The following is a 216,464-nucleotide window of genomic DNA, read 5'->3' on the forward strand; positions in this document are numbered from 1 at the left end:
TTAGTAATAAAAAGTAAAAAGTAATTTTTGTTGATTAAATGTTCACATAAAAGTAAAATACATAACGCAAAATTTTGCAGCAACGACACACACATTTCTCAGCAAGATGGTGTGAATATTTGGAATACAGTTATTAGAATAATAAAATAACATAATGGATGACTCGTTAATCTGACACTGGCTGATACACGCTCGAACACGCTTGCGCACGACACACACACACACACACACACACACACCAATATAGATAAGGGGACTGGCCCTTTTTTCCCACTGTAAGCGCTGTGCAAGATTCACTTAAGAGTTTGACACAGATCGGTAAATTAACCAATTTCTATACACCTGATCAAGCCGGTCTTTACATCATAGGCTACTGGTTTCATTCTGATAGATACTTTTGGGGTACACCACTTGAGATCCCATCATTTTATCAGTCTGACTCCAAACCTATCCTGAATTTGCATTGATGGGATTGCACATTACTTCTTTACTTTTCCCATAGCAAGCTTCTAACTATACAATCACAATAAATAACTGGTTCAACCTGTATCAAAGACGTTAGAGCAGACACAAATTGAAAATGACAGGGTCCAAGTGTAAGAAATGACCACCAGATGTCAGTAAAAGCACACAGACGGCTGAGGAACCACTCCAACTTATGGATGTCAGTGTGGTACTGTTACTGCAGTGGTCCCACTATTGAATGTCACAGTTTTCTACAATTGGTAACGTGTGTCACTATATCAATAAGTAAGTAAATTATAAAGCTCATGTAGTCAAAACTTCACTCAGTCAGCACAACAGATGTCAACGTGGACTACACTGTGGACCACTTTTCATTGCTTTGAGACAAAATGCATTCAATGACCACATTTTTTTAAATCAATCATCAACCACCACCAAACCTCTGTGTACTTATAGTCCAGTTTTCACATGATTACATACTATTGTAAAAAAATAAAATAAAACTATTTATTTGCATTCCAAACCAAACTATAATACAAATCACTGTAAATTAGACTGCACTTTTCAACATTCTGCTAGATAGATAGATAGATAGATAGATAGATAGATAGATAGATAGATAGATAGATAGATAGATAGATAGATAGATAGATAGATAGATTCACAGCGCTGCTCTGGCACCGGAAGTAACATCTACATAGTTTTTGAAAAGCATCAACTCCTAATTGGGACACTGAGCACCTATTTTCATTCATTGATGACCTCTATATGAAACAGTTGCGCGAGGTGAGGAAAGGGGACATTTTATGGGACGATGTGGCGTTTCAGCATCTCTTCCAGTCACAGAGTGGTTGGCAGCTCATCCCAAGATGGTGTCACTTTACCTTCCACCTTACTCTCCCTTCCTCAACCCCACAGAGGAATTGTTTATCTTGTGGATGGGGAAAGTTTCTGACTACCAGCCACATAATCAGATGTCCCTCTTAAATGCAATGAATATATATACTTTATTTTTATCAGCAAATCAGATTGAGATCAAGATCTCATTTACAAGTGAGACCTGAGTACAAAGTGAAAAATCTAACAAAAATACAATCAAATGAAAATATTTAAATATCAAGACAAGTATACATGCAGGCATAATTGGAAAAAAATTATAAATTGATTTCATACAAATAACTTAAGAATGAAAAAATTTAAAACAAATAACAAATGCTGGCTGTTTGGACATATCTGCAGAAGATTGCCAGGCAGCTCACATTTTTCAGACTGTAACAAGCAAATGGGTATTTTTATTTGATTGTTGAGCAAAATATCAATGTTTAAATTGAAATATCAATGATCAGAATTAAAGTAGTTCATCATCTTGTACCAGGTCAATAAATTGTTCAGATTCTTACAAAGCAAAGGATGACCACAACTATGCTACATGGTATGAAAGTATGTGGACATTCCAGCCACGTGAACATGTGATTCTAAAACCATGGGTATAAGGGCTGAACGATGAATCCTTTTCAAATCAAAATGGAGATTTGAAAGAATGTGATTAGCTAATCGTGAATACACGCAATTCATGGAATTTGCAATGTTTAGTTAAATGTTTGGTGTAACCTTTGGTGTAACATTTTTTATTCCTCTTTTTATTATTATATTTACTGTTTAATCATGAGATAAATGCTGGAATAATGGTACACTTCACAGCTTGTTTCCAGAAATGTCCTATTATCAGTGGATGTGTGATGTAGTTTGTATAACTTTATTTAACACGACGGTAGAAGGTGTAACATGTAGATGCTGCTGTTGAACTGAGTCAGATCACACATTTCAGTTTATAGGAAAGTCCTGATGTCTTTTATTGGAATTGTTTTATTATTATTATTATTATTATTATTATTATTATTATTATTATTATAACTTTAGCTTTTGTGATAATGTTCTGTGTTTGACTGTTCAGTGTTCCATGCTTATTAAAAGAAAAACACGTATTGATGGCAGTTCATATCCATGTTCTCATCCTTGTATAAGAATATAGAGCAGTTTAGATGGTGTCTCCTACAGAGGTGGGAAGAGTACAAAAATATTCTACTCAAGTAAAAGTATGATTACTTTAATGAACTTCTACTTAAGTACAAATCAAATTACTGGCATAAAAATCTACTCAAGTAAAACTAAAAAGTAGCTCATTTTAAATTTACTCAGAGTAAAAGTTACTTTTTCGCATTGGGATATACTTTTTTATATTTATACTTTTTTAATAACTTATTTATATGCAGTATTTTGCGATTTGATAAGGGCACAAAGCCAAACAAGCAAGAAAAACAACAACAAAAAACTCAAAAAAAGCATCAAAAACCTAAAAAACAAAACAAGCAAAAAACATTTTGATTTGAGTTTGTTGACAGATATTTTGCCAAAACAACTTTAGCGCTTTTTTATTTCCTTTACTCAGTAACGGATGTGATTTAAAGTGTTGCAAAGTAAAATACTTCAAACGAAACATACTCAAGTAAAAGTAAAATGACAGATTTTAAAAACTACTCTAAAAAGTAAAAGTACACAAAAAAAAGTACTGAATTACAGTAACGTGAGTTATTGTAATTCATTACTTTCCACCTCTGGTCTCCATGTCATGTTTTATCTGTTACACAGTGAATATTGAACGTTGGCTAAACATTTAAAGAGCTCATATTATGCTCATTTTCAGGTTCATAATTGTATTTAGAGGTTGTACAAGAATAGGTTTATGTGGTTTAAATAAAAAAAAACACCATGTTTTTGTTGTACTGCAGCTCCTCTTTTCACCCTGTGTGTTGAGCTCTCTGTTTTAGCTACAGAGTGAGACATCTCACTTCTATTCAATCTTTGTTGGGAGTTGCACATGCTCAGTACCTAGGTAAGGACTACTAGCCAGTCAGAAGCAGAGTATGAGGGCGTGCCCTGCCAGTACCTAGGTAAGGACTACTAGCCAGTCAGAAGCAGAGTATGAGGGCGTGCCCTGACAGTACCTAGGTAAGGACTACTAGCCAGTCAGAAGCAGAGTATGAGGGCGTGCCCTGACAGTACCTAGGTAAGGACTACTAGCCAGTCAGAAGCAGAGTATGAGGGCGTGCCCTGACAGTATCTAGGTAAGGACTACTAGCCAGTCAGAAGCAGAGTATGAGGGCGTGCCCTGACAGTACCTAGGTAAGGACTACTAGCCAGTCAGAAGCAGAGTATGAGGGCGTGTCATGCTAGCAGCTAGGTGAGCATTATAACGTGTGTTCCAAAGTGACCCACGTTTGTCTCTGAAGTAAAGGCTGGACTACAATAGAGCTGTTTGGAACAGTTTGTGAACAGTGTTTTCTGTTGGAGATGGTAAGTTCCTTTGGGGTGGGCTTTTTCACTTTGTAAACCTATAACGTGCACAAAAAAGATATATAACACAATAAAGGAAAGAGAAAAAGCCCAAAAGCATAACGTGAGCACTTTAAGTAAAAAATCGCAAATCGTAATCACAATATGTGGCCGAAAAATCTAAATTGGATTTTTTTCCCCAAATCATTCAGCGCTAATGGGTATCAATCTGCTGCTTATAACATTAGATGTTGGATGCTGGCTGCAGGGACTATCTCCCATCCAGACACCAGAGCATTAGTGAGGTCCAACACTGATGCTGAGTGATGCTTTGGTGCCACACCAAACTGGAAAAAAACATTTCACCTGGAAATATACTGTACTTTTGGCCATATGTGTACATGCAAACTGCACTTAATATTAAAATGGTGTAGTCATTATGCCAAAAAAGAAAAAGAAAACAACATTAGTGGCCAGAAAAACATGACACAAATAGAGCAGAGCCTGCAGGTATTTGTGCAGCAGGATGTCGTCTCATATCCTGGAAAATTCTCCCACAGACTGAACTAAAAGATGTCATTACATGACAAGGTGTTGGTTTCAGCTTAATGACCATAATTGCGGAATATGTGCTAGTTGTGCTCATTGGTGTAATTTGGACATTTCAGATGAGATAGCACAGAATTGTGCTTTACATCCAGTATAATACTTTACCTTTTCATGTAATGATTTAATGATTTTAAGTGTAATGAGAGCTGTGGAAACCATTGGCATGTACGTCAGCAAATTCCACTCCACTTGCCAGCAAAGAAAATGTGTCTTCTGAGTCTTGGTTGGTGAGTCATTAGTGACATGTGCTAATGAGCCACGATAACTGCAAGGCTGCTGCTTGAGCGGAGGATTTGAGCTGAAGTGAATGTTATTTTTTCATTGTAGAACTGCAAACTGCAAAGTCAGTCACTCTGTAGGGTTGATCCTCTGTGCTGTAAAGAACAAGTACTTGGTGCAAGGCATAGAGACCAGGTGTAATATAACTAAGTAGGCCACATTTAATCAAGTACTGCACATGAGTACAGTTCTTATACTTTACTTTAGTATTTCCATTTTATGCTACTTTATACTCTACTCTTACTTTTTACTGCACTGCCCTTATTTAACAGCTGTGGTTTCTAGCTACTTTGATGATTCAGATCTTACACTCAAGACAACCTATAGAATATAACGCATTGTTATAGATTAAACTACTCCACTACAATTTACAAAGTATTGCAAATTAGCTCCCCTCTACACTGAATCCGAATCAGAAAAGGATGTACTGCCAAGTAAGTAACACTTGCCTTGGTGGATGGTGCATACAAAAACATATTAAAAGGTAATAAAAAATAATTGTAAAGGAAACAATAATGGGAAAAAATTAGGGATGCACCGAAATGAAAATTCTTGGCCGAAACCGAAAACCGAAAAAGAGGAAACCAAGACCGAAAACCGAAACACCGAAAGAAATTATGCCAATTATTAGTACCATTGTATTTATGGCTATGACTGTGTACTAACTTTACTAAAATCAAGACATTGCAATTGTATAAATTAATATTAAAGTTTAATTAAAAAAATATCTAGCAGAAATATGGCTACAATCTGATAGTCACATACAGTATATAGTAGCCTAAGAACAGAATAGCTTACCTATTGTTATTATTATTATTTGAGGCACTTTCTTGCAGGATTTCTCTGAACATATCAGACAACGAGGGTGCATGCCCCTCATCTGGTGCAGAGAGACGAGTCTTTGTTTCTGCGCTCTGATCTCCTGCGCTGGGCGCTGCTCCGTCTCCGTCTCCACGCGGGTTCTCCGCATCCATGGCGGCCTGGATCATTTCTCGTGCGCCCTGCTTTATTTCCGCATCCGAGTAATGGTCTTTATAACGCGGATCAAGTACAGTCGCGATGAAGTGCAGAGGATCCGAATAGATCTCACTGAAACGTGTGCTGACAGACTCTAAGAGCGTACTTTTCATTGTTTTCACTCCGTGGTCCGTCTCAACCTCTTTGCTCAGGAGACGCTTTGCAGGTGGAACGGATCGGGTACTGACACACGTGCAGGTCGCGGTTTCTGTTTGCGTCATCATAAAAGTATTTCGGCCGAAAACCAAAAATGCCCTTTCGGGCCATTTTCGGCAGGAAATTTTCGGTGGCCGAATATTCGGTGCATCCCTAGAAAAAATTTATGTTAATGTGAAAGAAACGATAACATAAATAAACAAATATGTACACCATAACAGCACGTACACTTTGTTGAAAAGACTTAAAGCTGCGTTAATTGATTTTCCGGCCACTTGGGGGCAGCATGACAAGCTGTTGTTATGGCGAACATGTTAGCAAACGGTTGCCTACTAACACATCAGTTCCATAACATCCATCATTCCATCCAGAACCATTGTGTTTGTGTCCACCAGAAGGATGCACTCTGTTTTAGCTCTGTTTTTGGTCTCCACCAACGGCAGAGAAAAATATCTGTCTGTTTAGCTGCTAAATGTTCCACTACGTTCTCCAGCTTGTCTCTAACTGTGTGTCTGCTGTTTGCTGCCGAGCAGGTAGTGTTCAGTGGGTTTATCAGAGCTTTTTCTCTGAAAGCAGCTGCTGTTGCTGCAGATGGAAACAAGTTTGATGAGAAAGAAGAAAAAGAGACAATTACTATGTTTACATGCACATAATATTCCTGTTTTGTCCGAAAAGATGATATTCCGACTGAGCTGTTTACATGGCTTCAAGAAGCTGGTTGAAAGAATGAAAGAGGGACGCTGTGTTCACATGCTCCAACAAGTCCACCACCGCTGGTAAACTTTGAAAAAAATCCTATTATGCACAGCTTCATGTAAATGGGAGTATTAGTGGAATATTCACTTTCATTAGCCATGGAAACAGCTTAGTCGAAATATCGTCTTTTTCAAAATAAGTGCAAAACCCGGAATATGTGCATGTAAAGTAGTCAATGAATAATAGGAGGCTAAAAAGCTCTGTAGAGCTGAGAAGAACCGCTGAGTTAATGATCATTCTCTGTGGGTTTCTCTCTAGCAATACTTTTCACATTACACACAGGCATTTGAGGCATTGTCATTTTAGAAGAATAACTACTGCATCTTTGCTTAAAGTATATTTTAACACTGTTGTATTGCTTCTTTTAGAAGCAAGTAAATGATCTGAATACATCCTCCAAACTGAAAGAGATAATTATGTAAGTGTCCAACTAAACCACAGGCTGTCTATATGACATGTTAATTAATCTAACTCCAGCAACAATCACTGTAATGGACGTGATTTCATCCTGGGTGTATTGGTTTAGATTTCACTCAGATTCTCCTTACAGTAGCCTACATCCTCATTCACACGGTCCAAATACAGACATGTAGTATTGAGATAACAATGAAGAATACTGAATCTTACATAGCAAAAGAGAGAGATAATAGTATGTAGCGAACATTTGGATCCAAATTCAATTCCTCTTCGGCAAAGATGATACATAATCCTAGATTGCATGTTCTGAAATGATGAGGTCAGTGTTAATCTATATTTTGGTTATTGCCAACAAATCTTATGAAAAGACTAACACAAACATTGTTTGTCTTTCAGTACTTTCTGACTTCCCTAACCTTTCGGCTCAAATATATATTTTCTTTTTGTTTTAAGCCTCAGTAACTTTCTACAACAGCTTGTCACTGTAATTTTTAGCAAACATTACTCAGTAACGGTGCATTTGTCGTTGACCACTTTTCAGCGACACATTAAACCACATCTGATGTTCCAGTGAGGATTTTTGGCAGCAGGACGGTGTGTGTGTGTATGTGTGTGTGAGATTGAATCAAAATAAACAGTGTGTGTGTTAATGGTAATGAAGTACACCAGTGTGGAGTGATGTGTTTTTAACAGTTTTTGGAAAATAATGGATCTCTATGGCACAGAGGAAAAAGATATGTGTATATATGTGATACACACACAATATTTAACATAATAAAATATTATAAATAATAGCAAATAATAAAACAGCTAGAACAGTCTGGTACGTTCAGAAAATGACATCACTTTACTGTAATACAGCCTTTAAAACCAGGAAAAGACACCACTTAAGCCATAAAACGATATTACGACATCCAAAATCTAAGACGTTAACGATAAAGATATGAGTATCATGATAGCAATATAAGCCCTAATCTATCCACAGTCATATTTGCTTGACTGGAAGAAGAAAAACTGCTTAGATAAATATCAGATAGTGTCCCGTGGCCAGGAAAAGAAGCTGTGGAGCATTTGACGTTTTTCACCTCTGAATTAAATGTGAAGCTGGTCCGAGAATTGATTTCTTTAACAGTATCTCATGATTTGACATTTCCTCTGTATTCATATTTTACACTTTTCAATTCAATTCAATTCAATTTTATTTATAGTATCAAATCATAACAGAGTTATCTCGAGACACTTTACAGATAGAGTAGGTCTAGACCACACTCTATAAATTCCAAAACCCCAACAATTACAGTAATTCCCTCAAGAGCAAGCATTAGCAGTGGCTGTTGCGACAGTGGCAAGGAAAAACTCCCTTTTAGGAAGAAACCTCGGCAGATCCAGACTCCTGGTAGGCGGTGTCTGACGGGGCCGGTTGGGGGTGTGATGAACAGTAGCAAATAATAGTCACATTAAAGATAATGGAACAGTGACATGTTAAGGTCATCGTGGAAGTTCATGTCATAGCATGGCACATCGTGTCATACTGAGTAGTGCAGTCTCCTATACCGGATCCTGACTACTCTGTGCATATGAAAATATATAATAATATATATATATAATATATAATATAAAAATATTCTGAGATACGTCTCGCATGGGTAGCAGCAAGTATTTTAGAAATATTTTGTAAAAGCAAAAGTGCTTAGAACATAGAGAGTGGCAACAGATTATCACTCCCATCTCGTAAAATACAGATGCTTGGTCAGGTGCCTTTGTCATTGTTATTGACGCTAAAAGTCTCCTTTAGTGTCATATAACGCGCTTTATCTAAACGCGCTTGGTCGGGAATATTGGCGTCCCTTTTGACGCAGTTATGTTACGGAAAAGGTTGTGGGTGGACTTACATTTCCGCGACACGCGGGAAGAACGGGACGGTTGGATTTAGGAAAAGAAGAACGGGACGTTGGATTTAGGAAAAGAAGAACGGGACGTTGGATTTAGGAAAAGAAGAACAGGACTGTTGGATTTAGGAAAAGAAGAACGGGACGGTTGGGTTTAGGAAAAGAAGAACGGGACGGTTGGGTTTAGGAAAAGAAGAACGGGACGGTTGGGTTTAGGAAAAGAAGAACAGGACGGTTGGGTTTAGGAAAAGAAGAACAGGATGGTTGGGTTTAGGAAAAGAAGAACAGGATGGTTGGGTTTAGGAAATGAAAAGCAGGATGGTTGGGTTTGGGAAAGGGTTAGGGTTAGGGAACCCCGGTCTCCTGGGTGAAAGGCCTGTGTTGTTTGGCCCATCCACCACCCTAGCTAACCTCCCTACGCGGAATTTCGGCCTTTCATACTACTCGCTACCGTAGTCGCTCTTAGTGCTACGTCATCTTCAAACCCCATGTAGCTGCTGCTCTCCCCAGTGCGTTCTACAAACACGCTGAAGGGCGCTTTTTTCGTCGCTTCAGACGCTGACAGCCACTGCCCAAACGTCCATATTTTACGAGTTCGGAGTGAGAACGTGTTGAGAGTGGGCAGGAGGACAGCATAGACCGGGTTTACTATGCATGTGTGGACTGAGAACTTTGTATGGAGGACAAAAGCTATTATAGAATCAATTTATACACCAACACTATCACATATAATTGCTGTGTGGGACAAAATGTAACAGTGGTTACGTGAAATACCTTGAATTAAGCTTTTTCCACCAGGGAGGCAATTTTCTCGTCCTGTGCTTGAAGTACTTGAAATGTTGTTAAATTAATCCTCGTTCAAAGCACTAACGAACACCAGACTTAGCAATTCTCAAAAAATAATGGCTGCCATCCATCTGTGTGTGCGTGTGTGTGTGTGTGTGTGTGTGTGTGTGTGTGTGTGTGTGTAAGTAAGTAAGTAAGTAAGTAAGTAAAGTTTATTTGTATAGCACCTTTCGCAGATAAAAATCACAAAGTGCTTCACAATAAAATGTAATACAATACAACAAATTAAAATACAAGAACATTTAAATACAAATAAAAAACAACACAAACAACCATAAAAAACCCTTGACTAACTAAAAGCCTGCTTGAACAGCAGAGTCTTCAATTGCTTTTTAAAAGATTCGACAGATGAAAATGTAGACTAGGGAGGCAAGACATTCCACAACCTAGGAGCCACTGCTTGGAATGATCGGTCCCCTCTAGTTTTAAACTGAGCGCGGGGAGCCACTAACAGCCTCTGACCTAATGACCTCAGACTACGGGTGGGAGTATGAAGTTGTATCAAGTCAGAGATGTAGGAAGGAACTTTACCGTGCAGGGCTCTATAAGTAAGGGCCAGGATTTAAAATTGAATTCTATACTGATTAGTAACTAGTAACGAGTGTAGTATGCTTAAAAAAATACAGCGGTTCCAGCCCGGAGTTCTGTACAGCCAAGTAAAACGTCCTGTTCCCATCTACCGATGAGCATGTTTGAATCATCGCCTACCCACCCATTCTAATACTTACAGAGTTTGTTCAGTTGTACAGTAAACAGATAGGCTGCTCTTCTGTTGTACTTCTGACAAAGTAGCTGCTCAAGGAGTGTTGGCTGTAGCCTAGTATTAAATACAACTTGATGTTACTACGTTACTGAAATTTTAAGGATTGTCCTAAGTGTTATAGGACCCCAAAATGAAATACAGCATCTAAGGTGCTTTAACATGAGCATTACTTTTTGACCCCTGGCTGCTAGATTTGCATCATGAATAATAGCATCTTTGAAACACACACACACACACACAGGAAAGTTCTGTACTTTGTTTGTTGTTTCAGGCTTACAGAACCATAATTCCCATTAACTGCATTTAACTCGCGCTGTGTTGAAGTGGCTCATTGTGAGCTCCGGCGGCAGTGTCGCTTTAAGAAGGAGGTGCGCAGAGCTCCGATGACGCAGGAATAATCCTGAAAAGATGCTTCAAAACTCCAGGCCAGAGCCAGCGTGTGTGTTGGCTGCTGGCTGAGCTGGAAGAACCCTCCGAGCCTGGCAGGATCAGCTGTTGGGGAAGAATATTTTGAGCAGGTTCAGGAGCATTCGGAAGGAACTCTCAATGCAGAAGAAAACACACACACAGTCAGGCAGATCCGCTTCTTTAAAAAAAACAATACAGTTATTTGCCATTAAGCCATTTACGCACGGCGGAGGGCTTTCTGTTTGCAGCCGTATGTGCGCTGCCAAGTGGAGCCAACTTGAGGAAAGAAACATTTGAAGAACATCTGTCCAACACTTTGTCATTTATCTGAAGCGGGACTTGGAAAGTGGCATCATGCCATATCTCAGCACACTGTGTGTGTACTACTTTTTGATGCTCCTGAACCCAGTTATGACAAATACCATCACCGAAGACATAGAGGTTTTGGTGTTTTTGCCACAAAATAATTCCTACCCTTTTTCACACACCAGAGTGTCACCGGCGATCCTTTACGCGCAGCAGAGGCTGAAGACAGACGGAGGACAGTACTCCGGGTTCCGCTTCAACATCCACTTTGAGAACTCCAACTGTTTCAATGATGCTCTGTTTGTGTTAGTGGACAGGTCGTGCGGGCGCAAGCCGGATCTGATTCTGGGTCCGGTGTGCGAGTACGAGGCGGCGGCGGTGGTGAGGCTGGCATCCCACTGGGACATCCCGGTGATCTCGGCAGGTGCCCTGGCCGCCGGCTTCAGCAACAAGAACGCCGAGTACTCCCACCTGACCCGCATCGCTCCGTCCTACGTGAAGATGGCAGAGACGTTCACCGCGGTGTTCGAGCACTTCAGCTGGAGGAGCGCGCTGCTGGTCTACGAAGACGACAAGGAGGAGCGGAACTGCTACTTCACTCTGGAGGGGGTCTATCATCTGATGGCCGACTTTAACATCAAGACCTATGCTGTTTCCCAAGAGGATCGCCTGGACACCGACGACATCCTCCAAAACATCCATGACACCGAAGGTAGGCGGAATGTCGGAAGAAGTGTTCAGATCTTTTAGGCTACTTCACTAAAAGTACTAATACCACACTGTTACAAGTAAAAGCACTGACATGTTACTTCAGTAAAAGTGTGTAAGTATCATCGGGAGAGTGTAGTTAAAGTATTAAACCATTGTAGAAAGTGTAAAGGATCCAACCAGTTGTGTTAGAATCAAACATCAGATTTTATAAACTACTTATGTTCTGTGTGCAGGAATCTTAATGTACAGTAACTAGTAACTAAAGCTGTAACAGATGAATGTAGTGGAGTAACTAAAGTAACTAGTAACTAAAGCTGTAACAGATGAATGTAGTGGAGTAAAAAGTACAATATTTCTCTCTGAAATGTAGCGGAGTAGAAGTAGAAAGTGGCATGAAAAGAAAAGACTCAAGTAAAGTACAAGTGCCTCAACATTTGGACTGAAGTACAGTACTGGAGTAAATGTACTTTAGTTACATTCCTCCACTGTGTCTAAGTGAATTAGATGGTTCCATTAGAGAAAACGAATTTGAACCATGTAAAAAAAAATCTTAGCCTTAGAAACATTATTACAGACTATAGAAGTAATCTGATTACTTTGAGGTCTGGTCTTATTTGAGATAAAGTGGGTTAATATGACTTATTTTTTTTTACAATTGTCCCCAACCAGTTATAACTGCAAAACTGTGACTTCTTGCATTCAATCTAATATTATAGTTTTGAAAATATATCAATTGTATTATTAATTAGTGCGATGCTTCCTATATCAGAAGATGACCAGTGTATTTTAAGTAGTGTTTGAGTTATGAAGGAAAATGTTTTTTTTTTTTTTTTTTTTTTTTACAATTGCCCCCGGTCACCCCTACTTGAATAACAGCTAGTCATTTACAGTGGTGGAATGTAACTAAGTACATTTACTACAGTATTGTACTTCAGTCCAAATGTTGAGGTACTTGTACTTTACTTGAGTCTTTTCTTTTCATGCCACTTTCTACTTCTACTCTGCTACATTTCAGAGAGAAATATTGTACTTTTTACTCCACTACATTCATCTGTTACAGCTTTAGTTACTAGTTACTTTATTTACTCCACTACATTCATCTGTTACAGCTTTAGTTACTAGTTACTTTAGTTACTCCACTACATTCATCTGTTACAGCTTTAGTTACTAGTTATTTTACACATTAAGATTTCTGCACACAGAACACATGTAGTTTATAAAATCTGATGTTTGATTCTAAAGTAAACTAGCCAACAATATAACGGCTACAAGTCCAGCTGAGATGATGAGACCATTAAACACACAACTGGTTGGATCCTTTACTCTTTCTACAATGGTTTAATACAACAACTACATTTTCCTGATGATACCTAACGACTTTTACTTAAATAACATTTGCAATGCAGGACTTTTACTGTAACAGATTATTTTTACAGTGTGGTATAAGTACTTTAACCTAAGTAAAAGATTGGAATACTTCTTCCACCACTGGTCATTTAATAGGTCACCTACCTATACAATCAAGTTACATGTCATGAGTTATTCACATTGTAATTTGGTATCACAAGTCAGTGTCTGTCATTTAAAATGAGACGAATCAAAGGTGAAAATGGATTTTCCTTTCACGTGCAGCATGACAACACTGTCGGCTTCACTTCACAACTGGTCTGCCCACTAAACTGATTGTTTAAGTAAATTATTGTTTGACAATCATTGAATTCATGCTGAAAATAATTATGATTATTACTATAAGTAGGCTATTGCAGCCAAGGGCATAGGTTTTGTTTCCACATTGTGTGTGTGTGTGTGTGTGTGTGTGTGTGTGTGTGTGTGTGTGTGATGGGGGCACATTGCAACTGGGGGGGTCTGGGGATCCTCCCCCAGAAGATTTTGAGCGTCAAACTCTTCATTTCCTGCATTCTGGGGAATTTTTGAAAATGTTCTGGTACAGGATTTAAAATCCTCTGTTCCAGACTCAAACAACACAAAAACTAAAACGATAAAAACTAATTTGAAGCACATTGTTTTCATGAATCACATTCATTTCATGATTAAAAATGACTTACATTTCATAAATAAGTTACATAAATTACAAACAAGCATTACATCTCTTGATAGACAAATGTATCCAACAAAGGATACAGTCTTGTTGTCAAGCGATATCTTCCAAAGGTCCAGTTAAAATCTAGCGATCAAAATATTTTGCAAAATGAATAAAATGCAGGTTAATGTAAACATAATTGTAAATATATGAAGATGCCACTTTGATAGTGATTGGACATTAGCTTTAGATTTAATTAATAATTGAAATAAATGTTTGATAGGTTAATAACAATCATTAGCAGCAGCCCGACTGCCCACCTACTTAGCCCCTGTTCCCCTGCAGAGCCAAGTAAAGCCACTTCATCCATCCCAGGAGCGAACGCTGAGGTGATGGACATCTGTGTTTTATTTGTCCTCACCCCACCCACACTCACTTTTTAGATTTTACATAATGTTCTGTGTGCTGTTGGCACAGAACATTATCCATATCATGCTAACCGACTGAAGAGATGAGCCGCAGGGGTTGGTTCTCTGAAAATGTTCTGAGGTCTTTGGAATTGGCAGAAAGTGAGTGACCAGAATGGGATTCACTATCTCCATATGTGGCCTAAAGCTGTGAGTGATTAGAGCTCTTACAGTCCAGTAAGACCTTAAACACTGTCATTGTTTTATTTTGCACCATTTCAGGACAGAAGGCAGTCTATCGAGTTCTGCTAGTGAGATTTTTATGAGTAACTAAGCATAGTAGAAAATAAGCCATTTTGGTAGAAAATAAGCCAGTTTAATATGTTTTTATTTTATTAAAGGTGTGTTGTATCTTATAGGGCTTCCCCCTCCCAGCTGATTAGTCGACTAAGATTTGTAACGCTTTTTCAATGCTGATAGTTTGCCGGTAGTTAGACCCAGGCAAACAAAATGCTTTTATTTTCCATGAACAGAAAACAAATTTTGAATATTTTACTGACTACCTAACAACATGAATTCGTAGCAGTAGTAGGACTGTTATCTTTTTTCAGCGTGATGCTTACAGTATACAAAACTAGGCTATTACTGTACTAGTGCAGTCTAATGTAAATGTGCACAATGACTACACTAGTCCTGTTGATTTGGTATCACTTTTCTCCCTTAAAGTCGAACCAAATGAGAATGTGGGTATGTGCCAAGGCTGTTCAGGCCTGATAAGCAGCTCGTTGGCTATAATCCTCTGATTTCATTTCCTGATTACATTGCCTCATATGACAGAAGTGGCTGTTGTATAAATTAGCATATATTAAACATGCTAAATGCTGCAGAGCCACAAAGTGCACCTGGTGGCATGAAATTAGTATTCCCGGCATGTCAGGTGCTTAAACCAAGAGGTTTGAAGGGTTTCAGCAAATATTGTACAGCTTTCAGCAAAAACTGAGCAGTGTTAGAGGGGAGAGGCAGGCCGGCTTTAGCCTGCTTCAGCACATGATATATATTTGGGATTCACCTGTGTAAATGCCAAATCTTAATATAACATGGTCTGAAGGTTTCATATCAATGATGCTGTTGCATTTATCAGCTTTGCCAACAGCAATCAGGCACACAGCCATCAGTGCTCTGGCACTTTAGATTCCTGTAGATATGACTAGTCTGCACACTGGAGTCAGTCATGCTGTCACATTCACATTTCCTGAACACAATCTACAATGTCCTTGGTTTGCCACTGGCAGTATCCTTCAACAGCACAGTCTTATTATACACAGCCATTCTGCATAACCATACTGTCTGAACTGTCAAAGCCATTGAAAACATCCAGAAGCTGCACATATTTGGTTTTAAATCTATTTTTCATTTATTTATTTCCCCTAGCTGAATGCCCCTACAGTGTATTGGCGTCCTGAGCCTTTCCTTATCTCACACCGCAGCAGCTCCAAGCCCATCTGATTATAGATTGTGTGTCTTAGCTACAGTATACTAAGGGGTCAGGTCAGATCCATTGATTTTCAAGATAATTGAGGGTTGAGCGTGATTTATGCTTCTGCGGAGGCTCCATGCAGAGCTTTCTCCGTAGCCTACGTGAGTAGCCTGAAGTTTATACTTGTGCGTTGATCTCTTTGAGAGAATAGCAGGGTCGGCGTGCGTGCGTGCGTCGTGTGTGTGTGTGTGTGTGTGTGTGTGGTAGAGCAAGTGAGAGAGTGACGGTGATTAGCTTCGGAGCGAGTAGCGACTCCAGAGTCCTACTGAGAGAAACAAAGTGTCTCCCCTGTTCTTTCTGACCACGGTGGGAAATCTGTAGCAGGAAAAGTTAACCCTCTCCTTGATCTCATGTTGTTTATGGAGAAGGAGAACCAGGAAATGAGTTGGGGGGAAATGCAATGCTACCAAGCCACGGCCGAGCTGACCAATCACAGTTGTCTGCGTCGCCGGGAAGTGTAGTAAAAAATGTTGACAGGTGCACGTCAGGCTACGGCATAGGGTCCATATCTCCACGTACCTACGTATGTACCCACGGCGTTGATTTAACGCGGGAGCATAAATTGGCCTGATTAAGGGTACTGCTGAGGCTCTACGCAGAGCTTTCTCCGTAGCCTACGTAAGTGGCCTTAAGTTTATACTTGGTGTTCTCTTGGTTGGCATGTGTGTGTGCGTAGGGAGTGTGTGGTACAGCGAGAGAGTGATGGGGATTAGCTTCACTTGGGGTTTTGAGGAGCTGCAGCATTTATTCAGAGACCAACTGAAACCTCCACTGTACATTTACCTCCACTTAACAAGTAAACTGCTGATTTATTCTCTGCTCTGATAGCCGACAGCTGTCTACTCTGAGCGCTGACACCGTCTCTTTCAGGGCTGTTCCTTAAAGGGGCTACACTTCTCTTATAACACGACGATAGCCTGCCAGAACTTTTTTGTATTCGGTCCGAAAGTCCGAACCATTTAAAAATAAAAAATGCTTTCACACTTGAAACAAACTGTATCATGGACCGAGAACACCTCTTTTGGTTGGGGGGAAGGTTTTACACCTGTCATTTTGGTTTGGATCAAACTGAAAAGTCCAAAGGTTCGTACCAAACAAGGTAGGTGTAAAGGAGTAGGATCTGTCGGTTGCGGTTTGTAAAGACAACATTCAAAGGTGGCCTCTCCTCCCGGCTCTACGAGGGTTATGGTGCTCGCCAGCGAAAGCCAACCCAAGATTCACACTTGATTTGGTATGAGCTTTGTCCACTTGGCATTTCGATGCAATACACAGTATTTGGGTTTTTTGTGTCTGCCATTTTTATAGCTTCCTCTTTGATGTGTGCTTACGATCTGGCACCTGGTCGCCAAGTTTTTATAGACGTTGACGCCCAGAAACGTCCCAAACACAGCAAAATAAGAAAATCCAGGCAGGGGGCAGGGTCTCTGCAGATACAGACACTGCCACACACATGGGTCATAAGTGATGATTGAGAGGGATTACTTAATTTGTGCCTTGTTTTCAGGAAAGTCCTACTCAATGTGTCTTTTTAAAATAAGTGTTGTATTATATGCTTACATATTGTAAGATCTGTAACAGACATGTCCCTTGTTTTTAGCTAAACATCACCCCAAATAAGATAACATTGCTAATCAAGACAAGGCTGTGTCCTTTAGGATAAAGAAATGTCTACTTCACACACTTGAAGTTGCTCTAGGCTTTGGAAAAAAATTGGAGTGAAGCTTAGAAATCCAGAAAACACTCAAAACTGAGCAGGAATGCGCACAAGCTTTTTTTTAGCAACTTCATGCCAGCTTGAAGAAAATTCTCTATCTCTCACACACACACACACACACACACACACACGCAGGAGTATGTTCCCCATCAGCAGGCAGGAACACCACATTTAATTATGTGTAATAGTGAGAACTTTGGGTAATACAAAAAGGTGGCAGAAGCAGCAGTTAATAATATATATATGTATTTATTATTGTACTCTTCAGCCAAAGAAGTAAAAGGGGATGCAGCTCAAGTCAGTTCAGCCAACACGTGTGGATGTTTAACAGATGGATATGACAGTGGCATCAATCTTCTAAGGAGGATTAGGGCCACATGTGAAAATATTTATTTGAGTTCTGAGACAGAAGTCTGAGATTAAAGTCAGAATTCTGACATTGTTTTTGTGGCCCTAATCCTCTTCTGTAATCTTCTCATTCAGCTCTCTGCCAGAAAGCCAATACACATATTTTCCTAAATTTGAGCTTTTGCTACAACTACAACAACTACAATCAAAATCAGAAAAAGGTTTATTGCCACAATAAATTACACGTATGTGGAATTTGCTTTGGTGAATGGTGCATACAGAAACAAACCAACAAACATATTAAACATAGGATATTCCAACTCCTGACATGGACGTAATGCAGCGAGATCAGAGGAGACTCACTACTTAGTTGGTCCTGTTTTTTTTTTTTTGAAGATTATGTTTTTGGCATTTTAGGCCTTTAACTGACAGGACAGCTGAAGAAATGAAAGGGTAGAGAGAGGCAGGTCGGAGTCAAACCCTCTATATATGGGCGCCCGCTCTATTAGTTGGTCTTGTTGCACAACAGAAAGGCATCGTCTTCTCTTGACTGGTAATGTTAGCTTCCTTTTACTCTCTGACCGAGCACACGGATGCTGGCGTGCAGAGAGCACATTAACCAATCCTTTATAGCATTAACGTTAAGTATCTGCACCTGATATAATCTCCAGTCACCAGTCAGGCCTGTCATGTATCGAGGTAATGACGTCCACTGCTGGCTTAAAGTGACACTCCTGCTTACCTGAGTGTTTGACACATTGCTAATAAAAAAGACAGAGGACAGACAAAAGATTCAATAACAGATAGTTCAGCCTTAAAGTTTAACAAATACAGATGTTTTATCATCCTGGAATTACATCCATAACTATTAGAACTATCGGAGCCCTAGTCATTGTGTGGTTGTAATTACTGAGTGTATACTTCAAATCATTACTCCTCTGCACAGCCAACATAAAGTGTTCTGTTTGAGCTAACTAGGCAAATTATTAGGTCAAAATATTACCCAAACGGTCCATCACATTTCAACTTTCGTCAACTTTGACCTACTTAATTTGGTACTTACTATAGTTGTGTGCACACAGTTTTCTCTTTTATAGCAAATATTTCAGGTGTGCTCCCTTTCACTCTTTTTTTTTTTTTTTTTTTACCTCCAAATAAAATGATTTAGATAATCCTGGTAAACTGCTGGTTTGTGTCTAAGTTGTCTGATTGTGTTTCTTGACCCGTAAGACTTTTTTCTGTGTTTTTGTGTTCCAAGATGACCTCAGTAATTAACTTGGACAGTTTAAGGTTATCATAGAAATTATGGCGAAAACTACAAAAATAAGACCCAAGTTATAATATAGCAGAATTATTATTTAAAGGCTGAAGTGCTCTCCTTTCTTCACAGCCATAAACATCTTCAGCATGTCTGTTCCTCTTTATGTATCCTCAACAGAAAACACAGTTTACCCAAGGCGGCTGTTGGTGCATCATCCCTAGTCTCTGTCCAACAGGTCTGGCCAAAGCAGTGCCTGAGGCTGTGCATTTATAATTGTATCAAAGGTAGACCTGTGGCTGACATGAACAGCATGATGTGATAGAGCAGAACCAGTTTACAGTAAATTGGACAGTGGTGCAACTGGAAACAATTATTTCTTATTGAAAAAAGGCTGGTTTTACAGACAGTTTTTCCTATTAAATGTTTTTTTGGGGGAGTTTTTCGTGATCCGAATCGAGAATCTAAAGATAGAGGGTGTCCTATGCTGTAGAGATTATAAAGCCCCTCGAAATAAATTTGTCATTTATAAATAAAATTGATTTGACTTGACAGTCATGTAAATGGTGACATTATGTCTGCCTGAGGAGAATCCAAACCTAACTGAATCTCTGAAGTAATTACTGTGACTGCATTCATTGATGCAACAGAATCACAAATGCAACTTTAACTAGACCACATACTGTAAGCACAACTGGGGATCATCACCGAGTTTTTAATATGTTAAAGCTTTAGTGTGTAACTTTTTGAAATTAATGAACGTCCGTTACATTCAAGCCGTTGCCAAATGAGTTGCTACAAAGCTAATTAAGACTATCAGCTCCATACAACTCTCTCTGGATTTCTCAGTATGACTATGTTCAGGAGATTGTGGCGTCTGACGACTTTCGCTCACAGAAACTCAAGTGAAGATAATGACCTCTTCTGAAGAGTCCATCATGTTTTTTAGTCCTCCATGTCTAGTAGCTACGGTGTGGAGGATGGGTTGGGGGCGCCGACAGGGCTGTTGTCATTACTTAGAATTCCTCATGTGGGAGACAAAAACTATACTAACTACCTAAATTAATCATGAATTGCAGTATTGATAAGTGTTTATAAAACATATTAACACACTTACTGACCCTCAGGGCATGTCTAAATCATACAGACGTGCTCAAATTTGTTGGTACCCCTCCACAAAATTTATTAAATTTAATTAAATTAAATTAAGAATGCACAATTTTCTCTGAAATAACTTGAAACTGACAAAAGTAATTGGCATCCACCATTGTTTATTACATATTTAATAGAAATCAGACTTTGCTTTTGATTTTTTATTCAACATAATATTGTAAATAAGAAAACAAATGAAGATGGCATGGACAAAAATGATGGGACCACTAACCTAATATTTTGTTGCACAAAAGAGGCAATCACTGCAATCAAATGTTTTCTGTAGCTCTCAATGAGACTTCTGCACCTGTTAACAGGTAGTTTGGCCCACTCTTCATGAGCAAACTGCTCCAGCTGTCTCAGGTTTGATGGGTGCCTTCTCCAGACTGCAAGTTTCAGCTCTTTCCATAGATGTTCGATAGGATTCAGATCAGGACTCCTAGAAGGCCACTTCAGAATAGTCCAATGTTTTGTTCTTATCCATTCTTGGGTGCTTTTAGCTGTGAGTTTTGGGTCATTATCCTGTTGGAGGACCCATGACCTGCGACTGAGACCGAGCTTTCTGACACTGGGCAGTACGTTTCGCTCCAGAATGCCTTGATAGTCTTGAGATTTCATTGTGCCCTGCACAGATTCAAGGCACCCTGTGCCAGGCGCAGCAAAGCAGCCCCAAATTCTAACCGAGCCTCCTCCATGTTTCACTGTAGGTATGGTGTTCTTTTCTTTGAAAGCTTAATTTTTTCGTCTGTGAACATAGAGCTGATGTGACTTGCCAAAAAGCTCCAGTTTTGACTCATTTGTCCAAAGGACATTCTCCCAGAAGGATTGTGGCTTGTCAATATGCATTTTAGCAAATTCCAGTCTGGCTTTTTTATGTTTTTCATTCAAAAGTGGAGTCCTCCTGGGTCTTTTTCCATGGAGCCCACTTTCGCTCAAAAAGCGACGGATGGTGCGATCAGAAACTGACGTACCTTCACCTTGGAGTTCAGCTTGCATCTCTTTGGCAGTTATCCTTGGTTCTTTTTCTACCATTCGCACTATCCTTCTGTTCAATCTGGGGTCGATTTTCCTCTTGCGGCCGCGCCCAGGGAGGTTGGCTACAGTTCCATGGACCTTAAACTTCTTAATAATATTTGCATCTGTTGTCACAGGAACATCAAGCTGCTTGGAAATGGTCTTGTAGCCTTTACCTTTACCATGCTTGTCTATTATTTTCTTTCAGATCTCCTCAGACAACTTTCTCTGGTCCATGTTCAGTGTGGTGCACACAATGATACCAAACAACACAGTGACTACTTTTCTCAATTTACATAGGCTGAATGACAAGTTTGAAATATCACTATAATCCAGTTATTTATTATCTTTTCTAAGGGGTACCAACAAATGTGTCCAGGCCATTTTAGAATATCTTTGTAGAATAAGCAATAATTCATCTCTTTTCACAGCTTCTTTGCTTTATTCTATGACATAACAAAGGCATGCAAGTATACATGATAAAATAGCTTTCAATTTCATCACTTTTCAGGAGGAATGAAGCATTATTTCAATGAGCTGTAAGGGTACCAATAAATTTGAGCACGTCTGTGTGTGTAAACACATGTCTAAATGTACATCTAAATAGCAGTGTTGTAGTACTCAAGATAGTACCTTTTGAAGGTCTCGGTCTCGTCTCGGAATCGATCGCATTTTTACTCGGTCTTGTCTCTTCTGGGATAAAGAGGACTCTGGATTTTATTTCAAGACTGGGCAAGACCACGACTGCCTTTCGATTATTATTTTTAAGGCATTTCTCATGATACACCTATGGCAATAGAATAGGTAAATGAAGAAGAATCTTATCTTGTTTTCTGTGGGTGTTTTTTATGGAACTGTGGATCTTATTAGATCAATTTGAGGAGTACCTATGGTTAGCATTTTCCACATTTTATCGTGTCATGCGGGACTCGCACTGGTCTGGTCTTGGTCTTGACTCGGTCTCAACCCCTCAAAGTCTCAGTCTTGTCTCGGTCTCGTACACTCTAGTGTCTTGGTGATGACTTGGTCTCAGTTTATGTGGTCTTGACTACAACACTGCTAAATAGTTTGATAATCATTTACTTACACTTTCTTAATGATCTTGGAAACCATTGACAACTCCTAAATATTTATAATTTATGTTAAACCTAACTTAGAAATGGTGACTACCATCATTCATAAAGTATAAAAATCAATCAAATCAAAGTATAAAAATCTATCAATAAACACATTATAGATGAGGGTATTAATCAAGACTAAAACATGTCTAACTGTTTATCAGTACCATACTAGTGTGTAATAATGTAGAAACAATGCTTTATAAATGATTCATTTAGTATTTACTGATACTTAACTAATGCTTCATACTGTGCTGGATTACTCTAAGAAATTTGAAGTATTACTCATTGCCTATTCCTTCTAATTTTATAATGACACAAACCAAAATATTCAGCTGATACTGCACACAATTCTTACTTGCATCGCTTCTGTTCATGTCATTTTTACCAGAAACTCATGCTTTGCCTGTAAAAAATCCCCCCACCAGTTTGCTACAGATGTCTGTACCATAGCCTGCACAATATTACAACATACAACAAACACATAGGAGGGAAAATGAAGCACCTCTCTTGTGATTGGTCCGTTTCTGATGCTAATCCTCCTGAGACATGCACTCCCATCCTGAGTCTGTATGAAGTCTTTGTGTTTGGCGAGAGCTCCCCATGGACTCCAGCATAGTTGTAACGCAATGACTCGCTTTTACTGTACGACCACAAATGTCTGCAGGTTCAGCCTGAAAGGGCAGAGGACAATACTGTTACTAACAACAACAGTGAGATAATCATCAATCGGCTTATCCAGCATCCATTACAATTCTAATAAACAGCGTTTATGTATGTCAAGTTTTTCCCCAATCCAACTGAAACAGATTAATCTTACAATGAGCTTTTATATTCCACCTTATACTCTTTTATTTATCCTGTTCACTTTCTGACAGACGGATCTAACAACATAAATCCTTGTTTTTTTTGGAGTAATGGCATTACAAATTTGCAAACCAGCCCCCTATTTGCATATGCTCTAGCTTTAGAAGTTTACAGCCAACACAGGGCATTTGAAATACACTGTGGGTACTCAGTAAGTGCACCATGTGCTGCCCCATTCCTGAGTTAATTTGTAACTAGCATCAGTGCCCTAGCAAAAAGGAAAATCCAGAAGTTTTGAAATATTGCTGGCTGCAAGCGCTGCCCCGTGGAATGGCTTGCAGAGCATACACAGGGCCAGTAGTGTGTGTAGAGCCCAGTGTAATTAAAGGGTGCTATAGTGCTGGCAGGACTGAGGTGAAGTTTGTCCCACTGACTCAAGGGATATTTCAGGAGGTGTGTTTAAGTGACAGAGTTGTGAGGAATGTTCCAGCAAGACTCTGAATCTTCGTTATTAACAGGGACGCTGGGGTTACTGTGTTTTCAATCGCAACCTTTGTTTGTGTAGCTTCTTGTTTGTTGGTTTATTTATTTTTAATCACTGGGACACCAAAGGAAAAGTTCATATCAACCCAGTGCAAAAAAATATTTTGACATTTGATATTTTTTTGGCAGCACATGGCTACATAAAGGGAGAATTCTAACTATGGAGTGTATTAGTGCTATAACTCCTTCTCCTTCATTGATTCAGATGGCATCACATTTAAATGGAACTGTATGAATTATACATATTGATACAGTGACCCTGAGAGCTCACAGCACTGCAAATTAAGAAAACACATGAAAATAGACAAAACTCTGCAAATTAATGGTACGTGTACATATACGCATTTTTCACAGAAGGGATCGCCCCGCTTCCCAGCATTGCAGGCCAGTGGGCAGTTTCTCTTCAATAGTCTAGATCCACAACGATACACTTAGGGATTGTTCAGGTGCCGCCTCATATTCCGCCGGATGTTCATCCCCTTCCTATTTCTTTGTGTTGGCGTTCTAACCTCCGGTGGATTTGTGAGGACTATGGTTAACTGCTCCTCAGATCTCTGCAGGGTAAATCCAGACAGCTAGCTAGACTATCTGTCCAATCAGAGTTTTCTGTTGCATGACTAAAACTACTTTTGAACGTACACACGTTCCACCGAAACAAGTTCCTTCCTGAGACTATTAGCATAGGCGCAGAGGCACCGTTGCTCCGTCCAGCACTTAACATCGCCCAAGACAATTGTGATTGGTTTAAAGAAATGCCAATAAATCAGAGCATGTTTCTCTCACATCCAGGAATGCTGTGTGGACTCGCCAGACCTTCCTTTGCAGCGCTGTGGAGGAAGGTCTGGCAATGCAAGACTACTCTTCAATGACCGCTGATGAGCAAAGAAAACAGGCTCCACCCTCCGACAGCCAGATACACCTGATTGGACAAACGTGTCACGTGGGGCTGTCTGCTCCATAATGGCGGCTCGTTTGGAATACGATCTCTTATTTTACGAAATAGATCACCGAAATGTGTTTCTGAAAACATTTTATGCGAGAAATACGCTATGCATTTGCTGAATCTGTTTTCATTTCAGTTACTACAGTTACTTTTAGAACACGTAATTTGGGGACTAGCAGGTAAACTCCCAGTAGGATTTGCTGTCATGACTAATAAATGAAACCTATCGCATTCCTCAATTTGTTTATTAGTTAAAAATTAAATAGGATAACTGCTGCCTGTTATTTCTTTACAAAAAAGGTCAGTATACATTTTTAAATAGTATTCATGCTGTCAAACTGCAACTGATTTTTGACTACTTTTAAACCATTAATAATGAATACAATATATTTTCGTCCTTGAACAGTACTTGGTGACAGTTTTTTTTATTTTTATTTTATTTAACCAGGTAAACCGATTGAGAACAAATTCTTATTTGGAACAGCGACCTGGCCAAGACAAGACATAAAACGTGCGAGACAACATTTAGTTACACATTAAATACGCAAAAATATAAACATACAAAACACAATAAAGAGTCTACGAAAAAATATGGATCAAATATAAATACTAAGCGTAGTACAGACTCTGTATACAGGTTGTGCAAATGGAATAGTGCAGAAAACATTAAACAGATTTTAAACAAATACGACAGCAGTGCAGGTAAGATTGTGCTGTTATGCAATGGATCTTAAGAGACAATAAAATGAATGTGTGCAATACTGCAAGAGTGATGTCAGAGAGTTAACACAGACAGTGGTCGGACAAGAGCCCAGACAACAGTACTTTAAAATAAAGTAACTATAGCCAGATTACATAACGTTAGCCTGTTTCACAATTAATTTCAATTCAATTTTATTTATAGTATCAAATCATAACAAGAGTTATCTTGAGACACTTTACAGATAGAGTAGGTCTAGACCACACTCTATAATTTACAAAGCCCCAACAATTGTGTGCATTTCGTTAGATTATTTGAATTGGCAGGTTAATAATAGGCTAAAGGCTAACTCTAGGCTAATATCTGAATCATGTTATCACAATGTGGAAAACCTAACTAGGTCTTAGCTCTTGTGCATGTTTTTTTCTTAAATTGCAACACGTTGAGCTCTCAGGGCCACAGTAAATTGACCCTTTTACGTAGTATCAAACAAGTCACTATGACCATTTAATTAATTAAAGTGGTGAACCTACGAAGGGGAAAAGACTGGGGCATGTCATGGAGGGTGATAGCATAGCTGCAAATCTTGTTTATTTGAGTTTATATGCATATCATAACTTTGCAGGAGGTGCCATTGTTCTGTGACTATGATACTGTCATACAGTTTGCTTTTGGTTTTTTGGTTCTTGTAATACGGCAGATGTTGGGAGAGAGATTTCTTTTATGTACTGGGATCAGGGGGTGGGGATGGGGATGTGGATTGGGGGCTTGTTAAAAATGCACTAATGAAAATTCAATAAAAACATTGTTAAAAAAACAAGTCACTATGGATACTGGCCAATTTTGACAAGTCAGTTTTGGTTAATATTTTACATTGCAGGCTGTATTTTGGCGCACAGCACAAAGCGCAGTTCTGACTTGGCAAACTGGCATTTTTCTGAGGTGCGCTGACACTGTGAGTCTGTTCAAAATCACATACGAACAATCAGTATGTACTGCATACTAAATTAATGATTAAGTATACCATTACCAGCACTGTTCACATTGAAGTAAACTCAGCAATACGCCTTCTCTGCATCACGACTGTATCATCACGGCGTTACCGGACCGAGCTGTGCTTTGTTTATCACAAATTTAAATCAACATCACCTCTTTCATTCAATGTAACGTTATTTAAAGGTAAATTTAAACTTAAATATGTTCGTGTTAAATATGTTTTCTATAGCACATTATAAAATGTGTTTTTTATGATCCAACCCTATATTTAAATGGACCACATGGAAGAAAAAATGGTTGTCATAGCACATCTTGCAAACTTTGATTTATTTTCATTTAAGTAGAGGCAAATTAAGAAGTAAATGGAAACAAATAAAGAACAACTACAAGGTGTATCATAAAATCACAAAACAAATCTGAAAACAGTGGCTTAAGTGATGGGGAATTACATATTTATTATGCTCCTCTGTAATTTAACTTAGGATGTGCTCTGTAATAGACATTGACATTCGGCAGAACAAAGCCAAAAGGGAAAGCCAAAAGCCTCCCCAGTGGGAAAAGGAGAGTTAAAGGGCAAAGTTACTGCAGGAGGTGAATTTGAGTCAAAAAGTATAAATATCTGGCAAAAAAAATCTAATCAAACACACTGACATGAAACACATTAATTTTAATTAAATTGTATTCATAGTGTCAAATCATGAGAAACGTTTTCTCAGGACACTTTACAGATAGAGTGTAAACCACACTCTATAGTTTGCTGTCTGAATGCTTTACGCTAAGAATTTCTATTTTCATTTACTGATTTGAATATGTATCCTAAGCACACAAAATAATTATATCACCAATTTATATAACAAACTAAGAACGAAATTCCAAAATATATCAAAGTTAATTATTTTGTTATAAATTTGTGATAAATGCCCGGTGAGAACATCAAACATAAAAATTCATAATGTGCGTTTTAGGTTCCTTCAAGTAATCATATACAATATAATTAATGCAATTGTGGTCCCAATGTAATCAGTAAGGAGTTGTATTCTGTGGTATTCATGCACAAAGCTGACTCTGGCTATTTGCTGTAACTGCATCTTTCTCTGTGTATTTTTCCTGCAGTGGTGATCATGTGCATGGGAGCAGACAAAATACGAGAGATCATGCTGGCTGCACACAGACGACGGTTGACCAATGGCAATTATATTTTCTTCAATGTTGAACTCTTCAATGCCTCTTCCTATGGTAAAGTTACCGTCACATTACTTTTAAATGTGTAAACGTCTTTGGTTTGTGAAATGTTTTGGTGTCTGTTGTGCTATTGTGTTTATTACTTTCAAAAATGTTTTCACCTGAAGGCCTCTGTCCTGTAGCGACTGCACTGTAGCTACTAAGCTCAGCAGCCATGCCTCACTGTAGATGCACTTAGTTTAACTCTCGGGATCAGTATTTAAAAAAATTATTTTGATCAAACAATACTTTTTGACAATAACGTTTGGATAGTGTTTTTTTTTTTAATCTTATGATTTCAATTCTAGGCAATGGCTCGTGGAAGAGAGGGGATAAATATGACAACGATGCGAGGCAGGCCTTTGCTTCTCTGAACATTGTGACACTGCTCAGGACAGTCAAGCCCGACTTTGAAAACTTCTCAGTGGAAATGAAAAAGGCCGTCGAAAAAGCTGGCTTTCTTGACTGCAAGGACTGCGGAAGTGTACGTATGTCTGTTTATTTCATGGAAGTATTAGTGACTAATTTATGGTGCATTTGCAAATGCTGATAAATTAGAACATAAGATCAGACTTTATTTATCCCGAGGGAAGTTGTTGTACAGCAGTTGCTGTACAAAGTAGAAAAGTGTGCAAAAAAAGAATATCAATTAAGTTGCAAGTATAATAATAAACATATATCCAAAATCTACAAAATCCAAAATATACAACTTAAGCATTGTAGTTCACTTTAAATCTTACATGGACTCCTGCCAAATCTACTTTTAGCTGTCTTTATCCAGCCCTCGCCTTATCATCACTTGCTCTGTGGCTGCAAAAAATAACACTGTGCATTATAAAAGTAGTTTTTATACATGTCCACCCAATTGCAAATTTGATTTTCTGAAAATACTACATGGTTATGGCAGTTATACCACAGGGGGACAGCAAGAACTGTGATTGGTCAGAGTGGGCTACTGTGGCTACGTTGGTGGAGATTGTTGATAGTTCCATAGTTTTGCAGTTATTTGGTCTGCAATTTGGTCATATACTGTATATATTTACACTTTCGTCCAGGCTCTTTGAGCACGCCCAGAAACGTCCCGCACACAGGAAAATATAAAGAAACGCGAGAATCCAGGCAGAGGGCAGGGTCTCAGCAGATACAGACACCCACACACTATTGGGTCATAAATGAAGATTGCTTTTGTATTAGTCTATACATAGTTTTATATGAAAAGCATGCATATTATACCTTTTTAAATCGTCAATTCTACGAAGTATGTGTTTTAGGCAAAAGTGGAATTTAGGCCTGGGGTAGGCAGTTTTCCTTTGGCATCACTGGGCTTAAATAATCCATAATAACCTTTCACCATATTGTAATTCAAGTTGTCTGAGAGAAAACTAGATGTCTGCACTTCCTTTTGGCTCTGTTATTAGGCTTTAGAAAATCTACTTTGACCAATCACAGAACACTTCAGAGAGAGGACGTTCCTATTGCATTGGCAACAACTGCCAAGACTGCAAAGCAACTCAAAAAAAGAAAGAGGCACTTATCAAAAGAGAGTCTAAAAGATAGACAATAAATGCAATAAAACACTTATCGGCATCGTCCATATCATCAAAGCGTTCAAATGTTTTGCCTTCTGCTAATCATTCAATTCATCAATTCAAGTTCATGTTTATGTGGCAATCTAAAGCCTGGAATCACAGTATGTCATCTTAATGGGTTTTACAGCCCACAAGTTTGCAAAGAAAACAGGACACCAATTTTCATAGAATTGCGGCTATGTAACAGGATCGGGATCACAATGACCAGATGAAGAACGTGCATATGCCCATCGTCTGGTGGGACGGGCTTAGAACAGAGCCGCTTTTTTTTTTTTTCTACTTTCAGAAAACCTTCGACCCCAGCTATAAGTATACAGTTTGACTGTCATCAGTGTAATTGCAATGTGAAATGTTCCATTTCAGGTCAATATGTTTGTTGAGGGATTCCATGATGCCATGTTGCTGTATGCCATCGCCTTGCATGAAGCCATGAAAAATGGATACAGTAAAAACAATGGATCAGAGATCACCTCACGCATGTGGAACAGAACTTTTGAAGGTAAAACGCACTGCTCACACTGAATCAGTGATGACTGCCAGTATGATTATGTTACTAATGTGGTTTGGTAAAAATCTAATGTGAAAATCTAAGTAGAATTAATTTATTAATTTAATTAATTAATTAATTTAATTGGACCCTCGCACCTCCTTGCACGTCGGGGTTACTGGCAGACGCCGCTCCTTGCGACCGTGCATTTGCGCAGCATTCAGACACTGCAAATTGTCACCAATGAAAAGGGAACTCTCTGCTGGGTTTAATGATACCTCACACAAGACTCTACGTCATACAGTTCATTAGCGGTGACGTGGCTAAAGCATTGGGGGTGGGCTAAACCATGACAAATGAAAACGGAACTATCTGCTCAGTTTAGTGATACCTCACACAATATTGTACAAGAAGCGGGTCATTAGTCATTAAAGGGGGCATGGCTTAAGAATATGGGGAGGGGCAAACCATCACCAATTAAAAAGGAACTCCTTGCTGAGTTCAATGATACATCACACAAGAGTCTACCTTAAACGGTTTACAAGTTATGAAAGGGAGCGTGTCCTGAGTACATTGGCGTTGTTAGAGTATAGGGGCTGGCTCAATATCACAAACCACACATTCTAAGTTTCATGTAAATCGGATGAGGTTTGTCATTTAAGGCTGATTTCCTGTTGCCAGCAGGGGGTACTATGACCAAAAGTCAATATTGGCCTGTAGATGTCCTCAGGCCTGGACTATTGTGTCTTCTATCATGACAAATTTCATCCAGATTGGAAAATGTTCAATCGAGTTACAACAGTTTCCTTGTTCATTGCTAAACGCTCAAAATGGCCACCACGCCACGCCCACACCGTTCAACAAAAAGTCTTGATTTTAATAATTTTTCATCATTGAGTTCTTCAGATAGCAAATACCAAATTTGAAGTTGATCGGATGAAATCTCTAGGAGGAGTTTCTTAGAGTATAGCACCTTGACTTTTAGGTCTACTTCCTGTTGCCACTAGGGGGTGCTACGACTTTGAGCCAATATCTGTCTATATATGTCCTAAGGGATGGACTCTTATGAATCCTGAAAGGTTTCGAGACAATTGGACGATCTACACTCAAGTTACACACACTTCCTGTTTCGATGGCGAAGCGCACAAAATGACCTCCCCGCCACGGCCAGGCCCCATGACCAAAAGTTTTTCTTTTAATAACTTTTCATCTTAAGAGCTTAAGATCGCACAGACCAAATTTGAAGTCAATCAGATGAAATCTCTAGGAGGAGTTCGTTAATATACGACATGTAGAGATGGCCAAAATCACACAAATTTCGAACTTTCAATTCAAAATGGCGGACTTCCTGTTGCATTAAGGGTATGGCTCCAATGAGCTTTTTTGTACGTCTTGACATGCTACATATGTGAACCACGTTTCGTTAGTCTACGTTGAACGTACTGCAGAGGCTCAATTTTTTACATTTTGTAGGGGGCGCTAGCAAGACATTTTTGTGCGCCTATTTCCAAAACCCTTAAAATACGTAAACTTTCACCAGGCTTGATGCGACCGCCAATTTTGGTGAGGTTTTTGAGTATGTTAAGCCCCTCAAAAAAGGCGATTCATTTCCAGAAAAGAATAATTTCTTTAATTCCAATAGGGCCTTCGCCACTGTCGGTGCTCAGGCCCTAATTATTTAAAATATCCTTAAAATGATATACAGCATTGCAAAGCTTATAAGAGTAGATTTACTCCAAAAAAATGTGGTATGTTTGCTTTTGGTTTTCCTTTTTAAAAAAAATCATGATGTCACAGGCTTAAACATGGATGACTTTTTCTAAATCTTAAGGTGATAAGAAAGTCCTGATATTTGGGTACAGATCTGAACTGGAAGAAGCTAGATTTTATAACTGTGTTTACTTGTCTATCAAATTACAAAGTGATTTCAAGGTTTGCATAGAGTTTGATGTGGTTGAGTAACTGGTTAAGGGACTGGGTGCTGGTGGGAGTTAAACAATATGATCTCTGTTTTGCTTTGATTGGCTGTTAGCCATCCATCCTTTGATATCATTCAGACATCTTGCAAGAGTAGTGGGTCAAGAATGGTCATTGGGTTGGATGGGAAGGTACAGCTGTGTGTCATCCACGTAGCAGTGGAATGAGATTCATGAGGGAAAATAGGAGGAGACTAAGGACTGAGCCTTGAGGGACTCCACGTGAGAGAAATGCAGTGATAGAGAATAATTTGTTAATAGTTACGGTCCTATCTGTGATATAAGCATGGACGTCAGAGCCATTATATAAGTGTGGGACAAGTCACACCCACTTTTTAAAGTTATGAATTTAGACCTCTGTGCACTGGCAGCATTCATCTGAATGTACGGCAGTACAAAGATCTGGTTGAAAATTAACAAACTTTCCCTTAAGATACCAGCTAAAGCAAGGGCTAGCTTGGTTGACAAGGTGCTACAGAACGCTGAACAAGAAATTTTTATTCGACCAAAATGTTCAATCAACTGTCAAAGCACACGGTGAGAGGGTCCAAGTTTAAGACGGAAACATGGACAACATCCCAAAAGAAGTTCACGGCTATTGTCATGTACACAATGCCATGGCTAGCATTGCTAAGCCCCTATCATTATTGACAGGTTGGCTTGTAGCCAATCCCCTAAAGCATCCCCTGCTTTATTAACAATGTTTAAATAAATGGGGCCAACATTTACAAACTTAAGACTTGAAACTAGCAATTGAGACAATAAACTCATTATGAAAATGTTTTTTGAGATGATAAATCCAGTGAGAAGTAGTGTTATTTTCTCATAGACTTTTTTACAAGCCAACTTTTCTTGAAGTCTGCCTCTTCTGGAAATTGGATATAATGCAGGTTTAAGGTACTTTCGCAATGGCTTAACTTATCAGACCGGTTTGCCCTGTTAACATTTTTTTTGGCATGATGCTGTTACTTCAAACTCAATATTTCCTGCATTCCAAATTAAAAGTCCTGTAGCATTTCAGTGAACAGAATCCATTCATTTCAACAGGGCGTTTATTGGCAAATTTTTGCAGGAGCGTGTCGTGTCAGTGACATACCGTACTTCAAATGTAACTATTGCCATCTTGTGGCACTTGTGCGTTAATATGGCTTTGGCTGGGGCATAAACACACATCCACAGTGACTACAATCGGACAATAACACTGAGTAATCCAGAACAACAAAGTGTTAAAAAATAAGCATGATTATATTGGTGATTTTGTTCAATTAAAGGCATGGAAATGTGCATTATGTGTGACAAATGGCACCAGAAGTATTACATTTTTTTTTTTCCCAGCCTGTATTTCGGTCTGGCTTTAATTTGTTTGTGGCACCCATGTCCTCTGCCATTACTTGAGACCCAGCTTTTATTTGACTACGGGCTTTTTATTTTTAAAAAAACTACAGTATGTGTGTTTGAATGAAATGTTTGATTATATTTCCTGGAATGGCATTGCAGTAAGCTAGAGTAGTGGCAAAAATATTTGTTCCTATATTTTCTTCAGAGCGTGGCTAAATTATGTTGTCATTATTTTCATGGGGGTGGACAGGAATTGCTGGCCAGGTATCTATGGATGTCAATGGTGACAGAAATGGAGATTTCTCTTTGATGGCCATGACGAATGTTGAGGCAGGAACCTATGAGGTAAGAAGTAGCAAAATTCCAACATTGTTACATCTTTGCTAACAGGCAAAATATGGTAAATGTGCTAGTGGAAATTCAACTGGATGAAAATATCTTATACTAACTTACAGGTGGTGGCCAACTACTTAGGGAAAAATGAAACTTTTCAGCTGCTGCCTGCCTTCAACGCTGACCATTTCACCCTGAGAGGAAGACATAAAACACACACAGAGATACCCGACAAATCATGTAATTGGACACAACTGTTTACTGACACCTGTGAAATTTAACTTGGAATTTGTATGTTATGTACAGTATGTTTGACAGAGTACATGTTGTTTTTAATCAATAACTGCTCTTCCAAACAGGTGGACTAGGAGTATCAGCGTTGACTGGAGTCATAGTGGGAGCTGTTCTAGGAACTGCAATGCTTATAGCATTCTACTTTTTCAGGTAAAAAGGTGATAGTTATCTGCTCATTTATAATAATATTATTGGGTTCAAGTACTACAGTGTCTCTCAGGTACTGGCTCAGCGGTCAATTTACCATGTTGATCTGCCTTCCCACTCAAATGCCTTGCGACTATTTTGATACGGTGGCCCTGAAGTGCAAAACACAGCAGCAAAGCACAAAACACAAAACGGCAAATCATAAAAACACAACAGTATTTACTGTGACTTAAAATGGAATAGGTAGGTACGTATTGAACAATGATTCCTTGTCACTGATTGGGTGCACTGTCTGGCAGTCTGCGAGAAATGGAACTACTTCCTCTTTGGTTTCTTTGAACTGGATGCCTTGCGGCACATGGATTTGAAGATGCCGCTTTTATTTTATACTTAAATCATGTTTCAGTGTGTGTAACTCATTCACATTTGCACAAGTACTTTGCTCAGTTCAAACAATTCTGCATCTATTATGAGTACTATGGTTGCCTACACGACAATGTGACGAGCTCCTGGAGTACCGTGTGGAGCTGGATTTCCTTCAGCATATATACCGGAGGAGATATGTAGACACTATTTCCCTTTTCTTCCATCGATCATTATTGGGAACTTGAGGTCACCTGCCAACAAGAAAGATGATCTAACAGCTTTGGTAAACCATTGGCCATCGGTCCTACAGGGAGGGCAGTTTGCTCTGCTTTACTGGGAAAATGCTGCATGGGAATATACCGGACAATCTCCTGGAAGTAGTCGTCATCACGCCGGTATGAGCCGACTGGGGGAAACGGAGCGGTAAGAAGAGAGGAGAAGGTAGGCTGTTAGCTGTAAATTCACCACTTCTAAGCAGAAGGTAGAAGATAGCGTTATTGCAAAGCATCACAGGACAAGGCCTCTCTTCCTACTGGAGAGCCGCGTGAAAGCAAGAAGCGCTCTGCAGCTATTTCTGCGTCCTGAAATGTCTCCAGAAGTATATATATATATATATATATATATATATATACACACACAAAATAAATATATATATATATATATATTTTGTGTGTATGTATGTGTATATATATATATATATATACTACCGGTCAAAAGTTTTAGAACACCCCAGTTTTTTATGAATTTTTCATTTTTTTTTTATCAATTTATGAACCAAAATGTATTCTAAATTTTTGACTCATCAAAGTAGCCATCTTTGGCAGATGTAACAGCTGAACACACTCGTGGCATTCTTTCTACAATGGAAATCAAATATTCTTCAGAAAGTTCTTCCCAACTCTGTTGCAGAAGTTCCCATAAATGTGTGGCACTTGGAGGTCGCTTTGCTTTCACTTTTCTGTCCAGTTCATCCCAAACCAGCTCAATGGGGTTTAAGTCTGGTGACTGGGCAGGCCACTCCATGTTTTTAAGCTTACCATCTTGTTCTTTTTTGCTAAGGTAGTTTTGGCATAGCTTGGACTTATGTTCTGGGTCATTATCTTGCTGTAGGATGAACCCCTGACCAACTAGGCCCATACCAGAGGGTACTGCATGGCGCTGCAAAATGCTGTGGTAGCCGTTTTGGTTCAGTGTGCCTTTCACTCTGTACGAATCACCGACCCTGGATCCAGCAAAACAGCCCCAGACCATCACGCTTCCTCCTCCATGTTTGACAGTTGATGGCACACACTGAGGATCCATCATTTCAGCTACTCAACGGCGTACAAAAATCCTGCGTGATGAACCGAAGATTTCAAATTTTTATTTATCAGTCCATAACACCTTCTTCCAGTCTTCAGTAGTCCATTGAAGATATTTCTTGGCCCAGGCAAGCCTCCTTTTCTTATTCTGACGTCTTAGCAATGGCTTTCTTGCTGCAACTCGACCTATCACACCTGCTGCTCCAAGTCTTCTCTTTACAGTTGAAACTGAGACTTGCTTATTACGACCACTAGTAAGCTGTGCTTGAAGCTGTTGTCCTGTGAGCCGCCTATCACGCAAGCTGTTGACTCTCAGAAACTTGTCTTCTGATTCTGTTGTGGCTTTGGGTCTGCCAGACCTCTTCCTGTCAGAGTTTCCCCCAGTTTCTAAGTGCCTTTTGATGGAGAAGAATACTGTACTCACTGACACCTTGACTTTCTTCGCAATTTCTCTGTAGGAAAGACCAACATTCTTAAGTGTTACAATGGTCTGTCTCTCTTCCATTGTTAATAGCCTTTTTTTCCACCATTTTTATTGCAACCCACTACTTTCTGCAGTACAATACTATTCATATAATTCTCACGAGGGTACGGTACCACAGTGTGTTCCAACAATACTTTTATACAAATAACGGGGGTGGTAAGTAATCCAGACAAGTTGGGACACCTCTGGGAATTGGTAGCACCAACTTTCAAAGCTTGATCAACATACATATACATACATATATATATATATATATATATATATATATATATATATATATATATATATATATATATATATATGTATGTATATGTATGTATATATATATATATATTTATATATATGTATATATGTATATGGATATATATATATATATATATATATATATATATATATGTATATGTGTGTATATGTATATGTGTGTGTATATATATATATATGTATATGTGTGTGTATATATAATAATAATAATAATAAATTGAATTTATATAGCTTTCATGGACTCAAAGTCGCTTTACAGGGCAGGGTAGATTATAAAAACATAACAAAACAAAACGAGCAAACAAAACAAGTAGAACAAAACAAGATACAGATGAAAAAGGGAGGGGGGGGTGGACTATGGGTAGGCTGAGGTGAAGAGATGGGTCTTGAGGCGGGACTGGAAGATGGTGAGGGACTCAGAGGTGCGGATCTCTTGGGGAGGGAGTTCCAGAGCCTGGGAGCTGCTCTGGAGAAGGCTCTGTCCCCAAAACAGCGCAGGTTGGACTTTTGGATGGAGAGGAGACCGGCTGAGGTGGATCTGAGGGACCGTGAGGGTTGGTAAGGGAGAGGAGGTCAGTGAGGTATGAGGGGGCCAGATGGTGGAGGGCTTTATAGGTGAGGACCAGGATTTTGTAGGTGATCCGGTGGGAAATGGGAAGCCAGTGGAGTTGTTTTAGGACTGGAGTGATGTGGTGCCAGGATTTGGAGCAGGTAATGAGGCGGGCGGCTGAGTTCGGACCAGTTGGAGTCGGTTGATGTTGGTAGAGCTGATGCCGAGGAGAAGTGAGTTGCAGTAGTCCAGTCGGGAGGAGATGAAGGCGCAATGAGTCTTTCAGCAGCGGGGGGTGTGAGAGAGGGTCTGATTTTGGCGATGTTGCGGAGGTGAAAGAAGGAGGTTTTTAGACTTGGACGGATGTGAGGCCCAAGGGAGAGGGTGGAATCAAAGATAACGCGTAAGTTGCGGGCCTGGGGAGATGGGGGAGACAATGGTGCCGCCGATGGTGAGAGTGGGGTATTGGTTTTGCTGAGTGTGGATTTGGAGCCGATCAGAAGGAATTCTGTTTTGTCGCTGTTGAGTTTGAGGAAGTTGTGTTGCATCCAGGTTTTAATAGCTGACAGACAGGAGTTGATGTGGGAGAGGGGAGGATTGTTGGGGATTTGGTGCTGAGGTAGATCTGGGTGCCGTCAGCATAGCAGTGGAAGTCCAGGTTGAAGTGGCGGAGTATCTGACCAAGAGGGAGGATGTAGATGATGAAGAGGAGGGGGCCAGTCGGCCTTCCTGGGGAACACCTTGAGTGACTGTGGCTGTGGCAGAGGTGTGGTAATGTGGAGGGAGATGAAATGGGGATCTGTTGGAAAGGTAGGAGTGGGACGCAGCTGGAGTGCAGTACTCGGCCGATACCGGAGGTCTTTGAGTCTGGTGAGCAGGATGTTATGGCTCACAGTATCGAAGGCTGCACTCAGGTCGAGGAGGATGAGGATGTTGAGGGAACCGGTGTCAGCAAAGGTGAGGGAGGTCGTTGAGGACTTTGAGGAGAGCGGTTTCTGTGCTGTGTAGGGGCCAAAACCAGATTGGAGAGGTCCGAATAGGTTATTGGCAAGAAGATGGGTTTGTAGTTGGGAGGCTAATTATGGCGTTCCGGGGTTTTAGACAGAAAGGGGAGGTTGGATATTGGGCGGTAGTTGTTGAGAGAGGAGGGATCCAGACCAGGTTTTTAAGGATTGGGGTGACAGCGGCAGTTTTGAAAGCAGAGGGGACAGTTCCAAGGGACAGTGAGGAGTTGAAGAGGTTAGTGAGGTAGGGGCATAGGACCGGGAGGCAGGACTTCAGAAGTGGAGTAGGAGGGGGTCAAGGGAGCAGGTAGTGGGTTTGAGAGAGCTGATGAGTTTGGAGATTTCAGGAGGAGTGACTGGGTTAAACTGGGAGAGGAGGAAGTGTGGAGGAGGGGTCGGGAGGTCTGGAGGGATGGAGAGAGGAGGGTCCAAGGTAGGTGCTGGAGTAGATCCTGGAAGGTCAGATACAGGGGATAGGGATTTGTAAATGAGATTGATTTTGTCAGTGAAAAAGTGGAGGAATGAGTTGCAGAGATCCGGAGTAGAGGTAAGGAGGCTGTTGGTCCGGAGGCTTGATGAGGTTGTTCAATGTGGAGAAAGAGGGTTCTGGGGTTTTGGCAGGGGTCGGTGAGGATGGTGGAGAGGTAGGCAGATTTGGCAGCAATGAGGGGACCTTTGTAGGCGATGAGATGGGATTTATAGGCTTCATGATGGACTGTGAGGGATGATTTCTTTGTAGACGTTCAAGTTGGCGGCCAGTTTGTTTCATTTTCGGAGTGCAGGTGTGTACCAGGGTGAAGAGGTGTTAAAAGTGACGAGTTTTGTTTTGAGGGGGCCAGGGTGTTGAGGGAGGTAGACAAGGTGGAGTTGAGGTGGTCTGTGAGGTCATCGGGTGAGGTGAGGGTTTGAGTCCAGGTGGAGAGTGGTGGAGAGCAGGTCAGAGAGATGTGGTGGGGATTGATAGATTTGAGGTTGCGGAAGGTGATTTCTGAGGAGGCGCGGGGCGTGGGGTTGGAGAAGGGATGGTGAACCGTATCAGTTTGTGATCGAGAGAGGGAAAGAGGCCATGGATGGAGGTCGAGCACTGGTTGGTTGGTGGAGCAGACCAGGTCGAGGATGTGACCTTTTCATGGGTGGGGAATGTGACATGTTGGGTGAGAGAGAAGTTATCCAGTAAAATTTTTGAATTCTGATGAGAGCTTGCATGTGGGGGAGTCCATCTGGATGTTTAAGTCACCGAGTAGCAGCAGACGTGGAGAGAGAGATGAGGCTAGTGTGAGGAGTTCAGTAAAATCAGAGAGGAAGGAGGGATTTGGTTTAGGTGGCCGGTAAAATGAGGATGACTGTCATGGAGGAAAGTGTTTTGAAGGCGGAGATATTCAAACGATGATACTGAGGGGAGGGTGAGTTCTGTGATCCGGAAGTTCTGATTGAAAATGACGGCGAGGCCACCTCCACGGTGGGAGGGGCGGGGTTGCTGATGTAGTTGTAGCCAGGGGGATGCTTGGTTGAGGGAGAAGAAGTCGCTGGGTTGTTGCCAGTTTTCGGTGAGCAGAAGGAAGTCAAGAGTGTTGTCGAGGATTAGTTCATGGAGGACAGGGGGTTTTAGTGTTGAGCCGACCGGGTGTTGAGGAGGGCAAAGTGTGGCATGGTGAGAGGGTGGTGGGATGGGGGCAGGCTGGAGAGATCTGAGGTTGTCCCGTTAGCAGTGCGGTGGTCGTTGGGGTGTGGGGTTATTGCAGTTGAGGGGGAAGGTGGTCGATTAGCAAATGATTGGAGTGTATGATTGAGTGTATGTGAAGTGGGGAAAGCACTGTAGTCCGGTCCGGGTTTTCTGTGTAGCCTGATGATGCGTTCAGCCCTATGTGAACCAGTGGGTGAAGCATCCAGATGACGTGGGACAGGTGCAACAGAGCGTGCAGGTGACCAGATGGATGGAATGGATTGTCCGTGGTGGGAAGAAAACAAACTTGCGGGCGAGAGCTTCTGTGGATGTAACGGGGCCGACGTAGAAGTCCGAGCTGTTTGATGACTGGGATGCAGGATGGAATGGAGTAGTTGACGAACGGGACCAGTTGCAGAGTTGAATATTTGATCATGATGCCGAGCGGAGGGACGGAGAGCTCCGTGATAGTGGTTAGCCGTGGGCTAGGAGCACAGAGGTGGAGGTGGAGATGGATGAATGAGGTGATTGCCAAAATGATCCACAGCATGACCGGAAGAGAGGAATGTCTAGTCTTGGTCGCGGCTCGCATCTGGTGGAGGTTGCCCATGAGGAGGAGGTCAAGGCAATCGGGTTAGCCGCGAAGCAGGGATTTGCGCCACGCGTTTGGTGAACGGGGGCAGCTAGCTAGCGCTAACCGGACAGGCAAGAGTCCGGTCAAGGAGCCCCAGGCGGCCGGGAACCAGCAGAGAGACTGTCCAGAGGTACAGAGGCTGTCCAGAGGTAGGGGTTACAAGCGAACACAAACACAAGAGAATAGCAGACGAATAGCAGATGAATAGCAGACGGAGAAGCGGCATAACCAGCCTCCTCTAACACATGGGTGGTGGAGATGGATTATAAATATGTATATATGTGTGTGTGATATATATATATATATGTGTGTATAGTAGATGTATATATATATATATATGTGTGTGTGTGTGTGTGTATGATGTATATATAAGAGTTATTATATATATATATATATATGTGTGTGTATATATGTATATATATATATATGTGTGTATATATATATATGTATGTATATATGTGTGTATGTGTATATATATATATATATATATATATATATATATAGTATGTATATGTGTGTGTGTGTATATATATATATATATATATATGTATATATATAAAAAATATATATATATATAAGGTGGGACTGGCCTATGTAGAGTGGAAGATATTATTAACTATTTTTAATATTTTTTTTTTTATTTTTATTTTATTTTTTTATTTATTATTTATTATTTTTTATTTTATTTTTTTATATTTAGTAATGCATTAAGCTGTGTGTTATTTCGCTTTTTTTTTTTTATATTACTTTTTTTTTTTTTTTTTTTTATTTTTTACTTTTTTTTTTATTTTTTTTTATTTTATTTTATTTTTATTTTTTTTTTTTCTTTTTTTTTTTTATATTTTTTTTTTTTTTTTATTTTTTTTATTTTTTTTTTTTTTAATTTTTATAAAACAAACAGCAACAGTATTTTCATATAGGAGACAGTGTAGGATACATAAATAAATGTGATTTCTACTTTATCAATGGATAAGTAGAGAAGGCATGAAACCATTGTTGCATGAATACGATTTTATACAATGAAGGATAGTAGAGTGATGAAAGTAAACTTGGATTGATGTAGGGATGGTGTATAATGGAATTTTCTCTGTAGGCTTGTGGACAGGAATTGTGAAGGCATGGACATGGAACATGCAAAATAGGAATGAAACAACCACAGAAAGTTAATTTTTATATGATCAGTCAGTTATAAAGAAAAGGACCATAAATTTTTTTTTTTAAAGAATTGAAAGATTTATTTTTTTGTTTTCTTCCTTATGGATACAGCCCAAGAAGAATGGATGCAAGTAAGGCAGTATTGGTGCATGCAGCCCACTACCACCACTCCCTTACCAACACCCCTTATCAAAATACCAATATAAAATTTTTATAAAAGTTATATATTGTTCTTGCTTTCTTTTTTACCTATACCTTAAGTATGTACGTTTGTCCTCACGCCCCAACCCACCCCCCCCCTCGCTAAAATAAAAAAAAAAAAAATTTAATTAAAAGTTAAATTACATTAATTCCGGGTTAGTATTGCAGTTTGAGTGGGTGCAATAAATGGAAGTGTTTTTGCAATGGAAGTCAAAAACAGCCAAGCTTACTTATTTTTAATGCCTATATCTCGAGTTCACTAGTTAATTAAGCTAGTTAATCGATCACTAGTTAATTATTTTGTCACAAAATCAAGCATTTTCACTTTATAACCAGGGTGCAATTTGTGAAAAAAGCAGAACAAAACAGAACATGTAAGAATTAAATCAGCCGTCCAATACTACCATGGATATAGAGCCACTCGGCCAGCCATGCCAAAACACTTATTTATTAACTTCAATATCCAATGGAAAATAATCTCAGAATGAAATAGCACAACGTGGTGTCAACAAAAAACACAGCGCTCTCAAGCTGGAGAGCGGAGTTCACCTGTGCGGAGTGTTTTTGGTGAGAAAGACTTAATGAAAAGTGAAAGGAATGATGGTGAAAACTACAGAAAAAAACAGAAGATTTTTTTTCTTTCTCTAATGTGATTCATTCCTCTGCAGAAAAAACTACAGGATAACCATTGAGCGGCGCACACATAGTGAAGAGTGTGACACCGGGAAGCACCGTCAGTTACGAGAGGACTCCATCAGATCGCACTTCTCAGCAGCATAATCCTCAGCAGGAGCAGCAGTCCCTTCACAGAGAATCACACATCTGAATGTGACCAAAGACTTTGCAATGGTTGTCAGTGGAGCCATGCTGTTTAAAAATGAGACGTTTTGTGTTGTATCCTTTAATGTTAATTGACTTATTGTAACTCAGGACAGTTGTAACAGTCACAAAGCACCACTTACTTTGATTGTTCTCCATACAAAAGGTATATGATTGTATTGGTGGATAGAAAGCTTTGGCCCTAGTATTCTTTAAGGATTTTTAAAGAATGTTTTCACTTTTTATTTTCAGATTGTGGTTACCACGACTGTGAATGATTCAGACTGTGTATCTAACGCTACATTTGCATGCACTAGTGGGGGGAGTGAGGTCTACTTTCGCCTCTCAGGTCAAAGGACAGGACAAACAGAGGCCTCATGTTTAAGGTTGGTAAACAACAATGGCAGAGCAAAACTTTTAAGACATGCTACAGCTGGAGCTAACCGACTAAAAAGGGATATAGGTTCGATCTATATCTATAGGCTATAAGCTACTGATATTAAGCTACTGACGTTGTAAGGTTTTCAGTTGACCATAACCTTTCTGAAATCCAGCAGCCTCCATACAAATCAAATTTCTCATTCCTAACTGAGCTCATTGCTGAAATGAGAAATGAGAAACACTGGGTCACATATCATTGAGTACATCTCTTCTACATCTTTAGATTGGCTCATTTACAATATTTTCTTTTTAATACATTGCTACCTGCATAATAAGTTGTGGTTCTACATTCTGATAAGGCTTTGTTTACTTATCTAAGATTACTTTATTAATTGTTGATCAATCATTCACAATGCTTTATAAAGCAGTAGCCTAATAAGCCAGAGAACAACTTAGGTTGGGTTGTATTCATTTTGGCTTTAAAGCTGACCATTCTCCCAATGAAAATGAGAACTACAATTTATTGCAACTTGGGTTTTATTTTCATAACTCTGGCCTTTAGTGCTATCAGTTTTGATCATCTGACCTGTCTGATCCTTACTCAAGGTTGTTTCCCTGATGAATCTTTTTTAGCAAGAGAACTGTTTTCACCAATTACTTTGGTGAGTACAATGTTATCAAAACCGATCAAACTGATGGCCAGAGTAAATAGAAGTGTAGGGGGAAAAAAAGAGATTCATAGAGTAAGCTAAAAAACATAAAGCAAGTTTCCTGCTGAAGGAGGAAAAACGCAAAGGTTTCTAATAATGGCTTATTAAGGATGCATTCATTATTGAAAGATTTATCAACATTACCAAAGACATAAGTTGCAAATCATAAACCATTATTTCTCATCAGTATTCCTTATCAGAAAGTGGAACTGAAATCATAATTAATTGTGATAGTAATGATAGTTAATTATATTGCTGTGTTATAAAAGCAGTGTGAGATGCTTTCCATAAACAGTAGTGACTGCATGAAAAAAGTATTTCACTCTGCGTTAGTGACCTTTAGTTTTTTAGCAAAGTCTCTGTCATTTGGGTTGAATTATTATTAAAGACAAGATTTTTATAGACGCAAAATAAAGACAGTGAGCTTGGTAAATGCCTAACCAGCCTGCTGGTTCAGTTTGTGTGTTTGGGGAAATATTTGGAGAATAAAAAAATGTATTGTATTTAGGTTCAAAAACTTTTTATTTTGGAGTACCACATTCACTTGCTTTATTCAAAGCTCTGTATAATATTACTATAATAACTTTTGGTATCTGGTAAAGTGACTTAACAGTGACAATGTATTTAAATTATTTTATGTTATTTAACAAATATATTTTAAAATATGTCTCTCTTAATATTGAATTCATAGTGATTTTATTAAACTTCATCCTATTTGGTTTCTTCATATCATGATTTTCTCCCTCATATCTTACAATTTAACTGCACCTCATTTCTATCCCAACGAGGACATGGTATATGTTTCATATGCTATAATATTAGTGTAGAGACTGTTTGATTTGTACAATAGCCACTGATTTGGATTTTATTATAGTTTTATTCTTTCGATAGAATTTAAATTTAAATTATTAGAATTTGTTTTATTCTACGAAAATGTAAGACAAGTTACTCTATACTCTCTCTCTCTCTCTCTCTCTCTCTCTCTCTCTTTATTATATGAATATCTATATACACAAACACACATACATACATATATACATACAAATACATATTCTATTTCGGCTGTAGAGGTACAACAACTGTGTGCAAACGTTTTTACAACCACAGAAGCTAAGAGTGTTTGCAAGGTCACATTTAGTGCTTTATACAGGATATGGCCTTTTCAAGTGTTTCCATTCTAGCACCATTTCATTTCGCTATTGATCTTTCTAGAATGTAGTTGTCATGAATATATGTATATATCTTATCTAAGTTTGGCCTAATTGTGTTTGGTGAGTCAAGTCAGTTTTTAAGAATAACAACCCTTGCGTCACTGTTGATAGGACAGAGAAAGATCCTTACTATAAGGAAAAAAAAGAAGTGGACAGGTGAGATTAATATGTAATATAGACCTGAGAACCTCAACAGTAAATTCCAAGTTTTTGGATAGAGCTAAGTCCTAAATATTTGCATAAAATTACCTGTTTCAGAAAAGGCACATATATTACATTACTTATTTTCACCACAAATTCATAATGAACTGCTGGGCTACATTTACGTCGAGACCATATTTTTGAGGTCACTTCCAGTTCAAACCAAGACTCTAATTCCCATTCCCAGACCAGCATGATTGTATGTTTGTTAAGGTTATTTGAAATTAATGTTTTATAGATTCGCAAGACCAGTCCTTCAGTTCTACTAAAACGTAGTGTTACCTGTAAAATAGTCTAACACTCTATGTGTTCTAAGTTTTATATATAAAAGTTATTCTTTTTAAGACTTGAACGTTAAAGCACAGTACTTTAACAGTACCTGACCTCGGATTTCCGAGCTTGAAACTTAGGCAACCACACAGCACCCCCGAGCTAAAAATCCAACATGGCTGCCCCGTGCACCAACAGTTGTGAAAGCTGTAGTAACATACAGTTATAAGCATTTCTGTCTCATTTGTGTCTCACCAAATCAGTCGTACCCGCAGTCCTGTCCATCTTCTATCTGTGGACATGTTGCTACGCTGTTTTTTATGAAAACAAACAGCGTAATGTGTTGCTAACAATGGCTAACCCGGCTAGAGCTAATGAAAACAATAATAAATCAGACTTGTAAATGGAACGCGTTCAACTCGGGTGTGACATCATTCCCAGCTTCTAACACACTATAAAGCCAGAGAATTTAGGTTGAAGAAAAGTTTAACAAACCCAGTTAAAATTGGTGCAGCCTTGGACTAAGATGCATCGACAAATTCTGTGTTTTGGCTGCTACACGCAATGTATTGCCACATTTGAACTTCCTTCGATGTCTTTTGGGGTATGCAGTAATGTGTGAGTACGATGTAGTAATTGGGTGGAACAAATGAAATAACTGGATGTAAATGAATGACTAAAGGTAAAGAGCACAATCTATTAAAGTAAAGTTCAATCTTTTTATTTGAGAGCTTTACCAAAAATGTTTCCCAGAACCCACACTCCATACAGTAAGGTCTTGTTACGGACTGTTATTTTGCCAGATATTTAGAGATGGCGCCACCTTTGAGAACCACACCAATCTATTTTGTAATGATCACAACAACAATACAATCATTCCCCAACCAGAAAGCCTCGATGAATGGAGAGGTGAGGGCCCTATCCAGAGCAAAAAACGTTGCCTATTGTTCAGGTGAAAACGAAGCACAGGCAGGCGATCCAGACCATCACAGGCTTATGAGCTCAACATCTCCTTTGCTCGCTTTAATCTCCTAAACAAAGAGTCAGCTGCCAAGTCTACTCCACCTCCAGAGGACCTGCAACTGTATCCACAGCAGCTGGGACAAAAACCCTGCTGAGAGTGAATGGAAGCAAAGCTGCTGGGCCTGATAACAGCCCTGGCCACATACAAAGAACATGTGCTAGTCAATCTCATGTTGCCATGTTGTCATACTGGCATTTTTAACATATCACTGTCACAGGAAAGTGTCTGCAGTGTCTAATCTACTACCTTTCTGTGTCACTCACCACTATTCTGACAAAGAAACTGGTTCTCCAGCTCAGTCTCCTCATCAGTATACACAGAGCCAACAGATCCTCAGAGGCTGCCATCTCCACTGCCCTCCAGTCAGCACTCACACATGTTGAACATAACAACACCTACATCAGAATTTCTCAGCATTTAACACAATCAAGCCCATTAAACTGATTGGCAAACTCAGCACTCTGGGCTTGAGGACTACACACGGATTGGTGGTCACACCGCCTCAACAGTACTGCTGAACACCAGAGCACCCCCCCAGGACTGTGTGCTCAGCCTTGTCCTGTTAACTGTGTGTATTCTCTCTCTGTAACACTTTATAATAACCATCACTAATAAATGGGCACCTTATTAATGCTGATCAGTATGTTAATGACCCTGGCAGTTGTTCTTTCGTTACACCGATTCATGATGACTGACGGTAAAAAAGCAAAAAACTTCTCAGATGTTCAGGAATTGCTGCAAATTGAATTATAATTTCGGCCTGTTCTTGCACAGTGTAGGGAAACCTGATCTATAGACCACTTATATTAATAATACTGTCCAAATGGCAGGCATTACGGCACTTGGGGACAGCTTTGATATACCAGACCTATATGATAAGATTTAACAGAACTATATATTATATCCAAACAAGCCTTAGTGATAATGTTGAAGAATATATATAATATTTATATAAAACACTTAGCTGTCTGCCATTTCTCTCCGGAAACAGCCGCTTGCCCCCAGAGTTGCGACTGGCGAGGACCTGTATTTGGAGCGGGATGGCATGGTTCCGGCGCGTTGCCCTCTCTACTGGACCAAATTCAGTACATAGATCCAAGAGCGCAGCTTTAGGGAATTTAAATCGTCATATTAGCCAGTCATTGTCAGGGTCACTGAAGTCTCTTTCGCTCCTGTTTCTTCCATTGGGGGTTAGTCCTCCTGCAGGGCCAGCAGTGCCATCATGCAGCATTACGCATGAGTGTCACTGCAGAATTTATATGTTTTCAACAATTAGTGAGTGTTAACACCTTGCCAAAATCACAGCATCAACTAGTGGTATTCCCCCCCCCGAGATACAATTTGAAGACAAAAGAAAGTCCAATAGGCAAACACACGTTTCTTCATGCAGGTTTGGTCACGAACAGTATTAAAGTTCGCACCGATAACGAGGACATTAAGGGTAACGATTGCGTGAGAGCTTAACGGCTGTATTTCCACACTTTGACATTTAATTATACATGCACAGTATTAAAGACAGACATTTAGTTATTTACACTGTGTTCTGCAGTTATCTAATGCTAGGGTATTTGATGCTATCCTGTATTTCATGCAGTCGGGCCGTCTCCTCCTCCTGCGCTCCGTAGCGGACTCTGTGACGGTGAGACAGCGCCGATTAAATATTAAAAATTAATTGTATTAAAGATTTGAGTTGTAGGTGTTTATGGAACAATTATTACTCAGTACAAGCGGAAATAACACTGCTGGATTAAATCTTCATGGTAATGTGGATGATATGGAGTGAAAAAATGTGCGTGAGGCATTAATACTTGAAAATATTACGAGTAATCGTTATTCCCACATTTACTCTCTGCAGTCTGACTTCAGTTCACCACCTCACCATCTGCATCGCCAATTCCCATTGTCTCCAAAATGTGCGTACACATGGGTCAGAGTTTGCGCGGAGGACCGCACATTCTCCCGTCAAGTTTGTTTTTTATAAATCACAACCTTTGCGTGGGAAGTGCCGTACACACATTTTCAGCCCCATTTTGTGCGTACGCCACGTTTATAAATGAGACCCCTGGTCATTTCCTCAGTATCACTGGCACTGCCCTCTTCTGGTTCAAATCATACCTCTCCGACCACCACCAGTTTATTAATATCAATAAATCCAACTCTAACACAGCCCCAAGGTTCGGTGCTTGGGCCCCTTCCTCTTCATCCTCTAAATGCTTCCCCTTGGTCAATTGATACGCCACCATCGCCTATATTTACACTGTTATGCCAATGACACCCAACTTACATCTATCTATAATTGCAGGAACGTATTTCTGTCTGTGTGTGTGTGTGTGTGTGTGTGTGTGTGTGTGTGTGTGTGTGTGTGTGTGTGTGTGTGTGTGTGTGTGTGTGTGTGTGTGGGTGTGTGTGTGTGTTAGTCCGATGGATTTCAAACTTGACAGGTGTCTTGCTATGGGCACGAGTAAGTGCAGTGCCAAGTTTGGCGTTTGAAATGCAAAAGATTTTGTTACATATATCAGTAAAAGAAGCACACATTGGCTTTTGCCGCTCTAGCCGCTGGCCACTCCCCCTCTCACCCTGAGTGAGCAGGACCAGAGACAGAGAGCAGCGGAGCTTTGGCAGCTAAAATGTGACATACACCTCAGACCCACAAAAATGTACAAAGTAGCACTACTTTGGACTGTCTTTGACTTTGAATAAACAAACGACAATTCCCGAATTTAAGGACGTTTCAGAATCCCACACATGCAAAGCACAACCAGCTACAACAAGTGCAGACAGAGCATGATGTCACTTATAGGCAAGCTCTCTATCTTATAAAGCAAGACGTATCTGTATGTGTGTCCGTGTTTGGGGGGGAAGGTAACCTGCACATCAGCGCCTCTGACTCTTTTCCTGCTATTGTATTAAATTGCTGTGAGCTGGCAGAACATAATGTAGCCTATTCTCGGAGATTATTCCTTCAGAGCGCTGTGCAATGCGAGCAAATCTCAGAGCTGAACCGGGCAGATAGCCTACATCAGATTTCATCAGACTCACCCTGGGTCGGGTTAATTAAGTCGCCAAAATACCCCCCGCGAATCAAATCCCCTACTTCACCGTTAACCGTCACGCCACTAAACCTGTATGGAAATGAACACCTCTGCTGGAATGTTAAATTCGTTAACGATCCGACACGAGACATCTCTCCCTCCCTCTCTCTCTCTCTCTCTCTCTCTCTCTCTCTCTCTCTCTCTCTCCTCTCTCTCTCTCTCTCACTCTCTCTCTGTGCGCACACATGCGCGTGCACACACACACACACACACGCACGGTTCTGGTGGTTGATGAACGCAGATATGTGCTGTTTAGCTCTCATAACGGGCAGGGTGGGTAGCGCACTGCCATGAGTCCATGAGAATAATGTCTGATTAATCCACATTTTAATTGTGATATTTTGTGTTTACATTCTGATTCTGCAATGTTCTCTGTCAGGTAAATATAGAAGCACAATGTCTTCCTCCATAGGTGCCAATTTATGTTTTCTTTCGTTGGTGCTCACGGGCACATAAAAAAAAAAGTAGTGAAAAAATGTTTGCATTTCAGAACCTTGGGAAATGGACAGCGGCCGATACAAACACACTATTAACTCGATAATAAAGCCGTAAAGTTTCAACTCAGGACAGCGCCACTTCTCACAAATACAGATAGGATTGGAGATGAGAAGTTTAACTGACCACCAACTACCGCTGACCTGACGGAGCACCACGGCCGGCAGCTCACGGTGCTCTGTATCCAGCACACCGTCACCGATTCTGGGGTAACTAGACCACCAACTACCGCTGACCTGACGGAGCACCACGACCGGCAGCTCACGGTGCTCTGTATCTAGCGCGCAGTCACCTATTCTGGGGTAGAGCTGTAATCGGGCCCTTAAAGTTCGGACCGACAAGGCCCAAGCCCAACAGAATTCGGCCCGAGCCCGACAAGTACATTTTGATTGACAGCTTTTTAAAAGCCCGAACCCGTTTACAGCCCGACATTATTCAAATGTGCTGTTTTGCCAAGAATGAGTCATTTATACATTTTTAACATCATTTATTCATGACTAACGTAGGCTATAGGCACTTGGAAGTTGGAACAAAAATAAAATAAGTCCTTCAACATCGTAACATCTCAGCACTCTAAATAGGCGGCATACACACTTACTCACTTAGCCAATAAATAGGCCTATGGGCCTATAAAAAGAAGTCTTTCTTAACAAATTAAATTAAATTAACATAAATTATAAATTAAGATGGGTATTTATAAAGGCTCCTGCGGGATTTGCTTCGCCACTTCTCTCCATAATCCAGCCTCAATGCGACGGTGAACAGCAGCTGAAATTTAATTAAAGAATAATGCCAACATTAGCCTACATTATGCATTTAAGAGTCAATTAATATTTAATTATAATTTGAAAAACCTTTACTCACCAAGATTAGGCTACATGTTTTTGTGGAGAAAAAGTATTGAATCCACTGTAGATGGCTTCAGCGCGGTCCTGCGCTCACTGATGGTGCGTCCAGCAGCACTAAACACCCTTTCGCTGCTGCTGCTACTGGCCGGGATGCATAGTACTGATCTGGCTAGTTTTGCAAGTTTGGGGTAGGATTGTTTGTTGGTCTTCCACCAGCCAAGAACATCCATTTCATTTTCCATGACAGCCGTTTCAATGTAGCGAGTGACCTCGTCAGCTTCCCCGTCAGCTTGCCTTACATTTTCCCACTCCGCAAAATTCGCCCTTTTTGCCGGAGGAGTAGCTTTGACTCCGGAGAGCTCTGGGTCTCGAATCTCCACATCTGGTGCACCTGCAGCCATGGCTTGCATAAGAGTGCGGGCATGAGCTTGTACGGCATTCCTGTCTAAGTATGACAACATTCTCAGCTGGTTAAATTTTGGCCAGAGGAATGTTGCGATCTTGTGGAGGTCCTGTATTATCACTTTACGCGCGTTTACGCACGAGAGACATTCTCGCTTTAGGAAGCGTCAAGGCCAAACTTTGTCACCAGTAGTTTCAGTATCTCCCATCTGATATTTTCTCCCGTCTTTGTTTCTTCCAAAGGGAACATTAGAGTTGTCAGGGTTTTATTCACTAGTTCCATATCCTCACTTATGAAATGACATGTGATTGTCAAATAACTAGTTTTCCGATAATCCTCTGTCCACATGTCTGTGGTCATTGCGACTGTGCCATCCTTCAACACAGTCTTAAGTTTCTGTACTAAAGCTTCCCTCTTTTCTTCTGCCATGTCAGTGCACCTCTTCGCAATGGGTTTTGATGCTGTCACAAACGATGTGATTGTAAGTTGATCCTGGGCACTGGCAGGTGTTGAACAGCTTCTATCAACATGCCTTATCTGCGACGAATTCCCTGTCGTTTTGCTGTCATACTTTAACAGAATGTCGCATTGTTTGCATTTCACATAACCCACTGGCTCATTATTCTCATCACACACAGCACATGGTCAAAACTTTTCCAAACCTCAGATTTTGCTTTCTTTGCTGGTGCAACCAAGATGTAATTGCCCGAGGCCAGCCTCCGTTTCACCTCCTCAGCATCCATTTTCGCTCTAATCGAAACTTATCACCTGACCTGTCACCTGACTGCTCATTTACCGCGCCTGCAACCCCGGAGCGCAAGCCCGAGCCCGAGCCCGAGCCCGGCCCGAGCCCGTGTAAAATGATAGAAAATAAGACCGAACCCGACCCGACCCTTCAGGTCCGGGCAAAGATCTTCAGCTCTATTCTGGGGTATCAACCGCGATCGGTTTTGTGGGCAATTAAGAACTCTCTGCACTGGTGGTGGATGTCGTTGATGCACTGCATCATTAGGTTTGCTTTTTTAATAACAAATCTGTCCATTTAATTCTCACTCTGATTACCTAACGCACATGCACGCACTGTGGGGGGGATGGAGGCGTTTTCATCCAAGAGATGCTGTCTCTGATAGGATATGGAGCAGGGGGACTGACAGCGACATAACCAATCACATTATGACAGACACTCCAATATTTAATTTTAAATGAATGTAGCCTACTGGCAGTCTGGCAAACGTGGGTGCTCAGTGGGTGCTCGGTATTTTCCGTGGGTGCTCGAACTCCGGAGCACCCATGGTACAGTGGGGACAGGGGACATTAATCAACATTGAAATAATGTAAATGTTCCCGAGTTAGCTCAAAAGTGCTAATTTTCATCAGTAGTCCCCTCTGTCTTCCTCTGATGTAGACGTAGCCTACACTAAGTCAATAGATAGTAGGCTATACAGTGGAGTTGCATATTAAGTGGTTCAGGGCCTTCTGTAAGTCATTTTGGGGTACACTTTGGTTTTGATAAATTCTACAAGCAGCAACACCACAGGCCAAGCAATCAGCCCGTTTTCAACGGGTACTGCACTAGTCTCCAACAAATCCATTACTGCCGTCACTATTTCCCCCTCACAAACTGCCTCACTGATATGAAATCCTGGATGCAAGCTAACTTCCTCAAACTCGGCAGCGACAAATCTGAAATCCTCATTGTCAGCCTCAAGTCTCTCAACAAATCCTGCCATAATTTCTCGCTCTGCATGGATGCCTCAACTGTAAGTGCTTCCACATCAGTGTTGGGGAAGTTACTTTTAAAAAGTAGTGTTTGCTTGTTACTCGTTTCTTCTTAAAAAAGTAATCCGTTACTATACTTAGTTACCCTACGGAAAGTAACTTTTTACGTTACTCGTTACTTTTATGTTACTTTTAAAAGCAGGCATCTCTGGCAGAGACTGAAGTTAATTATACAAAAACTATCTTTGACCATAAAGCCAATCTATGGTTTATCAGTGAAGTGTCTGAACTACACTGCAGACTGGATTCTCTCCTCACAGAGTGACGGCTGATTTATTATGAACGAGTCCAGCGCGGGTTGACGATGGTCCGTGCATTGTCATAGACAGGCTCTTTTCTGGAAATCCTTGCGCGTCCGTGCGACCAACACAAGTCCACAGTGGTCCGCTGCGTGTAGCCTATGTATGACCCCATCATCTCCACCACATCCATCACAGCTATGCAGATGACACCCAACTAATTCTCTCCTTTCCGGAGTCTGAAACTCAAGTAGCAGCACGTATCTCGACCTGTCTGACTGCATTTCTTCTTGGATGTCCACACACCATCTGATAATCAACCTTGACAAGACTGAGCTCCTTTTCCTTCTAGGGAAGGGCTCTCCTACCCAAGACCTGACTATAACAATAGACAACTCTTTGGTAGTCCCCACCCAGACTGCTAGAAACCTGGGTGTGACACTTGACAACCAACTCTCCTTCACTGCCAACATTGCTGCAACTACCCGATCGTGTAGATACATGCTGCATAACATCAGAAGGATATGTCCCCTTCTAACGCAGAAGGCGGCTCAGGTTCTGGTTCAGGCTCTAGTCATCTCACATCTAGACTACTGCAACTCCCTCCTGATTGGCCTGCCTGCATGTGCCATCCAACCCCTGCAGCTCATTCAGAACGCAAGAGCTCGACTTGTCTTCAACCTCCCCAAGTTCTCTCACACTACACCGCTCCTCCGCTCTCTTCACTGGTTACCAGTTACTGCCCGCTTCCACTTCAAGACACTAGTACTTGACTGCAGGGCCACGAACGGATCAGCGGATCCGTCGAATGGATCAGCCTTAGCATACATCCAGGACATGGTCAAACCCTATACCCCAACCCGCCCACTCTGCTCTGCATCAGCCAACCTGCTTGCTGCCCCCTCACAGCGAGGAACAAATAATCACTCAACGAAATCCCGACAGTTTTCTGTCCTGGCTCCTAAATGGTGGAATGAGCTCCCTATTGACATCAGGATGGCCGAAAGCCTAAGCATCTTCCGCCGAAGGCTAAAAACACATCTCTTTGGATAAACATGAAGAAGGAAAAGAAGAGAGGAGAAAAAAAAACATGTCTCTTTGTAGTCTCTCTATGTACTTGCACTTACTACTTGTTGTCTGGAGTTTGCACCTTCAGGGTTGAAAGCACTTAATTGGAAGTTGCTTTGGATAAAAGCGTCAGCTAAATGACATGTAATGTGAGGTTGTCAACTTTGTGTCTGCTTGGCATGCTCTGTTTGTAGGACGGCCGATTTAACTGCCAGTCCTCAGCGATGTAGTGGCATGTGTCACGTAGCTCTCCGCTCGGAGCGCTGCCCAGCAAAAAGCCACAAAGCTTAAAACACTCTCAAAAGTTAGCGGTGGCTGCTTCTCACTTGCCATGATTGCTCTGCTACCAGTCTCTGTCACGTACTGTGTGGAGCTTGTGAGCGTGCAGCTGAGAAGGCAGTGTCGCTGTCAAATCTGTCCCTGGGAAAAGTAACGTTGCGCCAAATTGAAAAAGAAACTTGGTTTTGTTACCAAATTTTCAGTAGTAGTGCGTTACACTACTTTTTACCTGAAAAACTAGTTATGTTACTGTAACGCGTTACTTTGTAATGCGTTAAACACAACACTGTTCCACATACATCTGTAACCTTAATGTCATCATTGATCAAATCCTCTCCCTTGAACACCACACTAACTACATTACAAAAACTGCCTTTTTTCATCTTAAAAACAATCCCATCCCTCTCCTTCTAAGTCGCTAAAATGCTCATCCACACTTTCATCACCTCACAAGTCGACTTCTGCAACAGCATTCTGTAGGACACATCAACGAAAATCCACAAAAAAAATAAAAAAAATAAAGACTCAGCTGCCAATCTGCTCACTCATTCCCATACCAGAGATCACCTCACACCACTCCTTCAAAACCTCCACTTGCTTACTGAAGAATCCAGTTCAAAATGCACCTCATCACCAACAAAGCCCTCCACAACCTAGCCCCCTTCTACCTCACTGACCTCCTGCACCAACTTACTCCTAACTGCAACTTTTGTCTTTGATAGAACTACTGTTGTGTTAATATAAGGGAGGAACTAAATTATGCAAACTGACCCAGATGTAGGTAAAGTAGTTGAAGATGTATTGTGAGACCACAGAAAAAAGGGGGTGGAGTGGAGAGAAGGTGATGGCACAGGTGACATTGGATGGCAGACCAGATTGGATGAGGGTAAGAGGCGTGGGCAGGCTGAGGTTGCAAGGGGTAGCAGGCAGGCAAGCAAGCAGGCTGGAGTACAGGAAACAAGCATTATGTCAGGTTACTAGAACACGAGGAAAACTACACACAAATATTCCTAAATTAGAGGCCTGATATAGCTACCACGATAGTTGAGAAAATGATCTGGCACTGAGTGGGAGAAGAGCTGTTGCACTGCGTTTCCACCGACATGGACTATCGCTCAACGTTAGTCCACGCTATGTCTTTCCAACGTACGTTCATTGTGCAAAATGGATGAACTTCATCTACTGGTGGAGAAAAAAAAGAGACTTTTCTAGATCTGCCGTTTTGTGCTTCACGAAGGCTTTGTGGATCGATACCAGACTCCGCACTGCAGTTGGCAGGCTTCAAGCTGTTAACAGTGAATCTTGACACCGTGTTCTCTGGCAAATAGAAAGGTGGAGAAATCTGTTTGTACACAACAGTGGCTGATGTAATGATGGGACAGCAGTCCTACAGCACTGTTCACCTAAACTGCCAACAATCTTCATAAACTGTAAACCCTTATACTCCCACAGTGAGTTTGTTTAATTTATTGTGGTTGGTGTTTGCATTCCACCACAGGCCAATGTGCAGGAGGCACAGCGCTCACATGGCTGAGAGGACAGCTGTGTACCATCACGCACCAGGGTGAGTTACAACAATGACAAACCCTGGTTCACAGCCAAACTCAGACAGATCAGGTTGCTAAAGGAAAAGGGGTTTAGGAGTGGGGACAGGGACAGGGACATGTTTAAAGAGTCAAATTACAGGTTTAGGAAGGCAGTGATAGAGATGCTAAAAGACGTCTGCTAATGACTGGGCTTCTGTCTGGGCTTCTGTCTGGAGGGGCCTCAGACAGATCACAAACTACAAACTTAAAGCCCTCCACTCCATCAACAACCTGGGCCTGGCAAACAGTCTGATCGAGTTTTACCCACTTTGAAGGACAATGGGACAGTCCTGACACCATCCCCCATGATCCCATCTACCAGCTCCAGCACTCCAGCTCCATCTCCCCACCTCAGCAGGGCCCTTTTCATTAAAGCCCCCCACACAACAACGACCCTCTACATCCACTAAAGTGAAGTTAACAGGCTGTTTAAAAGACAGAACCCCCCGCAAAGCAGCCGGACCTTTTCCGTCTTTCACTCCACCCTGAGGCACTCTGCTGATCTGTTGTCCGGTGTTTATAGACATCTTTAACACCTCACTGGAGACATGCCCCGTACCAGCCTGTTTCAAGTGTAACAGGGTAGATCTGTATCAATCTAGTTTGTGTGCTGTGAACACTTGGGTTTAATATTGTGTGTGCAGTGATCAGTGAAGGTTATGGTTGTGGTCTCCATGTGTGGTGTGGTGTTAATTGCATGGTGATGGGCTTGTGGTGTACAGGTGTGCTTGGGTGTGACCTCCAATCTGCAGAATCTTACCAACCACTAGGATTCTGTCATTCTGCTGTCCTCCTCCTGTGTTCAGATGCAGACCATGTTTGCATGTGTAACTTTAAAGCGGTTTAAACTGTTCAGTTGTATAAATGAATGTGGGTGGATGTCTAAGATGGTGTCCAAATTCTGGTGAAATGTTCGTAAAAGATCAATCATTCTGCTTCCTGGAGCTACTGCTGGTGGCTACACTTTGAGACAGCTGGGTCCATTTCTGAGGAGCAGTGTGGTCCAGAGCAGCAACTGAATCACAGAGTCCCAAGATCAGAGAAGCGTGGACCCAACCACTCCTGAACCGGTGATCAGCTATAGTGCAGCAGTCCTTGTTGTGACCTTTGGCAGGGAAAGAAGCCTAGCAGAACACCCCGCCACAAATAGCCCTATATTTCCCTTTATCTAGTTGACTCTTGGCCCTTTTAATTAATTTAACTCTCCCCCAGCTTAAGCCTTGTTTTTAGCTCGGTTTTATCAGTAGGAATTATACACTAAAGATATAGAGTTTTTATACAACATCAACTGTGGCCTTTTGTCCTTCTCTTCATGCTCGTTCGTCAATACCGAACGTTGTGTCCCTTTACACAAGTCCTCCACCATAATCCCAGTCCCCCAAAAAAGAAGGATTACAGGACTAAAGACCTCTGTGGTTATGAAGTCTTTTGAGCGCCTTGTTCTGTCACGCCTCAAAACCCTCACCGTCCCCCTGCAGTTGCCTACAGAGTCTATAGGTCTGTAGATGACATTCATTTAATCCTACAGTACCTGACTCCTCAGGAGCCTGCGCCAGGATCCTGTTTGTGGATTGCAGCTCTGCCTTCAACAACATCATCTGCTGCAGGACAAGCTCTTTCAGCTGCACCTGCAGGTGGATCTCAGACTTCCTGTCTGACAGGAAGCAGCACGTGAAGCTGGGGAAAAATGTCACCGGTTCCCCTCGTCCTTTCCCCTCTGCTCTTCTTCCTGTACACCAACAGCTGCACCTCCAGTCACCAGTCCATCAAACTCCTGAAGTTCGCGGACGACACCACCCTTATTGGACTCATCTTGAGCGAGGATGAGTCCGCCTACAGGTGGGAAAATGACCATCTGGTGACCTGGTGCATTCAGAACACCTAAGCTACCAGAGCTAAACGCTCTGAAGATGGTTGTGGATTTCCAGAAAGATGCAGCCCCACCAGCCCCCATTACCCTGGGTGACTTCCCAGTCAACACTGTGGAGTCTTTCCGCTTCCTGGGCTCTATCATCTCCCAGGACCTTAAGTGGAAGCTGGTTATCAGCTTACTAATCAAAAAGGCACAACAGAGGATGTACTTCCTGCGGCAGCTGAAGAAGTTCAACCTGCCTTAGACAATGATGGTGCACTTTTACACAGCCATCATTGAGTCCATCCTCACCTCCTCCATCACTATCTAATATCTAATATCTAAAGGACAAGGGCAGACTGCCGCGTATCATCCGCTCTGCTAAGAAGGTTCTTCCCGACTGCAGTGGGCCTCTTCAATAAGGCCCGGGACCCCCACTGACATTCTTTGACGGACTTTTAACCCCCCCACCCTCAGTCACTACATGTTACATTAATGCACATCCTGGACTATTAATGCACATCCTGGACTATAATCCCTGACCATTTCACATATTATACATACTGTTAACTTTTGTACATCCCCTGATCAATATTTTAGAACATGCTGCATTAAACCGTACAGCCTTCCTTTTGCCATTTTTCTAAAAAATGTTATATTGTCCATATTTGTTATTTTGTCATAGTCTTTTTACATACTTTGTATTGTAATATATCTATTCTGCATTTATGTTCTTGACTGTATCAGAACTTTGCCTTATTGTTTATTCCCTTTTTCAATATGTTTATTGTATGTTCCAAACACACCAAGGTAAATTCCTTGCAAGTGAAAACGTACGTTGGTAATAAATATGATTCTAAACACAGGGTAGAGACAGGGGCGTAGCCGTGACTACTATAGAAAATCAAATCTTCCTTACCTTATTGCTCTAGGCTTCTCCTATACTCCTGCCTCTGTTTGGTATGCAATAATTCACCTTCAACCTTCATCCCAATGCTAACTATTTCTGCACTGATCCAGCTAGTTGCCTCCCTAATTTCTGTGTTAGCAGTTATGTAGTTTTGTAATAAGCGTCAAAGTTATTTTGCATGTATGCATTTAAACCTTATAACATGCCTTCAGTGTTTTGGAGACATTTTTTATTTGCAGGGAAACAGCAAAAACAACATATTACACAACAGCTGGCCTCAGGACCTGACAGGAACAGAAGCAAGGCGTCTTATCAGTATCCGTGGTAATGGATGTTTCCTGAGAGCGGTGAGTGTATCCCACAATTTACTTGTTTATTTATACCCACCCCCTAACAATCCATAGCTGTGACGGGAGTTTCTTGTGGAGAGATACTCCATAGTTAAGTGTTGGTGAGAGAGAGCAGTTTGAGAAAGGGTCCTTAATATCCAACTGTAGCAATCTTCACAAAAGCAGGAAGCAAAATCTGCTTAACATCTGCAAGTCTCCTTACAATGTTATTACAACTATTGGTTTGCGAACAAAACCAATTACGACCTCTTGGAGGGGTCAACTAGAGTGGAGTCATGCACACAGGCCACCAAAAAGTGATTTACTCACACAAATTGGCATTTATCAGTATGTTATCAGAGTATTGTCATTTGTCTGTTATCTTAGCACAAGAAGCTATTTCGGTGAATAGTGAAACATGTTAACATAGAGGTGGGATAATGCCATTGCTTCGTGAATCGCAAGTAGATCTCCAGTCTTGACATTCAAATCATAAACGACAAACTGAGTTTAAGCCCTAAATAAGACTTCTTTACCAAATTTGACTTAAAAATGGAAACAACCACAGAGTTAGTATACCATATTTAAAGAGGTAGTATATACAATTAAACGTACAATATGTAACTTTCTGCCACTAGGGGTCTCTCAACCAAAACAATGGACGGTAAAACTGGACTTTTGATGACGTTGGGAAGTTGCGTGGAATTATGGGAGTTTTAAGTGTTAAACACCTTCGCTGCCAGTTAGAATGCATGAGTTCACGGACGAGTTTACCCGTTCAAGTTTTTTCACGTTACGTTTATTCATTCTAATGAAATAGCTGCAGTTTCCCCAACATAATTACGTTTTTCTTGATTAGATTTTTATTTGTAGCTGACCAGTTAGCTCGTGAGCCAGCAAGCTAACAGTAGCCAGCAGCTAAAACACAAAATATTTCACATATCAGTGTCACCTTTTGATCGTTTCAACACCGGGCGAACGGGGTTTGTTGTAACGCTTAGCTAGCTACTAAACGAGGCTGAGAGACGGGTGTGGGTGGGGATTGTCGGGGGAATCTCCGCGACAGCGAGCCAGGACGTTCGATGCCGGTTGTGCAGCAGTAGAACATCTCCCAGCTGCCCGGAATTATCTCCCCTTCACTTTTCAGTAATCTTAACTTTTCGTTTTGGTGCTTAACTCACCTTTTGTCAGGTTAATTTAGCTAACCGTAAAGACAGCTTAACGCGAAGAGGGGAGAAATTCGGCGGAGGAGATTTTCAGCACATACACCGGTAGCGCCGCGCGAGATGTAGCTAACTCTATGGATGGCCGGCGTTGTGACTCGGTGCCTGCTCTGATATGGTCCGTTTCTCGACGTTTAATTAAACTGCCGTAAGCGCGTAAGCACCAGGCACTGGAGATAAGTTCTGGCCGGGGGTTGCTGTAATAAAAGTAGCTGGCTGATAGCTGACTGGGGGCTAACGATAGCTAGCTAGCTATATGTCCCGGGGCTGTTGTCAGCTGTCATCCCCGACTGAGTCTCTCTGCGCCGGGGGAGTGAGGCAGACAGACCGGGGTGTTCTAGCTGGCTAAATTAGCATTAGATTAATCGTCTATCTATACAGTTAACGTGAAGTTATTCGTGGGTTAGCCCAGTCCTGTTAACTGTGGTCGAAACAGTCATACTAAAGCGTGTTGAATGATGTTGTAACCTCATAATGTTACCCACAAAGCATTAGCATCAATGTTAGCTACTTGTCGATATTGAACTTTCAAAATAAATAAGGTATCTGTTGTATTACTGTGATAAAAAGTGGGATGTAATTAATCACAAAATGATGCTTTATGGCCAAAAAAAAAGCAGTATTACGGTTACAAGTATTTGTTTTCTGTGACATTGCATGATTTACAATTACTCCTGAACGTATCATCTTGGTGCCAGTGTTCTGACGGAAGTTAGAGTAACTGGAGGGTGAAAGGTTATATGACGCCACTGACGGGCGACTAAAGGAAACGTGCCGTGTCTGAAAATAAAATAACAGATTTCTCTGGGTTTGACATTTGGTGGAAACATTTGGGATAGTGTAAGAACACAACTCATAAAAATATATAACATAGGTATGGTCATTTTTAGACATTTTAAAGCAGAAATGTTACATATTGTACCTTTAAATAGTCCAGTTCAAGTCTTTTTTTTTATTTGTCCGTGTTTTGGTTCATTTTGTAAAAAGAAAAAAAGCTGAATTTAATTAAATCTGAAGTGAAGACTGACGCCAAAGCGTGGTTTACATTTTGTATTAGCTTGTCATTTCCAAGTGCATTTCAAGTGTTAATTAAAAAGACTGATGTCATCGCATTCTGATTTAAATCCAGTTTATTTGAGTGAGGTACACACCCTAAGTCTTCAAGTCATATCATGTAAGGACCTTTGAGTGTTTTATCCAAGACAGGCCAATTAGTGCTCCTGTTGCTATTTTAGGTAATTCTGGTTATTTCTTAAAGGGGAAATATATTATTGTACATACGCAGGAGAGGCAGATATATCCTGACGTTTAATTACTTGTATGGGTCATGTTCCAAAAAGACTGGATACTACAATACCCATTATGCTACCAATTGGGTAGGTGATATGGCCAAAATCGTCTATCCCAATGTAATTTCATATCTTGATAACGATATATCACGATATAGCAAATTTTCTGTATTCAATAAATAGTCTATATGAAATAACCACATGGTAAAGCCTATGCTTGTATGATCCTGTGAGAATTAAAAACTTTAGAAATAAAAAGTATAACGTAACGTGCAAGGATTAGAACGAAAAGCGGTGTCCAAATGGCGTTAATATTGCTGTAATGCAGTTGGGCCACTGTTTTTCGATAATGCGATAGAAACAATATAGAAAAATATATACCATATAGCCATTTTAATATTTTGGTTGACAATATATATATTGTCCTTTCGCCCAGCCCTACTACCGATAACATCTTTTAATAGATAAACATTCATGTCTTTTAAACTCCACACCTTTTAGTTTATAGACTATTAATGGGAAACAGCAAATGTGTTTTGTAAGAAACAAAATGCTGCCCAGATACAGTACGTCTTTTACATCCCAGGACGAGTTTATTTTGTTAGCATTTAACCAAAAGGTCCTTTCCTAACCTTAACCAAAGTACTTCTGTTGCCTAAACTTAACCACACGTAGGTCTCAGGATGTGAACCCCTGTCTCCGCTGTCAAAGTCCTGCACTTTGGTGCACAGTGGTGGAAGACGTATTCACATTCTTTACTGTAGTAAAAGTACCTAAAGAACTATCTCAAAATACTCTGGTACTCCTGTGTTCAAAGCTCTCCTTAACTTAAAGTACAAAAGTATTATCAGCAAAATGTACTTTAGGTAAAAGAAGTAAAAGTAATCATTCTGCAGAAAAATGACAGCTGTAACTGATATATTAATGTGACATCGTAATAATTATAGTAATTATAGCTGTCTGAAAAATGTAAATTGACTGCAATTATATCCCCTTCTAGTCCTAACAACTACTCAAAGTGCTTTTACAGTACAGGCACCATTCACACAAGGAGCCACCTGCTCATCAGATAAACATTCACACGGATGGCATCGGTAGCAAGTCAGGGTTCAGTGTCTTGCAAGGACACTTCGAGATGGGACTGCATGGCCAGGGATTGAACTACCAACCTTGGGTTCATAGACAACCGCTCTACCACTTGAGACACAACCACCGATGTAGTGGGGTTAAAGTGGGCCCCCCTGAATTGTAGTGGTAGTGGAGTAGAAGTAAAAAGTGGCAGAGATTGGAAATACCCAAGTAAAAGTACATGAAAGATATACTTAAGTAAATGTAGTTTGTTACCTTCTACCAATGGCTTTTAATGCCAACCATCCACCCTAACCACCTTCAGATGGTACATATGTGTGTGGTACATACAGTTATGTAGGACTTGTTACGTTAGAAAAACGTTGCTAGAGAACATTATCAAGGCAGACATTACCCCTCATCTTGAGTACTGTGTTTTGAGTCACATGTCTTCCAATTGCTCTACTGCTTAAGTGTCCATCTCATTCATGATATTAGTCTATTTGAGCTGTTTGATTTTTAGAGCTGCTACCTGCTCAAACAGCAGAAATTCACATTGTTTTTTTATAGTATTGCCTTACTGTAGGAAGAATAAACTGTAAGCAGAGACAAGAGGGCTGATCTCAAACGTATCACACTTTATAATGATTAACATCAACATCCTAGAAAGTATACAAGGACCTGGTTGAAGAGCCACCGTGCTGCCTCTTCTGAAAATCCCTGCAGAAAGCAAGCCTGTCTGGATTATACTTGTGGTGGTTCTGCAGTGTCTCCTCCTCATGTCTTGTGTTATCCTAATGTTTTCCCCTTCCCTGTGTATCTTGTCTGTCTCACTGTGTTGTCTGTGTGGTGTCTGTCAGTATGAGGGCCCATGTGGGACATTATTCACAATTACTGTATCTCACACACATACAAGTGAAATGCTCTCACACACTGCTGAAAAATTATACTCTCACATACTATACTGAAACCTCCCACACACACAACTGAAACACTCTCATTGACACTACTGAAACACTCTCACACACAATAGTGAAACGCTCTCATAAACACTACTGAAATGCTCTCATATACACAACTTTAATGTGATTTCACTTTCAATATATATGAGAGAGTTTCAGTATAGTATGTGAGAGTATAATTTTTCAGTAGTGTGTATGAAAGCGTTTCAGTAAAGTTTGTGAGAGCATTCCACTTCTATGTGTGTGAGATACAGTAATTGTGAATAATGTCCCAGATGGCCCCTCAAATATCTGGGCGTGGAGTCACACTCTGACTTCAGCTGCCTATCTCCACCTGCACACCTGATCCACATTCCTCTAATCAAGAAGCTGCAATATATTTACCCCAGTTCTTCACCTTATTCACCGCCAGATTGACAGCTAACCACATGTGGTATTTGCTCTACAGCCAACTGATATCTCCAAGTGAGATTCTTTGTTCTCTTTCAAGTTAAACTCTGGATTAATTGGGGTTTTCCCCCTTTGACTAGGACCACTTCACCCCTGAAAACTCTGCATATCGCCTTGTTTATCTGCCCTGTGTGGAACTCACATTCACCTGTCTGCCAGTTCCTGAGGCCTATACTACGAATCAAGATCAACATGCCCTGGATTTCTTTCAGTTACCGGCTTCACTAACCAGGGGCGATTCTAGGATCAGACCTTCAACGTGACACGGATACAGTGCCTTGCAAAAGTGTTAACCCCCCCACTGCTAAATCAGTCATTTCATTAGCTGATAATCTCTGAGCTAGCTACAGTCAGCTAACGTTTTTTTGACACTGACATTAACACTATAATGGAACTAAACCAGACACTTTATAAATCACAGTAATGACCAACCGACCAATTTGACACAATGTTCTAACATTCAGCAATTTTAGTTGCTTACGTTTCAATTTGGGTTTATAATCTGCGTCATGAAATTACCAACTTCTTCTCTGGGGACTACCAACGTTAAATTTCACAACTGCACTCCTGCTCTCCCTCTGACAGATCAGATAGAGACTCAGCCAAACCTGGCACAACCTCCTCTGATTGGCCAACACTACATTTCTGTTAACCCTTTCCTTGACTGGATTACAGGTGCATAGCATTGGCGACAGCCACACAGGATATTAAACCTGTTTCAAGCCCTTTGAACCTGTAATTGTTTGTCCTCTGTCACTAACAGACAAGTTCGCAAACTCTCACTTGAAGCACCAAAATTGATATAAAAAAAAAAAGTATTATTATAATTTTTAGGGGGGCTGAGATGAAATTTAGGTGGGCTTGAGCCCCCCTAACAACCGCGGTCCAGCATAAGATGTGCCACGACGGTGGTTAAAGGTCCCATGGCATGAAAATTTCACTTTAGGAGGTTTTTTAACATTAATATGCGTTCCCCCAGCCTGCCTATGGTCCCCCAGTGGCTAGAAATGGTGATAGGTATAAACCGAGCCCTGGGTATCCTGCTCTGACTTTGAGAAAATGAAAGCTCAGATGGGCCGATCTGGAATCTTCTCCTTATGAGGTCATAAGGAGCAAGGTTACCTCCCCTTTCTCTGCTTTGCCCGCCCAAAGAATTTGGCCAACCCATGAGAGAGAGACATCATGGCTTTCAAACGAGCAAAGTGGCAGTTGGTCAAGGCCACACCCCCACCCTCCACCTTGCCCCCCTCTCTCCTCCTCAATAGCTACAGACACAGAAATGGCACATACTAAGGAAAGCTCATTGTGGGACTGGCTCTAGTGGCTGTAATTCTGCACCAAGGCTGAATTTCGGGAAAGAGGGGACCACTAAGGCCTATATAAAAGAGACTTCAGATACAGTATTAGGGGACCACTAAGGTCTATATAAAAGAGACTTCAGATACAGTATTAGGGGACCACTAAGATCTATATAAAAGAGACTTCAGATACAGTATTAGGGGACCACTAAGGTCTATATAAAAGAGACTTCAGATACAGTATTACGGGACCACTAAGGTCTATATAAAAGAGACTTCAGATACAGTATTAGGGGACCACCAAGGCCTATAAAAAAGAGACTTCAGATACAGTATTAGGGGACCACTAAGGTCTATATAAAAGAGACTTCAGATACAGTATTAGGGGACCACTAAGGCCTATATAAAAGCATCCAAAGAGCACCATGTCATGGGACCTTTAACAACTAGTTCAATCAACCCAGGGTTTCCCAATCTAGAGATGTGCGCGATCACATAAAAGAGGCGGTGTTTGCACAGCGTGACCAATTGCAAACATCTACCAGAGCCATATATTTTACATAAGAAGAGCAAACTATAATTCTACATAAATATGAAGAACACAGACACGGTTTTACAGGCAAAACGCAATCCAGTCGCTGCTTCCAAAAACAGGAGGAAAGCTGGCAAAAAAAAAGCCGACGCTGTTATGCGTAAATCACAACGCTTATCAATATCACTTCCCCATCAGTCAGGACCAAGATCTGACCATAATTACACTTGTGCATTCCATAAACTGTCGTTGCTTTAGCCTATTATTTCAGATGCAACCCCGGCAGTGGTAAGCGACCATCTCTCTCTCTCTCTCTCTCTCTCTCTCTCTCTCTCTCTCTCTCTCTCTCTCTCTCTCTCTTTCTCCGCAAACCGAGCTCCGCCTGATCTTCTAAGAACGTTGACGCCGTTAACACCGGTTGATCTCTAATCTCCAACATAAGGTAGGTGTTCAGCATAAGGCTGGTTACACACTGGCTGCGTGGCTGAATGTTTGCGTCCAAACGAATCCACTTGTAAATGACTCAATACGCTACTTCATATGCCAGGTCTATAGGCGGTGCTGTTTCTGCTACAGAAATTCACCAAAAACCGGAGAAGAGAATAGTCACTTCCACTTCCCATAATAACATGACTAGCTAGATTATAACTTTCTCTTAATACATCCGTGGACTGTAATAGCTTTCACCACTGCTCATTTTATAAAGGCTGCCGCAAGAAAACGTGTCTTTGTTTACGTTGTATAATGTGCTGTTGGATTGCTTTTTATTTTGCATGATTGCAGCGCGCTAGCAGCGAGCTAACGTTAGCTAGCTCTAACATCAGCAGTCAAACAAACATCAATGATCCATGAATGATGTCTTTTTAATAATCTATACGTTTTTCTTGCAGTAGCCTTTCTACAATAAGCCGTGGTAAAAGTTACTATAATCCGTTCAAGAAGTTGATAAGCAAACAGATTAGCTAGCTAGTTGATAAATTGGATACTTTCACTTTATAAACAGATAGCCATAGCAGCTAACGTTAATGTTACTTCGCTGCTGGAGCGGTCAGCTACTTTAGTGATGTTTAACGTTGGCTACATAACGTTAGCAATATATCTTGTGTAGAATCCAGAGGGAAGGGTCAGGGAGCAGAGACACAGTATTTAGATGAAGTGAGCTGGTTTGACCATGGAGATGGGATGTGCTCGCTTAGCTTCACCGCAGTTGTGTGCGTCAGCGGCCGTGGGAGAGGGTGTAAAAGAGGGGTGTGGCGATGACATCATCAATACGGATTCGTATTCACCATCCATACGAAGCCAAACGAAAGCCGTTTTCGGATTTTTTCACCCTGAGACCAGGTTTCAAAAAAGTGCGTTTTCAGGCAGTGCGTTTGCAGGATTCGTCTGGACGGTCGGCCCAAACAATGCAAAATGTGCGTTTGCACAAAAAAACGTTTCCATGTGGTCTGGCCCCTCAGGCGCGGCTTGATCCGTGCCAAAAACGCGTGCATGCTAGAAATAGGACCAACGCCTATTTTTCCCGCTACGCTGTTGGAAGCTTTTCCAGGCAAAATATAATAGGAAAAGATGTTTATATGTCATTTAGACACAAATACATATTAATAAATGACATGTTGATGTTTGAAAGTCTCTAGGTTTTGCAGATATGCAAAAAAATCAATTTTCTAATATTGCACCGTCAATACAGAACAAAATATTCTGTAGACTATTTTGCCGTCAATACTGCCGACGTTGTCTTTGCTGTAATCAGATCAGTATATATTTATGTTTAACATGGTATTTCATTTTATCAATGGGAAACATCCATGTGCACAAAGCTAGCAGCAGCAGCAGCGCCGCGTCAGACACCTTTCTGGTGTGTAAAGACATAGAAAACGCCACGCAGCTGACACGCAACAGAAACGCCACGCTCACACCACGCAGCCAGTGTGTAACCGGCATAAGTTACCACGGCGATTGAACCCGGTAACAAGTGATCCACCGTCCTGATACAGAAAACCCTGGGTTGAACCTGAAGTTACCTTGTTAACGCCAAATCTTGCTTCCACCACTCCGCCCTGCTGCCAATGCTCCTTAACCCTATCCCCCTCCCTGGGCAATCAATAAACTGTGTTTGACTGCCTTTGAACTGATTATGGGCCCTGCACTTCCTGACAACACTGTTGACAGGTTTAAAAAAAATTTAAAATGTATGTTTGTTCATTGTAACTAAATAAAACATTTTAACTCATTGTTTCAAATATACTGTTAAATTCTTTGAATGATGAAGATATTTGAATGTTTGTTAAAAAGAAACTAATCTCTGACTGAAACACCATGTTAGCCTCATTTTGACTATATATTACATCAGGCCTGTGCAGGACCAGTAATATTTGCAAACGGCCTCTTGACAAATAATGTTAATTATATAATGGTGGCACATTCTGGCCTACACTATCCGTTGCAAATCAGCTGTTCCAGGAGACTGTTTACAAAATAAACTACTGGCCCATAGACTACTTGCAAGATGACAGAATAGTTGTCCAACTTCCATGTGTAGATGGACTAAGGAATAAGGAAAAGTTCACTCAAAATGCGCATGTATTTGTCTCACCCTATGTGGGCCAGTATTGATTGCAACATATGCACCTCTTCTCCGTGGCTAATGTTGATTTCAGAAAGATCCTTACTCCCTGAAGTCAAGCAGCAGAAGTTACGTGACAATGTGCAAATACTACTGGCCCATTTTTTTGTGAATTAAATATGCAAGAGCAGTCTTACATGTCACTGCCTTTAACACAGCGTTCATTATTTGCTGGACAGGCCACTTTAAAAAATAACAATAAATTCAGTATACCAACTTCTCCAGAACCACTAAATCACTGAGTATGCTATGTTTAATAAAGTAATAACCATGGCCCACTACTCTGTTGTTCACTTAGAGGACTTTGAGACTAACCTTCTGCTGCATAGTGTGACAAAGAACTTTGTAAATGTTCCAGGATGCTGCCTTTTTGAACAGTCCTAAAACTTAAAATGTTTTTTTTTTATGTCATGGAATAGAAACCGCTATATTCCTGCAGACTTCCTTTTCAGTTACTGTATCAGAAACATTCCTTTGAAAACACAGTATTTACTGATTAATTTGTGAAAGACAAATTATTTTAAAATGAAGTAAAGATGTATGATTGATTTAGTTAACTCAGACATATGAAAAAACACCATGGTATGCAGAAGGAAAGCAAAACAACCATAAGGCCTGTACGGCACTAATGAGACAGGAAGTATAAAGTAAAAAAGGAAGGAAGCCATTTCTTCCGAAGCTGAGAGGGGATGCATTCCATTGCAAATTGTCAACTTGACCATGTATGTGAGAATTCTATCTGATAAAAGGTTTTTGACGTCATCCATGTCAACAGATGAGGGCCAGATGGATAATATCCAAATCAACATCATAGACTTTCTGATAGGGTTATAGGGAAATGGCCAACATGAGCTTTCTTTGTTGAGGCTAACGCTGAGTGGCTCCTTCTGTGATGTTTACAACATTGATACCAATCAAAGCTCAGGCATCACTCCAAACATCCCGCCTGGATGGCACTGTTTCACAGCCTCACATGCAACTGCATAATGTCAACACAGAGTTTTATCTTTTGCTGCAAAATCTAAACACCATGGGCACTCAGCAAATTAATGACCAACACTGCTCACAGAGAAAATCACCAGATATGGTCATTCCATGATACCTGAGGCATACCTGAGGCTGTCTGCAGTCCTAACTGATTCAGTAATGTTACACTCATAAAGCCTGGGGAGCATAGGAAAAATGCTACTGGCTATTAAGCTCGTAAATAACTGTGCATACAGTCTACAGTCTAGATCTATTGTACGTCTGTCTATCCTGGGAGAGAGATCTCTCCCCAGTTTTTGTTGTTGAGGTTTCTTCCATTTATTTCCCTTTTCAAGGGGTCAAAAAAGACAGAGGGTTTCATATGCTGCACAGAATGTAAAGCCTATGAGGCAAATTTGTGATTTGTGATACTGGGCTATATCAATAAATAAAATTGACTTGACTTAAATGAGCAAATCATTTTTAGATGCAGCCCTACACCATAATAAACACCATGTTTAGCATAAGTCAAACATCACAAGAATAGTGAGCATGGGGGGTGCTGTCTGCAATAGGCCCTGGAAGAGCTGCAGTCCACAACAGGACTGACTCATTTATTTTCCAGCAAAAAAACAAGACCAAATGTAAAGCCAAAGCTGCACAGGAAAGTATTCAAAACCAAAAATGTTAATCCACTGGAGAGTCCATCCACCTATGCCCCAGATGGCAGGATATACCCATCTCTCACCTAAAGTATGCTGGAAGCAGAAATTAATGCATGCACTCAACTATAAGGGTATTACATACAAGCTACTCAATTTATAACATTTTGCAGTGTTTCGCCATAATAAAATGTATTGATCTATCTATTATCCTATAGGCCTACAGTGTCTGTGTTGGAGTGATAACAATAAGCAACTCGGGAGATGTCAGCAAAGAGTCTATGCAGTGGAGTATATGTGTAATTCATCGACTTTTTACACTTATCTATAGACTCTCTCCCTCACAGACAGAAACACACATCATACATCTGTAAGATTTTAAGTTTGAGAGTCTACACTCAATTTTTTTTACATGGTTTGGAAGTACTGTGTCTCAGCAGCAGGTGTATAAACAGTGGATAAAATTCCAAAAATACTTCTGACATCGGTTTACAGTTATCGACCATCACACTCATGGAGCTACTCAGTCTAAAGTGTAAAAATAGCCTACTCCTAACCAGTTTGAAGAGAGTTGTCACATGGAAATTGTTGAGAATTGCCTACAGCTGCCTCCACACAAACGGTTACCAAGGAAACTGTGTATTAGGCTTAGTAGCTTAGCAGTTTCCTCTTGACTTGTTACTTTGACAACAGGAATGTCAATTAGCTGCGCTTGCTAAGAAAAAGTTTGACCGGTCTTTGTTTGCCCACCTCACTTCTTGTAAGGGTGATTGGAGCTGCTATAACTAAAAGCAGTAACAGCTGCTATAAATCAACATGGTTTCTCATTAACACTGTTCAACTGCCCCCTTTAGACATGCATTCCAACCTGATGCTACAACATGTCTGCTTATGCTCAATGTGTTTCCTGCATGGATGTACATATATGTGTTATGCCGTTATCTGCAATCTGATAGTCAATGGTTTTCAAATTTCAAGACTGGATTTGTTTTATGATTGACAGAATGTACTGCTTTCTCTTGATCTGTCTTCCCAATTTTGTTTCCTAAGTGTAATCGAAATGAAGCCTTCAGCTACACCTTTCTTAGATGCTATATTAGATATATAGATATATCTAAAATCTGCAGAACCCAAAGCATAGGCAGATGTTTATCAAGTGTATACCTTTAAACCCACAGGGGGGGTGCTTCTCAGTAGATTTATACAACACAGATGAGAGCCCAGCTGTCTCAGTTCATTGTGATATACAGATACTCACCCACCCAAACCTAAAGGCTTTAAACCACTTTGGTATTTCACATGCCATTCTCCTTAATAAGATTACATTCCTTTGTCATTCACTTTTGGTTGCAGCACCACTGAGCCAAAGATTGCCGATGGATAAATCATACGAGCACGCTACAAGATGTCCAGCAGATTTTGAGACTTCTGATCTGAGACTCCTACTTCCTGTATTGAAAGTAACGTGTGGTGTGGATGATGCAGTAAAGAATGAGCATGTAGTGCATCTAACCTAAATGCAAGCTAGTGGTGTTTACTCTCTGTTACAGACCAGCAATAAACTTTTTTTTTTTTATCATAACCAACCTTTCCCTAACCATAACCAAGTGTTTTGGTTGGCTAACCCTAAACATACTGTAACCATATTATCATTATTCTTTTAACCATCCCATAGTTGTCATGCAGGTATGGACCTTTTTCACAGCAGACATTTAGACTTGTCATAGTAGGAAAAGCACAGCTGAAATTGATAACCTTAACGATGGCTCAGTTCCATCAAGTGTCCCAGTAAGATATTTCAGTGAGTCAGCATGTACAGTACCAGGACCTCTCCTAAGTGGAATGCAGCCATCAGTAATGGTTTTGAATACACCTGTGCTTTTCCTACTATGACATGTCAACATGTCTGCCGTGAAAAAGGTCTATTATAGATTTAGTTGAAAGGTTAGAAGAATTTAGCATTAACTGTAATCAAGCACTCCCAACATCAATGTTCTGTCTGATGCGTGTTGTTGAGTCTGTTCAGTGCAGGGGAAGTCATTGTTCACTGGAGAACCAGATGTTCTTTTAGAAACCTTGATATATTTTTGTTCATAAGAAAACTGTACACTGTGAGCTCGACAGTGAATCCACTCATTTACCAGAGAATTTGCTGCATTTTGGATAATATCTGTGTAGACAAACATAGAATAACAAGGACTATTACGTATTATTTGCTCACAGCCTGTATGTTCTGGAAGTGCATTATTTGATCCATAAGTTCAGGTTATTATTGTGGTTTTACTTTTTTACGTGTTTTGCCCCACACAATGAGGGGAAACCTCAAATCATTTTTACAGACTAATCTGACACAAGAAGTATCTCGTCATCAAATCTCCTCAAATTGAATTCAATTTTAGTTATAGTGTCAAATCATAACAGGAGTTATCTCAGGACACTTTACAGATTATGTCTAGACCACACTCTATAATTTACAAAGACCCAACAATTCCCAAAACAGCAAGCATTTGGTGCGACAGCGGCGAGGAAAGACTTCCTTAAGTTTAAACAGACGGAACTATCAGACGGCCCCTGACTCTTGGTGGGCAGCCGTCTGCTGCTGCCGGGTGGGAGAGAGACAGAGACAGAGATACAGATGGGCCCATTTACAGTGTTTCCTGGATTATTCAACTATTTATGTTTCGTGCATAAAAGATGATAATTAATTTATATAGTTATTATGCATACTTTTTCCTCCAAGAAAGCAGAACAAGACATATATCTATTCTCTCTGTTGTCTTTATGGTTTTGTGACAGCATTCAGTTGAAACGTTAGACAATTTGAAGTGTGACATAAATGTTACAGGTCACAAATGTTACATAAAGTGAGTCAGGTGCTTATACAGAGATGTGACAAACATTTAGAGTTAAAAACACATTTACATTACATTTCCAAGGCGCATGATCGGAGGTGGCTTAAGATAAGATAAGAAAAACTTTATTGGCTGTCACGAGTAGTCTCGCTTTGCAAGACCGTCCTCCAAAGCGCGCTGGAGGAGGGTCTGGCTAGTCCACACAGCATTCGGGGATGGGAGGAAAACGTGCTCTGGTTTATTGGCATTTCTTTAAACCAATCACAATCGTCTTGGGCAGTGATAAGCACCGGAGAAAAGCCACGGTGCCTCTGCAAAATAGTCTCAGGAAGGAACTTGTTTTGGTGGAACATGTGTACGTTCAAAAGTAGTTTTAGTCGTGCAACAGAAAACTCAGATTGGACAGATAGTCTAGCTAGCTGTCTGGATTTACCCTGCAGAGATCTGAGGAGCAGTTAACCATAGTCCTCACAAATCCACCGGAGGTTAGAACGCCAACACAAAGGAAGAGGAAGGGGACGGACATCGGGTCTAAAAGAGTGAAATCCGACGAATTTTCCAGCGGCAATGGAGCAATCCTGGAAGTGTCACAAGTGACAGAAATTTGTCTTTGACGGGGCAGGCTCACATTACATAAAATACATATAAGAACAAATATATATATATATATATATATAGAAACAGTTTAAAACCAGAATCATTCTGTGACTTTGTGGGAAAAATCGGGCAGATGCCTTACTAAAAACTATAAAAATGTAACGTTCTTTTCACTGTTAGTCTCGTTTGCTGTTACAGGTCATTTAAGATCATTGTATGAAAAATGACAGAGCTTCAGAAACATTAAGAAGTTACTTATAGTCACTTTAATGAAACCTATCAATGAAAGGGTACACTGGTAATAGCTGCATTACATGGGTTACATAAGTGAATCATAAGTGTAACAAGAAAACACAACCGTAAATAAATAAATAAATAACTGTCGGTAAATAAATACGTTTCTGGAAAAGACGGAGCCATTTCCTGTTTTTATAAGACATTGGAAACATACTGGACCAAGAAGGAAAGTCTGCTGCAGATAGAGGAGGTATCTAAGGAGGAAAACAATTCACGGGTAATTTAGAACTACATTAACAAGTGCAAACAAAGTAGATGAGTGGATATAGATTGGATATAAAATGATATCAACTTTACTCTTATCATTTGTACCCCTGAGTAATGCAAAAACAAGAGGCGTAACATCCTGTCAAATGTGTGTCCAGAGATAACAGCTCATAAGAAAGCTGCCGCTACAACTAGTGAGCTCAAACTATTATTATATATTATTTATTGTACTATACATGTTGTTTCACATAACGTGTTGACCAATGTTATATTGGACAGGCTTTCCAAAACGTTCTTCCTGTCTTCTTAAAGTTGCATGCTTGTCTACTTGTCTATGTAGGGCTGCTTCCATAAAACGGTTTCAGAAATCCGAAATCAGAATTTGGAAAAGGTTTAATTGCCACATTAAGTACACTTGTGTAGAATTTGTCTTGGTGAAAGGTGCATACACAAATAAACATATCAAATATGAATATGAAATAAACAATAAATACAGAAAAACAAATAATACATAACAAAATAACTGTTGCATAAGAAAAAGAGAAAAGAGGCTGCAATGGGTTGAGTGCAGAATAGTATGTGCAATGTAAAGTCTAGGATGAAGATAGTGCAAGTGTAGAGACTAGGGATGGGGGGGGAGGGAGGGGGGCGTTGAGAGTCAGTGTCAGTGGGGGCCCGAGGCCTTGTTGGTGAGGTTTCGTCAGAAGGAAGATTTTATGTATTTAGGCAAGTAGAATTTGGGGCAACAGCACATCCAGCTAGCTGGGAGGAGGCCTCGGGGAAGACCCAAGACTAGGTGGAGGGATCTCCACCCTGGCCTGGGAACACCTTGGGATCCCCCAGTCAGAGGTGGCTAATGTGGCTCAGGAAAGGGACGTAATGTACGTAGGCAGCTGATGACCATGTCCCAGGGCCTTATGGGTTGCTACGTATACATGCAGAGCTGTGTCAGCAGTGTCTACGCAGCGTGAGTTGGCTGTGTTGGTCATACGCAGTCTTCAGCAGGTAAAGCTTGTTTCCAGGCTGATGACAGACTTTCAAAGCATTGATGATGAACAGGTGGTAATGAGGGGAGAAAGAGAATCAGAACGGGAGCAGAGTAAAATGCTGAAAGATTTAACGAGTTGATCACAGCTGACACAGCTGCTATAGGAAGAAACAGGAAGGCTCTATGCATCTGTGTGCATGTTTGCAGCTCAGGGCCTGTGTTTATCAAACTGCTAGAGTAAGAAGTTGGTGAAACATAGAAGTAAAAAATCTTTCACTTTTACTTCCACTCACAAACTTTAGAATAATATCTATTAGGGACACTGTGAACGCTATCACTGGTATGCTGAGGTTAGATTTTCCTGTCCTCGGTTGGAAAGTGCAGGTAACTATGATGAAGAAATCATTGTCCACAGTTTTTTCCAATAACAATATTATGTAATACAGGAATGTTAAAACAGTAAGATCCACATCCACATACTGTAGAATGGGAAGAGTGGTGAACAGATATACCACTAGCTGGTTTATGCTGCCCTCTATTGGCTTAACATCGGTGCAGGATGAATATGGAAAAATGCTGATGCAATAATCACAATTTAGTGCAAAAAGGCATCCTTGAACAAATAATAATCCGGATATTAACGACAAATATTGAATGTTTACAATGCCCGTTCGAAAGAATACTGTTTCATTTATTTGTAAATGTATGTAATGTACTTTTTTTATTTGTGGAACTATTTGTGTATTTGCAGATGAGTTTTATATTTGCATAATATTTTTCTGAGTTTACAAATTACAATCTTTTGTAGCTGTGTAATGTGTTTTTATATGTACAGATTACACATTTACACACAGATAGTCAATCTGTTTACACAAATAATATTGAGACAAATCTCTCTCCGTAGACATGGAATAGTCCAAGTTATGGCAAAAACAAGGGATTTCATACAATAGCCCTCTTTCAAATCATTAGACTCAAAATGCTCTTAAGTTTAAGTAAGAGCAGTAAGAGAAAAGTAAGACTTCTGTGATTTCACTTTGTCATTCCCAAAGCACATATGTGTCAATCATTCATTAACTGCATACCCAAGTGACATGGAAGCATAAATAATAAACAGTACATTTTTTATACTCCCAGGGTAATGCACAATCTCCAAAACCAGAACGAAGAGCATCGTTGTTTTTGATGGCTTCCAGCACTTCTTCAACTGTTGACTTCTCCCGAGTCATTTGTGCCAAAAGAGCAGAGTGAACAGTGCAGGCATACATGCTTCAACAAGGAGATTAAATGTTTGAATGTTTGTCTGGCTTTGTTAGCTGTCACTCCTTGTCGGAAACACGGCCACACAGTAGAAAGTGCCTGGGAAATGTCAACATGTACTCCACTCCCCTGTCCTTACTTGACAGGTTACCAGTAAACAGTAATGTTGTTCAAACACCCTCCATCACCCTTTTCTTCTCCACAGGCAGCAAGACGATGTGAACTTTACCTAGAGTCTGGACACGCTAATGGTTCAGGGAAATGGTCTCACTGCATAAAGTTTGCTGGCAATTCCACAACAGCTTGTCCATAAAGGCCCTGACACACAAAGCAGACGGCCGGGAACTAGTGGCGACGAAGGCCTCGCGTCGGCGCACTAGAACACAAGGGCGTAGGTCCCAGGAGACTTTCCTGCCACATAGATCCTGCAGGATCATTTTTGCTGAAAGGATGACAGGTGACAAAAATCCTAAAGGATCATGGCACTTTCAAATGAGAGGAAGAGGAGAATGGTAAACGGATATCTACTTTAAACACACATTATATGGCAACTGTGTACTTTGTTGAAATGTTGAGGCCAGTTTAGAAGTAGAAACATATTGAACTCGCTGTAGAGCACTTGTTGCTGTAAGAAATAAATTGTGTATTGCACTTTATTTCTGTTCTGTTTCCTGTTATCTGAAAACTGTGTACAGCAAGGTTTTCTTTGTTGAAGTTTGAGGTAAGTTTATTTTAAGTGTATTGCACTTAATTTGTATATGGTTCTTGAAAAAAAATCTTCCCAGCCCTTGTCACATAACCAATTAATGTTTCAATAATGACTATCCACATTTTTGCCTTAAGATACCATAGAAAATGTGTACTGTATTTGGATACACAATTTGTTGAAAATAAAAACAAGTGAAATTAATAATGATGTGTTTTATTTAGCTAAATTACATTGTGTTGTTCTATTTTATCCAATAGTTCCTACATTTCTAAGCAGATTTGCTATGCTGTATTCTGATAAAATCCCATGGGCCCCCACTGACTGATTAATTACCCCACTCTGCCACCCTGCTTAAAAAATCCTGGAATCGCCCGTGTCTCCTGAAGAGGAATTGGTGGCAGCTGGCCAATTGGTGGCAGCTGGCCAATTGGTGGCGTACGTTTTGCATTTATCCAGATCTCGATTACATGTCACTCAGTACACCAGTTTACTCACAAGACTCTCTGGCAGACATTCTAAACACAATGAGAAACTTGTGTACCTGTGAATTACAACCAAATTAAAACATCATTTTATCTTCTAGTCTATTTAAGTAATTAAACATCATACATTTTATATTTTGCATGCTTATATCTATCACCTACATTTAAAGTTGGACCTGCTTAACAATTAACCTGCTTCTGTTTGTTCGGCTCATTCAAGCCAGGCTTTTTGCAATTTTGCAAGTCCAGCTTTCCTGAGCCACGTTTATGGACAGTGTACTAAAAAAAAGGGAAAAAAATAAACTAGTGTGTGTTCATGGTTATAAAGGAACATGTCATCCTACAGTGTGGCTCATTGATGTGGAGCTCTATAGCACAGAGAAGAAGATATCAGGCTTAGTACACACACAACACTTTTTAGTATATACATTCATTGTTTGTTTACATAAAAATAAATACTTCAGACTTATGCATAGGCCTGGCCTATGAGTGTTTATTATGGTGAGTATTAAGTGAGTGACCCCTGGTGGTCCATGAGTAGATTTGGTAAAATAATGTTTTTATTTAAAATTCTGTTTCTCAAACTGTCTGCCAGCAACTCCAAAGCCTAGTGAGGTGCATAGATGTGCTGTTTTCAATATTGTGTGAATGCAAACGAATTATTTAAATTGGCTGTTCTGCTGTGTCGTTTAACTTCAACAATAATGCCGTCCGTTTTGCAACAACTCCTCCAATTTATGTCACAAATGATCCTCAGCGTGACATTCAAAGGATATATATATGGATATATGAAGTTTACTGTTATTGTCAACTGACAAGATGGATCAATGGCTTCTGACAGACATTGCTTGCCTGATGCCTCAGCAGCACCATTCTTGGCAACAGAGACAATAAGTGAGTAAGCTATTTGTAGAAGTGTCATTTTATTTGGCTGGTCTATTGTTTTGGGGGATAATTTGGCAGTTCTGTGGTCCGTGAGTTGGTTTTTTTATCGGGTAAGTGGTCCTTGGTCTGATAAAGTTTGAGAAACACCATACTGTATATAGGCCTAGAACTTTTGGCCTTACACACCAAGGACACACAAGCCTCCTGTTCTTTATGACAAGTGTGGTAGGGCTGGGCGATATGGAGAAAATCAGATGATATGATATTTTTGACCAAATACATCGATGATATTATAGGGTTGACAATTGGTGCTTTCACAAAATATTTTTTACAATGAGATTTTAGACAAATAATCATCAATATGGTAAACAGTTTCAAGTGAAATTATAGAGAAAACTTTTTTTTCCAGCTATATACTGACTGTTTACATGCATGCACAACAATAATGCCATGTTAAAACAAATCTGCAATTCTTCAAATAATCCCCCAAAATGTTTCACAACAGATTTTCTGAGAAAACTGAATCAGAATGGGCTTATTATCAATTTAGACGCATTGTATATCACAATATCTTGATATATGATTTCATCGCAATATGATTCCATTGAAAGACGGTTAAATTATCATATTGAATTATTGCCCAGTCTTAGTTGCAGGTAATGCAAGTCTAATACAATGCTTTCAATAATATCATTTGACAATTTGTTTGATAGTATCATTTAATTTCAAAACCTAACCCATGGGTCACCATGGCTCTAACCCCCTGCAGGTACAACATGACAGACTGGATCGGCTTTCTGAAATGAAGAGCACTGATGTTGGGTATTACAAAGGTCAGATCAAACAGAGTCCTAAAATTCAAGATAGTGTGACAATGGACTTACACAGTGAACAACAATATTAAGCTAGTGCCTCATTTTTATTATTCAATAAAAAACATCACGGTATTGATACGCTCTACCCACCCCCTACTCATCCACCCATCCCTTTCCTTAACCAGCTCAAAAACAAGTTTCACACCGAAAACCAGAGTACGCAGACGACTCTAGGTCTATACAACTACAAACTAAACAAGTCCATTAGAAAACAAATCCAGGATTTTTACAAAACTGATCAGCCAACTAACTTAAAAGGAATAAGTTCAACAGATCACATCGAAAGGAATGCTTATATTCTCTTCATGGCATCATCAATTTCTGAAATCTGGTCCTTCAGTTGGTTCCACTGTTCGGGATTCAGGGAGATACCTACAAGCAATGTAAAACAGGTTCAAAGTGCATCCTACACCACAACAGCAAACCAGTAAAAACATCAAATGTAGTACATCTTTCCAGGTCCTGGGGTACTTCTTCAGATAAATATGGACCGCATGTAGATCACTGAAACTGATCATAAAAACATCTCTAGCATATGCAGGGCCTACAGATGCAATTACCTTTTTTCCCCGGCTTCATCTCCCCATCTTGGTTCATCCAGTACTCTCTGATGTCAATCAGGACTTTGCCTTTGAAGTCCCTGACGCTGACATACCTCATCTTTCCAATCTGTAAGAAGCAAACTACTTCACTTTTCTGCACAAAACATTTTTAGGAGAAGTACATTTTAAGGCCTTTACAATATCATCCAAAAAGTACTCAACAACAACTCCGTTATCACAAAAACTGAAGGAAAAAATAATTGAAGGGATTTACCTGAAATGTTATTTGCAATGGCAAAATACAATAACCTGACAAAAGATTGTGCTGTTCAAAGATATTTATGAAGCGCTTTTCACAAATAAAATCTCAAAGTGCTTTTAAATCACATTAAAAAAAAGACATACAAAAGAACATAATACACAATTAAATTTACATAATAAAAAAGTGCAGAAAAGTCAGCCAAACATCTAAAAAGGTAGGTCTTTATCTGATTTTTAAAAGTCCACAAAAACAGACCGTAAGGGAAGAGGCAGAGCATTTCAAAGTTTAGGTGCTACGGACTGAAAAGATTGATCACCACCGGTCTTAAGCAGACCAGAACAGATAGTATATTTAACATATTAGACCTAAGACAGTGAGCTGAGGAATATGGGTGAAGTAGTTCAGACAGATATGTATGTAGGAGCCTGACCGTGCAATGCGCTGTGCTTGAGAAACGTGAGGGAAAAAAAGTGAGAAACGTTTAAATTGAATCCTATATGCGACTCTGACCTAGTGAGTAGCCTTGCGGCAGCATTCTGGATTTACTGTAAACAATCAAGAGCAGATATACTAAACAAAATGAGAAACTTGTGTAACAGTGAATTACAACAAAATAAACACATAATTTGATCTTCAACGTTTTTAAGCCAAGGATGCTTAACTGAGAGAGAGATGGAGCAGGGACCCCCCTACTACATATATTGTATAAAATGAAGTTGCATATTAAACTGGGCCTACAATAACTTGTAGGGCGCCCTGAAGCCTTTATACATTTTTAGCGCATAGAATACTAAACTTTTAAAATAGCCTTATAATTGCTGGCGTGGTTTTCTAAATCATGTTTGTATTTTAAAACATACATGTGATACAGTGAATCTTTAGGATGAACTGGATCTGTGGATGGCTACCTTACCTATAGGTCAGTAAGCAGTGGGGATTTCTATTTTCAAATTATATGTTGGACCCATCCAAACATCTAACTACAGGATGCCTGTGATCAAGGGCGTAACTTTTGGTTGAGATCTCCACTTTTGAGCAAAATTAAAATGTAATTTCCTGTATTCTGGTGAATTTTTCTGCAACAATTTGTGCCTGTTCTGCATCAAGTTATGGTGCAAATGTCTTTATTTATGTAAAGGAAATATAATAGTTGTTGGGATGGGTTGCACTGGCCAGTTTTGATTATTGGGGGTTTATAACCCCCCCCCTGAAAATTACACCCATGCCTGTGATGCCCACCTGGAACATGTTGTCATCGCCATTGCCGCTGCCCTTGGATGAGCCGCCTGGCTTGGAACTCTCGCCGCTCTTTGGTTTCTTGGCTGGTTTCTCTGGTGGATTTGACTTCTTTCTCTTTGCCTAAAAAAATAAAAAATAAAATACTTCTAAATTCTTCCCCCTCATCCTGTCCTTTCCACAGATCTTAAATGTACATGATTTATAGTGCAGGGCTCAAATAGACAAAGTGGAATAGTAAAGAATAGTACAGCATTACTACAGTGTTAGTATTCGCAGATTGGGAGAAAATGACTTTAATAAGAAAATCAGTTCAAGGAAGCACTTGTGTCTAACTGTGCCAAGGCAAAGACTTTATTTATTGCATTATTTATTTAAACAAATTCCTAAATATACCCATCCCTGCTCATAGTTGACTTCTCTATTCAGTGTTAATGTCCACAGGCTTGTATCATTAACCTTTTTTAAAAGAAAAGCAAACCGTTTCTAAATCAATTTATCCTCGTTTGTATTCAACCTGCAAAGTGTCATGCCATCTAGCCTTGAAGTGTCCAAACTGTAGCTGCCCAACACTGTCTATCTCAAAGAGGATCTGCTTTCAGAGCTTCATTTTGATGGGGCCAATACATATTAAAAGTACATGGATAAAGTAAACAGAAATGAGTATTAAGCACAAACCTTGGTCTCTACTTCACTGTCAGAGTCACTTCCAGATGTGGAGGACAGCACTTCCTTTGATTTGGGCATTTTGCTGAGACAGGGATCAAATATCAGACCTCTATTTCAGTACAAAACATGACGGTGACATATGCATGACATGTTTATTATCCCAAAAGGGTAATGACATTATTTGGTCTGTGTAGCTTAAACAGAATATATGGCAAAAAGCTAATGTGCACAAGGACAATTTATCCATATGCACTATATATATTTTTTTGAACAGAGCAGGTAATAACATATGTGCCATGCTGTTTGACATTAACATTTGTGTCTGTACAGCATTTAGACACTGGCATATTACAGGAGCTGGTTCTGTAACAGACAAATATATTCTGTAGGAAAAACATTGGACTGTCAAAGAATGTAATACTTATTATATTAGTTGTATTTATTTCATTATTATATTTATAAATACATTATTCACTATGTGAGACGGAAAGCCTGCAGGTAAAGTAAATGACAGGTGTCTGAACAGTGACAATGAGAAGCCGCTAGCCTAAATAGTTCACTATAGGCCTGCACGATAAATCGTTATAAAATTGCTTTCTCGATTCACCCGTTTGCGATTTAATTTTTAAATGACTTCGATTTTTTTTCTCCTTAAATTAATGTATTGAAAGCATTTGACATTGATGTTTTAATTATGTAAAGACATGTTCAAGGAGTTCAGATAGAGCCTGTATCAGGGCCATATTTAGTTCAATGTGTTAGGTCATTATTTTTGGCTACTTAAATGGCCAGTATGTACTTTATTCATTGAAGCCTTTATGTGTACAGGCTTGTGGTGATGCACAATCTGCTATAGGTGCCAAAAAGAATCTATGTTTGGTACTGCCAATTTGTTTTGTTCTGTCATGGTTCCTGTGTGCAAAAAACATGACACATCGTGAGAAAAAAATCGATGCAGAGAATCGTGATATCAATTCTAAGCTAAAAAAAAATCGTGATTCATATTTTTCCCCGAATCGTGCAGGCCTAGCTAGTTCCCTACACTTCAAATTCACTATAACTAAAGTCAGGCAGAAATGTGCACTGTAAGATGACAATACCGAAACAGTTTAGTGTGCTTGCCCAAATGTAACTGACTTAATTGTCCGGACAGAACAAAAAACTGCACCTTAGCTTTCAAAAAAATATTTTTCACTGGTCATAAAGAAGTGAGAAACTGTGAGCCGAGCTGTTGAATCTAAGGGTTAACAATATATTTTCATCCAGATGGTTAGCTAGATAAATCGTTGAGAATTATAAAGTCTTGCTAAACGACCTAGCTAGCTATGTAGCTAGAGTTATGCCAGTAGTCCCGTTCTCTATGGGCTAACGAAGCTGCGCAGGTTACTTAGCTTTAGGATATTCACTGGCAATGTGTTGGGACGTTTCTCTACGTTTAACAAAAGACAGTTTAACTTGCATTGACATGTCATCTAACGTTACCTCACTGAAGGGCTTGAAGACTTTGTCATACACGGTGATGCACACACTGAGGCCGCGTTTGAACGATCGTTTGCACTGCCAAGACTGTGCTTGTATGGCTACAGGCATGGGCATTAGCTAGCAAGCTAACGTAAGATGCTATTTGGATTGTTTAGCCTCGGCGGCTAACGTTAGCAGAACATTAATTAGCCGCCAGTGCACTGTAACAGCAGTAAACATGCAGTAAAGCCCATACATGCTCTTCTATTAAACCAAACCTTTAGCATGTTGATGTCAAACTGTTAATGCTTACATGATGGGATGGAGTTTGGCGGATCTCTTGACGGGAAGCGGAAAGCTAACTGATTTTCCGGTGCGAGGAAGTAGTAGGCTAGTGGCTGCCTGCCTAAAATTCAAACGTCTCCTTCGCAAGTAACGTAACGTCCCGGTGTTGTCTCGATGGCTGTTCCCTCGTCGATATGTGTTTCCCCCTACCAAACCTACAAACATCTGAAACCTTTTCGTTTACCAAACACACAAATAAAAATTATTTAGATATAACTCATACCTGAAAATTGGAAAATGGAGTAACCACGTTATTTGAATGACAAATGGACACACACTTTCCTCAGATCAGTGTAATGACTGGAGGGAGGGTTTAATTATGTAACGTTAATACCATTTCATAAATAAATATGCACACATCCTGAAATAAACAAATGAAGCAATACATATATAAATTACTCAATATAGTTGAATAAATGAATAGGCCTTAACAGGACTTTTTTTCAGGGACTTTTATTTCATAAGTCCAAAGCAAGAATTCCCATCCCCCCTAAAGAATAATTATTGCATTTTAAAACAATAAGCCTAATAATATGTATCCATGTAATAAATTCCTTCACCAAAAGTTTAATGTTGACTATAATATTTGCACATTTTTTAAAGGTCCCATGACATGGTGCTCTTTGGATGCTTTTAAATAGGCCTTAGTGGTCCCCTAATACTTTATTTGAAGTCTCTTTTATATAGACCTTAGTGGTCCCCTAATACTGTATCTGAAGTCTCTTTTATATAGACCTTAGTGGTCCCCTAATACTGTATCTGAAGTCTCTTTTATATAGACCTTAGTGGTCCCCGTATCTGAAGTCTCTTTCCCGAAATTCAGCCTTGGTGCAGAATTACAGCCACTAGAGCCAGTCCCACAATGACCTTTACATAGGATGTGCCATTTCTGTGTCTGTAGCTATTGAGGAGGAGAGAGGGGGGGCAAGGTGGAGGGTGGGGGTGTGGCCTTGACCAACTGCCACTTTGCTTGTTTGAAAGCCATGATGTCTCGCTCTCATGGGTGGGCCAAATTCTCTGGGTGGGCAAAGCAGAGAAAGGGGAGGTAACCTTGCTCCTTATGACCTCATAAGGAGAAGATTCCAGATCGGCCCATCTGAGCTTTCATTTTCTCAAAGGCAGAGCAGGATACCCAGGGCTCGGTTTACACCTATCACCATTTCTAGCCACTGGGGGACCATAGGCAGGCTGGGGGAACATGGAGCATGGGACATTTAAGGCTATGTTGAATAATTGTAACATATTCTTTCCGGTTTTAAGGTAAAAGAATGCAATCTTTCCATCTACCACACATGGCATAGTGAACTATAATGTACTATTACTTATTACTATTACTTACTGAAACAAAAGAACTGTTACACAAACGCATGGCCAAACACAGAAGGGCCAACGCCTCAGGTCAAGACTCAGCAGTTTACTTACATCTGAAGATAAAGGACACACTTTTGAAGACCACCAGGTACACGTTTCAGACAGAGAGGATGGATGGTTTGAGAGGGGTGTCAAGGAAGCCCTGTACACCCATATAGAGAATAGAGAAACCGTCGCTTAACAGGGGACGAGGCCATCGACACCACTTATCCTTTACTTACAATGCTTTCATTTCATCTCTTCACAGAAAATTGTCAAACGCTCACATTTGGTCACATTTAAGAATGCCAACGATGGTCAATCAGACTTGGCTTTCAGTGTTTCCAATAACCATAATGACAGTTGTTACAACAGCCGGGAGCACTAATGAGTGGGTGGGTGTTGATGGCACAGTGGATATGTCACATGCCTTTGGTGTGGGAGCATCAACCAATGTGTCCCTGAGCAAGACACTTCACCCATAGTTGCTCCAGAGGCGTGCGGCCTCTGACATATGTAGCAATTGTAAGTCGCTTTGGATAGAAGCGTCAGCTAAATGACATGTAATGTAATGAGCAGATCGGTATCGATCATCTTGACAACCACAAAGATGTCAAATAGACAGGTTTCCGTACCATTCAGTAAGAAGTGAAGGGGTTCCTTAGATGAGAGACAAAACGTCTTCGGCGCACATTTCACCAAGTCCTGTTGCCCTTGATTTGCACCCTTGCCTATAGATAACTATGACCTGGATGACTAAGAACCTTCACAGACATAAATATTCTATATCAATACATATTTGATGTACTATATCATAATATTAATCAAAATCTCTACTAAAACACCCCTTGATGCAGTCAGGATGGCCGAGCAGTCAAAGGCGCTGTGTTAAGGTCGTAGTCTCCTCTGGAGGTGTGGGTTCAAATCCCACTTCTGACAGCTAGTGTTTTTCTCTGGAACTGTTGCCTGGAACATGATATTGGGAAAGAAAATGTATTGATTCTTTGTATATTAGAAGACATGCATATATGCAAAATACATAATTACTAGCACAGTAGCACCCTTTGAAAGCCTCTACATTGTCAACCCATATAGAGTTGCCATGTGTTTGTATACAGCACTCTTATCCTATCTATCTAGTCATTGTTTGTAGCAAGTCCTTCAAAACATATTCTTGAGTAGCCTTTTCCCACATCCTCTGCAAATGCTTATCTTACTAAATTACTTAGCCAGAACAGGTTGCTTTTTCATTGTATCTTTTTTGTCATGGGTATTGTTGTATGCCTTCTATATGATACACGGTGATATTATATAAGAAACTGTCTGCCAAACCCGCATAGCATTTCCACATTGGGTTCCATGGTGTAATGGTTAGCACTCTGGACTTTGAATCCAGCGATCTGAGCTCAAATCTCGGTGGAACCAGATTTTAAGGTTAAATAATGCAATCTTTCCATCTACTACATCCCGCTTAAAGCAGGATTACAGGGTGAAAGGTCCTTGGACATTAAGACAGCAAACAGTACAATGGTGGCTCATGTCGTTTCGGGTACCAGTGAGACTGAAAACAGTTGATGAGGTCTTTGGTGCTACAGTATAATGGTGCACTCGTTGACCAGGAATGTGATATTCAAAGGATTTTTAAAAATGTAAATATCAGAAAACTGTGAAAAATGTTGATCGTTTTCCAAAGCCCCAGATGACGTACTCAAATATCAAAATAGTTTCATTGTTGCAGCTCTACATTACTGCTAAAAAACATGATCAGTAAACTGAAAACGTGTTGTCTTTGGAGAGTTTTAATAAATAATCTCGACATCCAATGGTAAACTGTTTTCACATACAATGAAGACAGAGGTGAAAATTAGACAACAATCTCCCTATAGAATAATAAAATGTCCATCTTTATTTAAACAGGTTGTGGCCCTGCAGCATTCAATACACGGAGACTTCCCAAACAGGTCACAGAGCTGGGCCTGTCTATCTCGCAGGTCCTCTTGCAATATTCTCGTCGGTTTCAGCCGCTTCCTTGAGTGCCTGCATCACCAGAGCGTTCCTCTTCCTCGTCTCTTCCATTCTCTTTGGGTTCGATTCAGGCAGATTCTGATGGGCAGGAAAGCAAAAGGCAGGTAAGTGTCATTAAAAAGTTGACCTAATTTTTTTGTATAAATACAATGGTCTAGCAAGCAAATTGTAGAACCTTCTTTCCTGGCCCCCTTATACATAGCTGTAACCAAGTGACAGTTGCCATGGTAACCAACATCCTAATCAGTATTCAAATGCTTTAGACTTGTTGTTTTTTTAACTAAGAGTACTGCAAATAACAAGAATCATACAACAACAATGCAATCTTAAATTGATGAATAAAGTCGGTGTGTTTGCTCTGTGACATGTTATCTCGTCAACAATTAATGACACAATCCATCTTGCTCACTTTGACAGATCCATGTTATATTTAAGACGATGCCTCCTCTCGAAGGAAAATGTTTTCCCCTCGATTTAAGATCTATGCTCCACCTTTGCTACTCTTCATCACTTCTTGCCAGATTGTGCACCAGCTGTATTAAAAGTAGGGCACCAAGCTACTTCATTACCCACTTACTCACTTAGTGACATACTTCCACGTTTAAAGCAGTGCCTGTAATGGGCCAATACTTACCACTACGGAGTACTGGCACTTTTGATTTTTTCCCCCCATATGAATACCTTACTTCTTATTGTTATTAACAGTATTATTATTAGGTTGATATTTATCCTAAAATAGGCTGTATGTCATTACTTATTGGGAACAAACTAACAATTGTATGCAAAAGCAGACATTCAGCACCCCCATATAACCCAAATGGTATGATTATTTTGTTTCATAACCATATTTTTAGACACTACAACCATTCCAATCAGGCTCCTTAGGTCGAATCTTCGAATAGTCGACTATTTGCGGTTCATCCCTGGCTGCAAGATATAAGTATGAATATGCTGCTGCAAGATATAAGTATGAATATGCTGCTGCATTAGGGTACTGGCACCTTATTCGGTCCAATTCAGGCACTGGTTTATAGGGTTGATCCCCACTTTGCTGTGGTGAAGTGTAAGGGAGGCTTCGGGGCAAGAAGGCTCCATCATTATTAACTGCAATTCATATTATATAGGCTAATATTTATAATATATTAATATTTAACTACTGCCTTGTCAGCCCACCTAGTTTGCTTTATTTCCTTTCAGAAATACAAAGTCTCTAAGTCCCTTGACGTTACTAATGTCTCCTTATTCAGAATGACCTAAGATCCTTTTTCACTTTACGTAGGCTATGTATTTTACTAATTATTTCACTTTTCCCTCAGTCCTTTCTAACCCTTTACTACTGATTTTATATACTGGGACTACCCTAACATACAGTACTACTTAGCTTGGTTTAGTTTTTTTAATAACTTGTCTGTCCACTGACTGCTATTCAGCTAAATCACCTTGATGAGCTCTCTCCGTTGCTCTTCTCCCGGAGACATGATAGACCACATCCCAAAGCCGAGCCCCACCACCGCCACCATCCCGCTGGCGCTCAGGAAGGTGCGCATGCCGCTCATCCTGGAAGAGGCTAAAGGGAACACAGTATCTGCCTGATATCTGTGTCTGATTCACTGCCCAAAAAAATCACTTACAGAATCATAGTCTGCTTAGTTTGGTTTGGTAACATCGGACACAACAGCAGTAGTGCACGCTGGGATATATGTCTTCTTCTTCCATTTAAAGCGGCCGACAACCATACTGTCTATGCCATAGACAGTACAAACTAACGTTAAATGTGTATACCGCCACCTGCTGTACCGGAGTGTGTAGAATCACTGCACTAAAGTGTGACTACCTAAGCCACTGAGGAATATGGACACATTACAGTAAAAGGAACTAGCTACCAATGGTGGAGTACTCAGCTTCTTTAGTGAAGTAAAGCAGCAAGGCCGCAGTGTAAAATGCTCGGACCCAATAATCCCACTATTCTTGTCCTGCTTTTAAAATATCCAGAATTCATCAGCAAAATGTAAGTAACCCGCTATATAAAAGCGCTAGATAATGCCCTAAAAAAGTCCTGCAGGGATCCTGCATGCAGTCAATTCAGGCTTTGGAACCTTTAAACTTTACTTTATGTTTTTATATTGTAGGCTACATAGCTTGCTGTATTGAGCTCATATCTCTCATACAGAGGACCAGCTTCACTAATCGATTCAGTCATGTCTTACCTTTCCTGGACTCTTCTTTACAAAGTCAATCAACACTGTTCTGCTCATCTACCTCGTGCATATTTCAATCTTACAATTACAATATTGTTATTAATATATTACCATTGCACTGACCTGCCTTGCACTATAGTTATATTTAAATCTTAAATCTCAGACTACTGACATTGCACTATTCCTTTCCTCTCTTCAATTGTTATTGTATGTTTTTTGTAAATTCTATACTGCATACTTAACTGTATCTTTTTTAGATTTCTTACTGTCCTTTCTGTTTTTATTCTTTATATGTATATGTTGTACTTTGAGAGCAAAGATTACCAGAGTCAAACACCTCGTTTGTTTACGCAAACCTGGCCAATAAAGCTGATTCTGAATCTGATTCTGAAGATAACTGTGTGCTCTAACTAATATTCTAGCCAACATGTCAGATTTACCCTTATTATGATTTACTCACTTTGTCAATCTATCTTGTTAACTTACAACACTATTCTGTCATACTTCAGTACAGAGGTGTCAAGTAACGAAGTACAAATACTTCGTTACCTTACTTAAGTAGACATTTTGGGTATCTATACTTTACTGGAGTAATTATTTTACAGCATACTTTTTACTTCTACTCCTTACATTTTCACGCAATTATCTGTATTTTCTACTCCTTACATTTTAAAAATAGCCTCGTTACTCACATTTCAGTTCGGCTTGTTTTCATTCCGGCTCGTCATCGTTCAAAAACTAAAAAAACTAAAAAAAAATTCCAGATCGCTCCATCCGGAGAGAGTGAATGTGATTGTGGTTGGATGAGAAGTATAAACATATACCATTCCGACACCCTATTGGTTTGTATGCGATCAATCGCACCTGCACAGACCGCTAATACGGCACCGGTGCCTTAACGACCGTTATCTACCGGACCGAATAGCAACGCGATTTCGTTGCCTTATTTAGGTGCCACTTAAATGACTGCGCTTCTCTCTGATGCTCCGAAAACGGACGTTAGAGGGAACTGAAACATCGCCGCACGGGACGCTAGTTAACACTACAGTTGGCAGCAGGTAACGGTAGCCTAGCGTTAGCTAGCTAGCAGCTGGAGTGAACACGGTTAAAATGCTGAGAGCTAAACGGTGTAAAAGTGTGTCTGTATTTCACTGGAGAGGATTCTAACTCCAGACTGTAGCTGCCCTTGTCTGAAAAACACAGAAGAGATGTGTCACCTTTTTCAGCCCTTCTGAGTTTGCAGGTATGATTTTAATATAACCTTAGCTATTATAGTCATTATGGCCTTTAGAAAAAAGTTTTTTGTGGAAGTGGGGTTTTGTCCCCACGTTTTGGGGTTAAGCTTTTGTCCTTAATGGCATTACATCAGGGGTCTTCAATGTTTTTTAAGCCAAGGACCCCTTAACTTAAAGTGAGATGTAGCAGGGACCCCCTACTACATATTGTATGAAATTAATTTGCATATTAAACTGGGCCTACAATAACTGTTAGGGCAACCTGAAGCCTTCTTACATACTCTTTTTTCATAAGCTATTAAAATATTAATTGTTGGCATGATTTTATAAATCATATTTGAATGTTACATATGTGGCACAGTAAATCTAGGATTAACTGTATCTGTGGGCTGATATCTTAGTGACTACCTAACCTATAGGCCAGTAAGCCTATCATCAGTGGGAATTTATATTTGCTAATAATATATTGGAATTATGTTAAGGCATTTTAATTTTCTTTTCTTTTTAAAGACCCAAAAATGTACAATAATTTGGAGGCCCCCCTGCAATGACTCTGAGGACCTCCTGTTGAAGATCTCTGCCTTACATTACTTTTACTTTTATACTTTAAGTAGTTTTGAAACCAGTACTTTTACTTAAGTAAAAAGCTTGAGTTGATACTTCAACTTCTACAAAAGTATTTTCAAACCCTAGTATCTGTACTTCTACTTGAGTAATGAATGTGAATACTTTTGACACCTCTGCTTCAGTAACAATATACTAATAGAATATTGCATCAGTAATTGCTGCTAGTTTTTAAGACAGAACAAACATGACAGTGAATCGGCGCCACCCACTGGGCATTACCGTGCTGTGGAGCCTATGTGTGGAGTTACTTTTCCTAACGCAGCAGACCAGAGAACCAACCAATGAACAAGGAGCATTTCGGAGGTTTTCCGCTTTCCCCGAAGTTCTTGACAGATCCGACTTCAGATTGAAAGAATTCAAGATGGCTGCTACAGGTAAGCGTTTAACTTGTGTCCAAACTGTACAAAATACTTTGACGGAAGGAGTTTTTAGTTGTTTACCTGACAAATGTATACCAACAGATGTATCGTGCCGTTTTACGCACGTCAACTGAATAACGTTAAGTCACTGTTGTATATTTTGGGAAGACACCAGAAGTAATTTAGCCAATACCAAGCTGACGCGGTGGTAAAACCCCCCAACGTTAGCTGGCTAGGAGTAACGTTAGCGTAAAAGACACACAGAAAAGTAACGTTGAGCTAAATTAGCCTCTGAGTTAGCCAGATAATCGCCTCTCCTACTGCACTTAACACGTTAGCCAGCTAGCTCGCACAGTTTCAAGTCAAGCTTAGAGGAATTTACAAACGCTTTGATAACTTTGCATCGTTAGCATTTAACGTATATTGCAACCATGACACTTTTTACCCACTTCCTACTAACCCACCTTACAAGTAGTCGGCTAGGTGGCTTGAATCGTTGAACTAGTGCACCGAGAGAAACATTGGCCTCCCAAAACATCGCAGGCAAATCCCATGCTAAGCTACATGGCTAACTTTAGCTAGCATTTGCATGCGAGAAGTTAGCAAGTTTGCAATTTTGACTGTCAACGCTTCATTTCATTTTGAATCTAAAGCTCGGCCTGTCACATGCGTGGTAATGTCATTTAGGGGAAGCTACTATTTGTTCTGTAAACATCGTTGTTTGTGTGTGCCGCTAAGTTACACAGGCGTAGCGTGACGTAAAGACCGGGTAACGTTAACTTTCTCTCTTGTATCACCAGACATAATTCGAAAATTGTTTTATTTACATCTACCAAACAAACCCACTATTCCCAATAACGTTTTAAAGTCACTATCTTAAAGTGTCCGGTAGACTCGCGTTAGTGTCTCCTGTTCAGCTGTCAGCATTTTTAGTAGTGTTTTCCATCCCCTTACAGAGAGCAAGATACATTATCTCCTCACCCCCTCCCTCTACCCCATGCTCATTTCATGTAATTTTGCTTTAGTCACAAGAAAAAATAATCGGACAGTAATTGTCTGTGTGTTTTTAGGTGTATATTTTTGCATTTGCATATTATCTATATTAATACTGTGGTAATATTAATGGAGATAACCACTGAAATAGTTTGTCCTGATTCATGCCCTTTTTATATGGATAACATTAGATTTGTACAATATTGCTTGTTTGCATGTTTAGCTGTAGGTCTTTTTGTGATGTTTTTGCAATCATTGTACAGTTTTAAGGGGTTTTGAAACAAGCCTTTTACGTTATGTTGGAAGTTGATTACTTAGCCAAGGCATCTACACCCTCAGCCCATGGTATCGTTATATCTAGAACAATCCGACATCAATCAGATCCACTTTATTTACACAGGAGGTATATTGTGTCCAAACTGAAATATGTCCATGTTGTTGCAGGCTCCGAGTAAAGGGCTAACTCTTGTGGATCCCACTGTGCATGAAGCTCTCCTGAGGTTGTGGTGTCGAAGTGCTCTGTGCTCCAGCTCCTCTTGCCTCTCATCATGTCCTCCACCTCCTCCTACTCCTCCTCAGGGGACACTAGTCCAGAGGATGTACCCCGAGGTGGGGGCACTATCCGAGTCTACCTCCCCAACAAACAGAGGACAGTGGTGAGATGATTGGCTTTATTCCGATCATTATCAATGATGCAGCAGAAACCACATTTTAACATAAATATGAGTCTGCTGTAACTACATTATGAGTGATATCTGACTGTTACCGTCTTTGAAAAATAATGATGCCAGCACTGTTGGTTTGTAAGTGTAATAACTCACACAAAATGTGACATCTTTCAGCGCATGTTAATGAGTGCTAGTGGACAGTTGGTGTGAGGTTTTGCAGATGGTGCCTGCCACCAATGTTTGACTCATTCCTATCAGACATAGATGTCTTGTTCATATTCTAAAAAAATGCATGTGTCCACTTTTTATGCTTTAAGGAAAATAGAATTCCTTGTTTTGCAACATTTGCTGTAATATTGCAATATTTTACACACATATCTATCTATCTATCTATCTATCTATCTATCTATCTATCTCTATATCTATCTGTTTTATATTACTATGTTAGAAGTGCACATCTAATTGTCACATCTTGTGCTTTAACATCACCATGGAACCAGCAGCTGTGGTTGACTGACATCCCACAGTGTTGTCTAAGAGAGCTTTGTTGTGGTCAGAACAGGAATGTAGCAATATTGTTTGGGGAAAAAGTGATCTCAACACTGGATTGAAGTTCTAGTCTGCTGGAAGTTCTGTCACAACATGGATAGTCTTTATGTCAACATTAACTCAATGTGCAGCTGTCATTTCTGCTTATTAGTACTTCCACTATGCCTGCTTGTTACCTTTTGTATTCCTGTCCAATGAATGTCATTTCAAAGTCACATTTGTTCACCACAGTTTCCTGTTCTCAGGTGAATGTTCGCCAAGGGCAGACTGTGTACGAGAGTCTGGATAAAGCGCTCAAAGTGAGAGGCCTGAGCCAAGATTGCTGTGCTGTATTTCGCCTTCTAGAAGGGTAAGATTGCATTATTGTCCGCTGAATATCCTCCCACACCATATAGGGATAATGGGTTGCATTCCTCAACGCCAACATAAAAAATCAAGAGGCAACAGAAAACAATAGGCATAAGTCTGAGATCTACATGTACAGTGTAGATCTGAGTGTGGTTTGTTGATATATTTGTGAAATATTAAGACTGAGTGCAGAGAATGAGCACACTCATTTTTGTGTGTTTAGGTTTTTTTTACTTTGTTTTTAAAAAATTAAAACAATTTTATTATGTTTTTAACTGATAGTATTAATCCGTCAATATTCTTATTGTTGGTTAATTAATAACATCCCTTTATGATATACATTTTAAAGAACCAGTGAAATGAAAAATAAATTTTCCCGGTCTTAATCCTGTGTCCTTCTGTCAATTGTTCATTTATCTCGTTGTATGGCAAATATATATCTCCAAATCATTTCCCCCCCCCCAATCAAAATCCCTCTTTTCTCCTTCTTTAAAACAGTTTAAATTGTTTGATGCATCCTGCACTCAGGGGCATTTACAAAAGTTCATCCAATCAAATGTTCAGTTCTATAAGTACGAGAACTGCAAGTAGAAGAGGCGGTGCCTGGAGATGGGCGTTTTTATAAAAGTTTGGTTGGTGTGTAACTGCCTTAACACTTGTCAGTGGAGAGTGGCCAGACTCTCTGTATAAATGAAATGTACCAGAGTCTGGTAGGACCAGGCTAGTTCATACATGTCATAAACCAGAGAATTGTACAGTTATTTGGCTTCATGATCAGAGAAAGTTTTTTTTTATTTATTTTTTTTTTATCATCATGTTTACACTTGAGTCCATACTCCTCCACTTAAACTTAAAAGGGAAATTCTTGGATCTTATTGTCATAGTTTTGACCATCAGTCGTATCGATAATAACATTGAACCCACCAGGTAAATGTGGTAACCTTTATCCACCAATCAGATGGGACAACAAATGCCAGCAGTCAGATAATCGGACACTATCCCCAGGCTGATCATATTTATATGAAGAGCAGACATAGGCGAACAGTAGAAGTGTCACCCCAACTGTCCAACACAGTTTACAGATCGGATTCCTAATTCAACTTTGACCTACTTTTCTTAACGTAGTTGTGTGCACACTGTTTTCTTGTGCAATGAGTGATTATTCACAAATTTTCAGGTGCACTCAAATTCAATTTTACCTACAAGTAAAGTGGTTTAGATCATCTGAACAAACTGTTTGAATTTTTATAACTTGTCTTATATTCTGGCTGCTCGTATTTCTCAAATCACTACACCATGTGTTTAAACTACATTTCACAATAGAATAAATAATCAGATTGTTTCCTCACATCACAAGGAATCTGAAGTTGAACACCATTTTATTGTGAGACACACTAGTGGTGTAAATAGTGGGGCTGAATATTCTTTGTTGGGTAGGTATTCGATTTTCAATTTTGGGATTCAAATATATTTTTTTTGCTTCAATACTGTAATAAAGTTGAGACAGATTCAACTTTTGGAGAAATGCAACCCCACGTCACGCTGCGATGGCGATCATGTAACCGGCGATCAGACTTATCTGTTTTGAGACGTGTGAGAGTCCCGTACAGTAAACGGGAAACATCACTGCCTCTTTTGCTGCCACAAGAAAGTTTTAAAACACCAAACATAAGCACTGAGCTGCCCCCAGAGTAACAGCTGAACAAGCTGCTTTCAAGTGCAGTAGGAAATATGGAGATCTATAAAAACGACTTGATGGAAAACAATAATTGTAAAATATAAAGTCTACTTGTGCCAGATTAAAATTTAAATAATAGGACGTTACACAAATAAGCCATTTAAGTGACATTCACCGCTGCACGACCCCTGTGCCGATAACACCCCCACACCCACATGGTCACCAAAACTGATAACCTATACAAACTTTCTTTTTCATTAGTTATTCACTTTTTTATGTCTTTTCCTCTCCAGCCGTAAGAGACTGACGGATTGGGACACAGACATCACTCCGCTGGTTGGAGAGGAGCTTTTAGTCGAGGTCCTGGATGATATTCCCCTCACCATGCACAACTTTGTAAGTAGCTGGCAAACACTGTTACATGTTTATGGCTTTTCTGAAATACCATTTTAGTTACAGAATCCAACCAACTGGCTTGATTGGCATTCCACCTGATATTTGTGTTTGTCAAACATTGCTGGTGTTAAAGTGAATGTTGTGATCTCTTTATCTTTATCAGGTACGGAAAACCTTCTTCAAGCTGGCTTACTGTGATTTTTGCCACAAGTTTCTTTTTAATGGCTTCAGATGTCAGACATGCGGCTACAAATTTCACCAGCACTGCAGTAGCAAAGTCCCTACTGTGTGTGTGGACATGGATACAGTGAGCAAACGGTAAGTAGAAGAAGTGTTATCATGCAGTGATTTTGTTCATTTTATTAGTTGCTGTAATTGTATAAGGGCCCCATGTGCTTTTATGATGCCAACATAAGGGAGTTATTTTTCAATTTGCCACTGCCAGGCTATAGGTTTTTCTTGACATGTATCTGATGAAAATTAAACAAACTGCAACTGATTAAAAAGATGAAGAAAAAAACTTAACTCAAAGTCCACATATAAGCATTTTCAGGAGTTTTAAACCACATTGCACTTCCCCAGCGGAAAGTTTAGGACTAGACAAAGAATAAAGACAAGACAACTATGCCCTCTGCAAAGATTAAAAAAATAAATAAAATAAAATAAAACTTCCTCTGCATTGTTGGTGCTGTCGATCCTCAAATAATGAAAGTTTGGATGATAAACCAAGAAAAACGTGCGGCCATTATCCAATGACAAGGATCCACAGATGAACATGATGGCATAAAAAAAAAGTGTATTGAATGTATTTGGTCATATTTTTGGTGAAAGAAATAAACCCCAACCAATGAATTGCTAAATTGGTGTGCTCATCAGATTATTATTATTATTATTATTATTATTATTATTATTGTATTTTTTTTCTGTTTTGGTTATTGGTTTTTATTTCAAAGGCAGGAAGCCCAGGTAAAAAAAAAAGCATAGTTCACAAATAACCGATAAGATGAGATAAAACTATTTATTCTGAGGACAATAAGGTTAACCATATGGATCATAAAAATATAAGCAGGTTGCCGGTAGGGATTAATCTTGGTGGGTTGCATATAGATATGTTATAACCAAAGCCTCGCTAACTTTAAGTCCTTAAATGAGTGTTCCTTTAACTGACACCTTGTTTGATTATGTCTCTTTGGTATTGTCCTATCCCTTCTATGTTTTGTCCAGGTGTGATCCTAATCCCTGCACAGATGAGTACCCAAGGATACTTTTGCCAGAAAATTCCCCATCACAGAGCAACCTAGCCTTAACCCCAGAGCCTGCTGGGTAAGCTCCTATACTTCACAAATTATATTTAAAGGACAGTATAGTCTTAAAGGTCTTTCACACTTCCGCACGGTAACTCGCCGCCTCCAGTCATTTCAGTGAGGGGAAGGCGGCAGAGGGGAAGCGGTTTTGATCCAACAGTAGGGGTATGAAGCGGTTGCCGTGAATGCGCACAGATTCTGCTCTGCCACCCAGAGTTTACCTTGCAGAACTTCTGACTTTAACCGCTGGGCGGCAAGAGCCACTCTTAAAAACTTCATACATCACTGCATTTTTGGGAAACGCTCCTGCAGATAGGTGGTTGTCAAGGCGGCTGCCGCGCGGCGGTGTGAAACCATCTTTAGTCTGTGAAACTGATGTGTAAATATAAATTGGTGACTATTTCATTTGATCACTCAGGATGGACCTCCTGTCCCCGACCTCTGCCTTCCGTTTCCCCATGCCGGGTGGAGATGGCCAATCTCTACAGAGACATCGCTCCACCTCCACTCCCAATGTCCATATGGTCAGCACAGTGGGCCCTGCTGGCACCAGCATTATAGAGGTCGGTGTTGGCTGCTTGGTTCATGTTTTGATTGGTTGTTATTGTTATGAGGATCTGATTGTATCTACTGTATGTACCCGTTTAATGTATAACAAATGAATAGGCAAATGGTGTTAACATATAGTGCATCATCAACATCCATGACCAGCTTTTTACTGCTTATTAGCCTTTTTGATACACTTTTCAATACATGACCACAAGCCGTACACCTAGTTATAGGGCTTGAGAAGTAGGAAAACCACTGACCCCTTTTACTTAACTGTGTATTAAATTATCAATTGTGAATTTATAATGTTGGGTCTCTCCTTTTTTAATTGTCCTTGTTGTTTGTCCTTTTTAGGAAGCACTAAAGTTCAGCAACGCAATGGGTACGTGATTTAGTTTCTTTTCTTTTTTTTTTTTTTTTTTTTTTTTTATTTCCTTCTCGGTTTCAGAATTTTTATTCATTTGGGATTTTACTTGTGGAATTATTCTCCTTTTTTAAAGTACTCTCTTGTCCTGCCTTCTAATTCCTCAGGTCCTGAGCCCTCACCAAAGCCCTCCACCAGCCCGCCCACTACTCTGGGCTCTCCCGGGAGGAGACCACCCTCAGAGCACAAGGAGCGCAAGCCCTCCTCGTCTGACGACAAAAAGAAAGTGGTACGTAGTCTATGACCTCATTCACTGGTCACTGGTTATCTTCAGACCGGTGCATAAAGAGTTAGTAGTGACTTCAAAACCCTTGAAGGTCTGTTCAGAAATTGGTGAGGATGGCGCAGTGGATATGACACATCAACCAACGTGTCCCTGAGCAAGACACTTAACCCCTAGTAGCTCCAGAGGCATGCAGCCTCTGATAGATAGATAGATAGATAGATAGATAGATAGATAGATAGATAGATAGATAGCAATTGTAAGTCGCTTTGGATAAAAGCATCAGCTAAATCAATGTGTAAACAAATTGGTTGTGAAAAAATCTCAAGTGAAGGGATTTATTCAGGGTGTAAATTAGCAGTTGAAAACACTCAATCTATGTGATATTTCAGCACCGAGGGGGCTACAGAGACTCAAGTTACTACTGGGAGGTCCACTCTCGAGAAGTCACCATTCAGAAGAGAATAGGTGCTGGCTCCTTTGGAACAGTCTTCAAGGGCAAATGGCACGGAGACGTTGCAATCAAGATCCTTAAAGTCACTGAACCAACGCCTGAACAGTTGCAGGCCTTCAAAAATGAAATGCAGGTCTTACGGTAAGAAGTGGTTTCTGTGTTTTACAGAAGTCTTTCTTATTTGAAAAATGGCACTGACAACTTCAGCATTTTGTTTTCTAACAGGGAAAATGTATCCACACTATTCATCAATAGGCCTTCACTGATGAAACCTTTTATCAGTAAAAATCAGATTAAACAAGACGAGGTCGAAACCTAGTATATATGTGGACTGTGTATGGTCAACAGTGTTGTGCTAGTTACTGAAAAAAAGTAATTAGTTACAGTCAGAAATGGAAAGAGTATTAGAATATTGCAGTCAAGTAAAAGTACTTACTAGCAAAAATGTACTGAAAGGTGCTGTACTCAAGATACTCAACACAATTCAGTCTGGCACATTTAATCAGATGTAAACATTGAATTATGTAGATCGGCACCATTGTCACCGATACCCAATCCAGCTGTTTTGAGTCAGTATTGTCCCGATATCGGTATCAGATCGGTGCATCCCTATTGGTAATGTGCCTTTGGCTTTCATGTCAGTGGGCTACTGTTCTACGCCAAGATCATGCATTCGGTCTCTCCATCTGTCTGCAGCTAATCTCCATACTACTGGGCCAATAAACCTTAATATCTTTTGTGCACATTTATGACTGTATGCTCAAGGACTCTTGTGGTTGTGGTGGTTATTTAAAACCTTCGATGTCTGCGAGCTGCTGAAATGCCTTTTGTCAGTTAACTCCTCACTTTATGGTGGTGATACACTGGGCACGACGTCTCTGTCAACATGACAGGGCAATGTGCTTGCCAACAGCAATCAATGTGCCTACACTGAAGGCCTTTGTAAACGTCGCAGTCAATGACAGTATAAGTCAGAGCAGTCAAGTCAGTCTAGTTTTATTTTTTTTAATTGTGACTCATTACAACCACAAGAGATTGGCTGCAGACAGACGGATACCCACACGCAGACTTACGCCTGGTAGATGGCAGAGATATTAACAAAGAAACCTTTCAGTAACGTATATTTAGTAACTTGAAGATAGTGTGTTAGAATACTAGTTACTAGAGTAGCCTACTAGTTAGTGGATATGATGCGAATTCCTGGATATGAAATGTTCATCTGCTATTTTCTGAATTGGTCCTAGTTAGGGTTGGGTACCTTTCGCATCTGAACAAATACCACTACCGGTACCTGGATTTCGGTTCCGGTACCCAACGGTACTTGTTTCGGTACTTTTTATATATATAGATATATATCTATATCTATATCTCGCACCGCGACCGCTTTCGGCTCGCCATTAATATCATCATATCGTGGTGAAAGGTTTCTGCGTGAAGTTTTGAAAAACTGTAACCACAGTTGAAACCACTTTATCGGCATCGCCGTGACTGTGACTTCAACAAAACTGCAGAGCCGACGTTGCTCCGTCCGCAACTGCGCGCTTGTCGGACCTCTGCTCTCTGTCAACGTGCAGAGAGGACAGATAAGCTTGCACTTACTCTCAGGTACCGAAATTTGGCACCGTTTGATTTCACGTGAACCAATACTCGGTAGTACCGAGGTGATTCGGTCAGTACCGGGTTCGGTACCCACCCCTAGTCCCAGTAATATTTGTTCTTAAAATGTACTGAAGTAACGTATCGCATGACACGTGCACAAAACCACTGATCTCAGACAATGGCCACTGCAAGACCTTATGGCACAACCCATACTCTGACTGTCTGTAAAAACAATTGCACATCAATAAGAATTGCATTAACCATAGTTCACATGGCAGCATATACTTTAATTTTCAGGGATTCAGCTAGCAGTTTTTGGGCCTTCTTGTGGTTTGTATGCTCGCACTGTAAGCCCTGTTGTTTTGATGCAGGATAGTATCAGTTGGCGCAGATACTTCAGCAGCTATTCAATGGTCAACATGTGGCTGTAGTCTTTGTGAGAGACGTCTAAATAGGGATCACAAGCCATGCTACTGGCTGAACAACTTCTAAACAAAACTTGTTCAGTGGGCATATGGACTAATAGAGCATAATTCCCACCACCATTGTCTGCTTTGAGTTAGACTGCAACCTACGTTCACTGTAAGGCTGCAACTAGTCATGAATCATGTATTCTGAACTGCGGCTGTTAACTCCTGGTTCTACAGAGAATGTTACTTTGCATCTGTTTTCACACACTTCACTGGTGACCAAAAATGCTCTTGGGCAGTTCCAAAGTCAATGCCCAACATGGCGATTTATGCAGTCTCGGTGAAATTCCCAAAAATTTGGGAACAAAATGTGGCCACATTGTCTATCAAGCTAAAGTACAGTCTGTTTTTGCAAAATCGTCTGTCTTTCCACTTTGTCCTCGTAACGTTTTGCGGCATGTACTGGTAATTTTAAGGACTGTTCAAGTCTATTCAATTTGAAAGAACTCATCACTCACTCACTCAATCAGGGATAGACTTCGAGTTTATAGGTCTGGCCCCACTTTGCTGTGGCCCAACCAAAGAAATAGGCTTTTAACCAATTTAGTGGGACATTATAATAACTCTAAGGCTACCACTTTGACCAACACTGGTTCATTTTGTTTGTGCATTTATATTTTCTAAAGATTCTTTTTACTTTACCTTAATCTGTTCATGGATGAGACAATGGAATTAGATGAGACAATGGCATTTCTGACTCTTATTTCTGTTCTCTGCAGGAAGACCCGCCACGTCAACATCCTGCTGTTCATGGGCTATATGACTAAGCCCAACTTCGCAATCATCACACAGTGGTGTGAAGGCAGCAGCCTGTACCGCCATCTGCATGTCACAGAAACCAAGTTTGACACTATGCGTCGCATTGATGTGGCCAGACAAACAGCACAGGGCATGGAGTAAGACTTAACTGCTAGATTCCATTTCATTATTACCACTTACTCGCTGCAAATGTTGTTTAACTTGTTTCAGCTATGAAGTGAAAAGTGTGATTTGATAATATCAGACAAAGTGCACTCTTGCAATAATGGTAAGGGTAACGACTGTAGGAGAGTCTGAGAAAGCTAATGGCTTGACACATCATATTGTGCAGGAGTCAAGTCTTGTCTAAATTTGGTGCTCTTCCTCTCCCCTTACATAGATGAAATCAGTGATTTAGATTTGTTTTCTTTTCCTTTCAGTTATCTTCATGCGAAGAACATAATTCATCGAGATCTGAAATCAAACAGTATCCTTTAATAGTCCAATGGTATCTTTTAACAATGTAGCTATGTAGGTTTTTGTGCTTATATCACTGTAGACTCTACCAATAACCACAATGGCAAATTTGAACATGTTCTGTACCAGCAGAGGTTTAACCACAAATGCTTTGAAATGAAGCAATGATTTGAATGCAGCTCTAAGAGTGTTGGAGGCTGTTAGCGCCCGTGTGGGTAAACAGTATAAAACTTGCATTGCAGCAGGGCAGTGATCCTAAACATACAGAACAGGCAACAATGACCTTTTTTAAATGTGAAATCAACATGTACAATCTGTTGAGGTTTTGTTGATAAAATTGATGCGGACTGTCTTTTGGGCAGTAAAAATCACTTCCATTGTGTTCAATGGGTAGTTTACACATCTCCCTTTTTATAATTTCCTGCTTGTTTTTGTGGTAACAAATACCATGAACGTGTACACCAGATGTTGGTAACATTTCCTGAGCTCTGCTGCTAGATATTTTTCTCCATGAGGGCTGGACTGTTAAGATTGGTGACTTTGGCTTGGCCACAGTGAAGTCTCGGTGGAGCGGCTCTCAACAGGTAGAACAGCCCAGTGGATCCATTCTGTGGATGGTAAGCCTCTCTTTTACTGTATATGGTTACTTTGATTTCATAAAGAGACATCCAATAAATAGACTGTATTAATTACAAAACTATGGACATCAAGGAATACATTTTCTATATCCTTAGACAACCAATAATTTAGAGTACAAAACAGTGAACTCAACTTAAATGTTAACAGAAAGCTTATGCCAGACTAGCCAGACTCCCTAAATATTCTGCAGCTGTTTACATGTTTAAAGGAACACTCCAACTTTCGGGACTTTGTCTTATTCACCGTATCCCCCAGAGTTAGATAAGTCCATACATACCCTTCTCATCTCCGTGCGTGTCCTAACGCTGTCTGATGCACCCACCGCTAGCCTAGCTTAGCACAGATCCTGGAGGTAACCGGCTCCATCTAGCCTAGCCTAGCTTAGCTACTTCTGCTACTTGGGCGGAGTGATTTGCTAGCAGCACCTGAGAAGCCCTGTGGGGTGAGTAACCGAGAGTTTGCCTGGAGTTCGCTCAGATTTGGAGTAATAATCACTCTGCCCAAGTAGCAGCGCTTCACTTTCTGAGACTCTAGTTGCCAGTATGTATACGGTTAGAAGATGGCTGTGTCATGTGACCTTGTTTTTTGTACACGCTGTGTCTATACAAATCACAACATGTAAATAGGAAAATGTTGGCGTTATTTTGTCACTTATTGGGAGCAGTAGACTAGTTGGAGCCGGTTACCTCCAGGATCTGTGCTAAGCTAGGTTAGCGGTGGGGGTGTCAGACAGTTACGACACGCGCGGAGATGAGAAGGGTATGTATGGACTTATCTAACTCTGGGGATTACTGTGAATAAGACAAAGTCCCAATAAGTCGGCGTGTTGCTTTTAAGTTCTCTAATAAAAGACTATAGCTTCCTTCATCAGCCAGCCATACTTGGCCACCTAAATTGTGTAAAATATTTAACTTATTTTATTTGGATAGAGCAACTTCAGTATTAGTAAGGCTGCTCTTTGTCTTGTTCTACGAATATTCAATCAAACTTTTACATCTAATGTGGCCGGGTTCAGTGGGTAGAGCAGGCGCACATATACTGAGAGGTTTACGCCTCGACGCAGAGGTCCAGAGTTCGAATCCGACCTGTGACGATTTTCTGCATGTCTTCCCCCTCTCTCACCCCTTTCTCACCTAGCTGTCATATCGGATAAAGGCGGAAAAGCCAAAAAAATAATCTTAATTAAAATAAAATGTTCACTTTAACAGGGACTGAATATAACAATAGCCGGTTTATATCACAAGAACCTGTGTTTGTTTTGGGCTATTTACTTTCTTTTATGTCCCTACACAATGTACTACACATTATGTCATCCTGTGATGGCATAATAATAGACAAAAAAATCACAGTAATAAATAATAATATGATATAACTTAAAGCCTACGTACGTTTGGTGACCTAATTGGATTGTGATACACTTTACTGCATACATTTTCAGGGAAATGTGAAAACAAGTACTGTTAGCATAGATATATTTGTAATATTTAAGATATAACAGCCTAATTAACAGCTAACTTTATCTTTAAGTTATAATGAGATTTTGGCAGGTCATTACACAAATTACGTGCTTATTGTGTCTTTTTCCTATTTTTTTTACTGAGGCTCCTGAGGTGATCCGAATGCAGGACAGCAACCCATATACGTTCCAGTCTGACGTATACGGCTACGGAGTAGTGCTGTATGAGCTGATGTCAGGGACCCTGCCTTACTCCATTATCAACAACAGAGACCAGGTAACCGGATACTACTGCTCTTTGAGTTTACACAACACTGACCTAGTCTAAAGCGCAGTAACTGATCATCTTTCAGAAAATGTTGCCAAACATAATGAAGTGCCAGCACTTTTACCTTCTCTGGTGTTTACCAATGGAGAACACACTTTACTTTCCAATCATGCGGTACATCTGTCTATCAAATCCCAGCATCATCTAATCGCCAAATACACACACTACTGAGTTAGGGTGGCAGTAGTGTATTTGGGTTACGTGCTTAGTGGTAACTGACTGCACCAGATACTAAATCTCTATCGCCATGATTTACTGTAGACTTAGTGGAATAGAATAAACTGTATTGTCCCCGAGGGGAAATTTGTCTTAGGCACAGTGCTATAGTCTGTTGCTTCACTTAAAAACTTAAAAAGAACAACAAAAAACATAAGAGACATTTGACATTGACAACACAGCGGCTGAGAAAAAAAAAAAAAAATGAATTAAAGTGCAAACCTGCTTGTGTTTTTATTGCACATTGCTGTATTGCATTAGGATTTAGTGGAGTTCAGCAGCTTGGTGGAGGCTGAAACCCCAGTATTTTAGGGTTTGAAGTTTGAAAGCTCCGTTCCATCGTTTGCCTGTGTTGTAGGGGTCAACCGTGCTGGTTTTTCTGGGCCGATACTTATTATTATTATTATTATTATTATTATTATTATTATTAGTCAATGAAACCGATATCTGAAATCGATATGCGTCTACAGTAAAAATTTAAATCTTATAGTCCAAATAAAAAATTTGGAATGTTACAAATACAAAACTGTAAATGCTTGACAATTATTTAGTAAAACTGAAACTTTCAACCTAACACACAGTTAACAAATAAATATATAAAAACAAAAATGGCTTCCTTGAAGGTTTGAGTTTATTTTCCTAGTTATCTGGCAACAGGCCTAATGAACCAGCAAATTAATTTATGGACATTCTCTAAGGCGTTCAAATTAGCTGTGAGACTCGACTTTATTGATGGCTAATTTTGCATTTCACATGTGAAAACATCGTCGGATGCGGATGATGTTCCATCAGCAGGGTGGAAGCTTAAATAAGTCCCTGTTGCACTGGAACCAATGTTATTTAAAGATTAAACATTTAACTATCGCTCCATATTTGTAAACTCCTTTAATGCTAATGGTCCAGTAAACACAGAAAGCTAATGTTTTCACCACAAAAATGTAATTATTCGGACATATTAAGTGATATAACTGGGCAGGCTTGTCATTATAAAAACGGTTCACAGGATTGGGGTGTTTTTGCCACTTCAGTGTGGAAAAATATATTCTTTTTAACTTCTGAAATTCCTGCAGCCTTACCTTCGAAGCTTAGCGTGTCCAACTCAACCGGAGCCAGCAATAAAACACTCAGTCCATTAAACAAGCAATCAGAGAAACAGGCAATAAAATATCATGATAATACTATTAATAAAAGAACAAGAAAAAGGGTGGGGTCATTACAGTCTAAGCAAAAATGAAAAAAAGAATTAAAGAGAGTAAGCCTGTCTGAAAAAATGAGTTTTTAGGTGAGATTTGAAAGTGGTTATGGACGTGGAGTGTTGAATGTAGTGGGGCAGAGAGTTCCAGAGGTGGGGGGCTGTACTGTATAGTGTGTTCGCCATTTTGTAGTGGTGTTCGAATTCTCCGTGGCAAATTTCATTCACTGTATAGTCTACTATAAAATACCCACAATGCACAGCTAATTTGAGTGTATACGATGTTCCCTACATTTTACTCCCGTATACCACAATGCAATGTGGCCGTGTTTTCCCGGAGAAGAAGAAGCAGAAGTCACCGCGAAAACTGAAAAGGAAAAATGGAGCGGACTTTCGTTTCTAAAAAGTGTAAATGCAACATATATAAAAGCTTTTACTATTCTTCTGACTGCTGTGTCTGTTTCAGGGACGTATTAGAAGAATTTTAGTTTTGGTTTGTTTACATGATGCTGGGCACGCCTGCCTCTGTCACACAAACAACCGGCGTATCTACTGACGCAAGTCATGCAACAATGTGTTTTCAGTGAGTGTCCAAAATCTGGTTTAGTCGTTCCCTATATAGTTCACTATTAAAACTATATAGGGAATAGTGAGTGAGTGAATGAGGGAACGGTTTCAAACACAGCTAAATACTCAGCCGAAAGCTGCAGACTTTGGTTAATGGTCTTGTCTTGAACTTAAGTGTAGAGTAAGTGGACATTTTGATGACTTATCCTCTGGAAACCTTGAATATCTACACCAAATATGAACATTCATCCAAATGCTGTAGATAGACTTCGGATATTCGTAGGATAGGTATTCGATTTAAAATTTTTGGATTTGAATATTCTTTTTTTTTTTGTTGCATGCAGGCTGAAATTCACGGTTTTGTCAGGATTAAGCCGCTAGCTAAATGTCCACTAACCGCAGGCTAATTTATGCAGTGCTATGTCATCCATCTCAGCCAAGAACGGAGAAATGTTGAGTTACAAGCGAGCAGTGTGATGTGTGTAGAACCCTAACCCTTCTACTGTAGCCTAGTGTCATTTTCAGGCGATTTGATAGAGGTAAAGATAATACAGCCGGGCATAATGCCACTGCTCTGAGACGCTGGCTGAGCATGCATTCACGCACACTGTCAGTCGTCAGTCCGGCAAAAACGCAGTTCTTTCCATTTATTTTAAATGCCTGCGGCAAAAAGTTAAAAAATGAAACCCAAGCACTGAACTGCCCAGGAGTTTGTGTAACAACAGTAGACTGATTCCTGCAACAACACAGCCCAGTCTGTCTCTTTTCTTTCTCTTTCTCCATGAAATGAAGCTGCCTAAATGTGCGGTCAGAAATGTTGAGATCTATAAACGATCCAACAAAAAACAATAATTGTGAAATTGAAAGTCTAGTTGTGCTGCATTGGGGGGTTAAAGAACACAACAAGACGGCACACAAGCGGGCCATTTAAGTGACACTCCCGACCCCACTCAATCATGCGGCAAATTCCCACGCCCACCCGTGGGGGGGGGGGGTTAAACTTTGAATATTCGCTGTTGATAAGTACTGAAGCTTCAAGCACAAAAAATGGTCTGGTATAGTTGTAGATGTTATTCCCTCTGGACCCTACATGAACAGCACTCTCAGATTTCAGCCACAGCTCCTCTTTGTTTTTGTTTTTTTAGATAATCTTTATGGTTGGACGTGGTTACTTGTCTCCAGACCTCAGTAAGCTGTCTAGTACCTCGCCCAAGTCAATGAAAAGGCTTATCATTGACTGCCTGAAGTTCAAACGTGATGAGAGGCCCCTGTTTCCACAGGTGAGTAGTGTATAGGTTACCCATGTATGAAAAGGTATCTCATAGAATTAGCACAAACCCAACTCGGCTCAAAAACCTGGATTATTATTATTATTATTATTATTATTATTAGATCAGATGTCAGAAATGTTACACAGTGGCTTTAATCCTATGCATTTGTGGCCTGAGAAAACCTCTTGGCGTAGTCTGAGCAAGTGTTAAAACTGCTGCTACCTGGAGTTTCATCTGGCATATCTTAAAAAAGTTATGAAATGCAAGGATGAGTGCTCCATACAATCTTACTTCCAAAGAAAGTCCTTATTGTCCATCAAGTTGTTATTCCAAACAACACTGATAATTGCATTTACGTTTGGTTTTCCTTCTTCAGATCCTGGTAGCCATTGAGCAGGTTCAAGACCTGCTGCCAAAAATTGAGCGAAGTCGCTCCGAGCCGTCGCTCCATCGGGCCGTCCACGCAGAGGACCTGAACCCCCTTTTGTTCCACACCACCAGGCTGATGCCCCTCTAAGCTCCCAACAGCACGGGACAGAGAGGTCGTCACACTGTCCAAAATCAGACCACAAGCCCCAACTCACTCCCTACCCCCGCAGAGCCCGCGAGCTGCCCCACACAGTGCGAAACTCAGTAACTGCAGAAATAATGGCAACACACTGTTTAGACTGATAGTGAATCTTCTTTTCCTTTGTACACGTGACAAAGATCTGCCCAAGTGAAATAACTCTCTACTGTATCTTGTAGGATGTTAAAATGCCTACTTGAGAAAAGTCATCAAACGGTTTGCTTTACATACTCTGACCTACTAGGAGGCATTTAAATTGTTCTGAGGAAATGGTAAAAAACAGACATGTTTTGCACATACGCTGCAAAATTGTGTTGCCCATTTTCAGTAGTAAAAAAAAGTCTTACTCAGACCTTTAAGAAGCACTGTGATCATAGTCAAAATATTTAAATTGGTTCAACAGCCATAATGCTGGATCTGCTGGTTCAGGTCACCTGATCAGCTTACATATTTCAAATGCTCAGTTGTCATGCGTCCCTTTCAGTTAGCCTTTCAGTCAACATGCGATGGGAGATCTGACATGTGAAGGTAGTGATTTGAAAGCAAACGCAGTGCCTGTTTGGGAGTGCTTTGTAAAACATAGGACATTTTGTCTCAATGGGAACCTCCACTATCCGCTGCTTTTGCAAATATTTCAGTGCTAGAATTTTTGTTGTATTTAACCACAACAACAAATCAACATGAGGAGGAAGAGAAAACTCAACCTTTTGGAAGCCTAGAATAGATGGGCAACCTCAAACACTAAATGTAAAAAGTGTTTAGTAAAAAAAGGTTTAGTAAAAAATAAAAAAAGAATAGTTAATTTGGTGAATGTGGCTCTGCACATACTGTATAGCAGTGACAGGTGTGTTGCAAATCAAAATCACATTTTTTTAACACCTCAGAATAATTATGTAATAAGAATCTCATGTGGACGGACATACTCAAATCACCAAGTTCTTTTTAAACCCGAGTTTCCATTGATGTTGCAATGAACTCAAAAAGAGCACTTGACATGTGAAAGTTGAACAGTTAACTCAGCAGGGCCTTGTAGGCTGTAGTTCAAAATCAAATGTGTTTTTTTCCTGTTTTGTCTGAGGGGTAAAGATGTGCATTGTAATTCATATTCAATTCATAATAGGCCAAGTTCATCTGGTTTCACACTACTTTGAAGAAAATTAGTTAGTTAATTAATCAGCTAAAAGTTACTTGTAAGATGATTTACCTTACCCCACTGGGTTTTCTTTCAGCTTGTATATAAGTTCCATCTGAATACAGGATTAAATTGTTAGGACCAACATTTTTGCAGTGTACTGTACATAAAAGGGCATGTATGATTTAATTTGTCATTCTGATATTTAACATTTCTAAGATTCCGAAATACAAGGTTTAACAATTTTCCCAAGCATTTTATTTTTTCCAGTTCAGGAACATTACATTAACAACCGATTCTGTTGCAGATGGAAAATACTATATTAGGATGGATAAGGTTAAGGGCTCCCAATGGTCAGAAAGCATAGCATTGATCAATTCTATGGCAACTAATTTAATGGCAACGTTGAAATCATGTGTAAAATCAGCTCACTGTAATGGTCTGCCCCTAATACACGGTGACAAACGCATTTGCACTCGAGTTTTACCAGAATGTCCTCATGCTCTAGATTGTAGATGACGGGGCTTTTGCGTATGGTTTTCTTTTTTTAATGATAATTCTTAGCCTAATGAGCGATTGACAGACCGTAAGTTGCATTCTTAATGGTTAGTTGTATTGCTGCTACATATAATGTGTTTTTCTCTTTCTGCTTTTTTCTACACCTCAGAGACGAGACATACTGGGACTGAAATGCACCCCCATGGCACATCACTTTAACAAGTCTTCTGCGGTCTAGTCTTAAAAGTTTATTCTTAATGCTCTCAAACACTGCACCATGGATCAGCCGCAGGTTGATATTTCACACTTACAGGCCCCCACACATACACTTAAACTGGTACTGTAGCTGTTACACTGTGAGTAACTTGGTTCAATGAGTTATTCCAATGATGAATGAATGATTCAGTATTCAGTATGCTTCAAATGCATCCGGAGCGTAGCACCACCTAAGAAGATTGTGATTGGTCTAAGAAAATACAACCCGAGCGTTTTCTCCCCAATAACAGAATGTTAAAGGTCCCATGGCATGAAAATTTCACTTTGAGGTTTGTAACATTAATATGCGTTCCCCCAGCCTGCCTATGGTCCCCCAGTGGCTAGAAATGGTGATAGGTGTAAACTGAGCCCTGGGTATCCTGCTCTGCCTTTTGAGAAAATGAAAGCTCAGATGGGCCGATCTGGAATCTTCTCCTTATGACGTCATAAGGAGCAAGGTTACCTCCCCTTTCTCTGCTTTGCCCGCCTAGAGAATTTGGCCCACCCATGAGAGCGAGACATCATGGCTTTCAAACAAGCAAAGTGGCAGTTGGTCAAGTCCACACCTCCACCTTGCCCCCCCCCCTCTCTCCTCCTTAATAGCTACAGACACAGAAATGGCACATCCTAAGGAAAGCTCATTGTGGGACTGGCTCTAGTGGCTGGAATTCTGCACCAACGCTGAATTTCGGGAAAGACTTCAGATTCAGTATTAAGGGACCACTAAGGTCTATATACAAGCATCCAAAGAGCACCATGTCATGGGACCTTTAACAGATGCAGCCAGACCATACTCCAGCGCTGACACAGCTCTGTTGAGATGGGTCTGGCAACGTGAAACTAGACCGCCTGCGATTCAGGAGTTTCAAATGCTCTAGAGATGATTGAGCAAGCACTTGGGAGTGAGGCCTTTAAAATCTGAATAAGCAAATCATGGATGTGCAGACAAAGGAGTGGAAGTGCTGCTGGGTCTTTCTTGTATTCAACTACAGGTGCTCCTTGAATATTCTGGGTGCACTGTGTTTATATCATTGTGTGAAGGGCCAGTTCCAAAAAAAATAAAAACTCCTTCAAAAATAATCCAAGGCTTTGTGCAAAAATTAAAATTTGTTTTATTTTACATGGCAATGTATTTTAAAATAAAGGAAATGTGTATTTTTACAAATTTTGTAATTGAGATCAGTTTCCACTCAATGAGCAATGAGCCATTCACAGGATGATATAAACACAGCAAATCATGGATTTGGTTTTGCCAGTCATCCCATGTTCATGTAGTTGCAAGTTGAGTGGCATTAAAGAGTAATGCAAGCATACGCTAATCGTATCTGACCATAAGCCGTAAACGCATATTCCGAATGCGCTGCATACATGTCCAAAGAATGCTTCTAAAACCCGTATAATACCAGAATATCCCACGTCTTAATCGGAAAATGCTATATTTGGAAAAAGGCCTTATTCAGAATATCCAACTGCAATATGCTGTTTACATGACCTGTATCAAATTTGGAATATTTTCATATTCAGAATAATAGTGGAATATTGACGTGGATGTAAACGTACTCAATGAGTGAATGAATGAACAATTAAAATTCCCCATGTGGACATGTGTGTTTCTTGGCCAAGCTTGTCCATCTGTATACTACCGGCCTTTCCCTGCTCACGAGAAACAGGGACTTGTAGATCATGTTGCTCACAGTGTGATCTCTCAGCTAGGTCTATAACTAGTATTTTTTTGTTGTTGTTTTTTTTGTCTCATTGCTAATGTGGTAAATTGACTCATTGACACACCTTGGTTCATTGTTTAGGATTATCTTGTTCAGGATTGTGTTTAAGGCACCGTTCCAAGCTCAGGTGTATACTGCTTCAGAGTGCAATAATGAATGACCTTTTCACAGATGTAAACATTCTAAATGGACCCAAGTTGATTTCCTGTTGGTGTGTGTGTGTGTGTGTGTGTGTGTGTGTGTGTGTGTGTGTGTGTGTGTGTGTGTGTGTGTGTGTGTGTGTGTGTGTGTGTGTGTGTGTGTGTGTGTGTGTGTGTGTGTGTGTGTGTGTGTGTGTGTGTGTGTGTGTGTGTGTGTGTGTGTGTGAATGGCATCAACTGACAGGAAGTTAACAAGGGGCCAGGCTGTTGTCTAGCAATGGAATTCCATTGAAAAGGTCTATATTAACTTTAGATGACACACGTAAAACAAGCTGCCTTGCGTAACATTAGATATCGTTAAAATAAAGGCTCCAGCTGCATAAAGACCTTCCTAGGTAATGATGGTGGATCTTGTAATGGTGTGTGGTGCTTTTTGGCATGGTTGTTGTATTTTGAGGTCAGTGTCCCTGCTGCCCCATAGGCGTAGGTTGACACTAAGAAGGCCTCAGGAGCCAGCTGACAAATTATACCTGTTGATAGGGATGTAGTCCTCAGTGAAATGTACTGTATAAGGTATGAACAATTCAAAGTTGTACTTTTAAATGACCTATAACTGAACCTTTTTTTTTTTTTTCCCTTAAACTACAGTTGACAGTTCTGTGCATCCATACTATCTGCAGGGTAGTGCTTTTAGGTTGAGTACAGGTTAATATCTGGTAGCCAGTCAGTACGGTCATTCTTTTCCATCAAAACATCTTCTTTGCCTGGCTTGGTGGCTTGGTGGGTGAAAACTGCTACGGAGTGAAGGAAGAGCAACCTCCCGTCAGATGAACTCTTTCAGGATTTTTGGCTTGAGCCCACTAGCCCATACACATTTTATTCTTGATTTTGTTTATTATTTAATCTATTCAAAGTTTTCTTCATGAATGTTGGTCGCCTGCTCTGTTCCTTGTAGCAGTGGTTGTTACTTCTCTTTGGAATTGATCAATCGCTCTCTGGTGTAATTGGTAATCTTGAAAGTATTGGCTTTATGATACTACTGAGTCACATGGAGTCACGCTCAAGTGTAAATGGACTTGCAGCAGCTGTGAGGGTGGTGTTTCGGGTGGTGATTGGTGTTCTGTGAACTGGTCTTGCTTCTCTGTATATTGTATGTGCAATTCATTAATGAACTGACAGCAGATCAGACATTTAAACCTTGATATTTTAATGTTATGAAAATAAGGGCTGGGTACCCTTACTCTTCTTTCTCATTCCAGTTGTATCTGTCGATCGTGGTCGGGGGGGGGGGGGCTTTGTGAACCAGGGTTTGGAAAGGCTTTGTTTCGGTCTTTCTCTTATTTATTGATGTCTTTGCAGATGTTCTCGTCTGCGGCCGCGGCTCTTTGAAGTGGATTCAATGTTTACAGAGAGACATCACTCTTTGCAACATTCATGTCATCGCCGGCGCTCTCTCTAACAAGAATGTTATTTTGGCACGGTACGGTCTCCTCCAAATGACTTTTATTCTGATACGGTCTCCTGCAGGGGCATTTGTAGCGGTTCGTCTTAAACCTCTCTAGCACAAACTAGGTATCAAACTTTCTAGCAATATTTTGTTCATAGGGTTTCACTACGATAGCATTTGTTAATGGCAACACTTCAAAATACTGAAAAAGTAACTTGTTATATAGTTGACCGCATGTTACACTTGATTCTGTCCTGTGATATTTAAGTTTTGCTTTATTTGAATGGCCTTACGGCTGCTAAATGAAAGAAACCCACCTTTTCTTAATGAGTGGCTTTTTATAACCTTTCAGCAAAAGCAAAGACAGAATGTAATTTCCATAATGCAGTGTTGGACCAGGTTTCCTGTGAATCAATGTGCATCGCCTCTCAGAGGGACTTGCTATAGTGGAGGAATTATTATTACCCTGTTCAGAAAGGATATTTAATCATTTTGGCTCAGTTTTATGTTTATGTGGTGTCTCCCAAAGAGGACTGTGTCAAACTGGTATCTAAAGCGGGGGTGTGGGGGGGGGGGGGGGACACAATTGCCACAGTTACTGGAACTCTGTTAAAATGGACCTGAACAGCTTCATGACACACACACAAGATACTGTGCTGCTTCTGGAGACTTGCAGGGGCACCGGAGGGGGGGGGGGGGACAGATGTTTGTTTCAGACAAGAAAAGGATGAGAGAGCTGTATCAGAGTTTTAGTTTTCTTCTTTTCATATCTCTAGGTGAATTGCGATACTTGTGTTTATAGTTTCTGAGGTGTCAGGGGTGTTCAGTTTGCAATAAATGGTATATTCTTCTGTGTACAGTTACATTTTTTTTAATTACAAAAATTGTACTTGTCTCTATTTTTTGTGTGATGGTTTCAAAAAGAACAATTATTTTAAAGTGTAAAGGAAATCTTAGTATTTTTTTTAGTTTTTTGTCTTAAAATACTGATGCAGGATTTATTCTTTAAATAAATACATTCATCTGTGTTACCTGCTTGTTTTCAAGTTTTTGTACACTCTCTGCCTCATATCCAGTGTGTTTTAGTTAGAGAAGGACATTATTGCAATTGTGTAAAGCAAAAGTTGTAAAGCTGCAAAGATTAATCGGTTAGTTGTCAACTATTAAATTAATCGCAGACTATTTTGATAATCGACTAATCGGTTTGAGTTATTTCTTTAAAGAATAAATTCAAAATTCTCAGATTCCAGCTTCTTTTTTTAAACAATGTTTTTATTAATACAATTATAAATTGTCAAATACATATATATATATATATATATATATATATATATTTTTTTTTTTTTTTTAATAATCTGGTCAAATGGTTTTCATACACATCCAATTTATTTTTTTAGTATATACGTCAATGTCTCCATGAACATACATTGTGGCATATTTTCGGTCCAAGCACAGATTGTAGGTGCCTCCATGTTCTTCCAGATGAGAGCTATAGTCCTTTTTGCCTGTAGTATATACAACATGAATACATTTATATGTTTGGGGTTTCAAATTTAGATTTGTTGGATACAGGTGCAGAAAAATCATCTTAGGATTCCAGCTTGTTAAATGTGAATATATTCTAGTTTCTTCTCTCCTCTGGGACAGTAGACTGAATATCAAACAAGACATTTGAGGACGTCATCTTGGGCTTTTTGGGAAATAATTGTTCCTTTAAAATTGGAAGTCTTCAACATTTATATAGAAGGGTTTTTTCCCTGCCTTTTAATTTATAAAATTTAGAGAAACAAGTGTCAGCTGTCAGTTTCTAGAGGAACCAACTGATGGTTGAACAGGGTCAAAAGAGGAAGTGGTTACAGGTTTGGCTTCACCACAGATCAGAGCACTGCAAGCTAGCAACAGGAAATGCTGATCATCTTAACATGAGCTTAGTCAAAATGGAGGATACAGTTCTTAATACTGTAAACAATACTTATTGGTGTATCAGGACTTCCCAAAAGTTAAGTTTGTGGGGAAAAAAAATATACTGTAGATATGTAATATTGTACATGAAAATAGATTTTCATATTTATTCCCTTCAAAAGATGTACAATGTAGAAAAGTTGAGTGGAACCCGGAAACAAGCGGCTTTTATGCCACACAGCTCGGACTGAAATAGCATTCGACATAGTTTGTTTTCGCTCACAATTATAGAAGGCCATGTCTGAAACATTTTTGTGTGTGTGCGATTTAGACTTCAACCAATCTTTTGATCTTAAATGTTTTTCCAGAAACATCCTTTTCATTCCATTCTTGCCTTCTAAAAACTGAAAACTGTACAGCAAATCAACTGTGAAATACGTAGATAAAAAGACATTGTTTGACATATAGTACTGTCTACAACTTGTAGCCCAGGCCAGATCTGCTGATGTGGCAGAAGAGCGTCATGGCGAAACACATTCCCAAGACCTGTCAACAAAAGAGCAAAAAATGTAACCAGAAACACAACAGATTATGTTGTTGCCTGGTGTTTGGCACAGAAAAGAGCATTTATACATCTTCATAGCTGTTATTATATGTAAAAACCTCAAAACCAGGGGGGGTGGTTAGTGCGTTAGTACCATTACTGATGGCTGCATTCCACTTAGGAGAGGTCCTGGTATTAAACCATTACTGATGGCTGCATTCCACTTAGGAGAGGTCCTGGTATTAAACCATTACTGATGGCTGCATTCCACTTACAGTGCCTTGCGAAAGTATTCGGCCCCCTTGAACGTGTCGACCTTTTGCCACATTTCAGGCCTCAAACATAAAGATATAAAACTGTAATTTTTTGTGAAGAATCAACAACAAGTGGGTCCCAATTATGAAGTGGAACGAAATTCATTGGCTATTTCAAACTTTTTTAACAAATAAAAAACTGAAAAAGTGGGCGTGCAAAATTATTCAGCCCCTTTACTTTCAGTGCAGCAAACTCTTTCCAGAGAAGTTCAGTGAGGATCTCTGAATGATCCAATGTTGACCTAAATGACTAATGATAATAAATAGAATCCAGCTGTGTGTAATCAAGTCTCCGTATAAATGCACCTGCTCTGTGATAGTCTCAGAGGTCCGTGTAAAGCGCAGAGAGCATCATGAAGAACAAGGAACACACCAGGCAGGTCCGAGATACTGTTGTGGAGAAGTTTAAAGCCGGATTTGGATACAAAAAGATTTCCCAAGCTTTAAACATCCCAAGGAGCACTGTGCAAGCGATAATATTGAAATGGAAGGAGTATCAGACCACTACAAAGCTACGAAGACCCGGCCGTCCCTCTAAACTTTCAGCTCATACAATGAGAAGACTGATCAGAGATGCAGCCAAGAGGCCCATGATCACTCTGGATGAACTGCAGAGATCTACAGCTGAGGCGGGAGACTCAGTCGTATACTGCACAAATCTGGCCTTTAGGGAAGAGTGGCAAGAAGAAAGCCATTTCTTAAAGATATCCATAAAAAGTGTCGTTTAAAGTTTGCCAAAAGCCACCTGGGAGACACACCAAACATGTGGAAGAAGGTGCTGTGGTCAGATGAAACCAAAATCGAACTTTTTGGCAACAATGCAAAACGTTATGTTTGGCGTAAAAGCAACACAGCTCATCACCCTGAACACACCATCCCCACTGTCAAACATGGTGGTGGCAGCATCATGGTTTGGGCCTGCTTTTCTTCAGCAGGGACAGGGAAGATGGTTAAAATTGATGGGAAGATGGATGGAGCCAAATACAGGACCATTCTGGAAGAAAACCTGATGGAGTCTGCAAAAGACCTGAGACTGGGACGGAGATTTGTCTTCCAACAAGACAATGATCCAGAACATAAAGCAAAATCTACAATGGAATGGTTCACAAATGAACATATCCAGGTGTTAGAATGGCCAAGTCAAAGTCCAGACCTGAATCCAATCGAGAATCTGTGGAAAGAACTGAAAACTGCTGTTCACAAACGCTCTCCATCCAACCTCACTGAGCTCGAGCTGTTTTGCAAGGAGGAATGGGCAAAAATGTCAGTCTCTCGATGTGCAAAACTGATAGAGACATACCCCAAGCGACTTACAGCTGTAATCGCAGCAAAAGGTGGCGCTACAAAGTATTAACTTAAGGGGGCTGAATAATTTTGCACGCCCAATATTTCAGTTTTTTATTTGTTTTAAAGGTTTGAAATATCCAATAAATTTCGTTCCACTTCATGATTGTGTCCCACTTGTTGTTGATTCTTCACAAAAAATTACAGTTTTATATCTTTATGTTTGAGGCCTGAAATGTGGCAAAAGGTCGAAAAGTTCAAGGGGGCCGAATACTTTCGCAAGGCACTGTAGGAGAGGTCCTGGTATTAAACCATTAATGATGGCTGCATTCCACTTAGGAGAGACCCTGGTATTGTGCATGCCTACTCACTGAAATAGCTTACTGGGACACTTGATGGAATTGAGACATTATCAATTCCAGTTGTGCTTTTCCTACTATGACAAGTCAAGTCAGACAAGTCCATATAGTTAGAATTATTTTTATTGGTGAATTCTGAGCATGAAGATTTGCACTATATAGCCCCCTGAGAAATCGTAGTGTCCATAACTTGTGCACTACTTTGTGCCAACAATCACACAGTGCAATGTGTTTTATTTTAGAAATGCAAAAGTCACAGTTTGGTGACACCACAGGTGTCAGTGTTGGTGCAAAAATGACCACTCACTAAAGAGTGAACTATTGATTCTGTTAAGACACCACACACCTGAAAGTCCGAACCAAGGTCCGGACCGAGGTTCATGTTTTTGCATTTGATTTGAAGTTTTGGTTTCACACTGCAGTTATGCAAGCTCACTAAAGATCTATACGTGACAAAACTATGTCCTCTTATCATCACATACGTACATATATATATATATATATATATATATATATATATATATATATATATATATACAGTACAGGCCAAAAGTTTGGACACACCTTCTCATTCAATGTGTTTCTTTATTTTTATGACTATTTACATTGTAGATTCTCACTGAAGGCATCAAAACTATGAATGAACACATATGGAATTATGTACTTAACAAAAAAGTGTGAAATAACTGAAAACATGTCTTATATTTTAGATTCTTCAAAGTAGCCACCCTTTGCTTTTTTGATAACTCTGCAAACCCTTGGTGTTCTCTCAATGAGCTTCATGAGGTAGTCACCTGAAATGGTTTTCACTTCACAGGTGTGCTTTGTCAGGGTTAATTAGTGGAAGTTGTTCCCTTATTAATAAAAAAAGCAAAGGGTGGCTACTTTGAAGAATCTAAAATATAAGACATGTTTTTAGTTATTTCACACTTTTGTTAAATAATTCACATATGTGTTATTCTAGTTTTGATGCCTTCAGTGAAAATCTACAATGTAAATAGTCATGAAAAATAAAAAGCAAACGCATTGAATGAGAAGGTGTGCCAACCTGTCGTACTATATGTATATATATATATATGTATATGTATATATATATATATATATATATATATATATATATATATATATATATATATATATACACACATAGCTATTGTCACTGTATGAAGAAGTTCCAGTGTATGGTGTTTGTGTCCACCTGGTTAAGGTAAGTCCAGTATTCACTCCTTTTAACTCGTAAAATTTAAAGATTTTTATTTGGGGGCATTTTAGGCCTTTATTTGTACAGGACAGCTGAAGACATGAAGGGGGAAATAGAGGGGGGACGACATGCAGCGCAGGTCGGCATCGAACTCGCGGCCGCTTCGCCGAGGAGTAAACCTCTATACATGGGTGCGCACTCCACCAGGTGAGCAAACCGGGCGTCCAAAATGTCTGGGTCTTTAGCTGCTAAACGCTCCACTATGTTCACTAGCAAGTTGCTGATTTTGTCTGCAGTTTGGTGCTGTACAGGTAGGTACTACCAGTGGGTTCATCATAGCTATTGTAGCTAACAGTTGCCTGCTGCTGCAAACAGAATTGAAGAGACTGGAATTGGGTGCCGGACAACCAAAACAGTTAGCTAAAAGAGGTTAAAAAAAACATATCTGAATTGCTATTTCAAGATAAGAAAGTTGAGTTGTAGTTGTATTCACAAGTATGTGGACCTAAAACCGGTGGACTACTGTATGAGCAACCATGGCTGCACTGGGCTTCCATATTCTATAGCCTTCTATATAAACTGACTTACAGTTCGTAATATGTGAGTCTCTCGTTGTCTGAAATAACTTGCAACTTAACAGAACACAAATTGCAACAGCAGCAGGCCACTGTTTGCTCAGGTTGACTTTGCAATTAATTTCCAATTACAATTAATGTGCTTAGATATTGTATGGAGAAGTAAACAAAGACAGCTTTCCTTGCAGTTTGGTATGAAATATTTCAGTATGGTAAATATAACCACCATCAGTTTACCTCGATGATGCAGAGGACAATGACAGATATCCCAATGGTTAGGAAGTTCTCCTCAAACCAGTTCTTCAACTTTGCCAAACAACCCTGCAAACAAAGAGCATAAAGTTGAAATTAGCTGCAACCAACAGTCAGTTGCAACAACGAGGCGTCCATTGGGCATTTAAAAAACCTCTGACCTCTACAGTATGTCAAAAAAAGCACTAATGCAAGCTGTTCACACTGTGTCTACCTGTGAGCTGTAATCAGGTGTACAAGAGGCAGGCACGACGGATCCCCAGTCTGTCACATTATTGACTCCACAGCACTCCATCTGAAACAGTTCGTTCAGAGATACAAAGTCTTATAACAGCAGATTGAGATGACGTAGCTCTCAGTATGTCAGCACAGCATCCACATTCAGGCATCTGTGTCACCCCATTATGGGAGCTGTGAGCATGTCTCTGCTCTGACGCACTTACCGTCTTCTGAATAATATCCCAATCACTCGTTGAGTTTGACCCTTTTGCCTTTTCCAAACCCTTGGTGAGATCATCTTTCACCCTTTCACCAATCTAAATGGAGACGTGAGATTTGCAGATTACACATAGAGTATACGTGTTTCCTTTATTAGCACAACATGGTGTGAGTACTGATGAATGGGACCCTACCTCTCCCTCATACATGAGTAGCAGGCATGCTGCAGTCAGCTCCACCAGCATCAGGATGAACAGCAGCAGGAAGAACTGTCAACAGAATATTTCAACAGACGACAATCTTATTGTATTTTTACACTTTGAAACGCATTCAAATATCAGGGTTTCCCCCAGTGTATTGCAAGCCTGGTGGCCCACCGGGCCTAAATTGCCCCCACCAGGCCTAAGCCACTGAGAATTCATTTTTTAAATGTATTTTAAGACGTTTTTTTTTAATTAAGTTAGAGTGGGGCGGCTTGGTTGGAAACTTAGACGTAATCCTATTTTCAAATTTCCAATTAGCGTTTAGCACTGACTTAATATAGAGCCCTATGGAATCTGTCTTAAATTCTCAATTTTGCGATTCCATCCATGAAATAGTTATTACGGAAACTATTGGGCTCTACATCAATGCTGCCATCAGTCTGGGACTGGCCCCAGCCGGGCCTTCTTTGGGGAAAAAAAGATACTTGCCACCTGGCCTAACAACTTTTCTGGGGGAAACCCTGAATATATGACAGTACCACATCATATTTACAGAAATTAGAGGAACAAGACTGCTCGAAATAATGTAAGTCCAAGGGTAGGAAACACAATCGGGTGATCACACAGGTTTAAAAAACAACAACAGGGTGGTCAGATTTACTAAGAAGAGAAAGCAAAGGTGAAATAGTAAACATCCATCACAGCTTGCGGATCAACAGCCCATTGAGCTTTTCTATCAGGTATGACCATAGACTGTATAATATTAATGGACAGAGCATGTGTGACATCACCCAGTGGTTTGTGGAGATCTGCTATGAGTCATTGAGTTTGCCGTTACGGGCGCAGCCATCTTGGTTGGGTTGTGACGATTTTAGATGGGAGGGAGGAGTGAGGGAGGAGTGAGGGAGGAGCCCGTACACTCTACGTTACGTTACACACTTTCACTGTCAATCACATCATAGCCATGCCCTAAAACACTACCTGCTTTATCGCCAGTTTTAAAATCAACGAGACCATTACTCAAAAAATGAACATCATTCTGTGTTGCAGAAGACTTAAAACTAGCAATCGAGACCATAAACTCATTCTGAAAATATTTACTGAGGTAATAAATCAAGTGAGAAGATGGTCACTTTCTCATAGACTTCTACAGAAACCGACCTCCTTTTGCATCCGCACGTGTCACTGAAATTCAGATAGAATGCAGGTTTAAGGCTCTTCCGCATTTGCAGCACTTCACCGAACCAGATGCGTTGTCCATTAATATTATACAGTCTATGGGTATGACTAACATTTTCACCCTCTTAGTTTAGGTTGTTAGCATTCTATTGCGCTAATTAGCACTAAACACAAAGTAAAGCTGAGGCTGATGGGAACAGCATTATAGTGTTGCAGGTATTTTGTAAAATAATTTATTTGGCCTGCTGGTGACATTAGATGAAATGTTAAACAATTTCAAAGGTTATTAGGGTTCATCATCTGGGGAACATGAATGTCTGAACCTAATTTCTAACAATTAGGGTCAGACGTACATGCAATAGTTGTGGAGACATTTCCTTCAAAAGCCCAAAATGTCAACTTCATGGTGGCACTAGAGGAAAAGTCAGGGGATCACTAAAGTCAGTGGGATTCACTCTCTGGGGACCAGGAATGCATATAAAATGTAATGCCAACCACATAGTAAGAGGTCACAAATGGCACATGTTTTCCTTTGCGATGTCGAATTTTTTAATGACATTTTGGATGTGTTCACTTTCAGTTATTACCTCCAAATAAAGTGGTTTAGACCATGTGGAGAAATTGTTGGCTTGTTTACAACCTGTTTGATTCAATTACATTTTAATTATAGTGTCAAATAAATGCATAAGTTATTTCAAGACACTTTACACATAGAGTAGGTCTAGACCACACTCAATAATTTACAGAAACCTAAAAATTCCCCCAAGAGCATGCATTTGGTAGCCTGGAAATCCAGTCCCAAATCTGAAAGATTAAGGGTCTGGCATCAAGTAATGAAAATGGCCCAATTCGAAGGGCGGCACCAAGCATGCATTTGAAAATCTCACTGCACGCAATTGGATAACACTACGACCAATCACAACAATACACGGGGTGACGTATCCAGAGCCACATACGCTTAGCTACCAGCCGAGCTAAATGGTAGATTAAACTGTCGTCATCTGTTTAGCTCGCCCCTGGCCTGCCTATATCAGACACACTGATGTGTTGTTCTAGTGTGTGTTTTAGTGTGTGTCATACCGTCAGAAGGATACAGCGGTTCTCCTTCAGAGCACCCAAGAAGCCCAGGAAGGACACGCAGGTGACGATGATGCCGCTTACCAGCAGCATGTTGGCTAAGTTGAAGCTGGCCAAGGTCGGGGTGAGTGCGGTCATCTTGAAATTCACCGTCATGTACACACCGATGCCCAGCACCGCCACGCCAGACATCTGACGGAGAAACACATACTGCCGTCAGGCTCGTGCTACACACTGCTTGACAACACAATAATAATGACAACATGTAGCATAACGGCCTCTGAATGTGATGCTGGATGATTGAGACATACAAAAATGAGGAAGTTGGCGAAACACATGGTGTACTTCAAACACTTGAGGCAGCCTTGAGCCATCCTGGGACACTTCGGATCTGACCTGAACAGAAAGCAAAAAGCTATCATATTATCATATTTCATCAAATATATGAACAGGGGAAGCCAAAGTGAATCTGTTCAGCACTCAAAAGCAGAAATCTGACATTAAAATATAATAACATACAGTATGGAAATATAACATTATAATAGAAAAACTAATAGAAAAAGCAAGGAAAGAACACACACATAAAGAACACATACACACACACATATATATATATATATATATGGTAACGGTAACCATACAATGGTAATGGTAACCATATCCAGTAACCGTTCTCCCAATGAAGAGGTTTATTCACTTTTTCATCATGAAAGACTAAATGAAAGGAACCTCTTTGGTCAGGCAGGTCCCTTTCATCAGGCTCACTCAACATGTCTTTCATTCAATATATTCAGACTTTCAGACTTTCATTCAATATATTCAGACTTTCATTCAATATATTCAGACTTTCATTCAATATATTCAGACTTTCATTCATTATATTCAGACTTTCATTCAATATATTCAGACGTTCATTCAATATATTCAGATTTTCATTCAATATATTCAGACATTCATTCAATATATTCAAGGTTCATTCAATATATTCAAGGTTCATTCAATATATTCAGACATTCATTCAATATATTCAGACTTTCATTCAATATATTCAGAATAAGATTCATTCAATATATTCAAACTTCACATATATATAATAATTTCCTAAACGGCATGCCATAATATGTATATATATATATATATGTATATGTGTATATTAAAAGAAATAGAAAAAAGAAAATACAAGAAAATATAATAAAATACAGTATAACAAGCAATACAAAATAACAAAATGTATACTACATTCAAGGCCTATTTACAAAACAAACAGTGACTGTGCATGTGTGCGTGCGTGCGTGCGTGCGTGCGTGCGTGCGTGCGTGCGTGCGTGCGTGCGTGCGTGCGTGCGTGCGTGTCATGGTAATGCTACGGGGAAGAGATGCTGACACATCTCACTTCCTGTGTTTCCTGTCAGTGTACATGCAGGGAGTTTTGGTGTTTATAAAAGTAACATGAATACATTATAGTTGGTGTTGCTGATGACATCACTGGGGTTTGGTCCACTGCGGAAATACCACAAGTTCCCCAAAATATTAAATGAATTCTGGGTAATGATCACAACAGTATACGTGTTAAATACAATGTTTAAACATTACACATTTTATATAAACATACATCAAATAGTTACTGTTTTTATGACTGATCTCTGTAAGAATAACTAATAAAGACAGATGTCAGAACCAAATAATTGAACATTTGATTTATTTTTAGGTGTTTAACATTACTTAGATTTTTCGTATGATGCTTTGACCGAGATGACTGACCATGTCGGATTCATTTTAGAGTAATTATTTAGTTTTCTATTTCTTTTTTGGGTCTCCTTTTTTAACGAGTATTCTCTGGAGAAATAACGTCAACACAAGTTTTATTTGATGAAGAGGAAGGTGAAGGATGTGAAACAGAAGAGACAAATAAAGCAGAGAAATAAAGATGAGGTCTTACCTGCTCTGGGAGAATAACCTGCTCGTCTTTGTTTTTCAGTGTTAAATGTGAACTTTGCTGTTGTTCACACTTCCCCTTCTCATGCTGCTGTGGGGCGTTCAGCACCGTGTGGGGCGTTCAGTGCCTCCGTCTCACTTCCTCTTTCTCAACATAAGCAGCATGGAAACTGTATGACAGAAAGTGCAAAAACCAAAATAACAGCAAACGGTCTGTTACACGCCTCCTATATTTAGACGAGATGCATATTCAGAAATAACAGCCCTCTCTAAAACAGTCAAACTGTGGTGGTCGAGAGCTGTAATGTTGAAAACACGCTGAATAATTACACAACATATGAGCTGACAATGAATGTGTCAGAGAAAAAGTCTTTATTTTAAAGCAAAATATTTTTACAATAGGTTATTAAACTCATGTATAATGATAATACTAATAATACATTTTATTTATATAGCGCTCTACATGGTACTCAAAGACACTTTACAGTAAAACCAGCACACGTGGGCATTGGTGGCCTAGAGGTAAGAGAAGCGAGCTTGGGACCGAGAGGTCCCCAGACCAACAGGATAATATCTGGGTGGGCAAAGTGACAGAGCAGCACTTGTCCCTCCCTCATTAACACCACTGAGGTGCCTTTGAGCAAGGCCCTTAATCTCCAACCGCTCCAGTGGAGCTGCTCAGTGGCCAGCAGATCAGACTGTGGTTGTACTGGGCAGCTTCCAGGTATGAATGTAGAACTGTGTGAATGAGAAACTGTTCTCAATCGACTTACCTGGATAAAAAAAGGTTAAAAAAAAAAATACAGCAATCCAACCAACACATAAAACAAGCATATTAAAAGCAATTGAAACAATAAAACCAGTAACTAACAGTGGATAAAATGTGAGACTATTGTAGGTGGAAGGCTAATTTGAAGAGGTGTGTTTTGATGACACCATCTCCTTTGTCTTGCTGGCGTTGATGTGAAGGTGGTTTGACTCACACCAGTTGACAAAATCACAGATGGCCTGCCGGTATTCCTGGTCATTCTCCTCTGACACCCTCCCAACAATGGCAGTATCATCAGAGAACAGATGCTTATATTGTGCCTGAAGTCCGCTGTATACACGGTGAAGAGAAAAGAGCACTGCACCCTGGGGTGCTCCTGTGCTGCTCATTACCACATCAGACACACAGTCCTGGAGTCTCACATACTGTGGTCTGTCAGTGAGGTAGTTGATGGTCCATGCAGACAGGTGGGGGTCAACACCAGCTCCCAATAGCTTCCCCCAGAGACGTGATGGTTGAATTGTATTGAAAGCACTGGAAAAAATGGAAAAAAACATGACCCTCACAGTGATCTCCAGGTGTGACAGTGATCTTTGTAATATATAATATCAACATTTCAATCAATCAACATGTATTTATATAGCACTTTACAGCAACCAGCTGGTTTCCAAAGTGCTTTACATCAGGAACCAAGAATTAAACAACATATCATACAATAAAAAGAATGAAACATAGAAAACAGTAAAATCAGAAAAGGTTTCATAGAAACAGTAGAGGGAAATTGTCACACCACTACTACATATTAAAAGCCATTCTAAACAAATAGGTTTTGAGTTTGGACCTAAAAAGAGCTCCATCTGTAATAGTGTGAATATCAGGGGGTAACTTGTCCATAGTCTTGGGGAGCAACTGCAAAAGTCCTTACCATTTACCGCTGTGAGATCACATTTATGATCATATGATCATTTTCGTTTTGTGTGAGAAAAAAAGGAAATTCAATTATTAAAAAGGTAAAAAATAGAAACAAGATTTTTGATCATTATTGGTGCTTATTTCTTAGAACTTAATCAAAACAGGTGAAAGTTTTGTAACTTTGTGTGCAAATAGCTGGTGCAGAAAGACAACATTCCCGCACACAGACACCTACAATCAGACACGACCACATAGAGACACACACACATACACACACATTTCCTCCGCTGCACGGTGTGGGAGGAGCCCCTGCCTCTCCCCGTTTCTGGCAGCCCCTCGCCGGGCGCCACGACCGGCTCTGGGTCGGCTTAGAGAGAACGGGATTGTTGGGTTCAGGAAAACAAAAACTGGGTTAGTTTCGGAAAACGGGCATACCATCGGAGTTCACTAAAAAAACGCAGTCTACAAAACCTTGGGAGCATTACGCACGATCACACGCATGGTCAAAAGGTTGCAGAAAACTGGGAAATTCTTTATAAATCCCGACTATTGCGAGGAATGTTGCAACAACAAATTTCACTCTGCTTCACACAACTTTTTCTTGCGTAACATGTTTTATAAATATATAAATTATTTTTAATTTAGTCTTAGTCTTAGTCTTGTGCCAAACATTTTTGTTAGTCAAGTTTTAGTCGACTAAAAGTCTCGTCAATTTAGTCTAGTTTTAGTCAAAAGAGAACTCAAGGTATCTTAGTCAAGTTTTAGTCGACTAAAAGTCTCGCCATTTTAGTCAAGTTTTAGTCAAAACATTTTAGTCTTTTTTTAAATAAATTATTTCTGATAACCATTTCAGTCAAATAGTTATAAAAATAAATAAATTATATAAAGTTATATAAATATTGAGCCTCTTCCTTATTTCACCAGTAAACGACAAAAACAACCACTCCATTGGGAAAAGGATATTTTACAATAAAATAAATGCAGCACGAAACTGGCGAGGCGTATTTCAAGTGAACGCAACATATGTGTTCTTTTTCAGACAACGGCAGCTGCAGACTGTCGTACGTCTCGTGTTGGAATCCTACAAAGTGAAATAGAGACAAACCTTTACACCGTTTAGCTGTCAGCATTGTGACCCTTTTATATATGTCAATGATTGTAACCGTGTTTACTCCAACTGCTAGCTAACGGTATGCTAACGTTACCTGCTGCCAAGTGTAGTGTTAACTAGCGTCCCGTGCAGCGATGTTTCGCTTGACTCTAACGTCCGTTTAGGAGCATCAGAGAGAAGCGCAGGCATTTAAGTGGCACCAAAATCTGTGTTGCTATTCGGTCCGGTAGATAACGGTCGTTAGGGCACCTGTTGGTGCCGTAGCACCGGGTCTCGGTAACAGCTGAATATTCTATCTCATGATGAAAAAGTAGAGACGATTGTAGACGAAAATGAAGAGAGATTTTATCTTAGTTTTTATTTTATGCAAAATATTTTAGTCTCGTCTTTTTTCGTCAACAATAATGCATGTTAATTTAGTCTTAGTCAGCGTTTTTGAACATTGGCGCAGTCTCGTCATCGTCTCATCTTAGTCATGGAAAAAAAGGTCGTTGACGAACATATTTAGTCTCGTCTCGTCTGATGAAATTAACACTAGTTGTAGTGTCTCCAAACTTACCTCAATTATAACTTGTCTCCTGCTAGCACTTTTAAAAAATAAGTTTGGAGACACTACCTTATTTAATCATTAAATTAATAAATATGTTTGTGTCTGTGCTGTAGTTTGTAGACGGTCCCTAAGCACTCGTCTCACCGACGGCTGCTCGTAGAGACCAATGTTATTTCTCCAGGTCGGAGGACGGATCGTATTGATGAAAATGAGTTTGTAGCTCGTTGTTTACCTTACTACATTAGGAAAGATGCATCGTTTGTGATTTAATAACATTTCGCTGTAGAGTAATTGATCCCGAAAATTCTAATCTGTGAATATCTTTCTAACTTTGCTCAGGTTTATAAAATCAAGGGCACAGATTATGAATCCGTGCGAACAGTTTATAAAACCGAGGGAACGGATTTTTATTCTGTTAAAATAAATTGTAAAATAAATATATGACTCAATATAGTTCTATAAATAATAAATAGGTTTTACTTTTATTTATTTCAGGGGACTTTTAATTCAATCCATCTCTATTTATTATTTATTTTCAAATGAATAATATATTTGTTCATATGTATTACCTCACTTATTTATTTCAGGGTTTATTTCATAGACATATACATGTATTCGTGTATTTATTTATTTAATATTGACTGAAATGGCATTCCATACACTTCAGTTTAAAATCCAGTCGGGGTCAGTAAACCCTCACACTTCACAAGATAAACATTAGACCTGTTCAACTACAGTCTCTTCACTGATTTCATCTTATCTTTTATCCAAGCATTGCACACTTTTTAATTTCATATCAGTTTCTGCTTTTATTCCTTTGTGTCCTCTGGATCAGACATGAGTTTGTCCGACAGCCTGAAGTCACCTCCTACCTTAGTGTTAATCAGCCGCCATGTTGCACTGAGACACAGTGGTGCTTTGAGCTAAATGCTAACTTCACTATGCAAACACGCACATGCTCCAATAGTTTTATTCTACGGATCTTACATTTAGTCCATTTGAACTTTTTCTTTGATTTCATTCTATGGAAACCTTACAGTACAAATCCAATGTCGTCTGTCCAAAATTGTTACAGAGGCCAGTGAGATAACTGACAAACAGCAGCTCTCTCTGACAAAGATCTTTTATTTATTGCAGAAGGCACGGTCAAGCTTGTCAAGTTCTGACCACCCACTCTCGGAGGAAGTCATTCCTCTTCCCTCTCGGCGGAGATCTTCAACAGGGGGTCCGGGACCCCTAGGGTCCTCAGAATTACTGCAGGGGGATGTTTTTTTTTCTTCAAAAATTGAAATGTCTCAACTTGAATACAACATATTGGCAAAAAAAATCAGACTATTTGTGAAAAACCCAGTGATGATAGGCTGACTGGCCTATAGGTAAGATAGTCTCCAAGGTAGCCATCCAGATACAGTTAATAAGGATTCACTGTGCCACATGTAGGTTTAACATTAAAAAATGATTTTAATTTTTATTTAATTTTTAATCGCTAAGTATTCTATGCACTAAAAAGGTAATTAAAAAGGCATTAGGATGCCCTACAAGTTATTGTAGGCCCAGTTTAATATGCAACTTCATTTTATGCAATACATATAGTAGGGGGTCCCTGATTTGTCTCTCTCTCTCTCTCAATTAAGAGGTCCTTGGTTCAAAAAACATTGAACACCCCTGCCCTAGAGCAATAACAAACAGGTGAAAATTTTCTTTTGTTCCCTGTGCAATTATAGCAGTTAACTTGCACAACTCTTGCATGCAGTTTTTATTAGTCAATTTGGGCCTTCTCAGTGACACTTTTAGAAATCACTCTGTCAGACAATCTCAAGGCATTTTATTTCACGATTTAAGTGATGAAATTGTTCTTAAATCAATCTGTTGGTTGTGTGCTGCTAAGAAGTTTTATGCCTTGTTTATTGTTGTTCTGCAAATCAAATTTCCACTGGAGGGACAATTAAAAACTCTGACCACAATAATACATCTATGGTGCAGAAGCAGCTGTGATCTTAACCATGTTCGGTTAACGTGTTAGCATGCCAACAGTCCCTATTTAGCACTAAATGCAAAGTACAGCTGAGCTAATGTCTGTAGTTTTGCAGGTATTTATAGTGTCATAAACCAAAAGTATTGGACACATTGCAAAAACTTTGATCTGAGGATGACGCTAGATGAAAAGTGAAGGGATCACCAAAGCGATAACAGTTTATGTGTACCAAATTTCATGGAAATCCAAGGAAAAGTTTAAGTAAAACATACAACTGTCAACCTCACGGTGGTGCTAGATGGAGAGTCATGAAACTTCCAAAGTCGGTAGGATTCATTCTCTGGAAAACATGAATATCTGTACGAAGGTTTAAAGGCAATTCATCTCAAAGTTGTTGGGATATTTCAGTCTGGAAAGTGGTGGGCCGACCAATCGATCAGACATACACTGCAATTCATAGAAATTATATCTGTGCTATTTCTTGCACTTGACACAAACATTGTTGGACTTTTAGCACTTATGACTATAATTGACTTTATTATGTATCTGTAAAAGTTGAAAAAGCATTGCTTCACATAGCTTAAAAACATTAATCTGAACTAAAATGTATAGATGTTCAACACTTTGACAGATGGACTGTACAAAACTTCTTTATTTTAACAAACAGTTTCATAATTTCAGATTCCAAAAAATAATTCATCTTCTGTACTTCTCTGTTGAGTTTTTCCATAATTTGGGCTTTACTATCAAATAATGCATATGTTAAACCCAGGAGTTTGTTCACTAAATATACATAATTAAATATTCTAAATTATTCTACATTATTAAACTACCACAGTATTAACAATAACAAATAATAAGTATCAAACTGAAAATAAGGCATCCAGTTATTGAAAGACAACGTCTAACAGAAAACATTTTTGCCATACAGTAGTTCTCCCTATTAACACAAAATTATTAACATAAACAAACATGGTATTTAGATTATTATGAAAGCCACTACACTCATTACACTTTTCTGCCTTCCAGACACAAAAACTTAAAACAATGAAACACTGATTCAAAACCACAGGAGCTCTGTAACCACGGTGATTAAAAAGGACAAATAGCAGGTATAAAAAGTGTAATGTTGCATTAATTGGCAGGTATAGTATTTGTTAGGTACCACTGTAGGTATTCTTATTCTATCATACAGTTAAAACATAAAAAGTCCAGGTACAAGGGTGTGTGTAAGTCATGTCTTGAAGCTGTTAGGTTGTCTGTTCCTCACACAGTTATCTGCTACTGTCTGTATAAAGATGCATGAAGAACTGATAGGTTCAGTAAGTGAGTCACACTGCTGTACTGTCCCCAGGTAACGGAAAGAAAAAAACGGTGTAAACTAACTAATTCACTTTGATCAAAGTTCAAAAACCATACCTTTATATAAAAAGAGGAAATCTGAAAAGTGGTCGGTCACGTGTGCAAACTCGGCTAGGGTGTATCCAGGCACACCTGCTTTGTCGGTTCAAATAGGCACATGTAGGAGTAATACGGAAGATGATTAGGACCAAATGTCAAATAATGTATTTGAATTCTGAGAATAAAGTCAGAATTCTGACCTTTTTTTTAAAAGTCTAAAAAAAATATATTATTATATTATTTTTTTTTTTTTTAAAGCGTCAGAATTCTGACTTTAATCTCAGAATTCTGACTTCATTCTTCTGCCATTTTACCCCACGGAAGAGGATTAGGGCCACATGTGAAAAGATTTGTTTAAAGTCAGAATTCTGACTTTTTTTAATAAAAAAAAAACCAAAAAAGAAAAAAAAAAAAGAGTCAGAATTCTGACTTTAAACTCAGAACTCAAATAAAGGTGTTCACATGTGGCCCTAATCCTCTTCCGTAGTGTAAACTGGCTGGGTGAGGTGAAATATGAAATGTGTAGCAATAGCTAAAATGGCTGCCATAAAGACAAGTATACGGAATTGCCAAATTAAGTGTAACTGAGCTGAAAGGAGACCATTGGACATCTTCTTTCAGCACCTCCATTTCATTTTGCCTGTCCTGCAGTGCTGTGCGTGAGGCTCCGTGTAAGAATTACCTTCATGATATAAATCTGAAGCGAGTAATTTTGCAGGTATTACAAAAAAGCTTATTATAGTCATTGTTCACATTATACTTGTCACACCCACGGTGTTTACATATCCCTGATCTGAAAGAGGAGACATTCTTCATCATTAGGCAGACATTAGGGTAATACTACTTGAAGTAAATTCTAGGCACATAAAATGTATTTTCAATGTTTTAACATTATGAAATGCACTATAGTGCTTTATGACTCTGAGCGTATTATTTTAGAAAGCAGCTATGCATAGAACTGTCCCAAAAAGTGGCACTGCATTAATGAAATATTATGTTGAACAATTGCAGTGCATTTTTAAGCTTGTGCGAGATGTGCCATACATTCCATCTGTTCCATCCATTTTACCTATTTTTCCACAACTAACAATTAACTGCCATACAAGTCAACAAATGTGTCAAACAAGTGAAAAAAAATAAACTCTACTGTGTTCCTGTAAAATAACCGATTTGTAAAATCCTTTGCTGTTCCCCGACTTCCCCAAGAGAACAGACAGATTATATATTTCCCTGTTGGGAATACACGTCTCCTAGATGAATGACATTTTAGGAATTCCTCGACAACAGGAACCCTGGTTGTTACTGAACTGTTGAACCCACTGAAATTTACAAAGCACATTGGGGCTCTTCACTCAATTATAACTAACTCTTCCTGTTGAAGTCACTGTATCCATCAACAGTTGTGTGTCCTGCTCAGTGTCTTCCTCAAAGACACAGAGCATGCTGCCGGGCTCAAGAGTTTGAACTACATGTTTGTAATGCAATCTCAGTGAATTTCTCAAAGGATGGCAGAAACACTGCATTGAAATGTGGTTGTTGTGGACGTTGGTCAGCAGCCCTGACAGGCAGTCACGGCCTAAGACTGTGAGGCGTTCTTTGGGCGGCGTCGAACTCGGATTGGAATTTCCTCATCCTGTAAAAGAGACAAAAAAAGCGAAAAGTCATCGCTGTCTTCCATTTACTGTGTGATGATTGCATATGTGGTAATAAGAAAAAGGGAAGCAGCGACGGTTGCATTGGTTTATAAAGTGTAAAGGATATTAGTTTTATACATACTGTTTCAGCAGTGTCAGTGTGTTCACTGCCGTGGGCGAACGCCTCAAAGTCAGAGAGAGCGCTTTCCACCGCCTCCTCATCGTAGTCTGTCTGGTATTCTTCTGACAGTTCCTCTGAAGGCAGACAAAAGATGAGTCATCATGAGCATTGTAAATCAATATTTGAAATATGTCCCATTTTACTCATACAACTGTATCAAATAGGGAGCATTTTGCAAATATAGTAAACAACAAAAAACACTTTAAAACTTCTGATAGCATTTTAGGATGAATTTGTTTTAAGTGTATAAATACGCTAGCCTGACATGGTCATACTCAGATTCTAGTCAGAACTTCCCGACCTCGAATGTTGTGGGCGGGGCTAAGTTCAGCTGGCATCCGGGCTATAAATACGCAGTAACGTACAGATCAAAACATCACAACTTCAAAATAGCTAAACAGATGTTCACGGGTCATTTTACTAGGGATAAATAGTACTCAGAGCTACACCCACACCTGCATACTGAGAATCAAAAGCAGGCTTTGATATTAAGATTGATGTCTCAAAATTGTTTTTGTGATGCACTGGTTTGTGATTTCAGTTTTTGACTGATAACTTACCGTCGATTAAGGCATTCTTGACAGGTTCGATTCTCGACACGATCTCCGCCAGGTCTGTGAAGGAGGCATTCGGACAGGTGACCACCTGAAAGACACAAACTGCATCATTCCACAGAAGACTTTAAATCAGCTTCAATTTTGTTTTTTTCTCGCTGTGTGCTGACAAAGCCTACACCTACTTGATAATTCCACGGCTTGCCATGACACTGAAGCGGGAGGGAATTGAAGCATAATTTTGATGTGAAGCTTTCTGCATAGAGGAATTTTTTGGCGCCCCCAAAGAGATTGTAGCCAGCCCCAAAGAAAAATCACCAGGGCCAAAATGATAAGAATAAAATAAAAAATAGCAATTTAAATCCTCTCTGAATGTGTTTAAGACCAATTTACCAAACAACTGTTAAACTTGAATATGAGCACTGATCTCAGTTTTATCTCCAGAGTCAGACTGTATTGGACTCTCCCGTTGATTTTAACAGCGGTATTTAAATATTATTATTAAGTTTTTTAGTTTTGTTAATTGGGGTTTTATTTACTAAAGCATAATATACATTATTGTTCATCAAATTGTCAGAAATAACAGGAAAATGTATATATTTCTGTCTAATAAGGTAACACAGACTCATTGCCTTTACTGTTCACGGACAGATCATGCTTACTGCCGAGTGTAGTCGTCACCTCCCCCAAATGGCCCATTCTGAGCCAGAAAAACACCCTGTTATGCCTCAATCCACACAAACCACCTCTTCAAGCAGGCACTGGCAATTCTGTGTGATGTCTGATGTGCGATCTTCCCACACTAAATATTAGGATTGGGCATCGAGAACCGGTTCCTACTCGGAATCGTTTAAAAAATTACGACTCCAATGGAATTTGTTTTTCATTGGAATCGTTTGGATTGAATTTGGTTCCGATCATCAGTTCCACATTTAACACGCGCACATTTTGGTTTCCGTAGCGGCCACCGTACTTCCAGGCTCTTGTTGTGTGGCTTTATTTTACGTTGTAAAAGCCTGGTAAAACTCAAAAATCAAAATAAAATGTTCCTCTTATCTGTGAAGAAAGCAATGTGACCCATTTCAACTCCACCCCTCAAAGAATCTGAATCGAAAATCGATAAGAACCGGAATAGAAAGTAAGAATAGCAATTGGAATCAGAATGATCAAATCAAAGCGATGCCCAACCTTACTAAACATGTTTTCACAGACATCCAAAGTGTGACAGCAATGCAAAATAAAGGTACACGTTTGTGACCACTAGTTGCACTGTAGAGTCATTTTGATGAGCAGCGATGGAAGAAGTATTCAGATTCTTTACTTCAGTAAAAGTACTAATACCACACTGTAGAAAATACTCTGTTACAAGTAAAAGTCCTGCATTGAAAATGTTACATAGGTAAAAGTCTGTAAGTATCATCAGGAGAATGTAGTTAAAGTATTAAACCATTGTAGAAAGAGTAAAGGAACCAACCAGTTGTGTGTTTAATGGTCTAATCATCTCAGCTGGACTTGTAGCCGTTATATTGTTGGCTAGTTTACTTTAGAATCAAACATCAGATTTTATAAAATACATGTGTTCTGTGTGCAGGAATCTTAATGTGTAAAGTAAATAGTAACTAAAGCTGTAACAGATGAATGTAGTGGAGTAACTAAAGTAACTAGTAACCAAAGCTGTAACAGATGAATGTAGTGGAGTAAAAAGTACAATATTTCTCTCTGAAATGTAGCGGAGTAGAAGTAGAAAGTGGCATGAAAAGAAAAGACTCAAGTAAAGTACAAGTACCTCAACATTTAGACTTAAGTACAGTACTGGAGTAAATGTACTTCGTTACATTGCACCACTACATGCAAGCCCAGGTGACGTGATGCACGTCTCTGCCAGCTGCAGAGATGGTAATGCATATCAATAGTTGGTGGCAGTAAAGCATCTTAGAATGTAGCAATGCACCAATAAAGCCTGAGAGGAGGTGTGACTGCACAATACTTTTTGTTATTACATGGCCTTGAATACTTGATTCTGATTGGTCAATTATGGCGCTCTACGATCTGTAATTTCTGAATAGCAGACCACTGCTACGGACACAGTTCTGAGGACGATTTTGATATCAATGAGTCAAGTCTTGGTTTTAAGATCAGGCATCCTCACTGTTTATCAAGTCAATCAACTACAGACTGCTTTATTTTTTATACAACTCTCTGAACAAGATACTTCCTTCATTCTATATTGAACTCTATTCTTACTGTTACCAACTTGATAATCATGCCCCTCGGGATAACTAGAAACTCGGGCCTCCTATCTGTCCAACATCTCAACTTCAGTTTGGTTTAAATAACAGAGGTTCAGTGATATGGATATGGAATGCTCTTATTTTTAAGAAAGCTGTTAAATGTTTGCTTTTGTCTGTGCAATGTTATCCCTATGGAATGTCTTAATAAACAACACATGTAACTCCTAATATTATTTTACTTTTTTGCATTCATACTCCGTTGATTCGATACTGGGTGTTATTTTAATCTGGGCTTTTTTTCCTCTTTCTTTTCTTTTTTTTCAGTATTTTAGTTTATCTTTCTATTTTAATTGGAGAGTGCCCAGATGCTGCAACCATGCTGCCAATGTTTAAGCATTGCCATCTAACCAGGGCGTTCTGACATTTCCACGTATACTGAACTGTGTCAACACAGTTAGTCGTGTCTGTAGTTTGCACTCACATGGCCAGTTTTGGTCTTGTGGAACTCCTCCTGATGTCTGTCCTTGAGCATGCTGTCCACCACGCCGCTGCGCTGCCACACATCGAACAATGTCTTTCCGTGCTGGTATCCCACCTCCTGCAGCCACAGCGAAAGAGGGTTAGAGCGAGCGAGAGCCATCAGATAGAAGAGACACGCATATTAGCACTGAGGAATGGGGTGGGGGGTTACTCACAGCGATCTCGTCAAACTTGCCGAACTCTAGTGTGCCGTAGCGGTCGATGGGCGGCCGGATGTACTCGCAGTAATCACTGTCTTTGACCAGTTCCAGCTGCCGCACACAGCAGACGTAGGCAAGCCGGGTTTGGATCTCGGCCATGTTCAGGACCTGGAAGGCAACATTAGTTGAGTATAACATTGCTGTGAAGGCCGGTACTGATATTCCCTAGATGTTATGATTCTCATATAGACTCTCTACTATTTCTCTAAAATAAGTTCAGCATGTGATAACTTTGACGTTTTTCCACTTGACATTTCTGCATTATTTTTAGTAGATGGCCACAAGAATAACTACAGAGGACATTTGCAGTGGTGGAATGTAACTAAGTACATTTACTCAGGTACTGTACTTAAGTCCAAATGTTGAGGTACTTGTACTTTACTTGAGTCTTTTCTTTTCATGCCACTTTCTACTTCTACTCCGCTACATTTCAGAGAGAAATATTGTACTTACTTTTTACTCCACTACATTCATCTGTTACAGCTTTAGTTACTACTTTACACACTTTGTACTTTACACATTAAGATTTCTGCACACAGAACACATGTAGTTTATAAAATCTGATGTTTGATTCTAAAGTAAACTAGCCAACAATATAACAGCCTACAAGTCCAGCTGAGATGATGAGACCATTAAACACACAACTGGTTGGATCCTTTACTCTTTCTACAATGGGAGGATTTTTCCTTACTTTTAATACTTTAACTACATTTTCCTGATGATACTTACAGACGTCTACCTAAGTAACATTTTAAATGCATGGCGTTTACTTGTAACCTGTTTTGTTTTACAGTGTGGTATTAGTACTTTTACTAGAGTAAAGAATCTGAATACTTCTTTCACCACTGGTCATTTGACATTAAGGGCCCTATTTTAACGATCTGAAACGCAAGTGTGAAACGCCAAACGCAAGTAGCTTTGTGGGCGGATCTCGGGCGCTGTTGCTATTATACCGGCGGGATAAATGACTCTTGCGCCCGACGCAAATCTTAAATGGGTTGGTCTGAAGTAGCTAGGCGTGGTTTGGGCGTAACGTGAAAATAACCAATCAGAGCGTCATCTCACATTCCCTTTAAGAGCAGGCGTATTGTTCCGTGGCAGATTGGTATTATGACGGCGGATTTGCCTGGCGCACGCCAGCGGGAGCTGTCCGGGATGCGGCAAAGTAATAAATGCCCGTCTTGTCCGGGTGGCGATGTTGCTGCGGCCACTCGGGTGCATCTCCTCAAGTCTGGAGAGGATTGCTGCAGCCATGGAGCGTGGGCCTCCAAACGCACCACCTGCTCCTGTTGTGCCCCTTCCTCCTCCCCCCACTCTATCTCCGTCCACCCGCTCCCCCAGGAGCGCATCGCGCATTACTCCAGATTCACCAGATTCCGCCGGAGTGTCCAATCCCACCGTAGTTCAACATCACGTCTCCTTAAGTCCTCTAATATTTCCTCATTTATGTCATCAACACATCCATGATTCATGGAAATGTGTAAAACACAACAAGCCACAAAGAATGCTGCGACTTTTTGAGGACTGTACTGTAAAGTGCCTCCTGATCTATCCAAACAGCTGAAGCGCATTTTCAGTAATATTTTTCTTTGTAATTATGTATGTTTTTCAAAAATGGACTCTGCTGTAGATGAGAGAAGTGTATGCGCGTTGTGCACACACTACATTATGGCCAAGCATTCGTCCCTAAAATAGCATCTGAAAAACGCGCTACTGACTTTAGACTAGCCTTACTGACTTTAGACCAGGTTTTTCCTGGTCAGTGGCGGAATTGTTTTCTGAAACTGCAAAATAGGACCACGTAACGTTTGCGCCGGAACACGCCTCCTCTTTTCGCTGAACCGCCCCCGGGAGCGCAAATACATTCCCTAATTTACCGACGTGTGTCTGTGGAGGGAAAAGTCCGCTGTGCGTCGGGTGCAAAATAGGAATGATACATGCGTCGGTGTACAAAGGCAATTGCGCTGAGTGCAAGATAGGGCCCTAAGTGTACCTTGACTTTCTCAGCCAGAGGGTTGAAGCGTTTCCACAGCAGCCACCAGCCGTTCAGCGAGTCCCCGTAGTTGGTGAGGTTGGTTTCGTCCCGACTTCCAACATCTATTGCAATCACAACCTTGGCCCCCATAGAGCGAGCCACATCGGCTAGACACCAAAATGAGAGAAACACATGTATTCTAGGTCTTAAAGGCCCTGATAACCTATTTTCTCAGTCAGCTTCTTATTGTGAGCGATGAGGTCTGACATGATCACAAAATGATGTGCCAAAGTTACTTTGGTATTTTCACATGAAAGATTTATGTTTTGGGGTTTTTTGTTTGCTCTTTTTGGGAGTCAATCAAATCGATCGCCCAACACCCGCACAGCCCTAATGCACTTTAGCTTAGTTTTTACTGTTAATCTCTTGAAAAGTATTAATTAAGGATGTTTTTGTTTCAAACTTTAACTCTAATTAATGCTTATTTAGTTATGAATATTTAATGATAGGAGGAATACAGGTGGAAATTCCGCCAGATGACCCTCATTTTCGGCCGGATGTCCGTTACCTTTTTCTTTCTTTGTGTTGGCGTTCTAAACTCTGGTGGATTTGTGAGGACTATGGTGAACTGCTCCTCAGATCTCTGCAGGGTAAATCCAGACAGCTAGCTAGACTATCTGTCCAATCTGAGTTTTCTGTTGCACGATTAAAACTACTTTTAACGTACACATGTTCCACCAAAACAAGTTCCTTCCCGAGGCTATTTTGCAGAGGCACCGTTGCTCCGCCCATGACGATTGTGACTGGTTTTAAAGAAATGCCAATAAACCAGAGCACCAGAGCACGTTGTAAACAATAAAAAACAACCGAAAGGAAAAAGGAAAAAAGGTGTCGCAAAAACCCCCAGCATCGAGCCTCCACAGGCAGCCGCTCAGCCCAGTGCATCATGGGAAATCTTTTGGCTCTTTGTATGGCACGGACAGAAAACACGACCAAAGTCCCAATCCCAAAATTCTGTGTGGACTAGCCAGACCTTCCTCCGCAGCGCTGTGGAGGAAGGTTTGTCTATGCGAGACTAGGGAATATACTCCCACTCAAAGCATAAGCAGTAAAGTCCACTTCCACTCTCTTAGTGTCTCTCACCAGGCAGGTTGTTGATGTAGCCTCCATCCATGAGTAAGTGTCCATCTTTGGGATCACAGAGAGGTGGCAGGTAACCAGACAGTGACATACTGGCCCGGACATACCGCCACAGCGAACCTGAAGAGGAGAGACCAGTGTACCGTTACCAGGATGACAAAATAAAAAGGTAGGACAGAGCAGTGGAAAGACATAGCTCACTTTAAGCAGTATTAGAACTTGCTTTACATCAGGGGTTGGCAACCTTTTTAATATGAAGTGCCTTTTGAAAATGTTCTTGTTAATCAGTGTGCCATATCAGCAGAATTAAGGCTGCCATGATCGATCAAGCCCACTCAGACAAGGTTCTTTTTCTTCCTTTGCGCCGCATTCTGTGAAGAAAAGCAACAAGTACTAGCCAATCAGAGGCAGAGTAAGGCGGGTCTTCGCGGAATGCGGATGGGAAAAAGTCAATCAAACTACAGTCAATAACAGGCTGTGCTACTGCCTGGATTGGAACATTTCCAAAAATCCCTCTTGGACACTTGTTGCTAGTGTGCCATTGGTTGACCCCTGCTTTACATGAAGGGACCATAGATTTTCTATTTAAAGGTGCGCTATGAGTTCCTGCGATTTAATTTTTGTCTCAAATCGTAGGCATCTCTCCTTGATCCGCTAGCTGCCTGCCCCTTGAACACACTGTGAAAAAGCCCGGTCTCTGGAGACAACACAGGGGGCGTAAACGTCAAACAAACACTAGGGGGACAGGCTGTGCACCAAAATACAACAAACCACTCCTGCCAATCACTGACAAGATGGTTGGGGGAGGCGGTGGGGGTTAGTGACCATTAATGCCTTTTTATAGTTGTGCGTCGAATCGACGACGCAGGGTCCGGCGTAGATGCAGAGGGGTCTGCGTCTACGCCGGACCCTACGCCGTAGCCTGACATGCACCTCTCGAAAAATTTAACTACGCACGTCGCTCGGCCGTGGCTTGGTAGCGTTCCATTTCCCCCGGCTCATTTCCTGGTTCTCCTTCTCCATAAACAACATGAAATCAAGGAGAGGGTTAACTTCTCCTGCTCCAGATTTCCCACCGTGGTCAGAAAGCACAGGGGAGACACTTTGTTTCTCTCACTATGACTCTAGAGTCGCTACTCGCTCCGAAGCTAATCGCCGGCAGTGCCCGGCACTCTCTCACTTCTCCCTCTACCACACACTCCCCACACACACACACGCGGCTCAACGCACACACCAGCGCACAAGTATAAACATCAGGCCACTTACATAGGCTACGGCGAGAGCTCTGTGTGGAGCCTCCGCACAACTGTTAAACGGACTTTAGTCAGGACAGTTACGGAAACATGAGGGGAGGGGTGAGCTTGCTCTGTTTTGTTTGTAATTTACTTGGAACTTCAACAGAAGTTACCATGTAGGAAGTCATAGTGCACCTTTAAGAAGTAATTTCCCATTTTGGTTAATCAAGATTGCATTACGTACACATTTGCTTTGTAAAAAAAAATATGTTTTTTTATTAATTTAAAAATGTAAATTAATTCATATTTTGCTATCTTAAAATTTTAATAAAAAAGAAGAAATAAAAAAAGAAATAAAAAAAAAAGAGTCCAAAGTTGCACAGACCGTCAGTGTGAACTCTCATGGAGGAAGCTGTGATATCTGTTGTAATGTTGAAGTACGGCAGCCACAGGTCCTAGCAAAGGAAAGGTGTTAAAAGCAGACAAAATAACACTTGCAGTTAAGTATGGCATTATTATAGACCATTATTATTAAAAAGGTACAACGAGTAATTACTTTTGCTTTGTAACAAATGTACCATCTGTATTTGACGCCAGTTATTATTGTTTTAACCCATGAAAATGTGCTAAAAATGAAATAATCCTCACATTAAAATGCTCACTTCAGGTATGAAATAAAGGGGAACAGATCTACTGCACTTTCAGCTGTGGCAACCAAATTGAAATGATGCTGCATAATGTTAGATTAAATACAATCTGATAAACACGCACAGCAGAGCCGACAAAAAGCAGGTCACACTTCCCTTGTGAATAACCCTCTTAGGTGTAAGGGCATTTTTAGATTTCTTTTTAAATTCACATTTTAAAGATATTGGCATATAACCAGATCCCCATGTGTTTCATATCAAAATGTTCAGAGCAAACTCAGCTTTCTGTATAGTGAGACTCAAATGTGTTCCAGAGCAATCTGTAAAGAGACAATTTGGCCCTAAAGCTGAAAAGTTTGCTTTCTGAAATTTCTCAAATCTCTTTGGGAAAACTGAAAACTGAAATTGTTTTGGTGCTTGAAATTAGTTTACAAACGTCTTGGGTTCACACAAGTAGCGTAATATATAAATAAAATAGTAAATCAATGTCTAAAATGAAATTTTATTTTAAATATTCCTTTTCGAGTAGGAGATGTCAAACATCGCTTGGACTCGCCAATGCGTCTTTTGTCCTCAGAGGGTTAAAGCTATAGTGCGTAGTTTGTGACTCCCCCATGAGGAATTCTAAGTAATGACAACACTGTCGGCGCATCCTCATGACTCAAGCCTTTGGTAATCGTGCACCACACCCACCCCTGCCAAATACGTGAACCTAAGTCTTCCACAAAACCAGGGAAAATACTGATAGCCATACTGAGAAATACAGAGAGAGTTGTATGGAGCTGATGGATGAATTCAAGCTTTGGCATTGGCTTGAATGTAACGGATGTTCATTAATATAAAATAGTCATGCACTATTATAGCTTAAAGTGATTTATATAATTATACCAATGTTCTCTAAAAGTCTAATAACCCCGTCTGCCTCACTGCAGAGCTTTTATTCTTTGTCTTTTTGGAGAACTCACCTCTATCTGTTTGCCCTTGAAGACGGAGCTAATGCTGGAGTTAAAGGATGCTCCAGAAAACATGGAGGTAACAGGGTAGGTCAGATCCAAGATCTTCTTAAAGTAAGAGGTCATACCCTGAGAAAGAAAATAAGTGAAGAAGGGAAGTGAAGGAGTGTGTAGTGACAGGAAACTAACTTAGCTTTTCCCAAAAATGATTTCTTAGGAATAAAAATTACATAAGGAAAACTAGTTTCAAGAAGAGAAAATTATTAGATAGCTAGATAGCTAGATAGATAGCTAGATAGCTTAATTGTCCCAAGCAGTGACAGAAATTCTCCTTTGACAAGGTTCACTAAAAAACATATATTTAAAACAAACAAACTCATTTGGAAACATACGAAACAGCAGTTTTACAGTGTCTATTTTATGTTGTTCAGAGTACATTTTTTGATAAATTCTTTTTCAGGCCAGTGGAACTTTGTATCGTCTGCCTGATGGAAGTAACTTGTGACATTCGTCATTTTCAAATTGAGTGAGAAAAGTTTTTGTAAGTAGCAGTGTTGTAGTCGAGACCAACTAAACCGAGACCAAGTCAACAACAAAGACCAGAGTGTATCGAGACTGAGTCAAGACCAAGACTGTGAGGGGTTGAGACCGAGTCAAGACCAAGACCAGGCAAGGGCCAGACGGCCAGATCTTTTTCTCCTGTATTCCCGCATTCACTTTCTTGGGAGTGCGTGTTAAAGGGTCTGGGAGATGTGATTAACAGTAACCAATTTCAAATTAGAAATTAGTCAAGTTATTGGTTGCATTTGAAGCAGGAAGTTTTACATCCAATTACAGTAATTCACACTCAATTTAGCGATATCCCTGTAGTTGTGGTCTTGACCGGTCTTGAAATAAAATCCCAAGTCATCTTTATCCTTTAGACAGAGTAAAAATTTGATTGAGACGAATGAATAACGATCGATTCCAAGATGAGACCTTCAGAAAGTGGTCTTGAGACCAAGACCGGTTTCAAGTACTACAACACTGGTAAGTACTTTCCCATCTTCAGTACAATGTCAACACACCATGGACCACTCCCGAGCCCGGACCCTCATGTGACTGTTGCTCTTCTCCTCAGCGTACAGCGCTCCCATTAAGGAGCCGATGGAGGTGCCGCCCACCATGTCGACAGGGATCCCCGCCTCGTTCAGGGCGCGCAGGATACCAACCTGAGAGCAACCCCTGAAAAGAGACAGTCCTCCATCAAATAACATCACATGACACACTGTATGATGTCACATTTTGTTCAACTACTATCAAAAAGGTTTATTCTAAGAAGTCTATCAGAGCGACAGCAGAAAATGCAGAAACTCCATGTTATGTTCTTCTTTACAAATGAAATAAATGTCAGACTGACGTGACGTTTATTCTTCTTAGAAAACTGTTTTTAGAAATGTCTCATGATATACTGTCTCTAGAAGTGTATTATTCAACTTTTGTTTTTGTTAAAGACGGAAAAGAAAATGACAATACTATCAAATTGCAATAAATGGAAATCGCAATACAAATCCAATCAGCCCCCATGTATCAGGAAAGAATCGATTCAGGACAAAAACATATGGTCCCAGCCCTAATATTTACAGTCTGATTTTTTTTTTAAGGATCTGGAACATTTTGTCAGTAGTGAGATAATTGCAGGTTTTTCCAGAGTGGTTTGTGACTACCTTCAGATTGAGAGGGAAGTTATACACTTTACTTTAAATACAACATGTATAATCATGTTTGAATACCTTTATTTATTTATTTTTGAAGGGGGTCGATTGGGCTGACAAAAGCTTGAATACCTTTACTGGCATGTAATCATGTTCTAATATGTTTGATCATTCTGAATCTTGTAGCTAAGCTAAGGTTCACTTGATAAAGGTTAAATACCTTCATCAAGTGAACTACTCGCACGAGTGGGGTGTCCACAGACAGCGCTGCCTGCCAGTCCTATCTCTCTACATAGAGTTTGCCTTTGATAATGGTCATAAATAGAGATGTTCCCATACCAGTATCGGAAAAGTCTTCGATACCGCCTTAAAGCTTTAGTGCGTAACTTTTTGATATTAATGAACGTCCGTTACATTCAAGCCATTGCCAAATGAGTTGATACAAAGCTAATTAAGACTCCACACAACTCTCTCTGGATTTCTCAGTAGGACTATATTCAGAAGATTGTGGCGTCAGGTGACTTTTCCGCGCAGAAACTCAAGTGAAGATAATGACCTCTTCTGAAGAGTCCATCATGTTTTGTTAATCCTCTGTGTCCTCCTTGGCTACTAGCAACTGTGTGGAGGAGGAGGGGGGGGCGGTTTGTTGTCATTACTTAGAATTCCTCATGGGGGAGACAGAAACTATGCACTATAGCTTTAAATGCTGATATCTGTATTTTTTTTTATTGTTCTCTGTATTTGTTCATGTTTCACAGAAGTTTAACCTGAGCCAAGCCATTCAACAAAGATAGAAATCATATCACATCCATACAGGGATAGCAGTATACAGCTGTTTAAGCATAATAAAATATATGTATTTTTTAACACACTGGTATCAGATTGGTACTCGGTATCGGCCGATGCGCAAGTTCAGGTATCGGAATCAGTATCAGGAAGGAGAAAATGGTATCGGACCATCTCTAGAACTCATTAATAATTGAATCATAATTTCTGTCCCTTTGGATAAAAGCCACAGCTAAATAAATGTAATGTAATGTAAATTTCCTACTGTAAGAAAATATCACAAAAGTATTTCAGCTGTGTTAAATGACAACTGGCAGTGGCAGATGGCCACCCACCAAGAGGCAGGGTCTGTCTGATAGTTCTGCCTGTTAAAAGGAAGTTTTTCCTCGCCACTGTCGTGCCAAATGCTTATGGGAAATTCTTGGGTCTGTGTTAATTATAGAGTGTGGTCTAGACCTACTCTATCTGTAAAGTGTCCTTTGATAACTCCCGTTGTGATTTGACACTATAAATAATATTTTAAATTAAATTGAATTGAATAGATAGGTGGCACTTACAAAACACACTCATTCAAATAATGGAGACCAGCAGTAAATCTGATGCAGTAACAATCACTAGCATTTTACCTGCTTTAGTCATATGTCTACCAGGTGTCTCAGGTCATAGCTGAGAGGAATACAGTCCCTACCTTGTCAAAGCTCCAGGACAAGGCAGAGCAGTGAGAGACAGAAACAGATCAATCAGAACAGAAACAGTCAGAATAGACCCACCTGCTTATTGAAATATTCACATTTTGCACAGCATGTATTGATGTAACTTGACTATCAGTTGTCTGCTGTTTCGTTTTGATACTTCTGCATGTGAATTCATATTGTTTTAGTACTCTTATTCTAATGCTTAACTGTAATTTTATTGCAAGTCTAATGATGGAGTCCTTACAGGTAATGCACATATGATTTCAAAAACAAAAACATTCCCACACTGCACTGAGTTGCTTATACACAGTTCATGCAAGTTTAATAAATTCTAGGGCTGCACAATTAATCGAATTTAAAAGAAGTCCAGCCAGTAGCTGATAGAATACCAACCACAAAACAATCAGGATCAGATTGTTTCATAACATATGTTTTCTCACACTTCACACCTCAGGCCAGGCTGGTAAATTCACTGAGGTCACATTCAAGATTTCAGTCTCCTCAGTTAATTGGGAAAAATGTAGCTAATATGTGGAGGTACCAAAAGTTTTATAATGCTGGTGTATTGAATGTGTATATACATATGGCTTCGTAAACAATGTAAGTCCTAATATAATTTACTTTAGATTTGTACTTTTCTGTCTTTTCTTTTCTTTTCAGAATTTTAGTTTATCTTTCTATTTTAATTAGATTATGGAGTGCCCAGATTAAGCCCCTAAAAAAAAATTTTCTGCATCTCTCCATCACATCTTTTATTGATTACGTGTATATTAATCTGTATTATTTTTATATGTGTAAACCAATAAAAAAACTAAAAAGAACTAAATATAAAGCCGCAGTACCTGGCGCCCCCTCCACCAAGCACAAGAGCGATGCTGTTTCCTGTCAGGATCCTGGCCAGACGAGAGAAGTCGGAATGACGATCTGCACTCTTTTCAAACACACGCTGGTACAACTCTCTCTGAAAACCAAAAAACAAACACGCAGAAATGAAGCACTTGCCGACTGGGCCAGAACTGCCCATAAAAGACTGCGTTGGTGGGTGGTTAGTACCAGCTTAGGTAAACTCCTCCGGGAGAACACTCTGCGGGGGCAGGACAGGTGATGGTGTCTGGAGATCCAGCTCCGCATGTTCAGCCACTCGGCCGTCCCCTTGGGCGGCGGGCCGTCCTCCCTGTGCAGCAGCACCAGCTGCTTCTGAGCACGGACTGCACTGCCCTCCAGCATTCGCTCCAACTACAGGTGGAGGAAGAAGAAGCAGATAGTTGCTCCTAGGGCTGGCCAATATATCGATATTATATCGACATCGATATATGAGGCTAGATATCATCTTAAATATAATAATAATCGTAATATCGTGATATGACACAAGTGTTGTCTTTTCCTGGTTTTAAAGGATGCTTTACAGTAAAGCAAGGGCATAGGGTTTATTTCAACATTGGGGGTTTGCACATAATATCCCCAATAAAATTCAAATAAAAAATATGGGCGTTAAACACGTAATTTCCTGCATTTTGGTAAATTTGTAAGCAAAAATGTATGGTGTATATGTCTTTATTTATGTAAAGTAAATAATTCTTCTCCTGTTCAAAACTTTCTGCATATTCAAATCATAATCTCACGTTTCGGGATGATTTTTTAGGAATCGCGTACATCTCAACAAATCTGTTAGAGAATAAGACCGTGTTAAAGCCAGAAGCTCAAAAGTTTAAATTTACATAAATATATCTTTATGTTCCACTTCATGTTGTATTCCACTCCCCCCCCTCCTATTCTCCTATGTTTTTGTGTCTAAGTGACTGATGGGAACAACAATCTTTGACATTGGTCCAGTATTAAGTGAGATTGCTGCAGTCGGCAGTCAGAGAAACAAGCTACAATGTAAGTTAATAGGGCAATTGTCCAGCTTGTATTTACCTTCACAAAAGTGCTTGGTTTGCCACTGACAGGCTCAGATTAATATTCTAAGTGTCTGACAACATTATGGAAAGAATTTCTAAGGAGGTCGACCTTCCTGGTAAAGAGTAAGATCCTTTTTTTAAACATAAAAACATCCTGACCTCCCCCACAGTGGGCTCCTGCTCCCCCAGTCCCACAATGATGATGCAGTCAGCCTGGCGGATGCAGCGCTGGGTCCAAGGTGTGAGGCTAGAGTCAGACTGGTAAAGGACGATGCGATGGATGTCTTCCTGCTGCCCGAGCCAACTGGACAGACGGTACTCATGGACACTTTAAAAAAAAAAAAGGGACAAATATAAGCCAGTTTGCAAAATATAACCTGTTCACTGTAAATGAAATACCACCTGTTAAACAAATCATGTCTGTTCCTCATGAAGTATAAAACTCTTCAAATTAAGTAACTGATGTTAATGCGAATACTGACATCTGTTTTAATCGTCTTTTTTTCAAAAAGAACCCAACATAATAACCAGCAATGTCTTATACAGTAGGACTTCAAAAAACCTGAATGCATTACTTCTATATTAACTACTAACAAATGTGTACCTGTCCAGAGCAGCAGAGCCTAGGCACTGTTTGATGGAGTCACTGTTCAGGAGTAGAGTGGGGCCTTCAGAAAACACAAACATATTAAACACGTTTTAAAAATAGTACCTATAACATTGTTGTGAATGAAATTGTAGTATAATGTATCATGGTGCAGATTCTAAAGTAGATAACATAACCTGTTTGTGTGTGTGTGTGTGTGTGTGTGTGTGTGTGTGTGTGTGTGTGTGTGTGTGTGTGTGTGTGTGTGTGTGTGTGTGTGTGTGTGTGTGTGTGTACCGATGCCATTGAGTGCATGCTGCAGCTCCAGAGTGAAGGCAGTGAGGGGGACGTCCTCAGACACAGGCAGGATGGACACAGTGGACAGGTTGGAGGCTGGATTCCCAGCATCCCACTTGCTGGTGGGGGTCTGGAGAGCCAGACTACGAGCTTCAGGGCAGAGGAGTTCTTTTTTCATTACATATTTTAGACAAAAAAATAATGCTTTTTAAATGTATGCAATACAAAATACATTTTTACTGTATGTATAAGCTCTTTTATGCCCTATATTGCATATATCAGGATTTGTATCTTATTTGATATTAAAAGCCAAATTGATCTCCGAACTGATAATGCTCCTATTTATACATACGTTTGTACATTCAGTCCCATCCTGACACACACTGACAAAAAGGGTGTTTTAGAAGAAATGTATTACCTCTGTCTACCTTTCTCTAGCTTAGTGTAAACTAAATATTTTACTTTGGCCCAGGTTGGCTCCAACAGAAATTCAGAACTTAACTAATCAAAGCACGTTGGTGGAAGCAGACAGTATTGAGTCTATGCAAATCTCCTCAGACAGACTTGTGAGTTGACTGTCTCAGCGTTTGTTTATTCTGTGGTTTTCTGTAAACTTGTATAAAACCCTGGCTAAAAACTCATTCTGGTCAGAGAGAATCCTCCAGCTTCTTGAGAACTTCTGTCTCCACTGCGCAGTGAATAAAACTCTTATGAACCAGCCACTGAATTGGACCTGAGAGAAACTTTTTCTTCCACAGTGTGTAGTTACCAGCCAGAGGCCCATTGACCTGCTGCATGTTGCCCAGGATCTTCTGTCCCAGCAGATGAATCAGCCGGGTGACAACCTGAGGATACCTCCTCTTGATGGAGTTCAGAGCCCCTTCAGGTAACTTGGCAAGCTCAGAGTCTCTGACAGCGTGGACCGTGGTGGCTCGATTCATGTGGGTCAGCGCCTCGACCTGGACAAGCCACAAATCAGGTGTACTGAAATCTGAAGTTCTAATCACTGTTCATCAAACCAACTAGAGTTGTTCCGATACCAGTATCGGAAAAGCCTTAGATACTGCCTAAAACGCTGGTTTCGGTATCAACGAATACTCAAATTTATGAAAATCTTCCTTAAAGTAGTTTATTTACGTTCTTTTTCGGTACTGATGACTTTCAAACTGGATAATAAAAGAAAGTTCTATGATATGTATTCTCTGTATTTGTTCATGTTTCACAAAGAGTTTAACCTGAGCAAGGCCGAACAAGAATGATAGAAATCATATCACATCCATACAGGGATAGTAGTATACAGCTGTTTAAACATAATAAAAATATATGTATTTTTTAAGACATTGGTATCGGATTGGTAATCGGTAACACCCAATACGCAAGTTCAGGTATCGGGAAGGAAACATGGTATCAGACCATCTCTAATACCAACTGCTATAATTATTATAAATCATATTTCTCCATATCTGTATATCTGTATCAATGTCTCTGTGAACCGGCAGCGACAGATGGCCGCCAGCCAGGGTCTGTCAGAGGTTTCTGCCTGTTTAAAGGAAGTTTTTCCTCGCCACTGTCGCACCAAATGCTTGCTCTTGGGGGGGAATTGTTGGGTCTCTGTAAATTATAGAGTGTGTTCTGGACCTACTCTGTCTGTAAATCATTTGATTAATTTCATCATTTCGTCTTCTTATTTCAGAACCAACTGTGCCTGATCACAACACCTCTACAACAACAACATGCTAACTGTCACCACCACTTCAAATATTATTACTAATATCCAATTTAATGATCTGATCTACAGATTGGGTCTTATCAGCAGTTTCCAGCAGGTCCGAGCTAATCGATACTGCTCTGGGGCTAGTGGATCATATAACGTTATGTCTAAAAATAGATACTGTACGTGGGCGAACGGGAAAAAGGATTTACGAGCACAGTGTCAGTGTGTGTGTAAAGACCATAGGTAAAGACTAGCTCCTCCCCCAACGCAAATCATTCAAAACATTCAGACTGTTACAGAGTGCTCTATGGGCCACTTCATCAGCTCGTTAAAACAAAAACAGCGACAGAAGAAATCAAACTGTCACAGTCTCACAGCTGTTGCAATAAAAGCAATAATAGTTCTAATAAGAATTTGTCTTGTCTTTCCACCAAATAATAGAAAAGAAGTATTGATTATGGTATCGATAAACACTCGGATCGTTAAGCAGTCTCGAGCATGGGTATCAATATCAATAAAAAATTAACGATCCCCATCCCTACTCACCACACCGATTAGATCCCCACGGCCATACTCTCCAGCCAGCTCCTTCTTCCCATCATCCTGTGCGACGACAGAGCGCAGTCGGCCACTGAGGACGATGAAGGTGCTATCTGACTTGTCTCCCTGTCTAAAAAAAAAATCAGAAAACAAACCACACAAACACACTAGTATCATTTAATCCACTTAGTTATACTTTATTTTTATTTCTCATATTTTTATGGATTTATATTTTTAATTCATTTTCATTCCCACTGATATTAGTGACATATTAATTATTTCAGCAAGAAGCCAATCAACAGCTCCATAGAGCAGATACCTGTAGACGGCACGGCCGGCCTCCACAGCCATCCAGTCCAGGGCGAAGTCAATCTGTCTGACAAATGGCGACACTCTCTTCACCACAGTGTGAGCTACGTTCAACACCACCCTGGGCTCCTCGCGCATCATTCTGCAACGTTGAAAACACAGATTGGTGTATATTGCATTGCACTGTTTGTGATGGGAAGAACCCACGCTGGAACCCTAACGAATGTTTTGTTTGTGAGCTTGCTCCTACTCATAGAAGTGGGCCTTGGATATGGAGAGGAAGGTGCAGTCTTTGTGAGCCCGGACACTGAAGATAAGGGGCTCCCCCGTGAGGACAGCCAGGTGACCCACCAACTCTCCTGGGTGGGTGACAAACAGCAGGGTCTCCTCCTCACGGTCTATCATACGCTGGTAAACATGGAGCAACCCCGAGATGATAAATGCCACGCTCACATCCTGTAAGAGAAGAAGAACAAGAAATAGTCAGGATGAGAAGTACACACACATCCATGTAAAGAGTTGTGGGAAATAAAGGAAAGTGGTATCTCCCAAAAAAGCCTGGGGAAAAAAGCTAAGTGCAGAGAATATTTGTCAAATTATGATTTCTGATATGTGTAATTTATTTTCGGAACTTCCGCCAATCAACTGCTGCTCAATCAGCGGCAAGGAAAAATACCCTTTCTACTCCTCCCCCAACACCCACAGAGTTTGCCTTATTTTTGTTAACCTTTAAGAAGAAAAAGGAAAAGACATAATTTATTAATCCCTCAAGGTGAAATTGTATTTTACCCTCTGTTGGTACAAACATTACACACACATGCCCAGGACCTATACATACACTAGTTGGACGGATGTCAGACAGAGTTACTGCAGGTTTCGCCAAGTCAAATTTAAGACTTTTTCAGACCTTTTTAAGACCATAATGAATGAACTTTAAACAAATAAAAATCTGTTTTATGTCTGTAGTACAATCCGAAAGAGAACAATAACACAAAAGCGGATTGGCTGCAAAATAAGTTGCATGTTGGTCTCATTTCTCGTTGTAATACAGTGAATTATATTTGGACTGGCGAAAGAAAGAACATCAAAAAACATTCTAAAGCGCTGCAGGAGCATTTTAATGAGCATTTTAATGAGCATTAGAGGTAGGGTTGCGCGTAGGGAAATTAAGACCTGTTTTATTTAAGACCTAGAACACCAAACTTCAGCAAATTTAAGACTTTTTAAGGCCTAAAATTTGGATTTTGAAATTTTAGACTTTTTAAGACCCCATGCAAACCCTGGTCAGAGTGAGGGGGCTGTCCATGGACAGGGGCACCAGCAGTTTGGAGTTCAGTGCCTTGCACAATGGGTTTTCCAGCTACCATTCCAACCAACAACCATGTTCCTCGGCCTCCTCATGGTGCTGCTAATGGCATAATGAAAACAACCAATCTGAGCCAAGGAGCTTCTAACACAGTGTCAATGACTGCTCGTGAATCTTAATTCATATTTCAATCAGTGAACAGCGCTGCCTGGTATGACAGTTTGATGGGAGTTCACGAGCAGCCATTGACACTGTGTTAAAGACTCCTCGGCTCTGATGTTGTTTTACTTCAGGCGCGGACCAAACTTGCAAATGCCATTACAAGCACTAGGGGGAGATGAATAAATTAAATATGTGTAATGTGAAAGTTTGTTAGACCTCAAGAGCACCTTTCACACATACACTGCAAAACTGAACTTATCTAGACGTTACCCGGCGGAGATGAGAATGCAAATGTCTGACGCACTTTACTTTTACTTCACTAATTCTCCTGACAATGTCCCGGAGTTCAAATGCAAAAAGAACTAAGGATACACACTATGTGTTTTTGTGAGAAACCGTGAATGTAATCAAACTGAAAAAAGGAAACTCCACAGGGCACCTTTAATAAACGTACATTTTGTTTATCCAAATTTAAGTTAGTTATTCTCCTTCATGTTGCTTCCCCCAGGGTTTTACGCTCAAGCAAAAACCCTGGACTGATGCCGTGTGCAGGTCTGTAATGTTTAAAGCCATCACACTGTGGAACAGCCTGCCAACTATTATAGTGGAGGCACCCAGTAAGGGTTAGGGGTTTTAAAAGACTACTTAGAAAACACTTAAACAATAACTAAACATTATTTAATCTAACTATGATGGGATATTATTGTTGAAATGTGATTATATTCTATTTGACCCTAATTTACGAAACATGTACACAGCTATATTCTTTTACTTGCATTATATGTCTTGTTTTAAATGTATGTAAAATGTATATTTGGTATTTTTTAAGTATATTTTGTGATTGTTTTATGTGGACCCAAGGAAGAGTAGCTGCTACATTATTAGCAGCTAATGGGCATCCGAATAAAGTAATAAAGGAATAAAGAAGTCAAATCAGAAGTCTTATCAAAGTGGAAATATTGCATCTATAGTGACAAATCATTTCCACATAAGAATAACACATATAATGTATCAGTAAAAGATAAAATGTAGCCGTGTCACTGCACCTGCACATTGTTAAAAGATAAACTTTTTTTACACTGATGCTTTAATAAACAGTCTGTCCCACAGAGAGCAACACATTGAGAGGTGGGTTTGTGTCTGACCTGGTCTCCCTGGTTGGCCACAACAGAACCAGCTTTGACCTGCCGGAGATTCACCCTCCCCTCCAGCAGACTGGCGTCCTGATAAAATAGCAGTACATATTAAAAATCACAGGGAAATGTCTTTTTAACAATCTCAAGTGCTTGACCAAACATGGATTCATAATTACAAAACTGTTGCCAGATCACCTAAACCAGGGGGGGTGTCAAACTCAATTTCGCTAAGGACCTCACTGACAAATAAGAAACACATTAAGGGCCAGACGTGTATAGTTTATTGACATGATTTTATTTAATCAAATAGCTTTGACTATATTATTGCATGTCTAATATAGCCTCCCCCTTACAGTTTGGTCAACGTAAAGCTCTAAAGAAGTCAGCAAAAAGTTCCTTAGCCACCATAAAATTCAGCAAAACAATAATTACATTTGTTTTTTTTACAGCAACCTGTTTCACAGCCTGAATATGAAAACTCTCTGATTCTGTGTGAATTTCTGAGTCTCAAAGTCGGCACATCTGACAAATTCTGCTTTGAGTGTTGCATAATTTGTTTGAAAATCAGTTTCCCTTTTTTTTGGTTTGGCGCACAACTAGGTGGGCCAAAATGTATTGTGAACCTAAATCGATATGCGGACCAGATCAACGTTTGTGAGGGGCCTTGAGTTTGACACTTCACCTAAACAAATTATATTTATTATTAGTCATTTTTCACAGATTTGTTTTATAGTATTTCACCGTTGCTGTTACATTTTTCCCTGTTTAAAACAAGAATGAGGATCAAATATTTTAAACCGGTGAACTTTGTGTGCTGAACAGACAATCACAGTTTGTACCTACCTGTATTTGGAGCACCTGCAGCAGATCCTTTTTGGCAGCTTGGAAAATGGCATTAACTTTATTATGCTGGACATTTCCTCCTCCAGCATCACTATAGTAGTAAACAGCTGATGGAGTGTCCTGCATCGTCACACTCTTCTTTAGAATAGACTGAGGAGACAGAAAAGTGTAATTAAGACTTCAGGCCCTTTAGAAAGGCACTTAACCACAAACTAAGTGATCATTCTAAGTAACAATTCCCTGTATATGCCTATGCAGTATACTAAAAAGATCCATTAAATCCACTGTGTAACATTGTATTGCACTGTTTTTATAAGCATTATTTTGCTTAGGCTAAGTCTATATCAAAGTGGCATAATAATTTGCTTGATCATACAAATACACAACTAAAAAGCATGGCTGACGCTCAGGTCCTTTAACTCAATAGTTACAAGGACATTGTTATTGGGGAATACAGAGGAGTCAGACAGCGTAAAAAAACGCCCAGGAGCATAATCTCAGTGCAGTGCCGATCTGTAGCAGAGCTGAGATGCTATGGCTTCTTTGGCATGAATCAGTACTTCCACTAACAGTCAGTCAGGATGAGGACAGTTTCCTTGGACAAATGAACACGACTGATGACGTACTCACAGCTGTGTATTCCCAACCTGGTCCTGTGCTCTCTAAAACTCTCTCCCTTCTCATTACTCACACCACAACATTGTTAGAAAACCACTCATTATGACATACTGTATATTTTGCTCTTTTTGTCATTTGGTGCAAATGGGATTTTTGTGAAACGGTCTAACTTGCATTAGACTAATCTAGGAGCGAAACTAGGATCACTAGTCTAAAATATCTCTGTGTAAGTGGCCCCAGATGTTCAACACCTGGATTCAAACCAGCAGCAAGGGCAAGAAAGAAAATCCTTATCCAGAGACCTTCACAGGATTGTGAGCAAGAGAATCCTCTTTGTCAACTTTGGCCTGTTCATACACTGTGTTGAGGTTCACTGACATGTCACCTGCATAACACAAAAGGTTCACAGTCATCATATTGCTCATGAAGGTTCAGTATCAGCAACAATACTCTTTTATTATTATTATAGCCAGATGGACAAGCATCTCCCCATGCCAATGTGTCTCAGAGGCTGCAGTATTTGTTGTACTGTAGATAAGGGGTCTTCAACATGTTTTAAGCCAAGGAACCCTTATGCTAACTACTACATATATTGTATAAAATGAAGTTGCATATTAAACTGGGCCTAAAATAACACGTAGGGCGCCCTAAAGCCTTTATACATACCTTTTTGGTGCACTAAACTTTTACAATAGCCTTAGAATTGTTGCCATTATTTTATAAATCATGTTTTAATTTTAAACATACATGTGGCACAGTTAATCCTCAGGATGAACTGGATCTGTGGATGGCTACCTTAGACACTACCTTACCTATAGGCTAGTTAGCCTATCATCAGTGGGGATTTATATTTGCTAATAATATGTCGGATTCATTTTGGAAAAAAACTTTCAAAAATTAACAATAATTTGGTGGCCCCCCTGCACTGACTCTGAGGACCCCCCTAGGGGTCCCGGACCTCCTGTTGAAGATTCCTGCTGTAGAGACCTGCTAATGCTACTGATGGTGCTAGTTTTAACTGGAGCAGCATTTCAAAACAGATTTCTCATGTTTCCTAACAACTCAGATATCTTGTAGAAGCCTTTCCTTGCTAAATTACTTTTCAATCAAGTTTGATTCAGGTTTGGCAATTTGTTTGGCGGATTTTCAATTTAATTCAAATAACTTTATTTGTCGCCGAGGGGCAATTATACACAAGAGGATTAAGGCCACATGTGAAAATGTTATTTCAGTTCTAAGTTTAAAGTCAGAATTCTGAGATTAAAGAATTTCTCAGAACTGAAATAAAATGTTCACATGTGGACCTAATCCTCTTCCGTACAATTAAAATGAGTAGCACATAAAAGGACAATTCACAGATATGGTACAATATGAATAAGTAGATCAATAAATAAGTAATGCATTGCGTAACGCTGTGAATTATAAAGAGCTAAAGATCATAAAAGTCATTAAAACCATAATGAAAAAGGTGCTGTGGTGCAGTTCTTAACTTTGAATGGAATCAGTCTTAATTCTTTGATAAGCATAAAACTTGCGAAGAAAGTAAAGAAAATCAAAACATCTCAAATGTGTATACAGTGCCTTGCGAAAGTATTCGGCCCCCTTGAACTTTTCGACCTTTTGCCACATTTCAAGCCTCAAACATAAAGATATAAAACTGTAATTTTTTGTGAAGAATCAACAACAAGTGGGACACAATCATGAAGTGGAACGAAATTTATTGGATATTTCAAACCTTTTAAACAAATAAAAAACTGAAATATTGGGCGTGCAAAATTATTCAGCCCCCTTAAGTTAATACTTTGTAGCGCCACCTTTTGCTGCGGATTACAGCTGTAAGTCCGCTGGGTATGTCTCTATCAGTTTTCACATCGAGAGCTGACATTTTTGCCCATTCCTCCTTGCAAAACAGCTCGAGCTCAGTGAGGTTGGATGGAGAGCGTTTGTGAACAGCAGTTTTCAGTTCTTTCCACAGATTCTCGGTTGGTTCAGGTCTGGACTTTGACTTGGCCATTCTAACACCTGGATATGTTTATTTGTGAACCATTCCATTGTAGATTTTGCTTTATGTTTTGGATCATTGTCTTGTTGGAAGACAAATCTCCGTCCCAGTCTCAGGTCTTTTGCAGACTCCATCAGGTTTTCTTCCAGAATGGTCCTGTATTTGGCTCCATCCATCTTCCCATCAATTTTAACCATCTTCCCTGTCCCTGCTGAAGAAAAGCAGGCCCAAACCATGATGCTGCCACGACCATGTTTGACAGTGGGGATGGTGTGTTCAGGGTGATGAGCTGTGTTGCTTTTACGCCAAACATAACGTTTTGCATTGTTGCCAAAAAGTTCGATTTTGGTTTCATCTGACCACAGCACCTTCTTCCACATGTTTGGTGTGTCTCCCAGGTGGCTTTTGGCAAACTTTAAACGACACTTTTTATGGATATCTTTAAGAAATGGCTTTCTTCTTGCCACTCTTCCATAAAGGCCAGATTTGTGCAGTATACGACTGATTGTTGCCACCTCAGCTGTAGATCTCTGCAGTTCATCCAGAGTGATCATGGGCCTCTTGGCTGCATCTCTGATCAGTCTTCTCATTGTATGAGCTGAAAGTTTAGAGGGACGGCCGGGTCTTCGTAGATTTGTAGTGGTCTGATACTCCTTCCATTTCAATATTATCGCTTGCACAGTGCTCCTTGGGATGTTTAAAGCTTGGGAAATCTTTTTGTATCCAAATCCGGCTTTAAACTTGTCCACAACAGTATCTCGGACCTGCCTGGTGTGTTCCTTGTTCTTCATGATGCTCTCTGCGCTTTACACGGACCTCTGAGACTATCACAGAGCAGGTGCATTTATCGGAGACTTGATTACACACAGCTGGATTCTATTTATCATCATTAGTCATTTAGGTCAACATTGGATCATTCAGAGATCCTCACTGAACTTCTGGAGAGAGTTTGCTGCACTGAAAGTAAAGGGGCTGAATAATTTTGCACGCCCACTTTTTCAGTTTTTTATTTGTTAAAAAAGTTTGAAATAGCCAATGAATTTCGTTCCACTTCATAATTGGGACCCACTTGTTGTTGATTCTTCACAAAAAATTACAGTTTTATATCTTTATGTTTGAGGCCTGAAATGTGGCAAAAGGTCGAAACGTTCAAGGGGGCCGAATACTTTCGCAAGGCACTGTATGTATAAAAGTGATGCTGTGTGTTGAGTATACCTGTAACAGCCATTGGGGTGGATTGCGAGCGAGATTTCTTGTATTTAGATGTTGATGTGTCCGAGAAGCTGGATAAAATAATTTTTTTTTTTGTTGTTTTTTGTAAAAAAAAAAAAAAAAAAATTACTGCAGCCTGACAGTGAAATGTTGAGTGAAGGCTGTAGTTTCTGACCTGTGTCACTTTTTTCGGAGCCCAGATCATCAGAGTGGGAAGGCTGCCTGCGGTGGCCTCTGTGTGGATGACCCTCACCCAGAACATGGGCCAGCGACACCAAAGAGATGGCTTGGCTCTCCTGTAACACACACATAAATCAATATTTAAACGTTCTCTAAATATGTGCTAAGGTTACATTTATATAGTGGAATTAGCTGTGATCCATCTCTGACATCATGATCCAAAAGTTTATTTCTACTGTATTACGGTAACACTTTACAATAAGTTACACAAAAAATAGGTAGTTAATGATTTTTCAGAAGGGTGGTTACTCTTTCAAAAAACAGTAACTACCCTTCTGAAAAACAGTAACTAATCATTAACTACTAACTAATTACTTTAATCAATTCAATTTAATTTATTTATTGTGTCAAATCACAACAGGAGTTATCTCAGGACACAAAATCCCAATAGAGTAGGTCTAAACCACGCTCTATAATAATATAAGACCCAAAAAATCAAGCTGTGTAATAGAAAAAGTATGCAGCTCAACAACATGATACTATAGATTGAACAGAAAGACATCATACAGGTTGTCTCATTGGAACTACAGTCGCGCGAGCTGTAGTTCCAATGAGACAACCTGTAGGGGGACCGAAGAGAGAAAAGTTACATAGTATGCCTTTAACTAATGCAGTGGATTTAAAAACAATAAACATGCTCAGTTTGATACTGAACATGATAGATACTGATAATACTGTAAATATGAGTAAATGGAGATTTACGTCAACCGCAATCACACTGACTGGACATGGAATAAGGACACCTCTCTCAACTCAGTGTAAGTAAACGCAGGAAATACGTACAGGAAAAACAGCGTAAGGAAAGACATTGAAGAAACCTTGGGAAGACTCACTAAAGAAGGAACCTCCGTCCAAAGCAGGCAGCACAACACTGTAGACGGTGTAGCATACTACTATTTGGTTTCAATCTTTCCAGAAGCCTAGCTTCATCTTTGAATGGTAACTTTAAGTGTGTGCTATAACAACACAAGAAATGTCCAAGCGCTTTAAGGATCCACCGACTTTCTCACATCTTTTTTTCTATGTATTGTGTAGAGAATATTGGGGACTTCAACTTTACATTCTGATCTCAACTCTGATCTCTGATTCAGGAAACTACAAACACCTGGGGTTAGATTAACAATACATTTAACACTCGTAAAAGGTTTTCTGTACTGTTCCACATTGATATAATAATAATCATAACTTTATTTGTATAGCAAGGAAGACGTAATACTCCAAACCACCGCCTTTGACTCTTTTCCTGCTTCCAACGTTAGCTACATGACTGCTGGATATAGACACTATATAGTATTAAGCTGCTGTGAGCTGTAGCCTACATTCACCACTTCTAACCAGAGGCAGAACATAACGTAACTCGGAGATTATTCCTTACAGCGCTATGCAATGCGAGAAAATCTCAGAGCTGAACCAGGCAGACACAGCACTTTTCATCAGACTCACCCTGGGTCGGGTTAATTAAGGCTAGCCACTAGCCAGTAATTGACAATTGGAAAGTGAGGTAATCCACATCTTTGCACAATCCTTATCAGTCAAACCACAGTCTGGAGCACAGTTTGAAAAAAATAAAACAGTACCGGGTTGAAGAGCTCAGTGGTCAAACCAAGGTAGTTGTGTAAGGCAAGGAAGGTCACTCTCTGGAGACGCACCATGATGATCTACGGAGGACAGAAAATACAGACTATACTGTTACAACCTAAGAAATATCTTTGTATTAACAGTTGTAGGACTGTATATTTTAACAGAAAATGTCCATAGAACGTGATTCATAGTTGTATTTCTGTTTATTTTTTGTTCATTTGGAATTTCAGCGTTAAGTAACTGTGTGGGAAAATGAACAACGTGCTTGTTTTATTGGAAGTCTAGTAGTTTAAAAATGTTGTCTGGGTTGTTCATGTGTTACATATGTGAATTTTTGTTGGATATCACTAATGCCAGCTAACGTAGTGAGCTGTTCGCAACACCATTATCGTAGTTATTAACCAGCACTTGGATAAGAGAGCGTCAAAAAAAGTGTTCATAATTAATGTTTTAGAATTAATTGAAGCTTGGTTTTCTTTTAAGAAGTTTACTAACTGAGTAGCTTTGCACGAAAGAACTTTGAATAACAGAATGTGTTTTGTATTTTTACTGTAGCGACACACAAAGTTTCTGTTTTTCAATTACGGGACAAAGTCCGGGTAATGAGCTTGCAGGACTTTTTCTGTTATTTTACGGCCTTATTTCTTAGAATGCAGTGTCAAAAAAGGGAATATGGATACATATTCTGAAGCTGCCTGTGCTTTTGTTAAGCAATGCCTGTAGCTCACTTGATAAATGAAATGCTTCTCATTGTCAGTGGACACTTGACACTTACCTGGATGACACGGACCATAGTTTCAGGATATTTGTCAAAGACTGATTGGAAGGCTGCAGCTGGGAGTCGCAGGATAGTGGTGGCAACTGCAGCTCTTGCAGACACTGTTTTGTAAGGTGCTGGATAGCCCTGAAATACAGATACAGTAATACAGTGTGTGGAGAAAAAATAATGTTGTGAGTAATAATAATCTTCACAAAACAGAATTAAATTGACAAGATGAACTACATATGGACAATGAAAAAAGTGAATAAAAGAAGGGCTGATGTACTGAATGATTAAACCAATATAATGAGATACAGAATTTGTCCAGAATTTAGACAACCATTCCAGTAAAAACAAGTCTAAAAATGAAAGCATTTAGAAGTGTTCATGTCAAACATGTATCTATAAATGAAGGAATCTCTGTCTGTCTTTCTGTTTGTCCTTCGCATATCCCGGGAACCATTCATCCGATCTACTTCACACTTGGGTGTACTGCTGGGGACCGAATGGCAAGCATTGTCGAACTTGGTGCAATTTAGACATGCGACACGGTCAATTATAATAAACGTTGAATAAACAAGGAAACAGCTGTGCAGCAGCGGATTCAAGGCTCTGTGGACTAAAAGCATGTCGTCCGCAGCGGACTCCCAGTCACTTATTTGAAAGAGAATGCCTCCGCTAAGTTCATTACACCGTTGTTTCTGTCTGGTGCGTTTGTGTGTGTGTGCGTGTGTGCAGGTGTGTTTTTCAGGGGCGGATTTAGTGATGCACCATCTTGCTTTACTTTGCACCCTTTGTGTAAGATATAATACCGCCCAGTCCTGCATTTGAAAATCCTGCATTCAAATGTTTACTTCAAGCGAAAGAGGCATTATCAGCACAATGTCCTTAAAAGGTATAACGTGTTACTTTGATTGGTTGGGTCAACGAATTTCCAGAATAATTGCTAAAACATCTGGCCGACGTCCCTCACCTGCTGCTCTCTGTGTTTTGCCGTTGTCTAACTCCGTTCTCTTCGGGAAACAACAACAAACTTCCAGCTAGCAAGGTACACGCTGAAAGCGGCAAGTTTTGAAGAAAATTTTAATCGTGCAACAAGGCTGGCCTGCCCGGTTCTTTCTTGGAATGATTGTTAAGATTTACAAAGAATATGTTTAGGGCATTTCCTCTCTAACTGGGACGTTTTGGGACCGATTGGTGGGATTGCTGTGGACGTAGTACACACACAAGTAAGAGCAGATGACGTTTAACCATGTGTCCAGCTAATTTAAATAGCTCATGTTACTGTATTGTGTCAACAGTTAACTTCCATTAAAGATTGTATGTGGCATTTTCTTTGGCGGGGTGCAAATGTTCCACCAAAACAAGTTCCTCCTCAAGACCATTTAGCAGAGCCACTGTCTGCTCCGTCCAGAGCTTAGCACCGCCCAAGACGATTAAGATTGGTTCAAAGAAATGCCAACAACCCAGACGTTTTTTTTTTCCTATCCTGGAATGTATGTGTGGTGTAGACAGACCTTTCTCCACAGCGCCATGGAGATAGAGCTGGCTATGCGAGACTATGTGCAATGTGACAGCTAATTTCCACCAAAGAAAATCTGTTCTAAAATACAGCCACATTACATGTGAGGATGAAGACATACAGTGATGATGTCCAGGATACTGAGCAAACTGTGAACACTGTCTCCTGGTAAAACGTCCTTCACCACAGCGTCGGTACCATCCTGCAGTAAAAAAACACACACAACATGAGAGCAGAACGACAGTCACAACACAAGTACGGGTTCCAACAACTTTCATATTTTCCTCACTGATCACTCATATATTGTCATTACAATATAGTCCTTATTATGAGTTAAGAGCATAATAAGAATGTTAAGAATGTCTGTTCAAAATCCTGAAATGTTTTGGTGTAGTGATGACAACATAACTGAGTGGTTGTTTAAACTGAATGTACATAAGTTGGTGACCTTTGTCTCTAAAGCATGGGCAAAACGACTCAAAGGTTTATTTGTTTAATATATGTCATTTTTGTTGCTATTCGGGTATCTGGTCCCTTGCTGTAAATAATAGTGTCTTGTAAGCCTATGAAGGCTAGGCCTTTTTTCTTTCAGGCATGACACAATAATAAAATATTTTTCATTCATTCAATACACACAAAACAGCAAAGATAACAAGTACTAATCCTGATCCTAATCGCTGAGTGTGAAATATTCTGCTGGTTTCTGTGAAGCAGTAGGTGTTGTGGTGGTCTTACACTCTCACGGATGCACAGCTCCAGGCGGCCATCTTGAACCACGTAAATACTGTCATCAGTGTCCCCCGGTCGGAAGAGTCCCTCTCCCTGATGCAGCTGGATCAGCACCATGTGACGACACAGCTCCAGGAAAAGAGGCTTCTCGAAGTGGCCAAGCACCCTGGTTACAACACACGTGCGCATACGGTGTAGTTCTATTACTGCTAATGATAATATACACAAATGTATTAGTCACTATGTCACTACAGCACTATGCAAATTTCAGGTAAACTGTGTCATATCAAATATATAACAAATGCAATTTAGATTCTGAGACCATAGATGTACAACAGTCAACCGATGCAGTATGATGGTCTTTCCTCCATTGCATTTAGCAAGAAAATCAGCCGTATGTCCTTAAGATTTCAGTCCTGGTAGGTCCTGTAGTTACTGCTAAGTGTGTTTTAATAATACATGTTGCAGACTTCTGTTAAAATACAGTGTATCAGCCACTGGGGGCAGAAAACAACCCTAAAGTAGCCATCAGAAATGCAACCGAGGAAGAAGAGGGACTGGTGTACGTGTTAACAGCTCAGCGTGGACTCATTATGTCATGTTGTTTCATCAAGACAATAGACGGCGATTCTCCACAGGGTTGCGTAGCTGGGGGGTGGGTGGGGGGGGTCAATGAAACGGCCCATTTGTGTGACATCCTGTTGTGTTCTTTAACCCTCCAATGTAGCACAAGTAGACTTTTTATTTCACAACTACTGTTTTCCCATCAGATCTTTTACAGATCTCCACATTTCCAAGCGCAATTGAAGGCAGCTTCACGGAGAAAGAGAGAAAGAAAAGAGACGAACGAGACGGCAAAACTTGCCACCCCCCGCCGCAGCCTAACTGCACTACCCCCATTCAAAATGGATGGAAAGACCTGCGTTTTTGCCGTAGCATCTGACTGCCAACGCAGGCTGTGTGAATGCCCACTAAGATCAACAAAGTCGGCCAACACGGTCAAACCATAATCAGGATTGAATTATGACTTCCGCAATAAGTGAAAAGTGTGCATGGATCAACTTGGGTCTTTCACATCATGTCCAGTATGTGCATGCATAGTTAACTGTGAATCTGCTCTGCGTTGGTACTCTATTTGAATCCGAAGCAGGAAAGGTGGATTCCACCTGTAACAATAGAGCTGAAACAACTACTATGATGATCGATTAATCTTTTCAAATATAAATAAAACAGTGTGTGGAGAAAAAATGGGTGCGGTGTAGCGGTGGGGAAAAAATCTATACAGCATAGTATCGCGATATTTTCTGTGGCAATACTGTATCGATACACAGAGGGCCAAGTATCGATCGTTTATTATATATACTGTATATGTTGGTCAGTCGGTCTGCTTGACAATCCCATTTTGCAGCAATAAAATTGAAGTGAGATGAACAAACAGAAATGTATTTTTTTAGATGAAACAGATGTTGACAAAGTTTCCTTTGTGGGACATCATTTGAAATTGGGAACAATTTGAAGTTTGAAAAAGGTAATAAATTGCAATATATCACAGAATATTGCAATATGTTTAAAATCACCATAATATCGTATCGTGACAAAAGTATCGTGATGATATCGTATCGTGAGGCCTCTGGTGATTCCCACCCCTAGTGCTGTGAATAATAAAACACAGACAATACTTATAACATTGAATGTTATTAAAACAGTTGGATATCAATTCTCTGTCTGTTCACTGACTGACTGGAAATCACATTTTAATAAACTGACTATTAATTAAAAGGTGTCATTACATGGCCTTGTTGAACACTTGATTCTTTTTTTTTTTTTTTTAAACCTCTTTTTATTGAGAAATATAGATTATGAACAGACACATCGTTACAGATATGAGTTTTTCCTTTTTCTTGCACAAAACAGTCCCCTCTCAACCCACCCCATCCCACCCCGACTGGACCAAATAAGAAATGATTAACAATGCAGACAATTATAAAGAAAATACATACTTAGAATTGAAACATAAACAAATATAATTACCGTGAAGGACGGCACGCCTTCAAAACTCTGTGACGACACACCATAGGGGAATACTATAGCCAGGTGTCTATATATAGTGCAGCTTGAATATGGAGGGGGGCAGTCAATCCTTCAGAGTCGGCCAGGATGGTCACTCACTACACCGGTAGGGCCTGGAGGTTGCTAAAGTATGACAATAGAGATTCCCACACTGAGAGGAATTTGTTAGAGCCTCTTATTGTAAATTTAATCTTCTCTAGATGTAAAAACAGCATTACATCCTTAAGCCATTGTGCTGCAGTGGGCGGGGAGCTTGACTTCCAAAGTAGCAAAATACGTCTACGTGCCAGTAAAGAGACAAATGCTATGATGTTGAGTTGATTTTGTGTCAAGTTTGTGCCTTCATCTGGTACACCAAATATGGCAACTGTAGCGCATGGTTCTAAAGCTGTCCTAAGCACTTCAGACATTACATCAAATATAGTTGACCAGTATCGTGCTAGTTTATGGCATGACCAAAACATGTGTGTCAAGTCTGCTACATTAACATGACATCTTACACATTTGCTATCAACATTAGGATAGAATGAGGATATCTTAGCTCTACACCAGTGTAGGCGGTAAAGAACTTTGAATTGAATTAAACCCAGTCTTGCACAGGAAGTGCTACTGTTCACTCTTGTTAGAGCTTTAGTCCAAACGTCTTCTGAGATTCCAGTTCCAAGTTCCTTTTCCCACGCAGTTCTGATCTTGTCTATCTTGACATCATCAAGTAACATAATCATCGAATATGAATGGGCTGTGAAACCTTTCAACCCAGAAGGAACTTCTAAAAGTGAGTCCACTAGGGATTTCTCCGGGAGAGCAGGAAATTGTGAGCTATGGCTCTTAGCAAATTGGCGGGCTTGAAAGTAACGGAATAAGTCCGTTTTTTGAAGGTTATATTTAGAACTCAAGTCATCGAAACTAGAAAATATGCCATTCCTGTAAAGATCCCCAAATCTGTGGATCCCTTTCCTATGCCATCCTGCAAAGGCCTGGTCTAATTTGGCTGGTAAAAACGTGTGATTGTTACACAGTGGGCTCTGGATCAAAAGTGTTCTCTTCATGTTAGCATGCCCTCTAAACTGAGTCCATATTCTGAGAGTGGAGATGACCACTGGGTTAGATGTAAACTGAAAAATCTTGACAGGGAGGCTAGATGTGACCAGAGCATGTAGAGAGGCCGACACACATGACCTTCTCTCCAACTCGCACCAATCTGTATCTGGAGATTGCACCCAATGTGTTATTTTGTGGATGTTTGCTGCCCAGTAATAGCTCCGAAGATTAGGGAGGGCCAACCCACCTACTGCTCTTGGTCGCTGGAGTAGGTCTTTACCTATCCTAGGAATCTTACCGTTCCATATGAATCTTGAAATTAATGTGTCTATCTGATGAAAAAAGGATTTTGATAAGAAAATAGGGAGACATTGAAACAAAAATAGAAACCTCGGTAATATATTCATTTTGACACAGTTCACTCTGCCAGCTAAGGTCAGATGTAAGATATCCCACCTTTGTAGATCTGCTTTAAGTTTGGCAATGAGTGGGGCAAAGTTCCCATCGAAAAGATCTTCGAAGACAGGAGTTATATTAGTGCCCAAATATTTGAAACCTGACCTTGATATATGAAATGGTAGAGCATGATCTGGGATCTTCCTCGCTGACTCATTTACAGGCAAACATTCGCTTTTTGATAAATTAAGTTTGTAGCCAGAGATCTGTCCAAAAGTGTGCAGCAGTGCAAGTATTTTATTGATACCTAACAGTGGGTCTGATATGTAGAGCAGCATATCATCCGCATAAAGGGATAGTTTATTTTCCACTCCCCATCTAGGAATACCCTGTATGGAGGGTGTAGATTTCAGGGCGAGGGACAATGGTTCTATTGCTAATGTAAATAAAAGTGGACTAAGTGGGCAACCTTGTCTGGTGCCTCTAGATAAGGGAAAATTTTGTGAGCGGAGCTGGTTTGTGATCACTGATGCTTGTGGGAAGGAGTAAAGAAGTTGGATCCACTGGCTAAATGTTTTACCAAAACCAAATTGTTTCAATGCAAAGAAAAGGTAATCCCATTCTACACGGTCAAAAGCTTTTTCCGCGTCTAACGACACCACTACTTCTGGTACGACATTAGGTGAAGGACTGTAAAGTACATTTAAAAGACGTCGCACATTAGAAAATAAATAACGCCCTCTAATGAAACCTGTCTGGTCGGTTGAAATCAGGCATGACAAGGGTGCCTCCAATCGCATCGCTAACAATTTCGAAAGTATTTTAACATCAGAATTTAACAGTGATACAGGTCGGTATGAACCACATTTAAATGCGTCCCTACCAGGTTTCAGCAAAAGAGTAATAGATGCTTCGGTAAGGGATCCTGGTAATTCACCTTGGGACAAGGAATGGTTAAACATATCTAATAACAGGGGGGCTAGTTGACCAGAAAATTTCTTATAAAAATCCATAGGGAAGCCATCTGGCCCTGGGGCCTTCCCATTTTGCATTGCAGAGATGGCAAAGGCAACTTCTTCAAGGCTTAGCGGTTGATCCAATTGCTCTTTTTGGCCATCAGAGAGGGTAGGAACTAGGGCTGGGCGATATGGACCAAAAGTCATATCCCGATATATTTTGGCTGAATATCGATATACGATATATATCCCGATATTTTTTTCCGCGAAGTGAGAGCAAATGTTCAGTCAAAGCCCAAATCAAATATGACATGTCACAAGTAGTTTCATAGAAACAGTTGCAAAATCAAATAAATAATAAACCGGTTTCTTCACCTGGTTCATGATTAAATGCTCAGCTGTTAAAATAACAATAAAATGTAAACCTAAATACTGTATAACAGGAGTACCTTTTTTGAAATCAAAGCTCCATAGGCTATTTGTGATTCGTTCCAAAGGTCAATTAAGCTTTAGATATTAATATAATCTACTTTGTTCAAAATGTAATGCCTCATGCCTGTAAGCCTAGGTTATAGTCCCATTCTTCCACTTGATACTGCTTCCACTTAAATAAACTTAAGATGAACTATCGACTACAAAACAAAGAAATTTATTATGATCGGTTCACAGATCTGAGTCCAAACGGAAACTTCACCCTTCTGAACTAAGAGTTTCTGCTTCAAGGTGAAGTTTAAACAGACTGAAATGTCCAGGCTCATTCCTCCACTATTTATTTCTGTATGTATTTATCGTGTTACATGTAATTTTAACGGGCACTGAGCTCCAGATCCTGCAGCCGCAGACGGTCGCTGCCCCCGCTGTAGCTTCTTTCCGTCCGCCTCGCCACGGCAAACTTAGTGGAACTTTCCGCCCGATATCGACATACAGTTCGTCCTGGACTACGTAAGATCCTACCGATCACCACTCTGTCTTTGGCTGGTCCGATCTGGATCAGCGGGGACCGAGCGCAGCAGCGAGGCGAGCTGTGTTTTTGCCGGGGAAGAGACGCGGCGGCGGCCACGGGGCTCTCCGCCTCCCGCTGCCGCCGGAGCTCAGATTGCTGGTCGAAGGCGGCATATATAATCATAAAACACATTGTCACCTGTTAAATGTTATCCATTGCTGTTTGTTCTTTTCATTTCCTCTATCGAACATAATGAAGCAGTACAAAAGTCCGGCATCTTTAGCGTTGATCTGAATGCTTCGGCCCCCTGTTCCAATATGGCGGCGGGTTTTGACGTATGTTTAGAACCTCACGGCGACATATCTATGGGAGCAAGGATCACATTTGAACTATATCGATATATGCGATATGGTCTAATTCCATATCTCATTAAAAAATATATCGATATATTTGTTTATATCGATATATCGCCCAGCCCTAGTAGGAACTCGTATTTTATCAAAAAAATTTACAAAGAGTGATGAGTCTTTAAGTGATTCTGAATTATACAAATCAAAATAATAATCTTTAAAAATATAATTTATTTTGAGAGGATCTGTAGTCAGTTTTCCTGTCGTGTCTTCGATTTGAGAAATATGTTGTGATGTCGATTTAGATTTTAGTCGATGAGCTAAAAGCCGGCCCGCTTTTTCACCATGTTCATAAAACATCCCACGCGATCGCATAATAAGTTGCTCTGTTTCCGAAGTAGAAAGTAAATTATATTGAGTTTGGAGGTCAATTCTTTCTTTATAGAGTGATGGGCTTAGAGATGTTGAACACTTCATATCTAGATCAAATATCAAATCTATTAACTGTTGTCTTTTTTTTTTCCTTTCTACTATCTGGTGGCGAATAGTGTTAGTTATTTCCCCTACTAACCACTTTAAATGTTTCCCAAAGTAATGACGGAGAAACTGAGTCTGACTTATTAGTTTCCAAAAACCTGCTGATGGCTACAGAGATTAAATTGCAGAACTTCCCATCTGACAGTAATGTAGAATTAAAGCGCCACTGAGGACGACCAGTGTAGTTGTGATCAAAAAAGAGATCCATAAGTATGGGGGCGTGGTCCGATTCTACGATGGCGGCGTATTCAACCTTCTCCAAGCAGCCCATGAGTTTTTTATCAATAAAAAAGTAATCAATTCTTGAGTACGAGTGATGAACGTTAGAATAGAAAGAAAAGGTCTTGCACTGAGGATTAAAGAGAACGCGGGATCCACATACTGCATGATCGAAAAATCTTGAAAATGTACTGGCCATTTTTGAAAGGGTATGTACTTTAGGGTTGGATCTGTCTAAGTTGGGGTCTATGACACAGTTAAAGTCACCCCCTAAAATCAGAAAATGATAATTTAGATCTGGCAATGTACAGACAAGTTGTTGCACAAACCCCACATCATCCCAGTTAGGAGCGTACAAGTTCACTAGTATAACCGGTGTCTGGAGAATCCGTCCGGGGACTATAACATAGCGGCCTTGTGGATCAGATATAGCACCAGAGGAGGCAAACTGAATTCTCTTGTGTATTAGTATTGCTGTCCCTCTTGCTTTAGAATTAAAGCTAGAGTGAAAGATTTGTCCCACCCACTGTTTTTTTAAACGTAGTTGATCAGATTTACGTAGGTGGGTTTCCTGAAGGAATATAATATCAGCCTTTAAATTCTTAAGGTGGGAAATATTTTAGATCTCTTTACTGGACTGTTGAGCCCTTTAACGTTCCATGATACAAACCTGATCGCTGACCCCCCACACCCACCCTTTAAATTGTTAGTCATAGCCACACAATAAAGTTATGAATACAGTGTTCAAGACTCATTTTGTTCATAACCATGCACATGTCACGCCTACCTCCCTCAACAGACAGCATATAATGAAATCCAAAAAGTTTACAGTAAATATAGAAAAGAAAAAAAGGTCCAGTCGTTAGCCCCCACATCCCCAAAACATTCCCTTTCTCTGCCAAACTGGCAGCACGCAGGATTCGTCCCACTTCTGAACACTTCCAACACTTCACCTTAATTTCCTAAACTTTGCTTTTGAGAGCTCCTGACTAAAATGGAACAAACAAACTCTGAACGTAAATCAAGCTCCAGTATTCAGCCCTATGTAATAACACGTGAACATGCCCTAATAGAATAACAAATCTGAATGTCTTAAAACACCCAGGGTTAATCATACATGACAACGTAGCAAATCAAGAATTACTGTAGGCGACACTGCGTTAGCTATGACTGTTACTTTACCCGGCGTCATTGAATAGCCAGCGTTCAGTTAGTCCTCATGTTCAGGACCAGCAGAGATGCCGGCCTTCCTACGAGTGTAAAACGCCTCAGCCTCCGACGGTGTCTCAAACATCAGTGTATCCCCTCCATAAGACACTCGTAGGCGCGCTGGGTAGAGAAGCCTGAATTGGATTCCCTTCTGATACAGGGCTGATTTGACGTTCTTGTAGGCTGCACGTTTCTTAGAGAGGTTAGCACTGAGGTCAGGATATAGTCTTAGTGCATGTCCCTTATACTGCATCACATTCTGTCTAGCCCAGCGTAGTGCCTTCTCCCGGTCTTGATATTTATGAAAAGCAACGATGATGGCTCGAGGTGGCTGCCCATCTTTGGGTTTCTGCATTAGAGCGCGGTGCGCCCGGTCCAGTTCGGGCAGGGTGGCAAACACCTGGTTCCCCATCATGTCCTTCAACAGCGTAGAGACGAAAGTTACCATATCACCGTTGGGTTCACTGCCCTCTGGCACATTTATTATACGTAGGTTTGCCCTCCGAGAACGGTTCTCCAAGTCGTCGATGTGGTCTACCAGTGTAGCATTCACCGCCTGTAGTTCAGAGACGGCTTTCTCCACTCTAGAGAGGGCTTCAAAGTTCTCGCCTGCAGTGATCTCCACAGATGTAACTCTTTGTCCCAGTGTATCACATTATTCGAAACGTAGCTATAATTATACTGGATAGGTGCCAGAGATGCTTGAATGAGTGTAGCCATGTCTTCTTTGAGATTTTCGCGTTGTTTTTCCATTTCTGCTGTTAGCATCGCAGCGAGTTCACTACTAGCTGTAGCCGACGCCATATTAGCCACTTTGCTACTCAGCGTTGTTTTCTTCGGCTCTGTATCTCCTCTGGCCTTTTGAGAGCTCGGCATGTTCCGAACGTGCAATTTCGGTAGTAAATAAGAAAAAATAAATCAACTGAAACTGTTAACTCGACGCCAGTACGTATATTAGAGAGTTTTTATCGCAGTTAAGTCCAAAGTATCAGGAGCTTCTCGTTGGCACGTCTTGTCACTACATGATCCAAACCGGAAGTCTTCGAACACTTGATTCTGATTGGTCAATCACAGCATTTAAAAAAAATATTCTGTATACAGTAACAGACTCAGTATATGAGACTGTTGCCATTGACGAAGTTTTGATCGCAGACCATTTTCAAATCAATAAAATCGTTTTTAATTAAAAATGTGTGTTCATATTGAGCTCATACGGCTGATCAGCGGATCAAAGGGGGAAAGAGGGTGAAGGAAACAGGGATCGCTAACAGCGCTATTGGCAACAGTGCAAACAGACGTGCATTAGTTATCTCCATGGTAGTCTGGCATTGACAGACCTTCCTCCACGGCGCTGCGGAGGAAGGTCTGGCGAGTCCACACAGCATTCCGGAATGGGAGAAAAATGTGTTCTGGTTTATCTGACATCCGGCGGAATTTCCGCCAACACCGGAGCGATCCCGGAAGTGGAACGTCGTGGATATAGATCCATGGTTAGCCCACTCAGCACTCACCCTGAGACCTGGCTTCCGCCAGAGAGCCGTGCTCATCAGAGGTAAAGGTTACCGTCCTGACCGGAACGGTGGCCGATAACTTTTGTACTTAACCCCTTCAGGCTGACTATCTCGCTCTACATTATCCCTTACTTAAAAAGGTGCCACATAAATAAAGTTTATTATTATTATTATTATTATTAGGTCGATACAGTATGTTACTACGTGAAAATGAGGTGGTTCTGGTGGAGGACTATTAGTTAGATTTATTATTATTTGTTAGATAATTAATTTGATTGTACTCGCTCTGGGGTGTTGGTGGGACTGCATAGAAACAAGTGTGCTGTTGTTAATGTGGAAAATGGAAATAAGGCATGCCATTTTACTTACCTGACATTTTTCAGCATGTACAGCACCTCAGAGGGCAGATGGGAGTTCTGCACATCAAACTCAGTCAGGTCAGCCTCCAGCAGACATGGAGGAAGCTCCTTGGGCTGCAGGGTGGGGGGCTCCTTCCGGATGCGCAGGATCCTAACACAAACACACACATAAAAAAAGAGACATTCTTCATACTGGAAAGATGTACAACTTACTGTACTGATTGGTAGAACAAGTCTCTGAACCAAGTTTCAGCTTATAATATCTATTCTTCAACACTCTAAACCAAGTTTCTCACGTCTCAAATGGAACTTACTGTGATTCCTGTCGGACCCCAAAAAGACGTCAGGGCCAGTGGTGGAAGAAGTATTCAGACAGTTTACGTAAGTAAAGTACTAATACCACACTGTAAAAATACTCTGTTACAAGTTAAAGTCCTGCAGTGAAAATGTTACTTAAGTAAAAGTACGTAAACATCTCCAGGAAAATTTAGTTGTTGTATTAAACCATTGTAGAAAGAGTAAAGGATCCAACCAGTTGTGTGTTTAATGGTCTCATCATCTCAGCTGGACTTGTAGCCGTTATATTGTTGGCTAGTTTACTTTAGAATCTAACATCAGATTTTATAAACTACATGTGTTCTGTGTGCAGGAATCTTAATGTGTAAAGTAACTAGTAACTAAAGCTGTAACAGATGAATGTAGTGGAGTAACTAAAGTAACTGGTAACTAAAGCTGTAACAGATGAATGTAGTGGAGTAAAAAGTACAATATTTCTCTCTGAAATGTAGCGGAGTAGAAGTAGAAAGTGGCATGAAAAGAAAAGACTCAAGTAAAGTACCTCAACATTTGGACTTAAGTACAGTACTGGAGTAAATGTACTTACATTCCATCAGTGGTCAGGGCTAATGGGGATCCTTACAAACTAAACTAAACCTCTTTTCTGAACTTCTTGAAAACATATTCTATTACAAATCTTCCCTTTTAATACATTTATGTCTGTTCATTTTAGTTTTTGACTGCTTAGGTTGACAATAAAGAATTTAAATATAGTATTTTATGGGGGGGGGGCACCGTGTCAGTTGTCTCAGGCCCTGGGTAAGAGAGGGCCCAAAAAGACCCTCTAACCTTTAAATAGTGTGCTGGGGGGGGGGGGGGGGGCTGTAGAGATCAGCTTGTCCTGGGCACGGGCAACACGCGGCAGCCCTTCACCTGTTTTTAAAATTCATCATCCTAGTACAGAACGGGACGTCTGCTTGGCCTCCTGTATTGCTTTCTCCATTGTAACATTACATAACAGTTCATTTACTCATGTACTGCTACACAAATTTGAGATACTTGTATTTTATATGAGTATTTCTATTTTATGCTATACTTCTACTCCACTACATCTCAGAGGCAAATATTCGACCTTTTGCAGATTTAGATTATAAATACAAAATATAATCAAATAATAAATGAAGAGGTATTTTAATAGATTAAACTACCCAGCAATATATGAAATTATTGAGTAGCAGTAGTAATAATACTTAGTATTGAGATACAGTACAGACATACAGTAAATCTAACAGTTAGTGGTGGCTGGCTCTAATCATGCATTTTCCCTGTTCCCTGGTATCTTAAAATACCAGTTTATCTTCTTTGATAACATAATCTTAACCCGAGGTTCGCTTACTTGGACTTTAGGATTATTTTGACAAAAGAATGAACTTTCAACCATCGAAGCTGATTGTCTGTCAACACACCAAATGCTGAAAAAAGGGACTCACTTGCGAGCTATCGACAGGACTTTGGTCCTCTTCCTCACTCTCTGCCGGGAAGCTGAGTTTGAATTAGAGGCAGGGACTGAGGACAGCGTCTGAACCTGCAACAGGAAAAGTTTGGTGATTTGACATGTTTGGGTACAAGTGACGATTTACAAAAGGCAAACAAACCGTTTATGATAATGAAAATGCCAATTGTGCTAATATCAGATATCTAAAGTTACAGAAGGTATTTGTTGTGCGCCACGAGCAACAGGGCCTAATGATGGCCAACTCATTGGCCCGTCACTCTGTGACAACAACTGGCCAGCTCTGCAATGACATACTACTTGTCCAAAGAACACTGAGTATTTCACTTTACTTATTAATTTAAATGTAATGGCAGTATCCTCACCAGAGGTGGATAGAGTAGCCAAAAACTGTACAGTCACTCCATTGTTCTTTTTTTAAAGTGATAAGCAAGCCTACTTTAATGTTCTATATTGTCTGTCACACATTGTAACAGTATAACTTGGATATTTACACTGTGTGATATCCTGTAGGACTTGCTGAACATTTGCCAGGTTGGGGATGGTTATAGTTATTTATAAAATAAATATAAAATAAACACATGGACACGGTGCAGCAGCAGCAGCAGCAGCAGCAGCAGGGGCCCTCGCTAGAGAAAAGGGTGACACAGAGTAGGATGTTTAAGATGGCACTGACCTTTCTCATGATCTTTCGGCCGTAGAACATCACCTTGTCTCTCTTCCTGAAGCGATATTGTGGAACGCCAGCCTCCTCTGAAACACACCAGACATCCTCTGTAAGATCATTTGCAATCCACCGCATGAATCGGTCGGTGTCCTTCATACTAGCATTGAACTGATGTACTGGGCTGATGCAGTAAACCTGTCTGATTAAATCACCCTGCAGTTTCAGGGCTTTTAATCCCTGACAATAACTAAATGTATGCACTGACTACTTGATTTAGCTTTTTGCAAATTACATGAAGAATCAATTACCTGTACTATAACTACAAAATGATTAACACTGACGATTTTTCAAAAACCAATAACTAGTTTGAACCTAACCCTTAAAATGCATGCTTGCATGAGTTGTGAATAAGGTTCATGTTGTCTCTGAAACACTGACGTATGATAAAGACATCTAACATTGTAACAATCACCACACTGACCCGACACCTATTAATGCACAAACCGTGTATTTGCACATCTTTACATACTGAAAAATGTTAGATAGAAATGTACTAGAAGAGGATGTAGAGTGTGCAGGGCACTGACTTGACAGTTTGTATCTTCTGTAAAGAAGGAGAACAACAATGCCAAGGACCGAAACAACTGTCACAGCTCCAATCAGCACAGCCGTCCACTGGAAGAAAAACAGAAAACACATTTAAATGGGCTGTACTCAAATATTTAACTAAAATGTACATATCTTGTATGAGAACCATCTCTTTTATTCTACCCATCCACTGGTTAGGGATCGACCGATACTGGTTTTTCAAGGCCGATACCGATTATTAGTAGTTAGTCTCGCTTTGCCAGACCCTCCTCCAAAGCGCGCTGGAGGAGGGTCTGGCGAGTCCACATAGCATTCTGGGATGGGAGGAAAACGTGCTCTGGTTTATTGGAATTTCTTTAAACCAATCACAATCGTCTTGGGCGGTGCTAAGCGCCGGAGAAAAGCTGCGGTGCCGCTGCAAAATAGTCTCAGGAAAGAACTTGTTTTGGTGGAACGTGTGTACGCTCAAAAGTAGTTTTAGTCGTGCAACAGAAAACTCCGATTGGACAGATAGTCTAGCTAGCTGTCTGGATTTACCCTGCAGAGATCTGAGGAGCAGTTAACCATAGTCCTCACAAATCCACCCGGAGGTTAGAACGCCAACACAAAGAAAGCCCAAGGCAACGGACATCCGGTCTAAAGGAGTGAAATCCGGCCAATTTTCCAGCAGCAACGGAGCAATCCTGGAAGTGGAACGCCAAGGATATAGACTAATTAGTAGTTAATGAAACCGATCGTTCCAATATTTGGAACCCAAATGCATTTACAGTGAAAATTAAAATTAAGATTTTGGAATGTTACACACTCCAACACAAAACTTTGTTTAAATGCTTTAAGCTATTATTTAATTAGAAACTTTGAACATAATACAGAGTAAAAGAGAGTCAGATAGTGTTATGGGGGGGACATTAAGTCAGACTCAGTGGTGAGTCAAACCAAAGCAGAGGGACAGACACAGAGCTGTAGCCGAGCATTCATTAACTTTATCAGTTATCAGGCAAATAAAACGCTGATACAGATAATCTGCAAACTGCCAAAAAAAACGACCTAATAATCGGCCAGGGCCTAATAGTCTAATAATGTCTGTGATTGGCTGTCTAACTTTACACGTCGCAGAGGCCCGTAGGAAAAACTCGACGTTACACAGAGACGGCTCACGTAATAGGAGGTGGAAAATAAATAAAACGATGTTTGCCGGAATGTGTAATGTTGTAATTTCTTTTTGTTAAAATGGATTTTATAAAACTGGCATCGAATTCAGGAACCGGTATTGAAGTCACTGTATTGGTATTGGTACCAGTATCGACATTTTTGGAACAATACCTGGCCCTATTAATAACATTCATTAAAACAATAAACAAAACATTTGCAAACAACGTCGCAGTCAAACCACTCGAGTCAGAAATGGCGTGTCATGGTTACCATGTTGGCCTCCGTCCTTTCCTTCAAAAACTGCTGCATCCCGGCCTTGATCTCGCTACCGAGTGAAACCAGGCTCTGAAAGATCAAGCACGGGAACAACAAGGAGAGAATGAAACCAGCTGGACAACAAGTGGAAGAGCAATCAGAGCAGAGCAAGTATTTGGACAGCAGGCTTTAGTTGAAAATATGACTAAGCAACAACTTAATCATTTCAGTTTCTTTAGCATTTCATGAAGGCAAAATTAATCCATTGTTGTTGTTTTTTTACCTAACACAGAAAAGCATTATGGATAAGTAATGAATTTCTTATGTATTGCACGGGGAAATACACATCTGAGTTATGACCATTACAACCATTATTAAAATAGCCCCACATCATCACATACCCTTCACCATACCTAGAGATTGGCATGGTTTTATTTCAGTTAGCCTAAAAGTTGGTTTGATTTGCATTGAGAGATGATTTTATGAAAAGTACCCCATGCCATTCTCTAGGTATGGTGAAGAGTATGTGATGATGGGGGGGTATTTTAATTCCAAAGGCCAAGGGAACTTTATCAGGATGCATAGTATCCTGGATCCATGAAATAAATGGCCTTTATAAATAAACATCTGCCTGCCTCTATGGGAATTTAACATAGGGGTGTACTTACTTATGCCCCCTGTATTTTAAGGAAGAACATTTATTTATTTACGATACATTATTCATTCACAAAGAAAATTGGTGTCCTTAAAGGTTGGATTTTTCCATTTTTTTTAAATTAAGGCATTAAGATCAATTTCCAAATCCGTCTTTTTAGTCAACTTTAGCATGGGTTCATAAACTTATGAGCACCACTGTATATGAAGTGCTAGATTGGAAATTTACAGTTTAAAATAATTTCTTTAAACTATATGAAAACAAATATTTTGACTTTTCCCTCTTACTGGGCAACCTAGGTGCAAATGGGCTCTAGGTGCCTAGAATGCCTATGCCTAGATCCATGCCAGGTTATGACTGTTAGATCTGGTGCCTAAATGCTTGTCTAAGGACAACTTTATTTTTAGACAATGAAGTGCAATTACTAGTGTTGAGGAACGACATACCGGGGATATACTGCAGCTCTCCTCTTCATTATTGTCTCCCATGCCTGATAAACAAAAAAGATAATGCAGCACTAAAACAAGGCAATATCGTAAACTGAAAAGAAATAATTGAAACCATAAAGAGTGCCTTAAATAAAAGTCATCAATGACAACATGTCATAAGGGAAAATGTGCATTTAAAAATTAAGTAGATTATCTCTTGCTAAGATGGTACTATCTTTTGATGACGCTAATGTGATCATACAATAGCTCGGGATTTGACACCCCCCCCCCCAACACACACACACACACACACACACACACACACACTATCCATTATAAGTGAGGAAACACCAGAGGCAAGAAACTTAAAACCAAAAGATAAAATAAATATATACATAAATGAAAAGCTCTAAACAGTGGCTAACAAGTACAATAACTGATAAAACACAGATAAATAAATAAGTACAATAAAAACAAATAATAAAATAAGTTATAAAACCAACTAAAACCATCAGAGTACATATAAATAAATACATAGATCATAGGTAGATAGATAAAGAAAATTGATTAATGAGTTGTTTAATAAAAGGCCTAGCGGTAAAGGACCGCGGTGAAGATAGTTTAATATTTGACATTTGTCGGTTTTCGTGGGTGTTACCTTCAGTAGCTCTGTGTCAATACTTCGATTTCCCCCAGTTTCTGGGTATGTTGTAGAGCTTATTTAGACAGACGTTTCACACTTATTTTTAACTCGAAATCACCAAAAATATTGACACAGTTTAGAGCGCAAAGAACTGAATGTCTGTCCAACGCGCCCGTCACAATAGGTGTACTTAGGAACTGTCGTAAAATTGCAACTCCACTAATTTTAATCTTCATTAACTTTTTTGTTTTACAACATAGACATCTCAAACCACTTCCATTAAAGAGAGGGAGAGCCATTAAACATTCCACACTTGTGAATTAGTAAAAATAAATAAATGTAAATAAAGATGTAGGCTATAGTTACCAATAAATATGGTAGTTTCAACCATTTTCTAATTAATGAATATATTGACATCAAACCACCTGTAATATGTCTCAGACATCTTATCACAACTTTCACAGCTGTTAGTTTGTGAAAAAGTAGTTGGCAAATCCCGTAGCATCCTCATCAGTGACCTATAGTCTATAAATGCATATTTAAAGATTTTCAATTTAATGGCTTGCTCATTTTTTACTATAATAACATCAAACCACCTGTAATATGTCTCTGGCATCCTATCACAAATTTCACAGCTGTTAGTTTGTGAAAAAAGTCTTTAACAAATCCTATAGCATTCATATATATACAGCTTTACATTTCAATGGCTTACGCTCAACTTTTACCGAATATAATATCCAGACATCTTCTCACAACTTTCACAGCTGTTAGTTTGTGGGAAAAAAAACTTTGAAAATACCTTATCAATATCCCTGATCTGTTGGCTATTTAATGCATATTTAAAGGTTATTATTTCAACACGCTTCTCATTTCACCAAAGAGGCTAACCTGTTGTGCTTTTGGGACAAGACAACCTTGCCAGAGGGCCTCCTTGTGTACTGAGGCCACGCCCCATCAGAATATTAAATTCTGTGTTCAGCAATAAACTGAACAGCGCAGACTGCCACGTCCCAGTGCCGGAATCCCCCACAGGGAAACACAGTCACACTCCACAGCTGCCAGCACCCCAACCACGCCCCCAATCCAGCCACCAGCCAACGGCAATGCAGCACCCCGCGCATCGATGCCCCAGTCACCAAAACAAGGAAATGAAACCCCTGCCCCTATTCGGCCCCGCCACCACTGTCACCGCACCCCGGCACCCAACCCCATCCCCATCCCCCACACAGTCCGCAGGCATGCCGGCGCACCACCGGGCCATTGCGGCAGGCAACAGCCCCCCCCCGCCCCAAGGGATCGAGCTGCCACACGGCCTCCAGACCTGCAGCCCCGCCGCACCCAGAAGGCAAGTTCACCCAGAACAGGCCAGAAGCCCGCCACCTCCAACCCCCTGCGGCCCTCCCTACCCAGCAGCGAAGCAGCACCCCACACACCGCCGCCACCCGCCAAAGGAAAGGGACAGCAGCCACCCCATGACAGCAGTGACAGCCCCCCACTCCAGGGGGCCAACAAATGCACTCAGCCCCTAGGACCCACCCGCCGACCGGACAAAACCCAGAGCAGCGAGGCCACAAACACCCTCCCTGACTAAGTGATAGATTTATTATTGATTTTTAATAATGAATACAGATGGATTTGATTTTAACAGCTGTGAAAGTTGTGAAAAGATGTCAAGACATATTACAGGTGGTTTGATGTCAATACATTCATAAATGAGAAACCTATTAAAATAATAATCTTTTTATAGACAACATGTCAGTTATGCGGATGCTAAAGGATTTGCTAAAGACCTTCACAAACTTGCGGTTGTGAAAAGTGTAAAAGGATGTCTGAGACATATTACAGGTGGTTTGATGTGATTAGCTTCATTAATGAGCAAGCCATTGAATTAAAAAGCTTTAAATATGAATTTTAGAGACTATAGGTCACTGATGAGGATGCTACAGGATAGGCTAACTACTTTTTCCACACACTAACAGCTGTGAAATTTGTGACAGGATGCCAGAGACATATTACAGGTGGTTTGATGTGATTATAGTCAAAAATGAGCAAGCCATTGAATTGAAAAGCTTTAAATATGTATTTATAGACTATAGATCACTGATGAGGATGCTACAGGATAGGCTAACTACTGTTTCACAAACTAACAGCTGTGAAATTTGTGATAGGATGCCAGAGACATATTACAGGTGGTTTGATGTGATTATAGTCAAAAATGAGGAAGCCATTGAATTGAAAAGCTTTAAATATGCATTTATAGACTATAGGTCACTGATGAGGATGCTACGGGATAAGCTAACTACTTTTTCACACACTAACAGCTGTGAAATTTGTGATAGGATGCCAGAGACATATTACAGGTGGTTTGATGTGATTATAGTAAAAAATGAGGAAGCCATTGAATTGAAAAGCTTTAAATATGCATTGAGGATGCTATGGGATTTGCTAAAGACTTTTTTCACAAACTAACAGCTGTGAAATTTGTGACAGGATGCCAGAGACATATTACAGGTGGTTTGATGTGTTTATATTCAAAAATGAGAAAGCCATTGAATTGAAAAGCTTTAAATATGCATTTATAGACTATAGGTCACTGATGAGGATGCTACGGGATTTGCTAACTACTTTTTCACAAACTAACAGCTGTGAAATTTGTGATAGGATGTCTGAGACATATTACAGGTGGTTTGCTGTCAATATATTCATTAATTAGAAAATGGTTGAAACTACCATATTTATTGGTAACTATAGCCTACATCTTTATTTACATTTATTTATTTTTACTAATTCACAAGTGTGAAATGTTTAATGGCTCTCCCTCTCTTTAATGGAAGTGGTTTGAGATGTCTATGTTGTAAAACAAAAAAGTTAATGAAGATTAAAATTAGTGGAGTTGCAATTTTACGACGGTCCCTAAGTATGCCTATTGTGACGGGCGCGTTGGACAGACATTCAGTTCTTTGCGCTCTAAACTGTGTCGATATTTTTGGTGATTTTGAGTTAAAAATAAGTGTGAAACGTCTGTCTAAATAAGCTCTACAACATACCCAGAAACTGGGGGAAATCGAAGTATTAACATCCGCGAAAACCGACAAATGTCAAATATTAAACTATCTTCACCGCGGTCATAAAAAGGTAGGTTTTAAGTTGGCCTTTACAACATATCAATAGGCTACTCTCTGCGAGGCTCTGGCAGACTGTTCCTAGAACAGTGGTGGAGACATACAGAAAGCGCCTTGCTCAACCGTCCTGACTGACACAGTCACAGAGCAAAAGGATTCACAAATGTGGGTTAAAGATCACCTAACGTTACTCACAAGCTCAGTGCTTGTAACCAGACACCCCCTCTTGCTCTCACACACCGCCAACGTAACGTTAGCCTAACGGGCTCCCCAAACACAACACTGCAAAACATGGTAGAAAGCTCGTCCAAGGGGTGTGTATAATGTTATTTTGTTTTCCAGATACCGTTACATCTATGAGGGACACTTCTGCCGCGTATTTACTTTCCATGTTGACCTGTCTGTGTTCTTGCGCCAAACTCCATTCAAAAATAGACGTTTTTTGCACTGTGACGAATTGAAAAGTGGATTTTAGTCATTCACGTCGTATCCTATTTTCATCGAAGTGAGTGCAAAAAAAGCATCATATTCCTGGTTGACAGGATTTAGTGGATGAAGCAAAATAAGTAAAACTTATATGGTTTAATATTTACTTCTAGTTGACAATTTACAGTACAGAGCCAACATTTAATGTCACAATTGTTAACGTTATCGCTCACAGTCCGCCGACTTCGCTTCTGTGGCTGCAGCCCGCTACACAGCAAGAAAACAACCTAATGCAAGCAAAAAAACTGAACGAACAAGTCTGCATTGACAGAATCTATAACACATACAAACAAATAAATTAACCTTCAGCTAACCCTCTTCGACAGAACCGACCAAACACTTTTTCCCACGTACCTTTCTTGTGTCAAAGTTTTTGAGTATAGCTACATACCAACAATAGTGTCAAGACTGTTCAGTAAAACAAATCTGAATGTCCTGTCATTCCTATCAAAATAAAACCCTTATTGACGAAAATGTTGAGTCTTGTCAATGCCTCCATCAACATTCTCTCCGAAAGATGATTAATGGTGCAATTCAATAGCTAAATGTTACTCCCTAGTGATACAAAGTATATCCATAGTTCGGCTTAACAATAACAGAGAACTTAGACATATTTTTGCTTTGCACACACTGTGCCTTTTAAGCATTTATTTTGAAAGGTAATTTGTCGGTATTGTAGGTAACTCTGGTTTACTTGATGCACCAAATCACAGACAGTTCTCTACTAGTATCTCGAATTGCAATTGGTGAATGCTGTTGCCTTTCGGCCAATCACGGAGCATTTCCTTGGAGAGTCTAGCGGCACATTGCTCGCATTGAAACAACAGTGGGCTCAAGGTGAGAGGAGTCAAATTTTGTAACAATTTATGAATTTATGGCAATTCAAAATTATGACATTTAGACTGTAACAACTATTTTGGTATAAACACATAAGTAACTGTCAACGTTAGCTTGCCAGCAACGATGCAACATTTGCTGGCTCGTAAATTATCGTTAGCTAGCGTTAGCTAGCTGAAGGCAACACTGCATTTTCCAGCCAAGTTAACGTCAGACAAATAGCTATAGCTAACGTTAACTTTAACACAGGGCTTTCCTTACCTGAACGCATTTTACTACATATGGAACAATGTGTTATTACAAGGCAACGCTAAATAGTTAGCTAATCCATGCAGTAACAGTTAAGTGTTAACAAACGAAACGGAAACAACGTTAACGTTGCTTCTTTGGCCTCCCGGTTGTCATACTTTATCCATACGTAACGTTATATAAAAGGATGTAAATCATGGTGCTGTATTTACTATCATACATGTGTAAAATAATTCCTTTTCTCTATCCTAGGAGGAGGAAACGCTGTGGCACCATGGGTGTGTTATCCACGTTGATGAGGGGCTTGGTAAGAGGAGCGGACAGAATGGCTGAGTTCACCAGTAAGCGTGGATCAAGGACTCATAATAAAGGCAGGGGTGCAAGGCCCACTGGACTGAAGCTCTCCAGCAGAAAGTTTCTGTCCATACGGACCATGATTCCTGAGTTTGTGGTGCCTAACTTGGAGGGATTCAAACTCAAACCCTACGTATCATATCGTTCTCCTCGAGGAACAGAGCCTCCACTCACAGCACAAAGTGTGTTTGCTGAAGTTGTGGCCCCTCGGATCAAGAAAGACTTTGAAGAGGGCACTTTCAGCAAAGAACAGCTGGAGAAATATGGATTTGAGCCCAACCAGGACGGAAAGCTCTTCAAGCTGTATCCCAAGAACTACGTGCGTTAAAGATGCACTCACAATGTAATGTAGTTACAAAGAAAGACAAAAAGCTGCAGACTAACTAAAAAAAAAAAAAAAAAAAATATAAATTTTTTTTTTTTTTTTTTTTTTTTATATCTTAAAAAAAAACTTCATGTTTTTTTTTTATAGGCTATGATCCATACTGCAGAGTTGTGCATTAGTCGTTGTAAAGATCAGTTGAACAAACAATAACATACAGCAGGGGTTGTTAACGTTTTTTAGGCCAAGGACCTCTTAACTGTGACAGACTGAGCAGGGACCCCCTTCTACATATATTGTATAAGTTGCTTATTAAGATGGGCCTACAATAAAGTGTGGGGCCTAAAGCCTTTATACGTACCTTTTAAGCGCATATAATAAGCTATTAAATTAATTGGCAAGCTTTATAAATCATGTTTTGATGTTAAACATCCATGTGGCACAGTGAACCCTCACGAATAGGCCGATTTGTTTGCTAATATGTTGGATTCATGTTAAAGGTCCCATGGAATGAACATTTCACATTTCACTCACCTTTTTTAACATTAATGAGTGGCACATCCTAAGGAAAGCTCATTGTGGGACTGGCTCTAGTGGCTGTATTTCTGCACCAAGGCTGAATTTTGGGAAAGAGACTTCAGATATTAGGGGACCACTAAGGTCTATATAAAAGCATCCAAAGAACACCATGTCATGGGACCTTTAAGACACTTTTCTTTAAACACTTGGTGGACCCCCTGCAGTAACTGAGGACCCCTGTTCTTATACATAATTAATTACCATATAGTTAATTTTGCTCAGAACCCCTCGAATTCAAAGAAATGCTCACTCCGTGTCGAAGGCAAGATATGCACAGTTAACCTAGAACTTGTCAATTGAACTTTATTGGTCAGAAAGTGTCATGAATATACATTTGTGGTAAAGTTTCCAAAATCCTCATATGGTAAAGATTACCACCCCAAATTTTTGTGGAGCAGCCCAGATGCTGGCATTATCATATACAAATGCAAAAAGGGGTTATCTAGAGAAAGTTCACTACAGCAGAACTTTAATACCTGCCTTCAACCAGCTAATCTGGGCTAAAATCACAAGTCATCAAGCATCAACCCTGCCAAAAATATCCTTATGCTTAACTGAATCCAGGAGCACAATGTCCTTAGAAGGCTGAGGGCTAGAAATGAAGAGAATTTCCCTTAGAGTAAGTGATCAGATACATTCACACATACTGCATGGGTACCTACAGTAACACAATTGTTGCTATTCTTTAAGCATGGTGTTTTTGTGAACAATCATCTTCAACACGATCACAAAGTGCTGAAAAAAAGCTACAATAAAAGGAAAGGTATCTGGGTGAATGGTTGTTTTGATCTTGCTGCTACATGATGTACATTAAAAGGATTATAAGCAATTTCACTTTAAATACAAGTTTATAAAAATCTGTGTCATTACGAAAATATACCATTTTCCTAATTGCATATTCTGTGATAAGTTATTCCAAAGTGTGGAGACTGCATAGTGAAGACACTGAATGGAATAACATCATGCCAATGTTATAGCTGGGCTGTACATTCTGCTTTACTTCGCTGCATGGTATAATTTGATAGAAGATATTTCTGTAGTGTCAATGTAGCCGGTGCTCAGCCTGGTCCACATTGCTCTGATTCCTGTTGAGCCTCATCTGGAGTCCAGTCCCAGCGCCACACATGGAGCATATGGTCATAGAATGAGCAGCTTGCCAGCAGACAGGACAGTGAAGACGCGTCCTCGTTCGAGTTGAGGGCAGGGCCTGGACCTCTATCCCCACTGACAGAGGGCGCTGCAATGCCCTCTGGGATGTATCGTCCTGCATCATCTTCTAGGGAAGTGTCGAAGCTGGCAGTGGGAGATTCGTACTGAATTCTCAGGTGTCCTCCGCTCTCTGTGAGGCTTTCCTTTGGTTCTGCAGCAACGGGGGAGCAAGGAACGGGCTCCTCCAGGGACAGCTGGGACCAGTCGGCTCCGTACGCCAGGGAGTTGTGGAGGATATAGGAGGCTACGACCGGACACGCTCCTCCACTGCCCTCTGGACAATGACAGGGAAACATTAAGGGTTTGAAACAGAAACAGAAGTTGCTCACTCTTGAGGTGTCCTGGTCCTAATGGGATCCATTTCATTCACACAACTTTTATACAATATCTTAGGTTGAATAACAGTTCCCACAAGTTTATCACCACCTAATGGATCCCAATTTATTCTGTAATGAAGATGTAAAACTCCTAAGTAACAGGACAATGAAGAAAAGAAAATATCTTGGTTGAGAGATTGAAAGGTTTTCTCTGCAACTACCATCTATGGTGAATACTAGGGTTTAGCATTAGTCATTTTCTTTTCTTTTTCTTTTTTTTAACAGTTTTGAAAATGTAATTATTTTTCAAAAAAGGTAATTTAGGACTGCAAGTACTTTTTTTTTTTTTTTATTTCATGATCCGTGAACCAAAAGTTACCAGTTTGAATCCAGTCAGGGACATTTGGTGCATCTCATTCTCCTTCATTTTCTGTCATCTCTCTAATATTGGCATATAATACAGGCATAAAATTCCAGCTCAAAATCATCCTCAAAAACACGGTAATCATCACATTTGAGAAGCTGAAACCAGAGAATGTTTGGCATTTTTGTTTGAAAAATCACTGACATTTTTTATCATTTATCAAAATAGTTGCCATTTATTTTTCTATTGATTAACTTAATGAATCAGAAGGCCAAACTCATGAAGAAGGCAAAGCTAATGCTTGGTACCTAGGTTAACTAAATGAACGACTAACCAACCATAAAACGAAGAAGAAGAAAAAAAAAAGTTCATGGTAACAATCCATAGCAAATGTTTCCTTGGCCATCTCTCCTTCCTACTCACCCAGGGCCTGCTGGCAGTGAAGGATGTGGAAGTCATTGTGCATGCTGGCTGCCAGCAGCAGGTGCTGGTGAGTCGGGTGCCACTTGAGCCTCCACACGCCACCGCCCACGGGACTCTCGCTGAGAGGCTGCCGCATGTTCCTGCCATCCCACAGCAAAACCTGCTCATCGTAGCTGCAGAAAGAGAAGCCCAAAACACAAGACTTACAGACACTCACTTGGCTGAAAGGAGAGAGCCAGCTGAAAGTTTAGGACAAGAAGACCAAAGACAGAGGAAGCAGTGGTAAACAGAGTTTCTGCAGGTTTCATCAAGTCAAATTTAAAGGGGTGATAGAATGCAAAACCGATTTTACCCTGTCATAGTTGAATAACGACAGTTTGGTGGGTAAATAGGACATACATAGAAGCTCAAAGTCCCACTGACACCCCTTTACTATGAAAATCTCATATTTTGAAACTGCCGCTGAAAACGGGCGAATCCCAACAAAGCTGAGTTGCTTGCGTAAGCGTCTCAAAATCCGGAACCTTAAGAGAACAGTCACGCCCCAATATTTACATAGGCTACACAACTGACCTGAGATCAGGTAGTCTTCTGAATCTAGCTAGGTCACGCAGATCTCTGCTATTCCATTACAAAATTCACTTCTGAAACTTTTTGTACGAAATCAACCATATAAAGCTCAAATATGGGCGCGCTACGAAAAAGGATGCGGCTAATTGCAAATTTTCTCCGACTGTGTGTCGGAGTTTAGTGCGCCGTTGGTGGGTGCCTGCGGTTGCTACATCGCGCCCTGACCACGCAGTGTCAGCGAGCTTGTTACGCCCGCAATCTTTTAACCCCCCCGCCAGGTTCCAGTGAATCTTATAATGGGTATGTGTGTTGAGTTATTTAAACAAACAATCGGGAAATAAAGCCTCTTGTCCGCGAAGTCTCATTGATAGAGCCGGCGTGAGATGGAATCCATCAATGAGAGCTAGCTAGCCTCCTAACTCTGACACTCACAAAAATACATTCAATTGATATCCGAAATCGGACAAGTGTTAGCTAAGCTTTGTAAGACCTTGAGGAACCTGTAATATTCATGCCGGGACGAAATTCAAACTGTAAATATACTTTAGTTATGCGAAGTGAGCAAGCTGCGATATTTCCCCATTGTAATGAATGGGACATATAGCAAGCAGCTGCTGGTCCTAAAAAGACGTTTATGCGTTTCATAAAAATGCCTTAAAATCAAATCGGACACAACGGTTAGCTTTATAAGACATTGGGGAATGATGTATAAGTGGCGGGGGAAATTCAAACTGTAAATATAATTTAGTTATGGCGACTGTGTAGCTAGCTAGCTGCGGTATTTCCCCATTGTAATGAATGGGACATATAGCAAGCAGCTGCTGGTCCTACAAAGACGCCATCGTTCATAAAAATGCCTTAAAATCAAATCGGACACAACTGTTAGCTTTATAAGACATTGGGGAATGATGTATAAGTGGGGACACAAAATTCAAACTGTAAATATAATTTAGTTATGGCGAACGTGTAGCTAGCTAGCGGCGGTATTTCCCTATTGTAATGAATGGGACATATAGCAAGCAGCTGCTGGTCCTACAAAAGCCACCCCGCGTTCATAAAAATGCCTTAAAATCAAATCGGACAACGGTTAGCTTTATAAGACATTGGGGAATGATGTTATACAAGTGGCGTGACGAAATTCAAACTGTAAATATAATTTAGTTATGGCGACAGTGTAGCTAGGCTGCGTATTTCCCCATTGTAATGAATGGGACATATTGCAAGCAGCTGCTCGGTCCTACAAAGACGCCTTCACGTTCATAAAAATGCCTTAAAATCAAAGTGGCGTGACGAAATTCAAACCGTAAATATATTATAGTTATGCCGGCAGCTGGCCGCGGAGACCCGTAGTGCAGTATCCACAAAGGGTGACTTTTGCGCCTATGGACGCCCAGCAGGCTGTCGCCTGCCCAGACTGTGTGGAGCTCCAAAGTCCAAAACGCGTCTTACCAAATTTCCAATTAGCCATCAAATTTTGTAAAACGGCCCATATTTCAGCTTTATATAGTTGATTTCTCGCTTAAAAAGTCTCAGAAGTGAATTTGGTAATGAAACATTGCAGTGTCTAAAATCATGAGATTCTGTCGCTTCTCTAATGTATGTGTATTGGGGATTCGCTCAACCAATCAGCTGCGTCTCTAATATTGCGTATGGCAGGTCGCTCAACCAATCAGCGCGCAGCTCATCTAAATATTCATGACCATACCATATTTGGAAGAAAAGCTCTTGTTACAAATAGGGCCAAAACACAGGGATGCATAAGGGCCAATAAAATATCAACCAGGCCATTTTCAGCCCAACCAATGTTACATACCCCATTAGGAGACCATAAGGAACAGTGTGAAATACCCTATATAATCATTCTATCACCCCTTTAAGACTTTTTAAGACCATTATAAATGAAATTTAAGACCTTTATCACAACATCAACTGGGTCCTAAATTCAGGGTTTTAAAGCCAAGTAACACTAAACTTGCACTTCGCCATAGCTGAAGAATGAAATCTGTTTCATGTCTGTGGTACAATCTGAAAGAGTTTACCCTGTAAACAGTAGCTATAACCGTACAAAAGGCAATTCTCACACAATGCCAAGTTCCCATAGAGAGTTCTCTGGGGTATTTACCTGCCTGTAGCCAGGATGTGTTCCCGATGTGGGTTGCTGTGAATACTGCACACACCCATCGAGTGCCTTCAAGAGAACAGAACAGACAGTGTACTAATATTAGGGTTGCACAATATTGACAAAATGTGATATTGCAATATCGATTATGAATATTGCAATATAGATATTAATTTTGATATTTTTAAAAATTACAAAAGTTACGGGAAAACGCATCAAAATAGATTCATAAATAATTAAACAAGTTTTCTTACAACACATGGTTTATTTATTGGACTGGTCCAACATGAATAAATAAATAAATAAGGACCATGTCTACAGAACATTACATAAATAAAGAGAACAGGACACAACTTTTCTTTCCTTTTCTGATTTGGTCAGTTTTGTTGTCTATTTCTTCACTCACACTGTCACTCTGTTGAAATATGCACACACGTGGTACATTCCGTAGGGTTTGTCACGTAGTGGACGCGTGCATTGACGTGCACTAACGTGCACGTGGCACGGTAACTGGCCAATGAAACATGATCATTACAGTGTTTCAAGTGAGCTCTAAATCGAACACAACTAAGACACACAGCCAACGGATGGGACGCAGCGCTCCACAAAATAATCTAAATATTGCATACTTGTTGCGACACTTTCTATATATTGCGATAGCGATATTGAGTTGATATATCTTTCACCCCTAACTAATATGTACTTTTCCTAAACGGACAAACCAAATGAATATTGTTGTTGCCCTGGCTGGGCCATACGGAGAAAATCAGATATCACGATATTCTTGACCAAATACCTCCACGTCGATATTGGAACGATATTGTAGGGTTGACTATTGGTCTGTTTTAACAAAAAACCTTCACAATTCGATTTTAGATAAATAAAACTTAATAATGTGGATAGAATTGACTAAGTGGGTAAGGAGGCAAATAATTGAACAGCTAGAACAGTCTGGTAAGTTCAGAAAAGTACATCACTTTACTGTAACGCAGCCTTTAACACCAGTTAAAGACAAGTTCTATGTGATACGCAAAGGCAACTGGACTTGCTAGGAATTCTGCAAAGATGTTACGCCTCTCATCCAAAAGGCTTCTTCAGTTCTCACTGACTAGTGGGGAGCTCCAGATCTGTATCTGGTGGGTTGTGTCACCTGAGGGTCATTAGTCACATTCAGGTCGTTGACTTGAGAGAAAAGACAACATCGATGCAAAGATGATATCTAGTCTCATTATATCACAATGTCGATATGATATTGATATACTGCCCAGCCCTAGTTGATGCGAACATCAGTACTCACCTTTTACTGGTGAACGTGGGGCAGGAGGGGCCGACCCTGAGGTCCCAGCCTTTAAGTTTGCAATCATCCCCACCTGTGGAGGAACGACAAACACACACAGAGAGAGGAAAAGGTGTAAATGCAAAGCATACATAAATGATCAGAAAAGAGAAATAGCAGTAACAATGAGCTCCCTCTTATTCACCTAAATGCTGATTACACATTAATAAGAATAATGTATTAATATAAAAATATAGTTAATTATATAACACTGTAAAAGGAGATATCCAGCATACAATTTTACCTTGTTGCCGATATATCTGCATCATTCTACAGTGTATGTCGACCGATAAGTAACAAGATATCAAATGCCAAAGATATATTCGTGACTTTTAGGAACAATGTTGCTGTTGCATAAGTTGTTTTCCAGAGAGCACTGTCAAGCTATTTCTCAACTGCAAAGTGTCCTGCTTAGTACATATCTTTGCCACAATCTTTAAAAAAAAAATCTTTGTGCATGGTCTGCGTTTACATAAAAACATGATTATCAGCTGATGTATCAGTATCAAATTTTAGGAACTCTTAAATATAAAGTCAGCATCGGCTGGGCTCCATAAAGCTGGGTTCTTTAACTGAAAGAAAGATGGAGCAGGGACCCCTACTACATATATAAAAGCTACATCGAGCTCTGGTTGTGAACACTGGTTTGAGGCTCCTACATCAGAGCACTGTGCTCACACTGCGCTGACGGACAGCTCCGTTTATTCAGTTTAAGACAAATATCACACACCAAATGTTTCTGTCTGGGATGCTGTAGTTATTGTATTTACTATGTAACATGTTCAATTCATAAATAAAGTTACTTACAGTTACTTTTGCTAAACCATGCAGTGACGTAGAAAAAAAAAAATGAACTTAGGTCAATCTAGGCAGGCTGATAACCACAGGAAGAAAAGTTGGAACCAGAAGAAAATGTCTGCTTAGGGCTCCAAAAAGGTCAGGGACAGCCCTGCAAGTATTCATTAAAATGAGACCCACCAAATGATTACGGCTAATCCATATCTTACCCCTCTGTCTGGTTTAATAAAAAAGCTATTGATAGGCAATGGGCCAAATCTGGAATTCATTTTCTTGGTGACTTGGTTATGCAAAATAAAATTAGATCATTTGATGAAATTAAGAGTGAATATGATCTTAGTCAACAGGATTTTGGGAATTTTTTTTACAGATCAGGCATTGTATTCTAACCAATAGAAGAAACTATCTTGACCCTCCAGCTAAGAGCCAGGAGTTGTTTCATCGTCGGACTGGGGAGGAGGGACTGAGTACCCAGGGCCCTCATGTGAGGAGGGCCCAAAAAGATGCTAGAATGAATAGCTGTGGATGCGGAGAGGGGCCCATAGAAAATGCCTTTCTACAGGGCCCAGAATTTTGTGCTATGCCCCTGCAAAGCTCAAGCTCAACTTACTCAGTATAAACTGTTACCCCACAACAATTAGCCAAACTTAAACTAAGGGACAGCGACACCTGCTGGAAATGTGAGAAAGAAGTTGGTATTGTTGTACACATGTTGCATTTTTGTGAGAAAAATAAGCAACTTTGGGAGGGTGTTATTACTCTCCTGAATAAGCTATTTCAACGGCAGTTGATCAAATCTCCAGCTTTATGTGTTCTGGGTCTTCTACTGGACGACAACGTTCTGTGAATAAATGGAGATTATGGGTTCGTCTGGCCAAAACAACAGGATATAGAATGATATTGAGACACTGAAAATCGACTAGCCCATGTTGTTTGAAGGAATGGATTGAGTTGATCACAAAAATGGCTACATTTGAACGTGTTAAATACAGAGGAATGGGGAGGGCCGATATTTTCCCAAGAGTGTGGGGCTCCTTTTTGGCTGTAATAGGAGTCTACATTTTTCCTGGCACCTGGTATAATAGATTGGTAGATTTGGTATCTGGTACTATCAAGGCATGTTTATTTATATTTTATATTAATTTATTTGTTATTGTTTTGTATTCCTCTGATTGTAATGTTTGTTCTGTGTTGTCCACAGCTGTCTCATTATGAAATTGTATTGAATGGCTGACAGGTGCAGCCTGGGTTTATTTGAGGGGCAAAATATTTGTGAATTAGTCTGATTCCTATTGTTATTCCCTCTGTCTTAGTGTAAGGGATGCAACTGTTTGTTTGTTTTTATTTTTTTTATGATTATTACATGTCAATTATGATTTACAATAAGGTAGTGTTACCAGAGTAAACCAGCTGTGTGTCCCAGTAGGAGAAGGCTGAGATCCAGGCCTCAAAGTCATGGGCTTTCCACTGTGACAGAGCTGTGAGAGCGCCTTCAGCCAGGGACAGCACACTGATGCAGCCTGCAGAGTCGCTGCACACCACCCGCACATCACTGCTGCAGAAACAAACAGGGGAACCCACTCAACTGTCATAAAAGGAGCCGTGTGTGTGTCTATGTGTGTGTACATATACACATAATGTTACCTGTGATGCAACATTCATATGGAGTCAGAGCTATGACTTCATAGTAATTGGAGAAGAAATAAAGTTCCTTAGATGTAACAAACTGAATCATAAACAACTGCAAATGATCACAACCTTCTCAAAAAATTTTAAAAAGTAGCCATATAAGACAGAAACTGTCCTATCTGGCAACACTGGACAGTGGTTTTCGTACAAAATTGAGATGAACTGTTGTATGGCCCAGGTGGTCCATGCTGAGTGTGTTACCTGTCCATTCTCCCCGTGGACCAGTCTAACGACAGAGCCAGCCGCTCTGCTCCCACCTCCAAACTGCACAGCGAGTGCAGACTACAGCCACCTTCCTACTGGATACACACATTCATTAGCACGGACTACCACATCAACAACTGGTGTCACACCTCATAATAGTATTATAATAGGGGGGGGGGGGAATACAAAATCATATGTATCAGGATTTTTTTTTGGTGATGACTTAGGAATCGATTATTTTCCCTAGAATCGTGATTTGATTTTTTTTTACCAATGATTCACCTAAATATTTTTTGTTTAGACGGTATCGTTGACGCCGACTACATCATATCCGTTTCCAGCAAAACAGAGCGACAGCAGAAAATGCAGAAAAGCCATGTTATGTTCTTCTTTACAAATGAAATAAATGTCAGACTGAATCTTCTTAGAAAACAATTAGCTTTTAGACATGTCTCATGATATATTGTCTCTAGATGTGTATAATTCAACTTTTGCTTTTGTTAAAGAAGGAAAGGAAAATCCCAATACTCAATAATATCAAATCACAATACTTCTTGAATCGCAATAAATAGCAATCACAATTCAACCCCCAGTCTGTACACAAACATCAGCTATAAGCCTATAAATATTAGATGTCACTGGTTGGGATTCTTCTGATGCCATATTTCTCACCTGACTGTCTGACAGCGTGTACAGCTGCAGCTCTCCGGTGGCAGCTGCCATTCCCAGCACTGCCCTCCCTGACACCGGCACATGGCACCTGAGAACACGCAAAGGAATCAACAAGAGGGAAGCAGCCAAAAGCTGGGTTCCAAACTGTTTCCTATCACGGAAATAGTGCACCATATAGTGTGTTCGCCATTTTGTAGTGGTGTTCGTATTGGAATTCAAAAATGCAGCAAAGGGCCACAGTTCAGAGTCGAACCCAGGCCGCTGCGTCGAGGGGTAAACACCTATATATGGGCGCCCCCTCTACCAACTGAGCTATCCGGGTGCCCATGCACAGCTACTTTGAGCGTACATACGATGTTCTCTACATTTTACTCCTGTATCCCACAATGCAACGCGTTCGTGTTTTCCCAGAGGAGAAGAAGAAGCAGAAGCACCCGCGAAAACTCAAAATTGGGAATCTAACATCCAACATATATACAATATTTGACTCTCCTCCTGAGTGCTCATCTACTGACACAGGTCAGTGTTTTCAATGAATGTTACGATGTGTCCGGAATCTGGTTTGGTCGTTCCCGATATAGTTCACTATATATACACATCAATAACTGATCAAACCTGATTTCTTACCATTTCAAATCTAAAATGGCCGCGGTGTCCATGCGCTGTAGCTCAGTGAGAGGAGGGATCATAGATCCCTCTCGCCGAAATTCAAAAAGGTACAAGCGACCAGTCCGCCTTGGGGTGGCATCCTCTTCCTCTGCCTACAGGAAGAAAATGAAAAGGACATCATCAGTCTACGGTCAGATACCAACAGGAGCACGACTATGTACCTGTTACTGCTGCATTAAATTGAGTCACAAAGAACTCAGGCAGCACAATTAATCATATAATAATCATTATGACTTTACAAGGCAGGCTTGGCAAAGTATGTCCAATAGATTAAATGTAATTAATTAATTTGGTAAGCACCGTTACCAGCACATTTGAATTGAAATGAAACAATGAGTATGAGGTATGAAGTGTTGACTTAATTTGATTGGAGCGTGTTTACTGTACAAAAATTTAAACCTGTGTGATGAGTATAATTGGGCTATGTATAGAGTAAGGTATGGAGTAATAGCGATGATCCATATACTGTTATTAGATGTAGTTTTCAATAATGTTTTTTATGTCAATCTCCATTTATGTGTACCGACTATTTTAAATGTACAGCCAAAAGAGGGTTATGCTTCCTATAGTAGGTGTGGACAACCCCAACTCATTTTTGCCCTGCTATGGGACCCAGTCTAGATTTGGACACAGGGCCTTAGGATAAGGTCCTAAGTTGACATTATGCTTAAATGGTGCATTTCAACTTGCAAACTGACTAGCAAACTTTCACAAACCAAGTGCACCTGGAGATCTCAGGGCTAGGGCTGCACAATTACTATGGACTGTATTGCAATATCCAAATCGCTGGGGGCCGCAATACGTGTTAAAATCAAAATATGTGTCAAACCATTCTGAATTTGGTATTGTGGTGCTACAAATACGTCCCAACTTACAAATCGCATCCCGCAGACTAAATTGTAAAAAATTATCCCCAAAAAAAACGATTATCCAATATCGTGAATCATATCACAGCCTCATCCTTGACAAGATGACAGCAAGCACTTAACCCAACGTAACGTTAGTTCTAGTTGGATTAATCCCATGTGGTCTAAAAGAGGAGAAACAATGGCACTGCACTGGGAAATCAGTGTTCCTTCGGACAGTAACGACTAAAACAGGTTTGATGTTGTCATACCGTGTAGATAGAGATAGGAAACACCTGACACTAATGCTGAATCAACTACAGATGAAAACAGGTCAGGAAGTGTCGCTTAGTATGACGTTCTGTCCATACAACACCGGGGTACAGCTAGGACTGTTCCTATGTAACCTCACCCCTTTATGCAGCTGGTACGTCCCGCAGGCCAGGACATCGTGGTTCGATGCAACAGGACACCACTCCACCGTGTCAGCACTCAGCTCCGTGTCAAACACCTGTAGATTACGGGTCCTCGACTTCCAAGCCATGACCACCTGCTTTGCATAACGTTAGGGTTACTGTGCCAGTGCTATAACTAAAAAGCAGACTTAGATTCCGTTACGTCTCGGCTGTAAAATTAAAAGTAAACTCAGATAAGTCCAACAAGTTAGTAGTACGGAACCATAAGCAATACTATCTAGCTAGCTAGCTAACTTCCAGTGGGCTATCTGAGCTAAATAATCTGTTTGACAGTTAGCTAGCAGCTAACGTGGTTATAACTTACTCACTGCAGCGCCAACAGTTAGACACTTCAGATAGTGAACAGATATTCAACGGGTGAATTAAATGCCCAAAGTTGAGCTTACATTTGTTTAATACTGAATATCCAGAGAAACAAAACATTAATAACAAAGTCACACGTGAGCCAGCCACGACTGGACGACTCAATACGTAATTACGTCATCGCTTGGCGTAAAGGGTGCGTTTAGGAACCACTGCAAAACAAGATCAAATCGACAGTTTACATCAGTGGTTCTAAAACTTTTTTGTGCCAGCGCCCTCCTATCCATTATCCAGGTCCCTAACGCCCCCCAACAAATATTATGTAGGCTAATTGCCCCGAATATTAATGATTACGCCCTAATATAGGCCTATTACTGTTGTTACTATTGTTATCAAAAATAATCAAAATCAAATCATTGAATGACGAACAACACATGTATTAGTTTCCCAGGTATCAAAAAAGCCATGTGAATAGAAATTATATATATTTACAGTTTTTTTTTTTAAATGCAACCATTTGACATTCAAATGAAATAACAGCAGCCAATCAGAACGACTAGATATGTAACATTCAAACTATAATTAGGTATTATCAAAAGGCCTGATGCATGTCCCTGGTGTGAACCTCAGCACCTTTATAAGATGACTATAATTTGATTGTCCTTTTTTGGTTGGTAAGTGACCTTGGGTGTCATGAAAGGCGCTTTAAATAAAATGTATTATTATTATTATTATTATTATTATTATTACAAACACTAACGGTATCCAATCAGAAACAGCTAGCAATTTAACATTCAAATCTATTTTTCATTCAAATCTAAATCTCTAATCAAATTGTTCCAACGGAAAACAAGCTGGCACTTATCAAGGGGTAAAAGCAGAAGGATTACACACACACACACACACACACACAGAAAAGTATTTTGGTGATGACAAACGACTTGAAGAACGACACCTACTGCTGAATGGAAATAATTTTACAACCTTTGAAAATTAGCTAGAGCCCTTTTTTATGCTTAGAAGAGTCTAGGTTAAAAGAGTCTAGGTTAGAAGAGTCTAGGTTAGAAGAGTCGAGGTTAGAAGAGTCTAGGTTAGAAGAGTCGAGGTTAGAAGAGTCGAGGTTAGAAGAGTCGAGGTTAGAAGAGTCTAGGTTAAAAGAGTCTAGGTTAGAAGAGTCGAGGTTAGAAGAGTCTAGGTTAGAAGAGTCTAGGTTAGAAGAGTCTAGGTTAGAAGAGTTGAGGTTAGAAGAGTCAAGTTTAGAAGAGTCTAGGTTAAAAGAGTCTAGGTTAGAAGAGTCGAGGTTAGAAGAGTCGAGGTTAGAAGAGTCAAGGTTAGAAGAGTCTAGGTTAGAAGAGTCGAGGTTACAAGAGTCGAGGTTAAAAGAGTTTAGGTTAGAAGAGTCGAGGTTTAGAAGAGTCAAGGTTATAAGGGTCGAGGTTAGAAGAGTCTAGGTTAGAAGAGTCTAGGTTAGAAGAGTCGAGGTTAGAAGAGTCGAGGTTAGAAGAGTCTAGGTTAGAAGAGTCTAGGTTAGAAGAGTCTAGGTTAGAAGAGTCTAGGTTAGAAGAGTTGAGGTTAGAAGAGTCAAGTTTAGAAGAGTCTAGGTTAAAAGAGTCGAGGTTAGAAGAGTCGAGGTTAGAAGAGTCGAGGTTAGAAGAGTCGAGGTTAGAAGAGTCTAGGTTAGAAGAGTCGAGGTTAGAAGAGTCGAGGTTAAAAGAGTTTAGGTTAGAAGAGTCGAGGTTTAGAAGAGTCGAGGTTATAAGGGTCGAGGTTAGAAGAGTCTAGGTTAGAAGAGTCTAGGTTAGAAGAGTCGAGGTTAGAAGAGTCGAGGTTAGAAGAGTCAAGGTTAAAAGAGTCTAGGTTAGAAGAGTCGAGGTTAGAAGAGTCGAGGTTAGAAGAGTCGAGGTTAGAAGAGTCTAGGTTAGAAGAGTCGAGGTTAGAAGAGTCGAGGTTAGAAGATTCGAGGTTAGAAGAGTCTAGGTTAGAAGAGTCGAGGTTAGAAGAGTCGAGGTTAGAAGAGTCTAGGTTAAAAGAGTCTAGGTTAGAAGAGTCGAGGTTAGAAGAGTCGAGGTTAGAAGAGTCTAGGTTAGAAGAGTCGAGGTTAGAAGAGTCGAGGTTAGAAGAGTCTAGGTTAAAAGAGTCTAGGTTAGAAGAGTCGAGGTTAGAAGAGTCGAGGTTAGAAGAGTCGAGGTTAGAAGAGTATAGGTTTGCTATCGCCCGTCTTGCGAGTAAATAGCAGAAAAAAATGTTTGGAGAAACGCCCCCCCCCACCCCCCCATTTTGTGGTGTGTTTTGTGGAGGTGTGAGAGTCCTGTACAGTAAACAGTGACATCACTGCCTCTATCAGGCATGAAAACGGGTCAGGGTTGAAAAAGATGGCATGCTCCCCCGGAAGAAAATTTTAAATTTTCCATATTTTAAAGCATCAATCTGATGCATTTTGAGATGCATTTTTTGCCAACCAACAGTGTAAAATTTCAATATGCACTCATTAAAGTTAATTTGACTGACAACACAGTTAAAGTCCTTCTGACATTACACACACAAGTCATAATTTTTAAAAACTAAAAATTTTTGGATCAATTTTTACTTCTTCCAACCATATGTTGAATTAAGAGTCAATGTGGATTTACATATTGTAATAATATCATAATCCTAAAATGAATCATTGTGAAAACTAAACTCTACTACTTTGGCAAGGTCATCACCAGTACATTCAAGATTTTGTCCATGTTGATATTAGCTGCTTTATTTACATTTATTAAAAACGTGGCATAGTTTATCTTTTCATATAGCTAGACGTCTAGACTCTGGGACAAGGCCGTTATGTTTAAATACCTGCCATGCTGATTCCAAACAGACAGCTTTATCAAGGCAGTTTGGACTTCAGATAGCTTGTCCTCTATTCATGCCCAGCTCCATTTGTTTCAACTACTTTCTCAAATAAAGCTGCATATATATATATGCTTCACGTTTAATAAACTTTGCCTCCATTTTGTTTAGCCGCGTTACCACAGAGACCACACCGGCACCGCATCAACCCATCTGATTGGCTAGAACTCATTTCATTGGTAGGTGGAAGTTCGATGATTGGTTAAATCCAGCGCATCAAAACAAATTCCATGTGGACTTTTTAATTTATTTATTTTTCTAAAATAGTCATACGCCAGAAATCGGGCACCAGGCCCAAGTACTTAACCCCCCCTCCCCCCTAAACAAAAGGCAGCACGGAGCTGCGCCAAACAAAGCTGACAGAAGCACAGAAGAGTTAGGATACCCGTCTCCAGTCACAGTGCTGTAAACTGGCAGGTTTTAATGTTGCAGACCACACATTGTTTTGTAGTTTAAGTGTAAACATGTATTGTTATTGTGAATCTTTGGTTTAAACTAGCTTTCAAACAAACGCCCCCCAAGGGCACCTCAATGCCCCCCTTTCCAAAATATTGCTTCTAATGCCCCCCATCATCTTCTGAACGTCCCCGTTGAGAAACACTGTGTTAAAACATCACCATAGTCAATCACACACAAAAAGTAGCAGCAACAAGCTTAGAAAGAAAAGCATTTAAGGTCTATTTCTGCAATAAAAACCAAGCATCACATTACAAGGCATGTTGGAAGTTTACCTTTTTTTCTGCATTAATAACAAAGCAAAAAAGCTGGTCACTTTTTCAAATGCCATTTATGAAATAAAAGTGAAAACAGATATAAATTGGTTATAAACACAGACATTAGACTTTCATTTTACCTAAAATGTTCTCATTTTAATTGGGGCAATATAGATTAAACATCTGAAAGGTGATGTTGATGGGCTTAATAAGCACGTTTATCCTATACAATTTCAGCATGCTTGACAGGCACCAGTCAGAGGTCCAAACCCACATCGGAAGGGAGAGGTGGGGAACCGGTGGGTGAAAGACCTCCTCGCTGAATACGCTGAGAGCTTCCCACAAATCTCCTGTCACCTCGAAGCCAACAGAATGTGCACCCGTACAAGTCTGGCTACCACACCTGGGTATACCTCACTTCATCTTTGTAAAGAGTTATTACATTTCAGTTAAATACCCAATACGATCTATGTAAACATGCAAGAAAAAAGCTTCGGCCTTTATTTGATTTTTTTCCCCTCTATCTGTACTTTAGGTACACCACATGTGTGACGTTTCCAGCTGGTACACCATGCTGGCAGAGGTCCTGTGCTGCGGGCCATGTACCAAGGCAGGCAGGTAGCAAGGAAGGTGTGACAGTGGGTCGCTGGATTGTGTGGGATTCCGCTATTTTATCACAACTTAGCGAGGCTCACCAAGCTATGTTCCCTGCCATCCTCACCAGCAAGTGAGTATACAAACACCCCTCTAACCACACCCCTCTAACCCCTCCATACTTGCTGCCGCCTTGGAGTAGAAGGCTGCTTGTCTTCAGAGGATGAAGAGGAAGGGCTCTCCCCCTTTCACCTGCGCTCCTTCATGATGGTAGGAGGGTTGGTGCCTCCACTAGACGAAGGTCTCTCACCCCTTCGTCCGTGCTCCTTCAAGATGGTGGGAGGGTTGAGGTCTTCAGGAGACGAAGGTCTCTCACTCCTTTGTTTCGACTTCTTCGAAGAATAGTCCATATCTCCTGAAGACCGAGGTGTTGCAAAGAATTTTAGTCCAAAAATGGATCTAAACATTTTCTCGATGATTTCTCGTTTGTATACTGCCGTTTTGAAACTGCAAGTACAAACACACACAGCAATTACTTCAGAAGATGAAGAGGAAGGGTTCTCAGCCCTGTTTTTCTTGGTGCTTCCTCGTGGTAGAAGGCTGGTCATCTTCAGAAGAGGAAGACGAAGGGCTCTCACCCCTCCGTGCTTGCTGCCGCCTTGGATTAGAAGGCTGCTTGTCTTCAGAGCATGAAGAGGAAGGGCTCTCACCCCTTTGCCTGTGCTCCTTCATGATGGTAGAAGTGTTGGTGCCTACTGTTACGACCTGATGTCTAGGGGTTAACCGGACGCAACATAACAGGTGCCCCCCCGCCCCCACTCTTCCCACTCCCAAACATGGCCAGGACAAAGAATTTCAAAGTAGCAGTTTCTATTTATTTCGGAGATGAGGCCCCAACACAACAAACAAAACAATTCTAAAGGCAAACTAAACTTACCTAATCCAAAGGTAAAGAAAAGACAAAGCTCTAACCTCAGCTTCTAATAACAAAACAGGAGAAAAAGGGAGCAAATAAAAAAGGACTTCTCACTCCTACCAGACTGCTACTAGCAAAATAAGACAAAGAAAAATGTATTCACAACTAAAACAAAGTGGCTGAAGGATAACAAATCAAAGAACTCAAAACAACCATTTTCACTGAAGGCTGTTAACACTACTCACACCAACTTGGAACACAAGACACAGGTTTACACAAGACACAGGTTTACACAAGACACAGGTTTACACAGGCACATGTTGGGAATGGCAGAGCGAAGAGAGGGGGCTGAGTTCCTGTCCGACGAGGCTTAAAATGGCTGCTGTCCTCCAGGCGACCAATCCAGTGTGCGCACCTGTTGTCCATCACCTGTGTACCCTCAGGAGATCAATTGATATTGCAGGGTGAAAGACAAGCTACAAAATACAGCTGCTTGATAGTGCAGGGTGAAAGACAAATTACTAAATATGACCCCAGGGTCATAACACTACGAAGAACAAAGAGCTCACATCCCATCGTTCTTGCTACCTGGTGGTAGAAGGCTGGTTGTCTTCAGAAGATGAAGACGAAGGGCTCTCACCCCTCCATACTTGCTGCCGCCTTGGAGTAGAAGGCTGCTTGTCTTCAGAGGATGAAGAGGAAGGGCTCTCACCCTTCGTACTTGCTGCCTGGTACAAGGGAACCCCATGATTAAAGTGTGGCGGCAGCTACATGAAAATCATAATGAAGAGTACCTTCATCGTAAGGATCTGTACACCACACTCCTCGTGACTGTATCAGAACCGGAGGGATTGTCTCTGTATTTGGACACACATTCCAGGCTCCACCTCCTCAGAGAACGCTTCCATCCGCGCTGCTCCGGCACCACCCCGTCCTGCTGGCAGAGGCCAACAATGTGCAGGATTACCGGAACCAGATCCTCTCCACTTCTGTGATGCTATTCTGTATTCTGTATGATGTAAAACATTAGCAGTATTGTTTTTTGTTTTGATTCAGCTTTAATTGAACCCATTTTAACACTGTTGACAGAAATAGAATCTAACAGAAATTATCACATTATTCAAACTTAATATGAGCACATTACCCCCGTTTTAGCTTCACTCCACTGGCTCCCCGTATATTTTAGGATCCAATTTAAAATGAATTTACTTGTATTTAAATCCTTAAATGGTCTTGCCCCATCATACCTGTCCGACTTGCTTCACCCCTACACTCCAACCCGCTCACTCAGGTCAGCCGATCAACTGCGCCTGATTGTTCCTAAAACAAAGCGGAAACTTAAAGGGGATCGTGCTTTTGCTGTGGCAGCACCAAAAATATGGAATGAGCTACCTCTGCCTCTTAGAAAGGCTTCTTCACTGTCTACTTTTAAATCTCTGCTTAAAACCCACCTTTTTTCCTTGGCCTTTCCCAGCAGAGGCTGACATTTTTGTGTAATTATTTTGACTGTGATACTGTTTTATGTTTTAAATGTAGATGTTGTAAATGCTTTAAATTATTAAAGATTTTTCTGTACAGCACCTTGTGCAAGGTTGGCTGCTTTTAAAGTGCTTTATAAATAAATTTGATTGACTGATTGATTGATTGATTGATTAACATATTTTTTAGGTGGTAAAGAAGCTGTCTGGCGGGGGCAAAGGCTCATCTGAGTGGTTCAACAGCATCGGAAACGAGCGGTCCCAGATAGTTTTGTTTGTGCTAACCTGTGAGGAGTCCACCGAGAAGCTAAAACCAATGTGCCGTGGAGTCATGGAAAGGTTCCGGCTGGCCAATCAAGCTGTGCCCAAAATCCTATATGTGGAACGTGGGTGTTGCCGTGCACAGGGACCAACAGGGACGGAGACTTTGTTCCAGCCTTGGGGAGACAATGGTATGGTTGTGCGTCTGGACATCTTCCGCTGGATCCACCGGTTTGACGCAGCCATACGCACACTGCAAGGATGCTGTGTTCAAGTCGGCTCTAGCTGGGGCTGTGATGGCCTATAACCGCACCGACCTGGAGCTGCTCATCAAGGCCATCAAAGCCAAGAACCCAGCAATGCTGAACTCTGTCCCAGACAAAGATATTGTCCGGCTCTACATTTCAAGGGACCACCTTAAACACCACGTGCGGAGGGTCACACCTCGCCATCGAGAAGGTAAGAGGTCCCGCTGGGCTGGACGAGAGTGGAGTGAGCCTCTTCAAAACACCTGGACAACATACAAAACAGCTATTATTATAACAGCAAAACAGATAGTGTAGCATAGGTAATGAGCATAACACACTGTATCTCTGTATGAATCTGTATTTAAAGAGGCCATTGATGAGATGTGGGCAAGCCAGCAGCGACACCTGGTCGTGCATCCAGGATCCACCAGGCATGATCATGTACAGGGTGGCGCGTACCAAAGACATCAACAATGTGGACGTGCCTTTCTACAAATGTCTGCGTGGAAGCAACAGCCTGGAAGGATTCCACAAAACTCTCCCACACATGATTCCAGGTACACAAAAGTAGCCTGTACACTTGTAACAAATTAAAAATGTCATTATTTGAATACCTTTTTATTGTATTTGTGATGGCAATTAGAAGCCTCTTGTGATGGTTCTGGTGACAGGTTACAACAACTACAGTGACTTTGTACTTGTGTTAATGTTCGTATTTATGTCTATAGTGTATGTGTATATTGTATGGTTTAGATAAGCCAAATTGCCCCTCTGGGTCATTTATTAAAGCAGTGCTCTATTCTATTCGGGTCCCCACTGTCCAGCACGGCCCTATCAGGTTTACCTGATAAGTGGCATTGCACGGTGGAACTCTGGCATGAGCTCGGGTGCCGTGTTTGGAGGCAGAGGACGGCATTGATTGACCGCCTCAACACCCACTGTCAGCAGCTATTCGGAGAGACTGCGGAGCCCCTGCTGATGTCCCTTCCAACGAGCTGCTGGGGTTAGAGTACCTGTTCAGCCAGAGCATGGGTGAATCTGGACCCTTTTCCCTTAAGGACATTGTAAATGATGGACCTGGTCCAGAGGAGGAGGTGGTTCAGCCCGGGCAGCCCGATCCAGAGTTGGATGAGGCGTGCCAGAGTGACGCGGGGGCACATGATGATGCGCTGGATGTCATCATGCCCCACATAACGCTCACCAGCGACGAAACCTCCACTGTTCACCCTCCAGCCTTTGTGAGTAACTGTGTGTCTGCCAGAATGAATTACAACGCACTGGTTGCTGGACGATGTACACATTTTAACTTTATTTATTTTAACAGAAGGATGCCTGCAGTCCAAACCCTTTGCCCGGCTTTTCAAAGCTGGAATGATTCTGCTCTATGCTGGTGGAGATTGGCCTGACGGAGGACAAGCTGTCACTAAGCTCAGAGCAGAGGAACAACATCCTGGACGCCTGGAGCAAAGTGGACGAGGATGACAAACAGCCACAGCAGTTTAACCAGCTGTACAGAACCCACTGGGGCAACACCCTGTACTGCCGAAACAAAAGAGACAACCTTGTTGATGCTGCTGTAGTACACATATGCACATATGGCAATGGAAAGGTAAAAGTACCTTTAGGCCTTTGGGTGCTGCTCTGCTGAAGAGTACATAAACTATCTGATAAGAACTTCCATGATCCTTAATACTATCAATAAACAAATAAATATTAAAGGTGCTCTAAGCGATGTCACGCGTTTTTTAGGCTACAACATTTTTTGTCACACTGTAAAAAAAAACGCAGTCTCTGTAGACAGCCTAGGGTCCACACACACCAATAAAAACAAAGTGGTCCAACCAGGGGGCTGTTTCACAAAAGCAGAATATATAAATCCAGGATAACCGATAAAGCGAGGCTTGACCTAGTCTAATCGGTGCAGCCTGGCTTGGTGCGTTTCACGAAGACCAAGCCAGGCTGAGGAGGAGCGACTAGGTCGAGCCAGCCTGAAGTAATTCAGATAGATGCGCGTCCACGGCTTTCCTCAAAAGACCGCGAGGTCGATCACAGATTTACTGATGCCAAAATGGAGAATACGCATTGTTCATACTTTATACAGAGTGAGCAGCAGCTTCTTGTGGAAGTATGATGACGTGAAACACATTTTTTGTATAAAAAGAAAAGAAAACGTGGCAGACGATCGCAGACCGACTGAATGCGTAAGTTGCCTAAATATATACATTAACTGACCACTGCTCTGAATTGAAGCTATCATAATCATACCATTCAGGGATTAGGCTACTAATCATTTATCTATTTATCTATCTGTGCTGTCTCCAGCATCTCTCCTGATGAGATCTGCCTCAGGTGCGCTGGGAGGAATCTTCAGTGCCAGGCAAACCAAAACACCACAGATAGACGGGCAGGACAGCGGAGCCGGCGCGTTAACAATGTCACATGAATAATTATAAAAAAAATAATGGTCACAACTTTAAATAATTAAATGAACAGCAATATGCACCTGTTGTATTTTAATCCAGGCTGATAAAAAATAGGGTAAAACCACTGCTGGGTGATCAGAAAAGGCTCCAGGATTAAATAAATCCTGGCCGTTAGCCTGGTCGGGAGCAGGCTAGCTGCACAGAATAAATCTCCATGGTGATTTATGTGCCTCCGCTTTCGTGAAACCGAGTCAAGGCTAAATTCATCCAGGATAACTGGAATATCCCGGTTTAATCCCTTATCTTGGTTTTGTGAAACAGGCACCTGGACCATGCAAACATACACAAACCGTGTTCCAGTGTTCAGTCAATAACAGACAAGAAGGATTTTTTTTGGGGGGGGGGGTTAGTGCGCTGAAGCACAGAAGGGAGGGAACGGGATGAGTAGGAGGGAGCTAGTCTTCGTCAACAAGAAGTAACGTCACCCAACATCGCTTAGAGCACCTTTAATACAACCCTCAAATGAAAACTATAGTTGAATCTAACTCTTCATTATCTTATACTTTTAGTGGGGTGAGTGACACCACCCATCACAATACTTGAAAGAAGTTAATGTGATATACAAAAATGGCCTTTGTGCTCCCTGTACATAGTGGTACATGACATACAAACTGCAAACTACAAAATAACATAAAAGGATAATGGCTTTGAGTAAGTGTGCTTAGTGAGTTGTATAATTGTTGAATATATCATATTTGCAGTTGTTTGTACTGTTTATTTCAACATCAGTAGTCTAGTGCAGCACTCACAAAATAGCAGAGATGGCAAAAGTACTCACTTCCCGTACTTAAGTAGAAGTACAGATACTTGTGTTAAAAAATACTCTGGTAAAAGTAGAAGTACTGATTTAACTTCTTTACTTAAGTAAAAGTAACAAAGTACAGGCTTTGAAATGTACTTAAAGTATAAAAGTAAAAGTAGCCTTGCGAATGACAACCACTTTTTATGCAAAGCTACCTGGACCACACACGTTACTAGAGTGCAAGATGAGAAACTTCAGTGGACATAAAAACCAGGCTCTTTATATGCCATTGTCTACATTTTAAATGGATGTCTGCCAAACATCACATATATGATTATTGTGACAGAGACTGGGACTCCAGCTTAATAAGATTCTGACTGAGCAAGATATGAATTCAATTGTGATTCTGTGAGAATTCACAGATCCAGTTTCTCTTTTTTAATCGTCCACTTAACATTTAAAGGAATCTACATGTATGTGTGTGTGCTCAAATATAGAAAGAAAATAAAGGATACAATATGAATTACTAAACATAGATTAATTAAGAAGTTCCCCATACTTTTAGAGTTACACAGCACATTGGCCAGGAGTCATACTTGACGCCTCCTAGCCTATCTCAAACATCTCTCTCAGATAAGGCCAGGGATGGTTGGGAATGTCTTGCTGCTTGTCTGCCTAATCTCTGGGATCTCTGTTTTCTTCATTTTCAATCATGTCGCCGTCCATACTACTAGTGCTAACGTTACCACCATCAAGCTGCAATTATTTGCCGCAAATGAATGCAGAATGCGGCCGAATCTGTCGAGTCGTCTTGTAGTGGTGCGTTACATGCAATGTAGCCTACAGTATATTCCCATCCAATTAGATTGAATTCGGTATTGATCACGTGAAAAATAATAACGGTAACTCCAGTGAAATTATTTGAAACTTGCTAGTGAGGACTAGATTAGGACCGTATTTATAGCTGATGCTGGTTTCAAACTTCGCGCCCCCCCCCATGGGGGGGCTGTAAAACACGGACAGAGACAACTTCTTTCTTTTGATGCTTTACAAGCAACGTGAAACCTAGCTAACAGGTGAAGAACACAAACAACTAAATCACTAGCTAACCTACTTTAACTGTGCAGGAACTATAGACCAATACAACAACAGGCTTAAATGAACTGACAACATAAGTTATACGACTTACAGTTCTCAAGGACGCACACACACCATCTCAACTGATTATCCTCCGGACAGCAGTCTCTTTTTCTCACATTTTTTTCTGCGTCCGCGCTATTCTCCGACATTACGACCTCTTGTACAAAACTAAAGTAACGAGCCAATTTTTTAAATGTAAGGAGTAGAAAGTACCGATATTCGTGTTAAAATGTAAGGAGTAAAAGTAAAAAGTCGCCACAAAAAAAAATAGTAAAGTAAAGTAGAAATATCCGAAAAATCTACTTAAGTACAGTAACGAAGTATTTGTACTTCGTTACTTCCCATCTCTGCAAAATAGTTTGACCACTTGGGAGAGACCCTGAATTCATTGCCATCTTCTGATATTTACATATTTGTCCACTAGAAGGCGCACCTGCACACACCTGCAAAATGTCACCCAATCACGTTGAGGGAATTTGTACTTTGGTACAGCTGACCCCTAGCCTGGATGCCAGCCGAACTTAGCCCCGCCCACAACATTCGAGGTCGGGAAGTTCACATTCTGACTAGAATCTGAGTATGACCATGTCAGGCTAGCTGACCCCCACTGGCAGTGCTGGAATGTAACTAAGTGCATTTCCCTAACTACCAGGTCAGCGCTGTCGCCTGCGACGAAAACAATACTTAATATATATACTTCATCCATCATGGAATTACAGTGCATTTGTTGACCTTTAAACCCAGCTTCGTGTCTTGTTTGTAGCTTGTAGCCATATAGCTCCAGCTTTCAGGCAGTATGTTTGGTGTCTTTGTAACGTTAGCACTTCTAGAAGTTTAGTAATCTGGCCTGGAAGACAGTGACTTTTCGGAGACTTTTCAAAGTCTTTGCACAAGTATATCCAGACTTTTGGGGGTATTTAGCTTATGACACACAAGTATTTTTTTGTTTACTTCTTTCATTGTCAGCGTGTAATCTAAAGGGAACTGTACTAAATAATGAATGAAAAGTCATAGCTCTAATAAGTTAACGCTTAACTTTTTCGGTCAGAATAAACTTGCTTTGGTTTGTCACTACTTGAAACGTAATGACTTATTGTTCATTTATCATTTTTGAACATGTGTGTTTAAGTTGTATAGTTTGGAAATCACAATTACCCAGAGCCCACACTGACACTATGCAATGCTTATTTTGTCAAACTCCCAGTTTAATCCTCAAAATCATTCCAAATAAATGAAGATTATTAAAATAGTCAAATTAAAAGCTGGAAAGGTAGAACCATGACATGTTGACATGGCATTTATGCCTAATAAATGACCAATAACTATCAAAATAGTTGCCAATTCATTTTCTGTGAATCAGTTGCATTGATTAATTGACTAATTGTTATATTCTGTAATACATCATATTTTAGAAGCTAAGCTCACATTTTGTGTGCAAAGTTGAGTGGAGCTATGCTTTGAAATTCATTGACATCACCAGACTTTACGCACTAAAAAAAGTTTCCAACAGAATGATGAGGGAGATGTCAATTACATTGAAAACACTAGTGTGGCCTTGAATGTTTCACATACAAATGATATATTTTTATGAAATATGATGCATTAATATTGATTAAACTACCAAAAATAACTAATTATCATTTGTTCCATCTAGCTACAACATTACAATAATGCTTATACTTTAATCTTTAATTCTGAGGTGATTCAGCTTCATTGTTACGGTTATTTATACGAGTTAACTGGATGCAACTCCGTACAAACACAGAATAATCCTCATTTATCTGTAAAAACACTGAGCATGAACCAAATAATGATGTGACCACAAGGTGACGCAAAATGCACAACAACACATCTTTGGATTATCACTTTAATATTTGTTTAATGTTGATTTTTTTGTTTCTTGCTTTTGTTCCATCATCATCATCATCTGCTTCAGATATCTTCTTGAAGATTTTCCAGATGTTTATTTTGTCCCATATTCACTGAGCTCCCAAAAGGGACCTTATTTATATTTAGTGTCCCAAAAACAGAATACAATTCCCAGTTGTTGGTATAGTTACTTCAAAAAAGTTAGTTAACTTTTACCTTAGAAACTGAATTTTTGTCACATTTCTTTGAGTACAACACTGGTCTGGTCTATAGATCAGTCGCCCTGACTGGGTGGATGATACAGAACCTGGACGTCTTTGATGATGTCAGGACTAATTACCTCTTCATCTTCTTCTCCAGCCTTCTTCTTCATACATAATTTTCTATCCATGATAAAGCAGATGCAGCTTCTCTCCAAAATGGAGGAAAAACATTACTTTTTAGGAGTAGGTGGTAAAGAATCTTATTTTATTGAAGCTGCGAGTGTGGGCTGGCAGTGGGGGTGGTGGGTCTGAAGATGGCTGGACTGACAGTGGGGGTGCTGGGTCCGAAGATGGCTGGACTGACAGTGGGGGTGGTGGGTCCGAAGATGGCTGGACTGGCAGTGGGGGTGCTGGGTCCGAAGATGGCTGGACTGACAGTGGGGGTGGTGGGTCCGAAGATGGCTGGACTGGCAGAGGGGGGGTGCGTCCGAAGATGGCTGGACTGGCAGAGGGGTGTTGTGGTCTGAAGATGGCTGGACTGACAGTGGGGGTGCTGGGTCTGAAGATGGCTGGACTGGCAGAGGGGGGTGCTGGGTCCGAAGATGGCTCGACTGGCAGAGGGGGTGCTGGGCTGTGTTCCTCAGTGGGGCTGCAGACTTGCTGTTCCAGTGCGTGGCGTGGCTATTGGCAGCAGAGGACTCTGAAGGGGGGTTATTCCTGAGAACGGAGATCTTCCAGTTAGTAGCGTCAGGGAGCGGAGCAGACAGGGAAGTACAACAACAAGAAACTAGACTAGATCCAAATCTCGAAGGCTGGTGTCAGTACCCGATCCGTTCCACCTGCACAATCCGTTCTGCGCATGTGCAAGATGACACGTATGCCATGACGTAGGCGCAGATGATAATGCTGCGTTCATGCCACCTCGAAATAACATGCACCGCCCCACTGGTTACGTTGTTTCTGCAGCTAGATTCAGTCTAAAATAACGTTAGGTCAAACTTAATGGGAAAAGCAGGCTACAGCTAAATTAAGACATTACAGTAATAACAATAAAGACAAGTATTGAGTGATTGTATTTTAAATGAGCACAAGTAAAGTAGAACTGACGTAACAGCTGATATATATGTTAACGTTTATTTTCAAGTTTTATTTTGAGGGTCTTTTAAAGTTTACATGCTGTCTCAGCTAGCGGTTAGCCGAATTAGCTGTTAGCTAAACTAACGTTAGCTTAACTGTGGAAGCTAACGGCAGACCGCTGCAATCAGCTAGCGGTCCGCCGAATTAACCGTTAGCTAAACCAACGTTAGCTTCCCGGGGGAGGCTAACGGCAGACCGCTATAATCACCTAGCGGTCCGCCGAATTAACCGTTAGCTACCGCTATAATCACCTAGCGGTCCGCCGAATTAGCTATTAGCTAACTAACGTTAGCTGGAGGCTAGCGTGTGAACATCTTGCGCATGCGCAGAACGGATCGTGCAGGTGGAAGCGGTGCCGTTATTCCAAGGTGGTGGTGGAATGAACGCAGCATTATCATCTGCGCCTACGTCATGGCATACGTGTCATCTTGCACATGCGCAGAACGGATTGTGCAGGTGGAACGGATCGGGTACTGACAGCTGGTGAAAAAGCATATCCAGTGGTAAGCTAGCCTGGGTAAACCCTGACGAACTTCCAGCAAATTTGAGATTTGCTCTGCAGGTCAGTCTGGCGAAGAGCCCATTCAAACCCATTTCCAATGTTCTCAAAATTGAGGCACCAATCACAACCGCTGAGGCGGGCTTTACACCAATCACGACCGTTGAGGCGGGCTTTACGCGAAGAGCTTTTTTGTTTACATTCAACATGACGGCTACCGAAGCCGTGCTTCACGTGCTCGGCCATGACCGGCGAGCTGCAGGTCAGTCTGACAGATGGCGATTTCATGGAGGTCAACGCTACAATTAACTGACAACAGAAGTTATACTAGTTACAGTTCTCAAGGACGCACGCACACACGGATAGAGACGGTCTCTTTTTCCTTTCGCTCAACTTTTCCGCCGTGTGTGGCGCGTACCTGCTCGCGGTGTGAAGCGCGTGTCCGCGCTATTCTTGCACATGTAAGGGAACCTCGTGAATTAACCTGAAACATGTCAGCTGTTTGGACATTCTTCAGCGTGTGTGCAGAAGATAACAAGTTTCCAATATGCAACACCTGCAAGGAAAAAGTAGGGCGTGGAGGGACGACACCAAAAACCAAAATCAAATTTTTTTAGTTTGATATTGGAGGTGAAAAGCGTCACCTGGATCGTTGGTCCTGATTGGTTGAAGGACTATCCAATGCGCCCAGAGGCATTTGAGTGGCGTCCGTTGGTGACACCCCTTTGGAAATGAACTGTCAATGAACCTTCCCCAGACCCACTCTCAGTTACCACTGAGAAGGGCCTGGTGTCAACCAGGCTAGTGGTAAGCAACAATCCAGCAGGAAGAGGAAAGTCAGACTGGCATCTGAAGGTAGATGATGGAGCAGGATGAGTAGCAGGGGTGCTGATTGGAATTGGTACCAGGTGTGGGGAGAATCAACAGGGGGGGCGTGTCCTCACTCTGTGGAACATGTAGGCGGGAACAGAAACACAGACAGAGAAAAAACCAAACACACGGCAGGCATAACAAAATGAAGAAATAAACCAAAACACATTCACTCAAACACACACACACACACACACACACACACACACACACACACACACACACACACACACACACAGTCATCGGGCAGAAGGCAGGCCGGGGCGTGACATGAGCTACCTGTTGACTAGCTACAACAATACAATGCTGCTTACTCACCATCTGCAATAATAATTCACTTTCATAAAGTATCATATATTGTCAATTTTTTTATAATGAGTACTTTTACTTCTAATAGAGTATTTTTACACTGTGGTATTGCTACTTTAACTTAAAATATTAGTATAAAAAGCTCCTTATGATAAAAAAAACTTCTAAACAAAAGAATACAATCTACATCTGAATCAATGCAGTGAAACGTTAAAATGGGTTGGGCTGTTTACCTGTTCTCATCATCATCGTGAAGCAGGAACCAAACAAAGGACCACTGAGCAGCAGCGGGAACAGAGGTTCCTGTAGCACCTCCTGGAGGGCACTCACCTTAGCAGAGGCTAAAAAACTGGTTCCGCCACAATTGAATATAATCCTTACCCACCAGTGCATCTATGGAAATGCCTCCCCTATCTGAAAGAACAACTCACCCCTCTAACTACAACTCGATTCCCTCAGTTCAACAAACTCAAACCGCTTCCTTCTCCCCAAGACTAAGCTCAGCACCATGGGTGATCGGGCTTTCTGTTCTGCCGCTCCTCTGCCTTAGCCGACTATCTGAGGGCACCTCAAACTATTGAGACTTTTAAAAAAATGACTAAAAACATTTCTATTTAGCAGAACTCATGAGTTTTAATTAACCCTGCAAGTCGTCGGCTGTCTATTTGTATTTTATATTGATGTTTTTACCATGCTTTTACGATCTTAACTGTAGCACTATTTTCAACCTATTATTGCCTTACTTTCTTCTTTCTACTGTCTTTAGGGTCTAACCCTAACCATAAGGTCTCTGCCAGAGCCTAACCAAAGCTAAATTAGGATAGGTGTTGGGCTTGGTTAAATTAGCCTAGGTTAGGATGAATTAGATTGTGTCAGGTGGCATTAAGTTAGGACACTGTTATTTGCACAATGCTCTTTGACTGTATAACTAAATTAAAGCCAACATCTAGGGTGTTATCATGTGGTTACAAGGATATTTGATGGCGGTTGCTAACGTTTTAAAAGAATATTTTACTTTTCTTTACTTCTGTTTTGTCAAATCTGAAATGTTTGCCGTCTCCCTCAATTACCTCTCTCTATTTGGTGCCATTTTTTCTGATTGCTCTACTTTTATCTTACTTGATATATACATGTGACCTGACTGGCATTGGTCCGTAGAGAAAATTGAACATAGCTGGGTATTCTGAGTTGCTGCATAACTCAGAGATATTCTCCATCTTCTTCGCATTTATTTCCTTCCTCTCTACCTTCAGTCTTTGCTTCCTCACTTCCCTCTCCACCTTAAAGGGATACTTCACCGATTTAGCATTCAGCTTTGTATCAGTAGAAACCCGATAGTATTTCTGAATGACCGTGCCTCCCTCCTTCATGTCCCCCTGAGACGAGAGATTTCTGCATTTGGGGCCTGGAAAAAATCTTCCGATGACGTAAAATGACGATTTTTGCGTCATTGGAAGATTTTTGGGCCAGAGGCAAAGGACTACAGCCAGTAGTAGGATCTACTTCCGTATGTTTTCAACACGCCCACAGGGGGTTGGACTGCCGAGTCTGGCCGAGGTATTCCGAATGAAAACGACTGTCAGCCATCTTGAATCTTCGCTAAACAGGCTTTCGGTTTTCAGCAGAAAACATTTACAACAATTATCTGCATTCAAACTACCGGACGTGTGTACCACCGGGATACATCGGTACAGATCGGAGAATATGGAGGAAACGTTATTACAGACGCAATACTCGGCACAATACGTGAGCTTCGCCTGCTCGGAGACCAGCGGTGTCGCTCAATGCCGCTAGCCGGCTAGGGGACATCCTCATCGGCTAGGTGGAAAGCTAACGCTTAGCTGTCCACCTGTCCCAGCCATCCTGCTTGCAAGTGTCTGCTCATTAAACAACAAGCTGGACTACATCCTCCTTCAACGAAAATCCCAACGCGAGTTCAGTGACTGCTGTGTTTTTGTTGTTGTGGAAACATGCCTGAACAACTGTGTACCGGCACCGGGACTATCCAGCTACCAGGCTGCTCGCCGCCCGCGGAGGTGGGCTGTGTTAAACGGACTGGTGTAGAAATAAAACCCAACTAGCTACTGCTAACTGCTGGTGGAGCTTGTGACTGTTAAATGCCGACCATTCGACCGTCCCCGCTAATTTCACGGCTGTGTTTATACTCTGTGTTTAGCTACACCAATGCTAGTATGTGTTAGCTGAACTTTTAAGGATCCTGCTTGCAAGTGTCCGCCATTTATTAGACCACAAACTGGACTACATCCAACTTCAACGACACTCCCAACGTCAGTTCAGAGACTGCCGTGTTTTTGTTGTTGTGGAAACCTGCCTGAATAGTGTACCGGACTGTCCAGCTACCAGGCCTGCTAGCCCTCCGAGCTAGAGATGCTCTGTCGCCAGGTAAAAGAGGTGGGCTGTGTTAACACCGAGTGGCGCAGAAATATGGTGATTTGTATTCATTTAACTGCTAACTGCTGGTGGAGTTTGTGACTGTTAAATGCCGACCATTCTACATTACACACTAATTCACGGCTGTGTTTATGCTCGGTGTTTACAGCCCACCAAGCGCTAATGCTAGTATGCGTTAGCTGAACTTTACGGAGCCTATAAAGTGTGTGTACTA

At 40.3% G+C, this 216,464-nt stretch overlaps 8 protein-coding genes, 1 long non-coding RNA gene and 2 other non-coding genes across 17 annotated transcripts; 5 read left to right on the top strand and 6 right to left on the bottom strand.

The window, feature by feature from the left end:
• The first annotated feature begins 10,905 nt into the window (after positions 1–10,905).
• On the top strand, positions 10,906–42,607 carry npr3 (natriuretic peptide receptor 3). The gene is made up of 8 exons (XM_039802033.1): positions 10,906–11,956; positions 27,647–27,769; positions 28,063–28,238; positions 29,707–29,842; positions 33,395–33,489; positions 33,600–33,717; positions 33,837–33,921; positions 42,206–42,607. The coding sequence occupies exons 1-8, from the start codon at positions 11,293–11,295 to the stop codon at positions 42,315–42,317; spliced, it is 1,509 nt and encodes a 502-aa protein (XP_039657967.1). The 5' UTR covers positions 10,906–11,292; the 3' UTR covers positions 42,318–42,607.
• Positions 42,608–77,960: 35,353 nt separating this feature from the next.
• sub1b (SUB1 regulator of transcription b) lies at positions 77,961–83,902 on the bottom strand. Of its 2 annotated transcripts, none has more exons than XM_039802792.1 (5): positions 83,745–83,902; positions 81,980–82,052; positions 81,305–81,424; positions 79,822–79,930; positions 77,961–79,633 (listed from the first exon to the last, which is right to left on the bottom strand). In XM_039802792.1, exons 2-5 carry the CDS (start codon positions 82,046–82,048, stop codon positions 79,554–79,556), a joined length of 378 nt encoding a protein of 125 aa, XP_039658726.1. In that variant the 5' UTR covers positions 82,049–82,052; positions 83,745–83,902; the 3' UTR covers positions 77,961–79,553. The 2 variants fall into 2 exon arrangements, with proteins under 2 accessions (XP_039658726.1, XP_039658727.1); XM_039802793.1 differs by lacking the exon at positions 83,745–83,902 and adding an exon at positions 83,453–83,675.
• A 2,080-nt stretch (positions 83,903–85,982) lies between these two features.
• On the top strand, positions 85,983–86,065 carry trnal-aag. The gene has a single exon. It is a non-coding gene; the product is annotated as a tRNA-Leu (tRNA).
• A 414-nt stretch (positions 86,066–86,479) lies between these two features.
• trnaq-uug lies at positions 86,480–86,551 on the top strand. The gene has a single exon. It is a non-coding gene; the product is annotated as a tRNA-Gln (tRNA).
• A 358-nt stretch (positions 86,552–86,909) lies between these two features.
• Positions 86,910–88,875, bottom strand: LOC120560375 (ubiquinol-cytochrome-c reductase complex assembly factor 3). The gene is made up of 2 exons (XM_039802794.1): positions 88,591–88,875; positions 86,910–87,229 (listed from the first exon to the last, which is right to left on the bottom strand). Exons 1-2 carry the CDS (start codon positions 88,705–88,707, stop codon positions 87,107–87,109), a joined length of 240 nt encoding a protein of 79 aa, XP_039658728.1. The 5' UTR covers positions 88,708–88,875; the 3' UTR covers positions 86,910–87,106.
• Positions 88,876–91,344: 2,469 nt separating this feature from the next.
• On the top strand, positions 91,345–110,056 carry araf (A-Raf proto-oncogene, serine/threonine kinase). The gene is made up of 16 exons (XM_039802795.1): positions 91,345–91,585; positions 93,008–93,219; positions 94,026–94,129; positions 96,100–96,202; positions 96,366–96,520; positions 97,427–97,525; positions 97,925–98,069; positions 98,410–98,437; positions 98,587–98,708; positions 99,095–99,297; positions 101,945–102,121; positions 102,404–102,450; positions 102,939–103,057; positions 104,681–104,812; positions 107,984–108,118; positions 108,486–110,056. Exons 2-16 carry the CDS (start codon positions 93,112–93,114, stop codon positions 108,624–108,626), a joined length of 1,818 nt encoding a protein of 605 aa, XP_039658729.1. The 5' UTR covers positions 91,345–91,585; positions 93,008–93,111; the 3' UTR covers positions 108,627–110,056.
• A 5,184-nt stretch (positions 110,057–115,240) lies between these two features.
• On the bottom strand, positions 115,241–125,292 carry LOC120560167 (leukocyte surface antigen CD53-like). The gene is made up of 8 exons (XM_039802390.1): positions 125,140–125,292; positions 123,513–123,597; positions 123,205–123,393; positions 120,937–121,011; positions 120,748–120,840; positions 120,519–120,599; positions 120,290–120,373; positions 115,241–116,321 (listed from the first exon to the last, which is right to left on the bottom strand). The coding sequence occupies exons 2-8, from the start codon at positions 123,573–123,575 to the stop codon at positions 116,250–116,252; spliced, it is 657 nt and encodes a 218-aa protein (XP_039658324.1). The 5' UTR covers positions 123,576–123,597; positions 125,140–125,292; the 3' UTR covers positions 115,241–116,249.
• A 5,794-nt stretch (positions 125,293–131,086) lies between these two features.
• pnpla7b (patatin-like phospholipase domain containing 7b) lies at positions 131,087–183,558 on the bottom strand. Its single transcript, XM_039802392.1, has 35 exons — positions 183,507–183,558; positions 178,920–178,963; positions 177,834–177,908; positions 176,411–176,498; positions 175,833–175,909; positions 175,134–175,228; positions 173,378–173,518; positions 163,783–163,942; positions 163,169–163,249; positions 161,541–161,669; positions 160,762–160,842; positions 159,107–159,240; positions 158,948–159,015; positions 156,033–156,115; positions 155,113–155,262; positions 154,279–154,356; positions 151,916–152,121; positions 151,676–151,807; positions 151,363–151,486; positions 149,872–150,061; positions 149,103–149,252; positions 148,824–148,887; positions 148,379–148,547; positions 147,372–147,554; positions 147,161–147,279; positions 144,211–144,367; positions 143,156–143,272; positions 141,929–141,998; positions 140,312–140,428; positions 139,187–139,335; positions 137,149–137,301; positions 136,935–137,051; positions 134,229–134,313; positions 133,630–133,742; positions 131,087–133,486 (listed from the first exon to the last, which is right to left on the bottom strand). Exons 2-35 carry the CDS (start codon positions 178,959–178,961, stop codon positions 133,430–133,432), a joined length of 3,954 nt encoding a protein of 1,317 aa, XP_039658326.1. The 5' UTR covers positions 178,962–178,963; positions 183,507–183,558; the 3' UTR covers positions 131,087–133,429.
• Positions 183,559–183,865: 307 nt separating this feature from the next.
• Positions 183,866–184,971, top strand: mrpl41 (mitochondrial ribosomal protein L41). The gene is made up of 2 exons (XM_039802391.1): positions 183,866–183,989; positions 184,491–184,971. Exon 2 carries the CDS (start codon positions 184,513–184,515, stop codon positions 184,918–184,920), a length of 408 nt encoding a protein of 135 aa, XP_039658325.1. The 5' UTR covers positions 183,866–183,989; positions 184,491–184,512; the 3' UTR covers positions 184,921–184,971.
• Positions 184,972–185,779: 808 nt separating this feature from the next.
• Positions 185,780–197,698, bottom strand: dph7 (diphthamide biosynthesis 7). 6 transcript variants are annotated; one of them, XM_039802398.1, is made up of 10 exons: positions 197,571–197,698; positions 197,121–197,258; positions 195,822–195,955; positions 195,195–195,282; positions 194,520–194,614; positions 194,027–194,184; positions 191,793–191,865; positions 190,499–190,564; positions 187,807–187,979; positions 185,780–186,976 (listed from the first exon to the last, which is right to left on the bottom strand). In XM_039802398.1, exons 2-10 carry the CDS (start codon positions 197,250–197,252, stop codon positions 186,552–186,554), a joined length of 1,344 nt encoding a protein of 447 aa, XP_039658332.1. In that variant the 5' UTR covers positions 197,253–197,258; positions 197,571–197,698; the 3' UTR covers positions 185,780–186,551. The 6 variants fall into 6 exon arrangements, with proteins under 6 accessions (XP_039658332.1, XP_039658331.1, XP_039658327.1 ...); XM_039802397.1 differs by having other exon boundaries at positions 197,493–197,671; XM_039802393.1 differs by having other exon boundaries at positions 197,489–197,671.
• A 4,838-nt stretch (positions 197,699–202,536) lies between these two features.
• LOC120560046 lies at positions 202,537–211,425 on the bottom strand. The gene is made up of 3 exons (XR_005639407.1): positions 211,037–211,425; positions 204,363–204,849; positions 202,537–203,608 (listed from the first exon to the last, which is right to left on the bottom strand). It is a non-coding gene; the product is annotated as an uncharacterized LOC120560046 (long non-coding RNA).
• Positions 211,426–216,464: the final 5,039 nt, after the last annotated feature.

This window comes from Perca fluviatilis, chromosome 6 (genome assembly GCF_010015445.1).
Source record: "Perca fluviatilis chromosome 6, GENO_Pfluv_1.0, whole genome shotgun sequence".
Lineage (NCBI taxonomy): Eukaryota > Metazoa > Chordata > Actinopteri > Perciformes > Percidae > Perca > Perca fluviatilis.

Excerpts from the sequence above, each read along its gene's own strand:
- pnpla7b (XM_039802392.1), bottom strand. The coding sequence starts at position 178,961 with ATGGGAGACAATAATGAAGAGGAGAGCTGCAGTATATCCCCG. Across the intron at positions 159,016-159,106 it reads GACACAGGTCAGAAACTACA|CTTCTCGGACACATCAACAT; the intron begins GCCTTCACTCAA and ends TATTTTATCCAG. Across the intron at positions 148,548-148,823 it reads GGCTCTGCTGCTCTGGACAG|TGTCCATGAGTACCGTCTGT; the intron begins GTACACATTTGT and ends TTTTTTTTAAAG.
- dph7 (XM_039802398.1), bottom strand. The coding sequence starts at position 197,252 with ATGGCTTGGAAGTCGAGGACCCGTAATCTACAGGTGTTTGACACGGAG. Across the intron at positions 194,615-195,194 it reads ACACGCTGTCAGACAGTCAG|GAAGGTGGCTGTAGTCTGCA; the intron begins GTGAGAAATATG and ends TGTATCCAGTAG. Across the intron at positions 194,185-194,519 it reads TCCACGGGGAGAATGGACAG|CAGTGATGTGCGGGTGGTGT; the intron begins GTAACACACTCA and ends TTGTTTCTGCAG.
- araf (XM_039802795.1), top strand. The coding sequence starts at position 93,112 with ATGTCCTCCACCTCCTCCTACTCCTCCTCAGGGGACACTAGTCCAGAG. Across the intron at positions 93,220-94,025 it reads CCAACAAACAGAGGACAGTG|GTGAATGTTCGCCAAGGGCA; the intron begins GTGAGATGATTG and ends TCCTGTTCTCAG. Across the intron at positions 96,203-96,365 it reads CCCTCACCATGCACAACTTT|GTACGGAAAACCTTCTTCAA; the intron begins GTAAGTAGCTGG and ends TATCTTTATCAG.
- mrpl41 (XM_039802391.1), top strand. The coding sequence starts at position 184,513 with ATGGGTGTGTTATCCACGTTGATGAGGGGCTTGGTAAGAGGAGCGGAC.
- npr3 (XM_039802033.1), top strand. The coding sequence starts at position 11,293 with ATGCCATATCTCAGCACACTGTGTGTGTACTACTTTTTGATGCTCCTG. Across the intron at positions 11,957-27,646 it reads AAACATCCATGACACCGAAG|TGGTGATCATGTGCATGGGA; the intron begins GTAGGCGGAATG and ends TTTTTCCTGCAG. Across the intron at positions 33,922-42,205 it reads ATAGCATTCTACTTTTTCAG|AAAAAACTACAGGATAACCA; the intron begins GTAAAAAGGTGA and ends ATTCCTCTGCAG.
- LOC120560167 (XM_039802390.1), bottom strand. The coding sequence starts at position 123,575 with ATGGCTCAAGGCTGCCTCAAGTGTTTGAAGTACACCATGTGTTTCGCC. Across the intron at positions 120,841-120,936 it reads TACTCATGTATGAGGGAGAG|ATTGGTGAAAGGGTGAAAGA; the intron begins GTAGGGTCCCAT and ends GTCTCCATTTAG. Across the intron at positions 120,374-120,518 it reads CACCTGATTACAGCTCACAG|GGTTGTTTGGCAAAGTTGAA; the intron begins GTAGACACAGTG and ends CTTTGTTTGCAG.
- LOC120560375 (XM_039802794.1), bottom strand. The coding sequence starts at position 88,707 with ATGAGCGGCATGCGCACCTTCCTGAGCGCCAGCGGGATGGTGGCGGTG. Across the intron at positions 87,230-88,590 it reads AACGGAGAGAGCTCATCAAG|AATCTGCCTGAATCGAACCC; the intron begins GTGATTTAGCTG and ends CCTGCCCATCAG.
- sub1b (XM_039802793.1), bottom strand. The coding sequence starts at position 83,481 with ATGACAAAGTCTTCAAGCCCTTCAGTGAG. Across the intron at positions 82,053-83,452 it reads TCTTCAAGCCCTTCAGTGAG|CAAAATGCCCAAATCAAAGG; the intron begins GTAACGTTAGAT and ends TCCCTGTCTCAG. Across the intron at positions 79,634-79,821 it reads GATGAAGCCGGGGAAAAAAG|GTATCTCCCTGAATCCCGAA; the intron begins GTAATTGCATCT and ends CATTGCTTGTAG.